The sequence below is a fragment of the Rhea pennata genome, chromosome 3 (genome assembly GCF_028389875.1).
Source record: "Rhea pennata isolate bPtePen1 chromosome 3, bPtePen1.pri, whole genome shotgun sequence".
In the NCBI taxonomy this organism is placed as follows: Eukaryota; Metazoa; Chordata; class Aves; order Rheiformes; family Rheidae; genus Rhea; species Rhea pennata.
Window position 1 is genome coordinate 23,711,292 of NC_084665.1, and position 288,358 is coordinate 23,999,649.

The following is a 288,358-nucleotide window of genomic DNA, read 5'->3' on the forward strand; positions in this document are numbered from 1 at the left end:
AACTCACCATCTGACTCCCTTCCCAGCAGAAGCAGAAATCAAACCAACCACATGGACCATCAGCTCCCTCAGGTTTGGATGGCATGATCACTGTTGTACAGCCATGTTGATTTCAAAACAATAAAAACTTGACTGAACTGGACAGTCCAATTGACAGCTTTTAATATTAGCCAATAAAATATGTTCATGTTCGTGATTATTACCCATATGTAGCAAAATAGCTGGACTCTGAAACCTGTATGTGAAGGTAGCTTTTGGGGCACTACATACTAAAAAATGTAGCCATAAGCAAGTTGTGGTGGTCTAATTTTTCTGTTTCTCCAGCTACAGATGTCTTTGCTTTTGGATGTCCTGGTCATACATCTTTTTCTCTTAAACTTCTTGTTTACTGTCTTGAACAACTGATGTTAAACTCATCCTCCCCTCTTCGTTGTTTAGCCAGGCTTCTACTGTGTATCTTCATACCTTTCAACCTTTGTTTTGATGAAGTGGTATTAACTTCTCAGGCTGTTAACTCTGGAAATCGCATAGTTCTTTCAGAACGAGTTACTCCAGGCATAATAGTTTGCATGAAAAATTAATAATTATATTACTCTTCTTTTTGGAAAAACAGTCACAATCAAATTAAGACTATCTTTTATAAAACTGTAAGAAGCATTGTGGAAGTTTGTAACGAAAAGAAACCTTCCAAAGACACAATTAAATGAGTCTGAAGTTTCCATTCTATGTTGTTCTCTTGGAAATCTGCATGTTATTGACTGCTTGGCTGACTTGTGATATTTCCCTTGGTCTCACCAGACGAAGGGAACAGGATCATTATGCCCGACAATCACCCATCAGCTTCACATTTATGGTCTAATCCTTAGAGTCTCTCTCCACACACAGAAAGCCTCTGCCCGCTTTATACAGCAGCTTCATTTATGTACTGACATCACTACTGAAGAGGACAACACACTGCTAGTATCTTCCTATACTTTACCATACCTTAAACAGCAGCCCAGCTTGAAACAATGCCTAGAAGATTATTAGCAGGGTGGAACTCCTCAGGGGAAGCCAAAGAAGTGGATTTCTTTGCCTGTGTATTCAGTTTTCAGAAGGAAAATGCATATTTCAGAAAAGGTTGTTCCCCCTCATACGTGGCATTGGCCTACATGTATCTTTTCCTTACAGACATGCATATTTCTGGGATAACTACTGCATGTCTACCGTTATCTTTGGTGTCAGTGTGAGTTCTTCAGCCAGAGGTTGTTAGTGCATCGAACTTGATAAAATGGAATAATAAGCAGAGAGAAGCAACAGAAAGGACCCAGAACTAACATGAGTGAAGTTCCTCTGGTTCTCTTCCTAAAGAGCAATTACCAGCTACAGTAATTTAGGGCCTGACCTGAAGCTCACGGAAATCAGTCTGCTCTCATTATTGGTGGTGTTACTACCTGTGACAGCATTACCAGTGCACTCAGGAACTCCAGTTGTGAACAAAGGCACAGAAGGAAAAGAGACTAACTGTACATAAATTATCTTTTCTGTATTTAATACATGCTGATGCTCAGGTTTTTTTCTCTCAGGACCTACCAAATATATACACAAAATTCTGTTTCCTTTAGAAAGCTGAGAATCTTTCCCCTCTAGAATGTTAGAGCTCAAGTTTATGATCTTAATATATTGTCTGATTGTAACCTTGTTGTTTAGTTAGTTCTGGGCTCCATAGCAATGCTGTACTGAGGTACAATAGTATATTTGGCAAGAAGAAGATATTGCTTTGCTTTATTCGAGGGAAAATGCCAATGTGAGAATGAGAGTTAAACACAATACAATAAATGCAGTCAGTCACAGAATTACTTTTAGAATGATAAAGCCCTTTATTGCTTCTCATAAGAAAGATCTGAACATTTTAGGCATAAACACAATACACAGAACTATTCTTAGTAATGGCTCACATATTAATCTCTGTGAAATTAGTGTATTAGTCTCAATTTTGCATTTAATGTCAGATTACTTTTCCTCCTTAGGACTCTGAGAACTTTCAGAACATTTCTGGTTAGAGTAGGGAATGTGTTGATTTTCCTTTTTTTGGGGGGGGGAGGGGGTTGAGTACTACATATTTTTGCTACTAATAGCCACCAATACCGGAGAGCCCGGAGCCTGACATATACTGGAAGACTGACCTCATCTATTAGTTCCATCATGTAAATTTTTTCCAGAGGAAGCGAGGTCTCTATTAAGAACTGTGGGAAATCCTTTACATATATTGCTCCACTCTTTTTGCCATTTATGGCCTTCTAAAATTATCTGAAATAGATTAGCTGGAGGTTGCTGATGTATCCATATCCAGCATTTACTATGATTAGACCAAACCACTCTTCTGTATATTGGCAGGTTTGGGGGGTTTTGGTTTTTTAAGAGAGCTATTTGTTTTTGATCAGATCTTTTAAATGATAGAAGTAGTCCCTGTGGAGAAGGATTAGTAAGCAGAGGGTAGATGAGGCAGTCAAAAGCACAACCAGCAATTTGCCACATGGTCTGTGTAATTTATCACATAAATGTCTCTGACACATACGTGGTACGTGTTTATCCTACAAGTTTGATTGTGCTGGGCTTATCTACTCACTTAGGATGTTTCCCAGCTTTCTCCTGGTAGTGAAAAAAGGCTAAGTTGCATTGGGAGCTCAATGAATGTGTACAATACGGTTTATGATTTAGTATTAAAATATTCAAACGAAAAATTCTTTGTGTTGAAGATCATCACAAAATTTATATTGTCACATACTGAAAATAAGGCTCACCCTCAGCTTTCAGCTGCAAGTTAAAAAAAAAAAAAAAAAAAAAAAAAACTAAGAGTACCTTTTAACAAGGTGAGCCTTAAGGACCCTACACAAGCTAGTTTAATCATAAAATACTTTATACATGTCTATGCAGCCTAAATGCTGTACTGCACTGAGGTACCTGTGCTAGCTAATACACAGAAACATATTTTTTGTGGTCTGCAGATAACTGCAAGGATATTAATGAAATTCAGTCATTTGTGCTAGAGGCAACATCTCCCCTAGATCATTTTATTTGTTCCATATTTTCAGCTACAGTGCATCAGAAGGGCTAGTTTGCTGGAGTTTCTTTGAAAGCTGCATTGCTAAAATAGTGCAGGCATCATGCTGTGTGCACCTGATCAAGTTCCACACCATAAGTAATTCCTACAAGGCTTTGTGCTACTTATGAAAACACAGAACCAGTATTTTTATAGAAATAGCCTGTTTATTAAAAAACAAGACATATATGCTGTCAATTCTTTTCAGTGGGACTACAGCTCCTGCACAGGTCCTTCAACAAATGAGATCGTTACCAGTAAAGAATGAATAGCCACCATTTTATGATTACATTTTAAATTAAAAAACCCATATGCTGTATATGCTGTAAGACAGCAGTGTTAACATGACGATAAACAGGAGCGTAGTGGCTAACCTAAAATACAAGATTAAAGGTAAATGACAGTACGGTTTAGGAAAGTTGTCATATTTTCCTATTTAATAATACTGCCTAGTTTCTGTCTATAAAAGATTTCTATGTGCAGCAAAGAAGAGATACAAATCCTGGGATGAAGGCTATATAACATTTCCACTGTCTGAGGTTTGACAAACTCAGGGATATCCAAGACAAATGAAATGGCCTGTTAAGTCCGTTAATTAAAATTCTTTAAATCCTTAGAAAGTAGAGTAGCCAAGTTGAGGCTGACTCCCCAAACCTCCGTGGAGACAGACGGCAGGATCTGGCACTCTTAGATGTATTTATATGTACAATAAGTTATGCATCTTCCCAGATACTGAAACACTCTGATTCATCTATTTTAAGATAAGTACATTTTACATAGTCCCACTTTCATGTTGCAAACATAACAGAGGTAGGTTTAAGACAAATTTCAGAATTCAGCTGAGTTTTAGTTGGTTCTCATGGAAGCGTGAGGAGGTTTAGGCAGCACTGATGGTTGCTGATGAAGTCACTCCCCCCTATCCAGAGCTGTTACTTAAGAAACCTACTAGAGTTGCCAGAGGAAGCTTGTGACATGCTGTAAGTTTAATTATGTTCAATTCATTAACACAATTAGAGCTGTGAACAAATTTATTGACACAGCCAGAATCACTTAGAAACGGCTAGTAAGTCATAGATTATGGGGACTTGTTCTCCATCCCTATATGCCGAGCATAATTCCCTGGCAAAACACATGAGTTAGTCATTTGGGAACAAGTCCTTGATGCAAGGGGTTTTCCCTTTTCCCTGAATTATTTAAGTAGTATTTCAGCGGAAAGGCTTAATCACCCTACAATGAAAAACAAAGGCCTTGAAAAGAAAGGCCTTAACACGCATTAATACTAAACGGTTATGAATGATTCCTCTGCTAAGTTTACCTACTAATCTGTGGCAATTGAATGAAGCATTTCCATATTTCAAAAGAACTTTTTGAATGCAGATGCCAAACTGTGGCTCCCATGGCTAATTTAGTAAACTCATCAGAGAAACATTATTGTGAATCTGTCACTTGAAAGCTCTCACCACTTACCCTCTGTACAAGTCTATTTGTTAATGAAAGACAGGAATATTTTGTGTCCCAACCCTGATGGAAATCAGATTGCCCTCAATATTTGTGGGGAACCTCTCCAAAAGCTGTAGTTTTGTCTTGAGCATGTGTTTGTACAAAAGTATGATAAGCAAATCAATGAAGTAATGGACTGGGCTTCAGTGGACAAATGTAGAAAAAAAAATTCTCCACAGGCTGTCAGCACAGCACCTCCTTTTTTTCTGATCCACTCCCAAAACTGGTGGCTCTCCCAGGAGATCCATGCAAGGTCCGAGTAGTCTGTATGAAAGCCTTGTGATGGCTTAGTAACTTAAATTGCCCCCAGCAACCTTACTTTACTGCAGCAGGACTACCAACAAACAGATATTTTCACAAGCCCACTGAGATAAGAAAATCATGTAGGTGGAAGGAAATTATATGAATTACTTGGGACTATTTTACCCAGTCTGCAGTCTGATTTCTCTACCCTCCCTTCACCTCAAGGATAGGAGATAGCAAGGAATTGGGCTAAGGCAGAATATCTTATACATGTGAGGAGCTTGTCCGAAGAATCCCTTCTCATCACGGATCTTTGGGAAATACCAAAAGAGCAGCACCTCTCATATAAGCAAAGCAGAGAGAGCTGGAACTGTTCAGCCTGGAGAAGAGAAGACTGAGGCAGGATCTTTCCCATGTGTATAAGTATCTTGACCCTCCGGTGTCAAGAGGATGAGGCCGGACTCTCTTCAGTGGTGCCCAGCGATAGGATGAGAGGCAGTGGGCACAAACTGAAACACAGGCAGTTCCACCTGAACATCAGGAAAAGCTTCTTTCCCGTGAGGGTGACTGAGCACTGGTACTGCTTGCCCAAAGAGGCTGTGGAATCTCCTTGCTTGAAGATAGACGAAATCCAGCTAGATACACGCCAGGGCAAAGTGCTCTACGTGACCCTTCTTGAGCAGAGGGACTGGACTAGATGATCTCCAAAGGTCTTTTCCAACCTCCACCATTCTACAGTTCTGTGAAACATGCTCAGCTTGTATCAGTGCAATACTGTATCAGTGCAAAGTTTTCCTAAGGAGTATTTAAGAACTTGATATGGTAACTGACAGATGGTGAAAGAACAAAGGCTGTGTGGATAGTCATCATTTTCTTTTGTTTTCTTTAACATAGTTTCAAACACAGTGGTCTGTTGCTCTTGAGCTTTAGGACACAATAAAACCCCAGATAAAATAATAGTTTCACAGAAGCTGGCTTTTTGTGCAGAAATATCGGTTGACTAGCATTGTCCAAAAATTCATGGGCATAGGAAATCTGCTTACACAGATTTGTAGAGAAGCTCAGAAACAGCTTGATCTCTTTTTTTCCAAGAAAGCTTTGTAGCTTTAGGGGGAATACAGCAAATATATACAAAACTTGCAATGAGGATACTCAGTTTGTCACTAATTTATGAATATCAGGCAATAAACAGGATCATCACTGTTCCTTTGTTAGCTTTCGCGACCAACATTTGCATTGCTTGGATTCTACGTAACAGAGAGCAGAAATTAACAGCTGCACATCATCTGGTTCATAGAATTTATTTCCATGAAAATAAATTTCATTGAAGTAGTCACTTTCCAGTAGCGCCTTACACAGAAGAGGTCTACAAAACTTCTGTCCCTATTGCATCCTACACAGAATGTGTAAATGTCTAAAGTGACTTCTCACCACAAGTGAATGATAGATTCTGGCACTAATACATGTTAGCATTACTTTCCAGAGTCAGTAACTCTTAGTATTATATTGCAGAATGACAAAAGGACAGGCTATCACCCATCTTGGGTCAGGATTAGTGATGCTAGTAACCAAATACCTGTCCTCAATTAGGCTGGGCTGAACTTCTGAATTTGCAAGTACCAGCAACATGCGTGAGAGGCATCTTGAGAAATCAGATTTTTCCTACTTTCTGCTGAACATGTTAAAAAATAAAATATACTTCCCCTGATACATGCATTGCAGCTGTAAACTTCATATGTACCCTTTGCAGCATTTACAATATATTAATTGTAGCAATATATATAATAATATAGTAGAGCTGTTGGATCTACCTTAATTGCACTATTAAAAACCATATATACTGTACATACACTATTTCACAAGCAATCCATAGAGCATCTGAAGACCTTTAATAGCTATCATAAAAATTAATAATAAAATGTGTAAAGGATAAGCTACCATGAAAATTGCAGAGGAAAATGATGACCTGTGTATTTTAGAGAATGTAGCTTACACGTATGTTATGGTGTTACTTAGATTTACTTAAGGATTTATTGATAAGATGTATTTATGGGTTAGATAACCTGATGGGTTAATGCACTATCTTTTTACCTCAGAGGACTGAAATCAAATTTGATTTTGGCTGTAAGTGAATCGGGTTTTGGTGGGTTCCACTGCTTAATGAATCTTTCAACAGCAAAACTACCATAGGGTTTGGTATAATTCATCAGAATTAACCTTTCCTGCACAGGAAGAATCCAGGAAAAGTATATCTGAGGCCATGAAAGAGGTTCCAGTGGAAGGGCTAAACTGCAAAGCTTTTATCTGACCAATTATATCTTTAATGCTATTAAGCAAATAAAAAGAAATTCACTGAATTGCTGCTATGAGCATTATTCAGGCACCAGTAATAGACTAGTGGTAAACAGCCAGTCCTTTTTTATCATTAAGTGAAACCAGGGAAAGCAATTATGTGTAATTACATATTGTGCAGCACCATAAAGAAATCCCAAGCCAACTTCAAGCTAGCTAGATTCAGCATCTTTAAGTATGTATATTCTTCTGTAGGTTTGCACACCCATTCTGGTAAATACAGCTATACTGTATCCTGATCATCTCTGTTTGGCATTGCACTGTGCTGTGTTAGCCATATTTGTCTGATTAGAGTCCCTGCAGGAATTTCCTACGCAGAGCTGCATTGCACCACTGTAAACCTGCTGTGAATCCAGAAGTTATTTTGACAGGTTCTTTAAAAAATTGAAAGGTAAAAAAGGTTTACAGTCATAAACAAGCAATAGCTTTCCGTCTATAATTATGTGTTCCTTTGTCCAACACTAATCTTTTACTCATATTAGTTTTTCCCACCATCTTTCAATGCATTGTTGCAGTAAGTCATTGTAGATCTACTACTGCCATAGCTATGGTATGAAACCTCTCTGACACATCAGGAATATTGGTTCTGCCCTTGGCTTCCCAAAGTCAAGCTAACTAGCCTCTTGCCTACAGCACAAGGAACGTATTTGCTTGGAGTTTGAATCAGCGGAGTGTCTGAGACCAAATCAAATGCACAGAAGCTGATTGATGAAGCATGATGCATCCCTTAATTAAGCAGAAGCTACTAATAAAAATGAACTTACTGGATGATTTGTGTGATTCTTGCAAGGCAGCCATATGTGCTGCACACTGGTGGTGGGAAAGGGTGGTATGCAGCTGATGCTGGGAAGCTACAAAAGAGGAAACTTGTTAAAAGAGGCAGTTTGGGTGCTGTCAGTACTTCAGGGCAGCCCGTAATTAATGCCCTCCTCTCTTATCCTTGCTTCTGTGATGTTGTCCTCTCCTCCTTCTCCATACCCATTTATTAGCGTTAGTCCTTGCTATCACCACTGCTCCCAGAGCAGCATCTATTTTTTTCTTCTTCTTTTGCTGGGCCTGTGGTATCTGGGGGGATAAAATTCCTTCACTCTGCATGCCTGTTCCCTTTTCAGTGAACTATAAACCTGTTTGTTTCAGCAAACCTTCACAGCAGTGTGGGTCCAGATGGCTCTTCCTGTGTTTGCCCACAACACTTTGCTGCAGCAGCTTGCATGGGAGGTGGAGGAGGCGTGCAGTTTGCAGGAGGGATCAGGAAGAGGCTCCTGGAAGTCGCCCTCTGCACCAGTGGCTGTGGGGACAGCTGCAGCTGCATAACCTAAGTATACTGTTCGCTCCCTGAAGAGCCATACTAGTTTCAGCAAGATGGTACTACCATGTGGGGAGAACAGAAGCATTGCAAACTCATCAACAGCCCCCTAGAAGTTGGGATGTTGTGAAAGGGTGACAACACCTTTTCGATTACCGTCCAGGGACTGCATGAGTTCCTGCTGTATGCCCTAGATACGAGCAAGGAATGTAAAAGGAGAGGTGATACATGAAGTTTGAATCCTCAAACTCTTCACTCAATATGTCTGAGAACTAAAACATTTTTTCCAAATGTATGTTTCTTTGAGAGGCTGAAGAAAACCAAAATCTCATTTCCTTGGGAGATATGATAATGTCCTTATGCAAATAAATATTTTTTTTTGAAACTATCTGCAGTGAAAAACAACAAAGAAATCCCTTCTTTGATACATTCAGTCACCTTTTATTAAGAAAGAGTTGCTAGGCAAGAGCTCCGCAGGAAAGGAACATGAGTTTAGCACAAATCGACCAAGCCAAGCCTTAGGAAAGAAGCAAGCCTCGTAATATTATTCCTACATTCCTACATTACTAGCATCATATATAAGGAGTGTTGCCCCTAAAACAGGTAATATAGTCCTTTCATTCTGCTTAGCAGTGTTCTGTTCAGTTTTGGATGCCACATTTAAGAGATGTGGCCTGATCAAGGAAAAGAAAATGATTAGAAGTCTAAATGGATGATATACAGAAAGAAACTGAAAGAATCAGGATCACTTGGTCAAAGAAAGGGAACAAAGAAGCAAAACAATGGGAATGATCTTATTTGTAAAAGGCACCTGGAATAAAAGAAAGGAATAAACTTTTCTGCATGCCCTTGGTCAATAGGACAAAAGGTATCAAGCTTAAAGCCATGGTGATTTAGACTTAGACATTAGGAAAAACTTTCAAACAGCAAGAATAGTTAAACACTGGAATAGATAGCCTAGGGATGTTTTGGAATCTCCATGATTGGAGCTTTATGAAAACAGGTTAGACAAACATCTGTCAGGAGTGATTTAGGTATAGCTGATCTTGCCTTGGGGTAGGGGGATGAACTAGACGACCTCTAAAGGTTCCTTTCAGGCCTCTTTCTTACAATTCTATAAAAAATACACTAAATGATTGCATATAGAATTGAGTTTGGCACCTTTTAGTAAATCTCGTTGTTTCTGCTTTTCTGTTGTTCACTCTGCAACTCAACCATGCTGAAGATTCCAGGTTTCAACAGGGATCTTAAAAAGCTGCTTGATGCCAAACAGTGCTCTGGTTCTTCTACACTGTTATGTTTAATTAGGGTTTCTAATTAATCTTCTCTGTGTATTACACTATATTCAGCCATCGATGTTAATAAAATCTTTCCTTAGTTTAAAGACTCTCTGAAAGTTTTCATTTAGAAAGTGAGACCATCTGGCCTCTCTACCTCACTAGGATTAGATTCTGGGTAAAGTGTACTCCATCTGTTTCTGAGATTCATGTACACATTACACAAAAATGTGTGTTGGGGCAAGGCTGAAGAGGGATTTCATTTCTAGGACAGCTAAAATACAGTCAGATCTGTCTAAAGAAGCTCTTTGATATTTTCAAGGAAAAAATCATCCCTTTCAGAACATTATCAGTGTCTTTTCAGAGGAAGGCGGTTTATTGCTTCCCACTGTGTAAGGTAAAGTCTTCCACCAAAGATATAACCCAATACTGAACATATTTAGTTTAAAATATTGAAACAGTAATCCCTATTTTATACTATGATTCCAGAAGGGGATTCTCCAGCAACCCTGACTATTTCCAAGCTGTCCCTGACAAAGGTGAAATAATGGGAGCTATGGAACTGTGCTGCAGACAGGGAACACTGCAATGCAAAACAGGACCAAGTATTTATTTAAACTCAGGTCCTGAGTCAGGATGAGCTCAGTTCCATCACTCAAGTTCATGCACTCAAATCCCCTTAGCATCCCATATATGTTTTTTGTCATTTCATTGACTTAATTAAACAAATGGAATGCTGTGCTTTACTAAATAAAATATAGTATGTTTTGCAAGTGGGAATTTTGACAGTTGTAACACTTCCTTGGCTATGGTTATAAGGTGACTTTTTAAAATGATCATAAATCCAGAGGAATAGTATTCCTGGTCTTCCTTCTTTACTCCATACATCATGGGGTATTTAAAGAGTTCTTGTGGTTGCAAATCTGGGATCTGGGATCTGTTCCAATCAAAACACACAATTCCTGTTAGTCTTTGCCCTCATCCTACCACTGAAAGAAGGCATAAAGAGTTTATGGGAAGATGGCAGTCAGAACCAATCACCTAAATGGCAATGGAGGCTTATTTTGTCATTTCAGGCCCGTTCTCATATTTCTGTTCTGTTTTGGGCTGGATAATAGCAAAAGAGTCATGGGAATTACTGCCTCTGTGAAATTTTGGGCCAGTCATGCAAGATTTATTCCTACTAGTGAGTGACAAGCCAGAGTGAATGAACTGGTTTTCATAGCATTTTGATCAGAACAATGTAATAACAGCTTGTAAAGTTTCATCAATAGCAAATTTAAATCTTATTTTTGATTTGACCTTGAATTATAAACTGCACACTGACTTTTAATGGGAATATCACTTTTCCAAACTTATTTAAATTTCTATTTGTCACAGTCAACAGACTATATGCATAGAAAAACACCATATCCAATTGTATTCTCATCCTTCCTCAACTGAAACTCATGGAGACCAAAGACATGTAAAACATCTTTGGACTTTAAAACCATCTCCTTAAAAATGACCATGGATGTATGCAATTCCTTCCTGACTTTTAATGGTCCCTATTTTTTTCATGTTTCTTCAAAAAAAACCCATATTGTAATATTGTTCCTGAAGGTGAAGAACCATTAGGTACAATCTAGCTTAGCTATTTAGAACTTAGAGTAGATAGCAGTGACTTTCATTGATACTGGCAGATTTACGGGGCCATCATTAAAAAAGAATGAAGTGGCCTTGATCAATGTTTTCAATGGATGAGGTACATACTCGCTTTCCATCAGTATCAGACATGTGTCACTACTTTTCCTGCCTGTTCTTTTTCTGAGGAAAAGATATAAATTGTGACTAAAGAAAGACTAACTCTTTTCTAGAGGCTCCCTACTACAGTTTCTCTGGAGCAGACTGACATCCACACAAGACTTTGCTCTGCTCCATACCTTTGTCTTTTTTGACTGATTCATCTTCAGATCCCTAACTAAGTATTTGGAATATTTGGACATCTTCAGTGCCATTTTTGCATTTTGGAAAATTGAACGCAATCATTTTCTTTGGCATATGAAAATCCAGAATATATCTGTCCCATCAATGAGTAACAGATATTAAATGGCTTCATTATCAGAAAAGAGATCATTAGAATTAAAAGGATGAATACATTATTTTCACCTTCTAATTCTCCTTGATGTCATGGAATTAATTTCTCTGCTTCTATTACACTGAAATTTAGAGGCATTTTTTATAGTCAGCTCTGTCAAAAGCAAAAAAAAAAAAATAAATAAATAAATAAAAGCACAAGAATGTCCTTTTCTACAAACTCTTTGTAGAAATCTTCATGCCTCTACCAAAATCTTTATGTCTCAGAGCTAGAAAACACACATTTCCTACCTTTGAAGTTCCAGGACTGATTCAAAGTAAGATAGCAAAAAGTTTTTAAATAGTCCCATTAAATCAGGCTGCCAATTAGCTTAGGTAAACAGTTGGGACCCTTAGCAGCGTTAATCTCCATAGCTCTCTGACTCACTTCCCTTCACAACTGGCAATTGAGCTCACCCTTCAGTTTGCTTTCCCAACACAGTACCATGCCTTCTGCATTAAGTTGCTTGGGAGTCACATATAATTCCAGTCACTTCTGAATTAAACCATTGCATTGTATATTGTGCTAAGTCATGTTCCAGCTCCCGAGTTTCTAATGCTTTTTGAAATGTGGGATTATCCTATCCAACTACTTTTCTATATTCTACATATTTTCTATTTTTCTACACTATTTCAGAGTACATAATTGACTTGCAGCTGCCATGCTTCTCCAGAAGTTGAGCAGAAATGAAGAGATAAGTTTATGAAGCAACTAGTAGGTGGCTCCAATAGTCCCACTGCATTAGTGGATTAGAGTTTTCTAAACTCTAATTCAGGCCATCACTTTCCACATTGATTTTGCTTGTCAGTCACTTAGAAGTGCTCTTACATCCCACACACATTCAGATTCAGAGTAGGACAAATATTATATAACCTAATACGCCATTGTCTAGTCAGGAAGTTGCTGGAGATGACTATGAGAACATTTCTATGAATGTAAACAAGTCTTAAATATTTCTGATAAAGATATTTTCATATTTATAACATTTTGAGGATTTTTTACCCCAATTATTTCTCTTTAATTTCTAACATCCTTTTCCTGAGCAGCTTTTATGATAACGTGTTCAAAGTGAATTTTCTTGCACATGTCACTTCAGTCTAGCTCTTGTGACCAGATAAAACTGTGTTATTGAGAAAATGATGTTACTTTTATTCTAGATTCTGAGTAATATGGAATTCATGACTAATCTGGATTTGGACTAAAATTATCCAGCTCAATCTATCTTTATATTTACATAATGAGGAAAAAATGTGAGTCATTCAAATTTTAGTTGTTTATATGAGATTTTCAGATTTATGATGGAATCTGAGATTCCTCAAAAAGAATTCTCAAAAATCATTCACAGAGACATTATTTTCTTCCCATCCAGACAAAAACAAACATTTTAGTCAGTTTTTTAAAAATACATGTTATTACTTCCTGGCTAACTGCTGGACTTTAAGAAAAATATAATAGTAACAAAATCATGACACTAAGTAAACATTCACAAAAAGCTTCAATTTCTCTAAGTTCTTAAGATGACAGAACAAGTTTTTGCTCTCTTGTTATGCAATCACTTCAATAAATAACTATCCTTTGCTTCTACCGTATTTACTTTCTTTGACAAGTCTTTATCTTTTATAAAAGATCAGACACGAAAGAGGAGGAAGATGGGGACAGAAATGTTTAGAATTTCAGAAATATCTGAAATAATCTGAAAGAGTCAAATTTTGTACTTTTCACTATGGGAGATCTGAAAGAGCAATATTGTAGGAAAGATTTACAAAAAATATAATAACCTGTGAATTCAAATAAATTGCTTTCAAGGCTACAAGTCCTCAGGTATGCCTGCAGTAACTCATAGCCTCTAAAAACATCCCAGACCAAAAAGTTATACTTGTACAATGTCCCTCATTACCTTCTGCAGGATAAGGAAGCTGAGCTGTCACGAACCTTTCTGGCCAATAGAGATCCTCTTTCAGTTCAAATGCTGTGACCCACCAGGTTGCTACCTAGGAACAAGTGACCTACCACATGCAATCCCAAACGATGCAATGAATTTCTAAGTGCATGCACTGAGTCATTGTGGCACTGTGAAGTTCCTAATTGGCCACAGGTTTATAATACATATATTTTTTTAATGATTAGAGAGATGGAACTGGGTTAAACACAGAGGCAGGAAAAACATATTGTCATTTTAGCTAATACTGAACTTGAGGAGGAATAATGCAGTCTTCACTGTAGAAATATTATATTAAAAAAGAGAAATGCACTTAGAAATCTTTTCAAATATCTTAAAGATTTTTAGGGACAGATGATTCAGCATTTGTTATAATATAGGTGATTTCACATCAGTCTGTAGGAGCTGTGAAGAATTAAAGTGGCTGGGTATATTTTATGAAAAATGAAATATACCAGCACTATTTTCACACTACTAGAATGTACTGGAGGCTAAATGGAAATAAAGACTTCAGAGCAACAGGAGCAAATATTCTTGTCTTTTAACATATTTCATTACTGTAAATGGTCAGATCCCATCATTTGATCATGCTTTTGTAACGCACAAAGTCATAAAAGACTTTTCCTGATCCTTGGTGTTTAGCAACAGCTGTGAGATATATGAACATGAGTAGAAATGAATGAGAGCTAAATCATGTGTTAATCATTTCCAGAACTAGGTCAAACATAAGCTCTGTCTTGATGTTTACAGTCACAGCTGTCTGTCACGGTCATCCTCTTCAACAGTCATTAGACTACAAGTGAAGAACTAACAAGTTGTAGCAATTGTGGCCCAAAGTACCTATATGAGAAGCAGTCTCAGAATTTCTGCATTCTCAGAGAAAACAGTGACTCCTTACTTCATTCTTTGATGCAAAGATTGTGCTCTGAGTCACTCCATTATAAACTGATGATGCCATTACTGGTTTGAATAAAGCAAGAACTGATTCATATCCTTGCGTGGAGTAATATCTCCTCTTCTTTTTTCCTATTAAAATCTGGATTAAATGTTTTCACTGCTCGTGACATATGTCACTGGCTAGATTTCATAGGGAAAATTGGTTCCACGGTTCTTCCTGTCGCTGTCTTCCCTACCTGTTTGCCCGATACTGTAGGCTTATTGTACTGTCTTTTTCTCTAATTTCTTTTTCCTTTAGATGTGTGCAGCAGTAGCAAAAAGGGGTCTCTCTTCTGAATACAGCACACGAACCTTCTTGTGAAAGAATAATCCTCTATCCTTAAAATAGAACCCCAACAATAATGTGATGGGTAGACATCCTGACAAGTTGGTAGATACATGGAGTCTAGTTTTTACCTTTTTTTTTTTTTTTTTTTTTAACCCTGACACAGTTAGGTACTTCAGCAGAAATGCATCTGATGACTATGGAAACAGAGCTTAGGAATTTGGATGGTGTAGGTAATCATCTGGACTGAGGAAGACCTACAACTGAAATTTAAATTTTAGAAAATATATCTATCATTAGATTTATTTTCAATAGTAGTGTTGATAGAATTTAGCTATAAACTGTCCACTTAGACCAATGGTTTCAAAATGTGCACATTTATGGCACTGCCATATGGGTGTTCAGGTGACTGGGAAGAAAGACTTCTCTGTTTTAAAGAAATGTTTAGATTTTGTTAAAAAATCTACACTGACTGTTTCAGAATACTCCAACTGTTGTCCAAAGTAAAAGATTGGCGGTAAACCATTTCTTGCCTCATTTGCAGATAGCAACACTCTGTGGTGGAGGAAATCTAGATATAAATACAGGAGTTTAGGGGAGTGGTGAGGGAAAAAAATCTTATAGAACCATGCATTTCTTAAATCTTCAAGTTTTTACTCCCTTTCAATTTTTAAATATCTCCTGACAGCGTTTTTCATGTCTTTATGAGCAAAAACTGGAGGTATCTTATGTTGTGGTGAAAATAGAGCAAATGGGAGGAAAAAAGCAAAGATCAAACACACAAACCCAAGAGGGTGAATAATTCCCAGCAGGATTATAGGAATCTCATGTATCTGGCATGGAGCTTTAGAAATTAGGCAAAACGAAGAGAGCAAACTATTTCTGAAGTAATCAGAGATCTAAGTCAAACTGTATGGTCAGGGCCTGAAACATAGATGATTTTTATTTAAAACTACTAGGTACATGTGATATGATTATTCCTGCAAAAAAAACATAAAATATGGACAGTTTGTTTGATATAGCTTGCATTTTATGCACATTTTCTCCCCTTAGCATGGTCTGCTGGTAAACAGGGCAGGGGACCTGGTGACAACAGACACAAAAAAAGCTCTGATTCTCAATGCCTTCATCTCAGTCTTTACTGGTAAGACCAACTTTCAGGAATCCCAGATCCCTGAGATCCACAGGAAAGTTTGGAGCAAGGAAGACTTACCCTCAAAGGAGGAGAATCAGGTTCGGGAACATTTAAACAAAGTGGACATGCCTGACTAACCTGATATAGCTCAACGGATGAGAGGAAAGCAGTGGATAGTGTTTGTCTTGACTTCAGTGAGGCTTTCAACACTGTCTCCCACAACATCCTCATAGATAGACTGATGAAGTATGGCCTACAAAAAAATGGACCATCAGATGGACTGAAAATTGGAAGAACTGTCAGGCTCAAAGGGAAATGATCAGAGGCATAAAATCCAGCTGGAGCCCAGTCATTAGTGGTATCCTCCAGGGACTGATACTGGGTCCAGTACTCTTTAACATTTTCATTAATGACCTGGATAATGGGACAGAGTGCATCCACAGCAAGTTTGCAAGCAATATAAGATCAGGAGTCATTGAAACACCAGATGACTGCAGTGCCATACAGAGAGACCTTAACAGGCTGGAGACATGGGCCAATGGGAATCTCACCAAGTCCAACAAAGGGAAGTGCAAAGTCCTACCCCTGGAGAGGAATAACCCCATGCACCAGTATGGGCTGGTGGCCAACCGGCTGGCAAGCAGCTTTGTGGAAAAGGACCTGGATACCCAGGTAGACCACAGAAAGAAGAAGGCTAACAGGCTTCTGGGCTATAGTAGGAACAGCATTGCCAGCAGGTCAAGGGAGATAATCCTTTCCCCCTGACTCCAGCACTGGTGAAGCACATCTCGAGTGGTGTGGTCAATTCTGGGCTCCCCAGCACAAGGGAGACAAGGATATACAGTGAAGGACCACAAAGATGATTAAGGGACTGGAGAATCAGATATACAAGAAAGCTGGGATTGTTCAGCCTGGAGAAGAGAAGACTGATGGTGGGTTTATCAATGTGTATAAATATCTAATGAGAGGAGCAAAAAGACAGAGCCAGACCCTCCTCAGTAGTGCCCAGTGACAGGCCAAAAGGCATTGGGCACAAATTTAAACACAGGCAATTCTACTTAAACATAGTTAAAAACTTTGTACTGAAAGGGTGATCAAACACCGGTACCAGTTGCCCAGAGAGATTGTCCACATCCTGGAGATATTCAGAACCTGACTGGACATGGTCCTGAGCAACCTGCTCCAATCCTTGCTTTAAGCAATCCTGCTTTAAGCAAGGGAACTGGACTAGACGGTCCCCCACCTCCAGAGGTGCCTGCCAACCTCAACACTTCTGTGGTCAGATGTTTCAATTATGATGTAGAAAGCAGACAATACCTTACAAATAAGAATGATGAGAGGGAGAGAGTAGGAGGGAACAGTAAGCTAGGTGCTTGTTGTTAAGGCATCAGTCATCTTAGCTGTGTCAACGACCACGACTCAAGGTCCAGAGTTCATAAGTTTGCTCTGAGTAAGCACAAAATGTTGGATTTTCTTCTATCTTGTTTCATAACATGAAATAATTACTTAATCTGTAAAAGACCAAATCTCAATTCAACAATCTTTACTACTTATTTCTGGAAATTTCCTTGACATCTTAATTAGAACTGGAGAGTGCAGAAGGACATGCAAAGAAGAAATAACACAAACACAAAATAATGAGAAAACACCACCTGCCTTGATGGATCACCACATTTTGAGTAAAAAGTTGAACAGGTGGTGTTTTGGCCATTCAGCTATCCCTGAGAATCTTTCTGAGAGCCAGACTTGCTATGATGGTAGCTTGCCATTAGTACTGAAAAACTGATTATCTACAGAAGGCAAGATTTCTGTGGACTGCATCACCTACTAGAAAACACAAAAGCTGTAGTACAGTGGAGAGTAGTGAGTATACAGCTTGAGCAATGGTCACAATTTTCATATTTGAAAGCCCTTTTTGAGGTGTCTATATCACACTTTCTATATTCTGTTATGAGGACAGTCATAACTATAGTCTGGAATCACGAGCATATTCTAAAGATGAGCAGCTCAGACTTTTTATAAATCTAAAGAACATAAAATAAACTGGAAGAATAAAGTTTGCTAGCATAAAATGGTATGGTGGAATCAAATGAAGCATCTGGACAAAGAACTGCCATAATACTGTGCTACGAACTCCAAAACTTCACTTCAAAAGTGAAAGGCAAACTAACCTCAACCTCACCTTCTTTTCACAACATAGACATAGAAGTATTCTAATTGATAAGCCTTGTCTCTTTTTAAAAAAAGAGTTGCTGTGAGGTAAACATACACACATTGTAATTGTCAATGCCCTTAATTTGTATTAGGAGCAGAGATAAAGAATGGAGGAGGGCTTTCCTGTTTATGCTGCTGAGCAACTTGAGGCAAAATGAATATACCCTTAACATTCATTAGCCTAAACTTCTCTTTGAAGATGCTATTATTTCATATATAAAATAGCACTGGTGAACATTTTTTTAAAATTAAATTTTATATAGAGAGAATCTCAGTGTTTTTTATTGAAGTGCTTCATGATTTACCTCAACCAATTTCTACAATTAGGAATTTCTTAACCGAAAGGTTCTCGAAGGAAGCAGCTTAACGCAAATTCTCAATATGTCACATTTTGGCAGTGATTGCTTAATGCAGCAGTGCACTAATGAATTGCTCCACTGCATCCTCTGATCATGAATATGAATCAGAGTACTATAAACTGAACTCAATGTACTGATAAGTGACTGTATCTGATTGTGCCAACAGCCAGATGATTTTCTCATTAATAAGCTGAACTATTAAAGGATAGAAGAATATGAAGCCAACCCAGCTTTCCATTGTCTGAACTTCTTTGCTGACATTTTTCCATGCTTACTTACCAGAAACCTTTATTAATTAATGAAAGATAAAATTCATAAAAAATGTTTCAAGAATCCAGTTAAGATTTAAAGAAAAGCTTTAGGGCTCAAATTCTGTTACTGATTACACAGATGTGGCTTATTTTAGGCTGTAGTGGTTCTTTGTTACGTACGAATATGAGGAAATCCAATCCAGACTTTTTGAATCTCTACCATTCAGAGTACAGGAACAGAGCTCTATTAAGAAAGACAGAGCTCCTCCTCCTTCTGACAAACATAGCTACTTTCTTCACTGTGTAGAATTCCTAAATTCATTGAATTGAGAACAACTAATTTATGACATGTTGCAAATGGATCTTTTGGAATAGCTGTAATCTGTTAGAAATATGTTTGAATTTTGGTGCTCTCAGAAAGTCATACTCAATGTCAAGCATTGATGTGTCAAACTCCAATATTGTTAATATTCCAAATTAATCTTAAATTAGGCTGAACTTTTCCCCAAGCTCAACTTCCTATATTAAATGGCATACAAGTGACAAGCCTCACCATTTTGCTTTGCTCCCTAAATGTGGTTACATCTCCATTGGAGACAACCTTCAGCACAAGTGCATAATGAGGTTTCTAATCAGTTGCAGACACCCTACCACTTCTAGAACTACATTCTTATATAAATTTCAAGTGTTGTGTATTAAAAAAAAAAGAAGAAGAAGAAGGCTATCACTTGAAAGCAACAGCATTAAATTTAGACCACAAAAGTGTACAGGGTAAATGAGATGCGGTCAACACTATTATAGCAATTCTGCCTCTAGAGGGCATTACAAGCTAAATGTTATCTTCGGTGAGTGTTGAGAGCCTCTTGGATCAGCCCATAAGATAGTTCTTAAATCACTTAAGTTACGAGATTTTTCTGCGTTTACAACATCAGCTTATGAGGAGGCCAACAAAATTCTTAGGCAGCAACACTGCAAGATCTTTAAACCACAAAGCAATAGCAGATAGCTTTGGTAAGAAAATATGTACTCAGATGTTTCCTAATAGCCCTGAAACGTATCATGATGTAAGATCCTTTAAGTAACCTTCCGTACCTAAACACGCTCAGGTGTAAGACTTCTGAATCTTTTTTATAAAAGTACTTTAAGTCCTACTGGTGGTTAAACCCAAACATCATCAGGACATTGGTCATTAGCAGAGATGTTTTGAATCCTTGGCACCTGGTAGGCAGGCCAGTGCAGAAATAAATACCATATTATTTGACTTTGTAAAGTGATAAGATAGCAGTGGGTGTCAAAGTATTAAGTTCCAGACTTTTTAGGCATTAGACAAAGGTATCTAAGTGACATATCAGACATATTCTGTTAGTGAGCTGGTATTACCGTTTCTTCACAGTATGTGCTGCTTTCAAAAGACGTTTGATAAGTTACTTCAGTCATGCAGCATGAAAATGCCCAGCAGTAACTTTTTTCCTTTATGAAGGAGGATTATATCAGTTTCAGATCACAAAAAGTATTTGTGTTTCTGTGGCTGAAAAGCAAGGATCATGCAGCTCAAGCTGCAGGCTGAAGGCTGTACTTTATTACTGCAGGAAACTGAAACCAGGTTGATTTTGTCTAGGTCAGTTTTGAGACTGTATGTTTTGTTATTCACATTTGTTCGATTACAACTGACTGAATTACATTTAATGAGGAAATTATAGTAACTGCTCCTTTTATAAAGACTGAAACACTTCTTATATTTGTCCATTTCTCTGGAACCTCTGTGATTCTTTGATATTCAGATACTGCTGTAAGTAATTTGATAAGTGTCATAGCCAACTACATTTCTAAGAGGCTACATATCTTCCAGACTCATCAAGATCCATGAGTTGTTTTCAAATTTTTGGAATGTTCTTTCCCCAGCGCCTTAATCTATACCATCCTGTGTTTTTAAGACTTTGAATTGTGAAAACAGATTGTAACATTCCCTACGAAACAGAAAAAAGCTTCTCAAAAATATACACTATTCAATGTTAGTATGCTATGGAACAATAATTTTATTAATAATGAAAACCTATATTAAATAAATAATTTTAAATATTATTTACACATATTGATTACACATCTGATAATTAAGTGATATAGTGAACTACATCAGTAAGAAAGATAACCATGAATAAAGTAAAATCACTTACACAATCACTTAGTGCTTATATTGATAGACAGAACTGGTTACATAATGACATCATCAAAATCCTTACTGTATTATTCACAGCATACTGCAGTGAATATTTCAAAAAATACCAAACTTTTAGCTTTAAAAGGCTTTAGATCAGTTTACTACATGCAAACATTTTTATTGAGAAAAGAGAGTATAACAAAATTTTCTTAGACAACCTGACACATTCACTGCCTTGCAACAGAGGATTACCAGATATAAGTGGTAGTATATCCCAGTGTCAGAAGTGAGGTCCATCCCAGGGCTGAAATTTATCTTTTATTTCCTTTCCACCCTTTCCATGCTGGCAAGTGTTCCTGGAATGCATAGCATCTGTTTGGAAGTTTGAACTAAAAATAGTCAAGATCCCACTAAAGCTTCATTGACTGATATGCTTTCATATTTAAAAATATCTTCAAGCTAATTCTCTCTTACCGTGGTGAATGTGTTTGTCTACAATGTAAGACAGTAATAATAAAAATAATAAAATGTTTACAAGATGTCAGAATTAGCAGAGACCCCACTGGAATAAATATCAAATCATTTATACAAATGTATAGGCAATTCTGGATTATGACAGAGATTCTACAACGATTTCCATAGGGTTTTTTTCACACTGAACTCCATTTCCTAAGTGAGCTACGAACTTTCTGCACAAGACTGAAATTAACTACCAAAGGCATCTGATCATCTGCCTAAGAAAGTAGTGACCTCACAGAAGTGGTCATTTCCTCTATCATGAGCTAAATATACTTTATGAGAAACAAAAGGATTCATGGGTTATAGAGTGGCTACACAAAACATTTCGGATGTTATATGCCCACAAACAAATATATTCTGTATGAACTCCATTAAAGAAAAGTATTTTCTTCCCTATGAAATATATTTGGCAAAAAAATGGTAATATTGTTACTCAATTAATTTTGTGGATGTTTATTTATCAGACAGAATTAATATATCTATTTGTATGTAAGAAAGTTTCTGGGAAGTAGGTAGCTGCTTATAAACTAAAGCAATATTTTTTTTCAAAAGAGAAAGAAAAAAATGAGTATGTGTCAAACAATGAAAATAAACTGCAAGTGTTGGTTTAAACTTTCATCTCTTCCACAGACTCTTACCTGTGGAATGCCACAGCCATCGCAATGCTGGTTTGCATTGTAGGTTTTGTTTTATCCTGGGGTCAGATATATTAAAAGGAAGAAAGAGAAAGAAAGACTAATCTGATAAAAGGCATTGCCATTTCTAATCGGACTGATGGGAAACTGTGATATGGAGTTAAAGAGGCAACACAGAGTGAGTTAATGTGAAGTGATGAACTCTGTGAAGTGATGAACTACCGTACAGCTGAAGCAATCAAATAGATAGCTCTCTCATATAAAAAAATACCGTAGCAACCTTCTTCCTCAACAGTTTTGCACAAGTCTCTCATGCTCAGTCCCTTCAACGAACAACTAAAGTACTCTGACACATTTGGTCAGATTAAATCTAATGGGAAGACTCAGCCGCCTTCTCACCTTCCAGAATTAATTTCTTGTTGCAGTCCAGAAGAATAAACCTTTCAAAGCTTTAAAATGGAGAAATCAAAAATTACAGAAAGATGGTAATGCTCAACACTACTTTCCCAGTTTCAGGTGTTTTCAAATGATGTGGCATTTGGTCTTCTACCATGTATTTTGTTCGTAGTCTCCTCTGCCTAGTGTCTGCAGTTATAACCTACTGTAATTGAACTGAGTGTTTTTTTACTCTTATGAATGATAACACTAAAACTTTTTTCAGTAGTGTTTCACAAAAGCTGATGGCTGAAAAGCTAGGAAAGCAAAACTTTTTATTTCTAGTGCAGAAAGCATTAGTAGGTATTTATACAAACAGTAACAAAAAGCCTACCATTGAATAACTGATTCAAATATTGTATTCAGATATAATATATTTGATTCAAACATATTCAAATGATATGATGAGATTCTCATGGTATCCCAGAGAATTCAGCAGAAAAGTCTTGTAAAAATACCATCCACTCACATCATTTGAAGAAATACCTTATGATCTGGTTCTCAACACCTTATGATTCCGGTTCTGAAAATGCTGAAGTCTTCCCAAAATGCTGAGTACTTTGGGTCTTTTAAAGCTAATGATATATGAAGATACTCAACATTTTGCAGGGTTGCCTGCTAGTGAACACAGCAGTCAGATATCAGATTTGTGTGATCAAATGTGTTCATCTTTCCCAGGAGTTACGTGATTATATTTCCATGTATCAATCTGCTTCACACAGGATGAGGACCAAATACATAGTAATAAATAAAAGAAATAAAAGAAAATAAAGCAGATATAGAAAAACTTATTTAACTATAAGGTGTATATGAAGTAGCTAGAATTATAAATTTTCAATAATGAAGTTATCTGTTGATGAAATCCTCAAACAGAGGATCTCAAAGGGTTTAAAATACAATCTTCCATGTAAATAGCCTATCAAATTCCACTGAATGAAGAGACGGATCAGTATACATCCGAAACAGATGTATACTGACACTAATGATGAACCAGATCATAATGTCAGAAAAAAAGAACAGATATAACTTTCAAACTTAGATTAACCTCACTTATAAACCTGTATTATACAGAATGCGATTCCAAGTCTTTTACAGTGATTACACTGGATTTTGTATCATAAAGGATTTATATTCAAATAAAAGATACCATCTTCCAAATGCATTTTGAAAAGTCATCCAGTTTTCCTAAGATACTACATTTGCCAAAGCTGAAAAAAATGTCTTTGATTAATGTTGAAAGTGGTATTGCTTAAAGACCAAGCAAAATCAAGTAACAGTACTTTAGAGACAGTATACCTCACTATACAAATACAGTCATTTTTGGAAAATTCAGTCAACAAACTGGTTTGCATTTGCTGAAATATATTTATTGCTAACTTGTTAGGAGTCTTCTATTGCGTAGTTTACAGAATGATTAAACTATTTGCCCAGTTCTGGAATAGGTTTTTCCAAACCTTTCAAAGAGAACAATCGATGGTAACACTGTTTGAAAGTCCTAGAGAAATAAGAGAAATAAAAAAAAAAAATAGATTTAGCTTTCATGGCTTTAGCTGTTGCTTTTTAAAAATACTTTAGAGCTATAAATATTGCCTTCCACTCAAATTTCACTGTACAAACTAGAATGTAAACTATGGAAAACTATATATATGTGAAATATACACTTTATACGATATGTATATGTACATTATTTGGAGAAGAAATCAGGAATTGACTGACTGAATTGCAAGCAAACATGTACTTCCAACTCTGTATAACTCTAAGCAATGTGAAGATTCCTGCCCTACAAGCTAAATTTTACAGACTTTGTTGAATCATGGTATACAAAATTATATCCTCTGCCTTGGGAATAAGTTAAGCTAAAGACAGCAAGATATCCTTGCAATATTTCAATTTTTCTACCATGATAAAAATTAAACTATAAATATTAAATCAGCTCAATAAGAAAGAGTAAAAGATGAATATGTATTAAATAAATATTGGTGACATCATACCGATTTATGGTAGAAAGCACATAGGCAAGATAATTCCTGAGTACTTTTTATCCAGGAAAATTAACTTACTTAACTACTTCACTGACCAAAGTTCAGCTGAATGCTGTGAACAGGCAGAGCAGTAATGACTTCTGGTAAGCTCCGTACAAATACAAACACGATCCACTTGAGTTTTATCTGCACTGCAAACTGCCAGGCTTTTGACCATATAATTTCCTACGTCTCATACTTTAAAGTTGTTTGATATGATTCCTCAAACACTCAGGTGCAGAAATCTTAAAATAGCAAGGTAGAAATATACATTCAAAACTAACTAGTCTTTGTATGTTATGAAAGTGAATACTACCCCATTCTTAACTCTTCACAAGATTTAATTTTTAATGTTACTCTATTCCTTGAGCTTCCCAATTTCCTACCAAACTGAAATAGCTCATTTGCATGTTTTAATATTGAACCTTACACATGCACAGTTTTCTAATTTTCATTGTATTTTTGTCATCACGAGCACCTTTTTGATGCAGGAAAAGTAGTCCATATAATTATTATAATAAGTATTATTATATCTTCTGCATAACTGTAGTTTCTAAAGTTTCTAAAGATAACAGTTATATTTAATTCAGTAAATTCACTGGACTGATATTGTTCATGGGAATGAAAAAAAAATATTAAAAGAAAGCTGTAGCTGCAGAGAAGGCAAAAAGATATTACTGTTATAATTTAGGATTAATCAGTAATTCAGAGCAGAAATCACTACTCTTATTTTGCAAATAAGAAATATATTTTTAATATTCACACAGGACAATCAGGTATAGTTTAATATTTCAGTAAAAAGAAGCAGAGAATATGGGGGAAGATGGGGAAATGAGTAAAAGCTGTACACACCCAACATCAGGATAAAATCAGGAATGGCAAGCGTGAGCACTGAAGAAGTCTTCATTTGCTAGAGCAGACGGCTTTTGCTATTAGGATGCCTGGCCAAACAAAAACAATTGGCTGCCAAAATTAGCTCCTTGGGACGATTTAGGAGCCTTTGAAGTAAACAGTTTTTTGAGCTGGAACTAAGCCCAGGTCCAGCTTCAAACCCAAATCAAAATGACAAAGAGGAAATTTTCTGTGCCACACGCCCCCTCAGTGTAAGATTACTTTGGGTTGGCAGCTGTACTGTTTATCTTGTTATTTAAAGCTATTTCACAGGATACTCACAGCAGAGCATTTAAACAACTGGCTTCGATTATGACGACAGCAGTTATGTTTGACTACATTTACGAAACATCACACAGACTAATGAGTAAATAAATTGTTGCTGGCCGTACAGTTAGGCCAATTAAAGAAGTTTACAATGAATATTGGATAAATGTTGCATACAAAAGCACACAAAATATAAATATATATTTCATGCAGGAAAAAAAGAACCCTATTTATTTATTTGTTTATTTAAAGATATAGATTCTAATCAGGTTTCAGTGATATTAGAAACTAAGGCTTAAAATGCCATTTAGCCTTTCAAGATCTGTCTCATGGTGCTGAAGAGAATCCATCCCACTATATCACTGTAGCAACATAAAGGGAAAAGATTGGAAGCCAAGATCTTACGTTGCTCTAAATTGATTGCAAAATATAGTTTCAGCTCGTCCAGGAAAGACTGCAAGGCACTGTTGGTTGAATCTGGTACATGATATACCTAGCCCTGCCAGGATCATCTGAGTTCAAGATGATTGCAACGTAGCATAGAAGTTATGTATATAATACTTTTGAAACTGCAAGAACAAAAGACATCAGTAGAGAAAAATAGGCTTGATCAGCATTACTTTCATCCTGGCAATCCTTGTTGCTTATAGCTGGAATGAATTAGCTTACAAATATGAATTCTCACATACTGGTGAGATTGACACTTTACACTTTACACTTTAGCAATCTCAAGATCATATGAGCATAAGGTGAGCTTTATGCAATTTTCCACCATACATTCTTAAACTGTGGCATGTAATTCTCAGTATCAGAAGAGCTGTAATTCTCAGCACCTGAGACCTATTTTTAAATCCTAGACCAAGTTAATATATCACTTCCTTTTAAAACTTGTCAAGCTTTGACTCCTCTCACTCTAGTAAATTGTAAGTGACTGTAGTCCAACTGACAGAGTTTAACAAGACCTAGGAACCCCTTCAATGTATTTGACTACTTGACTGTCATGTGAGCTCATCAGTCCTGGACAATGGAGTCAAAGAAGGTAACATGAAGCTGCCAAACACAGATTTGTCTCGATTAGCACACTACAATATTATAGATTAGACTTGTCAAAAATTCCTCAATAAATGCTCACATACTTTATATTTGGAATGTTATTGTTAAAGAAATTCTAAAGAGATTTTGTATCTCAGTATAGGGACATATATAAATGCATTAACGATGTATGAATAAGTGGCAAACCAGTAACAGCTTGCAAAGCTACGTGTGCATGTAGGAACATCAGCTTGAAGGCCTTTGAAAATGTGTTCCTCTGTATTTCTAGTGATAAATTTGCACTAATAGTGTTTCTTTCCAAACAATCTTGAGGGTACTGCACAATTTCCTATAACATAAAAATGCACTTTGGATTGAGAGAGGAACTACAATCATCTTGGAAATTTAATGAAGTACCTCAATCCAAAGCAAGAATAGGCAAAGAGCAGCAGCATATCCAGTCACAGATTTAAAGGCTAGAACATAGCATTACGACCATCTTATCTGACCTCCAGAATACACACTTCAGGTAATTTCCTACAGTAAATCTACCAGTCCCATAAATAATTATGAAGCTGATAAGTGTATGATAAACTTGGAACAGTAAGAATGATTTCTGATATACAATTTTGCAGTTTCATTTTATCGTATAAAATTATATTGTATTGTATTTGGTAGCATCAATAGAAATCAAAGTTGCATAAGGTTGTATGAATACAGTTTTCCCTGATAGGTTAGAAGTAGCATATGAAGTCGTTTCACAGATCAGTTGTATAACCTCTATCACGAAAAATATTCTTCCTGTACTGGTGACTCAGAGCACCAAGACCTCTTCCAAGTCAATCCAAACAATTTCAACTGTGACACTATGTGCTATGAAAATGGTAAACCATTCTGTTCAAGGCTTGGATCTCAGGAAAACTTTTTTGCAGAAAAATGATGGGATGTTGCTCCAATAGAGGCACAGTTGTAGTAACTTCTGTTAAAATCAACAGCAGAAGGAATAACTGAAAAATGGGCACAGCTATTAGAATCCTCGCTCTATCTTCATACTACTGTATAGTGAAAATAGAGATTAAAACACTTTTTTTTCCTTAGTTTGAAACTAATATCCACAGATACATATCAAGATTTTACATGATTTGGTACAAAATTCTACATAAATATCCATGAGGTGGTCTAGTTATGTCCTTATTTTATGACAAATGCACTGTGCAGTCTTGCTTCTTTATTCTTCTTTAAGCTGGGACACAGCTCACGTGCGCACCTCATCTGACAATCAAATCGCACTCCCAAGTGCCACTGTATAGCCATAGTTCACAACTCCTTCTGTTTAATAGTAAGTGTTCATATTAAAGTATTCCCTATGATCTTAACGCTTGTAATAGTAAAATTAGAGTTTTAAATTGAGCTGTCATCATAAGCCTCCTGACCTATTAATAGCCACAGAGGTCTCTAACAAGGAAGCAAACCAGAAATGGCATTGTTATACAAGTAAAATGTTGATGCAGTTAACTTTTATTCTTAGCAAATTTATCAATACTGGTTAACAATATTTCCAACTAGTAGAGGGCCTTCTGACATGATAAAACGAGTGTAACAACCGATTCTGTCAATACAACACAAATGTCATTTCAAGTGCTCAAAACCCACTAAGCTACCCTAAAAAAAGATTGATTTATCTGCTCCAGTGTTTCTTTGGGGCAAACTTTTCTCACAACTGAAACCAATTAGTGGGCCTGGCACTTGTAGTGCAGAATGTAGGTCAGCATCAAGTAATAAAAAAGTATTGACTTTTCTCTGTCTGTAAGCAGTATGAAAGGGGTGCCATGGCCTTGTCGTATATGAAAAGAGCTCCATTAATTTCACTTATTTCAACCAGGGCTGTCAAATACTAATGCTTCTATTGCACTTTTCACACAAAGTACATTGACACCAATCCTGGCCCCAGTGAAACAAGTTTACAATATTTCAGACAGTGAAAGGGGTACTATAATTTTTAATTCCCAGTTGCACATTTAGCCTCCTTAAGCAGCATTGCTCATAAGACCTATTGAGAGATATTAGCTGGGACATTAATAATGGCTACACACTTCCTCCCACGGGCAAAGGAACCTATTTCTTGGGTATAGCTTCAACAACTAATTAGCCGGAAAGTTCAGGGCACAGTTGTTTGGCGTAACTCTGTTTTTGTGGCTGGTGGGCACAGACTGCCAATTCTGTCTTCCAATGTGGTCTAATGTCCAAAAATCAGGAATAGGTCTTCTGTGACTTAAGGCTATAAAAATGAAAAGCTAATGTTGTAACCAATTGGGTCAACTAGCCCCTTCAAATAAGAGATAATAGCAAAAGCCTGGATCACGCCTCAGGGACTGGATCTCATTGTGTCAACACAGACATATTGACTTTCAGGGAGATGCGTGTCTGATCGGTGTTCCATGCACTAAAGTGGACAAGTGACTACTGCTGGGATGAAGGGGGCAGAATTACGCCTTTGCTTATTCAACTTGCCAACATAGCGCAGAGGAAAAAAACAAGGAGCCATCATTTCCTCTTTGGACTATTACCAACCCTAAACCCTCTACATTTGTTTCATTTGGGTGAATGCAAGGACTGAACTGGTGCTTCTATGAAGACTTTACAAGCTTCTCCATATTGTGGATCAACGCAGTGCTGATCAAACTGACCTAAAATATTATGATTCTATTCCCTCTGTTCTCTGCAATTTCTGGCTGGCTTTTTTTTTGCAAGTGAAGTTTATGGTTCTTTTTGACAAGCTTGAGGGCTCTGAGTGTGATGTCTAACTCAGTTGCCAATTACCTCCTGCCAATGCAAACATCTTCAACAACAATAAAATTATTTGATTTAAAAAGACTGGCTGATGATAGTAAAAGGCAATTTTCTATTTACTTTAATGACATTGTAAGTGCAAATCTTACCCTTTGAATCAACTTGTCATTAGATCTTAAAGTAAAATGATACTGTATAGCCATTATAAAAGGCAATTTTATAATCTTCTATGTTACTCTTATATCAGGCAACTTTTTTCTGCTTGTTAGTTTTACACTTCTGTTGACAGAAAGTAAATAATAACGTGCTGTAAAAAAACTCAAGAAATTATGTTCGCAGTAGGAGGTCTAACAACACTATTTTAATATATTATCTTTCAAAGAGAAGCAGAAAACATTAATTACTGTTTAATTTATACAACAAGCATTTCATTATTATTATACTTAAATTTTCATGGAGCTTTACAACTATCACTGATTCTTGCATATTTCATCCCTTGAAATCATAAATAAGGAAACCAAACACAAACAGTGCTTGCTAGCACTGAAAGATTATGAAAGATTATGAAATTATGAAAGATTTCTAATTACTGCTCATAAATTTGAAAAACCACTAATCTGATAATCACTTAGGTCTTGATACTGTATGATGTGTCCAGAGCAAAGCAGTCCGTGCTCCTCCGTAACAAGCTAACATGGAAATTTTAACTCTATTCCTCATTTTCTCCACTGTTCTGAGAAGGAAGTGCTCTACCACTAATCTGCGCTCACTGAAGCTTTCTTAGCTGAGCAATGCTAATTGGTGTTTTGGAGATAACTGGAGAAAACTGGCTAAAATTCAAGCTCTAAATCATTTTGTCCTTCTCACCTGTACAAGGTAGGAGAGGATGTTTTGAAAGGAGCCTATTTCTGCTCTTATATGGTTAGAAGTAGTTTCAATAATAGAACACTATACCCTTCCATAGTTGTACAAACTAAGCTGTGACATGATAGAATATAATGATGTTTTTGAGCCACTCTACAGAAACACAAAAATATTTCTAAAAGAATAAGATGCTTTTCAATTGCTGTGTTCAGTAAGGATTACAAACATGTCAACTCTGGCAGTGCTTTCACATAAAAAAGGCAAATCATCTCTTGGTTGTGATGGAAGTTTTGTGCAAGGATGGACAAAGGAAAAATGAGGAAAGATTTAGTCCAGTGATTGCTTTTTCTTGTTTTGCCTTTCTAAAATTAACCTGGGATCTGAAATTAGCCTGTCCTTTTCCTCATTAGTAATATAACCAGTAATGAAGATATGTGGCCCAAACTTGTGTTTGTTACACTAGCTTAGTACCCCTTGGTTACTGTGGTTGCCAGAGGGGAAGGAAGAGTAAAATCCGCAGGTGTACTCTCTAAGTTCATTTAGTCCATTTATTGATGATCTGCAATCCAGACACTGTCTGGTTCTTTCTTCTAAACATGCACTGGTTTTGCAATGCCCTAAGAAGAAATATATCCTTCTTTATTAATAGCTATTCAATTAATTTTTTTTTTTATCTATAAAGCAGGTCTACTGGAGGAGGAGAAATCACCCTTATGTAGTCACTTTTCAGCTACTGTGAGACATATTCAGAGCCAGTATCAATACTAAAGGTATAGTTTGTTGCACAGAAAGTCACAGTGCATGCTGTACCATACTTTATTCAATGCTATTATTATGAGAAAGCAACATTACTCAAATTCTGTTATGCCTAACATCTGTATTTGAACCAGAATTGCCAAAGATAATATTCTATTTTTTGAACTAATGCAGCCTTTTTTGTAAGTAAATTAAATTAAGAAAGCAATGTGATTATTCTCACAAGCTATTTCATACTTGCATACTCTTGAACTTTACTGAATTTGGGCTAAAAAACAAATGTGCAGTTAAAATAGTTCAATTGGTATTCTGAATCTCAAGAGGTGTTTATTTCCTAATGTCATTTGAAACTTCTTGCAGGGTATTTTTAAAAAAATATTTCTGAAAAGTGAAGTAGATGTTCATCTTCATTTACCTAAGATGTATAAATGCCATTTTGTCAAATATGAAAACATATCGATAAGTAATATATAAATCTTTCCAGAAGGTATTAAGTCTGAGGTGGAACTATGCCTAATACTGCATTGTTGTGTGCAGAAACATATACATAGTCTTAAAGCTTCTGATGAAAAGTAAAGGACACATTTTTATCATAGTGCTTGTATATTTAAACAGACTCCTTTGTCCTGTCCATCATGCGCACTCTGCTAGCAACAGGATGTGTACTAGAAAATAATGCACTTAAGGATAAGGATTATTAATATGCCATTTATAAGCTGCCCCTTTCATGGTCTAATCTGTTCAACCATAACATTCTCCTTCCAGCAGAAAGTAAGCCAGAGCCAAGTGTTGACTGCCAAGATAAACTTAGCACCACTTTTAACCTGCTGGACTATAGCCAGAAAATGTTCAATTTGTCAAGATCAAGTTGCAGATATCTCTAACTTAACAAAATAGTGCCATTATGAGTTAAGGAGAGAAAATTCAGCTGAAAATATATATTTTTAAAATCTTATCAGCCTAAGTTGTACCAATTTGAACAGAAGTTGAAACCATTTATCACCAAAAAAAAGGTAGGTTGATTGCACTGTAATTGGCATATGCAGCTAAAATAGTACTCCAATTAGATTTCGTCTGGTTTGACTTTGCTTTGAATCACGCTTGCCAAAACTCATTGCTTTCTGTGATGAAATGACTAGATTTGTGCATGAGAGAAGAGCATTGAATGTATTTACCTCAACTTTGGCAAGGTTTTTGACACTATCATCTCCCACAGAATCCTTGTATTCAAGCTAACATATTATAGTCTAGATAGGCAGACTACTAGATTGGTGAAAAACTAGCTGGAGTGTCAACACAAAGGGCAGTGTATAATAATTTGTACTCTAACTGGAATCTGCATACAAGTGGATTTCCTCAGCAGTTATCTTGGGACATACCCTGTTTAATATCTTCATCAGGGACCTGGAATTGGAGATGGAAAGCAATTGGAGACGGAAAGCACTTTCATCAAGTTTACGGACAACACCAAACCAAGGGGTGCAATCGGTGCCTTTGAGGGTGGGCTATCAACAGATTTAGAGTGACCTGAAGAACAGCCTGACAGAAACCTCATAAAATTCAGTAAGGACAAATGCACCTGGCACAGACTAACCCCTGCAGGAATACAGGCTGGGGACTAACAGACCAACTAGCAGCTCTGCAGAAAAGGACCTGGTAATACTGGTAGAAATTAAAGCTAAAAACATACTATATGAACAGAAGCATAACCAGTAGATTGAATGAAGCAATAATCCCCTCTAGTTGGTGCTTGCTGGACAACATCTGGAATAGAATATCCACTTTTGGCTCTGTAGTACAAGAAAGGTGTTGATAAGCTCAAACAAGTCCAGAATAGGGCCATCATAGTATTTTAAGACAGGATTAATTTAATATGATGAGTTTTATAATTCTATGGTATTTAATTAGCATTCAAAACTAATGAAAAAGAATAAAAGTTAATAACAAAAACTTAACTATTCCTCAGCTGGTCACAGAATTAGGCCATTGTAGGTGACAGGTTTTGTACATAAGTACACATGAGCCAGTAAACACAGAAACATACACTGTAAGTGTGAAAGTACTAAAAACGAACTCAAGGGAGACTAAGGCTTTAAAAAAAAACAGATTTTTTCTAGTTGTGAAAAAACAATCAAAATTTTTTTTATAAATTTGCAATCAACTTGGAATAAAGAGAAACTTTAGATTTTCCTTAGATTTTGCGTTTGTGTCTTAGAATATCTTTCATCATTTTAGCAAATACACTTTGTGAGTTTTTCCAATGTAAACATGCCTCAGAGCCACATCTGTATTACTAGATGCTTTTTCTAAAAAAAATTTTTCCACATTCATAAAATGTACATCTTGATGCAAATTTTGGAAAGAAATGAGTTGCCCTCCTTGCCAAGGATTATTATAACTACCAAGTGAACAATAAGAGAGCTTGACTTTTTGTTATATGAAGCCCAGCATCAGTATTCTTGCATGCTACAATAGTCTAGCAATGTATACAGGACTTCCCTTGCACCTCCCTCTCCAAAACATCTGACAAGTCTGAAAACCTTTACAAATTGAGAGGATACCATACACTGTTAAAAGAACAGTTTAAAATGACATTCCTCTACAGCAACACAGAGAAGAGACAGACTAGATCAGAAGCTTCTACTCAAATGATACTTTTCTTGAGACTGTCTCCACTTTTGTCCATCTAATTAATCTTCATTTTCTCATTTTCTGATTTCTCTAAATATGTCAAAGGGATGCTATCCACTTAGCTCAAAGTCATGTATAATTATGACCTCAATTTCTTTGGAAAACTTCCAGTTTTCAGGAATTTAGGATAAATTATGTAAGTGCAGGTAAAAGCTCAATAAAATAAGTAATGATAGAGTAAAGCAAATGTTTTTCACACTGTTCCTACGTGCATTTTGTCCCATTTCAAAATAGCAAATCCCAGTACTTTTACGCAGAGGAAAGGATCCAGTGTGTCCTGAAGAAGAATAGAAAGTTCAAACAGTTGCTTTACAGAAGAAGGAAAAGACTGGTTTAAACCCCAGTATATTTGACTTCAGAGTTTCACTAAAAACAATGCTGTTATTGAAATAAGGAAAGCTTTATTGCATTTTTTATTAATATATATGTGCATTTGACCACTACACTGCAACACGTTAGTAATTAGAGTTTAGACCAGTATCTTTTGAGAGTCTTCTACAGCCTCAGAAAAAGTAGCCTTTGTCCTCAACTGATAAGAGGAACACTTGCAGGTTTATCAATAGTTGTGAAAAGCACTCTGCTGGATAGTAAGTTAGAAACATGAAGAGCATTTTGGAAAATTGTGCCTTTTTACTAAAATCACATTTCCAAGAAGTACTACTACTATTTTTCTTTTGATTAGTCCTCTTAAATTACTCTTTGTTTTTCCATTAGGCAAAACAGGTTAATACTGATCTCATCCAGCTGTGCATTTAAGGGGGAAAAATTTAATATTATAAATATAATCTAATACTGTAAAATAAAGTTATATTTCAGACCCTCTGCACAACTTGGAAAAGTGATGATTGATGGGCTATATAGCAATATAGTATGTGAATAAAAGTGCAATTTTATGTATCAGTATGCCTTCTTATAGCATTTTTATGTAATTGTTTATGAAAATAACTTTTAGTTCAAACAGAAGACCTAATTGAAGACATTCTTGCCTTTCACCTCTACCAAAAAGTGGAGAGAATAAATTGTACTGATTCTTATTTTGACTCCATAAAAAGCAGTTCTATAAAAGCTGAATTCACTCTATGATAAACCTCTGTCTTCCGAGCTTCTCATATGGCTTCTTTCACAAAGCTTCATTTAACCTGATCAAAAGCTTCCTTTGCATCTGCAAAGGTAGATAATACTAAATTATAATACTAAATATAGTATATTTATAATACCAAATAACAACATTAAATATAGTAGATATTTAGATATTACTAAATAATACTAAAGCATTATTTTTTGTAGATTTTTTTTCCCCCTGAAAGCTACTGGAAAAATCAATGATATTATTGTTTATGTTATGGTATAATGCAGATAAGTAGTGCAGTATGTAGCAGTACTACAGGGAGAGAAGTACAGTGCAGCGAGTAAAAGGCTTCGTAGATCTAATTTTGAGTGTAGGTTTCATTGCACAAATTCCTTGTTGCCAGAAATGCTTAAGAGCTGGTGATGTCTTCATGCCTAGTGGAGCCTCAATGAAGTTCAGAGCTACAGATGGCTTCACTGTCAAGTTCTGTGTTGGGGGGACCTCTGGGGAAGATATTTTAAGGACTTTGACTTGAAGAGAATATTAGGCATGTCAGAAATAACAGGAAAAATGTCATAAAGAGATAATCATGGTGAGGAATTTTTTCTTGTACTCTCTCTTTCTTGTGCTCTCATTCCAAAAGTGAAGGTTAAGATTAGTCAGAGTGGCTTAGAGAAGAATAAACATTCCTTATTCTCCCAACAAAATACTTTCTTGTGGTATATCTAAAGAGTAGGATAGTCTTCCTATCCTGTAAATATAAGCTGCCTTCAGAAGAGTCTGAAATGATAGAACTGAAGGCGGCCTTTGCTATTTTGCAAGCAACTACTCCGGAGATCAGCTAACAATAGAAAAACTATTCATCTCCTACCCAGTGACCACAAACACTCTCACTAATCAATAAAACTGCAACAACAGCTTTTAGGCTAATACTTATTGCTGCTATTCCTGTCTTTCATTTATATATGTATATATTTATTTTATAAATATTTATGTAATATCTTCTCTGTGTATCCTGTTTTCCATTTATCAATTTATTAATTTATTTATTCTGTTTAAATCCACCAGCTCTTTAGTACAGTACAGAAATAGCATCACCATCACAGAATATTCACTCATTTGCCACAGATTTGTTTTGGCATTGACATGACACTAGTTCTATCAAACCGCAGCTGATTAAGAAATTTTAGGGAAAGGAACTTTTGATATTTATAGCCAAACATTATTTCAGATTCAATAGTGTTCAAAAAATGAAACGGATTACATGTATTAGCACGAATATTATCAATGAATTGCTGAGCACACTTGAACTAAAATCATGCTGTCTTGGTTTTGATATGAAGACATGTTTATATAAATAAATATATAAATAAATGCAACAACTTGTGCTAACATATTCTAAGGTAGCTTATAAGCAAAAGTTTACTTCATCTTTCAGTTGAATAACTTCCAAACCAAATTCTGTACTCCAGTGTATATGTACAGGAAGAATTTAGCCTTACACTTTCCTTAACATCTATGCAGAACTTCCAGTGTACAGCAGAATGCTGTTAGATTTTATAAATGAACAGGAACTAGGAATGTTTACAATGTTTTATGTGCTAATTTATTCATTGACAGTGCAGTAGCAATGAGTTATACTGTGAAGTTTCCTATACTTTTCTGAGGACTTTAGATTTGACCTGAAGTACTGAAATTCTTTAAACAGTAACGCATCTTAGTCTTCCTGCTGCCAAAGGCTCAGGCATCTGCAAAAACTACAAATCATGCCAAACTCTGAATGATATACTGAGGACTACAATCTGCTATCAAATAAGCTAAGACCAAAACATTCATTTCATTTAGGTTCTTCAGTGGGATTTGAAGCATCCAGCCCACAAAACATGTCTCATGATACTGCAGTATACATCCAGCCCACAGTAATGATGATTCATATACATGTATGTGTATATGCTTTATTGCTACCTTTAGCTGGATTAAAAGCAATATATCATTTTTTTTTTATTTCTGCTTCTTTTATTAGCTTTCTAGCACTTGATCAGCTGATAGAGGCAATAATGAAATGTTTTTTTATAAACTAGAGTTTGTAAGTCCTGTCCTGAGAATGTAATATTTCAATAAATAGCCTAAGCTTTGGGGAAAAAAACAATTACAGAAATAGCATTAAAAATGCCAAGCACTGGGCAGAAGCAATTCTGGATCAGTTTAAAAAAGTGATTGATGAAACTCTAATCTGAGCTGAAGGAACAGTTTCACGACAAGCTGTGACCATTCCACACACTTCATTAGCTGCCATAATTAGCCTGGTGTTTCAATTTGTTAGAACTGGTGGGGACAATTTTACTCAGAATGCAAACATCAAAAAACAGGGTCCCTTAGATTTCAGAAGGGGCTGATGAGAAGCTTTTCTAGTCTCTGTTAACTAAAAGATTAATTACAGCTGATGGGAGGCTGTACTCTGATTGTCACTCTGTCTATGTGCATTACTTTTAGCATTAGAAGAAAGACATGGTTGACACTGCAGTGCTCAATCAAGCAGCTTCACATTAGTGTATAAAGTCTGTTAATATGCAGTACTTTTATTGTTTGATTTTTTTAATCTGATTTTCTAAGTTTGAGACTCTCATACCAAACTACTCTAAAAGACCGGGGTATTCAGTTGCTAACGATAGAAAATGTTTACCACTTATGCTGCCATTCTTTCAGAGAACTGCATGTGAGAGATCCTAACACATCTTAAAGCCACTGGCTGGGAATATTATTAGTTCCTTCTATCACAGTCAAAATGCAAAATACTACTCATACAGACACATTATGGAGTCTACAAAAACAGTACAGTTTATAAACACAGCTACTGCATGTGTTTATAAACACAGCTACTGCATGTATCACGGCCTTTGTGTCTTAACCCATATACCTTAGCCACTATTTTCTCTGTACATTAATTCAAAGCTTGTAAGGTGACTTAAAAGGACGTGAAGTCTAAATTCAAAGTGCAAAGGTTATTCCTGAATAGCTCCATAACTCTCATTCCAGAATAGTAAGATGTAGTAATACACCAATTCATAAAAAAAAAAAACCTTATGTAGATATGCCTTTCAGGTTTTCTACATAATCTTTGATATCAGGATAAATACAAAGTATATAAGAAAGGAAGAATATAGTTTATATCTCTGTCATGGTGGAACATCCTTCTAATTTGAATTTTTAAAAGGGTGTATTGAAATCAGCTCTTCATTATATTAAAGGAATAAACGCTAAAGAATATTTGAAACTGAGTATCATCTTAGTTTTTAAAATGGAGTTTAGAGTTGATTCATGGTCTAAATTTCAAAGAGAAGTAGTACACATTTACATCAAACCATTATGACAATTGTCTGTATTACAGCTTCTCATTCATTCCCACAGAAGTGCACAAAACTACATTCTACTTTGATTTTTTTTCTGTTTAGGGAACATAAGTTACTCTAAAATGCATTTGACTGCATCAAAGTTCTACTGCCATAAGAATAACCTACCCTTGCTCTCCGGAGCAACCAAAAGAACAAAAACTTACAGCCTTTTTCTCAGCTTGGGCATACACCTGGCATATCCTCCTATAATCTTTTCAGACTACTATTGGTAACACTATAAATTATATATCTATTATATAAACTATTCAATCATAATGGGTCAGTGTAGTAAAATGCTTCATTCAGCCATCATGTTAAGATGTGATATTCTGTAGTTTTAAGTGTATCTTTTGCAAGAAATAGCCATAACATGCACTTCTGATCTTAGTTTTCAATTTGTCAATATTTTACGTGCACTTAAAGATAAGACAGAGACATTAAGAAGTGACTACTTTTCTTTGTAAATTGATAACAATATTCTTCCCAGAATATTTTTTCAGAAAAGTAGCATTTTTCAACATATTGGATACATTAATCATGGGTCCCATTATTATCTAATGTAAATTAGTTTAGCTCCATTGACACATCTTAACTGTACAAATAAGAGGTGTTGAGGCTCTGTGTTTACATCTTGGAAGCATTTTTGAACAATTACATTAACCACATGATTCTTAACGGATTAAGAAGAGCTTTCTGTTACTTTCATTTCAACTGTTTAACCAGCATAATCAAACTAAAGGTAAATATCAAATAAGTAGCCTGCTCTTGCAGATACATTTTATAAAGAATTGCTATTGGCTTCAAAATAGAGCTTTTTTAATTCAATATTGTGGAAAACTGAGCCGAATTGAAATATACTTTGTTTGACAGATGTAGAAAAGATTCTTAATTCCAAGAAGGCTGAGCAGCCCATTCAAAACAGTTATCAAAAAGCAGGGGCAAAGATAGGGACTTTCCTATCTAGTGTGAAGGTTTCTCATTCCAACAAACCAAACAAAATCAAAATAGTGAACGCCTTTACATACTTAAATATATATAAATATATATATAATATTCCGTGTGTGTGTATGCATCTGTGCATATATATGTGTATGCATTTATATACATATATAAACACACACATATATAAACAAACACTGCTTTTAGGTGCAACTTCAAACACTACAGCTTCCAGCTCAACTGATGATTTTTCGCATTAAATGTTCTGCCACAAATTGCTGTCATATACTCTAAGCATGTACTGATGGGACTTGGCAAGGTACTCTTTATCTGAAGTGTTTATGTTTAAATAAAAGGCTTTAAAACATTTGAGCAATTCATTCAATTGAAGTTATTTAGAAAGATAAAATATACATCATATGTTCCTCAAAGAAATACCAGCTAAAGTTGTCTCTTACTAAGCAGCAAGCTTTTCTTTCTATGCCACTAACATACAAGTTGCATTATTATATGAAGAAAGTAGTCAAAGAAAAACATTTATCATCCAACAGACAAATGACACTGGACTGCTAGTTAGACAGTATAATAAGTACCATCTAATTCTCTCTTTCAAATCAATTTATTCTTCAAAACCTTGGATCATCATCAAGGGACTGCATTTTCCCACTGAGATATTACAGAACTGAAAACAGGTTTTATAAAATATTCAACTAGTTGCTAAAAAAAAAAAAAAATCTTACAAATAACTACCAGAATGGATTTGATTAGAGGAGGAGCAACTTTCCTTATGCAAATGCTGAATGGTTTGAATCTTTGCAGTCACTACTTTGTATTATTTCTTCAAAAATGTACTCTGTAAGTCACTGGTAACCTTCAACGGAAAGTTTTTCCAGCCATCCAGTTTTTCAGCCATCCAGTTATTCATACATTCTTTTCTACATTTGGTTAAACAGTAGCTAGGGATACATTTTGTAGCTTTTAATCTGCTTAACAGTTTTAACCTTCCTCAAGCACCTACGAAAATAATTGGAGAGATGTCCTATAGTTAATAATCATTTGCATTATATGAGTATCATTTTCAAAGGCAGCCCAGGAGTGATGACCTTAAGGATCTCAGAAGGAAAAAGTCTACATCTCAGGAACATTTCCAATGGAAGCTCTGAAAATGCTCTTCATAAGAAAATGAATTTCTGTAAATATGATAGTCATTCAGTAAGAAATCTGGAAAACTGATGTTTATGCCAACTGTCAAACACAGAAGTTGCCATTTACTTTTCCACTGAATGGGTGCATCACACAACAAGAGATAATTCACCCCATGTCCTCTGAATTAGAGGTAATGTGTGAATCCCCATTGTGGCAATTGACACATTTTCACTTTTTTGAATGTTTGCTACTCAACAGTGCATTGTGATATTTATCAGTTGGTCCATGATATTAATTTGGGCAATGCTACTCTTTTGTACTACATATCTAGGGACATAGCCAAATGCTTGAGCTCCAAGGTGCTCACCATTCTTAAGTGTAATGTTGTTGTGGGAATCACTATACATGGAGGCAGGGGTTTCCTAAAGCCAATTATCACATTAAGATGCACCACTGTTCTGTTCCCCAGTGGCTGCTCTAGAGACAACAGAGAGTAGAAAAATATGTTACAGAGTACAAAAGATGGACTTTTCATGAATAGTACAGGATATATTGCCGTAGGATCAGATCCTTGTGTTTAACCTATTTGGGTCTATGCAGGACTCAGGGTAGGAACAAAAAGTGGCAGAAAGCAGCCTTATCTTGGAACCAGATAGTTGATAACTCAAACTAAGGCACTACTTGATGCATCTATTCAGATGTTCCAAGTTATACCAACAGTAATAATCATACAGGAGCCACATCATTGGCCAGGGACTGCCAGAGTGCAACACACTTTGGCAACAACCCTTATTACCACTAACATGATTCACAAAGAAACTGGTAGCATGAAAAGCAAAATCTTGTGGATCATCTAATAATTCCCTAAAATAGGGTCACTTTTAGATGCCACATTATGTCAGCTTTGCACTGCCTACAAAAACACATTGCAGTTGGATTGGGGAACTAAGAGGTCCCTTCTAACCTTACCGATTCTATGATTCTATGAACTACGAATCTGATATTCAAAATATGTGCTAGCTCTTCTCATTGTACATTAGCAACTTCTGTCACAAAGCATCCTAATAAAAATGGCCTTAAAAGTTTTAAAACATATATAATAAGGCAGACAGTATACATCTGCATTCATTAGTGATACCACACTGTATTAGAAAACATTATTGTGTAATTATTTTTCTAATTAAAATGACAAGGAAATAAGCAAACTCCTTAAAAAAAATGACAGTTGTAGTCTAAGAGTAAAAAAAGATTAAAACTTCACCCATGCATTATACCTATCTCAAGTACAATCAGTACAAGTCAGGAAAAGCTTTAAGGAGTTAAGGCTGAATATAAATATGTTTGAGTGTGGCTGGGGATGGAAAAGCATAAATAATGTATCAAAAAATTCTACCACATAATGACATTATCCAATAGCCACATGATTTTGGTGCACTTATTTTTGTTTTTGGTCCCACATTGGGTGAAGCTAGTTTTCAGACAGATTAATTCACTTTGTGTGTTTGTGTGTGTCCGTTTTCCCCTCCCAGTCATATTATACAAAGATCGATGCTCTGCGGAACCATGTGACAATGTCCTCCGAGAAGAATTTGGAGGAAAATGCATAGGCCACATAGAAAAGTCACACTCATCTTCTAAGGCACTGAGATTTTCAGGCTATACTATCTTGTCCTTATGGATCTTTTCCCACATAGTTGCAGCTTAGGGTCCTACCAGATAGTATGATTCCACTTGGGCCATAATATGACTAACAATAAAAATAAATAAATAAATAAAATAAATCAAGGCTATTAAAGTTTCAGAGGCAAGAGACTTCTTGCAAAATAGTGTGAATTTTCTGGACACACAGAGATTCTCCTTCTCACCATAGAAAGTCCAAACCTGGAGAAATTCAAAATCATTTGATCCTTGAGCCTCCTGTTGCAAATTTCTCTATGGTGAAAAGCAAGCCAGCCAAAGATCAATAAACTCTTGCATTCTTTGTTGTTACCTCTGTTACTACAGCTGGGACATTTCTATCAAAATTTACACCTACTGTAAATCAATGCAAATTTGCACATTGTTATCATACTAATGTGCAAATATTCAGTATATAAACTCAGACTTAAAAAGTATGTAAACATACCAGTCTAACTCATGTATATAAATGCATGGGCCTGTATTTTTTTGCCTCTGGTGACAGAGGTGGAAGCTACATAATTTATATAACCAACAATTATTGCCTGCTCTAATGGTTACACAATACAGTGTGAAAATGCTAACAATGTTGACTGCAACCCAATTTCTACTGCTCCAAAAGTAGGAGTGTGTTGGTGGCAAAGGACACACACTATTTTTCCTAGCCTAGGCAAAGCTATAACAATCAGTAATATTTGAACTTGATATCTGATTAATGATGGCAGTACTGTGTAAGTGATATCCACTCAATAGTGTGTGATTATTTAATTATTTCTTGTTATTAACGGAATGAAACTATTACAAACAGGCAGCTAGAATGACTGTTTTGGAGAAAGCTTGTAATCATCAACTCATACATGTAGAAATTTTCCTAAAATTATATTAAGCTGGCCTGTTGAACTTGAAAGGCATATTTTATCCCAATCAATGCATAAAAGTAAAATTAACCATAACTAAGGCATGTTTCTCTGCTGTACAGTTCAGCTGTAATGATCCCCACACACTGCACTTGCACATCAATTATGATAATCATAATCACGGTCGTTAAGCTGAATGTTCATTATTATCAGGATGCTGGTGACAGCAGATTCAATCATCGGGTGCAATGGGCAGGCAGTCACAGTCCCACCCAAGTTTCTGCAGACAGCGTTGTGCCACATTAAATCTATGATGTGTTCCACATCCCACTCCATTCCAAAAGCTGTAGACGGTAAAGGTCAACTTTATGTTCTGTGCAATATGCTTAGGTTCTCTAAATTAATTCTTTGCAGTACTGGATATTTTTATGCTTTGTAGATAATAAAATTCTGTTTAGGACCAAAATGTCTCTGCAAATAATGAAACATTGATGCAGCCATACTGTAATTCACCTATAATAAGGCATCAGAGGAAAGAACCTATCTGCAAAGAGCATCTTAAAATGTCACTTCCTGAATTTTGCAAATAAGAAAACATTAAATGCTGTCATTAATTTAAGTTTTCTAAAATGCATATGTAAACTAATTCCAATATCGATTAAAGGCTGTAAGTTATCATTTCTGCTTCAGTAAATATGAACATATGTGAGTGTTTTGACAACTGAAAGATAGTAGTTAGTATATTTGATCCTGTGACTGTCCAGCTACCTGGGACCTATCATTCTAAATTAAATTCATAGGGTTTTTTTCATAGTTTTTTTTTATACTGATAGTTCTCACAAATTCTAAGTTATTCAAGTATTTAGCAGTACAATATTATTTAAAATAAAAACGCTTGCATATTTTTACAGTAGTTTGTAACCAGCAAAACTAAGACATTTAATTTCCATTAGAAGTATAGTATCTCCATTTCTTAACTTGTATATTTTTAATGAAGAACTGGAATCCAACAGTTTTTGCCTTCACTTAGTAACTTCTTTGACTATAAACAGAATATGATAACAATTTTCAGATCATAATGAGATGAAAAGACGAATTAGTAACTTTTGTCATAGATGTATGGTAATTATGTTCAGAGGAAGGCTGTGCTAATATCCTTTCATTTTTCAGAAGAAATATAACAAGGCAATATTTTTCACTGTTCATTTTGTTTCTAAAGTAATTATATAATTTACATATTAATCTCTCTGCAACCTGAGTTAAAATACGTACATATAAACACATGAAAATCTAAAGAAAATGCAATTAGGATGTTCTCATGAACACGCAAAGCGAATCTTTTTAATACATAATTTAAGAGAGAGATGATGAAAAGTAACACCTCAGCTCAGAGCAGCCTTTGACCCAGTCACCACTGAACAGACCTTTTTGGAGAGCTTTTACTGTAGTTTGTATGATAAGCAATGATAAGACAAATTTCTCTAGTACACTACTACAAGAAACTAAAGGCATGTCCTAGCAGGGTATTCAGCCATTCAGGTTGCAATAGGTAATGCATTAACATACATATCACTTCATGGAAAACTCAAAAAAAAAAAGGAGAGGGGATATGTTTTACAGATAAAGTTTTAAGGAAAAAATCTGATCATTTTTGGTAATATTTTGACATGGAGCTTGGTGCTTCATTAGTACAGGATAATCTTGGCCATAGTACTGATATACACAAAATTGTAATATATTTGTGAAATAAGAAAATAAGAGTGTTCTTTCAAATGTAAGAGACAGGTGCAAGATCATACTTTCATATGACCTCTATCATTAAAATGTGGTGAAGAGGTGGAGCTTTTAGTTTCTTTGCTGTTAATAATGACCCATAAAAGCAGCAGGTAGGTCAGAAACCAGATCTTTTCTCCTCTTATTTCTTTTTGGGAAGTGGCTCCTAATTGAAGCTTCATATTGATTTAGAATTGGAGTTGGAAAGCTAGATGTCATGTTGGGTTAATGTATACAGCTATTCACCTCCACAGATTTAACTTGAAATCTATCCAAGATCACAAGTAAAGCGAGTTTGGTGGTCTCAGCTACGCCCATAATTTATATACTATACAGTAATTTTCATTTTGTTTGATATCATGATCTGAGACTGATCAAGAATAGCTGAGGACTGGAAAAGGAAGAATCTCTCTGGGATAAAATGAGCAGCGTGAATAAATCTTTTAGATTATTTTATTGTAACATGCTTATGCTATCACAGACTGCAACCAATGATATCCTCCAATCTTTTTTGGAAAGATAAATTCAGATATTTTTGTTTGAATGCTGAACTTTGTGTCTTTATTTGCAATGCAATTTAATCAAAATGGCAAAGTTTTATTCTGATCTGAGTTTTAAAGCTTAAAATTTTGAAAAAAAAATCTGACCTTTAACAGACATATTACTTCTCAGACTAATATTCCTTGGAACTTGTTATATACTTACAAGGGTGAGTTGCTTTCATGGAAATAACATATTATATTTTAATGTGATTATGACACCTTATACAAAAAGAATCAAAGCAAATATATACCATCTCATGTTAAAACATGGTTTTGCTTACTTTTCATCCTCTTTCACTGATTCTATACTAGTGTAACATCCTAAAGGCATATTCTTCCCTCTTCATGAAATTTCATGAAAAAAAAGAACTGAATCTGTTCTAGCAGGATAGATGCACAATATCTTTCCTTTCTTGGTTCTAGTGTAAGCTCAGTGGGAAGTTGTACAAGTTCAGAACCTTTTATTTCCAAATGCTGCCAAGAACCTAGAAAAACAGCTGAGAAGCAATAGTTCAATTGTCTTTTTTCCATTTTGTGCTTTGTGAGTGATGCTTTACATGATGGAACCTTCTAAACTTTTGAAAACCCATACAGCAGTGGATTCCTTCCACTGACTAAAATTTATATAATATTGAGAGTTCTGAGGAAATATCACCTCCTATAGTACTACAAAAATAAAAAAGTAGTATCTCGCTGACAAATCAGTCAGTTTAATAATAATATCTTAAAACAAATATGGCTCTTCATTCATTTTTAGAATTTTTCAAAAAATGTAAGAACATGATTTGTTACTTTTTTCTAAAAACTAAATCTAAACTAAATTCAGTTTAACTAATGTGTTAGAATGATCTGTGCTTGTAAGCAAATCCACAGGCTTCCTGCCAGAAGAGGGTAAGTATACAAATGCCTCTAATAAGCTGTAGAGTTTCATTGATTAGAGATTTGAAAACTGAAATAAATGATAAACTTTTTCCGAGGAATATAGTTTTGTGACATTTCAAGCCAGAAAATATTAGCCCTTGTTTATAAATGGGAACCAAAGTGCAGAGATGGTTATGTGATATAGTTTTTGCTATAATTTTCTGAATGAAATAATTGCCTTAACTTGCAAAGGTAAGTATGTTATATGTCTTAAATCAGGAAAGGCAATACAGAAACAAGAAATCTTTCTAAAACCTAATCTAACCAAGACTAGACTTAAGCATGTTCTCAAATCCTTGTCTTGTAAGCGAGAGAAGTGTAAGTTAAATCTGAGGACGTTCAACCAGAAAGACATCTGAGGAAGCAAAAACAGTAACAAACCTTTAACTTTTGCAGTGACTTACCTTGTCTGCTATCCACTTCTTAGGCTGTACCTCTCGGAAATGTTTAATTCCGTAAGTTTCTTGGCCATATTTACCTGACCTGTGAATCGATGGGTCGTACTTCTCTTTTTTATGATATGAGGAAAATGGCAAAAATCTGAAATTTGAAAATAGTTAAAAATCAGTGTTACTCTACTCTCGATGCAATAGGACTGATGAAAGTATAGGTATTCATGTTACAGGACATGACATAGACATATTTTCCTGCTATTTTCCACTAACTTCTGAATATTCCTCCACAGTACTGTGGAAGAATTATTGCAATTTCTCTTCTAGCCATTTTTAACAAAATTTTGAACAGAGAGCCACAGAGTTCCAACAGGATAAAATGAAAACTTTCTGCATAAAGATATAACATTGCTTCATCAGGTGATTTTTTTCATAGAATCAGTAAGGTTGGAAGGGACCTCTGGAGATCATCTAGTCCAACCTCCCCACTCAGCAGGGACAACTAGAGCATGTTAGACAGGGTTGCATCCAGGCGGGCCTTGAAGATCTCCAGAGAAGGAGACTCCACAACCTCTCTGGGCAACCTGCTCCAGTGCTCTGTCACTCTCACAGTGAAGTAATTCCCCCTCATGGTCAGGCGGAACTTCCTGTGGTTCAATTTCTGCTCATTGTCTCTTGTCCTGTCACACGGGGCAACTGAAAAGAGTTTGTCCCCATCCCCCTGACACCCTCCCTTCAGTGTCCACAAAGGATTCTACAAAGATTTCTCTGTCCCCTCTAAGTTTGCAAGAGAGTTATTATGAGAGCAAATATGCATATTTTAATATAAACTAAACTAATATTCCTGTGAATTAGGTTTATCATTGCTAGTATTCTGAAAAAGCAAAAGGTGGTCTTTATTTTGCAAGTACGGTATGAAGTAGAAAAATGATTACGTAGTAAAATTAGAAATATATGTTAAGAAGTTTAAAACATCACTTTAACTACCACAACAACAGGTGATACTAATTAAAATCCTTTTCTAGCTGAAAGATTTTCAGAAGTCCTGAGTCGTGGTGAGAGATAGTCAAAAATGTTTCTTATAAAGATGAGGATAAAAAAAAAAAGCTGGGGGGGGGGCTTACTTTTTGTCTCTCAGTCGATAAACAAAATCATAAAATGATTTATTTGGACTTACAAAACATTAGCAACTGTTTGGTTTTTAGTTTCTTTTTTAATAAGTTATATGCGTATTTTAGAATTTTGCCATCTATATCAATTTATTCTATCAAGTGCCAACAAATGTCATTCAACAATGCCACATAAAGTTAGCAAATGAAAACATTGAGTTCAGTCTTAAATTATACAAAGCCATGGTAGCATGTATATATTCATGGGAAAGAACACTCTCACGTAAGACAGATTATGGTACTTGTAATGCTAATTTGCACATGGGATGGACATCATACACACACAAAAATTAATGTGGCCCCAGTGTCCCAGAGAATACATCGAAGGTGCTGTGAGCCGGCTGCTCCACTTGCAGTTTTTATCACTTCTGAATTGCATTTTAATAGTACATTTTTCTTCTGTTCAGACATGAAAGAAAATTGGCTTTCTCAGGGGACTGGGTAGCTGAGAAGACAAGGCTAGCAGTTTAGGGATTTGACCATATATGCATAGAATTTAGTTAAGTCATAACATTCATAATTCAGTAGGAATACTCTTTCTGTAAAATTTATATACAAAACAGTAAAAAAAAACTTCATGAAAAAAGTGAAAGGTAAAGGAAAATAATAATAGGCACAGTTTACTCTATAAAATTTATTCTCCAAGAATATTCACTATGGATCAGTTTAACTTTGTCTTTTTGGCATAATATTCAGAATAGTCTATATTCTAAAATGTAGTTTATATATATATATTTTTCTAACACTTTAAGATGCAATAAACACCATCATATGCATGTAGTTTTGCATAAAGTTAATCTTCTGCAGTCTACTGTGCATCTCTTTAACACCATAAAACAGAGTATGTGCCATACAGCTTTGAATGCATGTCTAGGCCTGAGGAGAAAAAGTTAAGAAAAAGTTAAAAAAAAAAAAAAAAACAAAAAAAAAAGTCCAACTACAGAACAGGATCATATGTTCCCAAATTCAGTGTCTGTTTAAATCAAGCAAGAATCTTCATTATTCAATGTGCATAAGTATTGAAAAGAACATTAAAACATTTCTGTGTTAAGTAGGGTAACCAAATTAATGAGTCATTATGAAAAAAATGAGTCATTATGAAAAAAGTCATTATAGCTCCACAACCAATAGTAATAGTAAAAAGCATTAGTACTGCAATATACTTTAATAATGGTATTGTGTTTTGTAGCTTTATATATCCACACTTCATACAGCTTTTCCCCAAAATTAAAGCCTGTGTGCTCTGAACGTGACAAAAGAGAGTGATGGCAAAAAATTAAACCCAGACAACAGTATGATGCTACTAAAAAAAATTATATATACATATAGACTTGAAGAGTTTTACAAAAAAAGCTCACTTCACTAGGATTCTTATATCTAGGTTTCTGCTTCTCATTTTGGTTTAACTATAAAATCAGAAATTCTTGAAGGTTTTCAGTACCTAGATGAAAGAAGAATTAAATTCCATGCTGATGTCACATTCTGCCAGAAAACATAGTCAGTATGAGCTTAGCCTTTCCAAAAGGTTATGATTTAATGGGAGGCAAACTATCCTCAAAGTTGTAAAAAACAAAATAAATAAAATTCTTAAAAAAAAAAAAAAAAAAAAAAAAAAACATTTCAAAAGCTTATATAAGAGATGTGCCAAAGAATACATTCAAGGTAGAGTGAAAGAACTGAAACGGGAAACCATGTATTACAAAGAGTAATATTACACACACATTTTGAGGGAGGAACAGGACCAAAACTGGCAGTATCTCTGGTAATGAAAACCAGCTATGCTTTTGCCAGGTCCACAGTATGCTGAAGCTAACTAGAGTAAAAAGACATAGAAATCTTGACTTAGTAGGCAATCCTGAACCTGACAGTTGTGATTTGTATATATTTAACTTCTGAAAGACATCCTAGATATCTACTATCCAAAAAAAAAAAAAAAAAAAAAAAAAAAAAAAAGATTGCTCTATCTCTCCCTTCACTCATTCTATCCTGCTCCTCCCTTGCTACTATTAATTTCATTTTTCCATTCCTACTTTCTCCTATCTTTTGGCCCCCTCATTCACTTTCTTCCTACAACTTCTCACCCATCATTTTTTTCACTCCATTCAGTCTCTTCTATTCTATTATCTCTCACTATTGTAACAGGAGATGGATGAGGCCTCTTAGATTCAGAAGGCTTCCCAGGCGGCCTAACAGCAATGATAGAAGGAGGAGTAACTACTAAGGCCCTGGTGCCTACAGCATTGCAACAGGAACAAGACAACTTCCTCACCTTAAAGACAACCGTGAACAATTCACTCCAAACAAAAAAGGCCTTCCAATCTGGCAGCTATGAATCTTTTATTTTATTCTTTTTTCCTCTAAACAAAACATGTAATAATTTTAAGCTTTAAAATTAGGCTAATATGTGAAGTCAGTCCTCTATCTAATCCAATATTCTCTTCATCTTTTCACTTACAGAACAAAGGAAGAATTACAATGGTTGTCCATAGTAAAACAACTGCAGCAGGCCAGCCACAATTTAGATCAAAATAAATTCACATTAAAATCAAATTGCTATTTACAATACAAAGACAGCATAATATATTTAACTCATCTAGCCAGATTACCTCCAGTGCAATATTTTTTCCTTAGGAAACTTCTTTTGGATCCATATGGAACATTGTCCGTAAGAGTATATTAAATACATACTGGTGCTTTTTCAATGAACAACAAATCATTCTGTATCCTAAGGTCAGTAAATCTAAAAATTCTCTGGTCTTTTTTGTTTAACCCATGTCTGCAGTAAGTGGCAAAGAAAAACATAGTCTAGTTCTGGTAGGAAGTAAAAGAGAGCTCTTTTGCAGCAAAGTCTGGAACTTCTTAATTATACACTTACTTATTATCTGCATCCCCAGTGTTGCAAAGTACCAGAACTTCATTAGAAAAATTAAGATGGAAAAATGAAGGCGCTACTTTGTAAATTTCCACTGGAAATTAGCTGGAAGAAACAGAGGAATACTGGATCAAAAGAGGGTAATCATGCTTAACTGTGCCCTAGAGCACCCGCATGTATAATACGATTTGCACAGTAACTACCTCTCCTATTACTGCTTGTTTGGAGTATTCTGTGTTAATGGGGTTAGCTAATTTAGTATTTTAACTTAAAAAGACTCTGCTGATTAATAAATGTTGCACACTGTGTTAGTAATTAAAATAAATAGAAGAGTTACAAATAGAAGTTGAATTGTTAAGAAAACATTATCTGAAAATATATGATAATCCCTGTTTATCATAATACAATAACAGTCCGGAAAATATGCAAATTGCTGAAGTTACAAAACGTATGAAAAAGTAAGTATAATTTGAAAAAAAGTTTTCAGATGTGTTATATTTGTATGACATAAAACAGTGGCCATTTTCACTGCAGCTAAGAGATCTTATAAATGTGGAAATTAGAAGAATTTTAAAAACTTAAAATTTAATCAGTGAAAAATGACTTGCTTTTTAATTTTATTTCCATTAATATTGGGAAGCTCATAACTGACACTCTAAGTAGACAGCTTATTTAGATCATTAATTTTCTATCAATGCATCTTTACTGCACAGTATTGTGTAGCATAGAAACACCTAAGTGAGTTTTAAGGGAAAGCGTTATCTTGCTGAGAATAAACCATCAGATACTGGTGCTGCAACATTCATACAACTTGTGAGAGGAAGGCTGTGCAAAGCATTGTACTATACTGCACAGAAGTGAACCAGCTTGTTCAGAAGTAGCTTATCTACCTCCAGCACTGAACACAAACATAGCCAGAAGCTGAGATGACTTGCCTGATGTCACACCAGAAGTCTATAGTAAATCAGGAAACTAAAATCTCCATAGCCTCACACTACTATGGATTCATCTCTATTCTACTACCAGAGCATACCTCATTTTGACATACTCTGACTTTATAAAGATGTATAATGGGATACTTCAAAGCATCATGCATGTTACCTGATGCAGATTTCAATACAGTTAATAATCTATATTTCTATTCTTTAGAGAACTAGGCCAGAATGCTGCTGCATGCAACCAACTAAAGAACTTTTCAACTAAACCTACTGGATCCAGTAACTGCTGACTCAAAACAGACACTAGGTTAAGTGGTCATCCAATTTCTTATTCTTATCCACCTGGTGAGGAAATCACTTTGTTTGTGTGAAAATGGCACAGTAAGGCAGGAACAGCTTCAATTACATGAGAAAAAAAAATCATTTTTATTAGGCTAGATTACCCAATTGATGCATGATTACAAACCAGGGAATTCCAGTATATAGTATAGAGGCAAGCACAATATTCTTGTGTGTTCCATTTGTACTGTCTTGTCGGCCTCAACCTTTATCACAGCTTTCTCATTTAGTTCTTCATTTACCAGAAACAAGAGCTTTCTTAGAGCAAGCATATAACCATAGAAAAGAACACTTATAATCAGAGGTAAGGGGAAATTATGAATGTTGTCTTCAGAGTACAAATTTGAAGGTATGTAATACCGAAAATTCTCATATCTTAAAAGATATCATACCTCACAACAACTGATTCTGGAAAAATACAGGTCTCTAGAATTTAGTTTATGCCACCTTATGCAAAAAACAAGCTTTTGCAACAAATGCCATACACTTCCTCTAATCCTTCTCTCTCTATTTTCTAAAATAGAGGAATAATCAGCATAGGAAGCACTATGAGGAAGAAATACAGTAAGTACACAATTACAAAGAAAGAGACAGAAATTTGTCAGTTTTAGACACTGCTGAGAAAAAATACTGTGGGATTTGAGTAACCCTTTGCTGACTCCTTCCTTGAGGCCAGCATTCCACACAGCAGCTGCAGCACTACTGCGTGTTAGTCCTGGGAATGACCTCCAACTCTGCTGTCACCTTCTCAAGGTTACAGATGTGACCCTCGCATGGTTGGCTGAATCGGAAGCACAAACAGAATGATCACAGCCTGAAAACACTGTGCATTTAGCGTGGATGACTCTGAGGATCACTGGCGTCAGGACACTGCTGCTGTGCCCTGAGGATGGCACTAGATGTTTCCTTATCCATAATGTGAATAAAGACCGCTGACTGATAAATACCGTCAGAGCTGGAGACTACAAATTTAAGCTGTAGAAGGTCAAGGCCTTCATAAGGAAAACACTGAAAAGGATTGATGAAATCTTCAAAAAGGACTTAACATTTTTAAAGTGTTGACTGTTGACATAGTGATCTCTAGGGTAGATCCTACCAAATAAAGACTGTGCAATATAGTTGAATATAAGAAATAAAGGGCACGATCCATCCTCACTTGGAATATATAATCAAAACTGATTCAGAGAAAAGAACACTAATTGTGAGGTGCAACGTTAATTATTTCCCAGTGTTCTGCAGATTTCTCTAGGAGAAGCTAGAAATAAAAATATTATATAGTTAAAAAAATTTGTTCAGATTTAAGCTTAGATCTAAAAACTAAGTTGCTTTTTCCTCCTCAATAATAAAAGAATAAATACAAGAAAACTGAAATATATTTTTGCTTACAACTTATTCCAATTTTGTTTTTGTATAAAAGGAGCAAAAATTACATTTCATTTTTGTCAGTAAATATCAAAAATATCATCTAAAACCACAAAATATTAGAACTAAAAGATTTTTTCTTTCAGAATTGTTTTGGAGTAGAACCTGATTTTAAACTCATTGTAATACTAAGAAAGAAGAAAAGTGAGAAAAAAGATCCAGTGTCAAAACAAACACTACAATATGCAAATGCAGCTGATTCTAGAGATCTAAGTCCCAGACCTTAAGCTGATACAGGTAACATGAAGCTAATAAAAAAAGCCTAAAATACAGCAACAATAGCAAAGCACAGTATCCCAATGAAACAATGGATCACAGGCTGCTTATGAGGAAAAGTGATTCTTTTCTGTCCTAAATTCTGGTATTAAAATGTCAAAAGGTTGGCAAGAACAGCAAATTCAAGTGAAAAAATTTGATAAAATATATAATTTGTCTAGTTAAGTACAAAGTGAGAGCAGGTGACTTAACAGGCTTTTATTTTTATGTGACCAAGAAGAGTGCCATCTATGATAAGAAAAAAAAAATATTTTGGCAATAGCACTAAATCTACTGGGACAGATTATGTCTGCATTTGGGGCTGTATGGAAACAAACCTGCCCCTCTGAAGCTGTTACAGACACTGTGGCTCAGGAAACGAAATTGCTTCAAAGAAAACTACAGTTTTTGCACCATGTTCTAATGCATACAGCATATGCTCCTTTCCCTTCCAAGTGAGCTTCGGTAGTCTACTGGGAGAGACTGAAAAGTCTCATTGGCATGCAACACCACATTTTCTCCTATAGTCTTTAAGCTCCCTGAATACGAAGACTGAAACAGTACCTTGGCAAGGTGCATGTGAAGAAAAGGTTCCTTTTTTGCATTTGCTTGCTCCTTTCCCATTAAGCTCATCTGTTGCATCATCTATTATTATTATTGCAAGTTCTTCTATAGTTCCTTAGAAATGGATGGCACATGTCATACAATTACAAGACAGGGTCTCTGCCCTGAACAGTTTACAATCTAAGGACACAGAATTTAGAAGTATGTACACAGAATGTTTGCTAGTAAGCTGTCAGGTTTGACATTTCATTTTGTCAGGCATGAAAGGTTTCTGAAAGCAAGAAAATAAAAAAAAAATCTCATAACAATATAAGAAAAAACAAAGAACTTACTCATTGTCATGTATACGGTTTCTCCATTCCTCTCTCTTCATTTCCTCTCTGGCCTTCTCTAGTGAATTGATTGACGCTGCCACTCGCAAGGTTGGTTCTAAAGGCTTGTAGCGCTGCCGCAATACTTCAGCAGTATCACGGAAAGGCCCCTGAAAGGCATAGGATAATGTACATATTTTATTGTGGGGTTATAGTTCTTTTCTCTCCTTCTTTTGTTTGTGAACTGATGGAAGAGGACACAGGGTGTCCGGGAAACGTGGCAAGACTTTTCTTCCAAAATAATTAAAGCAGTTCATTCTGATCTGAGTTATAGATAATGCAAAGGCTGATAATATGTTCTAAAGCCCCAATCAGGGAAGAAGAAATGTGCACTGTATGTTTATTTAACTAGGTAGACTTATTTAACTACTATGAAATATTTAAAACAATACATTGTTAGAACTGATCAGGACAGTGTATTTTTTTCCATGGAAAAAAAATATTGATGAAATAAAGTTTGATACATGAGCATTAACTGTATCTAGACATCAAAAGAACTTAAATCGTTTCCTTTTCATACGATAAAACATGTTTTAACTTAAAAAACACACTCTTTTCAATTTTAACTATAAAGATATCTGGAAGAGAATTCAAAACATAACTTAAGATGTAATACTTCTACTACAAATTAACCCAATGAGTACAATACTACAGGTACAGAGTCCATTTTTTTCAAAATCTAATTCCACATTAATTTCATTATTCTTAAAAGACACCCTGAAAACTCCTACTTCTTTGACAATTACACATACATATTTTTTTAACAGATATACATATATATTTTCAAGCTAAATTGTTTAATAAGTGATCATATCTTTATCTACTATTTAATGACACAGACAAATAGCAGCAGAAAGTCCTTTTCTGCACTGTCAAAGTGATGTATCTTATGTCTTGCTTTTAATACTAACCAATATCAACTCACCTGGACAGTGATTAGTATCATATTAAATGGACAATTTAGTAATAACTCTTGATTTAGCAGTGTTGTTAATAACTTCTATTTTATTTTTACCATTGTTGATCCTGCTGAAACCTTCTGAAAATATGAGTAGACGAAGAATCCTAATCACGGCCTTTAGTCTTAAAAGATATCCTTCTTTAAATAGGTTATCACTAACAAGTCACAGCTGGAGTTACTGCGAGCACTGAGTGAAGACTGTGGGGCTAATAAAAAGAAATGATTCACGCCTCATTTATGTTCACTTATGTTTTACATTAATAGAAACCAATAATAGGAACCAGTTACCATAAAAGTCATGGACCGTAAATAACACAAATGGCAAATAAGTATCATCTAGTACTTTTCACAGCTGGACAGGAGGATTGCTATATTTGAAAGTAGCTAATGGATTTTTATTGGAACTTTACTTTTTAAAGGCACAGCACAATGATTTGAAGATATGTTTAAAGATTCTAAGAAGCAAGTAAACATCATCTCTACACTTCTTGCAGGTGTTTTCTTGCATTTACTTTCTAAAAATCTGCACAAAGAAATACATTTGTTTAACATGATCACAACACATCTTTAAAAACAGAATGAAAAGTATTATAGCCTGTAAGAAAATAAGTAATACAAGAACAGGTTATTAAAATTGGTAAAGTGTTCTGGTAATATAGAGTCTAATGATTAAGTTATGAAAGAAGTTGAAAATTGATTATAAAGAGATGAATATTCTGTATTGCAAGATGTTTGCAGAGGTAGATATACAGAGGAATGGAGGAAGAAATGTTCTGTTATCAATATCTAAATAAATATACGTTTGCTTTTAGAAAATCATCTGTTAGAATATTATATTTCTTCTTTATTATAAAATACTCATATTCCACCCATCAAGGGCCAAATAAGATAAGATATCCAAGTAGGGTTTTTTTTCCCATCTTTAATTCCTAAGACGTTCTACCTCTTTCTCAATTCATAATTCAAATGAAATTAAGAGAGTGCAGCAATAGTAATGAAGGCGAGGGGGAAGAGTGTAACTACGTAAAGGTCTCTCAAATCACAGAATCAGTAAGGTTGGAAGGGACCTCTGGAGGTCATCTAGTTCAGCCTCCCAAAGATTTCCTGGTGCTGGTTCCACTGAGGCTTGAACCCAGGTCCTTCAGCAAGTAAAGCAGATGTGATAACCACTACACTATCCTAAGGCTACATCATTGTTAATGAAAGCAGCGTGTACTGTAGAAAATTAAGATAATTCTAAATCCTCTCTGCAGATTTTCTGTTTTCTCTGCCACATGTATTTGAAAAAGTCTTACCCAGGAGCAGGCACTTCAGGAATATATCTAACCTGACAAAACCTCTAAAAAATCCATTTGCCTATTTCCATTTTACAAAATTAAATTTAATAGTTGTGTAATTTGAAGCAGAATGGTGCTTACAAAGATTTTCAATGTGGCAGTGTCTGCAAGCATTTCAGACATCCTGCCTCAAGAAAGAAATTTCCCTAGGGAGATCCGGCTAGGTAAAGGAGGGAGTCAGCCCTCAGAACAGTTTTCCCCGAAAGTAACTCCCATAACTCTATGTTCTATTTTAGAATTTGTAGTGAATAGTATAAATCTTCTTGCTACCAGCTGGCTTGTCAAATAAAACTGTTGCCAGATCAACAGATATTCTTACTACTGTATCATAAAATTAAAATCGTGCGGTAAAAATTAAAATCTACATGAAAACTCATGTTACGTCACTGTCCCCATTCCAGGATTGCCACCAGCATTCAAAAAACCCCCCAGAAATAGCAATATGCTTTATGTTATTAATGCTTTTGAATGAACAGATGACTAATTTTAGTATTATCTGTGCTTCCATCAGATTGTAATTCTAGTTAATTCTGTAATAAAAATGATAGATTTAACTGATATATCAGAAACACTAAAACTTTTCTTTTAAATATGCTATTTTACATACACAGAACTTACCTATAATATGCTAAATACCAATTTCTTTAATAGAAAACTGGTAGAGAGATAACTTTTGTTCTCTCAGACATATATAATTCGTATTCTCATCTAAAATATCCACCCTTATGGGCAATGGAAATTTTAGAGAGCTGAACGAACAGCAAAGTAACAACTGACTTGCATGGGGCCTGATGCACATGAGAAAAAGAAGCTTGGTGCCAAAAAGTGCTGTCACTGAGAACTAGGACACAAGTATAGTTAGTAATTAAATTCCTTACTGTCACACCAGACAACTTTCAGTCTGATGCATTCTGATGGGTTTTCATTTCCAGCTGTTTCATCAGCTCAAACCAGTGTCCTTTTCTTAGACATACGAGCCTAAATTGTCAAAGTGTTGTGCAGGGATTTAGCCGTGTGACTCCCATTAACATCAATAAGAGTCGCGCAGCTAAATCCACGCACTGTGCTTTGAAAATTTACCCCACAGTGTATATCCCAGGGTGCTGGAAGGATTAAAGTATTATATAGTAAATTCCCTCTTTGAGATGGGGAAAATAAACAGAACTCTTCTGGTTTGTTCTAAAGGTTTGTTCTATCTGTGTATGACTGCTCTGTGTGTGTCTAAACTTAGAAAGTTCTACAAAATATTCCAAATCAGAACTGAAGCTGGTAAGATATTTTATATGCAGCAAAGTGCTTTTGCAAGAGTAACTTAACAATGGGAAAACTCTCCTCTTTATTTAAAAGCATGACTCATGTAGCATGCACACTAGGCAAAATATTCCTCTCTCTCCTGAGAAACCTACATCGCATTCAGTCACATCCCACTGAAAGATGGTCATAGCACCTTCGGTCCCAGTAGGTAAGGCTATAATGTCACATTTATTTGGTTTCGAATTTACATTCAACTCCAAACTCCCTGATCACCTATACAGTCTATCTATTGGCTTGCATTTTGTCTTGGGTCTAATATGAGTCAATGAGCTCATTAGATGAGGAAGCTCAAATAGCCAAGGGGGAGCGGGGGAGAGCAGGAATGAAGGACAGAGACAGAGAACTGTCTTGAAATTGATCCATAAGCAGTACGGATCCGGCACGGCTCTCCTCTGCTTCTCCAGAGGTATGCTGGCAGACCTGCGTCTGCTCCTCATGCTCTAACGCAGCTGCCCTTGCCTTAGCTTGCCACTACAAATACACGCTCAGCCTGCTACAGATAAGTAAGGCATAATGTAGAGCTGAGAAGAGCCCATTCTGTGCGGGTTAGCCATGAGGCCAAGTCTGTGCATTGAAGAGCAATATGGATGCAATCAATAAGCCACAGGCAAATTATGGCAGATGGCATAGCTGCACATAGTTTGAACCCAGTAGCAGTTTAAACTTAAGACTGTATATATCACCTCTATGAAGGACTATCAAAATACAGTAGGAATGGCCATATCAGTTCAGAGGAGTAAAATACCTCTAAACATATATTATACATTGTTTATTGTTCATTAGTGTTGTTTAATTTCTGAAGCTAAAAGATAGCTTCAGCGGAAGTTACTTAGAAGGACTCATTTAAAAGTATTTTTTATTCTAATCAAAATACTGAAGAGAAAATTTAAAGACAGGATGGAATACAAAAAAAAAAAAAAAAAAAAAAAAAAACATGTATGAAAGGTTCTCTGAAGACATTCAAAGCTAAACAGGCTCTAGGAAAGTGTAAGATAAGTAGAAGTTCAGTAGATCTGGCAATCTGAAAAAATCTGCAGAATCCAAGCAAAGACAGAATACTTTCAACCTCATAGTAAACACATCAGGCATTTACTGGCAAAAACTATATTCCTGAAAAAATATCCACTCTTACTGTCATCAAGTCAGCAACATGAAGGTCTCAAAGGTCTATCTGCTATGTTTATTTGGCATATTCCCAGCTAGTTTAGATAATAAGGCAGTGAAAACTGTGTTGTCATCTTGTGGGACATTTACTCTGATGCATTATCTCAGAGATATCCGTTACTTTACAGAAGAGAAAAAAGCTGTCTGCAACATATGTTGACATCAACTGAAATTAAAATTGAGACCATGACAGCTAAGAATGGGAGCTGGACAACTTGGTGAATCATGCAGAACACACAGAAACTTTTGTAATTAAAATGACACACAGTAGGGGTCGCAAAAGAGCAGAAGCTATTTCATTTTGAGAGGCTGTCTCTTGGCCTTCACATGGAAAACAATCTTAAAAAGAGGAAAAAAATATTTCAGATGGTTAACTTGTCTTCTCTTCCTTCATTTCTACCATTTTAAGTTTTATTAATTTAAAGTTGTAACCTCAGAATTCTACTGCCAATGAATCACAATATTCAGTTATATCAGTTCTTCCCTTTGAAATCTCTGAAATGCTGTTCTTTTACCAAAGGACAAAAGTAAAGTCTAAGGAATCATACTTCCTTGCTTTTACATACCACGTAGGCTTTCTTTTCCTCAAAACAAATCTGTTTCAAAGACTTTATATCCCAAATGCAAGCACTAATACTATAAATAGAAGCTGCCTACCAGACGCTGAAAAATGTTACCTGAGGTTTCTGTCTGCCAATAGGTGGTAGAGGCTGTGGTGTGGGGAAAGTCTGAGACCTTGTATAATTTGACCAGCCACAGAGCTCACATATGAGGTGATTCTTTGCTGGCTGCTGGCTGTGGCTCAACGGCTTTGACTTCCGCAACAGGAGTTCCATTGGATCTGGGGATTTTCTGAATGGTGAATTGTATACACCTGCAATCTGAATAAAAGATAGGGTTATCTTTGACTACAACTAATTTATTTTTTTTTTACTAGTTTTATTCCATAGATCAAAACAATATGAAAAGCTATACAATAAACATTTCTACAAAATGTTTCTGACGACTACTGACACGGGATAGATCCACAGATTACACGACCCTCTGGGCAATTCCATTACAGTTACAAAAGGCTTTAAATATGATCGTTGGAAGTATAATACAAGTTTCATGGGAATGACTTTCATTTTATGGAAGCAAGAATTACATAGCTGAACTTCATGTATCTCAAATCCATCTTTTCCTTCAGTCATATTCAATCTTTCATCTTCCACTGTAACAAAGAAACTTTTTTCCTTAAAAATCATTAAATGTGTACAAATTTGGCTGTAGTTTTAAACTAAAAGTGCTGTATTTGTTTTCGAGTTATTGTACAGTATTACATGCACAACAGGAATAAAAACATTATCTGTTATTTCCAAAAACATACTTAAAGATAACTCATGTCATGTCCCTTTAAACGCTGTGCTAGCTGACTCACAATGTGGCCTCAAGACAATGGCAATTACAATATTTTTAGAAGTAAAACTGATTGATTAGGTAAGGGAAAGCACAAGAAGACTTACTAAACACTAAAAAACAGAAATTGGTATTTTTCCTCAAAAAATTCACATTAATTTCCTTTGACTATTCAATGTATTTAGCCATACTAGTATAAAACTCGCAAAAAAAATAGATTCAGAATTCTCAATTGAGAATTGAACCAAAAAATTCACACTCTTCACTGTCAATATTTTATTTCATATTTTCAGAATACAGAAGCAGCATGCTATTCAGTAATTGCTTCACTATTGTAATAGTGAAAGCACAGATTTCAAATTCTGAACTAGTAATCTCTGTCATTAACAATGTGTGAATATCTAAGATGTCAAAAAATTTTATGATAGAAAATTCCCAATCATTCTGAACAATAATATATGTAGGAATTTTATAATTTGTGTAAAAATGATTCACAGATAGGCATACATGAGTTTACTGAATAAATTATGAATAGTTAGATATTTGTTCTGGTTTAATAACTACAGATTTATGTGCTAAATATCAGAATTGCTGTATTGTACTGTACAAAGTCACTGCACCACCAATAAATCAGATGACAGCTGCTTAAAATACACCTGGTGAAAATTAATTTAAAGATCTTGAATTGTTTTAAGGACAAGTAGTATTTTCCACTACAATATACTTGGAGTATTCTTAAGGCTGTATTTGCTCAGTTAAAATATACTGCATTTTTCTTTTATCACATTTTAATTCCTAAGAACTACTGAATAAATATAGTAGAAAAAGACATCAGTTTCAAGGTGTAGAAAAGGCAAGAAAAGAAGTATATGTTTATAATCTTGCATTTCTTTCCTGGCACACTATTGAGGACCCATGAGAAAACTAAGCAGAGCATCAGCTTCCTCATAAAGTATTAATCTCTTGGGGCTTAGAGGATTGAATGCTCCCCAATTAGCTCTAATGCATTTTTCATTAGCGTATCCTATGGGGAAATTTCAACTCCTGGTATCAAAAAAGTTAAATAAGGCCCATATGAAAGTTACTGTTTAATGGACAAAGATATTCAGAGATGGTAGTTTATTCAAAATATGGTTGGTAAGCTTTATGGGCTAAATTCTCCAACTCTGTAAGTGATCTGGCCTTGATGTCAATTTATTTAAACCCTGTGTTATACGTTTTCCTCCTAGTTTTCCCCCTATAAACTGTTCCACTCTACTATTGTTGTAAATGTGTGATTGGAAAGAAGACATGAACAGAGGTATGTGGTAGAAACATATTTATGCCAAACAACCACTGACTGCTCCTTCAGCTCTATAGGACACCAAACTAAAATGGCAAAGATCCAGGCTTTGAATAGCAGGCAAGCAGGATCAGTGGAGTCTATGCAAAATTGCAGGCTCATCTGTGTGGTCTGTAGAATTCATCTGTATCTTATAATCTGGTTTTACAAGTCTGGCTCTTATTCAAATAAACAACTCATAAAGTTACAAATTCTCCTTATGTTGTTACTGATTATTTTTGTAGTATTTCACTCATTGCCCTGCTACAATTTTCTTAATAGCACATTATATTTTTGCTTGCAAACATCCAGTGATCTACAAGTGCTATATCAATTCAAGTTCCACATATTGTCTCTGGTTTTTATTGTACTGTCCCACTGAATGCTGTGAGACAAAAATGCTCCAGCCAAACTCTTCCCTGTAAGTTGGGTTCCATGCTGGAGATGTGCAAAGCAACTCTGTGCCATAGGCATTATGGCTCTTAACCCACTCATCCTACCAGGGCAATCAGATCTGCTTACATGTCGATCATTCAATTTTTGCCTGGACAAAAGATGCCCTGGGCTATCTTTGTTCTGTTGCTGTATCTTGTTTAATGTGGAGATGGTGCATTCCAGTTATGTCATAACTGTAGAAATCCTCAGCTCAACAAGATACTGCTTTCTAACTGTATGTCTGTGAAACCCATCACATTTTATAAAAAAAACACAGTATCACTGAAAATAAAGTTTTTCAGAAGAAATTCAGGATAGTCTGGAATAAACCACTATGACATAATAATGGCTCTCTGAAGTTGACAGACATATTTGTGTACATCAGTAGCAAATTCAGATTAGTCTTAGCATTTATCTGCCCCAAAAAATGTTGACCATTTTTTAAGCTTTAATTAAAAAATGCTAAGGACCAAACTGGTTAGGAACTTTAACCTAATAAAATTTATATTATTTCAGTCTATGTGATTATAATTTGATCTATTTCCAGAAGTGAAAAAATTCAACAGCTTAAACATTTTAAATATTTTTCCTCTCAAATATTATAGCAAGAATAACTTTAAAGTGATCTGTTACCTGGGCTCCAAGACATGGTGTTGCTTCTGCTAGTTCAAAGTTAGAGATGTATAGATGGCCCCATGAATATGACAACTTTGTGAAACTGCATTTTGTAATCTATATTGAGGTACAATGTATGTTCTGCTTGATATTTCTTTATTTAACTCTTCGTAAGCAGAGAGAATAGGGTTCAAACGTTGTGAAATGCAGCTAAGTATCTCCAAGTGTGCAAATAGGATTGGCTGTTACCACTTTTAATAATAAAAAAATTAGCCATAATAGGTTTGGGAACACAATGATTCAGTGTATTTTAAAATATTATTGCTGAAAAGATGCCTTAATAAAGATCCTTTTTTTAGTGTTTTTTACGTAATATAAGCTTAAATACATAATGTCCCCAACTATGAAAACAGACTTGGAATCCTAGTGAGGCCAGCTGGACACTATGCAGAAGTTGCTTCTTCTGCAGCTGAATCTCTTTGTTAGATCTGGGTCAAAATTAATTATGAAGTGCTTTTTAAAGTAATCATTTTTCAAGCAATCCTTGTTAATTGCTTTACATTTTAATTATATATGTTTAAGTATTCAAACAGACAGATAGCAGAGCAATCAGCAGAGTTCACATCTAGATTGATAAAATTAATACTCATTTTCTCTAAATTCCCTAAGGTTTGTGGCAAATTTTTAGGCCTAGATTTTAAAATGTGAAAGTTTAGTAGGAAAGAAGAGTAGATGAGTTTGATCCTGTTTTCAAGTTCAGATCTGTCTCTGACAAAAAGTATATCTCCATAAAACAGTCTTATTTTTGCAAATTCTTGCATATGTACTGAATGTCGTGTGCTGATGGATGCCCTACTCACTGTATCCTCTGCAGGGAGATGGCAGCTTGCAGTAATCTAGGAATCTGGAAAATCAAGGCCCTTAATAAATGGGTATATTTTCTTGAGATCAGTACAGTATGTTAAAAGAATTTTTTCCCCTGCTTCTTCGTGGTAGAATAGTGACTATCTTGACAAATTACCTCATACTTTGACTCCAGTACTTTCCCCATCTTTAGACAAAATCTGTAAGAAAAATATGTTACCCTCCAAAATATTACTATAGGTTACAGAAAGTACTTCTTGTCTGTAGGGAGAATGATACATTTTTCTATAGCCATGCTCTCCACTACTAAGAAGGGCCTCTGTCAAAGCCAGCTTTCTGGGACTTCATTTCCAGGAACAATTTTCTAAAGTGACAAACACTATGGGGAAATCTGTGCTAACCGTTAAAAAATCTACAACTGAGTTATTTGCAGTACTGTCATGCTAACTTCCAACTCAATAAGACGAAAGAAATCTCTGGAGGAGACTCTGCTAATAGCTTCCTACTGACCTCCTTATATCAGGCCCTTCTGCTGAATGGTGGCCCAGTGGTGAATATGGCAAATGAGCTGTGAAAGCACAGATTTTTTTTTTTTTTTTTTTTTTTTTTTTTTAAGACTGTGGTTCTGACTCGTCAGGGAAAATAAAAAAAGGAGAGAAATGAGTTATACAATAGATACATTTTTCCCCTAGAATTCTCTGTCTCAGACCTTCCATCATGGAAACCCAAGCATGACCTGGAATATTAATTGTGTCAGGTCAAGCATACTAGCAAATGTACCATTTGTTACCCAGTCATCCTTAGCATTACATTAATATTTTTAACCATTTTGCATTTCTAACACTCTTTTAGTTTCCTCCCAATCATTTTCTTATTTTTATAATTAATTGTGGCACAATTAAGAAAGAACAAAAGATCATAACAAATATGACTTTACTGAATATTATCTAAATAAAGATTTTCTGTTTTTTTTTTCGGTATCACTTCCATCTCTAATCCTAAATTTAGTCTGTGCTGTAGAATATCCATTTTTCCTTGTCCTGTTTATCATTACCATGAGGAGACAATGACTTAATTGATTCAGAATACAATAAAGTAATGATTTAGAAGCTTTACTTGAGAACAATGAAGAAGAGAGGAGAAAAGGAAATAGAAAGAAGGGAATAAGAAAGGAAAGAAAGAAAAAAGGTACAGATAGAGAATAGAAAGACAAGGCTATATTGACCATGCTGGATAGCTCCTCAGGAAGGACTGGTGTCCATGACTGGTATAATAAAATACGAACAGTTTTAGATGTTGGAAATTTTATTTATGTTTTAATCTTATTTCTTGACCTTAAGACATTAAAATCTACATCCAAGGTTCTAAATGACAAAATATGCCCTAACAGATACAGTGTAGCTATTACACTGTAAATATTTACACACATGCAAAATTAAAAATCAATGAAATCGAGTTTAAGATAAAATGTAGGCAGGAAGTCAATAGAATGTGTATCCTCATATCTTTAAAATACTTTTTACTGTAATTTAAATAAACTATAACAATGGAATACTCTGTTTTGAATATTCTGCCTGAAAACCTGAATATGTGTGTCTTTTAACAGTCATTTAATCCTGAAAAAAATAGCTTTGATGGTGCAAGTCTTAGCAAGTCTTTACCACAGTACAAACCTAAATAAAGTTTTCTCAAACTGCTCTTTTAATGAGGATTTACATGACTCCTTCTTCAAAATGCAATTTGTACATTATAGTGTATATTGAAGGAGAAGGAAAAGAGGTCAACAAAATGGGAACTTAACTTGAAAATACTTTTTTGCTCCATTGTAATTTGTAAAAAACTAAGTAAGCTGCAAGAAGACAGAAGAGATCTTTAAAAGCCATAAAAGTAAAAGCATGAAGGAGAGCTGTGAATGAAATATTTGCTAGAGATGGGATTGCTGAATCAACACTGACCAGTGCACTTCATCATAATTATCAGGACATACTACTGCCAGGGGATTTATAAAAATCCCACTCAGCAAATAATTGCCCTGCTGTTAGGAGATAGTCAGAGTGTTAACACACTGTCACAGTCCAGCGTTTAGTAAGATATTCAACATTCAATTACTCTTGCTGAGAACTAAAAGGAAACATGATCATTTCTCAGCTACTGCAGTTATGCTTCCACATGAATTCCAGTGAGCAATCTTGTTAATCCCCAGATATATTTTCTCTAGGAGGTAAAAGAAATACTTTTAAACATTAATGATTCTCAAGGAAAAATCTTGCTTAAATGATGCCACAGTCACACCTGTAAAAGAGTAGGTATTTAAAACATCTGAATAACTGGCTTATAGTCAGCTGTCAAAATAAAAGGATGACCTTTAATATAAGATTTATTTAGAAAAGAATCCTCTGCAAGAACTCTGTATATACTACTCTAGCAATAAGTATAATAAAATTAAGTCCATAAACTCAAATTTGAAACATCAAAAATATTCAAGCCACATTAGAATGTCTTCTCATATTAAGAATAATCATTTTTAACTAATATGAACATATATTTATATTAATCATGAAGAAATATAGTGCGAATTAACTCAGAGATTGGAAGAAAAACATAGTCCAATTCAATATTCCAATTTTCTTACCTAACAATGGGAAAAACAATGTGAAAAACGTTACCCACTTTTATAAACATAGGTTCAGTTCTCACTGAGCTAATGATACTCCTTGGGCCTGATCCTGTAATCCTTATAAAAATATACTCCCAGGAATCTTGTTTAAACAAGAATTGGAGGACCTAGTGTGTTATTGTAGCTGTGCTATATTAGCTTTGTTTGAGATACTGCTTTTATGCAGAGACTGAAGAACTCATAAATGAGTGATGAGTAGTGTATATTCTTTCAAGTGGGATTAATTACCTGTCCTCTGTTTAATATAAATTCTGTTTAAACAGAGTAATAGAAGCATTAATTATTGTTATTCTGCCTTCAGATTGTAAAGCATAGTTCAGTCCTTTTCATCTGTGAAATGCTTGCTTGATATCAAAATATTAGTGCGATCATATTATAAATGCACATTTACAGGTAGACCAGTCTGTAATTTTATGAACTATACAAAGAATTGTTAAAGAAACATTCAAGTCTGGTATCCTTGCCACAGACCATAAAACCAACCACTAAACCTGCAGAGACACTAAGTCCAATTGCAGGAAAAAAACTGTAATTGAGCTTCCAAACAGGTAACAACTGCTTGGGTATTTAAGTAACAAGACAAAAGAAAAAGCAAACTCTTAGCTGAATGCGGACAATATTATTGGCACAATATCCAAATCATAGCAGCCCAATATATGCAAAGGCACCTCATCAATGCATCCACTTTTCACTGATTCTCTCGCTGACTGAGGGTTATTCTGTCAAATCTAATTCTAATGCAGGGCTTGGTAACTTGACCAGATCAGGAATAAATAACTTGGATGTGTGAATGATGGCATGGGAAACAATAATCTTATGATGAAGACGCAAAGCAGAGTCAGAACATTCAAAGTCATTTTACTGACCTCTCATTTGACTTCTAACTGATTTAAAAACAGGTAGAAAAATAAATATTTAGTTACTTAATAATTGTATTTTAAAAAATAGGAACTAGAAATTCCATTAGTATTACCATCTTTTCTTTAAGAAGGGTTGGGGATGAGTATGGGTTTATGTTAGAATGCTAGGAATGTTTGAAAATAAACTTGTTTCTACAACCACACTGTATAAATGGGAATTTAAGAGCTTAATTTGAGGAATAATCTCTGAAGATGGTTTTATTCTCCCAAGTCTCAACAATTGCATGTGAAAATAGAGTCGGTATTTCCTTACTTCACAAGGATATTTTGAAGCTAAAATTGTGCATACTTGTGAAAAGTTTTCAGACTCTTAAAATACTTATTTAGATGCTGGATATTATTTACCTCTTTAATATTAAAATTTCATTTACTGTCATTGTGATAATGGAACAGATTAGCTTTATAAGAAATAAATCTACTTGAAAATCATTCTTTTCCTCAGTGGACTGAGAAAAATCCTTATAATTAGGCCATTAAATATCTTTTAATTTGTGACACTAAGGTTACCTAGGATAATACATTAGAAAACAGAAAAAGCTCTTTTTAACAGATAGAGATTAATATCGTGTAGAAATTTACTTTGTTAAAAGAAGTAATTGAGAATAAATAATAAAGAGAATTTATTCACTTATCAAAAAAAAACCTTTATGTAATTAAAGACTATAACATTTCATTGATTTTCAGTGTTGTATCTATCTGTTGCACTTTGTTTATTTGTGACTCCTCCCTCACTGAAATTTAAACAATTTGCTTCAGTAAAACTATGGGATTAAACAAGGACTAAAAACCTAAAAAGGGGTGGAATGTTTAGCAAAGCAGTCTGAATGATGAATAAGCAATGAGGTGAAATTTTAATGAATGGTCATAGTTATTGTGTACAGAAAAAAATAAGAGGGAACACAGCCATGCAAAAAAAAAAAAAAAAAAAAAAAAGGTAAAAGAACAATATATGAGAGAAGATTTACAGTAGTTTTCATGATGTCCACTGCAGGACAAACTGCACTTTCCAACAATGTATATTAGACACTAAATAACAGCATCAAACATTGAACAAACTGTGCAAGTTAATGACAGAACATTACCACAATACTGTTCACTTGACAAGGGCTAAAAAGAACAGAAGAATTGGTGTGTATATCACTCATTTGGAAGTTTCATAAAAATAAGGATGCATACTGTCAACACCACTCCTTAATCAATGAAAGGTTTGATGTTGAGAAATGTAAGGCATTTTATCTTCATGGTTTCTCCCATGTAATCCCTAATCTCCCTCTTCTTCTGCATTTATCTCTTATTTAACATAGACTTCTTCTGATTTTACAGTTTCAAAAACAATGTCAACAAGACCATGTATCACATTAAAACTCTATTAACACCAGATAAACTACAACACATCTGCCAGATTTATACCAGTAATAATTTCAGGAAATCAGTAGAGTTCCACTGCGTGCAAATGTGTGTGAATGTGGTTCTGTATGAGCTATTTAATTCACATTTGTATTACGTTGCAAATTCCTTGCATTGTATATTCTTTGCTAAATGTTTCTACATCATACACAAAGCCAACATTCAATATATAACTCCCTCTTATCAGATTTCTGATCCTGCAGCAATCCCAACCCTTAGCCATCCCAGCTGATAGTAATACACAAAATGTGGTCATGTTTTTTTCAAGATCTCAGCATGTACACATTTGATAGATCACACAGCTTGTCCTTTAAACTCTGCCATTAATCCTACCCACAGGAGCAGAGCAAGAAGTTCGTTGTCTGGGAAAAAAAAAACACAACTACAGATTTTGCAATTCTGATGCTGAAAAAGACTTACGTAGAGCAACCTTTTAGCCATTGTGTTTTTAAATGACTAATTCTAAATATGGAGATGTCCACTACCCTGTGACATGCTTAGTAACAAGCAATTTATCAGAAGCTCTGGGACATCTAGCCATGTCTACATGGATATGGCTTTAAGTGACTCAGTTTGTAGTCTTTGCACAAGATCAAGCACAAAACAGCACTCCAACTTTACATCCAATCGCGTGTTAAGCCATTTGTGATGACTGACGATTTTTCGGTATAAACACTTTCTCATTTCTTTCCACAGCAAATTACAGACAAATTTTCTTGCTGACAATAAGGTAGAAGATATCAAGCAAACTAAAATGATTTTAAAAGGAGTAGCCTCCAAGAAAATTAGAATTCACAATACTGCTGCAGAACATGCATAATATTATAGTTAAATTTGTTCTGTTTTTAAGGTCATTCACTCACTGCTCTTATGAAATAGACAGAGAGTATCTGAAGAGTATGCTGTTGAAAGCATTTTCACTTCCCACCTGTGCTTAAATGAGGCTTCTGAGAATAGTGGATAGGATGGAGCCAGGGTTGGGGAGCAGTGGAAATTGCTATTTCAAGTACTTTCTACTAATGCTTGGGAAAAACAAACTGGTACAGTACACAGCCATCTATTTCTTATACATACGATTATGGTATCAGCAAATAACACTTCCCATCCTCCTTCTCAGAGCTGCCTAACCTATGGATTCTGGGCCTGAAGCTCACCAACTTGCCCTCTTAGTTTTGGCTTTGATTGTACTTACCCTCTCTAGCAATGTAACCACCCCTTTTTAGTGAGAAAGAAAGACCATCTGGAAAATGTATGAAAGTTAAGTTGGAAATGTGGTCAGTAAATGGTTTTGGCAGAGTGTACACAGGATAGATGCTACGCTGGAGGCATATTTTGGCTTCCAGTATTGATTTTCACATAGACAAAACATAATTAAACATTGTCTTCTTTTTAATCCACCAGGATACTGTGTTGAGAGGCAGAATTACAGTCTTGAGTGTTCCCAGGACAAGGATCCCCTGAGGACAAAAGCTGGATGCAAATCCTAAGTGAAGTAAAGATTTCTGATTGTGTGCACAAATCACTTACAGGTCATTTTTGGAATACAGAAGTAATGTAACTAGCCATCTAGGTACAAATATTTTTCTTTGTTCGGATACCATGTCTTCCAGAATCACAAACAGCTCACTTACTGGACACTTCCAGTTTACCTTACTTTGTCCTTCTTGTTGACAGACACACAAAGCAACATTAACCAAAATCCCTCGCAAGCGAACAGAGTCTGTAATATGTCTAGTCCCTCAGGAGGCAAAAGAGTTGAAAAATTTTCTTATGCTGCATACCTTTGAACAGGCTGATACATCTGGCCTCCAACATGGAAGTGAGCACATATACAAAGTAGGCTTTCTGATCAGTCTATCTGTCACAAGTACTGTAATAAGGATCTAATTTGAGAATCCTTTGAAAATAATGCTTTATAAAAACAGAACACTGTACCATAAAGTGCTTTATATACTAATGCTATTAAAATACAGCTGCAAGTCTGCCTGAGAGCTAGGAAAGCTCATTCTCTCCTCTTTTAATTTAAATTGGATTTTTTATTGTACAAGCTTTGGTAAGTAGTCAGAAACATCTGACTTCTTGGCAGGGAAGTGTTGAGGGGGTATTAAACACCCATGGATAGGTGGGTATGTTCAGTGATTGGGGTAACTACATTTTTTTTAAAAAAACCCACCATTTTAGTTCATCTCCAGGAAATATTGGTACTTACAAAGAATGATAATTTTATCCCCTGAATGTTTCAGAGACAGGATAATAAAATTTATAACAGTAAAGAAGGAGGAAATAAAATGTAAAAGGTAAGAGCTAATTCATTCTTCACGCTAGCTCAGTCCTTGGCCTTTCTTGAACAGACACTGCCAATAGTAACAAATTATGCATAATCATTTTGTGATGTGGACTGTTCACTTGGGACTAAGCTCACATGACCAAACTTGCACCCTTGTCTCTTAAAACTGTGGATCCAAAGATCAGAGGCCAGTGCTTTATCCACTGAGTCCTCACTTTTATAAAACTGCCAGCTGTCCAGACACAGAGTGGGTGTCAAACAGTGTCATTTTAGATCAACTGTTTTTCAGGTTCTTATAGGACAGCGTAATAGGTTAGGAGTATTTTAAAAAGTTATGCCTTCTGAATATTCGTCAGCCTACTCAGGTAAGAATTTTTTGGCGTTTTTCCTCCTCACTTAGAACATTTACATCTAATATTACTGCACTAACTTCACTAGATTTCCTGTAATGTAAAAGGGGACACAAACACTCAGTGTAATGTTTATAAATTATCATCTCTGATGACAGCAAAAATGTGATTTAAAAAATCGATGCAGTATCTATTACTTTAACATTCAATGTCTTTTTGAATAAAGAATTAAAAATTTTGTTTTACTCTATGAATTGACAAACGTATGAGGTAATAACTAATGCAATTGTGGGTTCTATAATAACTACAAAAAATCAAAAGAAAACTGGTTTGGAAAAAAAAAGCTGCAAAGGAACCTTGTGTCATGTTTTTGCTACCTTTATTCACAAAAGCCTTAATCCAAAGTCTATGAACTTAAATGGCTCCCATTACCCTAACATGGAATTACTTATGAAATATGCATATTACTCAGAGTTAATAAGAATGAAAAAACTCTGATCTAATCGCTGAAATTAGAACTTTTCACTGTTATTAGTTGCACTTCCTTAGCAAGTTCCTAGCACTTCCTTCCTCCTCATAGAACCTTATTCTTAAGGGCTTTTTAAAATTATTTTCCGCAGTACTAACCTATTGAAAAGTCTCACATGTTTATGTCTCCCTGTGTTATCTCAGTCAAAACTAGTCCTATTAAAAATACTTCCTTATTCTATCACATCAGCTAATATACCACTACAAATGGCCCTTTTCAATGTACGGTCAATGGGAATAAATATGGACAAATATCAGCCAAACGTCTAAATACATTGGTCTTGACTGAACAGAGAAATGCTGACACAGTCAAGTGATCAGTGAAAACCAAAGAAACTACAGCAGTCCAAAGGATAACATATGATTTGTTATTGGAAGATATTCAAAGAAATTTCATAGATTTTGTAGCTTCTGCAGCAATAAGGCCTATTACAAAAGTCTATTCTGATCTCCAGCTTAAGAAAGCTTTTTTTCTTTAACTAAAATTTATACACCTTCAAATTACACACCATTTCATCAGAATGATCTGAACTCTGAAGCTAGGAATATCTCTGTAAAGTGACAACTGTAGCCAGAGATATAGCAAATGTATCAGAGATCTCAGAAAAGGGCCTGAGAGTATGCTTCATTATCTCTTGACCTTCCTTTTTATTTTTGTCCTTATGAAAATCCTGAGAATAGCTTGTATCACAAAGAAAAACTGTGTTTTGCTTCACCACATGGTAAATAGGAATATGCAAGTCAAGGCTGCTGTGAAGGAGCCTCCCTTCCAAGAAGTCAAAGTTTTTTTTTGTTTGTTTGTTTGTTTGGTTTTTTTTTGTTTTTTTTTCACTGAGATAAGAAGAAATCTCTCCTGGATTCTTTCAGCCATAGCTGAAATCATTAGAATGTATAAAGTAAAAGACCCAAAACTTATTTAAATTTCTCTCACAGCTGCTAATAGAGGGAGCTGACCCACCCTGAGACAGAGAAGTTCAGAAAGAATGATTCTATACCTCCTTAGCAGACTTTAGCAAGTAGTCATTAACAGGAACTTTGTTCTTTTGTAGCTACACTGAACCAAGGAGCTTATGAACAGTATCCGTCCATGAACTGCCAAAGGATGTCAGGAGAAATTGCTACCCTACTAAATAGGGTTTGAAAGTGATAGACTTAACTGTTGCTCAAAGTGGAGGAGGTTATCAGCAGAACATCACCAAACGGTGAGGAAAGAATAAGGCATTCTACTGTTGCATATTCTCCTGTGACAGAATACCAGAGACAATACATGCTGTAAAACAAGCATGCTGTAAAAAGATACTACAAAAAGAATAAGTTATCTTGGTGTTGGGGGCCTAGACCTGTTATCACACTCTTGAGTATATCTTGAGTATTAGAGAGGCAGGAATTGGAGGAATACAGAGCCAAAAACTGATCAACTTAATAATTCAAAAATGGAAAGCTTTACAACAAAAAGCTACAAGTCCTTCAACTACAGATTGCTGGAAACTGCAAGAGTATTTTGAGTATGTGTCAATATATTGCCTCATTGCCCCATTTTTAATACTTTTTGGTGGGCATTTGCCACTGTCAAAGACAAGATGTTGGGCCAGATGAGCCTTTAGTCTGACTCATCTGGTTCTTCTAATTGATCAGGACCCAACAGAGAATTCTATACAGAAATCAAGAGTCTGGGTAAGCATACAAACATAACTGGATGATTTAACCTTTCTTGAGGTCTTAATACTTGAAGCATTTAGATGGAACAGAAGGTCCCACAGAACACAAGGCTCACCTAATTTCAGCATGATTGATCATCAGAGAGGAAGTCCAGGTTTGGAAACTAGCACTGAACCAAGTTCACCAGCCAGGGCAATGATAAGTGATGTATGTATAATATCACATTCTCGAAAACGTTAAAATAGGTTTTGTACTTGTGTAACAAAGCTCTCAAGCTTCTGTGGATGTTACTTCACGAAGTATTTTTGCCTTCTAGACTACAGTTTTACATCCATTTTCTCTGAAAACTAAATTTGGTGCAGGAAATTTGGGAAAATGTTAACAAAATAAAATCTTATTTTTAGAAACAGAGAAACATTGAGAAAACAGAGAATTAAAATTCTCTTTTATCTCACCCAGTACTGTTGGCTGGTATGAGAAAAATTATAGGGAAAGAGGAAAAGATCTGTTGCTCTTTTGATTCTCTAACTCTTTTCTCGGTAACAGGAGAAACTACAATAGCAGAAGGCTTTATCAGCTGTGGTACTCTGAAGACTGTTTCTATAGGAATCTTTTTCTGATCTCAGTGACTTAACAGGACACATACCAATTCTGCCCTTCCAGCACTTCTCCAACTCTGGCTCTTTCCAGCTATCACTGCCTTCTACTCATAGTGTGGTGGCCCCCTCCCTGGTAACAGAAGCAACAGCTGCTCTATTTGCTCTCACTCAAGCTCAGTCTCCGCAGTTTGTTATCAGCATTACAGCTCTGCCTGCTTCACCATAAGATACTTAAACGTACAGGTCAGTATTCTAACTTGACACTGGTACTTCGGATTTAGTCTATTATATATACAATTTTAACCATCATTGTATGTCCAAGACCAACTGGAAAATTTATTGGAAGGTTGGAAATGCCAATAGCTAGACTCTTGTAACCATGCGTTCTAACAAATGTGGGTTCTTCGTATCTACTTCTACAATAATCAATGCCATCAATGCCATCAATGTATTTCTGTCTTTCATTGACCTTAAACACAGTATGTCAGCACTTGGCAAACTTTGGCCCTTTCTACAAATGTCACTTTTGCTAATATGACACAGAGCAGAAGTAAGAACCTACAGTGAGTTTCATTAATACAAAATGGGAAACTGTAAAAGTATAGATGGATAATCTATATAGATAAATAAATATATTTATAACAGAAAACATTACATTAAATGTCTAGTTCATGTATTAATGACACTTAAAAAAAGGATCATTCACACTGTAGTGGAAATAGTACACTGCAGTTACGGACCAATTATAGACTTAATTATAGTAAGTTTCCTGTCTCAACACGAACTTACAATGCAGATGAACATCTGACAGACGAAAAAGATAGATCTGCACTGTTATTTCTATGGTGCTACCAACATAAAATGTAATTTTAAAATCTGGAATAGAGGATCTTATTTTTAAAATGGAACTTAGCTCCAAAGCCTCACAGTTTTGACATCTCACAGATTTATTTCTTGCTGTATTTTACAATGAAATCTCCTGAAAAAAGCAACCAGTAGGTGGAGCAGACAATGTAATTTACCACCTGACATTAACAGCGGCATGGACTTTCTAGTGTTTTTTTCATAACTATGGGAGGCATGTAGAAGAAATTTTCTTCAAACAAAGGAAGCTCTTGTGTGTCAGATGTTACTTGGCTTTTTATTGAAGATACTGGCATATAAAGCAAGGTGATTAAAAGCTCAGTATTTCATAAGCATAAAGTTTTAGAGCTCATATTTTATTTCTCCAGACATTATTTGGCAATCAAATTAGTATCGATCAAATAAAAATACATTTTGTTTTTTCAAGACAATTCATACACCTGTAAAGAGGGTTATATTTGTTTTGCATGAACGTTACTTGCAAAAGCAAAAATATGTAGCTGGTTTCTTTGTAAAGCCATAAACCTTTTTGTGTGTTCAAGTGGGCACAATGCTTAACAAAATGTACCTTCACAGAAACACAGTCAGTAAGTCTGTGGCAACAAACTAACAGTACTACTGCTAGTAAATATTGATTATGCAAATATTCTAACTTGGTTAACTTTCTTTTCTTTAAACTACTTTTGTAAAATAATAACCCTTCTTTTATTCAAATGAGCCATTTGATTCTGATTTGTATTAAAATTTGGGGGTAAATGCAATGTACAAGGAGCAATAAGAAATACTTGTATTTTGGTAAATACCTATGGCAAAACAATTTCAGTTAATTATAATCTCAAAAATAATCTCAGGTAATTATTCACAAAAATATTCAAAAAAATGTAAATTGTAGTATAATAAGATACACTTTTTATAAATCAGTGATTTCCCCATATGTCAGTGTTTCATAGCAAAGGAATTCAGTATGTTAGGAAAAAAAGGAGCAGTGAAATACATCTTAAATGTAGGTATGCCTATATAATATTTTGCAGGCACATCAAATTCATTGTGCCTGAGTTCAAAGTATACACACACTTATTCTACCCATATTTTGAGCTGACTAGAAGCTGTGTAACTGCATAAATTCTTGAGCTAATATAACATGGCTCTCAACAAGGCTAATTAGTTTGTGTACAACCCCATGTTATAAATACAAATAGGCTTGGAAAATAATCAAAGCAAGCTCACATCTGTCTATATAAGACTATGTAAGACCTGGTATCGATAACAACATATAATGCATACAAATTCAGGTTTTGATAACCACTTCTTCCTCAGTCTTTTTCTTTATAAAGTTAATTGTTAGTTTATGGAAGAAATAAATGCTTGTATAGGAAGTTAATTCAAGAAAAAGACAAAACATTTTGACTTCATCATAGGCCATATATTAGACATCTTTGTACATTCAAGACACTAGCATTATTAAGTTTTATATTTAAACCTCAAATTTGAAATGCAAAATAATGTTAGTAATTAAAAATGGACATGACCTTATATATATAATCAGTGACAAAGAAGAGTAAATTCCACAATCAATAAAAGATTCACAGACTTTAAGGCCAGAAAGAACCAATGTATCATCTGCTACTTCATGCAGTGTTACAATGTTCGATCGTGGACCTATTAGATCTGTCACGTATTTCTGAGACGGGTTGTGGGCTTCAGGATGGAAGCAGTGGAACTTGGCATGCCTTTCTTTATCAGAATTGAAGACCAACTTTAATTCCTTTCTATCAATAGCTAAACATCCTTTTTTTCCTTGCCTAAAGTAAACAAGAAGATTCAAAGCTATAGGACAAACCTGAAACAGTCTTTTCAAATAGAGATTTTGTAATACAACCCAGATAACCTGCCTGAATATCTGCAGTCTTGATCTCTGAGGGTGGCTCAGCTCCATATCATTGTACCTTATTATGCCTGACAGGAAGGGGACGTACATGTAGCTAACTGCAGGACATCATCTCCACAGCTCTTTGGGCTTTGGTTAATAAATGATTCTCCAATTAGCCCAGCTCACCAGCCTCCTGTTTTCATTTGCTATGTCCTCTGCTTCCTTAGCTGAATCAGAAGTGTTGACTTTGGCTGCCTAGTTTTACTGAGACATGGAGGGACCCTGCTTAGTAATTCAATTAACTATCCTTTGAAGACAGCAAGACACAATTTTAGTCACGTCAGAAGACCAGGGATGCAGAGATCAAAATGACAGACACAGAGCTGCAGAAAAACAATAAATTATTGACTGAAATAATGTGCCTTGCACCTTAGCACTGTGGAATTGTGGAATACAATGACTGTGGAATACATGCAGTTTGATTACAATAAATAGTTTAATTTATATCTATCTTGGTTGTTTTTCTGGTTGTCTCTAGATGTTGCATTGATTTACACTCATTCATGTTTCAAAATAGTATCTGCAAAATGAGAAGATGGTTTTTGGACTACAGTTTTGTGACAAAGAAAAAATTCTGTGAGTTCTGAGTCATGATATACATAAACTACTCCAGCAATCAAAGTCAAGAGTATTTTGTTCTGAAAAACATTTCCAGTCAAATTCTAGTTCTGTAAAACTGGAAAGTCAGACTCATCAGAATGTAATAGTTACTGACATCCTTTACCAGCAGTCCTCTAGGCGGATGGCTGACATAAGGCACTGCTTGGCATTCCTTAGAAATGCATGATAGTTTGCTAACCTAGTATCATCACCAGTGAATTGAGTCTACTAAAATTTTCTCAGACTGCAAGTCACTAAATGTCTCTAACTAGCCAATTTTTGTGTTCCCGGTAAATATATTAATGTTATGCACTTGTTATACATACAATGCTTTACACAACACTGAAATTTCCATTTTCTATACTTCAAAACAATATAAAAACATTGCACAATTATTCTTAATATTCTAGCTCCACATCTGGAAAAATTATTTATTGTGACCTAATTTCACTTATTAAGTAAATCTTCTGTCTAAAAGCCTTTCATAAAAACTACTTTTAAGTTACAATTATTTAATCTGATTTATATATTCAGTTTTTATAACTGATATCCTGTCAGTAGCTATATTTCTAATAATGTGTTGATCACAATTGATTCCCAGAGGGAAAGACTAAATTTTCTGTCACAAAGTATTAGGGTATTTTTCTTACTACTTTAAGATTAACATTTTTTACACACAAAGTACAAATATTAAAAAAATAACAAACTATGAAAAGCAATCAGAGAGTAGGAAGCAACAAAGTATCTAGTTCCTACCAGCATACCCTGATTTGTGTGTCAATGCTGTATTCAGATGAACAACCAGTCACCACACATCCACACATTTATGGACACATTTTTTTTTTTTACAAATATTTATAAAAAGGAACTAACAAAAGGCAAAAATACAACCATTATCAATCAGATCATTTTTTGTAAGATCTATTTACAACTATATTCACCTGTCTGCAAAGCAACATACCTAAGAAAGCTTGAAAAAATCTTAAATTTTTATCAGTGCAAAATGAATTAACCAGCAAATATTCAAAATTTATAAGGCATTACTATGTGAAAACAATCAAGCTAAATAAGCTGATTCAGGCTCTTCCAGGAAAAGCTTTAGCTGAAAACCGGCATTTATAATCTATTTTAAAAAACTGCAGAACACAACACCAACCCAAGCATTAGCTCAATTAAAAAGAGGGAAAAAATGAAATCCTTCCTCAGCTTAATAACTTGGTAGTTCTTGACAAGTGCAACAACACAACAATAAGCCAGTCAAAATGAGTTTTTAAAGCGAGGTTATGCCCTTCGTGTTGTGTTATCACAGTGGCAGATCAAACTGCTGACTGGGACTCTTTCTGCCAGCAGTGCTGATGCTGCCTCTATGAAGCTGCTGTCACAGAATAGTCATGGTACCTGCTCTTGCCTATAGAAAAGCACTAAATTGAACTCGAAGTAGTGTCTTTGTGATATCTTTTCAACAAGTCATGTCCCATTCAGCCTGCTAGTTTATCTCTGTCAGGCTGGGGGCCCAAGTGGTTTGCATGAGCTGTCAGGGACAGGTATACCAACTTGCTCAGTGCTAAGGAGGTAATGCATCTTTCGGGCTTGGTGATCCTTTTCCTTTTCTTTCTTTTCTAGGTCTTTCTTTTGCTTTTCTTTTTCCTTCATTTCTGCATACTCATTCAGTTCTTTCCTGTAATAGAATAACTGTGCTAAGTACAATACAGTGGTAAAAGTCCTGATAATGTTTTACTTTATTTTAACCCTTTTATAGCGTATTCTTCATAATGTTCTGCTATTATTCATTAATACTGTACTGAAATCAGTGGAATGCTAAATCAGAGTACATTCAGTTCCACAGCAGCAGGCTTCTACATGGATACAACTATGAAGAAATATGATTAAAATTATAAAAGTGACATTGTACATATATCATTCAATGAACCATGTCTATCAATACTGTATTACTTCATATTGCTTAGTTATTATTTTGGATATTTCAATCTATGTATTTTAATAGTTTGATAAAGGAGGATCCATGCATTGTCTTTTATAGTTTGAATTTTTCTGAAGTTATTTTAATTTAGTAATTTTTTCTTCAAAAAATCTCGAAGTAAAAGTTGTTTTCTTATGTTTCAGCTAGTGCCTGATCTGTTAACACAGGAGACTCTACAAAATCAAAGAAGCTAGTAAACACTGGGCAAGTTTCAACATCGATTGTCAGACCCATGAGCCTTTTGTAAGATACCCAGAAGAACTGGGTATAAAACTTTATGTAATGTCCTTAAGAGATGTTTGCATAGCATTAAGTTTCTTGCACAGGTCACTTGCTACTGTGATCTTATATCATTGGTACAGGCCACCACAACAAACCAGAACATCACTAAAATGTAACTGTCTCACAAGCCAGCATATGACAAGCATTTACAGAAGCATAGTGTCTAGTTCTAAATGGATAGTCTGGGTATTTAGTAAGTCTTATAAAATTTTTTCATTGTAAAAGAAATAAGGAAATAGAGAACTGTACCTAATATCAGCTTTCAAAGAATGGAATAAACTCATTATTCTAACTGCACAGCTAGAGGAAACTGCAAGACAAAACAGGCATAGCCTTTCTCCTCAATGGCTTTTTTTCTATAGGGCCAGGCTTGCCCTAAATTAAGCAAACAGTGGAGTAAATTAACATTCTATAAGAAACACAATTCTGTGCTATTGTTCATAGAGCATATGAGTAGAAATTTTTTGACCCAGTAAAAAAGGTTAGTTTGATTAACATTGTTATTATTGTTATTAAGAAACGGCTAGTTCAAATTAACCTATGTGCCAAAGACACCAAGTATATTCAGTCAAGCATTTAGGTTGTTTAAAAGTTAATTAAGTGAATAAGTTCTTTTTTTTTTTTTAGCATGTGAGCATATGATAAAATAAAAAGCAAAGAAAAATTCTATTCACTATTCACATATCTAGATAATTCAAATATTCTAGCAAAATGGATTATTTAGAGAGTCCACATTAACAGTCTTACTGGTTACAATAGGTATCAAGCAAAATATTCTAGGACAAGGGTCAAATCCTGTCAAAAATATGCATATGAATAAGTTTGGTGACATGTACCATGGGAAAGTCATATTGTTCCAGAAAGTGCTTTCAAGATTGTTACTTAGCCTGTTATTCTTAATATTCATAATGTTAAATTAGTTCATCAAAATACGTGAAAGAACAAAAACTGCTTTATAATATGAACAGTATGAAACTACATTCTTAAATGCAAGTTGCAATGTAGACCTTTTATTTGTTTCATGCTATAATATTTCAATTTTTTTTTATCAAGTAACATAAGGGAAGTCTTAAGTAATTATATAGGCTTTTATTTCAAATATACAACACAAAAACAGAAAGAAAGGATGTAAGTTAAGGATTGAAAAAATGCATAGATCTTTTTCAATCTCTGGAAATATTTTTTGTTGCAGTTTACTGTTAAAGGCTGCTAATACAATATTTCATACAAGGTTACTTATGAAGCACACTGACGTTTAAAAATCACCATGCTATGCTTTTGCAGCAGTGTAATTTTTTTTCAACATAAGATTAAATTGCAAAATAAATGAATTACTTAGAGTGGCATGGCCCCCATTTTGCCACCCTTCTCCTGAAAATTGCTTATTAATATGAAAAAAGAAGTTGGAAAATAGCCTGTTTTACTTTATGCATAGTGTTTTGGGGCCTCCAAGCCTGCAGAGCCGGACTAGCTGCACATTTTAGATTGTGTTGGCAGGCGGGTACGTCGACCTTTCTGACCTGCATCTCAAGGCTATTATTAATCGCTAAGTAACCTGGTAAAGCCAAACAAATTTGTTTCCATTGAAAGGATCTCTATCTGTGTCTGAGAATTTGTGCTGTACCAAACAAACCTCATTAACTGTGTCCATTTTTGACAAAGAACTAGGAGTTGGAGAGATTGGCGACCTTTCTTTGTCCTTAAGGTACAGATTTCAGAGCCACTGCGTGTGGATACACAAGCGTTTTAGCTGGAAACTCTTTGTTCTATATCAGTCAATCATAAAAAATGAATAAATAGAAAACGCATACAGTATCAACTTTGTTTTTATTTTATGCCTCTTTACCTTCAATATCAGAGCATAAGATGTATGTTTTACATATTTAATGTTGCTACTTGCTCTTTTTCATTACAGAGTCATCTATTCAGCTTCAGTACCGCTATCTATAGCTGTAAACTGTCTATCAATATATTACTACAGCTTCTTCATGCTCTTATCTACTTCTTCCCAACAGCGAACAGGAAGCTTTGTTATTCATTATGTAACTGATAGAAATCCCTAAAGAAAAATATTGATAAAAATATATATTTATGTTTCAGATGTAGTGATAATGGGATGTAAAATGCATCTCAGTCATCAATTTAAATTTATCAGATTATTTTGAACAAATGATTAATTACCATTATTTGCTGAAATTAAATGTTCAGAATATTTGTTGAAGTTCAATGCAATTCATGATCTTTTTATATAGTACTGCTATTCAAATAATCATGATCCTTTCCAGATTGTCATATATTTCTTCATTAATTCTGTAACATAATCCATTCAAAAGTCAGTTTCTTTTAAGGAGTTACAAATAATTTTCAATATATTTTTGCTGCCTACATATTTTGTTAACTTTTTAGCCAGTTGTACTAGTATTATATGCATACTATTTCTTTCAAGCATTACACTATTCTAGCACATGTATAGAACATATACACAGTTTTATTTTGGGGATAATGATTTCAAGATGATTCTTTTGTGGGGGGCACAATAAAATAGGGAGTACGTAGTGTTCCAAAAATTGCTACCCTGGGAAGTATAGATATTTTAGCATTAATATAAGTTTATTCTAAAGTTACTTGAACCTGAAACTTCCACATCTATTTTACAATACTTTAAAGGACTGCAACAGAAGAAGCAAATTCAAAGAATCTAAAAGTAGTTAAATACGGCTGTATAATTTCATGTGTTAGTAGTTTAATAGTAACACATTATGCACTGTGCAGTAGGTTTCATTGTTGTCATAGAGAAAACAGTGTTTAAGTTATACCAAGGACATAAACTTCCACATAGACCTAGATTTCCAGATAGTTTACATGTAACGTTTATCAAGAAGTTTCATGTTCATGACCTTCTACAGTATGTCTGCCCAGAGAAAATAAATCCAAATTCAGCTAAGTACATCTGAAAAATCCACTAAATTAAATGAGTTTGGGATTAAGTCCTTACACTTACTCCCAGCTTTATCATCGTTTCTGTATATCTCAAATTCACTGAGCAATAGCAAGTATCCTTTTCTTGGGACTACATGATATAATGAAAACTTGCAATTATGCACGATCCATAACTTTCTCCTTTGAGCACTCTGTATCAAACTCACTGCTTGAGTGATAAAATTTCCATGGTTCAATGTGAAGGGAGAAAACTGAATATAGGGAAATATTCTGGCCTGCATGTTTAAAGCTTCATCAAATGTTCTTGTGAGAAAAAGAGCAGCTCTGTAAATGCAATAAATATTTTACATTAGTTAATACTCTTTTCTATTTTTATAAATGATCTGTTTTTTGCATGGTTCACAGCTGGGATAGTACTGTTTATTAAATCAGCTGTTATGACTGGAAAAAATTGGTAATATTTTGAGCACATTATTTTTTCATTACCTTAAATCTTATCTCAGTAAAATACCAGCATATGCATCCTCCTACAAACCTTACCTCTCAAATACATTTTGTCCAGAGTTGCTACCCCACAGATTTTTTACGGAACTACTTTGCAGAGGAAATATGCATTAGTTTCGACAAAGGTAGTGCCCTATTATAATCTGAAAAAGGTTCAGCAAATCTAAAGAATATCAGTATTTATTAGGACAAGTTTAGGAGGCATTCTTTTGTTAAAAACGTGAATACAGTGGGTAATACAACGTGTGTTTTCCTTGTGATAGGGAATGTCTCATGTAACTGAAAATAGACATAAGATTATCAACGTATGTGCACAAAGGCCACAATTAAAAAACATCATGTGTAACAAATCTGTGAAGTAGCTATTGATTGGTTAGCGATGAAATTGTTCACTTTACATTGCAGTGGTGTTGGTTCCAGCTGTAAGATGCAGACTCGGTTAATACTGCTCCTGCAATCTGTAAAATGGTTAAAAATATACACATTTTACCTTCCTGACTATACATCATGCTCCCTGCTCAAACAGAGAATATGGAACTGAAAATTAAATTAGCGGGACAATATTTTGGTACACCACTGCATGCCACTTGACTTCATGCTACATTCATGTATGTGAGAATAGAATATGACCTGCCATGATAATATCATTTCTCTTTATCTGTTCTATTTGGATAAAAAATTAAATATACCTACAGGCTACCTTTGGATGTAAAAGTAGTTTAAGGAGCTTCATAATTAAAGATAGATTTTTAACAGAACATCCATACTACATTCTTATGTTAGCTATGTACTACCAGGTAGCCTGATCATCCTGAACATACTTCTGATTATTTGTATGCACATGTTCAGACACATTGCACAGGACAGAGCAGCTCTGTAACCCCCTATTCCACTCCAGCATAGTGCAACATGTATGTTTTGCAACATGTTTGCAGCTGTGCAGCATTACCCATTGAAATCAGGGCTATACTCATTCTTGAAGTTTACTATTTGTTCTGAAACACATGCTAGACTCTTTTATTGATGTACCTGAAAATTAAATCATTCACCTTTTATCTGAGAAACACTGAGAGGATTCTGTAATATATTTGTTCCAAGTATAAGAAAATACAAGTGAGAAAAGTCCAAAAAGTGATTCTGTAATTTATAATTACTTTGTTAGGTGAGTTTTAGCTAGTAAAAAGTGAAAAAACCTACCCGCAACACTTACTGCAGACCTGTACATTAATTTACATTCAGATTGTGTTGGTTTTGAATATAAAAAAGTGTTTACTTTTTCAATGGTAAAATCCTACAGATTTAAGTAGGAATAAATATTAAATTTCTTTACAGTAAGTCTGACATATGATCATATTGTTGGAAAAGAGAATACCTAGCTAGCTTTGTTTTATACAATATCCTGTGCCGAGCCACATGAATCCTGAAAAAATAAGAAAAATGTTATATTGTTTATTATTTTAAAATTGTGATTTACCATAGCATAAAGATGCATGGTATTTTCTAACTGTAAACAGTATCTTTAAAATGAAAATAAACACTAAGGTTAAATACGAGGTTTAACAGTTCCCTAATATCAGAGAACCTGTGGGCTACACAAGAGCTCCAGACAAGAACCAATAATGTAAGTATTTAAAGATATTATGTGAATGGGCCAATATTTAGAAGAGCTCTCTGTAAAAAAATCAGAACTTACATTACTGTAACATATGTGCTATCCTTATGTATTATATTCTTAGGCATTTGTTCATGTGGCCCTTTTATGCTCAAAATCATAATTCTCAGTAATATAATCTGTGGTCACACATGCATCCTTAATGTCCTCATGTAAATTTTGTAAGCATAAATGATGGGACAGAAGTAATTGTTCTTCAGTTCTTTTTGCTTCTAGAGGATCAAGGAAATGAAGAAATCCACAGTAATCATACTTCTGGGGATCTGATAAAAGGAAATGAATGGCTGAAGTACACTTGAAGACTGTAGAACAGAGATGCAAAGAAAAATCAGATCTCAGATGCATCAGGGAATACTGTCTCATAAAGGAATGGACTGAATCCCATGTAATTATGCTTGTAAAGGAAGCCACAGAAGCCATACAAACTCTTTAAGAATAAAGGTTAACTATCGTTGTGGGATCTGAGTGAGTTAGTGAGCATCTAATTATAATGCAACCACCTAACTATTTTGGGAGCCTTTGGACTGAAACATCCTACTTTTTAGCCTACCTGCAGTCACTACAAAGAGTTGTGAGGATCCCAGTAAGCCTGGTTTTATGCAATTAGAACAGTAAGGCTCTAATGGCATCTAAAGTTTGAAATTTAACATAGCATTTACTTACCTAAAATGTAATTAGGAAGGAAAATCAGCAAATAAAGTATCTAGTTAAAATAAAAATATTAGATGTTTTTGACAGGAATCTTAAAATAAGTACAAAAGGTATAAGAATGGTCCTCTGGAAACAGCTGTATTTCTCAAATTCTTTGCATTGCAGGAATTGCTACAAACTACCTATGTACAGAAACAAAAATAACAGAGAACAGATTGCAAGATGCTTAATACTAAACTGTATTCACAGTGTTGTTCTATGTTGGTTTTGGCTGTGTAACTGAGAAAATGGGAGAGAGAGAACCTTTAGTATTGTCGATTCCATTAAGAAAAAACATACTTCTGGAAGAATGAAGGAAAATAGTGAATATATATGAACTCCAAGTGCACTCCTATAGAATTAAAAAAAAATCGTTTTCTTTTTAAGATTTAAGTCTGCAATAGCTGAGGATATTGGTATCTAAAACAGATAAAGAGCATTTGATTCTTGAGTTTTAAATGATTTCCATTATAACTTTACTTTTATTTTATTTTTTATGCTTTCATTTTTATTTTAGGCTTTATTTGCTTTATTTTATGTTTATGCAAGTTTAGGCAAAACCAAACCCCAAAGACACATTTTCCTGTTAAAAATTCCAGGAGAACTGTTTTTAAACGATAACATTAACTTGTGCAATTAACGGCTCAAAGGTTAAAACATAGATACTCAGTAGTAAAATGCATATCGTCAAGAAGGAAAACCAACTCATTACATATTTTTAAAAATATATACACAAAAACCCACTCATTATGGATATAGTTATAATGGCAAAACAGCATCTACAGGACTGAAGCTTCTGTTGTTTGAGGAAATAGAATGAAAGATACTAGTATAACTGTCTTTATGCTAGGTTTTATACTAGTTAGCTAACTATATCAGGAAAAAAAAAGCATTGACAGGTATTCATTTTGCAAATGGCTGCAACTATTTAACATATTATCTTTCCATAGCTGTTCATTATTGAGCTCTTCATGGAAAATCAGCCTGGTTAGCTTACGCAGCGAAATCAGTATTTAGGGTAAAAGAGCTGATTTGTCCCTAAATGGATTACAGCCCCTTAATACAAACTATTCTGATAGCAGCCTAGCATTGGTGGTCATCTTTAGCACAGTGGCAGTGCTAAACTGCTAAGTGCAGTCATGCTCCTAATTTTTCCAGCAACATATGGTGGAGGATGCCTAACCACCACCAAATACCAGAAAGTTTTCAAGTGAATGTCATGTGAAAATATCTGTTACCTTTTGGCACTGCAATTCTAAGACTATATATACTACCATCTGCGCAGCAGTAACTATAAGAAAGCACATTACTATGTTAAGTTACAGCTAAGCTGCTTCCAGTACCAAAGTGAACTCACCTAAAGCTAACTGTTATCTCTCTGATGCAGTGCAGGACAATGTAGACTTATCTGTATCCCTTTAACCTCAATATATAGTACTTGGCAACATTAAACATTATGTAATGTATAAAGTAAATGTAACATTTTAACTTCTAAAGGTCATCAGCCAAGTTGATTTTCCTTCTCAGGGTATTTTGAAAAATTTGACTGAGAGGTCTACTGTCTAACTCACATTTCTCACTTACTTTCACATAAAGTCTGCGTATGTTTGCAAATAAAATGGTACACTTTGTTCACATTAAGTAAGTTTTGCAATAGGAAGGCAGGGAGAGCTTTATGAACTGAACCATTTATATACCACAGTAGTAATGCAAACTCTCTCAACTTCATAGCCATTCTCACGACATTTCATCATTTTCTTGAATGCCATATTTATGGAATGGTGCTACCACTTGAAGATCTATGATGTCATTTTTGATGAAGCTTAAAAGATTATGAAAAATACAGTAAATAATTATTTAAATTAAAAACCTCAGAGTTTTTAGGAAAATGCAATAATTTGCAGAGGAATCTAACACTTTTTTAAAAAAACTCTAGTGCTACTTGCATGCATGTCGCTTTACAGCAATAGCTAACTACAGATCTCCAAATTCACTGGGAACCCATACCTCTTTCTGTCTTGAAAATATTGAAGATAAAAATCTCCAAAACTCAAGCCCAAGTATGGGCACACAGGAAATAATTAACACTCAAAATTAAAGTCTACTCTGAAATCTAGTTCCTACTTTATAGAACAGACTACATTAAATTATAGATTTAGGCATCTAATTATACATGCATAAACATGTATAAACATACAATATTTAGACACTCTTGTCTATAGCTAAATATGTATTTTTCTGATCTGAACACTAGTCTGAGTAATTAAGCACAGTGCTAGATAGTGGTGAGATCACCTACCACCAAGTAGAAGTAGGCTAATGAATGTCAGATCTTTTGAGGAGTCATGCAGCTGAAAGGTCAAATTAGCCTGTTAGACAAAGTTATAAACATTTTGAAATCAGTCAGTGACTGGATGAGAAAAGAATAGCCTACTTGGAGAAAAGAGGTGGAAAATATTGCTTTCTTGAAACACTTTGTCATGGTCTTTTGGTTTGAAGGCTGTAGGAACTATGAAGTTCAAGGTAAAAGAAATGTGATTTAGCTGCACTGTCAAGGGTAAGCAACTTAATGGATTCACATAATTATCCCTACAAGGTAAAAAGTCTGAAGAATTTGAAAGGGGGATACCAATAGGTAAATGATTTGCACATTTGGAAAAAAAAGAACTGTGCTCACCGGATGAGAAACTAGGCCTTGTAAAGTGGGTATTCTACATAGGATTTATAGAGATCAAGAAGCTCTTCTGTGTTGAAAAGGTATAAAAACCAATACATATATTGGAAATACATCACAGTAGAAAAAATAAAAAATATTCTTTTTATTATTTATAAAGTGCAACTTTGCTGAGTTCTGATGCTGTTGCTTTTAAAGGATGTTTGAAAGCTTGTCCAAAATGTTCACAAAAATGATTTTAGGGACAGAGATAATGCCTTACAATGAGCTCTACCGTTTTAGCAATGAGCTCAATTTTTCTCTTCAAAAAGAAAACTAAAAGAAAACTATATTAACACAAATTATTTTAATAGAAGTTATAAAAATAAAACCATATTAATGCATAAATTCTGAATAATATAGGAATCTTCAGTCTAGTAGAGGAGGATATAATAACAAGCAATGGTTCAAAGATGAAACAAATTCAGTGAGGAAGTATGGGACATACTTTGAACAGTAAAAGAGTATTTTTCTATCTTTTGATGTTCTTAAATCAAGAATAGACTGTGTGGTCAAACTTTATTGGATTTGTTATTGATAGATATGATATCTGCAATAAATCTAAAGTCAGACTAGATTATCTAATCCAGAATAACACTGAGCTTCAAAGAACATAAAAAATACTTAAAATTTCTTTTTCTGTTCCTCACTACTTTTCTAGACTGTAAAATTGGAACACTAATAGTTTTTCCCATTGCTTCTATGACTAAATAATTAAGAGAATTATTTATTCTTAGTTAACAGAAGTCTCTACTTTTAATAATCTAGAAAAATTGAAATTTAGGCTTTTTTCTAAAATTGTAGTTAGAGGAGACTGCATACTGGTTTATGTCTCAAGCAATTATGTGGGAATTCATAGAATACTATAGGATTTATCAACACAAATGGAAAGATTGTGATTGCCATCAGAAAAATTTTGAAGGGTCATAAAAAGGTCAATCACCCTTCACATCTTTAAGAAAAAATCAAATCATGAATTTGCAGATTTTGCAGTATTGGATATCATATTCCTAAAAGCAAAACACAGCTGTGGTGTGGGTCTTTCAAAGGTTTTCTCCAGGACATCTGTTTCCTCTAGAATTGTCATTATAAAAAACAAACAAACAAACAAAAAAAAATTATAGCTTCTCTTTCTCCCACATAGATGGGAAATAAGAAGTGGAGCCTAGCTTTAGAAGCCTCCCATTGGGTAAAGCAGTACCAAATAATAACTTGCTTAGTTTAGTCTTCCTTAATACGCCTGCTCTCTTCGAGCTTTTTATCAAATGGTGAGGTATATTCCTTAATTAATGAGTTATGAAGTACGTGAGCAGCTAATGGTAATTTCCTAGTTACATTCAAACACAGTATTTTATATTATGATTAAAAATTTGTGGTGTTATATCAAACAGACTGTTGTGCCTAAATTAAAAAAAGACCTACATCTTTTTTTGTTGTTTCCCTAGAGCATGTGTGTATGTGTAAATTAAATGCTCACTGATGTATCTGCAGATGCACACACTCACACATGAGCTGGAGAATTTGGATAGCATAAAGCAAACTTAGTTATTTAACCTTTTCTGTACAGATTGCTTTTACAAATAAATCAAATATCTAATTTTCCTATGTAATAAATAGGAACTCATCCATTTAAATTTTATGCTTCCTTATTGAACTGAAAATTGCATACTGAAAAGAACCATCACTTTCTTTTTATTGACAAAAGAACTGCTATAAGTGAGTTGAGTGTATGATACACAAAATTCATCATAGTTCTAATGACCTAAACAATTGAAATGGCAAGTCTCCAAAAGACACATTCAAAATACTTAGATACCTTCCCATGAGTCTTTAGTCTTCAAGTAATAGAGCCATTCTCTGATAACCTAGTATTGCCTGCATATAGATGGCCTGTCATGTCTCTACAATTAGATAAAACCAGAACGGCTATAATTTAATCAGTTACAACCTGAAAATTATATTTTGAAAATCAAGTTTATTAATATGTAATCTTTAGGTAATCATATTTATCCTCCTAATTTACACAATATTTATGATACTCTACATGTCCTTGAAATAGGGAACAGGGACACTACACTATGAAAAAGTGGCCTAGCTGTTGGAGTTCATAAATTTTGTTCAGCTTTGGATGAGTTCAAAGAATTGCCATGTAAGAAAAGCCTTACAGAGGGAATTTATCTGATTATGGCAGTAATAATTACCCAGCTGTTTATTGCAGATAGAGAAATAATTCATGTAGGCAATAGGCCGTGGTGGCAATGACACTCCGCATTTAGTAAATATGCAAACTGTTCACTTCTAATTAACCAAGCTAGAGGATGCCCTTATTAAATGTATAAACTAAAAGTGCCTTCCTGACAAGTGATGAATTGTTACATTGCACAAACTCTTGCCACAGAATTACTGGAGTGAACTTGGGGCTTAACTTCATTAAGAGATCTTGTGGGATAGTTAAATGAGGATGGACAGCATAACAAGACCTACCTGACAGTCAGTGGTATGTTAGAGCTTAATGAAACTGTACCTCTTCCTTCTTTTCTGCTTATTTTACAGCTAAGATCCTACTTTAGACAAAACACAAGACTGTGAAATCTGTCTATATAGGACAACACAAAATGCTAAGATAAGTTAGTCCTGGTCTGCAGAAAATATTTTATAAACTATCAGTAATTCTAACAGGCCTATTTCAAAATCAAAAATTTTGATTTAATAGTGCCTTCAAAGCTCTGAGGTATAAAAATACTGCTATTTTGCAATACTAAATTGTCACGTCTGTTTATTCTACCTTTACTAAAAGTTGTCAGCCCCACTACAAACAATATGGTCCAGTGAGTGAACACAAGTGCCTCTAATTTTTTTTCTACAGACTGAGATTCAAAATTTCCCTTTGGATACAAGTAAACCTAAGCTTAATGTTCAATCTGCTACCCTAATGGTACGCTTAGTGCTGTATAAAAACACATTCATATTTTTAAAGATTACAATCTAGCCAGTTAGTTATATTAGTTAGGTTAGTCATATTTATCTGAAAAACTTGATCTGCATTCCATGAAACTAGCTAAAAAGTTGGTATGATTGCTCTTGCCACTTGCTCAAGAGAGACACAAACAGAATAAGGCACATCTGAAGTGTGTCTAGCTGCATCTGCATTGGAATTTCAGCTTACTATCTAATCATAATGGTTCCTGTTTTAATCTCATTGTGATCAGAATGCTCTGCTATGAAGTTAGAACAGAGTATAACTCGCTCTATAACTTTAGCTAGTTCCTTTCAATTTCATGATCAAACAAAAGACAAAACCTCCATCTAAAATGCCTTGCTAGGCAAAATGCATTATTGAAAGCATACATGTATATAAGCATATCTGCTGTATAAAAGCTTATATGTATATGCATATGCACCTGCATTTATATGTGAAAAGACAGGTGTAGGTAGGAGTTAAAAAGGCATTGACTTGACAAAAAACTTCTTAAGTGCTGAATCTGTGAAGAAAGCTGGATTTCTGGACAACACGTTTAAGAAGAAACAATCACAAAATACACAACTGCAGAGAATATCTTAACTAGATCTGTGTCTCTTTAAAATTCATTATTTTAAAGCTCTTCTCTGGTCTAGCTTAAACTAATACAAATGTCTTAATATGGACCAGTGGAAACTAGATCAAATTTCAGAGCAGACTAATGACTCACTTTGTATATAGAGCCCACCTCAATAATAACAGGTTTGTAAACTAGGGAAATACTCTGGGTTTCTCAGTGGATTCTAGTTCAGAGTTTCCTTCAAGATCCAGCAGTTATATCTGAAATCCTCTGGAAAAGACATACATGGCTCAAGTCACTACCATTCAAAATTACTTAAATAAAAGAAAGCATACTTGATGCTTGTGTCTATTTATACGATCCCCAAAACACCTGATAGAGTCCACATTCAGAAAATTCTAATTACAGGTAAGTAACTTAAAAAATATAACATATTTTCTCTAGATGTCTTTGAGGACAAGGGAAAAAAGATGGGTTGAAGACAAATTAGTTAATTAAATGTGAAGTGAAAGACAACATTACAAAAATGAGCTTTTTATTGTTCCAAGAACTCCAAGGAGCTGTCTGAAAGGCTTTAGCACTAATTGAAAATAGACTACGAAATCAATTGCTTCTGCAGTCAATGACGAGGAACATTTTAATTGAATTATAAGACAATACATACATTCTTCAAAACACTTCGACACTTGAGAAAATGGCCAGTACCTGGACTTACCTTTATCAGAAAGAAACAGATAGATGGAGGTTAAGCAAGTTCTCCTCATATTAGACTATTCATCACTCCTCATATTAGACTATTCATCACTAGAGGATTTATTTCAAATAGACTTTATGGAAAATAGAAATATCTCAAACAGTATACAAAACAAAGTGCTTGTCATGTTAAAAGTAAATAGCTCTCAATAACACTCTAATAATCAAGAAAAGACTAGATAGTTTCACTTATTTCATACTACAAGAACAGGCGTATTTAGAAAAAAGAGAATATTAGACTACGTAATCACCAGCAATACATAATGTACTTTATTTCACGTTCATGACGATTCTACAAACTAGGCTGCACAAAAGATTTGTGAATATAAAATTTCACTGTATTGCCAAGGAAGTGATTTACATCACCTGCCTTCTCATTAACCATTTCCCTGACCTTACTTGAAGACCAAAAAGCTTTAATGAAGATTCTGATACTAAATCTGTTGATAAAACAACTAGTCAAATTTGGATGAAGGTCACACACTTGAGGGCCACTCTCAAGGCCTTTTCACCATTAAAGCCAACAACAATGGAAAGGAGAACTTGGTGTCAATCCTGAAATTTTGTGGAATTCACCGTTAATGATCATAATAGTGTTAAGCACATCATGATGCTTGCTAAGTCTAGACTAAGGTCTTCAAGTCTGCTACACTGAAGTCAGTGTTTATTCAACAGCAAAAAAAAATTAAACTACCTGCCTTTCTTACACAAGAACCCTAATGCCACTTTGCCTCTGCTTTGTTAGTTGTCTGAGACTGTAATCATATTGAGTTCAGTGCCTAGGGAAAAATTTAAATGGTGCCATTCTCCAGTAAATGAAGCACTGCAAAGCAATATACATTACATCCAAAAATCTTATCTCTAGTTGCACACCTGACATATAACAAGGTGTAGTTTAAACTGTAGTTTAAAGGCCAGTGTATAGATAACCTTGGTCAAAGAAGTGTACGTTAATCACACAGTTGGGCAACCGACATCATCCATAAATTCTTCTGACACAAGCATGCTAATTTATGTGAAATGATGTCCATTTGCTTATCATGGATTGGAAACAGCTTCACATAAAACAAAATTCTAATGCATCATAAGGAGTTATAGCCTATGCTAATTGCTCTTGGCATACTTCCCCTTGTAATCATTTTGCCAACTCTTAGAGATGTTAAATGTAGCTTTATGAATGTTTCAAAACAATGTATTTTTCCTTAAAATGAAATACACTAACTTCAACAAGAAGTAATGGAATTAAATTTAATGCACGCATTTATATATGTGACCACCCAACTTATCAAATTCGGATAGAATATAGTATTCATTTAAAAACTAATAATGCTATAGACGAAGACTTATTACTAAAATAAACATCACAAGATTATGGAAAACAAATATTTAAGTAGATGCTTCCAACTTAGTTGGTTTAAAACTTCCTGAATCTTCTAGGAAAATCAAAATCCAGGGCTAAGGAACCCATACCATAGTTAAACTGAAGTTAAACTGACAAACGACAAGAAAAATCTAAAAGGATGTCCTTATGTAGCTAGAATTTAGGGCTCAAATTCATTCTTTTGCCATCTGTCAAAAAATTCTTTGAACTACTTCCCAGTTTGTCTACATGGACTCTATTAGGGTCACTGGCAAGCATCAAACATATTCCTTCTGCAGCAGTGGAAATCAATGGGCGTGCTGGAGGAAGACCTACCTCCTCTTCAGCTATTCCGGGAGTAAAATAGATATATCTTCAATTCGTATGAAAACAGTATCCTTAAGTTAGGATAAGCAGTCCATTAAAGTGTGCAAATGCTCACATAATATGACTATTATTATTTAATTATATTTTAGGTCAATTTCTGTTAAATCAATTTCTGTTAAACTTAATTATGTCCCTCTACGGCTTTAAACTGGGGCAGCTTCTATTAAGTTTACTTTCTCCTGGGGTTTTCACAGTAAAGACAAATGATGAAGGTCTAGCTACTAAACGAGGGCAGCTATTAAATAAGGACGGGTTGTATTAAAGCTAAATGGTAAAGATGTGGCTACTGGTTCAGGAAGTTCCTCAGTAAAGGAAGTGTTTTATATTTAAAAAGAAAAAAATGAGATGGAGAAGAAAGAAAAGGAAATAAAATTATTCACACACTCTTATAAGGTATCAGGTGGTAAACTAACAGAATGGTCAATGTTTCACAGTAATATGAATCTGAAGTTTCTCTTAGATAGAAATAAATGCACAGGAATTTGCTACAGGCTCTCCCTTAATGGAAGTAGAGAAAATTAACCACAAGCCTTGGTTATGGAGACCAAGAGGTGAAAACTGGAATCTCAGAAGGATTTGCAATGTGGTTTCAAATAGCTGTCAATATATAAAAATTCTAGCAGCATTTTTCCAAAAGATAAGATTGAGAAACATACTGTGTTACAGTTTAGGATTATATCACAATACCACAAAGAATACAGTTTAAACTAATTTACTACAATTTAAACTAATTAACTTTGTATGTGTGTGTGTTTTGCTTTGTTTGGTTTTTATACTACTCAGGAGCTCTTAAAATCAGTGTCTGTTTCACTGTGGTTTTAGTATTATGTGGAGAAACTTGCTCTTTACTAGCAGTGGCACCTCAATAATGCAGAAATTTTGATGAATGCAACTATAAGATGAATGAGAAAATAATTGGACCACTGTGTATCATGAGCCTGTTGTTTTGTTTTAGTTCTAGAAATGCAAAACACTCAAATCCAGCTTAATTTGACTGCAGATGTATACTACTGATTCTTTTCACCAACAAGTAGATTTCCATAGCACTGATGCCAGAATAAAACCCAGATATTCTTTATATGCACTTTCCAATTTCAGATGATTCCTGCTGTCTTTTTACACTGAACAACTGCAACAATTTTACATACAAAAATTATTAATGGACAACAAGGTTTTACTCTCCGAGATTTGATGTGATGGGGGAGGAAAATATACAGAGAATATCTCCTCTACCTTGTTCTGTATTCCTCATAGGTAAGAGATAAACTAGGCCACAATGGGGCTAAAGTAGTTGGCAGGAAAAATCTGTTAGGCTGAGGGCCTACACCTGATGTTAACTAAGCACCTGCTGGATTCCACTGAAAGAATGTTGAAGACAATAAATATATTTATTACTTTTTGAATGTACCCCATCAAAGAAATTACTGCAGTGATATGTGATTGGTAAGTACTGCTTTCTTAAAACTAAAAGGATGTGATACATTTGACTAAACTGGCTGGAAAATTTATATTTGATTTGTTTTTTAACTGAAAGATAAATAATATAAACAAAAAGTAATAAACCCTTTATAAACAATCTAATTAAATCATTTCAGTTATGAACTTAGGTAGGTTTTTTGCTTGTAACATGAAATATATAGTGCATTTTTTACAAGACAAAGTAATGATTCAAATCAACATTTATAACATAATAAAAACTAAGAAAATGACTTTCAGTTTGGGCTTCTGTCAACTGAAGTACATTAGTTTTTCTTCACTGACATTTAATAATGTTTTATTAACATATTAATACCATTCTGTAATTCTCTGGCTAATTTTTAATTTCATGATATCATTTTTATGTCCATTAATCTAGGGCAATTTTTGCATGAGACTAGCGGTTACAAGGGTACATGTCCACTGGATGCACACTCAGCCTTTAAATCAATCAAATTTATCTTTTTAAAACATCTAGACAAAAAAACCCATATATTTCACAAATGCAGTTTTGAACTCTGAAATTCATGACATAATTTACAAAGCTTAAATAAGATCAAGTTGTTAACCTCTATTTGAATAAAGCTGCCATAAAACATGTACTTTACCAATAAAAGATGTCCCTTCCAACCTTACTGATTCTATGATTCTATGAAATGAGTTCTATCAATAAAATATGCCTTAAAATGTTAATGCACATGTAAAATAGAGATGGAAAATATCTGTGAATTTCCAAAGACAAAACTTTGAATAGTAGAACACCAATCTTTCAGCAGCCAAGAGTTTATACAGACTAACTTTGACATATTTTTGATGTATCTGAATTCACACTGCTCATCTGTTAGAACAAAAATAATATAAAAGCTTTTCTATGCCATTATACTGAATATCAAGATCTTGATCAAAATACCTATCTAATACATAAGTTTTATGAGTTTTAATGACCTGGAGGAAACACTAGGAAATTTGCTGAACATGTCAAAGTATTGAAACAGAAGTATTTTTGTAGTTTTCCAAAGAGAGGTGCACTGAAAATAGATCTACTGTGGGAAAATAAATTACAAAGTACACATAACTCTGTGTTCAGTACAGCAGGAATATTACTTGCTAATTTGTTCTGTTCAGAAATATCAAAAGGTCAGTCTGTCAGTTCTGAGCCTTCTTTTATGTTTAAGGCAGGGAGTGGAAAGTAGTGATAGAACCATTTTGAACAGATAAGCAGGCTGAGTCTCTGCAGTTCATCTAGTTATATTCATTTTAGATCAAAAAAGCTATGGATTTACACTCTTTCCAACATTTAGCCTAGTCTTCCTAGGATTCTGTCTTTCCAAAAACAGAGCAAACTTGAAGGAATTCAGAACAAGAAGATACAATTGAAGAGATAACTGACTTTTTAAGTTTCGGTTTGTTGAATTATGATCTAATTTTCTGCATAAAAATATATTTAAATTAACAGTAATTAAAGATCAGAGTTAGGTAGTTACGAGGATGTTTCATTACAAGTAACAATGTAATATAGGAGTTACAACGCTATGACAAAGAGGATGCAGCACAGAATAAAATAGTGGAAAAATAATAGAAAATAGTAAGTAGTGCTCAAAAAAGTTGTATAATCAGTGTTTTCATTTAGAAATTGCATATGCTTATGCTGAATTGCCTTTGCCATGTGATCTATATCAGACTTCTAGAAACTTTTTTTTTTTACTATACTTCCTTATATTTCTACACTTCAGAAAGCAAAGATTTGTCCCAGGCTTTTTGAGCAGCAGAAATTCGATGGATTTTGTCCAACATATTTTCACTAACAAGGAGAAAATAATGATTATGGTCAGCTGGGGAGTATTTTGTCCATTTCTGCTGTTACATGAACGGTCATGGATCAGGACATGAAGCATGCTAGATACTGTATGGACAACAAGAGAAATAATTGCCCCCATTCTAGAGAGCTTTCAATTTAAATACAGGGGACAGATTGAAGTACAGCAGAAACATGTAGCAACAATGGTTTTAGCTAGTAATCTAGGAATGGCAGTGAGCTAGTAATAGTTCTAGCTAGTAATCCCCAACAGAGGAATCTCTTATGTAATTACAAGAAGAATTTATTTTGCCATGTCCACATCACTGTCTTTCAAATGTTCTGAGGTCTGCTCACATACTATCTGTACGCAGACTTTAGGCCTGATGATGTTCTGATGTGCTAAAAGTATCCAGACTTTTAGGCAAATGTGTGCTGGATCCATCTGAACCTTTGCTTTACAGGCTTGTTTTCCACAGAGCAAGCCCAGTTGCTTTACAGGGTAGCCCCACAGTGTGACATCATCAATAAGCCAGCATGAGAAGCAGGGTTCCCAGCACACTAGTTCCCTTTTTTTCACTCAGTAATTGTAAGAATTTGAGCAAAGAACAATTAAAATCAGTTAATATTAATAGTAAGACTCATGCATGTAACTTAAATCCAAGTCTGTACTTTGATTCACTATCAATAAGCAATTTTCCAAACAAACTAGAAAAGAATAAAAAAAGTTCCCCTTAACCTGTGTATAAGGGCAAAAAATCTATTTCAACAAACCATATTCAAGGCATTACGGTCTATGAATCCTGAAGGCAGGTTAAGAGCTAAATTTGTTTTATTAAACTGGTATAAACCCAGAGTACTTCCAATTAACTCAAAGGAATTACTTTGAATTCCTAACAATGTAAATGAGAATATGGCAAAACATGCCACACTGGTGGGGTAATAGAGAATGATGACAGCTATACATGTACCAGAAAACGGAGAGGCACCTACAGTCAAAGAAATAGTTTAATTAGTATCATAAACTCTTTTACAAATAAAAGAAGAGGAAATTTAAGCTCAACCACATGGATTTTTTATCTCTACCTGACAATCTCATTATTCACAGAAATGGCTTCCAGGTATTTCTTCAGTGCATAATAATTATGGATATATTTTCGAACATAATAGCCTCGCCATCTTTTCTGAATCTGGAAGAAATACAGAAATTGTTTAGTAAATTTCGAATCAAAGATTCATAATATGCATGTCAAATACCTGTTGAATTTCTCAAAGTTTTTACCAACATAAAAAATATATGAAGTTTTAAGCCATTATTTATTTCTAGGTATAGCCATGAAAATAAATGTCTGCTGCTGCTAGTGGCATTGTTTTATATCAGAATGGTATACAACAGAAGTGGTACCTGTTCCAGTCAACATACATTCCCAAGTCATTCACCTCACCAAAGTCTTCTGCTACACTCTCAGCTTCATGCACTGCATATGATCTAAATCCCACGGATGCTTTCCTAGCAACTCAATGAATCAGGCTTTCAGGAAATATCTTTTACAAATTGCAGTTCTTTCATTTTCCATGTAAGATACAATTCTATGAGACGAACATTTTTGGACATCCTCTACTAAGAAAAAAAGATGATCTATGTCTATGCGCTATACTTATAATCTTCTAACAACATACAATTCTTCACTCATAACAGAGGAAGCTTAAGCTAGAAAATGAAACCTCTTTATCTGTAACAGTTCTAAAAGCAGTATTAAGAATAGAAATTATGTAGCCTCCTTACAGGACAAGGGTGATGCATTTCAAAATATAAGATTTAGTTTAGACTGATTTTTCTGAAGAACTTAATCTCACATAACTGTTCAAACCTTCTTGGATTCCTGAGAAATATCATCATGATGTTTCTGAAATGATCACAGGCTATCTATTTTGTGGAAAAGGAAAGTAAGCATTAATTAGCTAATAAATTAGAACTACTGGCATTTCACTGGCTATCCAAATTCATCCCTATACTATGACATGTACTGATGCAGGTGGAAGACCTAACTTCCTCAGTTAATGCGGAGGGTTGCTCTCACTCCTCATCTTCCCTCCTGTGATCAGTGAATCAAGTGATCAATATATCTTTTAAACAGATTAATGACCTTTGTTACATTCCGTTTTCATTATTTCCTCTAACTTCCTCCACCCTTGAACCTATCTTCTTACATAACATTCTTCCTTCCTTGCATTTTTGTCTTTTTTTTCTCAATACATTTGTAAAATAATCTCTCAATTTCTATCTTCCTCTCTGTATTACCTTCACTCCTGCTCCAATTTCCATCTCTTTGACCTTTACAGTTTTGAAATCTTAAGACACATAACAGCTGAAAGGTAAAATCTACTACATTAAAAAGGCAAAAAGATTGAGGTCCTACCACCCAGGAACAATTCGAAGATGAGAAACTACTCTCTATGTGTAGTGAAGAAAAGAATTCTGGAATTTGCCAGGAGCTTTCCTTTTCTGTGGGCCTCTAGCTATTAGACTTTTCGAGAATTGAAATTCTTTAGTAAATCAACAGGGAATGCTTTCTTTTTTACTTTGCACCAAATCTTCCCTTTCCAGAAGCAGTCTATGACTGTAAGGGTAAGTGGAGTAAAATCTCCTTTTTTTTTTTTTTTTTCCTGTATCTGTTACTCTAAAGCAGCATGCAAAGAGGAAGAAAGTGTTTTATATTTTGCTATATCTAGATCAGGAAGAAGACAAAGAAGAAAAACTGTCTCTTGCCCACAAGCTATTAATTATCTTTTAGCCTGCATCTTCAAGTCTTGAGAGTGCCCTTAAGTAACAGTCAAAATGATCTCTACTCATCCCAGTTTCACTGCAGACCATTTCTACACTACTAGATAGGTGTTATTGCAATTGTCCATCTGCTGCCATCTCCTGAGCTGAGTAACAGAGCCATCTATCTGCAGACTTACTAAGACAGGGTTGCACATGTTCAAACTTTGTGTTTGGCAATGTTTTTCAATGACAAAAGCCAAATCGTATTTTTTTTAAAGTAAAAACAAGTATTAGTTCTAAACTGACAGTACCTAGTGGTACAGCTATAATCATCTCCTTACATAACAGTAAACAAGAGAAAAAGTATCACAGGAAAGCTTTTAATAAGTCTTTGAGTGATGTATCATCAAGAAAATAAATTGATGCACTACGGTTTTTAGCAACAGAAGGATGTTCACTTTTAGTGTTAGTTTGTACTTACACTTTTCCCCTTTCTATATTAGTGTCTATTTTCCTCTCTTCTCAACTGAAATTGAAAATTAACTTAGGAAGTTGCTATTTTCTTTTATCTATGTGTTTGTTATTTAAAAAGGGTTTGTACTTCTAGACATTGCTGTAATATGAACAAATAGAAGTTATGTAAGCAGCTGCATATGAGTGCAAGAAAGGTTAAGTACTAGGTGTGCTACTTTACACTATGAGGTAGTAGATTTCATGTTCTTTGCAACTCCATTTTTTTATACACAAGGGTGTTGCGTTGAAAAGGGATAGAGCAATAGCAAAGAACTAGTATGCCTTCAGAGATCTGGGATTAAGCAAAATCCTTTGCATGTGAATAAGGATCTTAGCTTTGTTTTTCTCTTTGGCTTCAATATTGCTAGTCAACAAAAGCAAGTTGGCTTCCATATAGCTGTGCTCTCATTAATGCAGGATTAAGGTCCCTTTGAAACTCTTTCTGATAGTCTTCACCTTACAGTTATAAATGCAGAACTGGATATTTGTGGGTTAAAGGATCAAAACTCTTAAACTGAAAGATGAAAGAGTAAAGTTGTATAAAGCTATAATTCAGTGGGCTCAGTGTACCAATGAAGTGTCACATTCTACCTTTATTTACACCACTATCAGCTCAGAATGAACTCACTGATTTCAACTGAATGAAACGTAAGTAGGAAAAAGTGCACTACGCCTCAAATTATTTTATGCTAGTTTTCTAGTTCCCTAATTCTGTGTGTCAGCGATCAGAAGACTGAAGACTAATTTTTCTGGATAAGAATATTTTACAGAAAGATTCTGATGATCATATTTTCAATGAGGAAGTTTTAAGTTTTTGCTTGTATAAGGAAGTGCAATATGTTATGAATATATTTCTTTTTAATTCCAAGGTGAATGTTCAAAAAATTCTTAGGGAGAAAGACAAGTGTGTATGCCCTTCAAAGTAATTAGCAAGTTTTAACAGTGATTGGTACAAAACAATTATTGTCATTGATCAGCCCTGAACAGATAATTTTAAACAAAGTCATTGTGTGCTCAGCAGATCACAGCTTGTTAACGGGCAAGTTCTAAATGACCTCTTAAGCTAGTCAAATCAATGATGCATATTCCTCATTAAGTAACATCAAAATGTAAGTGGTCTTATAAATAATGTTTATTTTAAGCACTAAAACAAATGGCAAAACCTTGATATATCAAAAGCCATCTGCTCATGGACATTTTTTTTCCCTAGGATTACTTTTGTTGCAGAAAATTTATAGCAATCTTAAATCTTTTAAGGGAGAGAATCATACTGCAACCCAGTAGTCAAAACTAAATCTGATTAAAACAAGTTCTCTATTTTAATTTAAAATGTGAAACTGATAGCACTGATTACAACTAAAAGCAATCCAGGGAGGTAGAGATGTAGACTGACTTCTAAACTATGACCATGTGGTTTTGCCCTCTATGATACTTCTAATGCTGAAATTGAAAGTGCCTTTCTAATTAGTGACTGGAAACTGAACTAAATTGTTTAATAATGTTATGAGGCAAAATGAAGCAGTCAGAAAAGCATACATCAGCTATCGTTATGTTTTCAGAACACTGAGGTATATTAATTGTGAATCCAACTCACAATGCAATGCATTGTTGGTTTAGAAAACTTGAAAGTCCAGCCCTACATCTTCTATGCACAAACCCAACAGGCCTTATTCTCTACTGTCCTGCACCTTGGTTAGGTGTTTGGTTCTTCAATAACTAGATAATGGCAAAAAAAAATTATTTCAGAATAGTAGCTGTTTAAATTAGCTCTGCAGGTATCGGTGCACAGAATTTAGATAGAGGAGAATGAGATTCTGGTATTTGTAACTAAATCAAGATCTGTTCTATTGTCTTCTACTGATAAATTTCCATTAAAGAAAAAGACATGACTGAAAAAAATGGCACTTTGAAGATTTATATCCGGTAATGATCAAATGTTATGCTTCTATTACGAATGAACAGGAACATATTCAAATTTCTTAAAAATGAAAGACCAGATACTTCATTTAACTACAATACATAATTTGGTCTTGAAATGCCTTCCAAATGCATACAGCCAATTTTCGAGCCGGCTTACATCGTGTGCTTTCCCACTGATTTCAACAGTACCAGTATACAGTATGTATCCACTGTGGAATATTTTTAAATCAGATAACTAAAGAATAATCTAGAACAACAACAACAACAACAACAAAAAAATTTCTGAGCAATTAGATTGCTGCTAAATGCCTTCACCTAACATGCACTAAATATAAGATTCTGTTCTGTGTCTTTGGGAGAAGCATCATCAAGTTAAAAATTTGATGTGAACCTAATGATAAGATCCCTTTATCCTGAGTAAAATAACTCTGGTGCCAAAACAGTTGCCAGAAAAGCCTCTGCAAAATTCAAACTTGTTTGGGAAATCTTCCTAACTTATAGGAGTTTTCCTGGGATACTCTCCATCTACATTCCCACACTTGGTGGAATTCAAAAGGTAGGCTATGGCTTTTTCCCCCCCAAAAAGCAGATACCTTGCCTAAAAAAATAGTAAACTCAAGCTCCTAATTTAAAGCAGTTCTTTTCTACAAAATGAAAGAATTAAAGAAGGTAAAAAGATTTATCTCATGTCCTTATCTTGTTTGTTTAAGTGCAGTTCCAAAGTCCAGGAAAAAAACTAGTAATTTCTAATTAAATATATTTTGCAGCTTTCTCTATGATAAATATATTTCTTATTTGCTATATATTTATTAAATGACAAAGACACTTTTTCATTTAGAAAATTCACTCATAATAACATCAATGAGATCAGTACAGTTCCAACTGTACGTTTAGGGACTGAACTTGTATTTTGCTATCTGAATAACCCTTTTTGAGATCTAATACATGATAGTAAGATACTAACAAAAGAAACATAGATACATCAACTGACATGAAAGTCCTATAGTTTGTTAGAACTGTAAATACATGCCTATCAGTAATGGTACTGATGTAAAATACTTGTTTGTTTTATCATTATCATATATGGTAAGGTACAATGAAAATTTAAAGGGGACAAGATGCACATAAATGCCTTAAATTCAGCTAGAGTTTTCAAATATATCCTAGATTACTCAGTATAACTTTAATTTTTAACTACATACTATTTCCCACTGTTGCCATCAGCATATCAATCAAGTGTATATTATTCTGGTTTGCTCATTTTATTAAAAGCAAATTCGGAGCACAATTGACTTTTCATTTGTTTAACAAGTGAAGAAATATTTACCCTGACAGCCATTTCATTGTAGAAATTCATCTTCATAATAAAATATGCTGTCTGTGAATCAAGAAAAAAAAGATGGCATATATTTCAGTTACACAAAGACAGTGCTCCTACTTTTACATATAAAAGATACGAATCTTTATACATAATACATAATAAGAGTTCTAGGCTTACAGAGAATAAAATCAAACTTTGTATTGAAGAGATAGGCTTCCTAATACATAATGCAGACTTAACCAGAAAAATCTATGGTAGTCAAACTAGGAGCTAATGGAGATATATGATCATAAAATGCTCTCCGCTGAGTTTGATAATCAATGGTGCTCTACTGAGAGTAGAATAACAAAGCAGAAATATTCACAAGTGCTGGTGACACGTAGTATTGTATGATTTATTCACTGGGGTTCTTTTAGCCAAAACTCACAGAAACATAAAAGGAATTCATATTTCAAGACGTCTGGTTTAATGAAAAATTCAAAGAAATGCTGTCTTCAGTCGAAATCGTTCAAGGATACGGATGCAGTGATGGAGCAAAATTGTGCCTTCCAACCATCTGTACTAAATGTTATGTACTTAGCTGCCTCCCGAGTAATCCTTGGAAATTTTGTTTCATTTAATATTCATTTTAACATCATAAAATCATAAATACAATAATATCATGTTAGAGTGAATCCCCTGATATAGAAAACATTTCCTGAAGTCCTGGTTTCCTTCCAGTAAAGTAGAATTCCTCTCCTAGTGAACAAATCCCCTATTATACTAAGCAATCACTTGGCAGCATAGGTTATTTTAATGGATACATCACTTTAAACTAAGCTTTCACATCTGTTCCGCCCTCTAATTACAAATGCAAAATGAACATAATTCACAATTGTATCATAAAAAGTAAAATATAAGTACTCTGAATACAAGAGTATGTCCTTTATTTAGCACAACATGCAGCTTTTATGTGTTTCTCATGTTTTAGACACAAATCAAAGGCAAAAGTGCTTTCCCCTGATATAGTGATTTTCTCCCCCATGGCAAACAGGAATTCTCTATAAAAGGGTTTCACTGTAATTAGTGTTATTTGAATTGCCTAGTCTGATCCAAAGCAAATTGTCTGTGGAGAGCAGCAGGACTGGATTATTTATCAACAGTCTGGGCAATTAAGAAACAGTTGGCTGCAATATGTTATTTACAAATGAACACAATGATGCTACTTCATTTTAAATTCTCTTTCTTCATTACATTAAGCAAAGCATAATTCCTGCAGTTTAATTAAGGTGCACTTAAAATGCTCACTTTAATATCATACAGTTCTACTAGTAAAACAAACAATAGAAAAGATAATTTTTGTATGAAAGAACAACACAGGATTGCTAAATTTCAAAAAAATATTTCTCATATATATATATATATATATACACACACACACATATACACATATTTATATATGTATATACACACCCCAAATACATACATATATATACATATATATATAAAGGGGGAATCTTAGTCCCAAAGGTATGAATTAAAGAATTAGTGAACTCTAACTTCACTTTTCTCTCCATAAATGTTTTCTGAGTGACACTATCTGTAAGCAGCTAATTTTGCAATGAAATAATGGTTGCCAGGTGTAAATACACTCTGAAACTCTTTGATTAAATTGATGTAATTTTGCTCTGCAACCTTCCTTTCTTTGGAAGGGAATGAAAGAGTTGTGGCACCACCAAACAGATAAATTATGTTTTTAATTGAAATTTCTACGTTTAAAAATGATCATTGGATTTCTGTCCCTCGAGTGATTAAATTAAGCAATCTCACATGATTTTGTTTATTCTTCTTATATTTGAAGGCTCTAAGCTCTTAGGTCTGAATTCATCGTATTTCCCTCAAGCACCTAACTTGGAGACGTAATATCATCACGCTCTTCATGTCAACAGTACTGAAAGACAAGTGGAAGTATTTGCATTCTGGAGCTGTCAAAGATTTGAAGAGCTCTGCAAATGCATCTCCATCTACTTTTTACAGAGATAGTCAATGGCAAGTAGGCTCCTAACCTACGTACTGAAGTTACGTGTGACAAATTCAGGCCTTACTCTCACGCTACTTAACAAGGTCACTCACATCAGAAAGATGAGCTGAAAGGCCTGTGCAAATGGATTTGCCCTCTGTTTTCTATTCCCAGTTAGAGTAAGATGTTCTAACTCTGCTATTACAAGTGCTTGAGAATGTATTCATCCCTATTCACAAAAGCACTGGCATAACTCTGTGCTTCAACTCAATCTATACTTTTGTGTCTCCCCAGTAAAGACTCGTTTCTGAACTGGAGCCTTCCTATCCAGTTCTGAACTATTTTTTGTACTTATCTCTGAAATTAACATATAAGTCCCCCTACTAATTCATTTTAAAGGCTATAATTCCAAAATATATTTGGAGCTTTTGTGTATAAATTGCTGTACTGCCCTTAATCTACTTTCTCCTCTTCTTACTATTTAAAATTATGTTTGGGCTCTACCTACAAAAGAAACATGACCTGTTCCTGATAAGTCTTTTTATTATTTACAAAGAAAATTCAAAGTGACAATTTCCACAGCGAAGCAGAAATTTGACTGAGAGAAGACTCAGAGAAGGCACCAACATGTGGCCTAAGTTCGGAACAGACACTTTTTTGTACAGTGAATAGGCATTTGCCAATGTATTCCTATTGGATTGGGATTATTTAAAACTAGTTACTGAGTTGAAGCTAAAATATTTAAGAAGCCTCATCAAATAGTCATTTTTTTTCAAATGCAGCTCCTTCCAAATTGAGCTGATGTCCATCTTGCACATCAACCTGATAACTGAAACGTGGAATTCCATTTTCCTTAACAGGTGATTTCTTGTCTTTAAGAATTAAAGTGAAACATTGATATATAGTTTTATTTATCTTCTGGTGTTTATTTGATTCTAAAATTCCTCCTCTACTGCAGGTCATGCAAGACTTTAAGAATCCAGGACTATCAATATAATTAAAGTATTAAGAAAACTATTATGAGCTCAGTTCTTAATTTTAACTTGAGACTAATACTAAAGAAAAAAGTTTTTTACTGAATTGCTTTTAAATATCTATGTTTAAAATATAGACAGATATATGTAGGCATATAAAGACCATAAAGAGTTTGTATGTATGTGTTTTAACAATCACAGGAAGAGGCACTAGAGGAGTAAGAAATGAAATACTAGTAGTGATGCACATATGGACAGCCAATCTGATGAGCCTCAGCCTTTGTTATTTTCCGCATCAGTACCACTCACATTTCACAGTTTTGAATATAATCATTAAAATGATTTATTATCAAGTAATCATGGGTATTTTGTACATATGCTTTGCCTTGTTTGCTGGCAGCAGATACCAATTCAGTCATTATCAGCAGACAAATTTTAAAGTGACCAAATTTTTTGTATTTAAGAAACTATCATGTCAAATATAGCTTTGTGTTTCATTATCAGGAGTCATAACAACAGTTTATTAAGATGATTCAGCACAAATGTTAACTGATCTTTTAACTTAAAAGTTGCCTTAAGCTGCTAAAAAGATTTTTGTTTCATTTTAAAATGTTACAAATTTAACCAGTCATGATCAAGGAAAGATAGCACAACAATGAATGTAGGGAATGAACTTAAACTTTTTATCTAAGTCCGAACTCCAGATAAAGAATATGGAGTATAGCGGTCTAAAGGGAGAAAGGTGCCTTTTCATGTGCTACTTGCATGGCTTCCAGGTTGGCCTCCACATAAGATTGTGAAATTTAGTCCTCTTCAATCAAAAAGATCACACAAAATGAAGTATTTGAGCAAAAAGGCTTTCCAATGCTGACTGCTGTACAACTCATAAGCTTGCTAATAAGTTTCAAATTCTCTAAGGCCATTGCTAATTCTGGATAACTGCTGCTATCCAGAAACAGAAAGGATTCACGACTAGATTCAGAATGTGTGTTTTTATTTTTTGTCCTACGTTATTCCATGGATTTGTCAGGGGCTTATCAGTTATGCTTATCTGAGTAACTACATCTTAAACTAGGCTTTATAGGTCTTTTTTTTTTCAGACACTATATATGTTAAAATATAAAACTGAGAGGTTTTCTGATGCTAGTTATTTTGGCTTGGTCATTACAGAGAATCTATGTTAATTTGAAAGACTCCTTTGTCTCAAAACCAAACTGTTAGAATATTTTTTTAAATGGTGGACAAAAGAAGAAAGAGGTAATAAAATAAAGAGATGAGATTTCATGGAATCATAGAATAGTTGAAGTCAGAAGGGACCACTGGAGGTCATCCTGTGATGGGACACCTAATGCAAGGTAACATTGTAGGCTGACTCTCTGGGTAGAATTATCTTGCCATCTCAGCTAAATGGCACCACGCAGAACAGTGCAATGCACAGTAGGCATGGTGATGATATGTTCTTTCGGTATCTTACTTGGGCACTGCAGTTTTTACAACCCTCACACAAAAATAAGTGTCTGAACTAATATCATTCTGATTAAAACAGGAAAGTGATTACTATCTACAAAGAAGTTTGAACATTCTCTGTCCAAAAGATAGCTCCTTAAAATTTTTTTTGACTGAAAAACATAGAAAGACTACCATTAGATTTTTGTCCTGCTTAAGGCCTCATAATGACCTGATGATCAGATGCCAGAAACTGACACCGACGATTCTTATTTTCAAATCTTGAAAGGCACAGAGACACGCAAATCACCCTGCCTCTGAAGGACTAATCCACAATGTTTTAACTGTAAGAAATGTAGAACTTGAGAGAATCATGAGATAACTTGGCCTAAAACTCTGTCTGAAGTATATCTAAACCACCCATGACAAGCATTTTTCTAAACTGCTCTTAAAAATCTGCAGTAGATGGGGTTCTACAACATCTTTGTCAGCTTGTGTCAATGTTTCAAAGTAGATTGATTTCATCCTTCTTTTTCCCAGTGGCTCCAAGGGTGCTCTCTTTCTATTAACAATTTCAATATATACAACATTATCATGTCTCTCCTCTTCCACAGGAGTTTTTTTCCAGATTAAACAATCCTTCCCTAAACTCAGGGATAATTGACAGACAGCCCACTTTTTTTTCAGAACAGAATTCAATCCAAGCATGCAGCTATCAACTCTGCATGCAAAAATTAGAGTATTGTAGAAGACAGAACGAAAATCTTAGCTTGGAAGGATGACTCATAGTTTATTAGTTAGGAAATGTAAGTTTGAAGGGGTAAAACCTTTAATTAAATTACTGATAGACTTGTTGATAAGCACACAAGTTTTCAGACACACAAGTCTTTAGGCTTGAAAACATAGTTTATTAGGAGGAATAGACTTAAGCATATAATATGAGAGCTACTACTGCTCAGATATTTTGATTTACCTGTTTTAAATGAAAGACAATAATTTAGCTTTAACAAAACTAATCAAGATTAACTGATGTACAAATTCAAAAACTATTGTAATGTAAAATCTTAGCATAAATTGATAAATTAGTGAAGTAAACAACTTATGAATTTTTTTTTTGTTTTATGCTAAAGGCAAATTAGCTTCTTTTTAATCTCCTAAATCTCTTAACAGAGATTTTAGCTACTATGCTATCATACATTTTTGCTATCTTCAAGTCCATAAAGGGAATTAGTATTGACTGTGATCTGCTGTGTGCCTTAAGGCAAAACCTTAAATATTTCAAGGTTCATTAAGTAAGAAATTTAAACCACTAAAACATAGAACAGTAATGTGTAGAAACATTGGCTTATTTTATTTTAAGAATTAAAAGTTCTGCCAGGAAAAAAAACATCTCCAAAAGCTTCAATCCTGCAATTAGCATCATGTAGGCAGGCTTCTGCATGAGCAGCGCTCATTGCTGGTTTGGGGACTAATGCTCCAGAGCTGCAAACACTTAGGCACTAACTTAACATGACCATCATGAGTAGGCTCACTGAAATTAATGGTGCTTTTCATGGTAGTAAAGTTAAGTATGCTTATGTTTGAATACAGGATCGAATTTCAGCTTTTTAATTTCAGGATGAGTTAACGTATTACTTTATACATGTGCTATAATAGATGCAAACAAAATTTTAAAAACTTTTTTCATACCTCCACCATTTTTCTGAAGTATCTTCTGCCTTGATAACCTCTCCACCACTTCTGTATAATAATTATCACATTGTTCAAATACCTAAAATGAAATATATTTACAACACAATAATTATATTGAAATATTATTAAAATATAACTGTAAATACTTTACTATTTTGCAATATTAAAAACAATATACAGTGTATTAACCAAACTTACTCCAAAATAGGGCCGCTACAAACATACTCTTTACTTAAAAGTATATGTAGACATGCATACAGAAACATATTTATAAACTACTATGTGAGATATATATACCATACATGTGATATATATATAATATGTACCATATATATACATACACACACAAACTCACACACACTTAGCTTTTTGAATAAATGGGTCACTGTAAACATACTTACATACTCTTCCAGTTATCATTACAAAAGATTTATGAAATAGCCTTAAGAACATAATGTGCATGATAGTTGATTTTATTTTCAAAAATGGTTTTAACCAAACATATCTGACCAGTTCAGAAACTTTTCAGTTATATGCAAAATTTCCACTGCTTACAGTTTTTAGATATTTGACAAAACCCTTAGTTATTGGAATTTTAGACTACCTTTTTCCTCATGTAATATTAAGAGCATGTAAAATTAGTTGTAAATAAACCTTTACTCTGTCCTTATCATAGATACTTTAATATGCTTCTGAAAATCCTATAAATTATGTCTGATATCAATTTTGCATAAAAAATACAATCATTATTTTGGGACTGTTCACAAAAAGCTATGTGTTGGGACACTCACAGCACCTAACTATGAACACTTAATTTAGAAACCTTGCAGTACATACAGCATAACTCATTGAAAGTAGGCTTTTCTAACAGGTGATTAAGAGAACCTAAATGAGAGACTAATTCAGAGCACTTACAACTGACTGTATATTGAGCCAGTGCTCTCACGTTAGATACCACTTCCAACTTTGGAAAGAGGACACTGAGCAGGATCAGTCTGTACACAGTGGCAGAGAAAATCCTCTTCCACACTTCACTGGTTTAGTTCTTGCATACTCTGGGTCATTACAATTTACAAATGTGTGTTTAGGAGAGTGTTTTCCTACAGAATAGACTGACAAATACACTCAGGTTTTCAATTTCCTCCACAGCATGCTATTGTTGCTCATGTGCTGAGAATCCAGGGGAACAGTTTGCCTAATCAACCCTCTGTCTTTGTAGGGGCCTCTGACATTGATAGCATACATGATACTCCTTTGAGAGCTGAAATACCACATTTGTTTGCCTACCAAACACTTGCATGTGATGACTACATCCCATAACGACACCCCTGAACCAGCAATGGACAACGGATTATTGGTGTTTTTTAACAAATGCACAGAACAGCTATAGGTTATCTTTTATGAAAGAAATTTTGGCCATTAAGTGATTAATTTTATTTAGCCTAATAATTCTTCAGGCTTTTTACATTACATCCAGGTGATACATAATGACTTGTGACAAGCTAGATAATGTAAAAATCCCACACAGTCTTAATTTTTATGAAGATAGAGAACTTTAAGCAAGTAAGTCAATTACTTGGGCTCATGATTATAAAATAGGGAGGAGGGCCAAACATCTTAATTATTCAATTATATTATTTTTCCAAAAAATTAACAACGTCTTATATAGCAGTTCATAGAAGAAACTATTTCTTCAGTGATCCTTATTTCAAAAACGGAGAAAATTATGTCAAGAAAGACTTAAAAAAAATCTTTTTAAAGATTTTTAAAAATTTACTTTTGTCAAAGTAAATAAGTAGAACTTATTTTTCTACAATGAGAGTCCAGCTACTGGCACTCACTAGGCAATTTTTCTATAATGTCTACAATAGTCGAGGTCAGAAACGTCTCTGCACACAACATATATGAGGTACATCCCTTTTTTTTTTTCAGTCATGCCAAGATTTCTTAAACAATACTGCCCATCTGTCTTGAAAAAGTAACTGTTTCCATGCCACTTATCAGTGTCATGTCATTTTAATCACACGCAGTTCTGAAAATCAAAAATTACTGTTTTTTGCAGTGGTAGAGCATATGTTTATTTCTATATAAAAGCAGAATAATGGTTAGATTTTTTTCAAAATCCTTCCATTTTCTTAAAGCCAAGCAATACCATTTGGAAAAAAATTAAAGATTGAAATACAGAATAAAATTGGCTAAACATACTACCTGATATAAGCTCGGACTCTGCATCCTCGAAACCAGCTCTGGATTTTGACAGCAGCTTTGTACTCTTTCTTTCGGTATTCATCTATAGATCTGAAATCAAAAAATACTAAAAAAGTAGTAAATGTTTTTATAGTAGATATAGAAAATATAAAAAGTAATATTTGTCAGCATGATAATCTAGTATCAAAATAAAAAGGCTTCTAAGTATTTCTTTTACTGTTGCAGCTAATGATCTTTTTCACTAGGTTTTTTCTCCTGTAACTAAAATTTTAATTCTATATAGTTCAATCAACATAATTTAAATTAATTGCATACCATAAAGTCCCCAGTAGAGGAGTGGTCACTTGAGAGGCTGTACTCAAGTTATAAAGATTTTAGAATCGAAAACAGAAAATGATCTAAATATGGAGCATAAAAAAATAAATTTATAAACTTTACTAGGAATGGAGAAAAAGGAAAAAGAACATCACAGAGCCTCAGAACAATACAAAAAGTCATAAAGTAACCTAAACCATTCCACCTAAATGCTTATTATGTCAACAAATTCTTAAAAACAATAACGAAAAGTAAGTATCACTGTAAGCGGCTTCAATGCTAGAGTATCTGCAACTTGCAGATGACATAAGTTTTGGGAGAGTGTGCTTTTTACTCGTTTATAATACTGAATATCCATGTCAGCGTGTCAGGGACTTCTTTTGTTGTAGGTGAAAAATATAGATAATGTTCTAATGATATCTAGTCTTGAATTATAAAGAAATCCTATATACAAAATTGGATATCTACAGGAGTGTTAAATAAATTAACCATAGTCAATATTAGAATGATAAATGTCAATTACATTAATAAGAACTGAATATTAGGAGTAAGATCTAGTTCAAATACATTTTTATGACCTATGCAAAATATTTTACTTGCATATTAGCTATATATTATCACTAAAGAGTGATAACATCAGTAAAGGTGACAGACCTTGATTGTAGGGTTTTTTAATGAGTATGAATTTAAACTGATCTTGTAGGATAAAAGTAGAGAATTTAGACTTTAACCAGTCTTTTAGGAAAGAATTTAAAGAAGAGAAATATGAAGAAGAGGAAGAGATGACTGAAAAAGTGAGAGATAAATGTAAGAAAAGAATATTGTGAATTGGAGCATGGAGTAACAAAAACATAGAAAAGAGATAAGATGCAGAAATTTCCGAACTTTAGAAGGCCTGGAATATCAGGATATGAAATATGAATGTTGCACAGAAGCAACAATAAGTCAGGGAAGAGATCTGAAGAAGAACTGGGAAAAAGGGACGTTGGTAAATAATTTGGACAGATTCTGAATGGAAGATCATGGGGATCTTTAGCATGGGATTATACTAGTCAAAACAATTATATTTTAATTTTCATGAAAATTTTACTGTCATATTCTTATTAGGAATATTTTAACAAATAGTTTACTTTGTTACACCTCCCACAGAATAACAATTAGATTAATATTAGTTAGCCCTCTAACGATCTGCATGTTGTGTCAATACTAGTTGCCTTGGTAAACACTAACAAGAGTCATTTGTATCTGATAACTGCATATTATCCTCATTACTGATTTACTACTTTCATGTCTCTTTACTAGAGGGACATTAGCTCCGTTCATTTTGTATCTGCTGCTGCAGCGTGTGCTCCCACATCACATTATATGGACATGAACACAGGTTTTCATTGTCACCTGATATGCATCAGACCCATTCTGATAGCTGGAAACTGCAGAAAACAAACCAGCCTTTTACTAAGACCACAAAACAAGTCAATACCAAAGCTGGCATTTATAGTAAGGAGCTCTGTTGTTCCTTTCTTGGACAGTTTCCTAGACTTCACAGGAAGCAGACACCTCCAGAAAACTCCACTCCAAGGTAAATGAGTTTGATGAAAAATGTATGAGCAGCTTGGCCCTGGCTAGGCAGCCACAATTACAGCCTGGAAATGTAGCAGACATGGAACTAGCCTAGGCTAAGTTCTGAGATATTAGTTGCAAAGCCAATCCTACCTACTTGGCAATGGCCAATGACAATGGTCTGCTTCTGCAAGAGCAGAAGCCCTCTTCTCTATTATTCCCCGTTAGCTGCCTAGTCAGGGTGTTGTCCTGCCTAGCTGAGTCAGTTTACAAGTCCCTGTAAAGCAGACCAACAACAGGCTTGTTTTTCTTACACTACAGTTCCACAAACATTTTCAATTAACAATGCCAGCAAACGGAGTCATTCTGGGTTTAAGTTGCTCAAGCTGGTATTTGCCATTTTGATCAGATTGCATGGTTACCATACATTCTGTATTAAGCTTTTAGATGGTCACAAATACTTCTCAAAGACTTTACTGAATGTTACATAGGCACACTCAAGGTCAACATCTGACATACAGATGTTACAGCGTATAAAAGTAGACTATTGAAAGAGTAAGTTATAAAATTGTTAATGCATTCTCATCATGTAAGCATTAATCAGATCCTCTGCATTTTAATGCTTATTCTAAGAGTGTATTTCTCAAGGTATTCCCATTGGGCCATTGTTGGGAAAGCCGTTCCCTAAAGAGACACAGAATCACAGAATGGGTAAGGTTGCAAGTGACCTCTGGAGATCATCTAGTCCAACCTCCCTGCTCAAGCAGGGTCACCTACAGCATGTTAGACATGGTCGCATCCAGGCAGGTTTTGAATATCTCCAGAGAAAGAGACTCCACAACCTCTCTGGGCAACCTGTTCCAGTGCTCTGTCACTGTCACAGAGAAGAAATTCCTCCGCATATTCAGGCAGAACTTCCTGTGGTTCAGTTCAGACACCTTCCTTAAAAAGACACCATGATTTTAGGAGTCCCTGTACCTCTGACATAAATGGCATTCTGCATAAAGAATGTCAGGAACATTATTAAGATCAGAAGAACATTTGTAAATCTAATCACAACCAACAGGCAAGATATTGCAGTCATCAGCCTGCCCTGATCCTTAATGGAACAGAGGTAGAGTCCTAAAATAGCATGTGCATTTTGAAAGATAAAGAAAGTTTTCTAATTTGGGGACGTAATTTAAGCACTCAATTACCGTGTGGCTCCTGCAGCAGTTAAGTATTAGCAAGAGCACTTCATTTCCACAAGGATCTGTTTATGTCAGGCTGTGTTAGATGTTCTGTATGTTCTACACAGCTCTGTATTTAGATCTTGATAGACAGATGAAGAGACATTTTTATTTTGTCTTAAAATGTGTTTGATACATATGCAAGTAAATCCTTCAGGTTTAACCCTTGCAAACAAAGCAACTTTATTTGCAAACAAGACAACTCCTATAAGGTAAATACTTGGTAATCCATATTCTGCTGCACTTTACGAAGATTTAAACTAAGGCAGATGTAAAAACACTTTGAAGCCAAAAGTTAATTTGTTAAGTTTAAAAGTTAAATACGGATGTATCAAAAGCAATACACTGGATAGTCTGATTGGTTTTAGGATTTTACTGACAGCTTCACTGAAGTCCAAGATTCTCACCCGAAAGAACAAAGATAAGATTACTGATCAGACGTTCAGTGGCAAAACCAGAGTGTTCGAAGTATCTCATTTAAGTTCTCTGATGATGGTCTATGAATTTCAATAAACTGATGGATTATAGTCTATTCTTAAAAAAGAAACAATTCAGTTTTTGAAAGCTGTGCCAAAAAATCTCCAAACATCAAGCATGCTGCCCTCAAATAGATTTTCATGTTTGGCTCAGCCTGCACTTTCTAACCTGAAATATGTGAAATACAGGTATAATCTGCTGTAACTGATGCTCACTTAGCGAACTGCTGTGCGTACAGCCACGAGAGTACAAACTAAAGTTCAGGGAAAGAACAGGAAAACAGTATGCTTCATACTCACAGAGTTGAACTCTGTGTAACTTTTAGCAATGTTATAGAGCTTTATTCACACTATTGAGTTGTAATTGGTTTCTAAAATGAATGAGTCAATGAACAGTAAAAAAAAACATAGAACTAAACATTTATTGTTTGGATATTAACATTATATGCTTAATAACAGCAACAATGTATTTGTATAAAAGGATTTACAGTAGAAATCCATTAAATATTAAAGTAAGTGTTAAAACATTTATTTCTTAAAATCTGATCTGTGAAAAGTTGGCCTCCACCTTACAAAGAAATGAGCAGCACAAACTGCTTCTCTTAGTCAAGAGAATGGTAACAGATGATTTGATCAGTTTGCTACTCCGTAATGCAGGAGATTTCCGATCTTTAGCAGGAAAAGCATCTCTTTAATTTAGTACAAAAATACAAAACTATCCCAAGCTGCATAATCTATTTCGGAAATACATCTCAGTTTTTAACAATGTTGATAATAAACAGCAACTCACTTGGAAGCTGAGGGATTCTGTCACTTAATAAAAAAAAAAAAAAAAAAAAAAAAAGTGGTCTCTTTTGACAAGGTAAGCTAAATCTCCAGGCAAAGTTACAAATTCAAGCCACATGAGCAGGTGTTTGTAGTTTATGTGTATTACATAGGGATTTATAACGTATAAATTCCCGTGATAAAATAGTTATGAAGCGCTAACATTAAACTCATTCTGTTCCAAGAGCAACTAGGGACAGACAAATCAAGAAAGGCACAGCATGAAACGCAAAGAGCAGGAGTTTCAGCGACTAACGTCGAGTTTCGGGATGCTACTTTTCCCTCTAACTTAGCAGAGGGTGGGCGAGGATAACGTTTTCGGGGTATGACCAGGCTCCCTTAAAAACACGGGGGGCTCAGGCAGCGGCGCTCGCCCCCCGCCGTTGCCAGCCGCGGGAGGGCGGTTGGGCGCGCGGCCGGCGGCCGTTGGGGGTGTGGCCCGCGGCCGTCGGGCGCGCGGCGGGGCGCAGGCAGCGCACCCCGCCGCGCCGCCCGCCGGGGAGGGCGGAGGAGCGCCGCCATCTCCTTACGGAGGGAGCCCGGGGGCTGCCGCGGCGCTACGGCGACGAGCGACGAGCGGCGGGCAGCACTAGCCCAGCCCGTGGAGGTGCGTGTCGCCGCGGGCCCCTGCGCCGCCCCCGTTACCTGTTCCGACGGAAACACTCCTCCCGCAGGCCCGGCAGCCTCGCCTGAAGCCTGGCCAAGGTGGCCATGCTTCCCCCCACCTCCCTCCCGACGCCACCACCATGGCAACGGGGCCGTACCACTCCGCGCGGGCGCGGGGGTGGCGGCTCCTCCCGCCGCCCCGCCGGCGGGGCGGAGAGGGCGCGGGCGGCGGCGGGAGCCCCGCGGAGCAGGGCCGCGGGCGGCAGCGGGGTCGCGGCGGGGGACCGCGGCGGGGCGTGCCGCCCGCAGGCAGCGGCCGGAGCGGGAGGGGAGGAGGCGCGATGGTGGCGGCCGGCTTCCTGCTGCTGCTGCAGCTGCTTCCGGGCTCTCATCATGGGGGAGTGAGGAGCAGCTTCGGCCGCCCGCAGCCTCCCTGCCCGGCCCTCGCCCTCCAGCCTCTGCCGCGGCGCCCCTCGCTCCGTCTCCGCTTGCCCCAGTCTCTGCGAAGCGGCGCCAGCCTCCCCGGGGAGCGGCCGGGGGAGGCGCCGGGTTCATGTTCCGGGTCGCTGAGCCTAACCCGACCCGAGCTCAGGCGGCGAGAAAGAGCTGGTGAGGCCGGGCCGGGGGCGGCGGGGCGAGCGTAGGGCCGCTCGCGGGGAGGGGGTGGAGGGATCTCTGCCGTCCGCTCCCCTGCGACGGGGAGTTCAAGCCCGGGGTAAACGGGAGCCCGGCTCGGTGTCGAGTGCGAGGCTTAAAAACTTGGGGAGAAGTGTTTCCGCCGGCCCTCGCAGCGCCCCGGCGGGCAGCGGGTGGGCTGGCCCTCCCCGGCCCGCGCGGCCGCGGGAACCGGCACACTGGTGCTTTTCTTTCCACCACAGTTCTCAGTGGGGAAAGAGGTGCAGGGCCTGGCAGGTGCCTCTCGCATGTCCCACAGGCTCCCTGTGTATATAAGGGAGCAGTGGGCAGGGAGAAGAAACCTTTCTCCTTAATAAAAAGGATAGCAAGCAAATAAAAGCTCCCATCACAAATTTATTACTTTTTTTTTTTAATTGTGATGGTCCTCAAGAGCTACATCCTTTGTGATGTATGCTGCAGAAACATGTAGTTAGGCGTAGTTGTTGTTCTGAAGCTATTAAATTTTGTGTGAAACAAGAATCAACAAGTGTAATTACAACCTGTGAGCAAGGAGCATATATGTAGTAAACCCCCAAATTATATTGAGCTAGAACTGTTTTATGTAGTCTTAAATCTTAGCATAATGATTCCAAATAGCATATTATTTTCATTATGGGACTGTGAAAAGGGAAAATTGAGTAACAGAAAGAAGAGGAAAGACAGGAAGAAGATGTGTTTACAAAAGAGGGGAAAACATGTTTTGTTAGCAGGCCACGGAGTAATAGAAAGACAAGTAGTGGAGCAATTCTTGATGAAAGCAAGATGGTCCAAACAACCATTTGGGAAGCCTTTCACATTCTTCATGAAATGTTAAATGTCTTGTGGCTTTCAAAGCTTCTGTAAACAGTATTTTAACATTCTTAAAATAAGCAGATTGCTTGGAAAACTTCAGGTGGCTATGAAAAATATTGAGACCGCTTAACATGAAATGGAGGAGAAATATGATAAATTATTTTCCCTTTAAGTACTGGTGAAAAGGATGCTGTGGTTTTCCCCAGTTTGTCTCCAAGATGAAAACAGCGAAACCTCTGAAAAATTGTGGTTTATGATCTTATTGTTAGTGTAAACAGCTTATCATTCTTGTGGAAAAACTTCTTTGGTTAAAATTGGTCCTGAGATCATTATATTTTGAAAGTTTGCATTAGTTGCAATGAAGTGTTATATATTCCAACTGATAAATTCTAGTGAATTTCATTTTTATTAACAGTTATGGGGAGGCTTTTTTTTTAATGTTGATGATAGTTGGCTGTAGCCGTAATTGCTGAAAAAAGAAATCTGGGACCTCACTGTATTACGTATACAGGTACCTGAAGGTAGGGAACCCAGATCTTATTTTTTTTTTCCCCCCCTGTGGATGGTGAAGGAGAGAGAGAAGAGCTTAGCATTCAACTTCATTAAATAGTAAGCTCCTTTCCTCCCCTGTTTCTGCTACTTGCACCACTTTTTTCCTGTGGATATTTTCATGACTTTCTTACTCTTTTTTTTTTTTTTTTTTTTTAATTAAAAGGTCTTCTCGAAGTGTTTGTATTTGCTAACATGAAATATATGTGTTAGAAAACGTTTGCTAGTTTTCCTATGCATGTGAATTTGCCTGACATAAATGTAACTTTACTTTTGTTGGTGTAGTTCATAACACTTTCAGAGAATGGTATATGCTGTACTGGCAGAAGTCTTTTATCTCAATACTAATGTGTGTGCAGTAGGAACATTGCCTGAGACGCTCTTTATGCACATCTTTACTCTGAGAAAGTTTTCATTGTAGGCCTGACCTGTCATTTGTCTTCATATTCTTTTATTTTGTGTCCATACAGTCAGTGGCTTTAAAAACAGTGTTCAGCGACACAAGATGTGGGAACTTGACATATTTTTCAGTAACTATCATAAGACAGTTAATAGTTTTGCTTGTCCAAATACACAGCCCAGAGGAATTCAGTACAGAGAAAACAACTGAAATCCTTCTATCTATTAGAATGTTAGTTTAAATGCTATGAAGCTCTGTTAAATCCCTGACTACTCATCGGAGCTGCTGTATTTTCTTGTCCTTGTACGTAAGTTATTTCTGAAGCTATGCTTTAATGGAAATCCAATTTAGAGAAATACGATATTAAAGAAATAAAGTAAAATAGTTTTTCAAGGTGGAGTGCTTGATTTGGAAACACAAGAATTTTAGCTTCCTAAAAACATTAAGGCACTAAATAAGTTAGCAGATCGTCTGCTGTAGAATGAGATTGTTCATTTTGGGGTGTGAAAGCTCCTCTGAAGTTAAGTGTTTTTAATTTTTGAGTACATATGACAACTTAGAAATAGTTTGCGTTTTGGATATGTCCAAATGAGCACTCTGATTCTTCCAATAATGACTTTGATGTTATAGCATATTACCATCATTTGACAGGTCATGTGATTCTCCACCTTGACAATTAATTAATGAAGTCATGCTTCTGTAAAGGGCAAGCATATCAGTAAATGGCAGCAAAGGGATTGTAAGAATTGCTACTGCTCTTGATAAATTACTCCAAATCTTATTTCTGGCTGACCAGTTCATTTGCATTAGAGCTTTATTAAATGAAGCTCATGTCAGCATATTTCTGACTGTATACTATTGCTCTGTACTGAACATTTTTTTTCTGTTAAGTATTAGTGAAGAATGTTGTGTGAAATTTTAATGGGATTTATTGTATTATTGTGCTTTCTTATGCAATCAGCAATTGTAGAAAAGTCAGATGTACTTGCTACAAATTGCCCTGGTGCTAATGTGTAGGAGGATCATCAGCATAAACATGAAAAATTTTTTTGAGAAAAATTCTATTGTTTCTCAAAAACTCACAACTTTTATTGTATAGGTCAAGTGTTAGGGGTGTTTCAAAGCTTGTCTAAAGTCTCTCAAATGCAGAGTTGGTACCAATAATTGATGGGTAGTATGTGTTGGAAAATCCAAAAAAGTTGTTGGCAGTTATCTAAAAAAAAAAAAAAGGAATGGGAGCTGTACCTTTGATAGCAAAGCATTATAGGAAGTAGATGTTTTTTGGTTTTAGCTGAAGAATGATTTTATATATATATATATATAAATTTAAAAACAAAATACTTTTCTATTTCCATTTTGAAAACCAGATTTTTATAGAAATGTAACTTACTGCAAAAAAGGAAAGTTCACATACCTTGAAGATGAAAAATAGCCTAGGGTTTGGTTTTATTTTTCCCTTTTCAGATACCGACATGTTTCAATACGATATTCTGATTTTTCTCAAGAGCCCTAGATTCTTGCCACTGTTCATACTGTCTTATATGAAACTCAGAATAATTATGGTTTTTGTATTCAGTTTCTCTAAGTTTGTCTCTGGTGACACTGGTTTTTGTTTTAATAAAACAAAAAGTTAAATTTGTATTAAGTTTCTTTGATCTGAATCATAAAGCTGCACTGAATGTGTTGCCAGTGCGTTGACTCACTCTTTACAGCAAACACTGGGCAAGATTGTTAGAGGTTAGAAGAGTAGATAACGATACTGCATTTCTACATAGCTTGATAGCTAGCTGTTATGCCATTCAGCAAGGTTTTGTACAGGGACAGATTATTGGTTGTCTTGTATTTTTGTGTAGCTAGTTGATCAGCAGAGAACACTTAAAGATGTAGATAGATGTGGACTGGATGCTTTGGGTTCTCCTCTCAATTGATGGCAAGCGATGACAGGCAAATTTAAATAATCTAGCCCCATTTTCCGTTTCTGATGTGTGCCGTAAGCTTTTACCTAGCTGCATAACTTAGTCTGTCAGTTATTCTCTCATCTACCACAATCTCTCGTGAGTTATTTAAAGCTTTTAATTAAGTTGAGTTGATCCATTTTACTTTCGCATTTACGTATAGCCCAAGGAACAGTGGTACTTCTTTCTTTTTCTTGCTCTTTTGCACGTGTACTTTTTCTTGCTCTTTTGCATGTGTACATGCGCTCTCTTTTAATCAACATTTGTTCACATTCAGCAGTAAAGAAAAGGTCTCAACATTATGTTTCTGAGGCTTTGTGAAAATAACTTCTGACGTAGAGAAATGAAACTCAGTTTAGTAGCTGTCTGAGGTTAAAGTATGACTAGAGCCATGCTATGAGACATCAGAGAATCTATATGAGAGAAGATTATAGAAAATCATGTTTCACAGTCCGAATGTTAATGGAAGTACTTGTTTCTCGTGCTTTTAGTTTGTGATCATCAAGATGGGTTGTGAAGAGAGCAAAAATCATGGTTCTGAGGGAACTGCTTTCCTCCAGACTTATTGTTGATGGTTACCATGCTCTTTTCAGAACTTGAGAGATTTTGTGAGTGGTAAGACCTCTGCATTGTCAGGTATTTTAGGTGGGAACAGAACTAGAAATACGATGCCTGATCACGCTGAAAAAGTAAATACTTATTATTTCAATTAGTGGGTTTAATACTGAATGATATGAGCTATGTTAACTGTTTTGGAGTAGCTAAAAGCAGTTATGTCACTTCCTACAAACACTACTCTTATTGCTGTTTCTGGTAACAGAGGGAGAGGAAATGGGTCAGCCTTTAGTGAACTGCATCAAAATTGCTTCAGGTAAATGTAAAGGTCAGCGTAGGCAAATTGTATTTTCTTACAGTAAAATACTGTCTTCTAGCAGAGACATTACAGTTTATTGCTAGCTGTGGGCTGTTGCTGTAACAGCATTTTTATAGCCTTATGTGAGTCATACTAAACTGTGGCTTAACTTAATATTTTATGTATTTTAATATGTTGTCCTACATTCTCTATTACAAGCTTTAAAATTTCTCATCTTACTGGATGCAGTAGGTACTTGCTGATTACATCCTTAAAACTTTTTGTCTGACTTCCATTATTGTTATTTTTCACACTATTTTCTACACTGATATTTTTACTAAAGCAACATCTATGGAAACAATTAAAACATACTTAATAGCTTTGGAATACAAGGTTGACAGTTAGTTGTGAACAATATTGAAAGTTGTGGAAACTGGAATTATCTTATAAATAGTGCCATAATAAAAATGTGCTCCCAAATTTTAAAAATAAGTTTTCAGTCTAACTGTTCTACCTGATTGCTGTTGCCATTTCTTCTTTAATCATACCAAGAGAATTGAAAGATCCAGTAAAATTAAGCAGAAATGATTTCTTGGATTTTCAGTGTTTAATGTTGATCACTGGCATGTTGAAAATGTGGTGAGGGTAAAAAGCTGAAGTGCAGTGTGTTGTGTATTTTGGGTATATTACAAAGGAGCTTCTGATGTCCCAAATTGATGAAGTAATTCTCGTAATCGTACTAAGGAAGAATGCTAAAGTAATTACGAGTTTGATCTCTCCAGAATATAATGCAGTTAATGCACAGCTATATTATACATGAGATCATGGCTGTAATTTGTAGGGTAAACAAGGTCATTGCCCTGTTACAGCTTTTATTCAATTTAGGTGCTGCAGCTTTGAGATCAATGAAGAGACTTAATATTCAGTGGAAAAGATTAATTGTAGGAGTTCATAAGATTTAAAGTTGCTGTCTGATGGGAACTAACTGCCTTACTGCCCAAGGCCTTTTAAGAATCCTACTATCCCCTTACTTCCAAAACGTTTAAGAATGTTCACTCCTAAGTTTTGTCTTTTGAACTTGTAGCAATTTATTGTGAAATTCAGGATGAAGTTGGATCACATATATGAATGTAAAGTGGATATATTCTAATTGATCTTACAGTATTTCGTAGAACTATAATGGTAACTATACCGCAGTACTCATGCTATTATCTGGAATAAATTGGTATGCCCACTGTAGGAGCAACATTGATTTTGGTGGTTTAGTTATCCATATGGATTAGGGACTGTGACTTGAACAAATTAATCATAAACAGTGGCCTGAGACATTAATATCCCATCTTTCCCTCTCCCTTTACTTTCTGCTACTAGCCCTGCGGCACAATGGGCGGAAAGATCGCATACTCGCTTCTTCCAGTTCACATTCTGGCATGCTAGCAGAAGCCTGTCATCTTTGAGGCAAGTAGGTTTATGCCCACTAGTCAAGTTGCTGGCACACCTCTGCCTGTTTCAGCTCTATTATGGAAATAAAAACCTGTGGTAGAAGGGCTGGCAGGTAGCTGGAGGAAGTAATTTCTCGAACTAACCCAAATAAATCCACTGGAGCACATCTGTCTGAGCCTTATGCTCCTGTTCTATCAGCTCAGAAGTATTAGAAAGCCCATTACATCTTAAGAGCATGGTTTCTGATGTGTACCTGAAAAGATAGCTGTCTTTGCGGGCATTAAAAATGAGGCTAAAGAGACCGATGACCTCTCTACAGTGCAGTTATTCTAGCTGCAGAGAAATATGGGCTAATGTATCTGACTTTGTATACTGTTTAAGCCTCATGTATAAGAAGTCTTGCACAAATACACACAGTCTTGCAATTAGTAGTTAAAACAACTAGTAGTTAAAATTCCTACTACACAAGCAAAAAAACCTGCAATAAATGAAGTATTGAGAACTAAAAGTATGACTTGATTTTAAATCATTGTAATTTTTGTCTCTAAAAGCAAGTCCTGGATTAATTGGCTGTCATTTCTTTTTTTTTTCCCCTCTGAATTTTCTGATAATCATTGCTTTATTTGAAATGTTTTTCGTGTTGCTTTGCGTATCTTGCTTCTGAGAAATATTTTTTGTTATTATGAAGGTTTTGATTCCTGAGAACCAAATGAATTAAGAACTGTGCTGTTCTTCCAGAGCTGTGTGTCACCTTTTAAGAGATTATATAAAGATTCTACTGTACTAAGAATCAAAGAAAATCTCAGATTAAGAAAGAGTAATAGGGCTAGAAATTACAGCAAGTTAGAAACAGAAGTATTAGAAATAAATGCTAAATATTAGAATTCTAGAATTAAATTCTAAATATTAGAAATAAGTGACATAGTTTCAGGAATTCAAAGTGAGCTTCAGCGTACCTCACTCCATTCTTTTGGTGGCCCATATCTTGCAACTGAAATATTTAAAATAAGAGTTTCTGAAAGCCGTTTAAAATGAGAATAGAGTATTTCTTAGGGTAAGATATTTAATGACCAGCTTTAATTTTTTCTTAAATATGCTCTTAAATATTTTTGTTAAATATGTTCCCTCACTAATATTAAAAATTTGTGCTTTGCATTCATGATTGTCCATTCAGTCATCCCATCTGAGCGCCCTGAACATTGAAGTTTGTGCTAAGTTAGAGAACCTATGTGCTATGCATCCATAATTTCTCTCCGCTCTGTGGCTGCACTAATACAGGTAGAAAATTATTCGTTGATGCCTCCATCAGCACTTACTGGAAAACAATGTGAATAGTCTTGCTTTTAAACATCCCTTTACATTATGTACGTGCTTCTCCATATTTATCGGTGTAATGTAGTAATGATCATGAACATTCTTCTCAGGTTTACTTAAAAGAAAGGAGACTTCTGATGCTTTGATGTGAGAATCTGATCAATGTGTTTATAACCAATGGTTATAACCAGTTATAAACCATTATAAACCTTCTCTGTAGAGTTTACCAGCAATCTGTTAATGTCATGTCTTTTTTTTATAATTATGTTCTTGTAATGCATGGGTGAACTTTCTGAAGCATACTGAGTTGAAAATGCTAAGTGCTAGTGAAATTTAGGGAGGGAGGAGAGAAATGTTTGAAAGGATAAGTCCTTAATCAGATATTGTGTGTTTAGGAATTCTTTTTTCTTCTCTTTTCACAAGTGTATGATTCTGTGGAAGTGAGTGCCTGGATGTGGTAGAAAACTTCACATTTAATCCTCTAGAATTACCTGTAGCAGGACATTCTCTCAACTTAATATCACTCTACTAAATCAGTATTTTAAAAAATAAGATAAATATCAGCCATTTGGAAAGACAGAGTTATTCTCTATTAAAAAAAGTAATATAAAATCAAAGAATTACTGTCTTACCTCTACTTTGGCATCAAGAGATAATTATCCTTAAAAATCCTTTATCCTAATGACAACTCTTAAACAGAACTCCATAATGTACTATCAAAGAGGAATATTATGTATTCAGTTTCCCATTCATAAATTTAAAATGTGCTCCCCATCTACACTTATATTGAATGGTCTTTGTCCATTTCAGTTGCCACACTGAATCACTGAAAAACATAAAAATATGATGAGGTAAAATCAAATATAACAATATTAGTAGGATCAAAAGAAAATGAAAGATGCTACTTTTGTTTCCAAGACAGAAATTGGGCATGATGCCTTCTAAAAGTAATGTATATGAGTGTAGGTGTAAATTGTGTAGGATGGGCTGACATTGATACTACATTGCAGACTCAGGTAATTTTGGCAGCTAAGAATGTTGTAGAGTTGACACATCTCTGATTCATTTTTGTTCTGTTTTTTGCTTTCCTGGAAAATACAGGCATTTCAGTAGGACTATGGAGGAGCTAGTCCATGATCTGGTCTCAGCACTGGAAGAAAGTTCAGAGCAAGCTAGAGGAGGCTTTGCTGATACTGGAGATCATTCTCGAAGTGTGTCTTGTCTTCTAAAACGACAGGCAAGAAAAAGGAGGGGACGAAAGAGACGTTCTTTTACCACCCATCATCCTTGGGAGACTGGTCATTGTTTAAGTGAAGGTTCTGATTCCAGTGTGGAAGAATCAAACAAAGACTACAGGGAAAGTCATGCTAATAAGAAAGATCACAGTGACTCTGATGACCAGTTGTTGGTTGCTAAACGTCGACCTTCCTCAAACTTAAACAACATTAGAGGCAAAAGACCGCTGTGGCATGAACCAGATTTGGCTGTTGACAATTTAGGAAACAGAACTTTGCGTAGGAGAAGAAAAGTAAAGCGGATGGCGATAGATCTGCCATCGGAAGTCTCTAATGCACTGACAATAACTCAACAGCAGGATAGCAACAGAGATCAAGAAATGGACAATGACAATAAATCATATCAACATCAAGAGTTTTCTAAGAGCAAAGTGAAAAAAAGAAAAGTAGCTGCAACTCGACATGGACCAGAAATCTTGGATGAGGGAGTAGTTATAGAAAATGAAGAAGTGAACCAAGCAAATAAGGACAAAATGGAGTATGAGGAGCAAAAGGGCTCAGATGAGAACATGAGTGACAGGTTATTCTTTCTCTTACTTCTTACAGAAACTTTGAATAATACTTGTCTGCTTATATTACTGTTGTTAGTGTAGATATTGGCAACCTTTGGAATTCTTTCTAATTTCAGAGTTAAAATGCAAGCATCAGTTGTAATGTTTTAATAAGCTACTCTTAGGGTTCTTTTTCTGCTACATTTGACATATACTATACTGAGTTTAAGATCTAGGAATTCAGATGTAGAATCAAGTGACAGGGTAAACTAAGAAGACAAGTTCTTGAAAGCATACAATCTAATTGTTTCAAGATAAGAAAGACAAGATAGAATACACAAATGATTAAAATGCTTTCCTGTGTGTTTCAACTGGTGACAGTTCTCAGACTTTCACAGGAGAAAACTAAGATTTTTCTGATTTCTAAACATTGATGCTTTGATTGTTATCCCTGTTCATCAGAAGGGTTGTCAGTGTTTAGATTCACCATTCAGACAGTACGTTCTTATGTGTCCTCAGCATAAAAAGTCTGCAGGTTGCCAAGGATATACATCACTTACAAAATGTAAAAACCAATTTACAGTTCAGAAACACCTGAGCTTGCCATTAGAAAAATGGGGGAATGATGACCCTTTGGCAGTACATCTCATCCATCCATTCCAGACAGCAGGCATACTACAATGGTAATTGTTTCCAAAGTACTATTTTGACAGCACAGTGAGGTGTAAGTCATTTTTCCATCATACCCAAGGGGTCTTACCTGCAGGGTCTGGTAAGCCTGATTATGTTTATCCTTTGTGTCTGATTCTGAATGCAGAATTGTCAGCAGGAAAGACTTGTATTAAAACACATACTAGCTCGGTTACTTGACAGCAACAGTATTCCTATTTCTCGTAGACATTTTATCCATACTATTGTCTTTTGATTATTGGATAAGTAGAATTTAAATGTTGGGAAAGTACCTGTGGGTTTTGGCAAAAACAGGCAACTCAGTTACTGTAATGACAGCAGTATAGGTGAGTGACTAACACAAGTTATTGTTAGAAAAGTTCAGAGTCTTTTTATTACATGGTGATTTTGTCTCTCACCTGAGGAAGATGAGCAGTTGAAACAGCCATATGAATGACAAGTCTTAAAGATTGCATCTGTCTTCATAACTTTATTAGGTAGAAGCAGTATTTTTAGGGCAGCCACTTTAACTTCAGACATGTCTCTTAGACAAATAAGTTTGGAGGATGTACTGCCAGGGAGCTTTTAGAAAACTTGTTTCATCTGTACTGGAAATCTGTGTTGCCAAATTGGGTGCCTAAAGATAGGTGGTTTGAAAGTTTCTTTGGAGAAACCATTTCATTGTTTATCATATGTATATTATATTCTTTTTTATTTTAATTTTTAATGATTTTCTGTTAAGCCATAAGAATAACAGTTCTTAAATTCTATGGCTAGCTTCTGAGTGAAGAGAGACATGACCAATATGAAAATCTTACCGACTCTCAAGTGTGTTGCTTCCAGATCAGTCAGACTATCCTTTTTCACTGAAGAAGCATCATTGATTTTAAAATCTGTTCTTCTCTTTGAAATGCCTGATGTTCGTTATACCTAATGTTGTCATTTCTTAAGCTGTACTTCAGAAATTTATCTGTGGCCTCAATAAATAGCCTTTAAAACCAGGTCATCTTCATAGTGTTTTCTGCTCGTGAACATGGTTGAATAATCCATGATTCTGGAAAGCAGTGGTCCTCTGTTCAAAAAGGTTTGGAAATAACTGAATTAGAAAATTTGTTTTCAGAAATGTGATTAGAAACCCATCAGATTTAAGCCTTTCATATGCATACTGTTTCTGAACAGTTTGTATCTGAAACGTTTTTACTAAAGTTTTAAACTAGCTTTGCTTAAATACAGCAATGCCTGTATAGTTAGCTGATATCATTTAACTGGAAGAATAGCAAACAACTACCAAATTCTTTTCTTATGAGATTGTTTTATAAGTAAATGCTGAGATTTTAAAAGAGAATAGGTGTCTTCTAAGACTGCGGAAGACATGCGAGATGCTTTATCTCTCCATAAGACTCATGTTTTCAGCAATGCTTATTGGGAGAGCGAAATACAAAATAAAAAAATGTACAAAATAAGCCTCGTATATTTGTGTGCATGCAAATTAGCGCACCTCCAAATTAGTGATCATTTTTTTTAGTTCAGTTTTAAAAAACAAAAGAAAGCTAATAATTAATCCTGACAGCTGTTCTGTGAAGTAGGAGTTGAATTCCTTGGATCTAAACTGGTGAGGAGAAGGTTGCAGAGTAAATATGCAGTGTAACATTATGTTATTTTAAAATAGCATAATATGTATTTGAAGTGCGCATTAAAAAAGCTTAGTGAGCAAGTAACATTTCTTTGGAGTGTTTTATCAGTACCACACAACAGTAACGCTCTAAGTGCAGGATTCAGTAGTAGTAGTAGGAATCTTCACGCTATTAAAATGTCAGAATCTAAATGATCCCAAAGATGAATTTAGGTGAGGCTACTTTTGAGCCTTAGAACTGTGAGACTTCTGTGATCAGAGCCTATCCATTCCTCATTTTTCTCATCCCCTGTATTTAACTCCTTGGCCAATTTCAATCAAATTTGACAAGGTAGGGTGTTCTGAGTGATGCTTAATTCCTAGAAGCTGTTATAAAGATGACTGAGGAGAGGAGAAATCTAAATTGCCCTCTTTGAGAGACACTCAGCAGCTTGCCCATCACTGAGTACAGTGGCTGATCAATTCCTGAGGATGGTATTAATTAGTAAACAAAGGTCACAAGTCCACAGGAATCCAGGGTGTAGGGCAGCTTGCTTTGATGGTAGACTAATAATAAAAATGATGTCCTTTGCTTTCACAGATGCATAAGTAAAGTTGTGAAATCTAGGGTTTGGGCTTTTTGCAGGAATAGGGGGCAGCAGGAAAGTTTTTTCTTCAGACTTTACCTGCACACCTTGTTCTCTAGCGTCTGTGGAGGTTGTTTTTTTTTTTTTTTTCCCTCCCTGCCCCCCAGAAGTCTTGCTGGAAGAGGGATTTTTGTTACAAAGCACAGAAATTAACAATCTAAAGCACAAAATTGTGTTAAAACTGGAAATAACTTCCATCGTAACAGCTTTCCTGTGTTTAGATAGTAATAAATTAATTTCAGATGTCTTATGTTTATTCAGTTAAAGGACTGTCATGCAGCAATTCTTTGCTGTAATGCCTACCCTGTTTGACTGTGGCTTGAGGAAAGTGAACACTGGCTGCCATAAATATGCCAGGGTTGTAGTTTATGGTTTAAAGAAAAAACAAATGAACAAAACCCTGTTGTTAATTGTACCTCTGAAAACTTCCAGAGTTTATGACTTCATGAACTGACTATTCCTACAGTAAGAGTTATGTGCACATTTAAAGAGTTGTTTTTATTTTTGTTTTTTCGTTTAATGGAAGGAAACTTTCTCTCAAAGTCAGAAATCTTAGTGGAGAAAGCTAAAAGATTTCCTAAATCTTTCATTTAAAAAAAAAAAAAAAAAAAAAAAAGCCTTTAATTAGACAGGAATAAATGGACAGGAAGAATCTATGAAAGAGAGTGTTCGTTTTTTGAAGAAAGATGTATGATATAAAATAGCACACTGAAATGTAAGGACAGTAATGCCATCTATCCTGTAACTGAAGCAAGGATAGGGTGCTTTCTAGACAGAAGGTGCTAGGTTTTACCTAGCTCTACAGTATTAGGAGGTTCAAACCTTGGTCACCTTATTTAAATACAGATCAGTGCTCAATGCTTGTCATGTTTCTTCTATTTAGGGCCATTATCCAAGTTAAGAACTCTTTTAAGTCTCATTTTCTTGTATTATGGATAAGAGGTGGTAGAAGTACTGTTTATGCAGTAAGCATGCATATAAGTAGAAAGTACAGCAAAGGTTAAAAGAACTTATTTTTCAAATACAAAGCTGGGTATATATAAAAATGATAGCTGCAGATAACTGCTTTGTGGCTCCTGATATCATATTTGGTTTTGAATCCTGTTAGAATGCTTCCAAAATGAAGATGTAAAAATAAGTTTAGTTTTGATTAAACATAAATTAGACTCATTTTACATAACTGATTCTAGAAGCTTGAAAGTTATTGAGATTTATCGTTGAGATGAACATTTAAAAATTTTCCTAACTTTAGTAGATATTTAGAAACAAAAATAGAACTAATCTAAATATGCATAGGGAGTAACTAAAAATAATCTACTAAATCAGTTGAATTCAAGTGTAGGACTGTGTGTATGTCATAATTTGAATAAAGGTAGAAATGTCAAAACAGATCTCAGTTTCTTTTTACATAGTTTGTATGCAACATTGAGAGTAGCCATAGAATTTATAACTTATACTTGAATTTGTTAGGTGAACAGAGGTGACTTTTTCAGATCCTCTGCATTATAGGAATAGTATGATTAAATTCTGGTGATTATTATTTCCTTAGTAGAGCTACTCAAACTTTTTTTTTTTTTTAACAAAAAATCCTATAATGTGATGCTCGTCCAATTGCGATCTATGTTATCGAAAGACAAGAGACTATTTCTGTATTTGGAAACAATAGAATATTGTTTGTAATAATATGAATACAACAAAGATGTAAGTATGTTCCCAATTGGAGTTTTCAAATTTAGAGAAGTGTGTGCATGTTGTATGCACATATTTTAATTCTAAGGCCATGACAGAAGTTACAGAAAAGTAAATTATAACTTGCCTTTCTTTTGTTGGTGTTATGATTCTATTGATCATATTCATTTTCTTCAGGGTAAACTGTACTTTGATTTAATAGGCTACCATTTTTGTAAATTTCTTTCTTGCTGAGTAGTATGTAGCGAATCCTGAAGTAGTGTATTTTCCAGAATATTTGCAAATGATGTTTACAAAGGTAATTCTGTCTTCAGACTATTTTATTTCATGTGCTGAAGAAAGGCTTAGATTGCTTTTGATTGAGATTTTTTTGTATTTTTATTGAGTAGTGATGTTGCAGGATCAAGCTGGATTGCACAGCATAAGAAAGAACTAGTGAGTGTTTGATGGAAGCAGATAATAAAATGCATCAATTGTCAGCAGCTCGTTGCAGTTGCATCTGGCTTACTGTCAGGGTACCATTAGATTCCTGTGGGTTTATGTGCCAAAAATAATATGCTTTATAGTTAATGGAACTGGGATATTTGCAGTTTGATTAAAAAATAAAAATCATCTTATTTTCTTTGAGATCTTTGTTGGTCTTAAATTCCATATGAGCACAGCCTTGTCTCCTTAATATTTTACGACTGAAAGATCAATTGTTCTTTTGATCTGTTTCTTTCTTTCTCTTATTACAGTGAATCCAGCAGTCTGAGCAGCAGTGATGCTGGTTTGTTTACCAATGATGAGGGAAGACAAGGTATTGAAACAATCTTTCCCTTCTCCAACCACTCAAAGCACATCAGTTGAAATTCTATAAGCGTTACAAGTTATTTCATAGGTTGATTACTGTATTTCAGTTGCTATTACTATTTTAATGAATTGAAGTATAGCTCTCTTCCAGAGTTTTTGAAATGCTGTGGCAAGGCATCCTAAATCTATCACTAGATTTTTATATAAGTGACTTTAATCTCCAAAAGATTGTATGTGAGCTTACTGTACTGCAAATGTTTTTCAAGATAGCTTTTGGATAGGTTTTAACTCCTCGGTTAATACAGATTTTTCGCAAGACCATATCATAGTACTGCCTTTCAAACTAATTCTGAGTGAGTTTTGGGGGGTTTGTTTGCTTTTTGAATAAATATGGCAGTATTGTGTAGTTTATTTTCATTCAGAGATGCTTTCTAAACAAGGACCAATTTTTTTAGCAGTCTAGGATTGAGATTTGAAGATGCATGCTGTGTAGCGTTTCTCCTCTCTGAAAGATCTCTCCCCAGTAACGTTTGAACAATGTGATGTATCGAAACATTATTCAGTGCTTTAAAGTGCAACAAATATTCAGAACTTTCCTTTTGTATGCATGATGTTCTTATGTCTTTATATGTGTTAGTCAAGTCTATTTGGAGGCCAGTAACTATAGGTGTACTGCAAGGGTCAATATAGGGTCCAGTACTGTTCAATTTCTTCCTTAATGGTCTGGATGATGGGCAGAGTGTACCCTCCTTAAGCTTGTGGGTGTTTAAAAAAAAAAAAAAAAATGGAGGAGTGGCTGATACACCAGATAATTATGTTCCTAGAGAGATCTGGACAGGTTGGAGAATTGGGCAGAGAGGAACCTCGTGAAGTTCAGCAAAGGCAAGTGCGGGGTCCTGAGGGTCTTGCACCTAGGAAGGAATAACCCCATGCATCAGTACAGGCTACAGGCTGACCTGCTTGAAAGCAGCTCTGCTGAGAAGAACCTGGGAGTTCTGGTGAGGCTCAGTGCTGATGAGGCCACACCTGGAGTGCTGTGCCCAGTTCTGGGTTCCCCAGTACAAGAAAGATATGGAGCTACTGGAGCAAGTCCAGCAGAGGGCTACAAAGATGATTAAGGGACTAGTGAAAACTCTCATATGAGAAAAGACTGAGAGAGCAGAAATTGTTTAGCTGGGAGAAGGGAAGGCTGAGGAGGGGGAATCTTACCAATGTGTTTGAATATCTGAAGGGAGAATGTAAAGAAGTCAGTTCTCAGTGGTGCCCAGCAACAGAACAAGAGGCAGTGGGCACAAACTGAAACAAAGGAAGGTCCACCTGAATATAAGAAGAAGAAGAAAACTTTACTGTGCGAGTGACTGAGCACTTGAACATGTTACCCAGGTTGTGGAGTTGCCATCCTTGGAGATACTCAGAAGCTGGTCCTCAGCAGCATGCTCTATGTGACTCTGCTTAAGCAGAGAGGTTGGACTAGATGATCTCCAGAGATCCCTTCTAACATTAGCCATTCTATGATTCAAGCTAGAGAGGATGGAAACATAAGATGAGATTTTTGTTCTTTTTCCAGTGTTTGTTATCATCATATAAACTAAGTGCAACTTAGGAAACTTTGCATATATTATGCTAGTATCGTAGTGCCAGTTCATGGAACAAGAGTCCACTGTCTTTGACAAATGAGGCAAAAAGTCTTTTAGGTGATTAAGACTATTGCTTTTCTGTTGATGATTCTAAATTGATGACGAAGGAAATTATTTTCTTATGCAGTTTGCCACATACTATTACTTCTGTGTGTGGAAGAAAGATAAAATCTTTTTAAAGTCTTTTTTTTTCAATGTTTTAGTAGTGAGATATTTTCAGACTGTGGAACAGAGGTGTACCCTCCTTGCTCATTTGAACAAGGCTGCTAATAACTTGTGCTATGTAAGCTGTTCTTCCCATTCAAAATAAGTATCTTTTTATTTGCATTACATACAGCTCTTTGAAGAATTTCAGCTGTCTCTGAAAGTTTAGATCAGTTCTAACTTTAGACCAAAACTGTTTCAATGAGACATTTCCAAAAGATTTGATTTTACTTTCCTGTACTAGTTTCTCTTTTGTCTTGGTGTTTTGAAATATTTTCCATTATATCTATATGCAAGTTGACTTACACATTTCACAGTTGCATATAGCTTTTAAGTGTCCATCTGATATTTTTTGTCAATATTTGTGCTCTTAAATCATAAGTTAAATTATTTGAATCACTGAGTAGCGTTATTGAATGTCTCTAGTTATTTTGTGTTTTGCATAAATATATTGTGGGAAAATAAAAGGGGAGGAGGGATCAGTAAATGACCATTCTTTCACTGGTTTAGTGTTACCTTTTTTCAGTGCTGGTCCTTTACAATAGAAATGTCAATGGTATTGTTTAGTAACAGAGCTGTAATTTTCATTTTACCTGTTTGATTCTGAATCAAACTCTTATAATCTAATGTCAATGGGTGATAACTAGCCAAATGTGTAGACTAGGTAATATGGGGCAAAAACAGGGAAAGCAGAGGTTGGGAGAGGGAGGGAGGGGAAGTAGAAACTTTTTGCAAGGAGTGAGTTTTTTTTTTTTTTTTTTTTAACAGATATTAAGTCAACATTATTTTTTTCAGTGTATCAGCTGCAACTCTAAGAAATGCTTGTAACTGAAAGGAGTTGAGTTTTAGTACTAAGCTGGACATTTCCGAGTTTTAAATTGACTGTTATTTGCAATGATCATTATTGTTCTGATTGAATAGGAATTGATTCACAGTAATTCTAGAAACATTAACACTATCTACAAACAATTTTTTTTCCTGTGTTAAGGATGTGGATATAGAAAAGCTCAGAGATCAGTTTGAAGACTTAGAGATAATTTTTATATTTACTGTTGTTTGAAAGAGTGTCAAAACTTCATAGAGTATTGCGCTGAGTAGCGCTAAAGTTCATAATACCTAAAAGTAAGGGTAAAGGATAGTGTAGTGAATCTTTTGGAATATTTTGAAGTTACAAATACTGCTTCGAATTTCTACTCCTCGTAAAGTCATATATGCTGTGGATATCGTGTTGCCTTTTGAGCAGTGTAAGTTAATTGAGAGAGAGAATCTAAGTATTTGGCTACCAAACCTGAGTGTGGAAGAGGCCTTTCTTTTATACTGTCCATACCTATGAGATTTGGCATTTATTAAACACAGTGGTCTTCCCTGTTTTCTTTTCAAAAGTGGGTCCCTCCATGATAGAGTAACTGGTAGACGAAATATAACTGAGAGTGCTGTCACTCAAAGAGTAGCGGTAATAGGGTTATACTGATCTCAAGCTGATAATCTGATTGAAAATATTCAAAGGATTTTGACTGGTTTTAAGAGCATAGACTAGGAGGCTAAAAGGAAGAGGGGGGAGGAAAAAAACCGCAGCATCCTTGGATTCTACTGCTGTGTAAGAAAAGCCTAAGGCCTAATAGGTAGATATCTATAGTCAGTATAGTCTTGTATTCTGTGTTTGGCAGTAACCAGCGTGATGTTTAGGGAAGTATATAGTAGGGTAATACGTAGTAATGTCTTGACTAGTAGTTGCTTAACATGCTAATAGTCCTGTTGCACAGAAAAGAAAAAGTTAGGATTTTTTTCTCCCACCCTGAAGGAACCCTTGCTGTGCATGTAGTGAATGGTAAATGGTTCTATCATAAATGAAATGGGAGTTAATAAGAAAGTAAAAATCACTCCCCTTCCCCTCAAGCTCCAGACATTGGCTGTAGTTTTTATTCTCTTTACTGTGACAGATGACTTTGACCTTAAGGTTTGAATTACCATGCCAAACATTTTAATCTTGAGGAGTCCATTTACAGTTGTAGTACTGTTTGTAGACTTTGCATTGTTTGTCTAATAACTTGGCTAATGAGTAATGTAACTTCAATGTCAGAGAGCTATTTTGAGTTCTGTATGTGTGATACTTATACAAGGTAATTCCAAATTGCTGATTATCTTTGTAAGGTATTCCAGACTGAAGGGACAGACAATTTGTAGAACTCTGATGTAAGAAAAACTTGAATATTGAGTTTGACTTGCAGGCAGCCAGTGAATATCAGTGAAATCTGTTTACCTTATAGATCAAAACAATATATCTCCATTATCATTCAGACATTTTGCAGTTGTAGAAATGCACTGCTGGGGATTATAATCAGCCTTTCAGTAGTTAATGAAGAATGTTTATAAGGCAGTTTGCTCTGTTAAACCTGAGCCAACATGTTAAATTCTTGTTCAATCTAAGTTTAGTTGGTTTTTACTTGCCTGGAATAGCTTACACTTCAATTATATACAGAGGTGCCTAGCGAACGGTACCCAAAGCAAGTTGCAGGATTTTCAGTTTGGACTTGTAGTGAGTGACAGTATTCTAGAACTGTTCGGCCCCTCATACACAGTATTCATTAAATGCCAAAAATAAATTAAAAAAAAAACATACACACACAGGACCACAGCTGATTTTAACTTAATGTTTTTCAACTTTGCCTTTCTAACTAACTTTGTCTTTCTAACCCTAACTTTAACCCTAACTCTTTTTGACCCCCTTTCCCTCTCAATGCAAATGCTTTGGAATAAATTACATTTTGGAGGAAAACATAGAACTTGGATGAGCAGGTACTTAAAGGATTGAACTTCGTGGCAGAAACCTAAAATTCAAGTTTGATTTCAGTCACTTAATACAGTAAGTGGCCAGTGAGCTGACAGTTCTCCATTCTGTGATAGGCCAATACTATTTATTTCCTGATTGACTCCAGCAGATGGGATGCAAAATAGATGCTTCAGTCTAGAATATAATTCCCCTTTCTTTTTATAACCCCAATTTGCCTTATATACAATCTTCCAACACAGTCTTAAATGCTAGTTATCAATCTTCTTCCAAGACTACACTGCATACCTGTAACAGACTTCTGTCCTTAAGCCAGTTTTGATATCCAGATTGCAGAATTCCATTCTTCCTCTGCAGCTGAACAGTAGATGTCAAAAAAAAAAAATTGTTATTCTGTTTTTTTTATTAGTCAGGGTAGCTAGAATTTTCATACTATGACAAAAGATTCAGACAGATCTTATTTAAACAAAAACTTGTGCAAAAACTAAGCAAAAGAATTCAATCCTAGATTGACCTGTGGTTCAGAATTATGCTTTTTCTTTTTGCTTTTTTTTTTTTTTTTTTTTAGTTCCCTGACGCTATCTTTATTCAATACTTAGACACATTCCAAATGTAAGAAAACAGGATAGAATTAATGATGAACACTTCAGTGAAATGTCATAGCTATAAATGAGGATCAAAAGAGCTATGAAGAAAAATATGAAATATGCCTGACACCAAAAAAAAAAAAAAAAAAAAAAAAAAACTTGGACATAAGAATTTCTTTTTTCAGCTCTATTTTTTACTTTCTTCCTGTAAAAGTTCTTTTGTTCTCTCATCTCTACTAATTTTGGTATTAGTAGTGACCATTCAAGACTTAAAGGTCACATTTCACCTGCAGGTGACCAGTGAGAGGTCTTAGTTAATTTCCTCAACACTTAAGCCATTTCCTCTTGTATTTGACCTTGATATATTCTTCTTCATTAAGCAATTTATTTGGAGAAGGTGTGTTGAATCTTGGTTTTTTCCTCCCCTGCCCCCCTCAAATTTTTGCTTGTATTTTCCTTACTTGTATCTTCCTATTATGGGCCTGAGTGGCAATAAAATTTTACACAATACTTCATTTTCTGTACAACTACAAAAAGTATCTAATGAATGTTGTATTTGTCTCTTGTTTAGTCCTACCTACTTAAAAATTGAAACAGCAGATACAGAAATAATTTATATGAAGAAATAGTGAGGCATGGTTTAGATGCTTTGAAGTAGAGTTAAAATATACAAGATGTCCGTTGGAGTGTAATTTTTGAGTATAAGAAAGGGTGTTTGGTATATATTATAAGAAAAATTTCTGATCTACTGTCAACTACCAATTTGTATGAAAGAACATGTTTTAATAGAAACACAGCAATTTATTTTCAATTGCTGGTATGTTTTATATCTGTTAAGTTTAAGATCAAACTTTCAGTCTTGCCTTGCATTTGACTTTGACTCCTAATATTTAAATATTAGATCTATAAATGTTGTTAATAAAAGTGACAAGCTTTATAATATAACATAGTATGATTCTCAATCAAACGGCACTGTCAGTTTTCATTTAAAATGAATTCTTTCAAAACTTATTTCTAAGTGAATTTAATCAGATTAATTTCATTTAGTCACATCTGTTCATGATTGTTTTCCCCTTTTACTAGACATACAAATCATGAAATTAAGCCAGTTACATACCATTATCAGCTGCAAAGAACTAGTTTCACAGTTTTATATTTTCTAATTCCCTGCAGGAGATTAAGACTTGTTTTTGTTAATATGGAAAGTGCAGTTACCTAAATGGATTTTTCTGCAGTTATCAACAAAGGATTAACTAGTATATTACTGTTTTTCACTCTTCTAAATTGATTTTAGAATGTTACATTGTACGTGTTTTCATTGATGACAGTGCTTGTAATGGTACTGAGAAACATTTTGCCAAATAGAACTGCTGTATACATTGCTGTACATCTATAAAGCAAAAGAAATTATTGTCTTATCAGATTGTTTAGTGAGGGCAACTTTTTTTTTTTTCTTTTTGTATTTTCTTTTTTTAATCTTCTCTGCTCCTCCCTCTTTTGGGGGGCCTTGGGGTGGATGCTGTTCTCATGCAGGTGATGATGAGCAGAGTGACTGGTTTCATGAAAATGAATCTGGCGGAGCATGTGGAATTACAGGGGTCATTCCTTGGTGGGAGCAGGAGGACTCTACAGAACTGGAGAGAGAATTGCCTGATCCAGTCTTCGAAAGTATCTTAACTGGTACTTTCCCACTTATGTCCCATTCAGGGAGAAGAGGTAGGTAACATTGAAATGCCAACTGTAGAATCACTTGGCTTTGGTAGAAAATGTCTGTGGATTGTATAGAATATGTAAAATGTTGACATGATCTGGGACATGACCAATTTGCTATCTCTCAACTACTTCATTTTAAGACACCATTAGACAGCAATGATTAGAAAACTGTCAATGGTTAGAAAAGTCAGAAAGTATAGAAGTTGCTCACTTTAGCCTGCTCTTTTATTTGTTGTCACAATGTTGGCATTGAGAATTATTGAATTACTTAAAGGGAATCTTTATATTCAATTTTGTTGCTAGCTTCTGTGATAATTTTAGAATGTAGTGATACAGGATTGAGAATATATTTTAGAAAAAGTTCTCTTTCTTGTGTGAGCAGTAGTCAAATCACTTAAATTAGTTCTCTGTAGATGGAATGCACTGAATTTTTTTTGTGAGGCTTATTTTTCACATGCTTTGGATGTAGAAAGCTAGTTTCTGCCTTTTCAGCATATTTTTAAACTTCCCAATACTAGTACTAAAGAAGTTGTAAGTGATGCAAAAACATTCCCCTGCTTCCCTATGGTACGCTTAGCTATGCAACAAACTGTGTAGAATTAGAACTGCAATAAGCAAATGTATGGAGAGTATTTTTTTTTCACAACAACTTAGTCTTTCTCAGTTTTTCGATTCTGTGCTCTTTGTTTCCACAGGTACTATGTTTGGCAGTATTATTTATATATATATATATATATATGTGTGTGTGTGTATATATATTTTTTTTAACTGAAGTCAGTGTCATAAATCAATAGGTTGCTATGTAGTGATAGTTTTCTTGTTGGTGTGATATAGGAAAAGCTCTTAAATCAATCCCCATTTCTTATTTTTAGGTTTCCAGAGCAGATTTAGTCATCTTCATGGAATGCCAGCAAGAAATACAAAAAAGGCTTCAGGAAATCAGACTGCGTTGGTAGGTGCTTTTATTATCATAAGCTAATATAGGCTGTTCTCACAATTTGAAAAAAAGTGTTTGTTCCTCTTGTGCTTGTGCACAAATTGAATGGTAAGACTACAGTGCCACTGCTGCTTATTTTGTTTACTTTTTTTAGTACTTTTTTCTAAGACTCTTCCCTCTGCCATTCTGTTTTAATGGAATATCTGTATATACCTACTCCAATGGCAGAAACAGTCTAAGACTGTTCCCCCCCTACTTGATCTGATCTGTATAAAGGAAAAGGGGGAGTCTTTTAAGTTTTTTCCATTTTTATCTAACATGAAAGCATATTTTTTTCCCCTCTTACGAAGAAAAATATCAGACCCAAGATATTCAATTTTATCTAATACTAAAAGCATTTTAGGATGGATATATGGTACAATATTGTACTAATGCTTTACTTCCTCTCCAAAGTCAACTTTGAAAATCTATCCATATACTGCTTTGTTTAATTGATTTCTATTGTGGGAGGGGAAAGGATATATACAAAAAACCAGAAGTTTAGTGATACAGCTGTCATGTATCACACATACCTTCAGACAATACTATTCAGAGTCTGACTACAAATGACAGTTGTTTTTTCAGTATATTAAGATTTAGGAATAATTCTTTATAATAAAAGAAAATCCAGCTATCTTTGCTTCTCTACGCAATCCAAACAGTGGGATTTTCCCATAGTTTTTTCCTAAAATAAAATTCTAATGAATTTTTAAGTTTGTTCATCATAGGTGGAGAGTATGGGGAAGAAAGCGGACTTTTTAAGATAAAGTATACTCCTAGTAGTGCGATCTGTTCCTTACTTAAATACTGTTTGAAAGAAGTTGAAAAAGACACTCTATCAATGTGTAATAAACATATTCCACCATGATAAATACTTCAGCATCATTATTCTTTATTGTTTACAGTGTTGTTCATTTGCCTAACCAAAATAAGATGCTGGTGAGAAATGAGAGAGATTGCATGTGCAGAGAGTAGAAAAGAACTGCTAGAAATTTAGCTCATTTTGAAGAGGGAAGATTTTTTTAATAACTGAAGTCTCTGTCCAATAATTGCCATGTGGAGCTGAATAAGATGCTTTAAAACCTTGGCCTATGATCTCTACTGGTAGTGGTCATGAAATAGATAAATGCTATCTAGTTCTTGGTTTCCTATCTACCTATTTTTATTTTTGGTTCACTGCTTGCTTGAGCATATCTGGGATTTGTAGCCCATTTTCTAGGCTTATTGCAATTTCAGTCTGGTATTTTATAGGAGCTATTATAAGTGATAGGTTAGCTTCATGGCATTGATGATACATGGCTTAACTACCCTAAAAACTGCCTTTTCCTCTAAATTGTAAAAAGGTGATCAACTGATGAAGATATACTGCGAATGCTTATATATAATTAATATATAATATCTTCTGCTACATTTTCTGGGTTGTCTTTAGGAGCCCATTTTGCCTTCCAGTGATCATATCTCATATGGTATCATGATTCCTTTTATGAGAAAAGTGCAAGCCGATCTACTAAAGAATGATAATTCTGTTACCTCCAGTTATTAAACACATCATTTGCATAGTATTGTGAAACAAGGTTGACATATGAACACATCTCCTAAACTGCTATGTTTAGACAAGAGTGCACATATAGCATGAATGTAGAGTTAGCTACTCACAGGTAGAGTTCTCTGATCTTCTAACCTCCTTAATAACTATTTATGTTTGTGGCACATCTGCTGCATCCATCTTTGAAAATGTAGCTGTGTAAGTCAAAGCAGATGTGCTTGCATTTTAATCAAGATCACTTTTTAAAGAAAATTTTTTCAGATACTTCAATGACAAAGAAAGTCTTCTAATACCTGTGACATCTGATAACAGAACAAGAAGTAATTACTCCTATTAGATAGTAACAGTGAAGAGCAGCAAAAATGCTTTTAGAAAGATTAATATCCTGAGAAATGAACACTGCAGACTCAACTCATTGAGCAGAGTAGTGATGGTGACCTACTTCTTTCATGTTTAACATCAAGGAGTCTGATGTCTCTATCACTGCTTTTACACGGAGTTTTAAGGGACACAAGGCAAAAAATGGAGTTTTTGTCTAAGAGACATTTCTTAAATATTATATGCTGACATTTCTTAAATATTATATGCTCAGTCTAAGGATGTGTATCTTGTGCTCAGGGAAGGTGACCTATAGTTAGCTCTTTGCATACAAACATACAAATAGAGTAAGTTTTTTGGGTTTTTTTTTTTTGAAAAGATATTTTTGAAGGTTCAGAACCATAGCAGCTAATAAAAAAGCCTTTAAGTCATTACTAGTTTACAGAAGGCAAAATTCATAGCTGTGATAGGACTGTATTATATCATCTATCTCTGTCTAAAAATGTTTAATGCCCAACTGTATGGATTTTACCTATCAGAGAATTAACAGGCTATGGATAGGGCTGTTACTTGTTGTATACCAAGGAAATTGCAAACTTAGGCCACTGTTTCTAAACGCAGCAGGAGTTGAAAATCAAAGGAAGCATGCTGATCTCTGTGGACCAGTTGGTGAATTTTTATTTGAAGTAATCACACTTGGTGCTCAGATTCTACCCAGATGCTCTTCTTGCATTTCAGTAGGCAAGTTGCTTAGATTAGACAAACTCTGTCTTTCTGTAATTAATATATTACCTTTAAGTCAGAATACGTCTTTTAAATGATCTTACTTGCCTCCTGTTTGTCCAGGATTGTAAAAACCTAGCATGTGGCATTCTATGTTGGCAGTGCAAATATTCTGAAAATCCCTGCTTAATCCAATGGCAGGTTGAATGAGGCATTGTAAAGCAGGTAATAAAAAGCTAAGCATTTGTTGGCCTTACCAACAAATTAACTGGAGAAACCTTGCTGTTTAGCAGACTAAAATGAGAACTCTTAACATTTTAGATGTATGAGAAATGCTAATTCATCTTCTGTTTATTTCCATCATGTAAAATAGGTGAACTGGCAGCCCAGTCTCTTCACAGGGCACAGATGCAAACATTAACAAAATCAATACATCTCTAGTTGGCTTCTTGTAAATAAAAAAAACCCCAAAGGATCTAAGAAAATAATATTATAGATTTGTTCCAAAAAGTCTCAAAAAACTCTTCAAGAGTGGCTTCATTAATGATTATCTCCTACCCTTAATACCAATGCCACTCTAAATACTCTGTGCGTCCAAAACATCCGGCAGCTAATTTCTTCTATGTTAGCTCAAACTGCGATTGAGCTATTATTATCCCATAGGCTTGAAAAAATATCATCATTGTAAGTAACAAAGGGATGATCACTTGTAAATAAAAAATGTTATGGTATGTTACTTATCCTGTGAATTGTAATGACAGAATGGTTGAGGTTTTAAGGGTCCTCTGGAGATAATCTAGTCCAATCCCCTGCACAAGCAGGGTCTCCTAGAGCACATTGTACAAGGTTGCTTCCAGGCGGGCCTTGAATATCTCCAGAGAAGGAGACTCCACAACCTCTCTAGGCAACCTGTTTTAGTGCTCTGTCACGGGAAAGAAGGGGTTTTTTTTCTCATATTCAGATGGAACTTCCTGTGTTTCAGTTTGTGCCTGTTGCCTCTTGTCCTGTCAGTTGGCACCACTGAATAGAGTCCACCTTGTCCTCTTGACACCTTCCCTTAAGGTATTTGTAGACATTAATAAGATCCCCTCTTGTTTCTTCAGGCTAAATAGGCCCTGGCCTCATAGGGGAGATGCTCCAGCTCCTAATTATCTTTGTAGCCATACACTGGACTCTTTCCAGTAGCTCCATGTATCTCATACTGGGGAGCCCAGAACTGAACACAGTACTCCAGCTGTGGCCTCACCAGGGCTGTGCAGAGCGACAGGATCTCCTCCCTCAACCCTACTGGCAGCACTTTTCCCAATACAGCCCAGGAATACCATTGCCCACCTTGGTCACAAGGGCACATTGGCACATTGCTGGCTTGTGGTCAACTTGTCCACCAAGACTCTTAGGTCCTTCTCTGCAGAGCAGCTTTCTAGCAGGTCAGCCTGTAGCCTGTACTGGTGCATGGGGTTATTCCTCCCTAGGTGCAGGACCCTGCCCTTGCCTTTGTTGAACCTCATAAGATTCCTCTCCACCCAACTCTCCAGCCTGTCCAGATCTCTCTGAATGGCAGCACAGCCCTCAGGTGTATCAGCTGCTCCTCCCAGTTTTGTATCATCAGCCAACGTGCTGAGGAGGCACTCTGTCTCTTCATCGAGGTCATTAATGAACCAGTACTGACCGCTGGGGGATACTGCTAGCCACAGACCTCCAGCTAGACTCTGTACCCCTGAGCACAACCCTCTGAGCGCTGCCTTTCAGCCAGTTTTCAGTCCACCTTGCTGTCCACTCATCTAGCCTACATTTCATTTGCAGCATTCATAGAAGGCTATCAGGTCAGTTAAGCATGAATTGGAGTATAGATAGCCTTAAAACATAGCCTACGTTCATTCTTATACAATGTGTGCCTATCAAGGAAAAAAAAAAAGTTTGTGTTGGCCAATCCATAGTATCTAGAGGCTAACAACTGTATATTACCAACAAAATGTAGCGTATAAAGCATCAGTTAAGTACAACTAGTGAAACAGTCCTTTGTACAATAGAGAACTCGCAGAGGTCTTTTCAGATTTATTTCGTCTGCCATGGTGATCAAAACATTTATACTTTTAAAACTATTAAAGATTAACTTCTTTCTAGCTAGTGTGAATGTAGTGACTTAAATCTCCTTTCCTGGCCTCTCACTTTAAGAACAGTGTCAAAAATGGTATCCCACTTCAGTAAGGTAATTGTCCTCTGGTATTAATCTCAGAAATACCAAATGTGCTGTTTTTATTTCTTTTTGGTCATTTGCTTTTTAATGTATCTTGCAGTTTATTCATAGTGACAAGTGCTATGAACTGTTAGTCTGACAATTTTCCTTGTAATCCACCTTAACTCAGCAACTCAAATGAGTCATCTGAAATTATGCTTAAGGTTATTCTTAAACGATGACAAATAGCATAATGACATCTCTTATTCTTCTGTCTGTGTTTGTCTTGAACAGATTAAATATGATTCTCCCTATCTACTCTCTAAAGGTTATCATGACTTCTTAAAACCTTTAGTTTTAAAATAAGCAGCATCATAAATATTCCTCTTGTTTTCTACTGATTGCTACAAAGAAATCATACTTTCTGACATCTGGCTACATAGTATGTTTCTTTTTCTTGGAATTTCCGTGCTTTGACTTCTTAAGGCCTTATTGATTCTGGATGGTTTATATTTTAATGTAACTTTAATGGAAAGAATTTGTCTTTAGACATAACATTTTTTTAAAAAGCATCCTTTCCTTTAAAATATCACCCATTCTCTTCTCCCAGAAAATTCCTTCTAATAACAGCTCACAGCAACATCTAGAAGAATTGACAGTAAATTAATGACATCTCATATCCAGTGTCAAGTTAGGAGTCATATTTCCTTGTATTGTGCTTAAAAGTTGATTGATGTGATAGAAGAAAGCTTTTGGGAGATGGGATGGGGGAGCTGATCGCCCTAAGTAAAAAGAACCAGAAAATCTCTTGTGTAATAGGCAAGGAACACATGCAGTTTTTGAGGTTTAGCTGTTGAGCAGTAACTCATAAATTTATGCTGTAGTAATTTCATGAGCATTAAGTCACGATAGGGGTTTAAGCTAACACATTCAGTGTGACGTTTTTAAGAATATGCACGTCAGATACAGCTCCTTTACTGCTGAAATAGTTTCTTTATAGTGGTATGCTAAACCATAACAACTCATTCACAGTAGTTTTCCCATTCTGTAGGAAACAATCCTTTTTTTGTTTAAAGGAGGGAAGTGTAGGAGAATGAGTGCTACCAATACACACAGAGCAACTTGAAAATAGGCAAACTCTTACTTCAGTTGCATTTTGTATGATATTAATTCATAGGGAAACAACTTTCATAATGGCACTTCCAGGGGCCAATAGAAGAGCCAGCTTTCCAACATTATAGCAGTCTAGATTGAGCTTGTTAATTGCCTTCTGAATTTATACTGTTCAGCAACTGGGAGATATAAGTCTAAAATCAATACATTTTCTATTCTTTTTCTCTAGCTCTGTTCCAGCTTGATTTTTAGATACTATGAATGAAAAAAATTCTTGTGAGTGTGTTCAATTTTTTAGCAGATCATCTGTCAGATCATTACTATAAAATAAAGATGGAGAATTAATTTTTATAATTTTGCTTTATGAATAACTGAAATGAAAATAAAAATTGCAACTTATGTGTATTTTTTTAATGTATCTACAGAATGAGTATAGGTATATTTACAAGAGGTAACGGGCACAAACTGAAACAGAGGAAGTTCCACCTGAATATAAGGAAGAACAACTTTACTGTGAGCATGACAGCACTGGAACAGGTTGCCCAGAGAGGTTGTGGAGTCTCCTTTTCTGGAGATATTCAAAACTCACCTGGACACAACTCTGTCTAACATGCTCTAGGTGACCCTGCTTGAGCAGGAGGTTTGAACCAGGTGATCTCCAGAGCTCCTTTCCAACCACAAACATTCTGTGATATGTGGTTTATACACTGAGTAGGAGGCAGCTCTAAGAATAGTGAATTAAATTGGACTTTTAATAACCTATCCAAAAATTTGTCTTGGAGATGTGTATATCAAATAAGTTCAAAATACAGCATGAAAAATAAAGTAGCAAACACATGATGTGTTATAATGGAATTGAATCCCCCAGGAAAGTCATTTTGTTGCTTCTGTAATGTAAAATATAGTATAGAAATTAACAGGTACTTCTCTAACTTTCTGTTTCATTACTGTGACTTTAGTTAATCGGATGTAAAGACAATGCTCTTACCCGTTTAAAAATAGTTGTAGAGTAGTGGAGAGAAACACAATTGCTGTAATCACAGTTAACTTACTGGTGTCTTAACTGAAATCTGTCCAACCTAGGAGACAGTATAGAAGACAAATGCATTGCTATGAGTAATTCTGACTTTGATTTAAATTTTACAAAGGAAATTTTGTTTATGGTTGAAAAACAGAATGAAAATGTAGATGTGAATTTTGTCTGAAATACTAAACTAAGGAGAGGTTAAGTTGGAATAAACAAAGAGATTTATTCTTCAAAGTGAACCAGGGAAGGAAAGTGATTCCTGGAATAAAAGTGTGCTTTATGGCATCAAAAGTCCCCCAAAGCTCCTCTTTATAATCTAAATTAGTTCTGCTCTCTGGTTCACCATGTACTTCCACAAACATTTTTATCAACAGAACTAGAAGCAACAATTACTTGCAGAACAAGTAACTGCGTATTTCACAAAGGCTGCATAACTGACATTGCTTCGAAAAGAAATGTTTTAAAAAAACTACATCCTAAAATCGTGATCTGTTGTGCTAGAGATGGAAGAGTGTTTCAAGATTCGTTTTCAGTATTTATAACAAGAAATACTATTCCAGAAAAAGATCTGGAAAAATCATGTGTTTGTTGCTGTTTTGTTTCTTGAAATAAGAAAATCAAGTTTACACAGTAAGAACATAGTTTGAGGAGGGGAAAAAAGTACCCAAATTTCTCAGGAACTGACTCTTAGGACTTCTAATAGTTATCATACAGTGTTGACAGTAAATAAACTTTAAGTTTGTCTGTACTTTATTTTAGTACTAGTTATCTTTAATGTATGATCTGTTTTGAAATTCTTCTCTTTGACACCTTAATTCATGAGACTAATAGGGCTGAGATCCAGACAGTGATATTTTTAAGAATTATTGCAAATATATGATGAGAAAACAGTTGTCGCCCCCTTTCTCCTCCTCCTCCAGATTATGTTAAATCATATGTTTTCATATTACAGTAGGATATGCTGTGAAAGTTTTTAACTTATTTCACCTTCACAACCTTCTTCTCCGTTTATTGGTCCATTAGAGGATTAGAGAGGTTATATTTGTCAAGGCCCATTGAGCACTTACGCCTATTTCTGTGCATGTCGCCTACCCGAGTGTTTTTCATACATTGAAACTAAGCTACCTTGCTTCACCACAGCTTCAGGGTAGGCTTGAAGTGATAGAAGGATTTCGGGTAGCAATTTGCTACTTCACTCAAAAGCAAAACGGAACCTATAGCGATACTATATAACAAAAGGTAATTTTTGACTAGTTACAAGACTAAGATTTAATCCATTTGTGGAACAAATTAAAGTATTGGCCTCTTATTGAACATAAATTACAGTTCTAGAAATTATTTATCTTTGTTTTTCCTACCTATTGAGCTGAGTATGATGTTCTTCACATATGCTTCCAACTTATATGGAATATTGGTGTTTATTCAGAAAGTTTGAGTTGCAGAAATGAATACTTACATTTATCCAGTATCAGAGACTGCAAAAATAATTTTAAATGAATGATAATATGCAACCATACAATGGAAAGGCTGTTTCATGGTGGTTCTCAGTAAATTAAAAGTGCTCCAGGTTGTGAGTCACAAGAAAATTCAATATGATGTTAGTATTATCTTTGTATTTTGCTGTCATGTATCAAAATAAACAGAAGACAATAAAGATTTGTCACCATCAGCACTTCCAAACGTATTGAAACAGTTCAAGTAGCTACTGCTCCTTGCATGTTAGTTACTGTGCCTTCAGTTAGCACAGTAGCTGCTGGTTTTAATTTGTTATCAAGTAAAAGAGACCTGCTTAATCCATGGTGACTGATCACATGAGCCCTCTCAGTCCAACAGTCTCAACAGTTGTTCAAAATCTGTTCCACTCAGCCCTTTGCAGTTTGATTCAGTGAATTACAGACTTGTTTCTGATCTGATTTTTTTTTTTATTTTATTTTTATGTGTGGTTTATTGTTCCTCCTTTCTGTGTTAGCTACAGGTAGTCTTTCATTTGACAAGTGACTTTTTAAAACCTGCAAGCACACATATGAGAATAGCTTTCTTATTCTATAACTTAGCACTTTTGCAGATTGTAGTTTTAAAGGTCAAGGAAGAAACTTATCCTCCGTTTTCAAAATTTGAAATTATCTGTTTATGCAGTCATTATCTTACTGTCAGCTGAAGAGTACACTCTGCTATGATTTTCTTGATATAAATGTATATACATTTTTTTAAACCCTTGTAAAATTCATTTTAAAGAGCGTCAGAGAAAAACATGTCCCCTTCCTCGCTTCCTGATTTCCCTGCTCTTCTACCCCCTACACACACACATACACACACACTTAGCTTGCTTAGTTCTAAAAGCAATCGTATACAAAGACTTAAATAGATGCAGTAGGCTGACAGTGCAGGGGAAAAATATGTGATTAGATTTATTCTCTGTAAAATACAGCCAAACAGGAAAAAAAATCTTTTTGCTTTTGTTCTGTTAAGTTTTGAAAAGAAAGCATACATAGAGTGGTTGAGACTTTCTTGACATCCTGCTGCTTTTTTTAATCTGGGATTTAATCGCTGATGTAGAATTTGAAAAAAACAAGACAATTTAAGACACTTTGCAGTGCCTGTAGTAATTTTAAGGACATTACCTGTTAGAAGTAACCATTAGGCAGCTTTCGCATGCAGTGAAATGTGGCATTTATGTGAAAGAAAAAACTGACTGCAGAAAAAGTAAATTTTCTTAAAAAAGAAAAGAAAGTAGCATGTCAGTATTAAGCTAGGCATAAATATTTTGATATATACTGAGACCTTTTGTTAGGGAGAACAGAACACTTTATTGTCAATCTGACAAAATATAGCTATAGTTATCACATATATAATATTTAAATGCTAAAGTATTTACTAAATTTTTCTTTGTGTTGATACCCTTATTAAATGAATTCCCATATTTCAGTAACGTACATGCATATATTCTTCAAACTTTTATGTGTTTTTTTATTCATTTACGTAGAGTATTTTACTGTATTTTGTCGTGTATTAAATATTACTAAAATGTGGAAAATGTTTTTAAAAATATTTGGGGTTGATGGATTAGTACTCTTCAAAGGGAAACAAAACACTAAATATTTCTAATCCTGCATTATTTACCGCATGGATGGTTAAATGCTACTTTAAGCCTCATAAAATTAAAAGGGAGAAATCTGCCAACTGTAGCAGGAATTGGATTTAGGAAGAGTGGTACAGAGCCAAAATATTGCTACAGAATTAAATGTCAAAAATCTTCTTTAATAGTAGATATATAGTTCACAGTGCCTGGTTATGATTAATACATTTAATCTAAATCACTGAAAGTTGCTCTCTCCTTTTCCATAAAATACAATAGGACACAAATCAGTTTTACTGTAGGTGGATAACAATTGGAAAATAATGCATCTTCCCGCCCAATAAATTGTCAGTTATACCTTTTAACTAAAATCCATTCATCTTTCCAAAATTTATTACAATTTCTAATAATAAATCTTTTCAAATGTTTATTCATTTGCTTTTTGATACATTTGTGCCACTTTTGCCATGGTCTAATGTTTTTTTCTTTTGATTCATTGTAAATTAGAAAATCTATTTTGATTCAATTTTCTAGTTAAGAAGTTAAAATCTATAACCTAGCTATTTTTTTCATAGTCTCCTTTGCACATTTTAATACCCTTGAACTTAGATACAATCCAGTAAATTCTGATCAGAAGGTGATTAAAAGACTTTTCACTGCAGCTTCTTGACTCACGGCCAGATTCATAAAACAAGTACTTATGAGATTGTTAGCTGTTTTTCTTTTACACATCTCCCTGATTCAGAAGAAGATTGAAAGAATTACAGTAAATGAACAGATATGTAGGTTTTCCCCAGAGATTTTTAATACAGACAATCAAAAGTGCCCCTTTGAATTAGAATTCAGCTGTGACCACAGACAGTAGGGTAGCAGAAGCCTTCCTTTGTTGTCCCTTTATAGCAGCAAGACAATAACAGTGTGCCTCTGTGATCTGCAGTATTAGATGTTTCCAGTTATGTCTTGTTTCTGTAATTATCCAATGCTAACCTATTACAAAGTGTGGTCATCTGCCTTTTCATGTTTTTAAAAGTAACTTTTTTTAGAGGAAAATATTTTAAATTGATTTATCATCATGGTGACTGATCTGCTAATCTACATTGTGAAACTGTGTTCGCTGTTCAGTGGTTTTCTGCTCTCTATTTAATAAAACAAGGTAGAGAGGGATAGACTTAGTTTTTTTAAAGTCTACCAATAGGCATATTTCTTGTCCAGATCCAGTTATGCAATGTGATCAGTCTTCTGCCAAGAACTGTGTATGAGAAGCTTAATCTGATATGTAACTACAAAAAATTTCTTAATGCACAGATCTAGTTTATAATAGAAATGTCAATATTGGCAGAACAGAGGGACAGGATTAGAAAATGTTTTAAACTTAACTATGAAGAAAATTACATTCGTAATTTGAACGTGATCTACAGTATCACTTATTGTTAAATTTATGTAGTTGAAAGCATCATGGGTGTTGAGATGATTGATTTCAGAGTTAAAAAGAAATCATTTGTGTGGATGGATTAGAATTCATTATTTTTACTAATTACACAGTGACTAAAACAGATGTTTTCTTAGGCAAAGATCAGGCTTTAATTGCAGGTCTTACCTGCTCATCTAAAAATAGTGTCAATATGTTCATGTCTGTCTCTTGAAAAGTTAATTTTTGTATGGAAGTACAATTCCATTACAGATTTGTTAAGCCTTACTTTAGTTGTTTACAAATTCCAATCTAATACTCAAAGTATTTATGGAAACATGTATGTAATAATGCATGTATTTATAGAATTCTCCAAGAGCAAGGTCAGGGAAGTATTGCATCTCTAAAGTTTCAAAATCTATCCTACTCATTTACTATTTCCAGTTATAATAGTGTGTTACAAATATACTCAAGACCTTGAAACATGCAGCTTACAATTCAGTAAAAGGTGAATTTAGAGCAATTTTACAAACCTAGTTAGACTCCCTATTAGGACTTTTACATTGAAGGATGTACTCTGTGGACTACAGCCTCCATGAGAAAGGCAGAATAAGCTACCATAGAATTAGAGGAAGAGTGCAACAGAGGTATTAATGTGTTCACTTTTTCCCTTAAGCAAGTTGTTATATATATGCTGTCTGTTTTAGCTGCATTAAGTATGTATTTGTCAGTGTCACAGAGCATTTGAGATCACCTAACTAGTAGTAACAGAAAAAGCTGGAAAGGAATTACCTTTGAAAGCAGTATTGCAAGCAACAGCCTGAGGATGCATGATACATAGAAAGAGTAAACCTGTTCTTGCTGTATTCCATGCTTGGAAGAAATGCGTAAGAGGAAGGAAGCTAACAAAGCATCAGTAATCATAAGTTGGTATAATGAATACTTAATGGAATAAACTCAAAGATAAAACCAAAGATACAAGATTGTAAATGAACTTGGGGATCTAAAAATTGTAGTATTAGAAAAATTTGATCCCAGTTTTAAAACTTTATATGAAATATTTCTCATTTTACAACAGAAATTTTGCAGTGCTTCATTATGTTATCTTGCTTAGATATAACAGTTGCCAGTTCTTTTTGTAATTTCAGATACAGATTTTATATCTTGTATGGAACAGTTCTCACATCCTTTTACTGCAAATCTGCTTTCTTCAAAGTAAGGAGATTGTTCTATACTGAGCATAGTTTCTATGTAAAAAAAAATCCTTATTTTCTTGAAATGTGTGTGCAGTAAGACAACACAAAACACAATGCATTTAAAATGAAAAACAATAAGCAGAATCAATATAATGCATTGCTAGCAAATTACAGTGGTTGCCCAGATATATAATTTTCTTTTCCTTTTAGAAAAGTGTATTCTAAGAAAAGTTAGCTGTTTGGGTGTGTTTCCTGAGGTTTTGGGCAGGAGGATTGTTTAGCTTTTTTTTACTGAGGCTTTTGTGAACAATAGGCTTATTTCAGGGGAGTTACTACTGTGAATGGTATGATCAAAGCTGTTAAGCAGTCCTAGAGAGCAGCAAATGAAGAATCTCTTTCCCTTGAATATGGAAAGCTTCAGTCTGACTACCTTGCTGCTTTTTGTTGTAGTGATGTATTCAGAGGATGCAGGACCTTGGAGAGGTAGGTCCTTAATCATTCAGTGCAATTTTAGTGCTAGGTTAAAAGGTATGAAACTACAAATTGTTTCAAGTTGGCTCCATTTTATCTTTAATCTGCCAGTTTGCCATACTGTGATGGAGAAAGTTGGGTTTTTTTTTCTTTTTTCATACAGAGGTTTCACTAGAATGCTGGCAGAATCATTCAAGATTATTGGAGTCAGTTGATGCACTGTTTCTTACTGGTTCTTTGAGAAAAGGTGGTGATCTTCTCTCAGTTCATGTTGTGTTAATATGTTCTCTATTTCTTTCCTAGAAATTAATGGGTTTCTTTCGAATATGCTTCTTCTGCAGTCTTCCTTTCTTTAAATTAGGAAGACAAAGAAGCTTGATCTCAAAGTAATAGGAATGAGTACATTGCACTGTGAAGGACCTGTTTGAATCAATAGCTCTCAGTACTCATTTTTGCTAACTATATTGTTAGAGTGCTAAATGTGATAATGAGGCCATTCAATTTTCAGTAACATCTTTGTTACTGCATAAAGTAGAAGCAGAAGTAGTATTCTGAAAGGAGATTAGTTCTTGCCTTTTGTGCATAGAAATTTTTAGGGAACAGGTGGAGGTTTAGACAGTTTGCTTTGGAAGGTAAATAATATCCTTGAGGTATTGTCCAATATGTTGTCTTTGGCTTTCAAAGTGTGTTACAAAGTGCAATTAGTTTCTATGCCTTCAGAAGAGCAGAACAGGATCTCTTGCCTACCTTACCCTAAAGGGACACAGAAAACTGCCTGGAGATTCAGGTACATCTGTTGTCCCCTTTATTTTACTTTGTCTTGCTGTAGAAACTGAAAGTGGCTAACTATGCTGTCAGCCTACATGTAGCCCAGAGGTTTCAAATGGCCTTGACTTCTGCAAAACAGATTATTCCAGTAGGATGACAGAGCTGGTAGGCTGTTAGGAGAGCTAATCAAAACAGACGCAACCCCAAATATAATACCCGTTATTCAAAACTCTACTGGCATCCAGCTAATTAAACACCTAAAGCCTTCATTTATTTCTTTATCAAAATTATCAGACTGGAGAAGTCCCCACAGCTGGAGAGAGGTGTGACTTTTTGATCTCACTTAACCTTTCTAGTCTACCTAAGAGGATTTGTCTTGGCAGCCCCCTCTGAGGGGAGATCATTGAAACCATTAATGATCTATTCTTTGGCAAAATGCCTGGCACAAATTCTCTCAGAGCAGTTAGTTTTTGTTTTTGTTTGTTTCTTTGTTTGTTCATTTTTGAGCTTTCTTCAAGACATCTTTTAAGTTCTAAGGAAGCTGGTTGTCTATAGAGCTATAGATCATTCTTAAAAAGATTCTACAGGTGTTGTCTTTTATTCAGTTGAATAAATGTTGGGCGCTGTCACCCAGATCTTGTGTGGTTTGACAAAACCAGATTGAGTATTGTTGCTCTACTTAAGCAGCAGCACTTGCACACTTAATAACTTGCCTTAAGAGCAATTTGGGAAAGGCTGGCAAACCATAGGCACTTTAACACTTTTCTCCCAAAAGTGGTGATCCAAAACTGGAATCCACATTTATTTTCACAGTGCTAATTCCACCTGGTCAAAAATCCCCTGAGTGTTTGGCAGGGTTTCACCTACTGTGCAGTAATTCCTGTTTTAAAACCGGCAATAAATGAGGCAAGTTGAAAGACAGTTTCCTTTTGGAAGGCATTAACATGCATTTATGTCATATGCAGTAGGATGTTAGCCTGAGATTATGGAGAACTGCACTGAGATTGTCTCAGTGATTTATTTTATTTTATTTTTAAATATATGTTTAATCTCTTCCTGATAGAGCAAGTTAAACCAAGAGCTTTGCAGAATTATGCCTGGCCATTATCTATCAACTCTTCGTATCTTTTTCTTGCCAAATTTCAGTGTAAGAGTATATGTTGCTATTAATAATTTCTGCAAAGAACAGATGTGGGATTTTAGTTTTTGTAGTGATTTCTTTCATGTAGCACTACCGTTGATTTGGCTTTACTTAGCATTTCCTTGGCATTCCTTACCTAGTATAAACTGTTAGATAAGACTGTTACTTGTATTTGCCTCTCTCAAATTCTTCACTGAGAAGATTTGAAGATAGAATATCTAGTGATGCTTTCTTCAAGTATTAATCAAGTAACTCGTTTCTTCTCCATATTTTTGATGTTTATGAACTCTGTATGTATTTTTCCTGAAGTTTGGGAAGGATTTCCTTTTGGATTTGTGAGTTGGAAAAATGAGTGCAGTGTGGAAGCATTCTTAAGATTTTGTGAAGTACTTGATCTTTTGGGTGCATCTTTACCTTGTTTGATTTCACATAGCAGGCTATGAAATCCATTTGCAGCAGGTTGAAGATTTTTATTTTAAGAAAAAGGGAAAAAAAAAAGATGGTTTGCATTTTGCGTACATGTAAAATTGAGTTTGCAAATACAATTCTTCTGGACCATTACCACTAAAGAACTCTGGTCTCTTAAAGGACTATTTCTTTCTACTGCCATTTCACCAAATTGGCAGGAGCTCCTCCTTTTCCTTTCTTCTCACTTCACTCTTTTTCTGTTCCCAAGGGTGATAACCCTTTCACATCTCTTAAATCTGCACTTGCTTACAATTCTCATGTCAACTTACTAACTGCAAGTTTGAAAAAGAGGCAGCATATGATGTGAATTGTTCCAGGCTCCCTGTGTGAACTGACTGATTGGCAAGCCAGCCAGATAACAAATATCTGCTGAGCTCATACTGATGTCTCCTCTGAGTGAGAGTACTGATTTGAGTGTGTTACTCACTGTAACAAATTGAAACCTATTTTGGAGAAATCTCTCCTTTTAGTGTCGGCTAAAACTTGCTAATGGGCTTAAAAACTAGTGAGGGAGTGGTAGAAGGTTTGAAAGTTGCAGGAGATTACACAACTCCTCCTCCTCCTCCTTAGAAAATAGAGCTAAGAAATTTGAAATCACAAATAGGATAATGACTTTGCATAAAACAAACAGTACAGTAGCAAAACTGTCCCAACAGAAAGCAAGCTGTAGGATAACATAAAAGATTTAGTATTAAATATATAATATGTAAATTTATGAAGTACTATGGTCCTGTGACAAACTTACTGGTTAAAGTTCTTAAAGGCTGGCAGGTTTCCTGCTTAGGGGTACATAGCTTTGCTCTTGTTAGCTTACTGAGATGCTTACAGTAGAACAAAGAGAACCTAGAGAAAATAAGGGGAGGAAGAGTTATGCTGAAAAATGTTATTTTTCATTTGTCTCCTGCTAAGGTTACTTGTGCAAACTATTTGCTTCAATAAAATGTCTTAGAGAAAGTGAGTTAGAGCTGAAAAACAAGTATATAACCATGTACAAAACATCTCTTGTACAGAAACATCTCTTGTGTGCAGCTTACTAATCATATTTTAAGAAAGCAATCCAAATTAGTTGTATGATGCCATTTGCTTTCTAACAAGAAGAAAGTAAATAAATTTCCAAGTACAATGGTTAGCTTTTCAGAAAGCTAAGCTCTTCAGTATAGAAAACTACCCAGTTTTAGTAATATGCTCACTGTACCTAATGTGATGATATCAATATAGTCACTGCTGTGAAAATGATAGATGATAAGATGCAATCTCAGGCTTTATAGAGGGAAAATAGTCTCTCTTGAGACTATAATCTAGATTCAGAGGCTAAATTCCATCCATTCCATCTAGTCTGAGCCTGCTATTTTGTATTAGTTAGGTGTTTCTGAGCTTTTAAAGCTAACAGAATCCAAGGAACAGGGATTTGGTGGAGTTTGAACTGTAAATCTGGGTTTGTGTGTCTGTGTCCAACAGCTGTTAAGACCTTCCCTTCCATTTTGGTAGGAATGCAAGAGGAAAACACACAGCACGTAGTAAAGGATTGAGATGGGAGGAAGGAACTGTTGGAGTAATTAATAGATTAGGAACATGAGATCAACAAATACATTTTTTTTACATTTTTAAAATTTTTGTTGTTTTACTGTAGGACCAGCTTCTCAGTACTGTGTGTGTGGATAGAAAAAAAAATCAAAGAACAGCGAAGTACTTGATGTAATGCTTCTGCTTTTAAGCTATTGATTTGTGGTAGTTTGTGAATCTACTTAGAAGGCTTTGAGTAGCATCTTGAAAAATAACGATACTGGAATACTGACAGAAGAACCTTGAAATTGAATTACAGCTTTAATATTCAAACTGGGGCATATATTGTTATTTGTGGTATATGTAAAATGAATTTTATAGATGAAATTTAAAATCGGTGACGCAGAATGGGGTTTATAGTGCATGTGCTTTAAGAAGAGCAAAGGAAGTGCTTTGATGTAGAGCACATAGTAGAAAGATGCATATTTATTAAACAAAGTAATTTTAAAATACTAAAATGTTAAAGAAAAGGTTGCTGTTGCTGATGTATTATTTGGATCATATTTTCTCTGTTGCCAGAAATAGATGCAAAATGCTCGTGTATACTTAAGTATTTTAGCAAGTAGGTATTATTCAGATTTACTGGGAAGAATTAAAAAAAATGAAATATTTACCTTGGAAATACTTACCTTGGAAAACAATGCAAGGAGCTTTGTCAAGTCTTAATGCTTGAGGCTTTCATTTCTGCTAGTCTGATGCTTTGTAGCACGGTGTCAATAACTTACTCATTTCTACTGGGGTATTTCCTAGCCTTGGCATTGTGTCGCAGTTGCCAGACTCAGTCGTTTAACCCTCTCTCTAGCTGGTTTATGAATTCCAGAAACCACACAAAGGCTCGTCACATTGCTGAGACTGTTAGACTTCATGTATTCAGTAACAATGTTAGAAGTTCCATGTAGTCCAAACATAAGCTAGTCTGCTCTATCACTTGGTTTAAGACCACAAAAAAAAAAAAAAAAAAAAAGAACAGAAACCCTGTTCTCTCTTGCATCAAGCCTGCATTGGAGTACCACTTCATATCACTCTTTAGAGGCTGCCGTGGAAGAGAAAATGCAAGAAAGGCTTCGGATCTATGAAAGCATTAAAGGCCACCCGATATATCTTGAGATCTTTTTCTTGGACTCTGATTTTCCACAAAAGCACTTCTTGGCATTTTTTCTTATTGTCAGAGAAGCAGTAATGACCTTCATATGTAAGTTATCAAACCTTTTTCTAGGAGAAATAATCAACTCTTATTTTGAGACTGCTGTTTTCAGGATTACAGAAGCCTTGATATTAATGACTTAGGTTTTTTTTCCTGGTACGCTTGCACTCAGATTTGGCTAAGAGGGAGAGGTCTTTTGTGTTTGTGTATATGTGTGTGTGTGTGGGGGGGGTTAATGATCATTACCTATGTTACCAGTTTTGTTTGTACAGTTTTGGGAATTAGTTCAACAAATGTATTTATCACAATAAACATAACACAAAGCTGGGTACACACTGCCATTGAAGAATAGTAACAGCAGAGACTGAAAATCAGTAACAGACCTTGTTTAACAATGCATCAGTCTGCACTTACCAAACAGAACAATACAGTTGCTCAGGAGCACTTGGGGTCTGAGCTGCCGAAAATGAACTCAAGGCATCCTAGCAGTAGGGTTTTAAATGGATAGCAGGAGATGAAGTACGACAACTGGCAGCCAGAAAAGGTATCCTGGTATTTGAAAGTGAAGGTCTGTAATACTTTGATAACATCCTTGGCAACTGAACAGAAAACATTAGTGTGTTTTTTTCCCCCTCCTACAATATAAAGTACAGCAAAAACTTTGATACAAGGTAGGTGTTCAGCTGAGAGAGAAGTCCAGATTTGAAGATAGCATCCAAATAATTGAGTGCACTTGGATTCAGTGTACTGTTGACATTCTGTACCCTGTGACTGTGTACAGCTAATGTTTTATATTGTCTGGGAGATGACTATATCTGAAAGACTGGAAGAGGAAATAGTCATTTGCAACAATATCACCATTTTAAAGGAAAAATACCAAACGAACTTTTCCATTATGATTTGAGTGCATTATATCATATATCGATAGACTCCAAGTTAATTCTTTCTTAAGTCCAGGGGCAGGAAGGTGGTGAGTGTTAAAAGCAGAGTCAAGTAGTCAGGCCTACAAACCCTTGGCTTTTGGATAATTTGGCTGAGCCAAAAATAAATAAATAAATAAAAGCCAGATTTCCAAAACAAATTCCTTTCTAGTCATGCTGAGAAAATTCTTCCATTTTGTAAGACTTTTTACATTAGTAAGACTGAATCCATACTCTACAACTTTTCAATGATCTGGTTATAAATGATTTTTGAAACATATTCATGTCGCTAAAATAATGCAATTGTATGATAAACATTCTTTCATCTTAATTGTTTAATCCTCTGTTCAACCTAAAATATCAAATGACAAACTTTTTGAAAGGACTATAATGATATATTAAGTAGACTTCATTCTCACTGTCATGTTACCAGGTAGGTTTGCTGGGCAGATTACAGCAATCTGGAAAAGCTTCACTAGTGTGAAAATACTGGGAGAGTTTATAATGTATTTGGGGTTTCCATATCCTAGTTGAGTTTAGAGGTAATTCTTAGAAAACTTCTGTATTTTTAGTATATAAAAAAAATTTCCTGGGAGCAGTTTCTTAGTTTACATATAGAGATTATAGTTTCAGGTAGGGGTTAGCTATTAGAAATTAACATATTACTGGTCAGTATTCACAGAGAATGGAGAGGAAGTGAAAGGAGGTAAACTTCCTCACTCTTTGTAGGAAGCTAGCTGCTGAATTCTATTTTGAGTAATTTAAAAATGACTCTCAGTTCTAATGTTTTCTTATAATACTTAACGGTAAAATAATAATCAGTCTTTTATCATTCATCACAAATTTAGCATAACATCATGGTGAATGAATGGTTGGCCTTATTAGCAGTAATTTTTATGATCATATCTGTAGTCCAATTTCAGATTACTAAGAATTTACAGAAACTGCAAAAATTTTGATTATATAGGGCAAATAAGAAGATCAGTAGTCCTGCCAAGATAAATTTTAGTCTATACAAGTGATGTGTAGTAGAGGTGACATCTTCCTTCTAAGACAAGCAATTGTAACTTTGTAAAAGTAAGATTAATAATTTCATTGGTGAAGTAATCTCTAAGGGATTTGTTTGTTTTTTGATTTTTTAAATTGCTTCTCTCCCTTTCTCACAATGGCCTTCAGTGACAAAAACACAAAATGAGAATCAGGAAAAAAACATAGTAATGGAATATTTTAACGTTTTCTTAACTTGAGATTCTATTGAGACTGTACTTGCTTGACTGCTGCTTCTCCTGAAATTAGTTTTTGGATACATAGTTAATAGAATCAAAAAATAAACATTTGGACAACAAATATATATACAAAAATATCTATGTATGTATGTATGTATAAAGAGACTGATCTCACCCTAGGTATGTTTAAAAAGCTGTCGTATTTCCTCTCTGTGGCATATTTTAGCTGTGTTTTTTGCTGATGTTAAAATTTTATATTGAGATTTTTGATTTTTGATTTATGTATTTTTACTGAAAATTTATTAAATGTAATACATCTAAGAGACTATGAAACTAGGAAAGGCTATCAAGGTAGTTTTGAAGTAGCAAGGGGAGCAATATTAAGAAACAAAATGGGGGCACTTCACTTAAGACTTCTAGAGCTGTTCTTTCCTCTTTTTCTTCCTCTTCCTCCTGACATTCATTTTGCTGGAAACTGCCTAGGTACGAAAGTAGTCTGAACTTCATGACAGCAGCAAGCAAGTAGAGCACAGATTGCAAAATAGACATAAACTCAATGAATTGTGATCACTTTTCTATGCTGTACGCTGATTGAGTTATTGTTAGTAGAATTTATTTCAATGTATTCCTATTTTTAACCAGTACATTTTTCAGAGTTTTTTTTTTTATTATGTACTACTTTCACCTGAGCTTTGCTTACCATCTTACCTTGTCAAAAATACCCAACATGCAAACCCCTCTGATATGTATGTGTTAAGTGCATAGATTTACTGCTGCAGTTTGAACATTTTGAAATTAAAATACATTGCTCATTCCAAATGTATTGATTTACACATCTCTGTCAATATTAAGTACAGCAAGTTTTCCAATAAATTAAAAAGATCTGGCACAGCAGGTAACATTTAGTGGATCAGTTTAACTTTATATTTCTGCATGTTACCTGTATGTGTATTCTCATTCTCTCGCCCTTTATTCTCAAGCACTTACAAATCTAGGAAATGTTCCCTAAGTGATAAAGGTGAAGCCAGTTGCGCTACGTATTCATACAAAGTTGTAACCATTCAAATGTGATCCACTTGTTTTCTTCCTGAGCTTTCAACTCTGAACAGGTGCTTAAAAATATTCAGATTCTGCTTATGTTAGTTTTCTCTGCCTAAAAAGTCATAAAAACAGGCTTCATCTCTGTTAAGCTTAATGGTAATGTAATAGTAATGACTTCTCAGAATGATTGATTTTGCTGTAAATATCCAAGTACCATTTTATAGTTCTGTTCTGCCTTTTGGTGGTGATACTAATGCAGCTGCCTCTTCCATTCACTTCTCGTCATCAGCTAGCTGCTTGTGCAACAGCCAGTTGATTTAAGAGTATACATGCGAGAGCTACCAAGGCAAGTATTCTTATCCCATCCCTCTCTCTTGTTCTTCTGCATCTGAAAGTTAAACTGTCTTTCATTTATCTTAAGTACACAAACAAGAAGTATGTAGTAGTCAATGCACTGTAGGGACATTCTCTAACTTACTCTGTGAAAAAGTGTGTGCGCGTTTATCTAGTTGTATCTGTTCATGTAAATTGTTCCAAATGCTAGGTAAATGCACCTGGGGGCTGACCAGTTCCCCCAAACTGTGTTGGATTTTTTAAAAAATGTTTTCATGCCAGTTACTGAAACTCTAGAGGTCATCAAGAGATTCTCTTCACTAATGAAGGATTTTTTTTTCCTCTGCTGAAAAAGAAACTGGCAATAATTTTTTTTGTTTTCACTTTCAAAAGTTAACATTCTAGACTAGTAGACTATTCTGGTCTGGCTGCTTTACATCTATTGATATTAAACATGTGTGTTACTTAGGTTTTAAAACTAAATATCTGTTTTAATATTGTACTAATTTTTAATCAGTCCTTGCAGCAAGTTGGAAGAACAGAAGATTGTAATAGCAGCTATTTTGTTTTAATGGAAATAGTGTATTAAAAGATAAAAAAGAAAGGAAAACTGTAGAAACACTTACATAGATAAAAACCTTCATTTGAATGGTGTTTAGTAGGGAAGTTAGAGAAACTTCTGGAAATTGGGTGTTAAGTTTCCACATGGATGTGACTTCTTGTTAGTGACTGCCAGAACCTTGTAGCATGTGAACATTCAATAATGCCATGAATTTTGTGCTATTTATTCTATATCCTTGGTGAAGAATTATTTATTTCCTGAGTTTCTTCATTTCTCTATAGCCAATACAGCTATACAGACAAAGGAAGTATCTTTTTCTTGAAATGATGTTATTTTGAACTTCTCTTACCTTGGACATTTTTGTGAATGAATTGAAATATATGAATGGAACTGGATAACCTGTTTTGTGGAGGTATATGCTATGGTTCTGGTGCCTCTATCGTACTAGTATAGTAAGTGGTTTTTTTCCACTATCATTCTCTAGTGGAAAGCCATTTTTTTCAGGCTGTTTTGACTGGGTATCCTGTGGAAATGAGTTGTGCTGTCATTCTGTTGGTCTGTTTTCCCTCTCTCCCCTCCTTGCCTCATTTCAATACCTTTGGAAACTCCTAGTTAATTTGACAAGCCTACTTAAATTTGACTGTCATGGAGATATAAAAGATTATTAAATACCTTAAGCTTCTTGAAAATAAATACCCAGGCTAAGGAGAGAAACCTAAGTTTAATAACTCCCCCGAGGAGAGGCCGGAGCGTGCACTCGGTTAAGTTAGTAGTGTGAGAGAAAGCCACATGGGAGTGACCTTGTAAATGCTTCAATATTTGATCAGTGTTTGCAACTTCTTTTGACCTCAAAGCCAGTTAAATGTCAGATATAAAGCCATAAGAAGCCAGATGGAGTAGCTCATTTTCTTTCCTCTTTCTCTTATCTCTAGAATGCATCATGAATAGGTAGAGATAATTAGAATAAAAACTTTAAAAGCACTGGACCTACTGGTTTGCTTTACATGCTGGCAAGTTCAACTGTGCTTAGTAATTAGTATTTCCTGTTATCCGTAGTTATTTTGACAGTTATTTGTATTTCAGTTCATTATACATGAATCTTTTGCCTGTAGAGGTCATACTGAAATCTTTTTCTGGATATGATTAGACCTGTGGCTGTAGTGACCTCTAACTCTTATTTTTGTTTTTGACTGAATGATCTAAAAATGTTTTGTTCTCCTGTTTTGATAATGTCTAAGGCTAAGTTTCCCTAAGGTACTGATAAAAGATAATGCCAAGAAGATTCTTGGCAAATTTTCAAGAAGTGTGGGTCTCTCGAGTTTCAGGAATGATGGATCAAGGAGGAAGCAAACATGCTTCTTGGTAGCCCAGGTTAAGAATTGGCGCTGTGTATCAGTTTTAGTCAGCTGAAGCCTTTAACGTAAAGAATAGTATATTAAATCCTTGAATTTGGACTGTATGTGAAATACAGTTGCTTAAATCTGTCAGATCTAATCAATATTAAATAAAAGGAAATAACAATGCAGATTTTTATTACCATCTTTTGTATCCCTCACTGGGAATTTTTAATTACTGGAAATGAGAAGGAATGGAATTGTTCAATTTCTATTTCCATTATATTAAATCACCTACCATCCTTGATGTTTATTTGAACAAAATAAGCAAACTGAATATTCTGATGCCAGTAAGTTTTTTCCTTTTATTTATATAGAAACAGAATTGATAGTTCAGACTTACTAATCCTGGAGGGGAAAATATGCATATATCATAGCTATTAGGTTCTCTAGGAATTTAATACTTTTGCTGGAATTAAAATATTTTTCATTATTCAAAATTAATGGCATTTGGAGGATTAGAAATGTTCATGTTTCAGAAGAGAACTTAACATAGTGTGTCTTGTGCATTTGCCATACTTACCGATAGTGTTAGCTTCCTCTGTAAGAAATGCAAATAATTAATGTATTTGTATTGTGTCATCACAGCTTGTTTATAAGCCTTATTCAGCCAGATTGGGCTATGTCCCTTATCTGATATTAAAGAAGTTGTATATCTATGAATCTAGACAATAGGAGGAAACTGTTTGCTTATGCTTTTATATACTGCTGTTCCTGTGGAATTTTTACTTCCATGTATTTAGTCTTTGCTTTTTTTGAAGAAATTAGAAAGATAATTGTAGCCTGTGGTAAAAGCTGATAGCAGCCTGATAGTTATCTTAGACAAAATAAATAATAATTATTCACTCTCTGCTCACCTCCCCTTTTTTTGTATTTTTTTTTTAACATCAGTGGAGCCTTTAAAAAGATATATTGCAGTGTTACAATGTTATTTCTTACATGTCAAAAGCCAGTGTTGTGTTTTGTCTGTGTGTGTGTGTGTGGACTGCAACATTTAACTGAAAATGTTTGTGGTTTCATCTAGTTCATTAAAACAGTTCTTGATTATATAAACAAAAAAAACCTTTAATAATTTATTAGCTTTCCTATTAACATTTGGATAATTGAGTTTGAAGTGTGTTGTCAAGTTAGTATCACATCATACTATTGCCTTAGTGGACTCTACTTCAATACTGTGTTTAGTACTTGGCCTGGTTTTGTGATTGGCTGAAAGGGTAAAATGCATACCTGTCTTTTCCTGGACTTGATCAGATTTATAGTACTGTATTCTGTACAGTACATTCCTTTCCCATCTGAGATTTTTTTTCAAACTTTCTGTAGCAAAAAAACCCCAAAAAGCGATTCTAGCTGTATACTCAATCATCTGCTTAATCCTTATCCCCTTCGCATTGTCAATATCCATCTAATTCCACTTTAACAACAGTAATTGGCTGATGGCGTAGCAGATATAGATTTGTTTTCCTGATGACTCCTTGACTTTTTTCCTCTGGTAATACTAATAGAATTCCAAATCCTTACTGGTGTGATCATGTCATGAGTAGGTCAACAGTCATGTCAAGGTCCTATTGGAAACTTCATAGCCAACATCTTAATTTAGACTTAGCTATCTTTTTCTCTTGTTTGTGCAATTGTAAGCAATTCTTTCTAGTATCGTACTCATTCCATTATAACACGATTCATTTAATGCAAAGGGAGGCAATTCTGCATGTGAATTGTTTACTGAATTGTAGATGGTCACAGATTCAGTAAGCCTCTTTCCAGGTGTTTGTTGCATTATCCAAATTATATCTGGAGCTTGAAGGAAACAAAATATTGCTTGTTTGCTAAGATTTTCAAAGTTATTTCAGTCTTTCACTTAATGAGAATTAAAATGGGTGTTTCAGATTTCTAAGTGAAGCATACCTGAAAAACGGAGATACAGGATCTCTTGGGTGGCTGAATTGATCCAGTCATTTTCTGCTATCAGAGGAAAAAGGCATGTCTCCTTGCCTAGTGCCTTCTTTAATTCTCATCTTAGATCTTTCCTCCTTCTCTCACCTGCTCCAGGCCATATGGTTCCTCCCCTTAAAGGTGCTGCATGAGTGTTAGATAGAAAGGGTTAGGAGGAGAGGTACAAAATGAAGCATTTGGTGTTTGACAGAGAAGTTATCTTCAGTATTAGGATTTTTAGTGCCAAACCACGCAAGTATTTGACTTCCACTGTGAAGTACAGCTATGTCTTAGAGTGGTTGTGGTCTCTGAGAATATGATCCAATATCTGAAGTGTGCTTACAGAGGTGTTCTTTTAGTTTAACAACCAACAACTTGATTGCTATAAGTAAAAATGCATGCTACTTATTTATTGAAGTCTTGATTATACTGATTCACTGCTTCCAGAAATAGAAGTATATAAAGCGTAATATAGTGATCTGTCCTTATATACATATTTTAACTTTTTCCTCTTTTTTCTATCTGAAGCAAAACCCGGCAGTTTAGGATGTTAATCTCTACTTCTAGAACTATAAACTGTCTAAATAGCTAAGCTTGTTATTGGACAACAATATTATGCTAAATTCTTATATTAAAACATTTTCCTTTAATAATGTATATTAATATACTAATAGATAGAACTTCTACATTTTTTTTTGTTCAAGCACTTAAACATATCTATAAGCATATTTATTGGAGCAGTAAGGTAATTCTTGTAACCAGTATAAGCTTACCTTTAATAGATCATTGCTATTTTAGGCAAACATGCTGCATTTCTCATGTAACTGTGCTCATGCAGTGTATAATAGCTATTATATATTAAATATATTCACTGTGCACAGGAACATTATATACTCTTTTGGAGGGAGTGACTGAACTCTGTTCTTTGTTTGAGGAGTATTTGTTTTTAAATACTCCTCTAGTTGAAATACTTTATTGTTCCGTTACTCACACATATTACTGACTTCTACGTTAATAACATCTGACAATCTAGGTATTAATTAGATTGAAATATGAATATGGTAACTAATGATGAATTAAAGTGCCCTGAAATAACTTTAATTATTAACTTGAAATTCAAAGTAATCTTTTCCAAATAACAGAAATCTAGATGCAAAAGTGTGGTACAGCTGTAATAATAATGATAATTACAAAGTGTTACTGGCGTTTTTCACCATCAGCACACTGTCTTCACTCATTTTTTAACTCTTCTTGACTATTTTGTCAGAAAGACTGAAATACATAGTAGTTAACTCCTGAGCTGAAAATTCAGATTTCAGATAATGTCTTATTTTATTTCACCATGAGGACACTTAAGTAATGGAACACACTCCTTGGAGAAGTTGTCCATTTTCTCTCCATCCTTAGCAGTTTTCAAGACTTGGCCAGATAAAGCCCTGAGTTAACCTGGTGACCTTCAGAGCTGCATGTGCTTGGAGCAGGAGGTTGGACTGGAGACGTCCTGATATCCCTTCCAAACTGAATTATTCAAAGATCCCGTCCTGCAATCCTGTTGGTAATGGGAAGAATCACATTATAGCTTTTTAAGCTTTCTTTCTAATATGCATTCCAACTCACTTGTTAGATTAATTTTATCCAACCGGTTGTTGGACAAATGAGAAAAAGTAACTGGGATCCAACAAAGTGACCAAAAAAAGAAAAAAAAAAGTATTTTAAATACACATGTGTATTTCATTTGTACTAGAAAGTCAACAAATGAAGTGAGGGGAAGATTAAAAGCAATAAATATTTTTAAAGATTAGTCTTTTTTATTGTAAAATGAAAATCTTTCCATCAACATGTTCTGTAAAATATTTTTAAAATAAGTATGAGGTCCTTTAAAAATGATTATGAAATATTATTTCAAATTATAAAATGAATTAAGAGGCTTTTTCAGTTAATAATGTCCGTATTAAAAAATTGAAAAAATTTATTCACAGTGATTCATCTAAACTTATTTACCAATGTCATTCATTAGGTAAATGTTTGCTTGTTTCTTTCCTTACATAAATCAGATGTTTCTTGTGGTTGGGCTTGTTGACTTTTGGATTCTATTTCCATCTTTTTGAAGGTAGAATGGATTAAGTCAGCAGTATGCCTTTGTTTCAGTAGAGAATTTGAAACCATCTTTTATCTTAATCTTCTCTTACCAGCACCTTGAAGATTAACAATTTATCCAGTGTCTTAAGTTGAAGTTAAATGGAACAGCTGAGCTGGCTTAACAGCTTGCAGCCCCTAAAGGGGGAGGAGGTAAGAGAGGGTCCACATTCTCAACTGATCTTACTCCTTTCCACCAATTAGAATAGTTAAGTATTTCTCTGAACTTACTAAACTTGAAACTGTACACTTCCCTCCCCCCCCCCCCCGCCCCTCACCCCTAGCATTTTCAGTGAGTTGAATCAGCTCACTAAATCCAATAAATGTCATAGCTGATGAAAGGTGCCAACTAATATGAGGGACATAGGAAGGGAGGGATTAATGCCTCCAGTTGCAGCATGCTATTACGTTAGCTCAAGCAGTCCTGGGTTTGTTTGTTTGTTTCTTTGTTTTGTTTTGTTTTTCCAGAGCAAAAGGTTGGGAGACTAGCTTAGTCTAAAGCCTAATGTTGAAAGAAAGCTAGCAAAAACATTGGCATATATATATATATATATATATATATATATATATATATATATATACACACATATATATATATAGGAGTATAGGAGAAGTTTTTCTGTCACCTCAAACATTCTCAATGTGAAATTTTTGTTCCTAGTAGACTTGTGTCATATATTTATTTACTATTGTTTTCATGAAGCGATAGGTACTTTCCAAACATAAAAAGCACAATCTCTGCCACAAGGAACTAAAAACAGACAAAGGGAATTGATTGTAGTAGTATAGCAGGCTATTTGACTATCTACTGGTAAATAAGCTGACTTTTTTAATTAACTTGCCAATATAAATTAGCTGGATTTTCAATGGGCAGCATGGCAGATGAGGATCTTCCAAAGAGAATTAACTGAAGGAAAGGTAGAAGCTATACGGGTAAGTTCATGAAAAACATTCTGTGTACAAGGCACTGGAAGAAGTCAAAGAACTGCTAATGCTAGAAGCATAAAAAAGAGTCTGGTCTCAGTGACAAAAGAGAAGGAGGTCACATGGAACAAAATAAGGGGAAATGCATATGGGCATGGAAGATGATGTATCTAGTCAATTTGATGATTAGATGATGTGATAGTGGTTACCTTTAGTAGTTACGAAAGAATCCTGTTACCTTTGAATCTGAAACCTGAACCTTTGCCTAAGATCTGAACAGCAGAAAAGGAAGAAGGTTGAGACCTCAGGATCACTGCTATTCAGAGTCATAGGGTCATTGAGAGATTTTGGGAATATGAAAAAGGAACAGTTTTGAGGTTAAGTTAATGTTCACTGATGCTGAAATATCTGGGTCGAGGTTTCAGGAAGAGCTGAAGTCTGGGTTAACATGAAAGGTAACAAATGAAAGATAGGCGCATTTGAGAACCATCAATATAGCAATGTCCAGTGCAACAGAACCTCGACTGCCTCTCCGTTTGTCAGGGTGCAGATCAAAACCTCATCTAGAATGTGGGACTACTTTGACCTCAGCCCTGTAAGTGCTTCTTCAATTGATTCTGCTGCAACCAAAATTAGCTGAGACACTGTTCAGGAAGACATCGGAGTACTTTGGAATTTCAATCAGGCAGAGCTCATGTCTGGTATTTTGAGCACACCAGAAGATTTAGCATTTCTCCAAAGATTTCTGCAAAGGAGAAATGGTTCAGGGAGAATGGGTGTTTAGAGCTCTGTCATATTGAAGTCCAAGTTCTTAAAAGATATGCCTAGCCGTTCTTAGTTTGACTGGAGGTAACGACTAGCAGATTTTTACGAACTGGTTCTGTAGAATTTGTATCGTGAGGTCCAACTCTTTAAGAATTAAATGTTAAAGCACTTAAGCACTTGTGTAGACAGTAAAACTTTAAGAGAGTGAGTCAGAGCATTTCTAATGTTAAATCTACATTTCTTTGATAATACGTAGTACAAAGCAAGATTCCTAAACTGGGTACCCATGTTCTGTGTTTTCCCCTCCCTTCTCCTGTCACCATTTTACTCGTAAGAGCCTTTCTGTCTTTGTTGGTAAAGGTCCTACATACTGTATGAAAGTACTTTGGGTAAGGATTTAAAATACAATCCATATGTGTTTAAAACAATATCCCTTTTTTTTATTAATATACTGGCTTGACTGAAACAGTTTAATTTCATATTAACTTTTAGTTACTGTATTAGAAGAAATCTGAGTATCTATAAAGTGGAGTCTTTATCAAGTGAGTTAAGGAGTTCGCCTTGCTTGCTTGCTTGAGCCTAAATTCTGTAGTTCCTTTAGAAATTTCTTATTATGTTTTCAGTCTCTTACAACTTTTTTTTTCCCAAGCCTAATTTTTATGGTAGTATAATTAACAGACAGAATAGGTTGATACAAGAATGGACATTTACTGGTTTTGACACTTAGAATTAATTATGAAATAAAAGACAGATTTGTGCTCAGGCTAGAATTAGCCTAACAGTTCAAAATGTAAGCAGTCACCTTGGAATTGTGTAACAAAAAGTGACACCCTTTCTTTTACTATAGGCTAAATATATCTTGTTAACTTTAGTTAGATAAATCATCTGTGTGTCATTTATTCCATTTATTGTATCCATTTATTCTATCCATTATTCAGTTTAATTAATTTGGAAAATAGTTGTTGCTTTCCTTTGACAGGCACACAGTCCATATTTGTTAAATACTTAAAAAAGCAAAAACAGTTTTTCTAAAGTGATTTAGATTATTATCAGAGAGGTTGTTCATTCTTACTAGAAAAAAGGTGACATTCAGCACATCACTGGTAGCCAATTTTAAATGAAGTAAAGTTTCAAAAGAATATCTATAATACAGTTTTTGACTCCTTTAATTAGTTTTTGCATGGAATACCTTACACAAAGTGCTGTCATCGTATTTTGCTGTTGTTCATTGCAAGTGAACACAATTTGAGTGCTTTTAATGCAACTTCCCTTATTTTATGACAACAAAGACTCCTCCAAATATCTCATGCTGGTTAACACAGAAAAACATTGTGATAGCGGGTTAATCCTGAGTGCACAAAGGACTACTGGAGGGTGAGGAGGACATCTATTGGATAAGCTTTCGGAATGATGAGAATGATGACAGACCTACAACTGGTGCAAAAAACGAACAGCTAATTGTTTATGATATTTGATTAAAAAACAATGCATATCTTTTTTGGTTTGTTTATTGATGGGGAGGGGAATAGTCCTACATTTCATAAGCAGACAAAGAGGGAACTCAGGTTGGAGAAAACTGACCACTTGAAGCTGCCACAATTTGTAATAGCAACAGTCACCATTTTAAGTTTTTAGGCCTACATGTTCTGGGTGGGTTATTTTTATGATGGATTGTCATTGTGATGGATGATCCCTTACTGCCTTCTTTATGTTTTTGTCAGCACAATAGTAGTTGTAGTAGTTTTTAAGCTTTTGTAGTAAGAATTCTTGAAGATCAGAAGTTATGAATCATCTTGAAGATTAGCATAACTAATAAAGTAGATTCTTTTTACTACAATGACGGAGGGGAATTAAGAAGTTAAAAAATCATCCTTAGAAATGTGTAAATCATTTTCTGCTGAATAGCATAGGGCATAAACAGTCCTTATCCATTTTCTGATTTCCAGTGTAATTCAAATTCTGATGCAAATTGGACCTTCTTTTAGAGGCTTTTTTTTTTTTTTTTTTTTTTTTTTTAAGATTTAGAAAAAGCCTTATTGACATTGCCTTCAGAAAAGGGTTTAGTAATCGTAAAGATGACTGACAATTAAAATAGGTACAAAATAATAATAATTTTTCACCATAAATATTTTTGTAGGCCCACAAAATACTGTTAATTTCATACACTCATGCAACTTTCTGCTGAGTTAATTACAGTAGAGCCACTGGAAGGTGACTGATTTTTTTTCAAACACAGAAAAACTAGAAACAGAAGTAGTTGACTACTACCAAGAAGATCATTTGTATATTTTTGTGCTTGAATGTTTCATATATGCACAATACATCATATCTCCAGAACTCCATTCAAATATTGAACTACTCCTGTGGGATACACAAGCATTTAAATAAGACTACGCCTTTTGTGTTAGCATATATCCAAGTTTGACTGAAAGTGGATCTGGTTCACAGTCTGTTGCTTATTGTTGTTTAAGAAGTTGCATGTTTAAGAAAAATTCTGTGTGTACAGTTTCTAAACATAAACCCAGATTGTCATCCCTTCTTCTTTTAAAAGTCTACTCGTCTCAGTTTTGTGCACAAACTATTTAATAACGCTTCCATTCAGCAACGTTTTGTTTATCACCAACACTGGTGAATTCTTATTCGGACTTTCAATGGATACAACTGTATGCATTTACTTTTGATAAGACAAAGGAGGATGGGGCTTCTGGTGTCAACTACAGGAGTGAAATGAATGTAGGATGATATCAGCTCTTTGCTTATTAAAGCCAAAAGCACCTGCTATATTATTTGACTGTAAACGAAAAAAGGATGGTTTTGTTAAAACTTTGGGAGGAGGGAAGGAAAATCATTTAATGAAATTTATACTTTCTGGAAGTTACTGGAACTAAAATAACTGGTGATGTAATGTATGAAGTCAAACAGGATTTTGCTGTGCTGGAGAAAACTAATGGAAACATTCACTTGGGGTAAGACAAATGGTATTAAATGAGAAAACACACCATGAATTGCAAATGGAGCTGAGTTAATTTGTTGCTACAGTAGTGTTGCCCTACTGTTAAATGAAGGCTGTGTAATTATCTTGCTGGCAGAGATAATGTCAAAACCTCATTTCTCCTTACATGCCTCATTTTTACATGAGGGCTAATTGAGCTGCAAGGTGACAACTGATTATATATGGCTGTCATCAGGTCCTCTTGCTCAATTTTCAAATAATGTTATCTTTTTTAAGTGATTTTTATCACATGTCAAATTAAGGGATTAAAAAGAACTTTTAAAATCTATTTTAGTAATTTGTGACATTGCATTTGTGTCACTATTTTATTTATATTTTTCTGCATTAATTAATTTTTCTTCTGAGATTCTCGACATCCATTCACTTGTCATCCCTTCATTTAAAACAAATGAAAAAACCTGTATGAATCATTTTGCTTCCTGCCTTTAAACATTATGAGTGAATGAAAGGGCACTTCGTAATTCAAAATATCTTGTTTTCTTTAACTTTTCTGTAGAGTTTCTTGTTTATTGGAAACACTGAATACTTTTTGTTACTGAATATTTAATTTAACAAACACTTAGATATTGATATTTTGCATTTGATATTGCATGTATGTTCTTAAATGACTTAGTTTAATTGTGGGAATTTTAGTTGTTAATAAAAACAAACAAACTAGGGCTCGATTAACACTTCATTCCTTGAAATGGTTAGTATTGGTATTAATTTCTTTTCACTAGAAAAATGACTGAGAGTGAGGGACAGATAGTTCCAAAGGGCTGTTTCACTTTTTTGATGCAGAATTAAAGACCTAGGGATGGTCAACACCATTTGGCCTGTCACTTTTTCTTCTCGTACTTGATCTCTGCTTTGGTTTTGGATGCAGTGTGGTCTCTTTCCAAGTTCCTTATGTTTCTTGAATCTGGATACAGTCGCAAAAAGTAAAATAGAAACAGATTTTTTTGCATTCCACTAAATTAAAAGGGCAACCTGCATTTCCATGTTCAAAATCAAATAAGTGAGCAACGTAGGAGTTGTGCTGGTGCTCTTAGGGCTGAAAATTGGGTAACTATTTCATTATCTTGCCTAAAGGGCTGAATTACAGAAGCAATATGTGAGGAAAAGCCTTAAGAACATACTGTGCAAGCAAAGTTTTGTTTTCAAAATCCAGTACTAATCCTGTAATATACTGTTTTCATAACTCTTCAAAAATTCTCATGTTATTTGGGGATGCTCTTCATGAAATATATGCAATATAGTTGACAAAGTATTTATTTTAAAAGCAGCATTGACTATATTTTCTTCTTGAAAACACTACTTAAGTGAAACCTGGAAAGTTTAATACCCATATAATACCTGTCGGAGTATACAGACACTTACTGAGGCTTTCATTTGTAGTCTGAATGATATTTTATAATGGAATTTTAAATAAGAAAATTTTAATTGTAAAATTAAAAAATAGACTCAGCCAACCTTTGTTGGATTAAATATACTTCAAAAATAAAACATAACTTTTAATTGCTTGAAATGTCACTTTTTCAGTTTTTAATACATTGATTTCATTTCATCTAAATGACTCCTGTACATTTTTTGGATTAACTTCTTTCTGGTTTTAACGACACCCGAGACCCTCTTGTTTGTTAAAATCCTATTTTTATTCAGGCTTCAAAGCAAATGTACGCGTTCATTCTGAGATCATTTATTAAATTCAGATGTGTACCTTTAAGTTTATGTAGATTTATTTTAACATCAGTTACATAATAAAATTTAGTCCTGATTTGGACTTTTAATTAAGTGAAACAATGAGAGATTGTTTAAATAAGCGGTCTCTTATTTCACCCTATACTAGGGAATAATTAACTGTATAAGGCTTTGGGTTTTTATGAAAAGCCTGAAAATGTTTCAATTTCTTCTAATAGTGATACTCTTTTTGTACAGACTATCTGTATCTTGCCGCAGAGAAAAGTTGTTCACCTTTACTGGAAACCTCATGACTGACAAGACCTTATATCTTTTTCCCTATTGGTTACTTCTGCATTTGGAAACTGAATAAATAATGCCCTAAAAATAAAAATTACTTTAGGACAATTTGCTTGACAGATTTGAGTCTGTTTCTTGCTTGTTTGACATTTGAGGGGGCAGAAAGAGCAGAGACCTTCTGGATGCAATGAGTTACTTGAAAGGGAAATATGAAAATCCTTCCATGGTATTTTAATAATGCTGTATCTTGTTGTTGAGTTCTGAATAATTTAATCATTTGGTGTATGTTTGCATTTCTGTACAAGACTTTGTTGGAAAATACCTTTAATTGACTGGCTTGAAGCCTGAACTACTATTTTATTATAACCTCAGTGTTCTTCTGGTAGTTCTTTAAGTCTGAAAGTGTATATTAAGTTTACACTTACTCAATTCTTAATAAATATAACACAGTTCTCTCTAAATAATGTAATACAGCTGACATACGAAGTGAAAGGATACTGAAGATCTAACAATACCAGAATATTTAACAATGTTATTTCTTGAGCTTAAGCTTAAACAACATACATAACCATTTTCTGGATCAAACTTGCATTTTATTTTTATTTTTCTAAAGCTGCAGCTTTTGAATAACTTTTTGGTAAGAGTGTTTCTATTGTGTTTACTTGTTATTTTCTGTGAGGTTATAGTTAACCCTTTTTATTGATGGCTTTCAGCCCAGGATGAGCCTGAACAGAATTTTAATTTTTTTTCCCTTCATGAAGTCACCTGACTGAAACCTTGAATTGTTTTCCCTCCCTCCCTCCCTCCCCCCTTAAATGACTGCCTATAATAAACAGCAGAAGCATTACTCTTGGTTTCCATATATTGAATTTTAGAATTTTCAAAATATAGAGAAATTGGCAGGTTTTCTTAGCAATATTTCTATGATTGCTAATAGAAGAAAAATCTATACTTCCAACAGATTTTCACTTTAGATAACAGTAATTGTTTTAACGATGAAAAAATGAAGTGAATATTGGGAGTATTATATTAAAACCAGAAAATATATTGGTAAGTATTGGGTATGGTGGAATTAGTGAGGGTGCAGTTTGTTCTGTCATGATAGCATTTGCTTTTTTGCAATGAATTTAGTTTATAAATATTTTTGTGAATATTTATAAATACTGCAGAAAACTTTTTTTGACTTATTTAACACATTGTGCCTAATGTTGCTTGTAGTCTTAAAGTCTGTCTGAAACATATACCCACGTTATACTTAAGTTGACATTAGTTGTTTATAGATAGGTATTAGATTAAGTAGGTATTAGTTTGTAAATACAGAAGAGTTACAACAGTGACTTGCAAGATTCTAAGGCAGGGGTAAAGTTTTATTACATTATTCCTGGAGTTCTAATTCACAAACATTCTGAAATGTTTTCGTGTTGTATACTGTAGCTGTAGGTGAAATCTGGCATTCCAAACGCCCCAAATAATGGTTCCAAATATATAAGGAGTAACATCGTAGGTGTTTGCTGTGGATGCTTGTCGTGACTTGTGGAGCCCTGCGAGTGTTGGGCTGCCCTCGCTAGTGACCTCATAATTTGCAGAAGCAGGTGGAGGTGGCAATTATAGCTATGGCCACTATCTTGAACCTTCTGTAGTAGGTGATGAATTGTAAATGGCTAGACCCAGTGCACAACAATAAACTCAAATAAATCTTCAATGTGTAATAATGACAAGACTGAAAGACTGGCAGTTATAACAAGGCTGCTGTTGTCACCCACTTTACTGTAGCCTTGATATCCATCATTATCAGCTGGAGCTAGCTCAAGAGTCGGACAAGAAGGTCTGAAGAAGGATGAGTTGTTTGCGCTGAAGCGTCCAGTAGGTCCCATCTGGCAGAGAGTAAATGGGATTTTTTTGCCTGTTCACTGGGCCAGAGCTGTCCATCATTTTGGGCAGATATCTGATCACTTCATGCTGTGGGACAATATGGCTTTGTGCTGTTTGGTACAGCAATGGCAATTAAAATAACTAAATTTTTCATTTACTTCAGGCTTCTGTTTTACCTTAGCCAAAGGTGATCTGTGAAATGATCTTTACATTAACAAAGCCTTTTATTTCTTTGAGTCATGAAGGCAGTCTAGACCCATCAATGCTAACTTAGTAAAAACTTTTAAGTTGTAATGGAGAAAGGTTCCAAAGCATATGCACAATGGAATTTTTTTGTCTGTATGTGTTTTACCTGTGGGATGCTTTAGATTGTCTGAAAAAAAACCAAAACAGAACCAACAAATAAAAATGCAAAAATATTGTAAATACTACTGCAGAAACTGTAGGGTGATTTAACTCCTAGCAAGTGTAATTACTATAAATCCGAATTGTCTTAATGCATCTTAACCTGATACTTTTTCTTTGCTAAACACTGGGCTACTGGGTTTACATCACGCATATAGCTTTCAAAAGTATTTAGCAGACAAGTATGAAGGATTATTTTAAAAAAGGAGATGATGTACACCAGAAATAAAAACCTGAAAACTGAATACTACTTAGTTTAACATGGCAGCTTATCTAATATTCATTTGATCTTTAGACATTTCAATGAGATCATAGGATTAATCAACATAACATGTTAATCAGCAAATCCCAGATTGATTTTTTGTTCCCTTAGAGGTGTAGCAGTTCTTGAACATAAAACAGTTGAGTTTATTGAATATTAATTTGTGAAGTCAATATAATTACACTTTGTAAATTTGTTTTGTTTTTGTGTTATAAGATACTTAGTTGCAAGGGGAAAAAAATCCCATCAGATGTCATCATTTTAAAATGAAGGTGATTTTGTTAGAGGGGAGAATTTTATGTCTAGATTGCAGGCTGCTTAGAAGCAGTTTCTTCTATGTAGTTGTCTTGCTTTATATTTATAGTAGGTTTTTTAAAAACCTAATCCCAGATTTAAGAGACTGAAAGATCTAAAGAGATGAATTATATGTAAAGTCAGGTATTCTTTTAATTTTTAGAGACTATATTAAGTGCAATGGGACAGTATTATTCTAGGTTGTATATTCTCTTATTTATATTTCAGGTGTTGGACTTTAAACATTCTCAGCTGTGTTTTATAAATGGTTGTTTTATAAACATTCTAATGTCTATGATGATTATAAGAAAAATCTTTGGAGATTTCTCTCCTTCCACAATGCAGGTTCAATAACTGAGGTCTAGGCCAACTGACATATCATCATTCATTTTTTCTTTATTTTGTAATAAATCTTTAAGTCTAGAGGCACCAGACCCATGCAGATTTCTCTGCCTTTTAGTGTCTTGATGGAATAACAATTTCCAAATTTAAAGCAGCAGCATATTGTATTCCATCTCTATAGACTTAGCTCAAAACAGCAGTAGCCACATGAAAATATATGTCAAGAACACTGTTTTCTCATACTGGAATTTAGGCAATTTGTTTTCAGTCAGAGAGTGGCTTCTAACCTATTTTTGGAGCCCCTCTGTGGCCTGACCGTACGTTCTAACATAATTTATGGTGGCACTGTAACATATGGACTTTTCATCATTGTCCAGCTGAAATCCTCTGTTGGACATGGATGCTACCACATACACAAGCTCCCAAAGCAGATATTTTAGGGTTCGATTTAGTTTCGTGTAAGCTGATGTTTATAAACTTGTGTAAGCTGTGTTTATCAGTTTGTGTAGCATGGACTTAGCATTGCTGTGTGGCTTTTACACAGTAATGAGATTTTTTTTTGTGCATTCTGGCTGCAAATTGTCAATTAAATTTGCAACTTCTAGCAAATAAGCTAAATAAATACCGATTATCATGTTGAAATATGTCATGACAGTACCAAAAAAAAAAACTGTAAAGCTTCAGGTTCTCATTGGACTAGGCAATACAGAAACAGAAAGTAAATGATAATCCTAAACCCAGAAAGCTTTACAGTTTTAAGTACCTAGCACAGTAAAAGCAGGAAACAAAAGGATTATTTCACAAATAGTGAAAACAAAACGATAATGTGTTTGTATAAGATGTGTTTTATTCCTATTACTGTTTGATAGGACTGGGTTGCATAAATTGAAAAAACAGGAAGACAGGAAGGGACTAATGTGGAAAAAAACGAAGGAGTAGTAGAATAGAATGGGAAGAGTTTAGAGAAGTCATTCAATATAATTAAATTGAAGGAGAAACGAGAATTTTTATTAAAAATAAAAAGTACTTCTTTCCTTCTCTGTAACAACTGATGTAGCAAATAGTATACCTGGGAAGCAATATAAGCATTAATACTTAGATAATACTTAGGTAATATTTAGGTAATTAGGTTAATGTTACCTAATATTAATCTTTTTAAAAAATAGTGTTAGAAAAATCCTTCTCCATATGCTTGCCCTTATTTAAGTCTGTGTCAGACTGAATTAAAACACTGGGAAATACTAAAAATTATTTTCTGTGGAAGGAAGATAGAATTCTTTTCATTCCTTATTTTTTCCTCCTTCTGATTTTTTTTCTGTATGTACTAAATCTAAATTGTAACACTTAGAAGGTGAAGAAATTTTGATTGACTGCATGTTTCCAAAAGGTGGCTATGTTTTTCCACTGACTAATGACTGACTAATTTACTCTGGGAGCACAGAAGACTCTCCTAGGTTTGGTCCATCTTCTGTTTTTAAATTTTACTGTCATCAGAGGATTATGGTAAGACCACTAAGAGGATAGCAAGACTTAAAAGACTTAAACAGCTATAAACTACACTTCAATAAATATCTTGTAGGTTTTTGGTAGCTAGAGAAAAATGGGGGAGGAGGCGAACTTTGTTCATTTCCCCAGTGTCCTATACAATGTATATGTAGGTAATTAGGCATTTCAGCATGTTGAGCTAAAAAAAAAAAATCGTATACAGAATGAAGAGATGCGGAGAATTAGCAAGTATAAAGATATATTTGAAAAACCATCTGCCTGTGCAGAGCTTAGGCACTTAAGGCAGAGTTGCAGATTCCTTTCATGAAGCAGAATTCAGGTTTCAGAGTCTTCTCATAAAAAGAGGGCCTAAAGCTGCATAGGGTCCTTGGAGACAACGGGCGTGGTGGTCGTGGCAGAAGCATCATCCCAGTCTCTGCATTAATTGCTTACTATTTGGAGCATTCATCAGGAAGGGTGCAAGCTCTAGGGTCTTTGCCCACCTTAGCTAGTGAAGTTGTTTAACTCGCATCTGTCACAACAGTATCTTTAACTACTAGCTTGTAGATCTGTGTGGATACCCTTCTCTATTTGCATTGAAGTGAGTGGAGCAGAAGGTAAGATTTGTGGACAAGAAGGAAAGCGAGCAGGTTGTTGAAAGAGCTCCTAGATTTCCATTCTCCTAGAAGTGTTTCTGGGGTTTCTCTGTGGACTGTCTCTCGTAATTTTGTAATGTGTGAATCTACAGCCAGGACAGTTTATACATACACCAGTTTATCCTGCAATAAAAAAATATTTTTCATAGGTGGGAGTAACCAATACATTGCAGATCTGCATGTTAATTCAAGAGTTAGCAAGTGACTGTGTAGCTGCACAAGATGGGCGGCTTAGGGTCACAGAGGTGTGACACTTTGTGACAGGAAGCACTTCCCAGGTTCTGTTCAAAATGAACTTTTGATATCTCTGCCTTGGGGAAGAAAAGAAAACTTTGAAAGAGTTTCAGGATCTGCTCTAGCTAGTTCTCTGATATCTCTAAACCTTCTTCAGCTTAGTCTTCTGGATAGGTGGAGCTTTTTCTTTCGGGGGGTTTTGGGATTTTGTTTGTTTCTCGTTAAGGCCCCTTTGCTTCCTTTGAATATCCTTGCTGATAAGACAAGATTCATTCTTGAGAAAACACAAACACTTGATAATCTAATAATTTCTAGGTTTCTGGATTGGTCATACATTAAACAGCGTCTTAAGAGAATTAGAACATACTGCATCCCTCTAGTATGTAATTCAAACATAACGTCTAGAACTCCAGTGATAATCTGTAATATTTGGGATCCGAAATCTAAACACTAGTAATATTTATTAATTGAATCAGAAGACTAGTGATTACATTTAGTGTGTGATGGAAATCTCTTCTTAATATGCTGAAATTGAGAGATACTGCAGTAATGCATTCTTACAATATAAAGATGTAGAATGTTGGTATTCTCCAAATAAGCCCAGGACTAGTTGTTTTTATGACAGTGTTCAGCACACATTGTACTGTAATGATATTTTTTTCTTCTACAGCACTACAGATCTCTGGTTTTTTACATAGCAGCACTATTAATATATAAAGAATTAGCACAAACAAAGCACATGAATTCAAAATGTTCATAACAAGCTGCTGTTCAACAAAAAGTTTATGACAGATGTCTTCTAGTCTATTCTCAGCAATACAAGTTATATTTTGATTCAGTACATTCAGCATTCAAAGTTTTACTTGAAATAATCATTTCTGTTTGTTCAGTTGTTCCCTAGTTGATCTTTAGACCGTAAAAAATTGCTCAGGATTTTAAAACGTTTATAAACATCATGCTAGTCTAACAGAATATCTGTTCTAACATGTCTTAGCTGCTTTTCTATTTTGTTCCAATTGTTTTTCTATTTAAAAAGCATAAATAATTCCAAGCAAAGAAGAAATAGAAACTGCTATGGTAGTACCTTGTTTTGCTCATTCTGTGCAGGCATGTTACAACTTAAATAGTTAAATTTTTCTTCAATATGGTAACCAAAAGCACCTTTTATAATAAGAGCAATTGTACCAGGAACTGGCTTGAAAGTATGTATATTTCATTGTAAAGTTCAAACTGTTAACCTGAGTACAGAACATTACTGCTATTTTACTGATACCAGTACTGGTTGCTCTGTTATCTATAATGTTTGTATTTGCAAGCAGTTGTAATGTAAAGAAAAACATTTCATCATTTAAATCTGCAATGTGAGTTAATTTATTGGATGTAATCCACAAATTATATTGTGAAAGACTTCAGAATTGCTTAGAATGGTCTTGCATCATGTCAAGCAAAGTTTTCAGAAAGACTGTGTAATTATATATAATTGTATAATTGCACATCTTAATTATTATATGTCTTACTAAGCTAGTTATATGTATTTGCACTAATTGCAAACTGTTTAATTACTAAATTACAGTTGCATATTAGAGGCGAGGGGAAAAAAAGCCCTTTAATCCACCATCTGAAAATAAGTTTATGGTTAGCATTCTACAAGCATAGGGTTTTTTTGAAATAGATATATTTTAGATAGGAATGATAGCATGCTATTGTGGTGGTCTTATTTTGAATAAAAATAGCAAATTGGTGATCTAAGTGAGAAAGATGGGAGTTGTTCATGATAATAGAGCCGAAACCAACATAGAAATATATCAGCAGGTGGAATAATAAAAAGAATTTAGTGTAGTATACAATATTGGATTTAAATCATTATAGGAAAGTACAAATAAGGCCAGTTTTGATAACAAGAAATTATCCTGAACTAGTCTTTTTTGCCATCTATCACATTTTCACCCTCATCTAAAATATAATACTCCAGTATACTATCTGGGCTTTCATTATTTTAGTTTTTATTTATTTCGTATAGAGGGCCTTTTTTTAAAAAAAAAATAATCACTGTGGAGAATGCTACCAGCCTTTATCATTTCAGTCAATAGTGTATGTCAGCTTTGACTTAGATTTCCTTCTAAATCATATTATTTGGTTTTCTCACTAAGAAGCAGTCTTTCATTTTTTCTTTCTAAATAGTTTTAATCTTTTGCTCAGGCTCCCATTTTTGTGTTTTTTCATCTACTGTTTCTTTTCTAGTCTTGACAAAATCATTCTTGCCTGTTTCTATTTATTTAGAATGCTATTAAAAAGATTGTTTTCTTAGCTGAATATCTTTGCAACATCATCCTTCCTCTGCATTCCCTTTCCTATTTTTTCAAATATGAGGTACTTTTCATTCTCTTAGGATCATTTAGATTCACTTTTTGCAGCCAGAAATCCAATGCAGCATGGTCTCTGAATTTAAAATGTGGTTGAAGATTTATGCATTGATAGGGAATTTATATATTGTTTTCTCTTGCACTGTGCCATCCTGTGCACAATATAATAAGGTTGCAATTTCATCTTGCTGTCTTTTGTTTGTTCAAGTACCTCTAATATGTATGCAGTCGAATTGTCACCTTAACACCAAGGGTAACTCAGCTTAGCAAAAGCATTTCTTCCAAAGTGATGAAATAAGTAGTCTTTAGTCAGTCTTGCTCATGTGTGCTGTAACTTCCTTTCCAGTTCAGACACTCAAAGGGAGTTCTTCAGTATGTTTCTTTAAAAATAGAGTCACCATTCTTGGTGCCTCCCTATGCCTTTTGCTCCAGTCGTCTATGCTCATAGGAAAGGTGGTTGTTTCTTTTCTTTTTTCGTCTAAATCTCCTTTACTGCAGTCTTGGGCCTATTACTCTATTAAGTGTGGCTAACAATTTATAAGCTTTTTTATAGCAACTTACCGTGTTTGAAGCCTCATATGTCATGCTTTCCCTGACTTCTCCCTGAACTGTAATATGAGGAGGAACCAATGTTTTATCACTGTTGCTCTCACTTTGTTCCTAGAACATGTCTTCTTCATGAGACTATTGGCTGTTTTGTAGCATGTTAGCATGTCTTCTTTTTTTTAACAAGTAATGCTTGTGAAAGAGAAAGTTCTCATGTAACAGTCTTAAGAATCTCAGTTTATCCTGTTTAACAGTATTTCAAACTAGCCTTTTCCAGGAAAGGAAGGTTGAAATTTAAAAAAGTAATTCAGAATCACCAAAAAAACACAGCCTGTCTGAGCTAGCAAGTAAATTTGAGAGAGCAATGAAAACTGATTAGCCTGTACTTGCCACAGTATCAAGTTTTACATTGCCTGCATGGTATCCACTGTGACTTTTTTTTTTTTTTTTTTCAGTTTGACATATCTAACTTGATTCTGTTTAGTGTCTATATCAAACTCCTGTGAAGTGCTACTAGGAATACATCTACTGATCTATTGGAATAAGATTCTCTATATTTAATCATTTCTAAAGATGATCAGCTGTGATTTTGATCCATTTTATATACCAGGTGGTGTATTGATTTTGGACTAATGATATTTTTTAATGAACCTGTCATGCTATATCAAGTCAGATTCTTTACAGAATTCTTAAGACTTAGGTGTGCTTCATGAGCCTCCTGAGGCAGCAAATGCATTCAGCTTAAAGCAGTAGTGATAACTTGGTTCATGAGACTTGAGACATCTTCCAAACATGTCAACAGAGTATGTGAAAGCACATCCTTGCTGTTAGGAAAGAGCTGGTGTCTTGCACCAAGGCTGAGTATTAAACCTTATCTTTTTCTGTGATCACCCTGGGTGGTGGTGTGTTTACTTTGCTTGTATAATTAACACCTAAGTAAGTTCAGACTAGGATAAAGAACAGTTTTATTTTTGCCAAAGAGGTGCTTGTATATTCCACAAGAATAGCAGATATTTAAGCAGGGAAAGCAATCACCTTTTTTAATCTGTTAACTTCACTGAGTAGATGCAGCCCAGCTGATCTGCCTTGATACCTGACTTCTCAATTATTATTTCTGTGCGTGAGCTCTTGGTCCTGCCTATCCACTCATCATTGACAGTTTCTTAGTCTTAGCTTTCATGGAAAAGTATTCTTGCTGCAGTTTCTAAACTTCAGCCCTTATTCTCTCCAGTAGGTAACTGTATGTTTGAGGATGGTATTCTCTGACACTAGTTCCTAAATGTCTGATTTCTTCTGTGAAAATTGGAAAAGGGAGATGGTTGTAAGGAAGGGGGATTGTTTCTTTGTTTCTAGTGACCAGCTGGCTAGTGGTCCAATGATTATTGAAAAACCTTTAAAATTAAGATTTAAGAAGTAAAATTTGAGATTTTACTCGTCTTGAAATTTCCTCATGTGATTCCTGATATTTGAGTGTACTTCCAGCATTGTACATTCCCTTTAAAGGGGAATACTTTTGTCTCTTGATCAGTATTGTGTTCCTAAGGGATGCAGCATATTGTATTTCTAAATACATGCTCTCAGGAAAAGGAATCTTCTTTTAAAAAAAGGCACAGGACACATACATTGTGTACAGGTATTTTCATTTCTTCTTTTACTTTAAAATTGTCCTACATAACATACTAGCATATGAAATAAAATTCTCAATACGTGAGATGTTCATTAAATTCACAAGTTTTTATCAAGATCATATTTTATGGAGGATACAAAACCAAAAGAGAATATTATTTAAAAAATGGGAAACTCTTCAGGAGCATTGTGCTTTAATTTATAATGTATAATCTATACATACTGTATAAACTATATAAACAATCAAGCAATCATGTCTTTCAGTGTTATCTATTGCCATCATTCCCCATGCATTGAGGCTCTCACTATAGCTATTACTATAAAACGTTCCCTAAGTACATAAAGGCTCTAATCGTTAAGATTTTTATTACCAGCCACACATACAGAGCCGCAAATTGCCTTGTTTCAGATTTATTATGTATTACTCCAGAAATTCTATAAAGATCAAAAGAACTGATTACAATGTTGACCTTTGCATTAACTCATCTGAATTTAAATTCAAGTGTTTGATTTGGGAAAATAAGTCCATTTATCATAGGTCTGCTACTGAGGGGATTGTGCAGCCCTGATTGGGAGTGCTGAGACCAAATTTATTTATTGAGCATGGGCTTGAAAATTGTTTGTAGGACAAGAGGAACAAAAGTTTGACCTGCCATTGTGTTGTACCTAGGGAACAATGTGGCAGCTGCCCTTTTCAGATATCTAGTAGTCAGTCTGTTTGTTCTTGCTGACAGATCCAAAAGATACTAAAAAATGATATATAACTATTTTTAAAATGTAAACCAATGAACCTTTCCTCACTGTGAGATAATTAACTGTTCAATACAAAGGTTATAATCTGTCCGTATGGAAGAAGACAGGAGGTTTTCTGGATCTTAAGATTTCCGTTCTCAAGTCTATCTGAGGTTTACTGTCGTGTAAACATAAATATTTACAGATGTACATTTTAGAACTGGCTTTTCAACTAGTACGAGGATTAAAGTTTTGTTTCATTATAGTAATGTGCGTATTTATACCAGCTGAAAAGCTCATCCCTTCAAAAAAGTGAACAAACGTTACAAGAAATCAGAGCTAACAGAGCAGGAAGTAACGTATTTGTACAATGTCTTTGCAATGGTGTTCACTTTTTTGTGAAGTACTAGAGGTAATTTGTTTATTTGTCAAATAAGTGCAATTTATGGTGTAAAACGTTGGGCTCTTCATTTTTTTGAGTTTGAGCTATTAATATATGACATGTAATTTTGTAGTTAAAGGTGATATTTCAACTCTGTTTTGAAATAAGCATGTAATATTCAGTGCAAGTTTTAGGTAATTAAATTCAGATAGAATATAGGCTTCTATCTATTCAGAGTGCAGCAGTAACAGTGTTACAAACAATACCCAATGATACATACAGTTGTATGTAAAATAATAAATTTGTCATTTACTTGCATATAGTCTCTCAATCTTAGTTTGATAAATGAAGAAAAGCTAAGATGATGATGTTTCTGTTAGTTATGTTAATGCTATATTTGATTTTTAGTTTTCTGTTAAGGAAAACATATATTGTGCTGAACTGTTTTAATGGAAAAAGCTTTGGTTAAAACTGCACTGGAAATGCGTAGATGTGTTCAGCATGTTTCTGCAGTTAAGTGTTTGTAATAGGTATAGTGTTTGTAATAGGTAAAAAATAACCTATTGCCATATTGCAGAAAACAATTGCATAAAGGGAAACACCAGTGGAGCTGAAGTTTCATTTTTGTTATGGAAATAAGCTTGTCTTGTCACATGGATTGCAACATTTTTGGACTGTCAAGTCACTTTGGAGAGCTGACAGGAATAGCAAGTTTCAGAAAGTTAATATACACTCCATCCTTAAAGACATCTTTAAGACATCTAACAAAAGAGGTTTGATTTGGGAGCTTACTATTCACTGGAGGCTTTTTTTATTGATTTCTCTGAGTCGTAAGATTGAGAAATAGTAGGAATGCATTTTTACATATTAAGAAAAAAATCAGCTTTTAGGTTATATATGTGTATTATGCATTAAGTAAAAATGATGCTGCCAATTAAGGCAAAATTACAGTTCCCATTTTCAAATTTCTGATTCTGAAGTCTAAAACTTGACTTTTATAAGCTGGATTCAAGTGAAGACTTAATGATATATGAGGACTGTTTTAATGTCTATGAAGTGTGGCAGGTAAAACCAGCCCACACTTCCATGGATGTGGTCAGCAGAAGAGCAACCTTCCAGACATTTGTGATGGATATTGTCTCGTACTAGATTTTTGCTATTCTATTCATTCTTTCTTCAGTCATCTGTGATCTAGTAAGAACGTAAGTGCTTCTTTAAAATGAATGGCTGCTGATTCTGGGAAGCTAGATTTTTGGTTTTGTTAGGCCTTTTTTAGTCTTTCACACATTTTCTTATCTATAGCATCATCTGCAGATTTACATTTTTCTGATGTAAAGAAATTATTCCAGATCTAGAAGGAAGGAATTCTGTTATAACTTATTAGAGGTAAGATTTACAGCTCAAAAATTGTTAGTCATTTACTTAATCTGATTCCTGAGGAACTGTGAAAATGTACACTTAACAGTGTACTTTTAGAAACTTCTTTCCAGAATGGTATAAAATAGCAGGTGAGGGGCAGACTAATACTAAGTCTCCACTTTCTTCTATCAGAAAAGCAGCAATTACTTATGTGTAGATCAGAGTCTTAAAAGTGCAATGGGAAGAAAGTATTGTTCATACAGATCAAAAGATATGTCTTTTGATATAAAGACATTCATGGATTCATTCTGACATCAGGTGGAAGGATAACACATATGCCAACACACTGAGATGTTTGGATTAAAAGCAGCTCTTTTATTTGGAACTACAATATTTCCAAGCATAGCACATTTTGCACAAATTGTATTAAAACAATATACCTACAAAGTCCAGTCCTTAGTAACTTCCTTCAATCACTATGACCTTTCAGAGTTTTTTAAGTGGCTTCCTAATGACATTGGCCAGCTCCCTTAGCACTTGTGGCTTCATCCCATCAGGGCCCATGGACTTGTGTATGTCCAGTTTGTTTTTAACGTAACCTGATCTTCCTCTAACAAGGGAGAGTCTTCCTTGCTCCCGACTTGCCCTCTGGTTTCAGGACTTGGAATACCTGAGGGCTGGTCTTACCAGTAAAGACTGGGACAGAGAAGGTGTTCAGTACCTCAGCCTTTTCTGTGTCTTTTTATCAGTAGGCCCACATTTTCCTAGTCTGCCTTTTTCTGCTTACGTTCTTGTAGAACCTTTATTTTGCTTTAGTTACATAGAAGCTTTGTTCTTGAATTTCTCCAGAGCACCTAACTTCAGTGATTGCGTATGTTGCCTTTCACTGGAAATATTTTTGCACTTGGTTAACCAAGATCTCATATCAAGATGAATAGAGACAAGTCAAAGAATTCAAGGGGCATGGATAAGTCCCCTGAAAAGAAAGACTTTGTCAGGGTGAAATGGCATTATAATGGTGAATCATACAAAATTACAGAAAATAGTTTCAGAAACTTTCAAATAAAGTACAAACGGAAAATACGCTCTTGCCAACTGTAGCACTAAAATTTGTCCGTATTGATATGAAAACTGTTGGACTCAATATGCTTCACTTCAGAGGAATGAAAACTGCAGTTGTTCTTTCCTGGAATCTTACGATAGGAGAGAATAGTACTTTGATTAGAGCTGAAGTTTCCAAATCTAATCTCACAGTTTACTTGCAAGTAAAAGTAAGAAGTGAGAATGGATTCTTGTAACAGGCTAAAGCCAAAGTCTGATAAAAGGTTTCAAGGGAAAAAGAATTTACTCACTGTTTTTACCCTGGCACCAGACATTCAGAAATCCTTTTTCTCTAATGTAAATGATTTTAGTAGTGTCTTTTAAAAACAAACAAACAAAAAAAAAAGATTTGTTGGATGAATATGAAATACCCAAGATTCATGTTGTTTGAATCTAGTTTAAATAAAGGATTAGCTAGACAAAACCGGAATAGGGCAAGTAGACCTGCATCTGTTAATTTCAGGCTTGATCTTTTCTAAAGATTAAGAGTTTACTGTACATGCATACTTTTTGCTTTTCCAAGGAAGTACCTTGAACCATACAACCAGTACCATTTACTGAAGGCAGTTCCTGAGTAGGTACCATCTACTGATTCAGGATTAGACAGATGACCTATGATTAAATAGTATGTTGAATCATTCCTTTTGAGTATAAACTGATTTGATTACTGTCCAGAACTTTCTGCAAGTTTTTGCTTTGATTTTTTTTCTCCCCTAGCAGGTAGAGATACATGCAGGAAGAACTTGAAAATGATCCCGAATATTTCATGACACTTACGGCACCTTTTCAATGAACAACTCTATTTCCTGCCAACAAGATTTCTCCCAATAAATATGTCACTATATATCTATGATTTTAAAACATAGAAAAACAGTTCTTAAAATATTTTTTGTTTTGTGCTACTTAGAAACCTATGGGGTCATAATTAGAAGATGTAGTTTCCAGGAGGAAAGTCTTGAAAATGTGAAAGCCAAGATTTTTTTGTTGTCGTTGTTTTTCTTTAAAAATGTATTCAAGAACAACTTTGAGCCTAAAATTTGAATCCAAGTTAATTGATTCACTAAAACACAAACTACAAAAAACAAATCAATAAGACGATTGTCAGGATTGTATTTCAGAAGGTAAGTCCCTCTACTTACTTCTGACCCTATTATTAGCCTCATAGCTCTCTTCATTTACATCTTCGTTTTATGCTATTCTTTCTACATACATATTCAGTGTACCCTTAGTTTCTGTGGTTCTACCCCCTACTCTGGTACTTGTGTATAATATCACTACCTCAGTTGTCCCAGTAGGTCCTGGCCACCACAGAATCTTTCTTAAAGTTTTCTGTAACATCTTTTGTGATGTCTTTAATCTTTGTAACCTCAGACCTACTCTGAGAAGTTTATTGCATTTGCTTTTCTGTACATATAAGGACTACAACAGGGGCATAAGCACCATATCTAAAGCGGGAAGCAATGGCTGCAGTCTTCACGCTTTTCAGTGAAAACCCCCAAATCCCTTCATCTAATATACTCTCACTAGAGAAGGTGGAAGGAGAACCATCCATGAAGATCCAAAGGTGCTTCCTACTTTTCCAGTGCAGAAGACTACTACTAAAAGGTACAAGTTTGGACCAGGGCCATAATGCCAAATGCAACTGGCTGTTTCTGTGTATTTTTCTGCTGAGGATTATCTCTTGGCCACCTGCACAACTGAACTCTGTCAGGAGGTGTGAGGCTTGCAACAGTGCTCTCTGCCAATACATAATACTTCTTGAAAGCTGCCATCAAATTCAACCTCTTAAGAGATTCCGCCAAATGTTCAGTTCTGCCTGTGTATATATGTTTCCCCAAGCATAACTGAGCTATTTATCTGCAATTACTTTTCTTAAATCAGCAGTTTCCAGTTAATTTTGTGGTATCCAGTTCAATAACTAAATAAATGAACTTTCTCCTGATGAGCAATCTTTATTTTTCTAACAATCTCTGAGTTTCGTGCTGGCTGACTTGTCAACAACTGGGAGCCTACCATGCTTCCTAGTCCCAAATCTGCCTGTAAATCAAACCAATCTTCATAATATGCTGAGTGCTCTCAGTTCAGCTTCCATTCCAGGACTGTGTTAAGTTTTTAGCTACTTGGCAGGAAATAGAATAGCCCCTCAGCATAGTTTTTCTTCAGTAAATAAATAAAAAGTACTGATCCTGAAACTTGAATTTAGTAAGCAAAAGTCACAGTTATGCACAGGTAGCAAATGAAATGCAAACATTAATTTACTTTGTAAACTGTGTCCCACACCATACCACAACCAACTTGGATAACAAGTACTGCATTGAGCAGAGCTTTGTGATGGTAGTGTTATTACTTAGGCATCTAGGAGATAGTATAGAAGATGAATCACGTTAATTAACCTGATATCTTTGAGCCTCAAACCAAACAGGGAGATTCAAAGAATTCCTCAAGCACCATGCAACAAAGGATCTAGTCACTATTATCTTTTAATAGCCTCTTAGCTTTTAATCTTAATGTAAATTTTGGATAAAGTGTGTTTTCCAAATACTCTATTTTTTCTAAATACTCTTACTTTTTCCATCTGCTGTTCCTGAAATATGAACATTAATATTGGAAAAAAATCTGAAATTTTTCTTTCTTGGAATGAGCTTTAAGACTCTTCCTTACTTCCTTGCTTGTTAATACAGTATGAGTCTTCATACCAAAAAAGTGTCTTGTGAGAACATGGTAATCTTTACACTTGGTATCTTCTGCTTTCATTCTACCTTCTTTTCCTCTTCCTTCCCTCCCAAACTAAAATCAAGTATGAACTCCAGCATCCTATAGGAGAATAATAACATTTGCACTGGTACTGAAAATGGATTCTTTCACCAAAAATTGAAGCATGGATGAGAACCATCAGATTGTATCACAAATAGTCACTCAAAACTTCAGGGCAAGTGGAGCTTTTCAGGCCAGTGACTGTCACTCATAATAGTATTGATTTCCATGTCATTACTGCCCTCTACCCGTTTCCTGGTCTTAGACATTGTCTCAGGAGCCATGTCACAGTCTTAGAACAGTTGTAAGCCTTTAGGGTGATTTGTCTTTATCAGGGACTGAGTTAGTTCTATCAGTTTGCAGAATAACATACCCATATCAATATGAAATGTTGAAATTTGAATCAAGATCCCTCTGTGGCAGTGGCCTTTCCTTTTGCATGCTTGGATTTTGGCGGCTTGTTGTCTGGTTTTTTGTTTGGTTGTTTTGTTTTGTTTTTCTCTTCCCTTAATAACAGAGCAAATGTTAATCTGCCTATTAGATATTATCTCCCATCAGTAGCTTAGCTAGCATCTGTGTCTCTAATTCACTAGTGAGGGCAACTTAAGATTCCCTTGGCATTTTGATAGGGACTGTTGCTAGCCACCAGCCTTGCTTCTTTGATGTATGGTCTCCATCCTGAGGTGAATGAAACATCAGTCTTCTGTAGGACCTGGCAAAATGTGCTTTACAGCTTCATGGCAGCTACCTTACTGGTGAATGCTCCTGCTCAGTAATGAGAAACTTGGAGTCTGAGAAATTATGTTACTGTCTTTCTCCTGCAACACTATCTTTAAACACTTGCATCAAAGAGAAAAATGCTCTTTACTTGACCCTCTTTGTAGTCAGAACCCAACAGACCAGTTACTGTTCTTGTCCTACTGTTATCTACCCCCTACTGTGGCACTTTACCAGTGCTTCATAAATAAAGGATCTGATTTTGGCAGCCAGAAGCTGCATGTACACTGTCTTACCAGAAATTTCAGAAGCCCAAGGCTGATTATGTGTTGTGTAGGAGCCAAAACCTATTATAATGGATCCAGCCAGCCAAGTAAAATTGATGCCATCAGGGACACTGGGGGAAATTGAGGTGTCACCCACTCACCTTAATCCCAGGAATGGAACACGAGCCTCTAAATGAGAATAGTGCCCAGATTTCTGTCTTGCTGCAGAGGCAGCTACTGAGTCAGCCATCTTTCTCTGCCCTCCTCCTCAGTTGCACATACTACATGTATGTAGTATACATATACATACTCTACACTCCAAACTTGAGTTCCTCTACATGTTTTTATATTTAAAAATAAAAGAGCGAAAATTAGTTTCACAAGCTAAACACAACTTTCTACCAGAATAATAATAATTATACTAACAGGAAAACTAAGTTTAACTTGACAGCACAAGTTCAGAAACAGCCTCTGCTTTAATAAAACAACATAACAACCTAGCATTTGGTTTGTATAACAAAGCAAATAGATATTGAATGCACTGTGAAAAGCATATGACTTTTATGTTCATCTTGACTTTTATGTCAATAGTCAGAAAACCCAAAATAAAATAGCAGTGATCCATCTTGCTAGAGTAGTGTGCATTGTGTTCATAAGACACAAGCTTTGCCTTTCTTTATGAGATAGCTTTTGGGGATAGCCATCATTTCAAATCATCACAAATTTAAATTACCATAAGGAGTAATGGGCTCTCTCTTAAGAGAGTTTTCCATTATATAGAACTTAGTATCATACAAAGAAAACCTTGAAGCACGCTTGCTGATAAGAGAGCTGAAAGCAAGATAGATACAGTTTAGTCTTGAAATCTGAGTTAATGGTGACTTTGCACAATTCATGCATTAGCTTTTGGTATAGGATACATCTTCAGTATCTACATTACATTAGAAATTTTCAAGTGCAACATCACCTTTTCTAGGTTTTGCTATCCCAGGGTTGGGACCACTATGAAGCTTAAGAAGCTTGATAGTCTGTTTTAAAATGTGTAGGTGGAATTTTCGCTTCATTTTTTTTTCTATTACAACCTATTTATTTCCATTTCTTCTATAATAGAGTTCATGAATTATTTACATTTGATATTTGAAGACAAGATGATGGAAAAATTTGAGAATGTCTTACTAAGAAAAATATATTTACTGTAATATATTTTAGAATGTATTTTATTTTTACATCATTTTGCTTAGGGAAAAAAATCAAAAAGATACCTTAAGTATGAGTTTAGCTTGACCTTAAAAGTGCCCTGTGAAGAGTTGATTTCTGAGCTTCCTGCTTCCTGCTTCTCCTGTTCAACTGATTGACATTTACATTTACAGTTTGAGACAATGGTTATTGCCATATGTTGCAAGTTCAGATAGCAGCGAAAGTGGCAAATACAGAGATTTTTAAAATTGGCCAATCATACATAAGCTTTCAGGGTAAAACATACCAGGGAGAACAAGCTCAAAATAATAAAAAGTATCATCCACATATAATACTGAAATTTGCCAAGTTGGTTATTGAAACTCCCATAAAACCTTTTTTCTTATTTCTGTTACCACTTGTGTGGGCCAGTCTTACAGGATTGAATTTCACTGGAAATGATCAAAAATTGTTTCGTGGACACTTGTTCTTTAAATGTTATCTAGTCTAAGGGGAGAATATTCAGGCTTATATTTCAGTAATTCAAATGTGTAATTTTACAAAGTTTGTTACTGTCGAACTGTATACATTTTGAAAGATGTTTTACTCCAAATATTACTAAAATGTAGCCTTTCAAACCAAATATTACTGATACCAGGATTGTGTTGTGCATGGGAGAGGTGCTCAGGTGTGTTGCAGTCAACATTCTCTAATACCATCTTCTTGTCATCTCACTATCCTGACAGTAATTAAGTTATTGTTAGTGTTTGCACTTTATTGAACAGTCTGAAATACATCTCAGTGGTTTTCGTTGGTGGCAATCAAAAGCCAAGAAGATTTTCATGCAAATGAAACTTAAAACTGGTTAAAGGCTTTAAGACTGTACAGAACTCTAGGGTTGAAAATAAACTCTTCTGCAGCTGAGGGAAAGGTGACTTATAATAGCAGATCAATGTTATCCACCTCTATTGATGACCGGTAATCCTAACCACTTTCTCAAATGCTGGAAGTGTAGTAGTATGGAAAAGATGCAACAGCCAAAGGGGACCTCTCTGTACTTCTGTCTGCTGCTAACCTTTATTGTGTCAGATCAGACTGTGGGCTTTAGTGCGTGTAGGCAGGAGTGCATTCTGTTTAATTCCAGTGGTTGGCCGCTGGAATATTTTTTTTTTTTTTTTTTTTTTTTTTTTTTTTAGTTCTCTTGAAAATTAAAAGGCATTGTTTGCAGTCTGCATTCTATTCATAGTAAGAGTTTTCATCTGTTTTCTAATAGTGGAAATGCAAAGTTAATGCATCTAAATAACATTCTTTGTTATATGAATTAATGGAACCAATGTCAGCATGTTTAAAATGAGTTTTAATGTATGAGTAAGATGAAAAGATTTTAAAACAAATTGTTTGGCTAGAAGCTCCATTTATATGGTATATATTTCAGGCTAATAATCAGGGCTTACTGTGGGTCAGCATGTCATATCCCAGTGGTGTCTAGTGAGATGGAGGGTTATCTTGTATGTCAGTTAGATAACCCTGTGAACAATTTTGAGCAGTCAAGATAATGGGACTGAATTCTGAAATGAGGAAGAACTCAGAAGCTGGAAATATAGAATACAACGTTGTGTGTAAGCACAAAACTGCTAGTGTCAAAGACAATCACATTTTGGCATCATCAGTCATTTATGTTTGACAATAATTCTTCTTAATAGGGTGAAATTAAAATGTGGGTGAATGGCAAAGCAGATATATATTCCTATAGAAAATGAAGTAACGGAATGACTTTCTTACTAGTGGTCCTACCTTTTGTTTTGTTTGATCTTTTTGGTTTTTTATATTTCCATCATATATTAGCTTTTTTAATTGAATATTGACATAACTTTTACTATCATAATTGAAGTAATTTAGCCTTTATATATAAACCAATTAAATTATAAACTTATTGGGATTCATGCTTGTATTTACCTTCAAAGCTAGCACAGTGTTTCATAGTAATTTCCCTCTTCAGCAGTTGGAAAATAGACTTATATGTGCATATATATTTACAGTATATATTTTGACACATTTTAAGAGCACCAAGATTACTTTCAAGGTATTTTTTCCCACTTTCTGTATACACATATGACTGGTATTGTATTTGCCTTTTATTTTTAGCCATGATATATGTCATTTACCTAGTACTTTTGAGTATATTCTTTATTTGAGCATTTCTTCATACTCTTGATGATACCAGTCATACATATCATACAGCAAAAGCTTTGTGACTTATGTAGCCTTTGGTCAGCCAGTAGAGGCCACTCATAGCTTGCTACTGAAGCTGGACGGTGATTTGAAAATGGGGGTTTTGTTGTGTGCATGTGTTTTTTAATCCCCTCTGAGTAAGCTTATACTGCCATGAACTGTCCTATTATTAAGGCTTATACTTGCAGAGTTCTGCTTACGAGTTATTCTGCTTATACACGTAAATGTTTCCACTGTTGAGAGCTAGAAGAATTGAAAGTTGAATGCATTTAATATTGACGTTTTCTGTTTCCTGTAATAAGTCCTGTGGCAGTGGGAGTAAAAGTCACCTTTAATAATATACTACAAGCACTCTTAAAGCATATGCCTTAACACTGAAGTGTTTTTTATCCTTTATTTTGGTACAATCTTTACCGTTACATTATATTAATGAAGTAAGGAAATAGTATTCCATTTGTTTGTTTGCTCTCTGAGGGGACAATCTTGTTTGTACATTTTTTTGATTTTTCTTTTTCCTAAATGAGGAACCAAGCTGAAGAAAATGACTTACTAAAGATAAAACAGAAAGTGTGCTGCACAACACAGAATTGAACCCATATCTCCCAGGTCAAGCCTAGTATCCTAATCACTATGCTCTGCTCCTCCTGTCTGTACCACTGTATGCTAACTTTAGTTATTGATGGGAAATTTAAATGCAAAAATATCTTTCCAGCTTTTTTAGGTCATTCTTAACTAGTAATGATGAAATCCTAGTGCTGCTGAAGTCAAAGTCCTGTTCATGAAATGAAGCTAAGATTTCACCCTAGAATGAATTTGATTTCTAAACAGACAGCTAAAATATCATAATGAAGATTTTTTATATGCCCTGTGCACACCTCAGCATTTAAACAGTAGCTTTTTGCACTCTAGGCAATTTACAGAGTGTGCAAAGCAACAAAGTTGGAAAATTTTGACTGTTACATTGTTTTATTATGTCTAATATAATGCAGACAGCTACCAGGAAGATTTCCTTTTCCTTAGTATAGTTATTTTTCTTAACTAGGAAATCCAACTCAAATTGAAATAGTGATGTTACATTTTGAAAGCAACAGATAGAAGATGTGTAATATCATTGATTTACAGGGAAATTCCCTAATTTGCTGTTTTATAAATAATTAAATTTTACATGTTTGTTTGAAGGAGATATGTTTGCAAGTGGAATTTTCTTTTTTCTGGTCTCAAATACCTCAGTTTCTTCTCCAACTGTTAATCTTTCAGTTGAAAACCATATAGAAAGAGAGAGAGATATTTTGATCAGTTGCATAAAAAAACAATGTAGAGGAAACTAAAAGTGTGCAAAGTCACTAGAGAGACTGAGAAATTTGGACTTTTTCTTTAACTCCAAGAAACTGGTTGTCATTTTGTTTAGGGTATGTAGATTTTTGTTTCATTTTTTATGAATGCAAAACAATAAAATATATGCAGACGAATTAGGTGTGTTTGCGGTAGGATTAAAGTTTGTGTCTTTTGATACATTTTTCTTGAACTTTCATTCCTCCTTCCTTTCCACTACATATATTTGCAAACATAATGGCAATGATCTCTTTTGAACTACACAACATTGTATGTTAGTAGGATGTCACTTTTAAAGAATTGTAACTAAATTAGCAAGAAACTGGTGTAAAACTAACTGTTCTGCCAGTGGGCCATGATGTGCCAGTGGATTCATAAAGACTTCATAGAACAGGGTTTGATTGAGCATCACTTAAGGGCAGTCTGTACCATGAAGATATGTTTCTTCAGTGATCGGTTTGGCCCTTCGGCAAGAGCATGTCTGTAGAGGGAATAAACATGTAATGGTAACATCAAACTAGGATTATGGCAAGAACTGCGTACTGTATTATAAAACTGTATTAATTTTGTTGGTTTTCTGCATCGCTCCAAGTCGAGTAACTTGTGTCTATGGCTTTTAAAGGATGTATTTGAAATCCAGGGCTTTGCTTCTTATAGTATCTGTAATATAGTGTAATAATTTTCGTAGGAAAGACTGCGATATCAGAGGGAAGGAAAACTTGAGATACTTTTTGTTTTACTGTGCTGACTATGGTGATGTAATTGCAAAAATGAGAAGTTAGTGGTAGAAGCATCTGCTTTCCTGTGCTTCTATTAAAAAGGGGTATAAAATTAGAGATAATTAATTGATGATGAAAATAATAACAGTGCTCTTAACCTGGGTTATAAAATTTAAAGAATAGATTTTCTTCACTTCTTCCCTTTATATTTTTCTATCTAATTTCCTATAAATTGGCAATTACAGATCTGTGAATTATGGAAGTGCCATTATGATGCTATAGTTAAAGCTGTATCAGTTTCCACTGCCACATCCTATTGTCTGAGGTTTGATTTTAATTGTATTTTGTTTTGGACAAAAACTTGTTAAGCAAAAGCTCTTGCCTGAAAAGAATTGAGTTATTACTAAAGTTTTCAAATTGTATTCATAAGCTTAGTACTTTTAGGAAAAGATACTATAGGTATGTGAACCCAGAAAAAGTACCTTTTGTTCTTGTGGATTTTAAAAGATTTACTTAATAAAATCAACTGTTATATATGTTAGTCTATAGTTTGTTGCTCATGGTGGTTGACTTATAAAAAGGAAAAATAGGAGCTATTCTTTCATTTAGAAGAGTGGTTGGAATTCTCTGCATAACTAAATTTTTGCTGAAATTGTATTGTTTGATCATTTGGTGAACCTGACACTGTGATGGCTAAGTTAAGCATTTCAGTCAAGTATTCGTGCAATTGTTTCTGTGGATTCTTTAAACTTTTTTGCATAGTAAGAAAATAAAACACTGTTAATTGTATCTGGCCTGAAAAAAATGAGCTTTGTAATGTCTTTTCAGTGTGCAGTCTGGTCTAGTGCATGTGTCTATTCAATTCAGTTCAATTTAAAATAAAACTTTTCAATCTCAGTATTTCAATATCACTTAAATTTTAAGATAAATGTATTTTTCCAGTAATGAAAAACATATCTAAGGCCCAATAAATACTCTGTTATATGTAGGATGTAGCTTATATTTTGTAAAAAGTTTATTTCCTAAGCTAAACATAAATTATAAAGAGGAAATATACCTAGTCAGCTAGTAAAGTAAATACTTGACAGTATGGGAAAAGTTAGGGGAAGAGATATAGTTGAATGAGTATTTAATGGTTGTTTATATAGTTTAAATTAAATATTAAAAAAAAAAAAACACCTAAGTGTATGGAACACAGCCTTACTTGGGAGTTCTGCAAAATATATCTCTTTAAAAATAATTTTAAATAATAATTTTTCATGGGCTGAAATTTAAAATGTACCTCAAATAAGAGGTAGACATAATTGTTGAGTATTGATGTCACCTATTTTTGTTTAGTGTTTTATTTTTCGTGGAAGATAGCTATACCCTTTTTTCAACCTACAGCAAGCACATGTAAATTAAAATAGCATTATAATATTTATTTCATTAAAAGATCCACATTCATTAAAAGGATCACTTTTCGTTGAAGATATACCCCAACGTGTATGAACTTTTTCTTTTTTTTTGGAATAACTCAGGCACAGATATGTTGAAATCAACTCAAGATCATGGGATAATTCAGGGTGGAGGTCTTAAAGTCCAGCTTCCTGCTCATAGCAAACTGTGAGGTCAGACCAGGTTGCTCAGTGCTTTATCCAGTCTGGTCTTTAAAACATCCAAGGATGGAGACTGCATAACCTCTCTAGGCAACCGGTTTCATTACTTGAAATAAGTTTTATATGCAAATGTGTATTTTATTATTGGCAAAGTAAATTTTCTCTCTACTCTTATTTGCTGATATAATGGGACTGTTCCATTAAAAATTGTAAACAAAATTATAGTTTAAGACAAAATAACCTATTCTGAAAATGTAAAACTTCAACAGTTTCAGCATTTAACTGCAGCTTGCTGCCAGTTCTACCTAGAATGGGGTGTGTTTTTGTTCATAACTCTCAAAATAATAAACAGTATATAGTAAATAACCTCTTCCTTATTTAGAAAGAAGGAAAATGAACTAAAAAAGGGGGGGGGGGATATGACTTGGAAAGCTGTCCATGCTGTGCTGCAGTCGCATTCTTTCTTTCATGACTCCTGAAATAGGTGAAAGCAGCTGCATTGTCTTTTTTGTGTGTTTACTTCCATGTTCTTAGCATTTAATAGTAACAGTTGCTGTGCTCAGCATTTCTGCTGGGTGAACTCCTATATAAGCATGTGAATAATGTGATCGCAAGAGGGGCAAACAAAGATAGGTACAGTTGCATGTAGGTGGTATCCAAAAACAAAGAATTGCCAGACCAAGCACAAGATGAGTATAAGATAAGTCCTCCCAAATACACAGGAAGGAGGATTGGCAAGACAAAAGAAAAGAAGATAAGTAGGATCAGGAGCAGAGAAAACCCCTTCCTCCCTTTATGGGAGGGAGCAATAGCATTAAAATATCAGGCATAAGCAAGGAAAATTTGATGAGAAGGAACACAGGCCACTTCAATTCCAGCCTCTCTCATCAAAGACCTCTCCTTCCTGATCACTGTGACCTCTGTGACTAAAGATAATCAAGGACTGGAGATGTCAGTGCTGAGTAGGGCATCAGTTCCCTGGTATTGTATGCTCACAGCTCATTTAGAAGAAGATTGTTAAAAGCTAGCAGTTTTGTATATGTAACGATGATGATTAATATTGCATAAGAATTGACAAGAAGTGTGTTGTTAAAGAATGAATTTCATAAAGTTTAAAGCAGGCCTGATTTAGAAGTCTGCTACAGACTCATTGTGATTCTAATTCCCTGATATTCACACACGTGCACACACACAAATTTAACTCCAGCAAAATTTCAGTTGAGGAAAACTTCAGTGCTGTTTATACCTAGTTACCCAACAGAAAGCTAGTACTTACTTTAACCCTTGATTTACTTCTCCTGGTCTTCATCACCTAAAACAATTTCAGACAGCTTTGCAATTTTTCTAAGTGAGTAGAGGATGTTTGTTCTGGTTTCAGCGTTCTGTCTGCTGCCTCTTTCTGGAGCGATTGGCGCACTGCGCAGTGAAGGTTCCCAAGGCTCCACGGTAGATTTTGCTAATAGTGACTTAGCAGAGGAGGAGAGGTCTGTTTTTTCACACTGGATGACAAATATGAATACAAATTAAAAGGACTGTGAATCTTGCAATAATCAGCATTCAGTCTTTCATAAAGATTTATGCGGGCATTATGAATTTAATTTTACAAATGTTCTATGGCTGCTTAGTAACTGAAGTTACTAGGGTACATAAGAGAAACCTGAGCCAGTGCACTTGAATCAATTGTAACTATATTCCAAACAAATTCATATTCTCATATAATTTAGTGGGAAGCCATATTTCTTTGTTTTATATATTATTTTAGAAAGGACAATTTATCAAATGACTTTTCTTGAAATTTCTATGCTTATTAAGTTTTGGATTATGTATTTTGAGTGAGATGAAGACTTAAACTTGTTTCCATAACTATGGCTGCAGGTAAACAAGCAATTTTAGTCTAGAAAATAGCTTTTGCTTCTGTCAACATGTTGTTTATTTTCTCCCCGAGATAAAAAGTTCAGTTTTCTGATATTTGTACCAAGATAAAGTCTGTAAACAAGATTAATATAGTGTGGAAAAGGTTGTCAGCAGCCCTGGCAAAGGAAATAAGTTGCCTGTACACAGAACATACTGTAAACTGAATAAAAGTGTCAGGTCCACCATGAGATAATGTGATCATGAACCTCTAACAAAGCATGACATAGGCACAGTCGGCTTTTCTTATAGCCACAGTGTAGAAAATGGATTACTATATTCCAGGGATACCCACTGGAATAGCATGAAAACCTCATTTTGAGATTAATGCAGGATGTAACTCTCGAGAATAGAGCTACATGTTTACCTATGGTGTTAAAGTGAAAGTTTAGTTATTAATCTTAAAATTAAGAAATTACATATTTAGTCTTTATTTTACATTTCTAGGTCTGCCTGTGTGAATTGATGTTTCCAACTCTAAGATAAACTATAGCATTCTACAAGTTGTTGTGTAAAGTTTGATCACTGTTTCACTGTTATTACATGGCTATGCAAGGCCTCAGTAAATCTAGTAAAACTGTAGCTGGTAATGCTGGAAAACCACTAGATGCTTTTCTCCCATGTGCCTTCTGTACTGAGCATAGTTCTTGGGGTAGCAAGATTGCATAGTTGCCATGATTTCCTTTACCAGGGATTTAGAAATTTGCATAGATTTTTCTACAATAAATTATTAACAATTCTTTTCCATCACAACCAGCCAGAAAAGCAGCAGGCACTTTAGGATGCTTTGATTCTGCCCTTGGTAATGTTACTCTTTAGGTGAAAGATACAGAGTTTTGGCCAAATGCTTTTTTTTCTTTTTTTTTCTTCTTTTTTTTAACCCTGTGGAGCTTTCACATTTTTCAGTAAGTGTTCTTTGAAAATTTTCCCGATGTGGAGCTCTAAATGCCCAGGTTTTTTCCCATTGTAAAACCATGTGAGTGTAGGGTTTTTTTTTCTTTGAAAATGAAGTTCTTTTCACGAGGAGGAGCCTGCTTTTATCTGTGAATCCTCTGCTTAGGTACTTTCAGGAAGCCTGAGCCATATGTATGTGTTATTTGCTGAACTTTTGTGGTCTCCTTTCAAACTGTGAGAATGTCGTGACTTCTGTCCCACCTTTGGTCATCTACTGACAACAAAACTATCTCCAGGGGAACTGAACATTTGTTCCTGCATTCTTTCCAACAGGAGTAACTTGCTTTCAGCTCTGTTTCTTCAAGCTTGCAACTTGGTGGGCCCTTATTCTTTTACTTACCTTCACATGCTTCAAGTTACTTCCATTAAGCAGTTTCTAAAGATAAAAATGAAGCTGCTTGAATACATTTTTGAATAATATCAGAATATCATCATCTCGTGCACACAACAGCAGATGTCTTCAGGTACATTCTTAAGATCATTCTCAAAAAAATGAGAATATTATGTGATTTTGGTTTCTGTTCAAATGAAGGCAATAGACAAGGACTACATTACGGTGTTGCAAATATCATTTTATCTTTGCTTTTTATTCTACACCAACTCAAGTTTCAAAAATTTTGTATTGGATACAAAGGCTGGAATAATATATTAATTTTAATATATTTATTGCCATTCTTATCCAAAAAAATAAAGATGACACATTGAATATGATTTTCAAAATATCTAACTTCCACTTTAGGAAAGTAAGTACTTGATGAAATTTTCAGAAATAACCTACCTCCGTGACATAAATAAAATCCATTCAGAGTAAGATATAAAGGGTAAATCTTATACAGAACGTTTCTGCACTCAGGCTTTTCTTAAAAATTGCTGATATCACTAACTACATTTACTTTATTAGTATGCTATGTCTGCTTTTTCCTCAGTATCTGCAGTATGTTTTCCTGATAAATAATCGTTGTATGCTTATATTGCATCATAATTCAAAGAGGATTTGTTTTCCTACTTATCTCCTTTAGATTACTCCAGGACCAGGTGGTAGCAGGAAAACAGCTCACTTGTCCCAGGATTCTCTTCACCATGAGTGAGTATCAGTGATGGAAGTTATAATTGTTCTTATTATTATTTACATTGCAGTAGTGCCTCTGTCCCAAAGCCTCATTGTACAACAGTATAAATATTCAATAAGAAAGCCTCGACTCAGTTACATAGTGATTTTTATTTAATAATAATATTTATAATTCTTTGTAATTCATTTTGTATTTCTTACTCAGATATGAAGTTCAGAACTTTCTAAATGTGTTTTTATTAAGTATATACTTTTATAAAGCTCAGTACTCTAATGCTATAAAAGTAGGCTAAATAATAAATATAACAGGTTGTTTAAAATGCTTGCTTTACTTTCTCCAAATCAAAGAATTTCAGGAATGCCAAGCTAGAGTATATGAGAATAAACAAGCATTGCATCTTCGAATCTTAAACATAATGTATCATGTGAGGGTGAAGGTTATCATAAATTCCATGGAAAGATGTTGAATGAATTTTTGGACACATCATAATAGGGCATATCCTTCAGTTTGTTTAGATACTTCAGTGTACCGTCAGTGTAAACTGTGATTCTATTCAGCTAACAACATTAGCAATATTATTTCTTTGTAATCTCTTCTAAGTAGTTGGAATAATAAGATGAAATTTTCCAGTATTTTCCAAAACAGAAATCTGAAACACAGGGTACATATGACTAGAAAATAATACATTTGGGGATATGTTACACATTCTAACTGCTAATGGATATATAGAGCTCACAAGTCTAGACCAAAACTCCCCAAATTGCATACAGTGCAAGCATCGGATCCTCAGTACAAACTGTTTTACGGTACTGACCTGCTTCTGTTGCATCGTGTTACTCGCTGATGTAGATTTTAACTAAAGAGGTTGTGATTTCACAGTTATGTCTACCCTAGAGTAATTCAACTGAGACTGTCTCATAATGGTTTTTACTTTTTTGTTCATTTTATTAGAACAAACAAGCAAACAAAAAAGAATGGAATTAAGTGAATGGTCAAAATTATAATAGTGTGGCACAAATATTACTCTAATTAGAAGGGATATTATTCTTTATCTAGACATGATTTTTTTAATGTCTAAATATGAAACTCAAATTGCTATGATACATTTTTTCAATAGAAGCAGCTTGTATTAATTATTTAGTCTGTAATCCAGTGATTTGTCACAAACTCCTGAGTTTTTCTGGGAAGGATCATTATATACCTATCTCATTTTACTGCTCTTCCATAAACGCTTGCTGTTGACCATTGCCAGAGACAAGGCGGTCGTCTACATGGATTTTAGGTCTAACTCTTTACATTTCTTTTCACCAGAGTGTCTGTGACTGTTTTGTATTGGGTCACTCACAAACCTAGTGGTTCTTTCCATCCACTGCCACCATCAGTGGATGTGCATGAACTCTCCCTGTGTTTTCCTCAACTTAATCAGCAACAAAATTGTACTGTTCAGTACAGTTTCATGAGTGTGTCATGTCTATGATGTATCCGGGCCTAACTTTTATCTCAAAGTATACTTTTAACTTTATTGCTGTTACTCTTTTTTCATTTCCAACCTCTCCTTCTCCTCAATCACCTCAAAAGTAGAAAAGGGAGTTAGCAATATTTACGTTTCTGTCACAGCTGTGTCTTGTATTCCTTCTGGAGCATGGTAACGCCCTCACTATAAAAATGACGGGCTTCACTAATCTTGAACAAAGAACTTACTTTCAAATTTGAGACTTAAGCAAAGAGTAATTTAGGACAGATGAGAGAATTTCATAACTTTGCTTCTTCTCAAGTACGTTAATTAATCCAAAACTTTTGGTGGCATTTTGTGGCTGATATAGTATGCTGTGGAAAAAAAATATGATTACAGTCTAAAACTGTATAGAATTTAATTACCTAAAAGGGTAAAAAAAGACAAAGGGTGATCAAATGACCAGATTAAGCTTGCAGTCTTTTGCTATGTTGTCACTATCAGGGAAACCATATAACCATATGTATAAATATAGTGATGGTCTTTCTGTGCATTATTATAATAGATTGAGCTATTTCACCCTTTCCTGAAAATCCAGTGCTTAGTGACAGGAGTAAAATACAGGTATTATATGTAGTTTCAAGACCTCTTTGTTTTAATTGTTGTTTTCCTCTCCTCTTCATTTTGCAAGTGTCAAGATTTGGCCCTGGGTTTGCATAGTGTTTGCTGCACCTATGCTCACACGTTAATTCAGTTCTATATGATCATAGTGTATGGGAACCAGTATTAATATCCTGTTATTTCTATTGAGGGAAGAGTCATTGTAAGCTCTTGTCCCTTCAGGTCAACCCGTTATTGCAAACTTTTGTCTCTGCAAAATAAGGCTGCCAATAGTGCAAATTGTGCAATTGTATTGAGAAATTAAGCCACTGAATTTATTGACTTGGAATTTCACTTTAGATTCAGACTTCAGATTGTGAAATAATACATTAACAACTACCAGCTAGTCCACAGTACTTAAATTTTAATTGTAGATTAATATACATGGAATTACTTTTAGTAACAGCACATGTATTTAATATATTTAATTATTAGTATTTATATTATTTTAGATTGTTTGACAAAATATAATTACCTATAAAGCCAGTGGCTACTCACAAGTAAAATTTGTAGAGCTATGTGCATTATGTGCATTCTTTCAATCCTTTCAAAACTGCTGCAGACTTTGAGAGTTCAGTAATATATCCCATTAAAATAAAGCATAGCCGAAGGCTGTATTTTCCTGGCAGACAACAAAATACACGAAAGCACGCACATACTGGTCATATGACAGCATGTGCTTTGTTAGTTGTATAGTTAAACCTGTCTTTTCTTTTTCTCCCACAGCCATTGGTTTAGCCCTGGGGCTAGGAAGGAACATAACCAGGTAAGAACTGCTTTGATCAAGAACAATTTACTTCAGATATATAGAGGAATTTAACTACCTCTTCTCCAGAGGCAGTGGGCTAATATTTTTTAAAATGATAAACAAAACGGGTTTAATTTCATCTTTTTTTGCAAGGAAACTTATTAACATCAGTGCATTTCAAAAAGCCTTTTAGTTAATTAAAAATCTTTAAATAATTTCAGTTAAGATTGCTTGGGTTTTGACAGGTTAAATTAAAAGAATATTTTATTTTAAAATTAATTTAATTGTCAATGTTAGTATCTCTAAATGTTGTGGTTCTATAAATTCTGGAAAACAAAAATGTGTAACACTCAAAATCTAGAAATATAGAAGTGACAAGCATGCACAGGCTTCAGGAAGATCTTCAATTTCAATTTTTTGCATCTCATTGGTTAAAAAGACCTCAACAGTAGAAAAGGAGCTATTAAATCTCTGTTGTATCTATAATCAAGCAAAGAGGTTCATGGTGCAGATACTGGGGAGAAAACTACCATTTTGCCTGCTGAAGAGCACCTAAAATGAAGTATCTAAAAGATCAAAGCCCAGAGGCATGCTTGGGGGAATATGAAAGCACATTCATATCTGAATAGCAACATAATACCTTGCTTTATAGGTAGTAGCAAGGTGCAAAGAGAACATACAGTTCAGGAACTTTAAAATGTGAAAATAGATCTCTCTCTATTTTTAAAATATACAGTTTCAAGAATTCAGTAAAAGTAGCTGAATACATTAGCAATGCATTGAAATGTAATATTAAAATTAATTTGTATATTTTTAAGTTGATAAGAACAGATACAATTCAATGGATTTAATTAATCAACATCAATTCAGTAGTACTTTTACACATTTAAAGTAGATTTTAAACATCAAAAAGAAATAAGATACACAGAATGTTTTAGAGGTTCATCTTAAGATGAAGTCATTTTATTTTCTGAAAACTGTCAGAATGAAAGAAACCTTGTACAGTTTTAGCTGCAAATTGTGAATTTCTAGCATTTTACAGAAATTATTTAACAGCTAACTTATTTAACACCTAAACAAAGAGCTTTGTATGATTCACGTTTAACTCGCATCATTTTGAAATACAGTTTCTAATACAAGAAACACACTAAGTTAATCTGACTTTGAGTTAAACATGACAAAAAGTTCGCTTGGGCTGATCTTCCTATTGCTGAAATATTGTAGCTATAAATAGTCAAATAAACTGATTAGAATGAGTTTGAGTAATCTTTATAAGTGTTTTTTTTTTAATATATTGTCTCAAATAACAGAGTGCTGTTTACATCTTTTCAGAGTTCTAAACTTATAATAGCATGCAAATTTCCATGCTAAAAATATTCTAACCTATATCATACATACTGGTAATGGCCAATCAGCATGGTCAGAGTATGAAAAACCTCTGTTTGGCTGGTGTATAATGTTACTTACTTCATCAGGTACTTTCTCAGATGATAGTGAATTTGAATTATTTTAAAATTCTACATGTTTATTATACATTTTGTAAAGGCTCTGTTTTCAGAGATAATCTAATATTTATAATATTATAATATTTATAATATTATAATTTATGTATTTATAATTTACACACTAGTCATAAATCTTGAAGTACAGTTAATATCATCAAATAATACAATGCTACTGCTACATAATGGATTTTTTTTTAACAAGTTAAAGAAATGAGAATGATGGAGAAACAATTATGTTAGTGTAGGTTTTCCCTTTTGGCAACCTATAAAACTCTCACTAAAGTTTACAGCTATGAAGGTCTGTAGTGTATAACTATAGATACAACTTTCATGGATTTAATACTTTTAGTTAGCTTTTGCAGTTAAAGTTATGTTATTAAGCAATTAACCAGCCACATCTACAGTTTCACAGTTAACCTGTATTTGTACATACTATAACTATGATCTGCCAAAAAGTGTTAATAGCGGCAAGACTGTTCCCCCAGCCTGATCATGAGAGACATTGCATGATCGTTACACTGGTACAAATTGTGGCCGCATTTAGGTATGAGTTGCAAGTACTCTGATTTGTTGACAATAAGAAAATGAAAAAATATTTTGCTAAAGTATATCAAAACAAAGTTTTTTATCTTTGTGCATCCTTCAGATTGTCTTTTAAATCCAGACTACACTGTTTTCCTGCCTCTGAAAACTGCATAGCTGAAATAACAGAGCACACCATATACAAGAAACAAGTAGTTGAAAAAAAATAATAATTGAGCATAATTCTTAGATAGTGTAACTTTTTGGAGTGTCTGCTCATGCATAAGATTGAGATATGGCTGGCCTGACTGGCCAAGTCATAAATTTCATAATTTCCTAATTTCTAGTGTACTTTTAAGTGTGATTCCCGTGAATATTAGCTCCATTTATCTGTAGTTCATTTCTAAACAATATTTCATTTTATATGTTGCTCAATACATGGTTACTTCCAAAGAAACCTTTCTTTTATTCTGTCTAGTTTTAACTTTCGTAGTGTAATTTTTTGACAATTTTCTGTTACTACCAATTTACTCATACTAACAAATATCATAATGCTGGAAAAAGACCTTGGAATTGGAGTCTGAATTAAATGTCTTCCTCTATGTGTTTGAAATAAATTGAAGTTTGTCCTAAAAGCTGAGTCACCATTTTAGTTAAGTATGGCACTATAATGGGAAGCCTTAATTCTGTGTATTTGTCAGTTCTGCTGTTTTCAAATTATAAAAATTCTTTAGGACTCAGAACTATTTGTAACTGCTTCATAAATATTCAGATACAAATGCTCATCTGAACTTTTTTTTTTAAGTGGAAATCTCCAACACTTTTCATTATACAATTTTGAAAATTTAAATTAAATGTGAAAGGTAAATATTGAAAATTTTACAGTTTTACAGTTTTGGATAGGAATTGTGGAAGACTGAATCTTTGACTTTCCAATATGTTTTTAGAATGCTAAAGCTTTTACTTTTTCAATTATTTTAGAAATTTTAAATTGATGCATATGTGTCACAATCTTAGCTATTAGTGTACTTTAACAAAATTTAATCAAGTGGCCATCTTTAACTGTTGTAAAATGTCTTGGTTGAAAACCAAGAAATAGAAATAGAAGCCAATTAAGTTATTAAAGACATGGCACAAGATGGAAAAGAACAGTATTGTCAGAATAACACTTCTAAAATGTAAATAAAGGAATTGTTTATGAGACTGTTCTTAACTTTTTTTGGATAGCTTCAGCTCTTGAGAGACAACCGATCAGAAAGAGGACACAAGAAGAACAGCTCAGTAAAAACAGCTAGCAGGTAAGTTAATGCTGCAGTTGTCATTAAAAGTGTACTTTAACATTAGTGTTTTATAAAGTGGGAAATAACAGAAATGTTTCTCTTCCTACATACAATACCTTACACTATTTTATATTGTCTTGTAAATATAATGCTCTAATATCAAATTACTTTTTCAAAAAAGTCAGAGTAAGTTTGTATCGTCATGTAGTACTATGCTCTTTAGTGAGACAATGTACTTTCAGGTATTTGTCTTTCTATATATATGTGGTTATTCTGAAGTAAGCTTTTAGTATTGTTAAATACTTTGCTTGACAAATATCAGGAAAGTCAGACCAACCCTTTCATCAAAAATATGCATATTAAATATGATTCTATTTCATTGTATACAAGTCTTGATTACACACTAAAAAGTTGATTGTCCAAGTTTTGGTATTTCAGGCATCTTCAGAAATGATGCTTGTCTTTGTGTATTAAGCCAAAAAGAACAGAAAAATTTTGCACAAGTTTTCTAGCATGCATCATTGTCAAATTGTATTTTTGCTCAGAATAGTAATACAAGAGTCCACTTTAGATAGGAATTTTCACCATAAATGTGCATTTATTATCAGGCTGTTTAAATAAAGCTGAGAGTATAGAGTTGGTTAAAAAAAAAAAGTATTAAGAAACAGGTTATATATTCAGTCATTTTAGGATCATTTTTATGCTGTAGCAGTGTAAAATGTTTTCTGAGGAGTTCAGAATCATAACCTAGGCATTTAGTATTCTGGCCAGTGAAGCTCTTAAGTGTTTGTTACCTATGCAACAGTAACTGTAGAGATTTTTTAAATGATGTTAAATACTTGAAGTGATTTTCTCTTCATATCTGAATCAGGAGTAGGTTAGTATAGACTGTTATCCCAACAAATACTTGGCAGGGTTGTGTTAAAGCTAATCCAAGAATGAAGACAGTCATTTTCAATAAAACATTTCAAGTATTATTAAAGTAAGACTTTCATAAACCACTGTTACGACATACATAAAACTACAGCGTATATTATAGTTCGTATAAAAATGGCGAAGTTATCTGCTGACCTGTCCTGGCACCATCACCTCTGTTTCCATAGCCTTCTTCCTCCAGGTGGAGTGAACTTATTTCGTAATAATTATTTTACTTTTCTCAGGAAATCACCTTTTCTCTGTCCATCATAAAATCTTTACTGTTAGTTCTTTACAGTGACTTGAACAGAGATTCTCAAACTTTATATAATGTTACAATACAGTATATTTAAGAGGCTACCTGTGGTCATAGAATATCAAGTTTATCAAATTTACAAGACATATTTTAAACAAATTTTAACACTCTTACTACAGTTTAGCTGCTGGAAATAAGGATTTGACTTGCATCATGAAATTTTTTGCTTTCTCCATTGATCATAAGAAAGTAATTTGTGGCCCAGTAATTGTCCATATTCTAGTGTAAAATTTGCTAAGCTAATATGCTACTCTTTTTTTCTTTTTCTCCCCTTCCCCCATCCTTCCCCCTTTTTTTTAATATGTAGAAATCACCCACAACCATTTTCCTCTGTCACAAGTTTTCATCAGAGTAAATTTCAGCCCCCTTCAGAATTAAGTAACATTGTAGTATATCTTCCATGATTTCAGTCTACCACACGCATATAGGGTTAAATTATTTGTTGAATGCAAATGTTTACACACACCTTAAGGTCTGAAACATTCTAAAATTGCATCTAAATTACTCTAAATGATTTGCATGCTTTAAACTATTAAAGTGACATATCAAGGTAATTCAGATTAGTAGCTTTCCTTAAAAAGAGGCACACAAGAAGTAATGTTCATTACTAGTGCAAACACTTTGTATGGTCTTGCTGTTTGTTGCTAAATGCAGTGATAAAATAACAGCAGTAAGTATTGGAATTTCTATAATACTGTGCTTCTCCAGAATACAGTTTAATCTGATGTTCTTATAGCAAGACTGAATTTCTGTAGGTGTTTCTTTATATAGCTTTCATACAACCATATTTCTAGGGCATGGGAATGTATTTATTTTGCTGTTCTGGAAAACATTTTATCTTTTTTCGTATATATCTGAAATACATACACACAAATACATATTTTATACATATATATATATATATATATATATACACACACACACACACACTTTTTTGTTTGCCTTGACCTTTCTTACCCTTTTTCAATGAGCAAAAGCAGTTCTTGTCTCAGTGTGTAGTCAGTATGTAAATATCTGTATTAAATTAGATCAGTGACTTATGGAATAATTTACTTGAGAACTATATCAGAAAGATAGGTAGGTCTAAACACTGCATTGGTCTGTAACTCTCTCTTCTTAGTGGAAGAACACTGATACTTTCTGGGTAAGCTTTACACTACTAGCCTGCTTGTATTAGGTTGCTTCTGGCAAAATTCAAAAAAAATGACGACGAGCTCCAGCATTTATAAGAATGACTTTAAGCCAATCCTATACAAACTAGTATTTGTTTTGCACTTTATTAGTGCAAAGATAATTCAACTGTTGAAAACTATTGATATGGCTACTGATGAACAAAACGTTAAGAAGGAACAGTCCTGTAGCACAAAACTTAGTAGATTATATAATATTGATACAACTCAATGTTATCTTCTGTATTTGAGCACTTAAATAATAAATCTATTTATGCTTACTTTACAGATAATTTTCAGTCTACAAATATGTATTTTCCCATTGATTGTTTTAAATTATATGAATAGTACTAAATATTATGGTTTAGAAGCTGTATTTGTTTCTCCCATATTGTCTGAAAACGGACAACTTCAAGGCCATCTCTTTGCACTAGCACAGGAGCAGTCCCCTCCCAGATATAGCCACACTATCTGAAGATGTTAACTCTCCCAGCTGCTTATTTTCATCCTCTACTCTTTTGCCAGTGAAGTGATTTTTTCGTCTGCATTTTTTAATCTGCTTCAGGCAAAACCAGCCTGGTTAGCTCAACTCACCTATTTAAATTAAATTGGCTGGTTTTGTGTAAACCAGATTAGGGAGTGCTCACATGATTTCTTCCTCAGGCAGAACTGTGGAGATGATAATCTCCAGCAGATGTGTGATAACAAATAGCTTGGGATAGTAATGTCTTCATCTGGCGCAGTTGTTAGCAGACCAAATGTCTGTCTGTAGCCCTAGGCTGTGGGCAAACAATTGAACATGATTGAGTTATGTCGAGTTAACAAGTTGCTGCTTGGCAGCTGAACTGCTCTAACTGAGCACATGCTCATTGGTTGCATGCTCCAATCCGGCGGTAAAACACATTGTGTTGCTCTCGTGTTCTTTGTCAAATTTTACAAAAACGTGTTCTACCCAAAAAAAAAAAAAAAAAAAAAAACAGAAATCCCCAGGGCTAAGAGCAATCATTTTGTCAGCCAAGGAGACAGTGTTGAAGAGTAATTTGCTGAGCCACTATAACACATTATTTTGATCAAGTGATTATTTCATTAAGTATTTAGGGAGCCCCTGTCAGACAACTATCTGCCTGTCTTTTAATGTATTAGTCCTCACAACACCCCTACAAAGTTAGGAAGTACTTGTATCTTCATTTGACAGAAAGATAACCAGAATACTTAAGTGACTTAATATTTTGCCTTTGATCATGCAGTTAGTGGCAAGACTAGTTAGTTTATGCTGTAATCTCTCAGTATCACAACTGCTGATTGGGAAAACAGCAGATTCCCAAGTTAAACTTGTACAATTACTTCCTTACCATATCTAATGGTTTTCTGTCATAGTTCTTTTACAGTATGTTCCTGTTAAATAACTTTATTTTATCTGCATCTTTAGCTCTCCTTATTGTACTACAAGTGAGATTTATGACATAGGCATATTCTGATAAACCGAAAAAAAGCCAGAATTTTTGCTGCTTACCAATTTATTTTTGTCGTATCTTGATAGCTCCACGGCTTTCCATACTCAAATGTTCCTCTACCAATCTTTACAATAAAAGCTTCTTACAGGCTTTATGCATTTTCAGCCCTGGTTTACAAGAAGGTTAAGTCACACTCACAAAAGTGATTTTTCAAAGTGATGTAGCATTGTGCAGGCTATGTTTAAACTAGCTAATTGATGTAGTGTTAATAATCTAGTGAGTGTAGCAGCAGGTTAGCATGAGAGAATTAAATCCTCTTTGCAGCTGCAAGATAGACCCTAACCTGAGCTAGATGTGCTGCCTTGATATTTCCTTAAAAAATCAACAGGAGCCAGCTGCTCAGCAGTTACTGTAGGGTGAAATGAGGACTGTATGCCATTCCTCCCGTGATCACCTGTTGCTGCTCTGTATTGAGCTGGCAAGAAGTCTTTGAAGTCTGTTCTTGCCATGGTACACAGCACAGCCTGCAACACAGGTGTATACACCTGTGAAAGACACCTTCAGGGAAAGAAGATTCTGAAAGTAGTGCAAGAAGTGTCTATATATAAAGGACAAAATGTCAGAGGCTACTAACTGGTGATAAGTATCAATAAAAAGAAAAGAATGTTATTCATAGTTTCTCTGTGTTTTCTGTAACTGTTCCTTCCCTCCTCCCTTTCTGTAGTTTTCGATATGGTTTAAATTTAGGTACTTTGTGTTGGTGAAAGAGGAAGTCTCTACTACACATTTATGATTTTTATTTTGTATGAATAATGTTATTCTCTATGAATTAGTATTTAAAGGAAGCTCCTAAAATGAAAAAAATGCACTAAATGTGATGAGAGCTATTTAAAGTGTATTATTGCTTTCGTTAGACATATAAATTTTAGCCTTTCCCAGTCTATAAGGAAAACGCCTATTTGTACAGCACTCATTCATTTTCATCTGGTGATGCAGATCACTATTTTTAACACAGATGTGACAGATAGCATTACAGCTGCTCTTTATTTGATCTTCTAAAGAGACAAAGATGTGCAAGGAATCTGTCTGCTCCCTCTTTCCCACCATGTCATCTGTTGTTTGGGAAAGAGTCCTAATTTGCAGCAGATACAAAACTATTTGTCGCGTTGCAGGTTTGCCAAAAATAAATGAAACCATTAATTACTACATTTTTTGAGCAGCTGCTAATAGATTGGGATAAGGGAAGTGTACATTAGACTACTGGTTAATTACAAGAACTGTAGTTGTTTAATGTGGCTTTTGTGGAATGAAATTACACAAGAGGAGGTGAACTGAGCCTTTTTTTTTTGAAAATTATATGTGAAAATGTGCACAAACTTACTCTGCAGTAAAACTAAGGAATGTGTAGCCTTTTTACTACATGATTCACTTTTGCAACCACACTGACATAGACTCCCAACAGAAATACTTTAAAAGGAAGTTATATTTAAAATTCCTTTTTAAGTGTAAAATTATTAAACATAATAATTGTAACCCCAGACTCAGAAATAACATTAAAAGCCAAATGTATTTACATCATTAAAAATTAACTAAGCAGTTTATCTCTTCATTTGAGTGCTGCAAAACAATAATACTGATGTTGTGATTGGTGCTTAGTAATATTTATAGATTAATGTAGAATATATTCCGATTGAATTACATGAATTTTTGAGACACGTTGTTTCCTTCCCTTCTTCCCTTGTTGTCCCTCAGGGACAACAATATTCCATGAGTTTAGTGTTTTGCCACTTCAAGAAGACTAGGAGATGGTGCTATTTTGGAAGAGGACTATTCTTCTGATGGAGTTTTCTATAGTATGGCCTTGTTTTTCAGGTCCTGAAAAGGCTTCTGTAAAGGGGAAAGTATCTGATTATTGTTTGAAAACATAACCAGTATGTGATGCTTTAGTGAGATTTAACTTTATGAATATCTTGAGGCCTATGTATTGATTCATTAATAGATTAGGGCATCAACTGATTAAATTAACACTGGTGATGAAGTATCTTAAAGTATCATTTTAACTTAACATATGTGATGAGTAGACGAGTCAGAAAATACAGAAACCATGCTGGGTTTGAAAAGTATATTTTACCACATACTCCAAACAGTTTCATTGCAGCCTTAATGCTAAATAAAATTTTAACTACAAAACCACAAAGAGAATTTCATTGTTATTATACTAAAACCTCATACACTTCATAATATTGTACATAAATAAGCTGCTCAATGTTGAACAGTATTACAGGTTTTTCTTTCCAAATTGAATTCAGGTAAACATTAATGTGCTAACTAATAGAAAGTCAATTTGTCCTCAATCCATCTGGATTGAGTTTTCCCCTGGATGGATTGAAAAGCAAATTTCACTTTCAGATACCTGAATTTTATCACACAGTATGCTTGTTTCTTACACTTTAAAATGCATTTTCTTCTCATTTTATTTAGTTGTCACAATGCTATTTTCTCCAGTTTGAGCTCCAAAGCTCTAGCTTTGCTTCTCTCAACTTACCTCTTAAAATGCTAATGGCATTAGGATAAAATTAATTTGGGCTTCAGAGAAGGAGTGAAGATCTTTCCTACTTTTGAAGCTCTGTGAAGGAGCTAATGCACAGTAACTTACACTGTAGTTTCGCAAACAGTTTAATCTTGTATTAACCAACGTGACCATTAAGAGCAGCAGCTTTCTGTTCTCCCATTTATTTCTACCATTCATCTTTGCCATCAGGACAGCTTGTGTGGCCATACAGTGACTTACATTGATGTAGTGATCTGTACTGAAACAAAAGTAGGTATTTTTTCCCCAAAAATTTGGATCTTCTCTTACCTGTTTCACCATGCAGGTACATGAATGCTCTGTGCCACAAACACAGGGATGAATATCCATGCCTGAGGGAAGGGTGGGATTGCCTGTTTCTGTAGCAAGGCATCTCTTAAGTTTTTTTGTGCAGTCTGTACATCAGGTTCCTACTAATCTTGGAGGGTTCCTTGAATCTGATACACCTAAAGCAGCACTGGTGCAGATTCGCTCTAATGATGCAGTAGTAACCATTACTGAGACACATTCACTGATTCTGTGTCACTAAATTCTGATCATAGGAATAGATACATTGACTTATATTCAAATTATAACTTTGCATATGGAGAGAATGAGGTTAGAATAAAATAAAAGTACCTTATTCTATATAATATTCTATTATATAGAATTTTTGTATTTATTTTCATTGTGGTATTTGAAATCAGTCGTTTGTAATATCTCAGTCTTTCTGGAAGCTAATGTTCAGCAACTGTCCTAGCCAAAAGGAAGAAGAGGTTATTATTCAGGCTACAGATCTGCTTTGCTTTGCTAAAGGTGCTATTACTTTACATATATTTCAAAAATGCTAATACCATTACTAAGATTGATTTGGAGGAATGTATAAGAGTTTATACTAATATATATAATATATTATATAATATATATATATATTATATATATATATAATATATTATATAATATATATATATAATATAATATATAATAATATATATATAATATATATATAATATATATAATATATATATATAACATATATATATATACTAATAAAGAATTTTGAAACTAAAAAGACCCAAAAAACAACATTTATTTGACTTTCTTTACCTGTTCTTTCTTGTTATTACAAAGTCAAATTTTGCATTCGGTCCTATACATACAGACCCTTTATATTTGATGGACTTGAGTGACAGTTACTGAAGCAAATGGGTGCAGAGTATTAAGGAAGCATCTATTCAGTCTCAGCTTTCGTGATCTTTCGCTTACCCCTTCTTGCATGCAATTATGACCTTATTATTTTCCGGATTATCGACTGAATTATGGCTGTACTGTCTAGGCCAACCAGTCAGTCTGTTTGAAGTGTTGTTTGTGAAACAGGATTAAAAAATGGAAATGGAAGGACTATGGAGGAGAATGAAGTTGGGGTCCAGGTATACAGCAGTTACTTCCTTGGAACCAGTTGGAAGGCAGTACACTAAAGACTGGCCATAGAGTTTGTAGTGAAACAGAAGAGCTTCTGGATCAGTGGTCCATAACTAGGTCTGAAAGATCAATTAAAAATCATTACATTGGGCTGGCTGTTTACCTACATAAACTCAGTTACTGATCCCTACTAGTGGACCACATGCATTCCAGTTGGCTAAGCTTGCCCACATTCTCAGCATAGAGACGAAGAAGGAAATTGGAATTGAGATTGAGTGCTTCCAACCTTAAGAGACACTTCTCTTGTTCTATTTCTAAGCTACCGTATTCGATCTTTATGGTGGATTTTTACAGTGTTGCTTCTTTGATCTGTGCATGTCTTATAAGTAAAGGATTATGGCTATGACACTAATGTTTGCACTGATTTAACCTCACTCTGTGAGTGTAATCTAGATGTATATAGGTAAGACATATTTTTTAAATTCTTTTCAACAAAATACATTTGTCCTGTACTTACTGTATTTAGGGATTGTAATACTTAATAAATAAATATGTATCCAGAAATATCCCAAAGAAATAATGTAGCAGAGTAAGCTATCAAGAGTCTTTCTGTGGAAGTATCTGTTTCAACCTGTGGTTGTTGCTCAAGTCAAAAAATATTTTCCAGCCACTTGGGAGCTGTGTCAGGGCCTGTATCATGTGGATATCAACAACATTGGCACAAAATCAAGAAGAAACAAGAATCTATTTGCTTTAGAATTTATGGAACAATAGATTATTGTACTGTAACTGTAACAAGATGATATTCTACTATAGCAACCTATTTTCTAACTACTTTTCACAATTACACATTTATGAACATTTATTTCTCTCAGCAGCTGCTTGACACAAAATAATAATGGAACTTACTGTCAAAAAATCAGAAATATTATAGATACTTGTGTCTTGAAAATGCAAAATCACAGCATTTGTTGAGGAAAACTATAATTTTAGTTATTTAATTTTTAACAGAAGTTTTTTTGTTGTTTTTATTCCCTCAATGTTCTTTGACTTGTTTGTACACCAAGTTATTGGTTTGGATTTGCCTTTGTCTAATTCATATACTTTTGATCAATTCCAACTCATGCCCAATTATATTACACTAAATTAACATAATTCAACAGATGTTGATATTTAAATGTTTTCTGGCATTCATGTCTTGGACAGCTGTCTTAGAGCTTGGGGAAAAGGCAAACATTTAGAGTTAAATGCTGAACATATGCTTAAATTACTAATTAGAAACAAGAAAAAACAATGCATTATCCTTTCTGAGGGCACCAAGCCTCTAATGCAGATTTTTTTTTGTTTTTTTTTTTTTTGTAGAAACTCTTGATTCTCAAATAACGTAAATGTGTCTTGAGATTGGGTGTCACAACATATCTAGTAGTATAAGTTTTTTATTTTCTCTTGTGTTTCTTAAAATTATGTAGAGTTGATTAGTTAAGTGAATTTTTGACTATTTTTGCATTTGAACAAAGCTCGGAATTACTGGAAAAGACAACATAAAGGCAAGTATTAGGATACAATATTTGGTGATGAGATGATCTGATGGGAGAGAAAATACTGTATTTTCTCATTCATATTTGGGGTTGCACTAGGCCTTCCATTAAAACAAGTATGTCAACCATGTCTAAAGCTGTGTTGTGAACAGTCTGTCTTAGTATGAAAGAAGTTTGTTAGAGTTTCATTGTTCTAGTACATCTGTTCAGAACTTAATAAAAGGAAAATAAAGTGCAAAGTTCTTGTGGCTAATGTAATGTTTTTCACACTTCTGGAGGTAGATGTTATGTAGGTGATATCATTCTTTAGACAAGTCTGAAGAAAAGGTGCAATTCTTGTAAAGGAAGTAGATGAATCTGGTGTGGAATTCTGATTTTGCCTAAATGGTGTCTGAGAGGAATGATACCAAGACGAAATCTATATTCATCTTCCTAAACATTCAGAATTAATATGTATGTGCTGCATATCATTGTATAATTTCACTATTATTTTGCCAATTTTTAGCACTCTGCCTTTAGTAGGAGAGAATATATGTGAATTTGTGAGTGGATTCACTTACTAAAAACAGAATCATGCAAATGAGAGAATGAGATTTTTAAGTTTCTGATTTCCAGGAGAGAGATGATTTGTACTAATCACCTATTTGCTTTGAAGTTTGTGATTTTAAACATTGCTTTTACAAACTACTAGCTACTTTCCTCTGTTGGGATGTGCACTTTTTTCACATTTTTGCTGTTGTTGGCATGAAAATGCCATATTGCCATAATTTATATGGCAATTAGATAGCCATATCTAATCATATCTGTATTCTGATCAAATCTTCTAGTGGCAAAATTAATATGAGCATTTAAGTATATTTAATATATTTATCTTTTGCCCAGTTCTTTTTCAATTCAGTATTATAGAATGTAGAATTCTCCACTTTATTCTTCTTTTAGTTTGATTCCTGTAAGTTTTCTGTGTTAAAAGCCAGAGTACATAAGCCAAGCTCCATACAAAAGGTTTTGGTGTCTGTAGTAAGATGACACTAATAGGTCTCTTAATTGATTCTCTAGATAAGCTATTACCAAAATTCAACCAGCTTGATCTCCAAAATCGATCTTGTGATTTAAAAATCATCAATGTCAGCTTTTGCCGGTTCCATAAAAGCCATGAAATCTTTCTAGTTCTCCATTGAAAAGGATTGATGGAAGTAAATGTAGATCTCATTTACATACTGAAGATACAAGCTCAGTGTCCAATCTCTAACAATATTTTTGCTGTAAAGATTCATAGGAAAAACCATTCAGCAAGAAAGCAGCCATCATAGTAGCATTAGTGCAGACTCTGGTTAGCATTCTGGCACTGAATGCTCTCACTCACGGCCCAAAATCATTACTAGGCATACATGCTAGATAGATAAATAACCAGGTAAATGCAAGTACTGAGTGATGTTTATCTAAAAGAGTTTTAACAAAACGTGACTGGATTCGTTTTCAAGACTGCCCTCATATACCATACCTATATGCCATAATACTAAGAATCCAGGTCTGCATTGTTAAAGTAACTATTTTGATGGCTTTTGTTTGTCTTCATCTATTCCATAGAAACTTTGTCCTCAAAGTAGTATCCTGTGCCTCTACTGGAACTGCACATGCACCGTGCTTGAGAGCAAAAGAATGTGGACAGCTTTGCAGAATGGACAAGGGCAGGCCCTCTAAGTAGTGATCAGTGCAGCACATGCATTACAGCAGGGTTACAGTCAACTGGGGACCAGAGGCTGTGCCCACTTTTTGGCCAGACTATATGCTACAAGCAAAATAAGCAATTTGAGATTTACAAACAAATCTTTCTTAATAATCTTCTTAGCCATTGGTTTTGAATATCTTTTTCCTCAAAAAGAAATGCCCCTTGCATTTTTCAGTGTAATATTGTCAAATCATCATCTCTTTTTCCATAGTTATACTGAAATACATAACTGAGGCAAAGATCAGAATGATTATGCTGAGGTTGTGCAGAATTCTTCTCAAATTTACAGCACCAATTGGTTAGTATGTGTATTTGATGTGACAGGGAGTTGAGTGTTAACTTTTGATTAAGTCCATACTTACAGAAACTCAGTCAAATATAGTAAGAGGTAAAAGTAAATGCCAGTTCCCTGTTTAGGCAGTGCTGATGGATGCACTTCCATTAGTAACCATCACAGCAGTCTGTGCTTTTTCAGCCATGTTATAATTGATTCAACCTGTATAATAGGTCCAATCTGTTTAAGGATCTGAGAACTTCTTCTATGGTATTTTTGTGTTAAAGATATTTAAATTGTGGGAGGTATCCTTGGGTTATAGAGGGCTTTTTTGTAAAGTTGAGGGGTATGACTCATTTTCATTATTGTAACCATTTTATTGGCTTGCTTTATTTTGTGTAATACAATGGTAAATTCCATTTTTTTCATTTTTATATTTTATATAAAATATAAATTTATATATTTTATATTTTTATATTCTGCTTCACATACTCCCTACTCAATTATACTTTATAAGAAATTATCAAATCATTTCAAGCTTAAAGTGAGTTGCGGTCCTCACCGTGTTCTTTCTTCACTCATGTTCAAATCTGTTTCGTCTCTATTTCTGTTCTAAGACTGAGAACTGACAGTGATGGTTATGTGTCTGCTTCAAAATAATTCTCCCATGTCCCTTCTAAAAACCAAACCAATCAACTCTTGCCTTATTATGATCTGTTGTGAAAGAAGTTCACTTATAAATTTATCAAGCCTCTACATTAACTGGAGCATTCAATGATGATAAAATTGAAGAGTTCTACAGCCATCTGCAGGAATGCATTGATACTGTGGCAAAACAGTGTGTTACTATTTGCTGTGGATTTATTCCACAGGTAAGAGAGATGTTTGTTAAAATATATTGGATAGGCAAGTATTGATCATTATAGATTCATTTAATTATGATATAAAAATCAAGTATTCTTGAAAACATTATTGCCTTATATGAGTACACAACAAAGTATTTTCCAAATTAAAGTACAGAAAACTAATAAATATAAATTGTTAAACAAAAACAACTCTTCTACATCTGTCTTTATTAGTAATCAACATTTCTATGCATTTTTGACACAAACAGAAAACATAACCATCACCTTCATTACTCACAAGTAATCTCTGCAGTGCAGTGTCATAGACGTACAAAATGTAGTCTGTCCAATGGTTTGACACTGCTGAAATACGTACATTTTTAAAGGCCTAAACGTACTAAGGGATGAGATTAAGCTTGTATTTAATGTTGTTGTACCAATGGCACAATTACAGTGCATCAACAGAAACGTCTGATATCCACTACAGGATTGTAGCTTGCAAGGAAAGTGACAGCTGCTAAAAGAAGAGAGACAGTAGAGTAAGATGATCAACACACATTATTGTTACAATGAGAAATGTAAAATAAACATGCAAATGTTTTGTTTTGAATGTGATAGCACCCAGAGGTCCTCTAAATGAGGTGACAATCTTTCTAGTTTAGGTCATGGTACTGGTGCATATGAAGCTGCCTGCTATATAGCACTTTATCTCCCTGGCATACTTCTGAAGAGACTGTGAAACAACTAATCACAGAAATTATTACATTTGATTAGGAGTTTAGGGGGAAAATGGGGTTTTCTTACCCTTAGGGTGGTAGTGGTTACAGAAGCATGCCATCAATCAGTCAGTGAGCTAGGACTCATGTTCAAGAGAATCTGATGTCCTGGTGCCAGTTTATTGTATTAGGATCCTTCTCATTGACTGGACTGGTGAACTTTTAGCTCTGATAACAGCAAAGGTGATAATTGCTAGCAATAGAGTTAAACAAATTAGGAATTGCTTTGTATGTTCAGTGGTTCAAAAGATGGCTCTCCATTAAAACAATACAGCTAGGGAGTTCCTTCTCAGAACAGAAGTCTATTTGGAGAACGTAACCAAACAGTCTTTCGACCACAAAGGTCAGGTTAGATATAAAAATGACCTAACCTCCCCAAGCCATTTGTAATAAGCTATTGTGTAATTGCAGAATAGGCACTCATCATATTTGCATACTGAAAATATAAAAATTACAGAAAAAGAAGAGATTGCACTGTGAAGACCTGGATAGATTTTTGGGGGAAGTTTAAAGAGATATAAGCATAGTGAGAGTAATTGAGTAACCTTGAGGAGAAAACATAATAGGGAGACTGCAACTATTTAGGATGGAGGTAACAAAATTTCTGTCCAGATGAATGTTTGTCACAAGTGTGCATAGATACTTGTGAATTATTTTTTATATAATCACTTTAAAGCAGAGGAAAAAAATGCTTGCTGGAACAGAACTACTTTTATTATACTTACTATTTTAATGGAGGCTTTTTGTTATTTTTTGTTATTATTACCAGACTTCCCCAGCCTGTCATCATTTTTGAAGCTCTTATTTGCTGAGTAGAAAGGAGGATCTAAATACAGTATGCAAGATGAAGAATGAATAAAAATTGACAATAATTTTGCCAGTTCCTTTGTTTAATATGTTGAGGCATGACACAACAACAATAAAAAATTCTTGGCCTGATAGTGTAAGTTCACACTAGCCTGGCTTTTGCAGCCCTCTTATTTCCCTCTGCCACAACTTTGCCGCTGCTATGACACTTGCAGGCCTGCTCCACCGTGGTGCAGCTGATGCCCTGTCCATGCTCATATTTTTCTTATTGACAGTGAGTGTTCTTGCCAAACGCCAGGGACCATAGTCACATCTGTTTGTCTCCCAAGCTTGTCTGAGGCTGCTTGGGAACACTTTTTATCCAGAGGGCAGCTTTAACTAGGCCTAATACTCTGAAAAGCCTCTATTTGTAAATGCATACAATGAGGCGACAAGTTCCTGTTGTCTTTCCTTAAAAATTATTCCATTTGACACTGCTTGCTCCAGTCCCTGTCACCAGCACATCAAAAGCCAAGTTTTCAGGCAAGGTGGTCTTAACAAGTTCCCTCCCCCCCCCAATAAAATGCCTAGTTTCCCTCCAGAGCACTATTTATAAATGATAGCTAGAAGCAAGCTATGGATAAGTAGAGAGAATTCAGGCAAATAGCTTTCTTCCTTTCTATAATCCTTGCTATTCTGACTTAATGCTAAGAAACAGAATGCTGAAGTTAGCCTGACGGAGGGTCAGTTCTCCCTACTATTTAGTACCTCCATTACAAGCATTTCAAAATGTACTGTGCATGAGGATGTGTTTGTTTTACAACTAAGGTATAATACTTCATTTCCCCTGACTTACCAGTTCAGGAATAGTGATAGTTCTGTGTCCATTCCTCTTTAAAAATGTAGCCTTTTGTTTTTCTGTGATGTGTATCAGCAGTGTGCATCAAATGTTAAGACCTGGTGAAACTAAATGCTTCTGTAGACTCGGGAGTTAGTCTGATGTTTGATGTTAGTGGCCATAAAACTGTATTTGACAAAGCTTAATTGGTGCTCTAGCATATTGCTATTTATTTGTGGCATATAGAATTTTCAACAACAACAAAGAAATATCCATGCTCACCTTGGCTAGTGGTCGCATTGTTGTGCTTTGCAAAGACAAATGATTCATTTATGCTGAAGGAACAAGGCTGCCTTTCAGACGTTCATTGATTTTAAATTAAAAAGTAACTGCTATGTTCTACATGAAGGGTGACAACAATAACAAAGTAGTCCTTACTTAGTGTTATTTGTTGCAACTCCATTCTGTGTGCCTAGAGGAAAAGTGGGGAGACCCAAGTACCATAATCTTACAGATCAATAATCTAGATATCTCAATGTAGTGTAACAGATAATCAATTCTGTGTAAAATAACTCAAGCACTGCTAGCTTTTACTCCTGTAGCTCAGGTCTTCAGGTTCAATTGCCTGACTTTATTAATTTTTATCTTTCATCCTTCTTGTATTCCTGGAGACTTTCTCCCTTTTTCATTCTGAAGAAAAAAAAATGTAGTTGAATACCATTTGACATACAATTTAACACACAACATATTTGGCGTTTTTTTAAAAAAAGTTATATAAATTTCTTATTTATTTTCTCTAGTATTGTTTTTCCCATATTTTATTTAAATATTAATTTTCTGAAAAATTGCCCAGACTTGGAAGGAAAACAGTACATTTTAAAATAAGAGTGTTAAGTAAGTGCTGAAATAGAGATTCATTAACTGAAGCAAGTTACTTCTGTGTAAAACTTAAATTTGTTCTATTATTTAAATAAATATACTAAAGTATTTCCATGCTAATTTACAACATCTGTTTTTAAAAGAAGTATGTAGAAGATTATACACTGTCACCTTTTTCAGCAAGGCATTATTTTCATTTTTTTTTACATTGCTAAGCAGTCTCAGTAGTGTCTCAACATACCTGGTCATCTGTTTTTCATTTAGAAGCAGCACAGCTTTAAAAAGTTCATAAATGCAGTAAATGATAGGTCATATATCCAACGTGAAACCAGGTCTCTTGAGTGAGAGTGTATTACTGTGCGATAGTACACTATCAGATGCAATTTGCAGCTTGTAGTTTTATCAAAATTCAGTACGTTACTGTAGGAAGGATCACTGTTCCAAGTAACATTTATAAACTCCATAATTTTAATATGTCTTCATAAATTACTCTGTATTTTCTCCCTTCTGTTCTATTGCTTCTCAAAAATTCAGGCCACATATCTTCCATTCTACAGGGATTGTGTACTACTTTAAGAAAAAATGTAACTATAGTTCTCCTTTAAGACTTTAAACCAGATTATATGCTAGAATTCCAGATCTGGAAATTCTGAATTTACTCTTTTCTGTGGTACCTGACCACATATAGTTGCTGTGATACGAGAAGATTTGCTTGTTTGCTGTCTTCTACAGCTCCACCCTTTTTTCCAGTACTTTAATCTCATAATTGTTTAGAGAGTATGCAAGATACTGTGCTTCCTATGTGTTATTTTCATGTCTTGCTAGTGAATTAGAAAAGGACGAATAGATGTGCAACAAGTTAATTTCACATACCTTTGAAGAGTTTACTGTTTCATGTTCTCTTTCATTGTTTTTCATCTTACCTTAAAAGAGGTTGGTAATATTTTTCCTGTAATAAATGTTGTTCTGACATTTAGGCATTACTAGCCAATTGATAACCTACCAACAATATTGTGATCTCTGTACATAATTAATCTTCGCTACTTTCCTGTCAGAAGCAACAGCGTTTCGTTTTATCTTGAGGTAGAAAGATTGCCAGTTTTGAAAATTAAAAAGCATTCCTTTTATATTATTCATTCAAGTAACAATTTATGATGCTACATTTAGATACTGAGCACTTGTCAACAAACATAATTATCCTTCGATATAAACAAGATTGGTGTCTTCACTGTGCAGCTTCATCTTTGTTGAGAGTGTTTTGATATAGGTTCAGATTATACAAGCTGTGCATTTATGTGGTATTTTCCTTCCTTTGTTAATAGTTTTCTCCTATAATTACTTGCAGACAAACCAGTGTACATTTAGGATCGTTGTGTATGGGAGACATCAAACGGAGAAGGAAAGCTGCTCCCCTGCCAGGACCCACAGGTAACCAATTTCATAGGACAGAACACAAAACACAAAATGTTAAATCTTTAAATACAAAGCAGTAGGTCAGTGACCTGGAGAAATGCTTGATAAATTCAGTAACTCTCCAGATAACTTCAGATCTATCCTATCCTTATTTTTTAATGGAGATTAAGAAATAAATAGACTCTCTTAATTTTCCCTCAAACGTTTCCAATTTCTAGACTTTTTTAAAGATCTATCTTTCTTTCAAGAGAGTAAATCTTTTTTTTTTGTATGCTGAGAATCACAGACACTAAAGATTCCTGTTTATGTTGGTTCAAGCATTACAAGACGGAAAGAGTTAAGATACCATTTTTCCTGTGAGGAAGACATATGCATGCTGTAAGTATCATGCATAGTACAGATAGAATATGAATTCCTGGGTAAACAATTGAAAATGTGGAGATAAGGCTGTGAAACAGTTTTAAAATTAGTGCTATAGATGAAACAGGGAGCACTGCAAGCACCTTTCTGAAAGATTTTTGCAGATGCGAGGTCACAACTATTGCATGCATTTTGCTGATGTCACAGCTGCAAAACAGCTTTTTCAATAGCTAGCTGTGATTTAAAGGACTATCATCAGTTTGTTTATATTAATTATATATGTGCATACTAGAAAGATTAGGTAGTGTGTGTCTCTATGTGAGATTACTTATTGGTAATATTTGAGTCTCTGGATTGCACGTAGCAATCGTGTATCAACTATTATAGCAACATATCCTTACACATACAGTTCTTCAAATGCATTCTAGGTAGATAATCTTTAGAGAAGCCTAATATTTGTATTCCAACTGAATTCCCCTTTCTGAAATTTCAGGATTTCAAACCTCAGTGGCAGAAGCAGACCAAGAATAATATTAAAAAATGTTATTAAAGCACCTTAGTGGCAACAGTACAGAAAAAGAGAATGTATGGGTCAGATTCTAAGGCTCTGAACATATGTGAAGTGAAAAAGAAAAATATTTAATGACTGAAGGGAGGATAATATAATTATTTCTACAAGGTGATTTTCGCTTCCCAACTTTCAAGTACTAGAGGATGTCATTTTGTACTGAGAGGGTATGAAGTATCATGAAATTCATTTTATTATTCATTTTACCTTGGGCTCTAAGCATTTGGTATTTTATTTTAAAAGCTGGCTCCCCTGCATAACTTTGCAAAACCAATATTTTGATACTAAAGCAAATATTTCATATGATCATTCACTATTATGTATCCACATCTTTACAGTTTTAGAATCTGATTTACCCAAAAATTTACCTTTACATGGTTGATGAAAGAGAGTAATGGTGGGTAAAGATATCATATGAGGTATTTTTAACTAATGTCCATTTTTTATTTTATTTTCAAGTTCAAATTCCAAATTTTAAGTTTTGTTCTGTACAAAAGAAGTGAGGATTTTTGTTTCTTCTTATAAACATTTTTTTCTACATTTGATCCATGAGAATTTTTAAACAAATATAAAGTATGCTAAACTGAATAAATTTATACATACAGTTCTGTAATATTTTGTAAAATAAATGGAGTTTTCTCCATAGCTAATCTCCCCACAACTGAATTATTGTTTATCCTTTAAGATGTTTGTTTTTTTGTGTCAGTATTTCATCTTATGAAAGGAAAAGGGGTTCCTATTAGAATAGAAAAACATTTGGAAAGCTTGAATTAAAATGAATGACTGTTTCATTAGTGGGTTCTTTTCCTGTCAGTAGTATTAGTTAAACAAAATGCAGAAACAGAAGAACTAGATTTTATACATAAGAATTTGTAGGAAAACTTCTTTTCTTGAAAGCAAGTGAGAAAGAAAATTATACATTTACATGAATGAAAATTGCAAAATAAAAAAAAATGCGGTAATAATATCCCTCCATTTTTAACATCATAGTGACACCTGAAAGGTTATCTGTAAATGAGTGATTAATTGCAAGCTTTTTCCTGAGCTATGTGTACAGCAAATTAATAAAGTTTCACCTAACACAAACAGATTAAAGAAAAAAATATTTTATTTTCAAAAACTTCATTTGAAAAAATGACATGGGTAAATTAATTCCTGTAGCACTTTGCATGGTGTTGAAAATGGTAATTTATATGTTTGAATTAGGTACTCTGAGAGAAAATGACTGGTGATATAATTAAATATTGAAATATGCTTTATGCTTTTGAGACTCACAAGGGTAACTCCTGCTACTTTCAGACAACTTACAAAGCTATAGACTTCTGTAGCAGTCTTATTGGTTAAACATTTATTAATTGTGACAAGAACAACCAATTTATTTCAGTACTCTAGCTTATTTACTGCTCTTTCACCTTTGTATTTTGTATTGAAAAAGTAAAATGAATATTGATAGAGTTAGATATTGATTTCTAAATTTATAGCCTGTTCTCAGCCTGGAGTCAAAGTCACATACCAATAGGTTTGTGTATATTAGTAACAAAGGATGTAGATTTACTTGTACAGCAATAAGAAACTATTGAAGCAAAAAAGTTTGAGCAGCACAGAGCATTTTATTGTTTGAAAGATGTGGTCTGTAAAGGTGAAGAAAAGCTATGTTGAAAAGCAGTGAAGAAAATACAAGAAAGAATATTAGATACGAATTGTTACCAGCAGACAGTAGAGAATCTGACATCCTATTCTGCATTTCTACTAAATAAATTTTCTGATTTATGGATGCTTGATATAGTCCCATTTGTCTGCCACTGAAGTGAGGTAGATAATTATCAACTGAAAAAAGGTACTAGGAGAAATTGTTTACTTCCTATGATTTAGATTAAGAATCAAATGTTTTACATTATAAACATCTACTTTCTTGCACAGCTTCCTCCATGTAATCAATATTATTTCAGTGATTGTACAGACAGATTTGGGAAAAGGTCATTCTCAATGACTTTTTGCCCTTTCTGACTATCTCTGCTATTTTGTGTGACACCCTGACATACTTTGTTGCAGTAATACAATGCCCTCAAGTTTGTATAAAAACTTCCTAGACAAACTAATACATTATCACAAAAATAACCCTACCAATACTGTGCCCATCACTAATGAAAATGATTAATAACAAAAAAAATTTAAAAAGTAAGAGAAAGATCATTCTCTACAAAGTACTCTTAATATTTGAAACACATGCATAGGGAATGATTATAATAATTTCAGTGAATATGTCATATCAAATTAGTAGGTGCTTCAGAACTTCAGGTGCCATTTTCATACATTGAATTTGCATTTACCCCAGTTCCTTTCCTTGCAATTGTCTGTCTTCTTTTCTACAAGTCTTATTTATCAATCAGCTTCTGTTCCATCCCTGTATCCTCTCAGATTTTTTTTTTAATAAACTCCTAGATGTTATTCATGAAAAAACATAATTCTTAGGGTACAAATTCTGCTTGACATCTGGGGGATGTTATTACCTTAATTTACAGAGTATGGACAGTTTGATCTGGAATAAAAAAGATAAATTTTGCTTTTTGCCTGGTAGATAGCCGTTTATTTCTCTTTGAAAACAGTCTTGATATGATTTTTTTCACATTAGCATGCCTCACGGTTTGGAGTATGATGGACTGATTGGAAGTCTGAAAAATCTGATTTTAAAAGGAAAAAAATATTTTCTAGTTAAAATACAGAGATTGCATAAGTAAAATATATAAATTATTGTGCAAAACATTTTTATAGGTATCTTAGCTAATACTGATCTTTTTTGCAAGAGCAAATTTCAAATGTTAATATCTTTATCGAGTTGGCAGGTTTCATACTACACTTCAGGCTGGTACTGTTTGAAATGACTAAGTTATAAATCTCATTTTAAAAAATGTGTTTTAATGAAAAATATGACAGATTCTTAATTATAGTAGAAATACTGAGCACTGCTATAATGCCATCATGACTCACTTTAACAAGGTAATCAAAAGGGTACATGTTTTCATTCCTTTTTAAAAATTGCCAGTGGAACAGCTAAGCAAACTGTTTTGCTGATGCTTAATATGTCAGTGATTAAAAATCAGACCTGAATATCTGCAGTACCAAAATGATGATTTGAAAAAGATTTTGATTACATTGTGATAACAGAGGTGGCTGAGGCTAAGTTTGTGGTGAAGGTCAACTTCCCGAGATGGCTGCAGAGAAAGGGTAGACATTTGCTTATTTGAATAAACTAGCAATAAATTTCCAAAACACTAGACAAAACTGTTTTATGCCTGCTTTTCTTTTGCTTGACTCACTGCTTTTCCGTCTACTAAATATATAAACTCCATAGATAGAAATCTCCTTTCTCAGACCAATATAACATTTACATGAGTTGTGGAAGCATCCTCCTTTTGCACTGCACTATTTCTTATCTTTAGTCTACCAAGATTGTTTCCAGGGTACAAAAGCATATCTGTTTCATAACTCAGCCAATGGATACTCTTCTTTTTTAATTCTGTAGCAAATTGAATTCTAGGGACTTTCTTCTGTTCCTTTTTTTTCTTCTGCTACCATATTGTTTCACTAAATCAGTTCAAAAATAAAAAAGATCACAGAATGCCATACGGTATTTGAAACTGCTGTCCCTGCAGAGCAAAAGACTTTTCATGTTGAGCTGAGGTTATTTGTTCAGGCAGGACCCCTTTCATATAGTCATCAGAGTAATGAGGAGAGTTCAGTCCCAAACTTGAGAAGATCCACAATGCAACAAGAACCGGAGAAACCAGAGCTTACACTGTGAATTTGCTCATGAATTTCTTGTGATGTAGAGAAAAGCAGTATAAGAGAAGACAGTGTTCTTCAGGCTCTACACACAACCAGTACAGCCTCAAGACATCTTCAGGTTAATAGAAGACTGTACCTATCTTTCCTTCATGCGCTCTTCTGCCTAAGTGTAGAAGATTCAAAAATAATTCCTCAGATGACTCTGACACTCTTTCCTACAGTAGCTCAGTGGTAGGTGACTAGTTATTCTTTCTCCTGTGGAAATAGGGAGCACTGCCGCAAATGGAACCAGTCATAGCTTATGCAAAAAGCACTTTTCTTTAAGGTTTGTTAGCCTGTAGGTTACTTTTTGAAGAAGGAAAGAGGCTTATGCAGTAACTTGATAGCTTTAGGAAAAAGGGTTTGCCACTTCAGAGGAATAAAAATAGCTGTTTAAGATATGAGAAAATATTTTCATGATGGGAGTATAAATTTCATTGATCAGGTTTCCAGGCACAGGCAAGTTTAGACTGCTATTTTCTGTCTTTCTATAGAAGCTCTAGGAATGATAGAAAGGGTTCTGATAAAAGCTGTGATAGATACCCATAGTATTAGGATTTCATAAAGAAAATGTTTGCTTTTGCTTTTCAGTACAAAGAGAAGAAATTTTGACTTTTAGATTGGTAGAGAAGTTTACCTTTCAACATTTATCTTGACATTGCGAATGCTAATGTAATTCCTAAGATTTGCATTCTGATGTCTCCATTACCAGTAAAGAGACCATCAGGAAGCATTGTTTGCTTATGTAAGTGACAGGATTACATTTTTAAGAGAATTGATGTGAAGTGAAATCTGTGGCAAAGCAGTTCACCAGATATATCAAGATATATCATAATGTGTTTTACTTTCAAATGGAATGGGGTAATTCAGTTTCTTCCCAGACCTTTCTTTTGTTAGAAAGCTGTCCAAAATTAGAGTCATTAAGTTCTTTGGTTGTCAGTGTCTTAGCCAAAAGTCTCTTCATTTTTCTTCTCTAGGATTCATCATTGCATACTACTTTGTCAACTACCCTCTAGTAGTATAATTGGTAGAGGCCCCAGTAAATACAGAAATTGTTCTTTAGCCTGTAATAAAAAATATGCAGAGGTATTTGCCTAGTTTTATTGAATTAATCTTTATCTTTAGTTAAGATTAATTTGACAGAAGACAGTACTCCAACCACTTCGGCATTAGATAGGCTGCAGAAGTGCCGTTTTACCTCCAGTATAGTAGCAGTCTGTTTCAACTTTGTCTCGGATTAGGTAGAAAGCCACAGTAATGTGCATAGTCCTAATATCCTTTTAATCCTTAATCTTTCTGCTGAAATTAACAATAACTGAGCTGTCCATTTTTGAGAGTTATTACTATAATTTAAATCCTTTCCCTTTAGGATTTGGCATAAGGTTACAGTTCGTCTCATAAAGGTCATGGAATGCTTATCACAAGGGAGCACTTTCACCAAGTTTGGAGAGGTTTTAAACACAACTTCGGATGTTTCATAGAAGCTTCTTCAGAAGAGCAATCCAGTGACAGTTCTGTCACCATAGACAAGAAATAAAACTGACCCTACTTGGACTCAAGTGAAGACTAATAGTTATTGAAGAGATATGAATAAACAGGATTCTAATACTTTCTACTCTTTCCAACAAGTTCTTGTAATAACAAAGATTGAATAGGTGGAAGAATGCACTTTACCCACACCAGTGTTGTTTGGTAAAACATGAAAATAAAATACGAATTTTTTTTTTTGTAGGGGAAGAGCACTGGCAAATCCAGTTCCTAGTGATCTGTGAAGCTAAATGACCAGATAAACCAGACGGTTCAGTGTCTTCATTTTCATCAGTGTAGATTTTATATTTAGGTGTTTGGGAGGGTTAGAAATGGATTTGCATTTAGGGTCTGTTCTGCAGGAAAGGATGCCTCTGCCCATGCTGCATTCTGCAACAGTTCCTCTAATATGCCAAGCAATGAGGCAGTAGGAATGAAACTATAACAATTCAGACCTTAGCAGAATTTTGCTGAGGTTGCTGAGTAAATACAAAGATTACCAACACCCACTGAAGTTACCACTCTGTATCCTTTCTGCTCTCTTTATCGTGCTAGCTGGAATACATGCAAGTATGATGCAGGCAGACTTACCCAAACTATAATCACTCCAGTGTAGTGCTTTGGATATGCTTTTAGAAAGCTCAGTGTGAGGGATGTCTAAAAATGTAATCACAAATATTTAGCTATATAATATGGTATTTTCATATATACTTATATACCCGTATATACATATATACCCATAATATACTGAATTATGAAAACCACAGCAGGTACTGATTTTAAAGATCACAATGTGGCTGTCAACTGTGCTCCTGATGTCTCTACAATCATCCAAAACAGTTTTAGGAATATAAACATCTAGGCATTATTCTGATTCCCATTTTTTAGTTAAAAAGAATTGACATTAAAAAAGATACAGCATAGCAATTTATTATTTTGATTACATTCTTCATAAAATTACATTGTGTATCAGGATCAGTCCCTACTGTTCTGCAGTTCTGAACTCATCTATCTAGGGAGAAATCAGAAAAGAAAAAGAATAGATGGAATATTAAATGCTTTCAGAAAATAAGGGGGAAGTGCACTAGCTTCTAAAGTGAAGCAGCATGTATCATTTCTCCTTCCATTGGCTGTTTATCCAACATCAATACAACGCTTTAGGAGCCAAATTACTAAACAAGCTGCCAATTAGGCTTGCAGTCAGCTGGATAGATTAGTGGCTAAGAGAGGCAGATACAAGATTTTCATCTCTTGAGCCAATTACGCAAGTGAATTACCATCCACAATGCTCCTTGGAAGATTTGAGATGGAAAGACTGACTCTGCTGTGATAGACATAAGTGAGATCCAGGGTAGGGGGTAAGGGTTAGCAGGCCATGTATTGCAAAAATTGCCCAAGCAAAAAGAGATCCTTCTAGGAAAGGATTTAAAGGATTTAAGGCTGCTAGGAGTGATAGAAGAGGAAATAATAGTTGTGGTATGCTCTGCAAAGGCATTGGTGTTCTCCCCACAAGTCTTAATCACATAAAAGTAAGATGAAAGGGCAAGACTATATTTCTGTACAATGTCATTTTCTCACAACTGTTTAAAAAACATTTTCTTAGCATCAAAAATAGTTTAATGGCCAGAGACAAAATTACTTCCATATGACTTCGCTTGTTTCCTATGGCTGAAAACAATAACAAAAAAAAAATCTGAATCATTTTCTTAAATGATTATTTAGAAGATAGAGCCTGGTTATATTCTGATTTTGTTTGTGCTGATAGAAACCCAGAATGCTTGATATTAATCTAATCCAAAAATTGGACCATACAAATAAACATTGTCACAATATTGGTTAATAGGGTCACAATTCCATTATTAGTCTATAAAAAATGATAGCTTAGTTGGTGAGCTTTTAAGTTCTTTAGAAGAAGCATTTTGCAAGTCAAGTGAAATGGATCTTGGGATCAAAACTGTGCATAAGCTCATTTGTTTCCCACTGAGAGTGTTGTACACTGGAGTAACATTGTTGCTTAAATATGAAGCAAATTTAAAACCTGAACTTTTGCAAGCTGTTGTATCCAAAAATGATTAAACAGATGTGGAGCCTGCAGCAGCATTAGACCTCTGATCTGATTTTAGCTTACAGATGGAATTAAATTAACTCATGGCAATCACTGTAAAATCAAGGGTATGGCACTGAATGCTAGTGTACTGTTTAACCAGGACATACCTGTTTCAACAGCTGTTAAGATAAAATTACTTGCCTTTATTTTTTGTTGAAACCTGCCTTTAATGCTATGGTAAATGTTATACCAAAATAAAATAATTCTGATGAAAGGGGATTTTTTTTTTTTTTTTTTGTTTTTCCCTTCCCAATTTACGTCTTTCCAGTCATAGGTTCTATACTCCATGTATGTGCAGCTATGTGCATAATACAGACCTTGAAGAGAAGTGAAGGAATTTTACAGTGCTATCTTTTCAAGCAAGTTACTGTTCCTTCAGTGTTTGCACCTCATTTGTGTAATAGTAACCACTCCTATGGGTAGACTGCTCATCTGGTAAATGAGGAAACATTGTTATGGTTGCTAACACATTTTCAGTCTGTAGAAAGAAAAACTCTGCAAATGAGATTCCTACAAATTATTAGTATGGAGAATTCATTTTAAGTTGTGCATCTTCACCACCCTTCTACTGCAATAAACTTAGAAAAATGTATCACTGGGAGGGTCGGATTTTGCATAGTTACGTTTTGTGGGATAGCACAATGGGTTGACTTTGTTGTTGCTCCTGGGAGGGTCAAGACTGAACACAACCCAGAGGTAGCACAGCCCTTCACAAGGCCAATGTGCTTGAACCATTCTCTCTGAAAGGACCTACTGGCTAGTCCAAGAAGTGCTATTGGCATGAATTAAAAACTGAACGTGAAGATGAATATTACAAGGACAATTGCTACTTTTAATTAGGAAATAAAAGCCCAAAGCACAGGAACTGGGCGTTGGGGGAAAAGAAAGTGTAGCATGGTGTTTGTAAGAGCTCTTTACCTTTACGTGTATCAACAGCAAACACAAGGGTTTTTTTGATTGCTGATTGGTCATGGAATGGAGGAAAAGGTCAGATACAGCTATCCATATTCTTCTGATTCAAGTAAAATATGTTTTATTGCAAGTTAATATTCCTGCAATTTTCTTCAATCATTTGAAATACTTTAAGACAGATATTGATGTATATTTGTATAAACACTGCAATATTTGTAAAAATTTGTATAAATACTGCAAAAGAATAGCGTAGCTATATTAAATCTTTTTAAAAAGTAAAATACAAACTATCCATATTCATGTCAGTTGTGAGAGAGAGTGGTTAGTGAAAGTGTATGCCTGTAATGAGTTATAGGGATTTTTGGTTTTGTATTTTTCCTGCTGTTCTACAAGGCCTCCAAACTGTCTGGATAGAGTATACTGTTTGAATATGTGCCCAAAAGAGTGAGTTCTGAATCTGAAGCCAAGTTCATGGTGGTTTTAGCTCTTTCTTTTTTCTTTTTTTTTTTTTCTTTTTTTTTTTTTTTTTAAAAAAAACTTGGCTAAGTGTTAGAATAAAACAGAAGGCTTCAGGAGATTTTTTAATATTCTTATAGGAGACAGAAAAATATGTACAGTGGAGGGAAAAATAATTATACTATACATTTTAGAAGTACTTAAATGTCTTTAAAAACAAAAAGTATTCCAATTATCCTGTCAGTCAGAGAAAGAAAAAAAACATGTTCAGCTGCTGCAAAAAAATTCGAAAATAGAAACATCAGTTTATTAAATAACACATGTCAGAGTACAGGTTGTTCTTTCACACTTCTTTTTTGTGAGATTACACTGTTCTGAAAATTGAAATTCACGTAGAATGGGACATAGGGTTTTTCCCCCAAATAGACCAACAAAAAAAGTTGTTTAAGCTCAAGCTGTGTCACACATACAATTTCCAACAGTATTTCTGTGTTTGTCGAGGCAGAGTTATGAATGGTATAATATTTCCAGTTCTTAGAGGTCATGGTATACTCTTACATATATTGATATACAATATATTGACATACTCTGTATGGCATTGATATGCTATGTATGTTTAGTATTGATGTGATATGTATAATATTGATATACTATAATATACTCTTAGATGTATATATATACTCTTAGATATATTCTTGAGGTCATGGTACACTCTTGCCATTGTTCTTTCCTGCTTCTTGGATCTGTTGGATCTTCCCATCTAAGTCCCCACCATTACTTCTTCAACAGACACTGGAACAACACACCATTTTTTACCATAAGTTGTTGTGAAAAGTGGACCAAAACACCCTTCCAGGATTTCAGCTGTGATGTGAACCATTACTTTCGTTGATTGTAGACTTTTTCCTCTATTTTTTGAACCAGAAGATGTAATTAAGAAGGTCCTAAAGCCTGTGTTGTGTATGCCAGAGAGTATAAAGGATTTATCTAGATGAAAATTGCCTGTGTGGTCCTGAAAAGAAAAGAAGTCTTCCTCAATGAATTTTGTGCTGGTCAGTTCAAGAGGAACCCCAATAGGGACTGGACTCCCTGACTTAAAAGCCTTTATTTTAAGCCTAGCATTAAGCATAGTTTCAAAACAGCATTCAAGGATACTTTCTGTCAACACATTTCTCTTTTTCTTTGACTCAGAAACTGAGATATTAGGAAGTTGTCTAGCTTTTATGTAGTCACTGCTTGACTGAATATAAGCAGATATATAGTGAAAAATGCTTGAGTACTGTCAGCACAGTCACCACAAGGTTTTTAATGTGCACCTCTCATCTTGAACTTCTGTGTGTGTATGCAGTTTCCACTGTGGGTCTTTGCTTTCTTTTTGTGTATGTGTTAAATGAGGCTTTTCAAGAGTGCTTGTTCAGCTTTTGTTTTGTTCCTATTTCATAAGTTAATATAATGGAGAACTAGCTGCTTGTCAATGGTAAATTACCGATTGGAGATAGTGTAATCTCCAAAACCACAAAACCAGTCTCCTCCTGCAGTATTTTTCAAAAAACAGCAGGCTAGAATAAGTAGACAGAAAGGTAAGCAGCTGATGGTTGGAGCCTGGCAAGTAGTGTGCTTTTTGTTTTGTTGTATTTAAAACAATACCCCCGTAACCCAACTGCCTACAGCTGTTCAAGTTTCTGCAAATCCATCAGCCCTTTCTAAAGTTTTTTGTGTAGTGTAACTTGGTAAGTTTTACTGCTAATTCTTGAGTCAAATATTGTTTATATCCCTTATGCAAGACAGCTACATATGGGAAAGATTTTTTTCAGTATCACCTCCAGAAGCTTAGCTTGAGGAGTTTAGTTAAGGGGGGGGAAGCAGCTTTTTGGTTTGTCATTCACATTTCTTTATGCAGTATTCATAAGAAGATGAATCTTTTACATTAACACTTGCAGTCCTCAGAATCTTTTCTGCAAAATGTACACAGCATTTTCTCTTGAGATCTCTGTGGTACAGAAGGAGAGCTGACAACAACATTAAAAGACATTAAAAATACTAAAAAGTATATTTGCGTGTATTAAATCTCTCTGATAGTTTTTAATAAAACCCAAAAGCAAGTAAGGGTATTGCTGGATTTCAGAATACTAGATCACTTGCTTCTGTAGCAGTTGTAAATGCTTAATCAAAAACGATTCATTGTGTTTTGTTGAAAGAAATCTGCTTGTGTGTTGATAAATATTGATAGGAACAGAAAGATGGTCTTGATACTGTGATGTGCCTCAGCTTACTAACTGTATAGAACAATAAATTCTGGTAATCTTGTCTATGAAGTAGTAGACTTGTGTGGGTGGTATGTGTGCAGGTGGTATGTATTGCTTGAGATGGAAGTAAAATACTCTGTTGGAATATAAAGGATGTGCAGCAAAATTTGTAATGCTTTAAAACTGAGCTAGTCTTTAAAAATGTAAAAATAAATCAAAGCCTTAGACTCTACTATTTGGAATCATATGCAGTCAGGAGGGTCAACATGTGCAAAGACAGCCTGTTCTAGCAACCTATTAGATGAATTAGGGGAATAAGAAGGTTTAAAGCTTTAAGGGAGATTATCCTGCTCTTCTCCACATGGCAGCAGTGCTGATTAATGCTGTGTGTTTCTTTAATCCCAGGGTTTGTAGGTGAAAACACCCAACCAATCCCAGAAAACAACATTGGAAACAGAATGCTTCAAAGTATGGGCTGGACTCCTGGCACAGGCCTTGGACCAGACGGCAAAGGGATAGCAGAACCAATAAGAGCGATCCAGAGACCAAAAGGACTCGGACTTGGATTTAGCTGACAGCAGTGCACTCTGGCTGCCAAATAAAAATCAAGATCAAAATTAATTTTAAAAGACCAAAAAAAGGGGAAAAAAAATGCAAGCCTTCTATTATTCTTTGTGATCAGAAAATCCAATTATTCTTCTCTCAGAGATCACTGAAGTCTATGTGCTTCACATTAGATACACCAACTGCAAGGTACAGCCACAGTGACAAGCCCGGCATATGAATCCTAACTTTGTAATGGTGCTAAAATATACAAACACTTGTACTTTTTTATTTTCTGTGATCTTAAAGTTTGTATTAAGTATAAAATTCAGTATATTCACTCATTCTTTTCATAAAAGCTTCTGACACAGCAGATTTTAGTATTTAGGCAAACTTTGGGGGTTTTTGTAAGTATAATTTCATCTCAAGAGTCTTGATAAGATTTGATATCAAGGAAAGTGGAACTCTCTACGACTGTTGTGTTTTTCCCCTTTTCAGACAAAGTTTCCAAACTTAGTATTTCTAGAGATTAACAGTATTTGAGTATAAGCTAACTGACTGTCATTTTGACTATAAGATATACGTTTCCCACTGAAAGGTGATATGGTATGCAATTTTGTGTAAGAAGAGCATGAAAAATGGCTTTGTCATCTAGGAATGCCATTCCAACACCATTATCTTGCAATGTATTGCTGTCTTCCTTGTTCAAGCCGTAAAGTAAATCTTTTATACTTGTTTTTACATTTACAGGATTATCTTTTTCAGCAGATATTTTAAAAATGTAAAGTTTATTCTGTGTTTGGAATTCTTTTTATATTACTGATCCTCAATGTGTTGACATTTAAGAAGAGCTTCTGCTTTGAACCCGCAGTTTGTATTTCAGAGACGACTGTGTCTTGCAGTGTTTATTAACTGGGTTTTGATGTATTCTGAACAATGCAGTATTCAATGTTGTGGTATCATTTGGTTTGTGATCATGATGGTGTCAGTGAGCCACAATCCTTAAGGATCATGAAGAAACAGAAAAAGCACAAGGAATAGCATGATTGGGGTGGAGGGAAGGGAGGAAAAAGATACTTCAGTGGTATGTCACAAATCTAAACCAGCAATTTAAAATCAAGAGGGATCATTAATTGTTTTAATCAGTAGCTAGTGTGTCTAATGTCAGCACAAGCAATTTCATTAAGCACCAACCAATTGAGCTGCAAGAGTACTATTTGTCTGCAGTATAAAACAAATTCAGCTTTAAAATTAAATGATGGGACGAAAGAAGCCGGTTGTTCAGATGGACTAAGGAGAAAATTCTGTCCCCACTGTGATAGCTGGCAATATTTACGCTGACTACAGAGGGAATAGGATTTCTTTCCTCAGTCTTTTTTCTTCAAGAGGAGGGTCTCTCTCCTCCTGCACTCCGAAACCACCTATACAAAGATACTTGCAAAGAAAACGTTAGGATAAGAGGAGCGCAGCTTCATGCATATGGCTGTGAAATATAATGATGAATTTTAAAACGTGTTTTTATAACTTTTATTTTTCTCTCAGCTTCACCAGTTTTTCCAGACAAATAACGCTAGGAAAACAAAAAGTAGCAGCATTGTAGTATAGAATTTGTTTAAAAGAAATGTCTATGCTTTCCACTGTGAGCACTGTCATTTTGGGAGCATTCTTTCACCATTTATATACTGTCGAGTAACAGGTTAGTGCCTAATGTTATTTTTAATTGTAGGTGAATGTACATATTTTCTCTGAGTTTCAGGAGAACCATTTATTGCTTTTTAAGTACATGTTATCATGGTGTGGTTTTGCTTTTTGAAATTGTGAACAGGCTTGGTATTTGTAATCAACGAAGATGTACTTTTTATGGAAGGTTTTGGGGCATAGCATAATGTGAATTGCCACTTCAAATTTCTCTTGCACAACTAACCTGAGTTAAATAAATTGCATATACAAATAATTTCAGCACCACAAAGTTGCAGTGGCCCAAGAATGTGGAATTCTGCAGTTACTGGATGTATCAACCTCTGTAGTTGTTATTTGTAGTAATGAATTAATGAGGAATGTTGTGAAATGCTCCCAGTCTTTCAGTGTGAAGTGCTACAAAGGTTGAATTGCACACCTCAGTCAAAAATTCCTTAAAATCATTTTTAAGTTGTGACTTAAGGACAGAAATGTATCTTTACATTCTAGTTGTTCTAGCAGTATTTGCAAAATTATAAAGATTTTTTTTATCTTTATATTCCATATATACAGAATTATTAAAATTCCATTGTTGTGTTATGGTTACATACCCACCCTACATATTATTGTTCAGAATTCAAAGTATGGCATATACAACACTATTTGAAGTATTTCCATGCGTATGGAAATGTATTATCATAGAAGCAGTTCTTCAAGAAATCAGTCTGCATCTGGAAAAGTACTTGAAAGTGTTTCCTGTTTTGAAACAATAAGAGGAGAATAATAGAAACATTTTGAAAGAAACACCTCTTTAGGCCATTCAGCTCTTTATTCATCTCATACAGGTACACTGATGCAGTCAGCCCAATAAAGAACCTTGACAGAAGAAATACTTAATCTAATCAGAAATCAGAGCTAGAATATGATAACTTTTTGTTTTAAATCAGTCTGTTAGGGAGAAATTGTTAGACATTAAGACTAGTCAGATCGTTTTCACTATAGAGATAAAAACACCTTGTCTGTTTTCCAGCAGGTATTGTGGATGCTACAGCTGACAGTCAGCTTCATCTGTTAGAAGCTGTAGAAAAATTATGTGTTAAAATATTTAAATGTAGTGTTTTGGTATGTTTTTATGTTGCGGTAAAGTTTCCATTCTGGCTTATGCTAGCATTTCTGTTTCTGTTTTTCCACATCTCACAGCAGTGTTTCAAAGATACTCCAGTAGTGTAATTTTGCACAGGTAGAGCTAGTGGTAAGAAACAAAACAAAAATGCATTGTGCTTTTTCTTTTTTAAGTTATGCAATGTTAGTTGGCTTTGAAACATCAAAATATTTAGATTTGTTCTGTAGGTTTTTGCCTTAGCTAACTTGCAACCATACTATGACCATCTGCTGTAAAGCTGCCTCACATTAATTTAAAATGCCCACACAAGTATGTTCAGGTAATAACTCCTACTAGCTGTGACAATGAAGATTTTTTGCCTATATAAATAAACATAGGATCATCTTGTATCTAAAAGTTCCCATGACTCACAAGATTCTTTCCATTTAGGTATTTGATTCATCAGTAGCTCAACAGTTACCGTAATGTTCTGCCTATGCAGAATGCTTAGTAAAAATAAAACAAGTATTATCAGCATTGCATTTTGCTACATATTCCAATGTATCTCAAAGTTCTGTGAATTGAGCCATTAACTATTAATAAAAGAAGTACATGAGCAGTTGCTGAAGAATCTTATTTTTAAATAAATATTTGTTGGAGTCAGAGAAGCATTGTCAATATTCTTATTTTAATGAGTTTGTCCCTGCATTTGTTTTTCTGCAATTAAGGTCTATAATGGGTGTAGAATGGCAGTAAATAGCTAAATAATATGTATAGAATGCTTTGCTTTAACAGCTCAAATGCAAGATGAAATAAAATAAATAGACTCCATTCTTCATGGGTTTTGTATGTTCTTTTCTTTAACCACTCTTTTTAATAGCATTGTTACTGCTCAGGTGAGTGTTAAAACATGCCATTTCTGAAAATGTAATTGAGGTTGTTAATGTGCCATGGCAATTAGATGTACATTTTGCTAATGTTATTACACTAAAGGAGTTGTACCTTTTTACTAGTACCTTTCTTCTAAGTTAGTATTATCCAGCAGAAGTTAGACCAGAAAGTCAGGGAATGCCTTAAGGCTCTTGCAGTACTTTGTTGTCAGATTCTTCTGAGACTTTTAAATACAAGTTCTCTTCACTCTGTAAGTGTGTATATACTTTAATAATAGCTACAGGATTATGTGCTTTCTCTTCAAGCAGTTTTCAGCAACCACTGTTCCAAGGAAGAGAATTTACACAATCTTCATTATAACTTCCATCTCTCACCACTCCCAAAGCAGTTTATTAAGGTATATGAGAAACCAAGATCCCTTCCTTCTTATTCTGAATTCAGGAGAATTTTTAATTAGGCTTTTGTGTATAACACAGTTTTCACACAGTAGCATGGTTAGCCTGCAGCTGTTGCATAGCTGAGTTGTCCATGAATAGCATTCCATTCCTAAGGCAGCATGTTCAGCTCACTGAAAGATCTCAGTCAGATTTATTTTCCTATCCACCTGTAATCCAGCTGGAAAGCTAATTGAAAATGTTGAAAGAAACAATAGTATTTTTTTTAATGGTCATATATTTTTACTTTGAGTTCTACCTAGAAAAGTTTTTATTACTTTTGTTTGTTTACAGGTACAGTATGTAAGACAGAGATTCTTTTTCCTGATGACCTCTCTATACTGGAAGAAGTCTTGGAGCAGGTGCAGGTATTCCAGCATGGCTGTTCTGCTTGTCTAAAGTGGGGTTTTGATTTTGAAGGAGGTTTTTTGCTAGAGCAACTGTAAACTTTAGCAGTACAGATTGATACAAGCTGTATCTACACTATAAGAGAGTTTTTCTGGTAAAACTATCAACAAGGTAAGTCTGTTTTTAATGTAAACTTCCTTTAAGGTATTGTGGAAAACTTTACCAGGGCAATGAGAGTTTCAGTAAGTCATGGCTGACTGACAGTAGTAGATAGATTGACTCTAGTAGAAATGTAGTAGTTTCTAGTAGAGATCAGCTTCTTACGGTTCTTTTCTCCTGTCCTACAACAAAACTCATACTGGAAATATTTTGACCATGCTGATATATTGCTTGAATTTCAATCTCTAAATAAAAGGCTCAAAATCAGAGAGATTCTGTAAACTTCATCTCCTGCTTCACGAGAACTGTGATTCTAAACTATGAAAAATGGCTTGAATTCGTGAGATATTCCATCTATATAAAATCAGGATTTTGACCTGACTGCCTATAGTATTGCTTTGAGGAATTTAAGTATTGGGGAGTCTGACCTCTGAAACTGAATATAATTCATTAGTAATTGAGTAGTGTATGTTTTATTGTAATACATTTACACTAGCTAAATATGTGAATTCAAGAGATCATTATAGTGAGATTATTACTCAGAACATAGAAATGCTCAGCGTAATTCTTCCTTAAGCCCTTGCGGTTGTCTTTCATACTTAATTCTTGCAGATTTTTTGAAAGAAGTGTAACCCTATGTAACCTTATGTGCTGAGTTATAATACTCAGCATTTTCTGTCTTTTGTACTAGTCAGGTGACGCTGTTTTTCTGTAGCTCACTAGGCCATTTTTCTAAATGCTGTAGTGTTATTTTTGTCAGTTATCTTTAAGAGATTTTGATACCTAAAACTTGAAACTTGTTCATCCTGGTTGAACTGTTGTGTTGGCCCCTCTCTTACCTCTGACCCTAAACTGGTGAAGACTGAAAGACATGTAATGCTTTCTGCACAAAAATATCTTTGTTGACCTCAAGATGTATGGTACTTCATAAATATAAAAATAAGCATGTATGCAAATGTCTGCATATTAGAGCTTTAACTTCCTTCCCTATAATAGATACAAGGTTTCAGCTTTCCATGGCATCAGACTGGCATAAAGCAGATGTGATAACCACTACACTATCCCTCTACCACTAAAAGACCGCTGGAGTCAGCAACCACTTTGCTGGGTCATGCTGGCCCATCTTCAGCATTAAGTTTCGTTAGAGCGGCTGTTTGACTGCTGTAACTTGCAGGCTGGCATTTGGTCTATGTGGGTCTACCTGGTCGTTCTGCTGGGTCCTCCCTCACCTCACGTTAATAGCACAGATTCAAGTCTGGGTTTAGACACAACATTCGGGGAACCCTAGGGGTACTTTAAAAAGATGTGAACCCACATGATCAAACCACATAACTGCATATAGTGAGAGAAAACCAGGTGTAGACCACATCCTTTTCATTTGTGCAGTGACATATAGACACCCTTTAAATAGCCGCAACGTTATCTGCCAGGTCATATCAGTACCGAGCACAGCACACCCCAGCAATGTAGGGAGTCTGGTGAGGGTGCCAGTTCAAGCTGGAAGCTATCTGTTTTACACAACTCAAAATACCACACAGTGAGCAGCTCACAGCAGGTTGCCTGGGCCACGGTCTGCACCATCAGGCAGTTAATCTAATACGAGTTTCAGGTGCTTGATTCTCTCTGTTGTGTGGTCTTTCATTCCAAGAAAATAGCAAGAAAAGAGCAAAGAGATGGATAAGAAATTGTTTCAATTCAAAACCAATATAGCAAAAGTGTAAAAAGTGTAGAAAACAAAAGGGATCAGAATCACTTCTGAGACTGATACACAGAGAAGTTGGAAATCTCTCTTAAATTAGGAGGCAGATGAGGAAGGGAGAACATATATTAGAAATTTACAGAAGGAAAATGTAAATGTCCCAAGTATTATCTTCTCCAATGTACAATCAAAAAGTGCCCAAACAGAAATAAAAGTCATTTTAATTTACATTTAATCTACTATTACAACTGATTAAGAGACAAAAAATGCAGGAAGCTCAGTGCCACAGGATATTGAGTCAAAGTATTTGCAAAACAAATAAAACATTCTGACCCATTTATGAAGGTTATTGACAATTTTAGTGCCTGGGATAAGTTAAACTTTGCTTTGAATCCTTTCACCTTTCTCAGTGAGTTATCTTAGTCAGGTCATTCTGTCAGCTTAGTCAGTTTATTCCATCAGTTTAGTCAGCTTGTTCTGTGCTTGTCCACTCTCCTCTGTCTTCTTCTCAAGCATCTCTTACTATTGCTGTGGACATCAGAGAGCTCCCTGATTGTCAGTTCCCAAGAGTTTTGTTTTCTGTTTTAATAGGCTGTGAATTTTTTAGTTTACTTTTAATTTTTTAGAAATTGCCTATCACCTGATTTCAGTGTATTGTCATATAAGGTAGATTTCAGTAATACAAAAAAAAATCTTTTAAGAATCAGGAATAACAATTTTCAGTCTTTCCTCCTGTAAAGCATTTATGCGTTTGGTCCTAGATTTCTTTGATGACCCTTAGCGCTGTTCACCAGCCTCTCACTGATTTGTTTCTTTCACAGGCATAGTTCTTTTCTTACAGAATTTTGTGGTGGAGGGCACAAAAATCCTGCTGGTACATTTGCAAGTAGCAAGTTGCACAATTTTAGTGCTACACTTCTGGTTTCAAGCCTTCAGAATTAAGCTTTAATTTCACCTGTGTTGGCTTTTCTCTTTTTTCTTCAGATGGTTACCTCAAGCATCTAAATGTTCTGCCATTTGTGAAATAAGTGTAGTATTTTACCTAAAATCTTCTGAATGTCAAAATCTTAGTACATGTGATGCCAGCCCTCTCATTTCTGTTAGTTACAGATGTGATATACAACATAAAGCAGAAATACGTGTTTATGTACTTATGTAAGTACAGCTAATACTAGATGTTTAACTTTCTAGAAGATGAATACCAATGATATTCAGTATGTTAATTTGGCTTAAACTCAAGTAGTTCATTATCTGAGAGAACACTTTTGTAATCTGCTATAGGTTTCTTTTTTACACTCTACTATATTCCTTGTTACAGAAATTCCTTGTTACAGATTTTGAGAATGAACCAACACTAATTTAAAAAGTTTTCTTAATGTGATGCAAATAATAAGTAACACAGTTAGCAGGTTGTCTTTATAATCACTTTAGTATGTAGGCTGATTTATTTGTTACCTACTTTATCAGTGAGCATATGAATGCTAGTAAAATTATAGTTCTGAATAACTGAATTTAAGCAATTTTTACTCCTTTGTTTCAACCAACAAAAATAGGTCAACAACTAAACAGTGGCTCTTGGCCAGGATTTAAGTAGAACAACACTAGGAATAGTGCCATCCACAAAAATGTTAGAACAGGAGAGAATTTATCATCTAGGATCCTCTTACCTTTCAGGTTTTACATTGTACCTATCTGAGGTTTTCTCAGTAGGCATGGGGTTTACCCATGAAGATTCATGGAGAATAGTTGTCGAGGTTCAGGCTTGTAAATTGTAATTTCAGCACTTGGTATTTGCCTGTTGCAGTTGTTTAATGGTAACATTCTGAAATACGCCTTTTATAGCCTTATTCGCATTTGAATATACAGCGTCCATGAATAAACTCAGGGCATTTGGAGAGCTGGCAACAGAGGCACTTTGCTCCAAGTAGGCTGCTCTATGATCTTCACTTCTTCAATTTAAATAGAAGAAATTCTGAATTTATACCGTGATGTACCAAATTAGTGTCTTTGGAGGAAAAAAAAAACACTATTATCTAAGTACTCTCATATGTGATGTAGATTCTGTATGCATCCAAAGAGCAAGAATATTTTTGCCAGAAAATGTTTATTCTACAAAGTCAAATGTTTTGTGGAAATAACCTTGTGTCCTTCATAGCTCTAGTGTAGCTCCATAATGAAGGCTGCTCTGGCAGCAGCTTCTGTGTCTCCAGTTCTTTTGGATCCATGTTGGTCATGAGGCTGGGGAGGTAGCTTTCTTCCAGGGAGCTGGTATCTGGGAAGTTCTGGAAATTCTCAGTTATGCAGCAGGCCCTTTGAGCACTGGTGCAACAAAATAAGTTTCGAAAAACACATTCTCGCTCCAAAACTTTTTTTGAATTGTTGAAATGTCCTGTGGGACACAACTTCTAAGATTCAGCAATCCAAAGTAGTAACTCTGTTACTGCAAGTTTAAAATGTCAGTCGTCTGCACAATGAAAAGTTTGGCATCTAGTTCTGAATCATTACAGCCGCAACTAGAGATGTTCTGTAATGTGGTCCTTGAACGCTCACCCCATTGACCAGTGGCACATTGAGTTCTACAAGTCTAATCACTTGAAGATTAAGATGAGCATGTGGAAGGGCTAGCACTAGCTTCTGACACACATTGTCAATGGACTCCTAGTACACACAGATTCTGACTTTCCAAAAGGGTGAAGTATTCTGATGATGGAGTTTGAGAGGCACCTTCATAGCTTTTGTTCCTAGCATAAGCTGCCATTTTACTGTAGATAAAAGAGCATGGATCATATATGATGTTCATACACTTGGCGTGTAGGATCAGTTAAAGATAGAGATTTTTAGGCAATGGTTTGAGATAGTGATCTCTCCTAATAAATCACTATAAGATTGATTATTCTAGACCATAACAAGAAGATTACACTGTCATGGCAAGGGAATATCTTCTAGTTGTGATCCAGGATAGTGGCTGTTCAAGGAATTTGGCCAGAACCAAATTGATTCTCAAGCCATCTTTGGAGCTAAGCCAAAGCTAAAAAAAATGTGTAGTGTTTTCCTCTGCAGCTGAGAAAATGAAGCTATTTGCCTACATCTGTGTGTATACACAAGAAACACATTAGGCATACCTATGCAGGTTGCTCTGTTTAGATAAAGTTATGAAAATGAAATGAAAACAATGAAAACAATTGATAAATGTTAGGCCATTTGCTAAAATTCTCAAGCCATGTACCTTGCAGAGCTGTGACTGAAGTTTTGATTCTGCTAACCCACTTTACTTAATGTGAGTTGCTTCCATGGAGATCAATAAATCTGCAATGTATTGTTTCATATTCTGTCTTTATGTAAACCTTGCTGGGTTTTTTTAGTTGTCTTTTTCCTAACTAGTAGGAATGCACTAAAGTGCATTTAATAGCTCACTTAAGGTGTCATCCATTACTATGAGTTACTGTTAGAACTAATTAATAGAGCTGAAATTATTTTCTAATGAGAAATTGAGGTATTCCAGTGTTAAAAAAATTACCATTCATAGCTAAATAATGTTTAACAATGCAAATAAGCTGATAATTATTTTCCAAGCCATAGAAAAGATCTGTGACACTTTATATACTACTTTTGTGATCCTAATTATTTCTGAAAAATACCTTTGGATAGAAATAGTCTCAAGAAATTTCCCTGGACAAAAGGTACTTTCTAAAATGCACAATGAATGAGAGCTCTCCTCTTGGTCATATAGGGCCAGATTCAGCTGCTATTTCTCACAGTAAACAGTGATGAAGAGAAGGAAAAAGTAAGAGTCAGGAATGTAGGTGGTGGAGGAAATCATGCAGGATCTTGGCCAAATTTTCCTGTCTGCTCCAGATAAACCTCTTTCCTTCCCTTAGTGTAGGTATTAAAAATGCAGCCCAGTTAGGTTAAGATCTTTTGGATCCTTCACAGTAAATCATGCTAACAGCAAGAGGACACTGTCACTGTGCAACAGCTATTGAAACGGAATGTATTTTTAGGTCATGTATGTGGCAAATCAATGCAATTAGGCCACCATAAACACAAAGGAAAAATGAAAGTCTGACTTGGTGTGACAGTGTGAGGCATGTGAAGTAATAACCCCCCAAAAATCAAGACTTTTGATTTTCTTATCTTTCCAGATCTAGTCTCCTTGGGTGTTACTTGAAGCAATGGTCTCCTGTTGGAGGAAGCGTTAAATTGATGATGTCCTTTTAAATGATTAGTCGAATGTCACAGGCATTATTTACTGATGAGGCAGGAGTTATTAAAGACACAGGTGAAAGTTGTGTTCCCTTCTTTGCCATTTTTCACTGTCACAACCATTCCCAGTCAATATTAAAGCCTATTTTGAAATGACATATACCGACAGTTTCTCGTCACTGTTAACTTCAGTAAATGATATATCCTCTTAGTTTGTTTTGATTTTTAACCCTTCTTCATAGTCTTTATTGTATTACAAGATGTTCATTTAATGACAGAAATTTTTGTTTCTATGAAAAGCTTTCCTGAAAGTGTTGGGTGTTAACATTTTTTTCTGAGTCAGCTGGTATTAAATACTTTTTTATTTAGCTGGTTTATGGTAATATATAATCAATTGGTAAGTGGGTCACATGGCTTCCTTCTGCTGGTCTACTGCTATGCACGGGCTCATTAGTTTATACACCTGACATTTTAAGTAGATCCAGGTTTCTCTCTAGCAACACAGTGCCATTAACTGCCAGGGGTATGATCTACTATTGCAGCTTTTGGTTTTATCTGTACATTAGAGTTGTCTTCTGTCTTTGAATTGTCAGAGAGCATAAATCATCCTCCAGTTCACAGACATCGCCTGCTCTGCAGCAGAGGAGTGTTCTTTGATGATTCTTTAATTTTCCAGCAGAATATGAGGTATTTATTGTAGTCCTATTTTTGACTGCCCGTTTTCCCCCACTCCTGGCCTTTCCTCTAGGACTGCCTGCTTCTTCTTTTTCACAGTTGAAGTGGGGATGCACAAACTGGGTATCAACTTGTCCTCCTTAAAAATGGATTTGCATTCTGGGTTAGTTTCAACCTTATGGGACCTGGTGGTCATGTCCTACATAGTGTTCTGGGAGGCTTCCCTAATATTGGAGGTTTTGCTTAAAGTCCCCCATCTTGATTGTGTTTTATGTTGTAACATCTTGCCTCAAGAATATGACCAATTTGTGTCTTTTATGTTCTGATGTCAGAAGAAAGCAGAAAGAGCAATGAAGGTAGTATTTTATTTTCTTAAATTCTTCTTTTAATTATTTGAAATGGAAATAATTATTTCATAGAAGTAGAAAAGGAGCTCTGACTCAGGACTTCGGAAAGTTTGGGGTTGGCAGAATTGGGCCTGGAGCCTGTTGGTGTGCAAATAATGGGACCTAAGAAACAAGGGGAGAGTGTGATAGGCCAGCAGCAGCTTGCTGTGCCAAGGTTTCCCTGCCTTCAGGGAGCTTTGGTAGAGTCCTTGCTGATGTTTTCCTCATTTTGTAAGCTGATTTAGTAATCAAAATATTTGAAACTGTTCCATAGGTCAGTCTGTCTTTAGGCAATACTTTATGCTAAACACGTAAGACCAGTGTGCTTATCTTCATCCAAAATTCTAATTTTTATCGTTCCCTTACCATCCTTGAAGAATACTATTATGAGCGTCTACCTGGTTATTTTTCTTATTCGTTGAATAGTTCCATATTCTGCTCCCAATAGTCTCCAGGACCGAATGCAATCTGTCTGACTGCTGCTGCTTTCTACCTTTGACAATGATTTTTCCCCTCTTAGGTGAGAACGATTACCAGTGATAGCCTGAGCACCTCCTGGACTAAAATCTGTGGATGTTTTAGAGTGAAGCATTTTTTGATGTTACTTACAATAGGTACCTAAGAAATATGACATAAAAATGCAACGTTTTCAGCAGCTTTATTCCTATTCAACCTGATTCTTGTGTTTTTCTTTTTTTAATGAAGCTATCTGAATATCTCACCTGAGTGTGTTACCAAGCAATGCAATGTTTTCAGAGGTGGCTTTTAAGGGGAGTTAGTAGTTGAAGTACAAAAATCATCGCAACGTATGTCCCTTGTATAGCTAGAGAATATCAGATGACTTAAGGTATGCCTTTTAATTGTAGCAGTTCTGATTCTGCACACTGTGGCGTACGTAATGTTTTCAAATGTTTTAATTTCTAAATAAACTTTACAAAATGAGCAAGCCATTGGCAAGAGCACTACAAAACCTTCCTGTTGTGGTTCTCACACCCTTGTGTTTCTCCATTACCTCTGTTAACAACTATACTAGAAACAAGCAGCAGATTTTTTCCACTCTGTGAGTAATTGTCTGCACAGCAGTGACAGATGTGCAATATAGCAGCTTCTTCAGGAAAAAATTAACAGTTTGTCCAGCATGTCAGCTCGCTCTTTTTAGTGCTTCGGAGGTCTTGGCCCCATTATGGATGATTTAGAAATTGAGGCAAGCTAAGACCAGCTGCCTGAGTTGAAAGCCTTAGTTAGTAGGCCTCATCTGCATTCCAGTATTCACTTACATCTAGAAATTGGTAGGGCCCCTCTGGCCACAAGATGAGTATGGGCTGACAATGCCTTGATTTGTTGAGAGAGAGAATAAATGGGTTTTTCAGAAGATGAGGAAATATCACCATTACTGGCCAATTTACAGCATTTTATCTGTTCTTCAAACATGTCACTTTTGTTATTGTTGCATGGTAATTACATAGTGAAACGGAAAGAAAACAAATTCTGGTTACATATTCAGATGGATTGCAAAATCATATAATCCTGATAAATGCCCATTTATGATACACACGGATGAAAGGTTCATTTTAATTTTGAATAGCTAGCACAGCCATAAATAGGATATAGGATTAGATCCCACAGAATCCGATTACCTAAAAGCAAATAGTATTTTTCTTCACTTTTTTCATAACCAGGAAATTCAGTGTTTGCAGGGTATTTAAATAAGCAGGTTTTCCCTAAAAATATTTGAAGTAAATATAGTTTAATAATTTTTTATATTTTAAATATAATCATTTAGGACTGTTCAGCTATGTCTGTCTCGAAAAACTCATTTGTAAAAAGATATCAACATATCAACATTGCTGAAAAAGATGTCTCACAGATATACTCTGTACAAAGTACACATTTATGACAAAGAAGCTTTACTTATTGGATATTTAGTATAACTGAGCAAAAGATATTCAGTATTGCTTCTGTACTATGAATTGCAACATTTATCCCTTCTTAACACTTCTCCAGAAAGTTTTAGGGCCAAATGATTGGTTTAAGAGGGAGACTTTGACAAACCTCCAGGCAGCTGCATCTCTGATGAGTTATTACACCAGAATCGTTGTCCAAAATATAGAAAGCTCTGTTTTTCTCACTGGAAAGAGGTAAGGAAAACAGTTGTGTGGAAATACACAGATACGTTAGCAGAAAGCTATTCAATGGTTTCCTGATTGTTAAGAGATGAAAAGAAACTGTGTGGAAAGTTCTCTGCTCTGTAAATCCTTCGTGCCCAAATTATATTCACGAGACCTTTAGTCACATGCTGGTAGCGGTGGGGAGTTTGCCGAAGAGCAGGGGTGGGGGAAGAAGGGTCCCAAAGCTTTCACCAGGTCTCCCCGCTCGCATGTCTCTGTCCCGGCAAGGCAGCCAAACTCATGGAGTCCTGCGAGGCACAGCGAAGGCTGCCTGAAATGTGTTAAACAAGCTTGGTACAGAAATGGCCACCTGCAGGTATCCTGTGCTTCAAAGGAAAGAAAGATTTGCAAGCGTCAGTGGCAAAAGCTTTGGACATGGCAAAACCCAGTCACATGTTGCTCTAGGCCAGCGTTTATGTTGGGCAATATGTCCTGGAAGCAGGAGATAATGAAGGTGGTTAATTGTAATTCTAGCACAGAGGAATACAATCAGGCCCTTACTAAATGTTTACCTGCATCAAAGCCTAGACTGATCTTTTTTCAGCTATTTTTATTCAAACGTGTCATAAACATGACTAGGTACCAGCAATCTGAACAACCAGCCCTTAGTTAGGTGTGCTCTGAACTGATTAAATGGTATCTGCCTGAAGTTTTGTACCATGTAATTTAAGATTTACAGTTAGTAAGCTTACAGTTTAGTATACATTATATATACTAAGGCTGAGTATATACTATACCTGAGGCTGTTGCAGGTAAATATTACACAAATGACTGGCATCATTCTCTTCCTCTACCTTAAACCATATTTGCAATAATTTCTCTTTGTAATAATTTAAACTTTTTTTTTTTTTTTTTTGGCAAATCCTGAGTCTGTATGTAGCTATTTACAGGGCTGGTACCCAGAAATGTTTTCAAAAGGCAACTTTATAGTGGGTCAACCAACAGGGCAATCCAAAATCCTCAATTCCCTTTGGAATGGAAAACAGGCTCATTCCCGGGGCAACGTGGAACAAATATCCAGGAGATCACAGCAAAAGGAAGTGACAAAAACTTTTCCTAAGTCTCTAGTGGGAGTGCAACATGGTGTAGAGTTCCAGCCTTTCATTACTAGCAAGCCATATTAAAAAACAGGAATGTCACAGGGCTGTTCTGGAGAGCTGGCGATGGCTAAAACTCCAAAGCTCACATTTAGCAGTCATATGGTGGTCCCTTTTTTTTCCCCCAGAAGAACTGCTAGAAAATATTGTAGTGAAGTGACTTTTTTAATGTTGAGGTTAGTATCTGTGTAGCATGCATGCTCCCAAAGCCTTGAAGAATACTTTTTGTAAACTGAAGAACCTCTGGGAGACAACGACGGAGCTCTGCTACTTCAGACTTTTGAAGCTGGACTTTCAGTCTGTTAGAGGTCCAGATGGAAATGGCCGATGTACGTTCACTGATGATGCCAGGTAGAGTGATATGTGGAGAAACTACTCTACACCACTGTAGAGGAAAATGCATGACATGATCTGAATTATGGTCTTCTGTGTTTCTATAGCAGTTGTATTGGAAAAGTGTCTAAAATGCCCTTTCCGTGTTATTGTCATGAAGTCACTTTCATAGTCCTCTGCCCCTTACTGGGTTTCATTGTGACTTTAGCATTGACTTATTCTTTTCCTTAACAGTTTTTTTTTTTTTTCATGTGTTTCAGGGTAAAGTAGTGACAAATATGCAAAATGGCTATACAAAGCATGTATTTGGAGAAGTACCTGTAAGATAAATCACTGCAGCTGTCTGAAAGCATTCAGAACAAGTGTTTTTGCTACACTTTTGAAAAGTTGGCTGTATCTCTGAGCATTACGTATGTGTTATTTTGATACCATTTACCTTCTAAATCTTTTCTGAAGATTGTAACACAATGTTTGTGAACACCAGAGGCTAGTAATACTTGTTTCTCCCACTGAAGAAATAACCCGTAGCCTGAAATCCATCCTTTTTTCACGTATTCAGAGGCTGTAACCAAATGTGTTCGTCCTCACAGGTACATAGATTTGGAAATCGTAATACTGCTGCTTTCTGTTACCCAGAGTGAAAAATATGCTGTTAGCCTACTTGAGTCCATCACCACCCTCTCCTCTGTACGCTCACTCACATTCGCATCTGCAACTACTGTAACTTCTGCATTGCAAAGAAGTGACTTCTCCACTCCCTGTTTGCTGCCACGGGGCTTTTGTGTCCTTACCTGTTCTTTAACCAACTTTCCAATGTGGCTCGGCAATAGAACTGCAACACAGGCAGAAAAAGCGGTCAGGGAATATCCAAAGCAGAGGGAAAGCAAACTCGAAGAAAAGCCTGGGTTAGGGAGGGAAACTCTTTCGCTGAAAGTGGCAGCATCTGCCAGTGGCTCGTCTACAGACCTGGAGAATCAGATGGCCCCTCACTACCCTCATGGAAGACACGACAAAAGATGAGCTAGCTTTCAAAGCAGCAATTTGTTATCCCAGTTGCCTTGAAACTATTCTGGGGATATTTCAAAAATTGGCTTGTTTCTATTTTGTATGTGTGTATGTATGTGGGTTGTGCATGCTTGTGTGTGCACACTGAGAAAGAGAAGCATTTTAACTTGAATGCCATTTGGAGCAGTTTCTCAATTTGGTCTTCATCTGTTACTCAATATGATGATATATATGCCCATTCAGAAAAAAACATATATACAACTCTATAACAAAGACAAATTCTCAGCTTTGGCGAATCACTGTCTTGTTTATCCCCTCCTCTTTAGCATAAAAGCTTCCTGCTGCTTTATACAGTGTTAGATATAGGTATATGCCACTATAGTCTCACTTTAAACAAGCATTCAAAGTGGCTGCAAGCACCCAAAGCGGCTGCTGAAATCCAAATAATATGTGGTCATCACCTTTAAAGAGAAAATTAGTTTTTCCATGAAAAAAACTATGAAGAAATCCTTTTTAAAATTATTATTATCATCATGAAAATCTTAGTGGTACTGAATCTTCCATAATGTGCTGTCTTCGTATACGATTGCTTCCAAATATAACTTCATATTTGATTGTAGGATCTGGAACATCAGCCTATAGGAATGTACTGCTTAAGCATCTTCACATAGCTGCACAAATGTAGGACATTGCAGTTTACTCAAAAGCCCTAGTTTCTTCTTCTAGATATATCTGTAATAGGTGGTATTGTATAAGAAATTGTGAGGGCAAGGAGAAAGCCATAGAGCACTCTGATAAAGCTGAAATCATAGCAAAGATGTGGATGCACTTCATACATAATTAGGGTAAAGTGCAGTTATCTCAAGAGTCCTTAAAATTACTTGTCATATAAAAAAAAGAGAAAAAATCCTCTTAAATATTAGGAACTGGCATAAGGTCATTAAAACAGAGCTCAACAACAAGAATTAAAAATAAGTCATCTTCATATTAATAGTAGAATAGGTAGAAGCTGGATTCCCCAGCCATACCACTCTCAGCGGAGAGAGGCCTGGGACAGGCAGAAAACCTGTGGTGGCACCATCCCACAAAGCTGTGAAGCACTAACACTGCTGCTCCCTAGCTGCTGCTGCTGTACAAGGCTGTGATTATGCCCTCAATCCCTTTTCCTGCAGCAGTATGTTTGCAGCTCATCAGGGGTATATTGCTAAGAAAGACAAATGGTATTTAGCTGCAGAACAGTTTCTCACTTTTGTGACACCCTGGGAGGGGCCAAGTTCACAGCATATGAGGGTTTTGGTTCCTGTTCTCAAGGCCACCATAGTTTTGCATGGGTAGCATTGTAGGTAAGTGACTATCTGGAGATTTAGTTAGAGGTGAAATCAGTCATTCACTGGGATCACTGGGATCTTAGACAAGTCTCTCTGTGACTCAGTTGTCCAGGAAAACCCCAGATTATTCCTGTGACTTAGTTACCTGCACATCCCTTTGCCTCTTATTTTCTGTGACAGCTTCAAGGTGGGCGTAACATTAAACCAGCCCAAGTACAAGAATAGTCAAAGGGCTTAGGTCAGTCCCAATTCCCATGACCCCCCTTAATACTTTTACAGTTGCCTGCATCCATGTGCTTAGGAGAAGATGTAACAGGTGTCTTTGTGAAAGTCAAGGCAGACGGAAGCATGGTGGCCTGGGTAAGTTGTTTGTAACAGTTCAACCAGCTAAATGTCAAACCGCTAATCTAGAAGTCGTTGTTCATTTTGTTTGAACTTGTGTATTCTATCTGCGGATCTACTCATTTTACTCTCTGATGTTTTATTTTGGGGGCTAGTGAGTATGGGAGAGATATTAAGGCAAAGCCACTTTCATGGGTTATGTAATTAATCCAGAATGTAATATATAAAATATACATGTAAAATGCAGAACACCGAAAAGAAATAGCAGTCCTGTTACAGTAAACCTAGATCAAAGTCGTGCCTGGTTCCAAAGTCCGACTTGCCTTGTACCAACATGCAGACATCTAAATGGTAGATGTAATCCAAAGTGCTGCCTTTGGCTTTGAATACAAAGGAGACGGTTATTTTTTCTCCAGTTAACCTGTTGGTCAATACAAAGTCTCATATCCCTCCTAGACTAGGAGGAACAACCACAGTGGCAGAAGGTAAGGACAAAGTGAAGCTTCAGATCCAGGTGTTGTCAACAGCGCGGGTTAGTGACGAAACAGCATACAACGCTCCAGGGGCTCTCTTCACTCACAGATCTGCTACAAATTGTAGGTTTTTGTCTTCCCCCAGGGTCACATCCTTCCCTAATAATCCAAGCAGAGCTCTTGGTGAGACTCCCGGGAGCAACGGGCAAGGTGTTTTTGGTGGAGAGCCCTCTGCATACTCAGTCCCGTAAGGGAGCGCTCACTGATGTAAAAAAGAATGGGGAAACTATTGATACGTTGTTCAACAATATCACTTTCTCTTTAAAAAACAAATTCTGCAGGGTCAGATTAAAGAGACTTGGAGCCTGGTAACTGGAGGGATCTGGTTTCCATCACCCAGCAGTCATCACCTTTAAACACGGATCACCACTAAACTGACTAACAGCAATAGCTATTTTTTTCTCACTGTCCTCTGCCATTCCCTCCCATAAACAGCAGATTTTTGTATGTTAATGTTTCTATTGTTTTAATATTCTTGTTTTCCTCATTCATATTCTAAGGTATTATTGTTAGTGCCAACTCATTTGATTTATTATTTAGAGAAAGCACTTGTTCAAAAAGTCAGCATTGGATATTAAATGATGATTGCTTGCAATGAATTTCTTCTTAACATCTGCAAAGACAATTTTGCCTTTTCTTCTTCCACTTAACTCTAAATGAGAGATCTTAAGCATAGTTAAATAGGATTCATAATATGCTGACTGAAAATCATCTTGAAATAGAGAATAGGAAGGTGCAATAGTTATCACATACAAAACCCTCTGAATTTAAAAATGGGGGAAGGAGAGAATGTTGTCTCTGCATGTACATCAGTCATGTCAGATTATGTATGTGGTGAAGAGAGAGAAAACTCCAGGGACAGAGTCACACATTTTCTGGAGATATGGATCTGATCCATTAACTTCCTCTCTACTCACTAGGTTTAAAACTGTCAAAATTATTGTGTTAGTGTGTGATTAGCATTTACAAAAAAGCTGCCTAAATTAAGACAAATGTTTTTGTCTGCTTAACTGTGTGCTACCTAAAAATACAGCAAAAGTATTGGATTCAAAAGAAATTTTCCTCTGAATTGAGGTAACATTGCATCAAGTCAATGTTTGTTCAAAGATTTTTTGCAATTATTATTTTTTGGTCAAGCAAGTAACATTTCATTGCTTTTTCACTGTGACTTTTTCATTAGCATCAGCCTCTTAGTGAAGAAGTAGGGTAATGCTGGCATATTAATTATCGTTGTTACACAGCTGCTTTAAAAATTCCCATGCAGTTGAAGCTGCTGAAGGCATTTCATTTCATTAGTCTTGAGAAGCAAACATGAAAATAGCTATAAATAAAGGTGCAATTTAAAAGTTCACTGCTACTAGCCAGGTTACAAAGATGGACAAAAGGAGCAAAAAGAGAAGTAAATTAAAGATTTAATTAAACAAAATCAACAAGAAGGCTGTTAAAACAAACAAGTTTATTATTTTCTACATTTCCTAACAGAAGTGTCTGAAGAGACTAACTTTCTAACATTGCTTTCATGATTCTTTTTTGTAATATAGGTTATTTTTTCACAGAGATGAAAACACCACTGGGTAGTAATCAAGTAGATTAATGTCCTACTTCTTCCTGAAAAAAAAAAAAAAAAAATAGTAGATAGTTTTGGTTTAAAATAGCTGGCTCCTTTAAAAAGTACAGCCACAGTGAAACACTGAAGCAGAAAATAGTTTCTGGCATAGTATGTAACACTGTATTTCTGAATATATTATTATGAAGCTAATTGTCACAGAATTCTGTTTGCATTTTATGACACATCCTAACAACAGTGACACAAGCTGCAGAGCAGGCATTTCTTATATAAATATTTTGTCCCCTTTCTCCCATACATTGTGGAAAATCCTAAGAATAACCCTAGCTACTGTACATCTAGAAATCACAAAATGATTTTACTCTTATTGTAAACCCCATAGTACCTTTCTGGAAAAAAAAATGCAGGTACAGGCATATCTCATGCATGTGCTAAAGAAAGGGGAAACATGATAACACAAACTGTTCAGAAACTTAGTAATTACAATGAACTTGGAGAAGGCCATATTAATAGATTTTGGCATTTTTTTTTCTCCTTTTATCCATAAAATGTGGTTGTTTTACTCACTATCAGTATGCATGATGATGTGACATGACCTAAAGGTTTTTTTTAGCATTTAGTCTTGATTTTCTTACTAAGACAAGAATTCAGACTTAAGCCTGCCACCAATGTCTTTTATTCCATGCCATTACATTTTCCAGATATGCCACACAGGTTGCAAAATATTATTCTGAAAACATTTCAGTGGCTTTATTTTACTTGTCTCTTGATCTTTCAACTTGTCTTATTTTCCAAGGGCCATATTGGTCTTCAAGGAGATAAAATTCATAGCCAGCGTATTTTAGAAGTCTGAATGATTTTTTTAAAATAATGTAACTTTAAAGAAAACATTTTAGTGTGTACATGCATGTGACTATACATTTTTGTTGTTTTTACAGAGATTTTTACATGGAAACAGGCTCTCATTCAGAAAGATACTAATAAGCACATGTTTAAATCTCAGTGACTCCGGATTAAATATACACTTACAAATGTTCTAAACAGGAATGCTTACCCGACATACGATCGGATGGTAAAGCTGGTTGAGAAGGGTCAAGCACATAAAGAACCTTATATGGTTATGAGGCTACATAATTATGATTTATTTGAGTATTATTTGTTGGCTGAAGGTAAGCAGCTTCTTAATGATAAAGGTGGTGGGAATGTACAGCTAGCTCCACACGTTGTGGGAAACTACCAATTACATTTCTATCTGCTGGAGGACCAATGGTTAGAAATCTTGGGCAATGTTTCTAGCCAAAAAGAGGAGCAAAATGTGAAACTTCATAAGATGGCCTTGAACTGCATGTTGATCTAGGACTAGGGTGCTTGGGGATACCCTAGAGAAGCCTCAGTAGCAGGGCACTTCAATGAGACTGTGATGGTTACTGACCCAATAGGCTGTTACAGCTCATCTGAGCACATAGGGGTCTACTGTACACATGTGTACGTAGGGACGCTTACATGTATCTCATGAATGAATTGACATACTATGACTTCTTCAAAAGAGACTTTTCAAGCTGTGGTGTAATCTTCCCAGTCCTCAAATAGTGACCATCCTGTCAAAGATTGCCTCACCTCCACACTGCACTTGAAACCTAAAAACATTTATACTTTTGCTAGGCTTTGGGATTTTCTTAAATCATTTAATTATTGCCCACAATTTTTGAAGCTCTGTTTCATGGTCAACTGATAACATCCAACATAAAGAAATGAAACCAGCTAGAGAGTTTTTGATACAAAAGGAAAAACAAAAAAACAAAAAACAAAAAAAAAGAAGGGGGGGGGGGAAGGGTCCTGAAATCTGTAAATTGCTTATTTCTGTTCTGTAACCTAGCATTTCTGTACAAATTACATTTCTTTCCTATTCTTCTCTCTCTCCTTTTTTTCTTTCTCCCTAAAGTGCTCCTGGGTTGGGTTCTTGCATGTGAATTGCAGCCTAGAGCTAATTCTTACAGTGGATGAATTATAAACTGCTTCACAATAGGGTTATAATGGAAATCCTGACACAGTCCTAAGTACAGCAGCACAGATGATACCAGAATAAACTGTATTTGCTTTCTTAAATGAGTTCTAGTAAGTCACCCACAGCTTCTACACTCTCATGTGTTTCTTTCATTGATTCCCATTTGGAGTCATCCTTGTTGTTTTGAAAAGGATAGTCTGGAGTCTGAATCTGTACTTCCAAGTCCTGCTATTTTTGCCTAAGGAGTATACAAAGGTTTAGATTGCATCTTTTCAATGCATTATGGCACTGCAGCCTAAAGCCAATACTTGTTTTTTTAACTGGCAACCTGCCTGTACGAATGGAGGAAGCAGATTGCCTCTTTGCTGAACACTTAGACAAGGTACTGATTTAACAACAGTGGACAAGCAGCTGGGAGCTGGGCTGTCAGCCTGTCACACACTGACAAATCTGTTGTTCATATTCAGGCAGGATGTTCCAGTTAGATTGCCATCAGTATCATCCATCTACCACAGGCAAGCGAGAAGTACCAGCGTCTCCTGCATACCCATAGACAAAATGCAGTTCATGCAGCTTTCTGAGGGAATCTCGAGAAAACAGCTCATTTGCTTTTTTGTGGTGGTCTTCTGCAATCAGATCAGTAAGATAGCAGATTCAGGTTTTCTCTCTCTTTGTTTCCTCATTTGATATGCTAGGATTATGCGTGTAAATTGTGGGTTGCTCCAATTTCATGTCTCAGGCATGAAAGGAAATCTCTGAATGGAGCCTTACCACTTTTTTTATAGCTGTGAAAGCTTTTCCAAAAGCCTGTTCAATAAAAATAGTCTAACTAAAACAGAAGTGAATAAAAACAAAAATTGTGATTAATAAGTATGTACTGAAATAACATTGCTCTGGCTGCCAGAATAAGTTTGAACATGTTTTCATATAGCCCCTGGATTTGTAGCACTAAAATAATATGGTTTTTAATTATGTCATTCACATAGTAAGGCTTAGTCTATGACTAAACTGTCAGCTAAAACTTGTTTATCTATATTCATGTTAACCAGTCAGAGTCAATCTATATTGACGTACCGTATTTGGTTTGTATATGAGTGAGTGTGGGGAGGTGGTATTTATCAAAGCCGCAGAACATGTGCTGTAATTATTTTATCACAGTTACATACCTACCTTTTTTAATTTGGAAAAGCTGCTTTTAAATACTCTGATTATGTATTCAACAGATTATAGCTTTATATTTTCTGTCCGTATGTCAAAGTTATCCAATTTGCGGCCCCATGTGCCCTTTATCTTTCTCTACTCTAGCTTCAAATATATAATCCCAAAGCCCACAAAAAGAGCTCCTGAATTTAGCTGAGGAAAAAAAGAATGGTACATCTGTATAATTTCATCTGAATTTGTCATCTGATTTTGCTGCTGCCGGTTCATCACCTCTGAGTGATAGAAATAACCCACAGCTTTCTCAAGGAGGTGATGGAGGAAGCAGTCCAGTTAACTTACTACCTATTCTCATAGTGGGATACACCATTTAAAATTTTTAGACAGACATCAGTGTAGTTTAAAGCAGAAATGACTCTGAAAAGTGGTACAACAGTCAAATTCTTAGTATTAATCTATATCCTTTTATGTTACCTTAATAATGTAGAAAAATCATAATGTGGCATATATTTATGTAGTGTATAATTTAATCAGCTAGTATCTGCAAATTCTCTTCCAAATGTCTTCAATATAAACCTCCGCAATCAAGAAAGCCATTTACCTTCACTACATTTTTCACATTAAGGTTCAAGACCTTCTGGAAAACAAGTTCATGCAGATTAGTTAAATTACTAATTTAAAAGGAAAAGAAGGATCTGACAATTTTTTGCCTTTTGGGGTTTTTGGTTTTTTGGTTGGTTTTTTTTTTTCTTTGTAGTATGCCATCAGGTAGAAAGCTCATAAATAGAAAATAGTGTAATACAGATTGTAATAAAATTCCACACAGTGCTGGAAACAATACAAAAAGTAAGGGAAAACATGCATAAAGAAAGCAGGTCAGTGATCCCCTGCCTGTATTTCTTATGTAATATGCTGATGATTTTTCATTTTTAGAAATAGTTAATTTGCTGTATGCAATCTTTCGAACACCTTAAAAGGAAGCTTGGTTATCATGCGGCACATAAAGAAAGATGGAAAAAACAGAAATCTCTTTTTGTCATTGTTCTTTTTCTTTTTTCCTAAAAATTATATTCCAAAATGTGAAAACTTGAAAGAATTTCCAAGGGAAGAAACAAATTTTAAATTCATTCAATGTTATTATCTCACTTTGGGTCATATTTCAACAAGTGAACTACATAGCAAATTTCCCAAATGATGAGCTACAGCAGTTTTTAACTTGTTAAAGTCTGCAACCATAGCTTAGCGCTTGCTCATTGAAAATAGCCCCACAAGTTCATCAGACCCAAAACATGCGCTGTAGACGTAGAAAGTCAAGGGATTTATAGATTCTTATTAAAAATAGGAATGAAGTCTGAGGGAATCAAACCACTTGTGCAGTTGAAAGTGAATAAAAATAAGCATGCTTTAAAGTCTTTCACGCACGGTCACATGTCAAGGCTATGCTCCTACTTCTGTACACAAACATCAGCTCCGTATCTTTATAAAATCTCTGTGCTTCTTTATTCTGCTCTGAAACCTCAGTGATTTTTGATTGACAGAAAGACTACCTAATAAACCTTCACCACAAACTAATTAATCACTGTGAATACAACACTAAATTGGCAAGCATAAAAAAGCAAATGAGATGGGTGTTGAAGACTGTTTTCAAATGACCTTAGTTAAAAGCCAAGTACAGAGTGCTGAAGGCATCAACAACATTGCACTGCTAGTAAACTCACTTTTTTTCACTAGAGCTGCCTGCTTATAGGAAGTACAGAGGGGAGAGATAGTAAGTTGGATCATTCATTACTGCGCAAAAACACTTGCGCGTTTTAATTGGTGGGAACGTAGTAAGACCAGGAGCGCGTGGGAAATCACCTTGCAGAAAGAACCGGTTACCAAGGCAGGTCTGGGGGCCGTTTTGTCCTTCTTCTGCATTCTTTTTGCAATGTATTAATTGCAAATATTTTTCTCAAAGGAAAAATGTTATTATAGTTATTATCCTGCAACAGAAATTTCAGCGTATCCATGAGCCAAGGATTTATTTTACTGCAAAGGGTTGGCACCGTAACAAAGTAAGCCATGAGTTTCCTCTGGTCACACAGGCCAGAGAGTGAGTTGTGAGAATACCTCTTCCCCACGCGCAAGTTCGACGAAGATAAAGTCACCACAAAGTGATATTCCTGTCAAGTTTATCTGAGTCTGAGGCTGAGGTCAATATAAGATCTTAGTTCTCCGCTTTCTTTTTTCTTTTTAATGATTGCATACCACACACAGTCATCTTTATGGCTCAGGGATAGGGTATACCAGCCCTACCACAAGAAATACAGTTGTCAATTTTTTAAGTCTTGAAATTAAAGATAGGAGAAAGCTCTGATAGTTTTTATCCTTCTCAGATTGCTCCCTCCATTCAGGGAGGCTAATATCAAGGATTTTGTTTGGGCAATCTCTGCCAAGGTTGAGGGATACAACTCCCCCGGGCATACGTTGCCTGTAATAGAACAACTACCTCTGTCGCTAATTTATTTTCTTGTACACAGCTATTGAAGGGTTAGTTTTTTCTCGCAGACAAAGATGACCATAGTTGCAGTGGCGGACATGGGAAGAAGGCAAGCTTCAGAAAATGATGGAATGGATAGGAAAGCCTTAAAAGTGAAGAGGAACAAAGTAAAAAATATAAAAGTAAATTAATAAATACCACAGTAGTGAACCAAAACAGTGTGAAGGAGTGCTACAATTTTTTAATAGCTGACATTGGAAGCAAGGAGTCATGTTTCAGTCTATAGATACAGCCTTCTAAAATCTATTTCTGTATTCTCTGTCAGCTAAGTTCTGTGGCTTACCCCAACTTTACATCACTGTTGTGTCTCATTAATGTGCTGTTTCACCCATTCATCTTAAAAGCAGAGGGACATGGGCTTTCTTCCCTGCAGTTTCCAAACAGGTATCTGCATGTCATCTCAGTGTTTTGCTAACTGTTTGTGTCTGATCTTTTGCTACTTTTCCAGGAAAGAACAATTTCTTTGTAAACAAATGGACATTGCTTCTGTGTACCACATATCTGTGAGCATCTAGGGGCAGTGATTAATGTGCATCCCGCTGTTACCCTTGCTTTTCCCATTCATCCACGAACATTTGAATTCTCCTTAAAATAACAATTTGAAAAATCCAATTTTTAAGCTTTTGATGTGTTCTTGCTAAGTCCCTGGCTCATGATTTGATTGATCTGTAAATTCTTTATTTTGTAAATTATTCTAAAGTCATACTAGGTTGGGCAATAGAAATCACAGATTCTTCCCCCTCGTTCCAGCTGAATGTACACTGACCCCCTTATTCTTCAATATTTCAATCCCTTATTTGTTCGGCAAGGTAGAGTTTGTGCGGCTGGCTCTGAACAACACTTCAGCTCACTACCGAAGGAATAAAGCAAACCTCCGATACTCCTATTATCCTATTCGACTTAGTAGGACTACAAATGAACATAAAAGGGCTCATGCGCAACGGGTGTTTGCAAGCTGGAAGCCAGCTTTAATTTTAAACAGGGGTCAAACAAACCTCAGTACGAGCGAGACTGCCAGCTTTTGTCACAGCATTTTTCATCTTTTGTCCTCTCTCCGTTACTCATTTTGCTTTCGCCTGCGCATACACATAATTTGCGTCTCCTCTTGCCGCGGTGGTGGGTCTGCCCAGCCTGTCTCGCGACTGGCGCGGTGGCTCACTGGTCGGTCTGGGTGGGAGCGAGCTGTCTGGTCTGCTCGAAACCTGTCTGCTGAGCTCCAAGCATAGAGACCGCGGTTCACGACGAGCAGCAGCAGTCGCCGCCGCCGCTTCCAGAGATTTTAATGAATTGGCTGCTGTTCTCCAAACCACTTATTTGCCTCCTGCAGCCCTCCCTCCGCTCTCCATCTCTTCCCCTCCCCACTTTTATCCTAGCTGCTTAGAGGCAGCAGAGAGGGGGAGAGAGAGGGAGAGAGAGGAATTATTTATTGTGTGCCTGTTGAAAATGAAAGGCTTTTACATTTTAATGAGCACTAAATAGGAGCGAGGAAATATTGTTCATTAGCTGTAATCTGTGGAATTGCTTGAGTGAACTTCCTTTGGAGGCCGCTTTAAACGGTTCACTCAAGTAAAGCAGTTTGTATGGTAATTAAGGGAGCATTTTTCTGTCAACATCTGTGCTGCTATTTATAACGCTGAAGGTATCTTATTACTCCACCAGAGAAACATTAAAGAGGGTGGGCAGAGGGGAGGCTGTATTTTATTTATATATATTATTATGGTTTTCTCTCTTCAAAACCTCCCCCTTTTCCTTGTTTCCTTCTTGCTCTCCTGTACTCCTCTCTCTCTCTCTCTTCCCACCCTCCTCTCACAATTTTCCAGGGAAAAAACCCTCCTGTCCACTATTTCCTGACAGTGCGGGTTATCGTGCTGACGTCCTTTCATTAATCATACCCTCTGCTCAGCAGCCAGGCAGGGACACTCCAGCTGCCGGGCAAAAACGAGAGGCCCTGAGTCTTTAGAAACCGTTCCCCGTCCCACATCTCCCCGCAGTGAAACAGCCGCCGTCTGGCTGCACCGTCACAGGTCCCCGGACGGGTAACGCAACCAGCCTCCTTCTGCCCCGCGTCCCGCCAGCAGCACTGCGGTGCTAAGCCCAGCCCAGGCTAGTGGCGGTCTTCAGCGAGGAGAACGAGGGGGCAGGAGGCAAGAGGGACGAAAGGTCTTTCAAAGCTATGGAGAGAAACAACTATTCAGTGCCATTACGGTACGAAAAATTGAAGCTGGTGTTTCGACTGCTGCTCTACGGCGTCTTGGGAGAAGAGTTGAGTCGTAACGAAGGAACCTCTTTTTTACGTACAGAAATAGAATTTATTATTTATTTGCTTTCATTTGATAACATCGACCATTTCAATGCTGACCAGATATACTATAATAGCGCAATAAGGAGCCAGCCTCCGACAGGTCCAGTTTTACCCTTGCTTTTTCCGGAATTTGTAAGCATGAAGTTTGCACCATTAATGCAGCTCAGCAGTTTGTGATATCGGAAATTATATCCTTAAAAGTTGAAATTGTCAAGGCAGATATATTCACGTTAAATAACACTGCTCAGCTCGAATTCAGACAAGGAATGAAGTAGGCCCCCGTCAGACCGCTCGGCTCTAGGGGACTTCCGAACAGCAGTACGGCGTCTCTCGCCGCGCGAGTGAGCAGTTCTCCCTCTCCCGAATGGAAACGTCCTCCTCCTCCCCTTTCCCGCACTCTGAACGTTTCACTTGTGCCTCCGCACCTCTAATTCTCCTTTTATATCTCTGACATCAATTTCTTCTTCCTCCCAAACACATCCAGATCTGGAGGATATCAGATGGGGTTTTCCTTTGTGTTTTACATACACTCTAAGAGGGCTTCAAACCAGAGAAGGAGAAGGTTCATTCAGCGCTATGGAGATTTTGCTTGTTTTAATAAAAAGGAGCTCACAATGTATCATCTGGAAAAATGCATGAGGAAAAGCAAGAAATGGAGCTAAAGCTTGCTAGAATGCACAAAAAACATTGCTCTATAGAAATTAAATATGCTGTGCCCGAGGCAATAACTTTTATGGATTTTCCCCACCTGTAACAAAGGAAAAACATAAATGACTATCAAAAAAGTAAACATTAGCGATAGAAAATCCCTTTTACAGCATTCAGTCCATCTTTCTGCCAATAACAGGTTGTTCCCTGTAGTATATTTCTGTAGTGATTCCTCCAATCTAGTGTTAAACATTTCAAGTGATGGGCCTTTCTGTTCCCTTGGGAGAGAGCCTGAAAGCTTAGTGCGTTTCAATGTCAGGAAGTTTTTCCTGGCAACTTTAATTTTCCCTATCTGTAATTTCTTCCCACTGGTCTTGGGATATCCCTATAATTGCTTTCCTTTCTTGAATGTTCTCATCCACATTCATTTGGAGGTATTTGCATCATAATTCAGCATCACCATTTCAAAATTCTGCAGCAAAAATTCCAGCTACAAACTTCTTCACAATCTTGGCTGACAGTTTAATCTATAGGTTGCATTTCCTAATGTTTATGTCCTATTTATAGTGAGACTATATCATATAGCCTTTTATCATAGCCTTTTAATGGGAATCACCAGACTCAATATCACTTTTCTTTGATTTTAATGGGAATCAAATCACAAGACCCTGACATCTGCTATTTCTGGTAAGGGGCCAGCTCTGGTATTAGAAACAGGAAAGCCCTTCCAAAGCAAAGAATTACAAGCAGCAGAAGAACAAGTACTGGAGACCAAAACTGTCCAACAAGCAAAAAAGGCCTAAAAGCAAATCTGAGAGTTTTTTCAGAAGAAAGCCTGCATGAGTGAAGGCCTCTCATGCAGAAATGCAAAATTTACCTGAGGGTAGAGAGCACGTCTAGTCAAGTATAAATAGAAAATTGCCTGAATCAGCAGTACAAATACGTGGACCCATTCTGAAAGATCTAAATCATGCTTAGTGTTTACCCACAAAGACTATCAGAGAGGCTGTCAGCGCTGCTGCAGCTCACGTAATGGATATTCAGGTGCACATCCACTTACAAACTGGGATCGCAACAAAGAGCTAAAGGCCATTTCACAGCGCTGAGGAATTTGCTCATGAGTTGGAGTCTTTCCATGAAACCACTGGCAAGAAAGGTAGAGGCTTTCTGCCATGACCCTCATAAATATAGACCTGCCTCGTCCAGGCATGAGGAAGAGGGGGAAGGTAGTCCAGTTTGTGACATAGTCGAGTGTCTGAAAAATTAAAATTTGGTCTGGATTTCAGTATGTCTGATCAACGGAGTGATACATGCCAGAGCACGGACACGGACCCTGGAAATATTGTCTGTGTGGTTTTGTTTAATATTTGGAGTCTAGGTGAAATGCCTGTTTTGCAGGCTGACGATTATAGTTGGAGAATCTCCTCCCTCAGAGTACCTGAAACCACAACAGACATCATAACATTCCAAGTAGCTCTGAGAAGAGACTTATTTAATATATAGATTTGACACAAAAATGTTTCAGGGCTCAGCTTGTTGAGTATCTGAAGAGAATTTCTTCTTCATCTGTTGTATAATTCAAATGCTAGAAAAGAAAAAAATACTGTCATTCTGTTAAAAGGTGTGAGCACTGTTAGGAGTAAAGCAACACAGCTTGTATCTTTGCCAGACTGGAGGCAAATAACTTGATTACTAATCATGAAGTCAATTGCTTACAGCCAAGAGACAATATCAGATCATCATGTCAGACCTTTTATCTATCACAGAACTTTAGATTTCCCCTGTATCTCTTACGAGCTACGTTTTATTTATTTTTAATAAGCGGTAAATTCAGTCCAGTTGTTAAATTCCTCTTATTTAAAAGATCTTTCAGTGAAAGAAGGCACTTTTTTGTACACAAAAGGCAGGAGTGGAGAAATATCAATCTTTATAGTAATTGTTCATTTTTTCCTCAGTTATGTTACCAGTTGTGAGATGCCAGTGGGAGCAATGAGAACAACGAGAGCTGCCCAATGAACAAACAAGCATAGGAAGCATAGGAAATACTCCTATTTTTCATCCGTATTGCGGTAAGCAAACCGTATTTTAACGACATCTTCCTTCCTTCCTTAATGGCGACAACATTGTTTTTCCCAGCACTGCAAGTGTAGCATTATATTGTGTCATGTAAAAGGCAGCTCTGGCTCTGAATCGTCGGTGCATCTCTCTCCTACAAAGAGCTTACTCGGGTGCTTATCTTTAGGTATGTGTAAGTTCTGCTTGATCTCAATGGAATTTAAGCTCATGGAGAAACTCGAATGCTCTGCTGAGTGGGAATGCAGTTTAGGATATGCTTAAGTATTTTTCTCAAGAGGCTTACCCCTACATAAGACTTCTTAAAAGGCCCTTCTGGGTTAAAAATACCTGAAGTTCTTTCTAATGAGAATCTACAGCATTCTGCTCAAGGTAATCGGGAATCGTAACACCACGTATTTTAAAATGTTTATCATAAAAGAAAAGGGTTACATTCTAATAAGCACAGGTAGAGTGAAAGATAAAAATAGCTAAGGATTACAGAACAGTAGAAATACATAGGCCTCTCTTAGTGAACTTCATTTATAACCCTGCTTTATCTATACCGTATATACCTATAACTCTTTAAGGCAAGGATTCATCATTCTGCATGTGTATGAAAGACCTAATGTGGTTTAGTGTGTATTTTAATATTTAATAATAGTAAATCAGATCATTTTACATGGGTGTTACAGAGCTTATTGCTTTAATACTATTTTGGTATTTATTGAATATCTAAAAATACAATAGATGCAGACACACAGGCAATCATATAATATAATCATAGATATAGTCTAATCATAATATTTCTCAAACATCAAAAACCTTCTTCTGAGGCTTCCCAGTAGTGTAACATCGTAATATAATATTAACACATGACAGGGTATGTTTCAGAGGTTCATTAATACATGCTGTAAGATGTGCAGCCTCATGCATCCACCTGAGGCGTGTATTAATAGACCATTAAAATATACCCAGGAGTGTCTTAATGGTATTACAGTGTGGCTCTGCAAACTTAAATTCAGCTTTTTTATAAAACAATTCTTTTTGAAAATACTTTTATATTGTGAAACCTCTTTTCTATTCAGAAAAGAAAGAGCTTTTGTGACCTAAGAATAAGAAGACAGCAGGACATGCATCTAAATACCATTTCTGCTACCATTTTAATACATTTCCTTTTGATTTTGTATTGTTTTTTATATAGCACAATCCTAAGGCTTGATTCTCATTTTTATGTACAAAGAACTATCATTCATAATTTCCTACTAAATCCTATGTGGTGACATACCAAAGGCAAAGGAACAAACCTTATCCTCACATGGTGCTCTCCACATTGTTTGAAAGTCTGAAGCAGCATAAAGAGCCTGGAAGTACTTGAATCTGGCTAGAGAAGATTTCTTCAAAGGTAGTGCTTTGAAAGAAGGCCGTAGGCCACCCTTCAGAAGGTTCACTACGCCCTCCAAAACAAAATACAGTCTCTGGTCAATTGTAACATTACATTCTGATTTTACCATCATATTTATATTTGTTTGTTTGTTTATTATTTATTTCATGCCCTGGCATTTAACTGAAACCAGCAGTCATTTTGAGATGGAGCATTGCAACATATTGTTCAGAAAAGGTTGAAATTATAGAGTAAAATATTGGTTTTCCATCTTTCTGTCTAAAACTTATATAAGCAAAGCCAGAAAATCTTTACAGATTGTTTGCCCCTCTCTGAATTAGTTTTCCAACAGACAGAGTTGCAGTGGAGCTCAGCACTTAAACTAGCATAGCTTACGGCTGTGTAGGAGCCATCATCATCATCATAATAGAATTACGTTGTTATTACATATAATCCTCCTCTGAAGTATGTAAGTACAGCGAGCTGCAATTTGTAAAAGACCTGCGCTGCTTGAACTGCACTTTCCGTTTGCAGTGCTAGCGGAGGAACATCAGAATTACGCCGGGTTTAACTGCACCACCACCACCGCAGGCTGTAAGCGCATCAGGTCATAAATCCTTGGTGCTGATCTGTGCATGGGCAGAAGGTCTGAAACGGTGTAGTAGTTGAACCATTTGTGCAATGCTGTGCAGACCCGGGACTCTTTTTTTTTCTACCTCATTTATATGGGGGTTATGTTACTTATCAGTCTTAGAGCAGGAAGATTTGACTGAGGGAAATAATATGATAATCTAGAGCTTTCATTACAACAACTGGTTGGATTTAAGAGCTTTTTTTCCTGTTCTTCCTTCCGCACACTGATTTTAAGTACATGGAGTTTTTTAAGAAGCTTTTGTGAAAGAAGGAAGAAGGAACTGGGTGAGGGGTAGTTGTTCTCCTTTTTCGTTTTGGTTTGGTTTGGTTTTTTTTCCAAACCAAACCGGATAAACTGTTACGCTTCTGTGTCTGCAAATACAAAGAAGGAAAACTATTAATATCCCCTTTCATCACCCTAGCCTGTAAATTCAAAACCCAATGACTCGGGTCTTACCAGGGCTGATGGTTTCAGTTCTGGACGTGATAGTATGGTTGACGATTGTCTTTCAGGATGAGCTGGTAGTCTTCCTCATAATTAGATTTTCCAGTTGTTTAGAAATCTCTTAGAATTATTCTTGTACTGAAATTTCCCATGTCACATATTTTCTTCAAGGTTGAAATTATATATACGTATAATCTACAAGTTACTTAAAATAACATAATCCAATTAGAGAAAAACAGACTGTTTGGACCAGGAATTAGAGAATTCACCTGTTAGGCATGTACAACTAAGAACTGCACTGCTTATCTTCTAGTTACGCAGCTGCCAGCGTGAAATCTTAGTCAGCATTAAACACCTCATCTTCCTACACAGTTTAGGCAAAAGGTTATGTGCTCCAAAAGAATTACCCACAAAATAAGAGCATGGTGTGGGAAATCCAGTAGATCTGATCAATAACAATCAATAAGCAAAGAAGTATCTCTGAATTTAACGGATAGTGGCCCCAAGGGAAGGAATTAAAAGCAGAAAATAGAGGATAGGGAAAAGGATAGTCGGTAGGGGAAGAGGCTGCAAGAATCAAGCTTGGGGAACGCACGCAAAAGTATGTTCCTGGTACCGCACAGTTTCCTCCTCTGCCCATAACAGCCTGGATGTTTAGTCTCAAACTTTACTTAAAAGAGGGCCCAGCTATTTATAGCCAAGCCACCAAGATCTGTCTGTGATATACAGCTTTTGCAACTTTAGTTCAGTCCTTTACAGCCATAAAATAAATACGATATGGTTTTACCATAGCTATAACTGTTACTTTTTAGGCAAAACGGCTCAGTCTCAGATTCTGCTTTAATGAAAGCAAGAATGTCAGAAGTTAATTAGCCAGAATTAGTCCTTTTCAAAAATTCTGCCAGTTTTTACTGATTTGTAAATAAAGGAGGTGTGAAATTTCATAATGTTTGTTTGTGTTAAAATTCCTGTTTTTAAAATTTCCCTTTTCTCCCTAGTTTTGTTTCAGCCTCTCTAATAGAACGATAATTACAATAACGATGCATAAAATTGCTTTAATTTCTTCTTTCAAAAGCTTTGCCATTCCCCCTGACTGGGGAAAATATGTCATTGATACAATTTGATGTCTCTCCTGACAAGACTTAGTAGCAGCTGGGTTTAAACTTGGAGTAACCACAGGGTTGCCCGGCATATCCAGTGAGTTTCACAAGGTTTTGAGCTCGCTATTCCCTTTGGTACAGAAATCAGGTTCGGGTATGACAGAATGGAAGGAATTGATCCACACAGCAAACAGTCTTGCCCTGGACATCACCGCCTTGCAAAGTCTCAACAGAAATTAGTTTGCGTTAGTACAAATAGCATCATACTGTGATATATTTGCTTCAATAGTCAGGAAGAAACTATGATTTTATTCGCTTGCTCAAAGGACACATTATTGCATTACAAACAAGAAGACAACAACAAAAATGATTCCTCTTGAAAATAGGTGTTTCTAGAACAGATGTGTGGAAGGAAGAATAAAAACAGACTGGAAAATATTTAATAAATTGTCTTGAATCTAGTAGTTGTTATCAGAACAGCATAATAAACTAGCAAGGTATTCCTGGGAAATTCCTTCACTGGTGTCGCTTTAACCTACATCAAATGATATCGCTGTGGACTCTGCCACTTAAGCATCAAATACTAACAAAAAGTAGATGGGACGTGAGAAGAGAAAATCAGAGAACACACACACACAAATGTTGACTACCATCTGGCACAGATGTCATTTACTGCTGTTCATGAATCAGGAACCAGTTAAATTTAACATATTTAGTAGTCTATCTATCTTTGTACAAAGCTAGGTAATACAATAATTATTCCTCACATAGCTGCCTTTTAAACTGTATGGTTCACCATTTTTTGAAGAAGAATTCTTGAATTTTTTCAGTCAGTCTAGTATTTAGGTTTAGGATAATATTCTAAATACATAAGTGTTATAATATCTAATAGTGACATAACTTAAACATTTAAGTATTTTTTCAGTAATAGAATGTGTGTGAATCCTGGCTACTTACTGAAATCAAGATAGCAGGATTGCTAGTTGAGTGATTAATTGCTGAATGTGTTTTTTCACTCACTGGAAAAAAGTGGAAATTTTCAGCTTAATTTCCTGGAAAAAGCATATGTAAATTCTTTTTCTTCTAAGAAGTCTATTTATTTTTCCAGATTATCTGTGAATGTAACATCATATAGGGTTATGTAGCTTTATATGTATACTGTAATATATACTATATTATATACCATTAACAAAATTGACAGCAGACTTGCAGATACAATCCACTGTTTGCATTTTAATTTTTGGAGTAACAGTTGCATGACTACAACAGCCAGTGGTTAAGTAAATGTCCTCTGCGCAACACTGTCCTATAAAAGCAAAGTTCTGAGCACATGAACACTTTATGAGCTGAAAATGAACTTATTGAATCAACATCATTAATAATAGCCCTATACAACCTGTTTATTTTGCTTATATATATATAAGGCCATTTGAATTTAAACCATGTGAAGCATCCTAAATGGGTGCTAAAAGATGAGAATTTTATTAAAATTTGATTAATTTCCAACTATAGCCCCTTGAACTGATGTTGTATCTGGATTCTTTTTAGTACAAAAAGGTGTTTTCATGAGTTTGTTTTAGAAATCTAGGTCAAGCAACAAAATTATAATTTTTTTCCTAAAATGAAAAGAAAATGCTGTTTAAACAAGAATTCAGGCCTGCAGATGAGATAATGACAAATAACAGAGAAGTGGGAAGGGAATAAAATCAGAAGGAGGCACAGTCACCGTGTCAGTTATAAAGCCCTTTTAAAACATGGTTGCTTCTAGAATTATACTGTTAGCATTAACTACTCTGCTAAATGTAATTTCAGAGCAGCTTGGCTATGCTGGGACCAATAATGTTTCAGCAGATGTTAACAGTGAGGGAATTTAAAGATTACAGAGTTTCATGGGTGTAGTAAAGCTGCAGTGGGAACAGAAATATTACCGTAGCTGTTATGTTCTGAGTGCACCACATTTACTGACAAGTAATACATGAGTGATAGTGAGGACCAAGGGAACAGAACTTTATACTTACTGGTCAGCAGCCTATAAATTCCATAAATTAAACAAAGTTTTATGTATTTTTCATTTCTTTTCGGAATGATCATCTCTAAGGACCCTTGTTTCACGTTAATTCCATCGACAAAGCGCAGCCCTGTCTTCCAGCATTGTTTCCTAAGGGTATTTCCCAAATATATATTCCCTTTCTCTTCCTCCACCGCCCTCTATTCGTCAGGTTTTCCCACTCAGGCAATGCTTCCTCCTCCGTGATCCTTCCGACGGGCTCAGACCATGAGGGGCAAAAGAGCAGCACCCCGTACCAGCTTGTCCAGAGGCAGACCCTTCCCCAAACGCCCTTTTTCCTAGCGTGGCACCTGTTTTGCTTTGTGCATTGCTGCTGTCTGCGATCTCAGGACAAGGAAATAATTATTATGGCTGACTGAGATTGCTAAAATTCATGGAAAAGTTAATATCTTTTAACAGGCCTGCCTAAAACATTCAATCTCCAAACCTGAAACATAGAAGGTGAACTACAAGAATATGCCTATTAACTCTATTTTCAATAGAGTTTTACTAATAAACTGAGTGTGGTGTAATCAAAGTGGCCAAATACTATACACTGGAAGATGTGAGTGTGTGTCCATCCACAGATCTAGCTACAGAGACAGGGAACGGGTAGAGTACATGTTGCAGAGACCAAACCTAGCATGTGGAAATCACAACTACTGTGCGTAGACTCGGTTAACTAGTTAAGTTGAATTAATTTAAACCTTTTTTTAGTTAATGAGTTAATGTTTATCTGGTGTTCAGCTTTTTGAATCCTTCCCATCAGCAACAATATTGTTTACCAGTTAAAGAGGCGTGAACTGGGCTTTTCAGAGGAATGAAGAAAAGAAACAAAATTTATGCTTTTTTCTATTGAAGAAGGAAATAGACCATAGTTTAGACTGAGAGTCTCCTACACTGTTACTGAAAGAAGTCCAGGAGGACGGAATTAACCTATTCACATTTTAAAGACACAATTTCATAGATTATGCAGGGCCTACAGGCTTCTTTTGTACTTGCAGCTTGGGTTTTAGGAGGAAACCGATGTGCCTTTGCTGGCTCTTTCCATCACAAAGTTCAGTATAAGATGCCACCGATATAAACGTTCCCTTTCTGTGTTACTGATTGTGCAAAGCGCATGGCCAGCGTTGGTACTACCATAGACCTTGGCCTTATTGAGTCAAATGTGTTTATAAAAGAAAGCAATACAGTACCAGTAGGATGCTTGTTAGGAATGAAGACACCCATATAGCAGACTACATAGTGAAAGCCTTTTTATTTTGATGGCACTCTTTCACTGTCTATCATAAACTTAGTGAAGCAAGCTTTCTCTATCCAGCTCTCCTTTTATTGGGCACAAATCACTCCTGACAGGAAGTTTTATGCCTAAATCCGTTTACTGTCCTTGTTGGTAGTCTTTAAATTAATATTTATAAGCTGAGAGAGGCCTAAAAGGATGCAGCAGTAAAATATCTAAATGCTTCAGTTTGGCTTGAGCTGATTTTCTCCTTCTCGACCACTGACATTCCTTAATTACTAGTGACCCAGGCAAGTATTGTCTCTGCCGCTCCAAGCCCACAAATCACTGCCTCTGATAGTCTCGTGGCTGACAAAAGGAGATGTTCAAAGCAGACCGGTTTGTAGAATATACTGGATGAAGATGTGTGGGTAGGAGAAGAGAAATACAGAGAAATTCCTTCAGAGAGGTATCTTAAGAGAAATAACTAAAAGTTGAAACAAATTACTTGATATAAGGAAAAAAAAAGAATACCATCTGAATTGGCAAAAGTACAAAATTTAGCTGCTATAATTTTAAAAAAGAGTGGGAAACAAACCAGAGGGCATACTAAGCTCAAAAAACCTCAAATGAACATATTTAAATCTTGAATGGATGATACATACACACACCCTCAGCAAAATGACCATTTTCATTAAATCAGTATGAAGGACACTTCTTTTGCATATCAAAAACTGTTGGGCAAGCTGAAATTAGAACAAAGCTGATTAAAAATAAAATCTTGTTGCATTCAATCTTTTCCTCCTTTTTGTTATTATTTCATTTTTTTTCCTTGATGTCTCACTTCTGTCAAAATAGGTGAAGGGTGTACAACAGAATAAAAGCAAATATAATAAAAACCTAATCAGCTGTCACCACCTTAGCACACAAGCACATAAAAATAATGAGGCTGACTAGATTGGAAAAAAAGTGGAGATAACAAATGGTGGAGTCCTCTTAAAACATCATTATAGGAAAAAAATCGTAAAAGGGAAAAGGGACAAAGAATTCTGTCCTGCAAAGAGTGAAGCACCCTGGTCCTGGATCAGATGAAATTTTAGCATATGAATCATCCTACCATTACGTGGGAGGATCCCTAAACAAAAGGTGTCAGACAGCTCTCCATGCAAGATACAGTGGATCTAAATCACTGTTGTTTGTACACCTTGCAAAATCTTTTTTGTAAGGAATGAATGAGAATTTTATATTCCTCAGGTAACAGGGAGAAACAACTGAATACGGTTTGTAATAGAATTACTGAGAAAAGCAATTACACATCTTTCTAATCTGCAACTAGGGTCTTAACATCCACTAGCTTTCTGGCTATAAGGAATGTCTAAAAGGCGAATAAATGCATATCTGTTTATTTTTGGAAATGAAGCCATACACCACCCTATTCTATTTACTCTGCAGAGACTAATTTGTGGACGTAAATGACAATTCTTGCTCAAAGCCTATTTTGAATTTTTTGTATATTTGCAGATTTGACTAATTATGCTTGACCAAACTTTCTTCTACATCCTTGGCTGTTGCACATCTGAGTGTATTGGTAAGTGTTTGGTGCTTCTATTCCCAGGGGAGTTATACTTCATACACATTATATTCACATATTGAAATAGGATGCACTTGATACCTGGGAAGAAGATCGGAAAATAAACCATTAATTCTTTAGTACCTCAAAACCATTTTTCTTTTGTGATCAAAAGCCTAAGCTGCCTCAGGTAGTCTTCAGACTTCTTTATAAACAGTGCTCCTGCCAATGGAGATGATAGCTAATGAATATAACAAGCCTACACTTACAATTATAAAAAAAACCACAATTATGCATTCTATTAGAATGACTCAGACTTCTCCTAAATCCTATTCTTCCTGAGCAAGATAAAATTCTAAGACTTGTAGAATAAGCTGATCATCTGCTGAGGGCAACTAATTCCCATATAAGTCTCTCTGCTCTTGGGAAATCAAGCGTTCAGAGTGAGTTTTCTAGAGCTTAGAAGGAATGGCATTTTGGCACCTGGGCCAAGTAACCAGAATCTCCAGACACAGAGACATATGCATAAAATTTGAAGCAGAACATACATGATAGGATGTATGTGATATTAGAAAACATGTCATTAAAAAATGCAGAATAAAGGATGTAAACTTGACAAGGAATAAATCAGCCATTTATCACCTGACCATTTTTTGACCTCCATCTTCCTTGTCTTTGTAAGGCCACAAATAAGCAGTAAAACACAAGGTAGAAAACCCAAAATGTAACAGTATTTCCCATCACCTATTTGTCTTGAATTTTACTTTTGACCCTTTCAAACACATTAAGCATGTCACAAGTAGATGCTAGGGGGTTCTTTTCCCCACAAGTCAATGGTTCTGTATGTCCGCAAAGAGGTGTTCAGCCTTGCTTGAAATGATGCCTCCATTCAAGTAAACTCAGAGTTGCATTGCTTCTTGGCCCTTAGAAAAAAATTATAGGTCTCGGCTTACTTCTTTTATATGCTAATTCCTCAGGCAGGGCGTAGGACTGTTCAAATCTGAACAACATATTGATATGTTCTGTGCTTTTTTTCAGCTTCTTTACAGTTATTTAGGTGGCTGGTTTTGTTTACGGTTTTTCTTAAACAGAAAAGTGTAACAGCAAGATTAAAACATTTTATAAAATTTGGGGGAAAAGGTCTCAATGCCTTTGTTTTAATCATGTTTCTAGATGTTCAGTGCTTATATAATACTTTACAAGTACTCTGTTTCATTTTTTCTATCACCAAGATTGAAAGCACTGTAGTTTTCAATCATGTTCAGAAATGCTGACCTACTAGCCATAAAAGTGCACAGCAGTTACGAATAGCTCTCCCTTATTTCTAACCTTTTTTTCCTATCACAGGATGTTTGCATGGAGCTTTTCCATGCAAACATCACTGAGAAAGCCTTCACCTTTTGGTAGTGTTTTTCCTACAAATTGGATTAAGATTACACACACACACAACCAAACATTTGTTGAAGGAATCTGTGCCTGTGGCTGAGAAATGTTTGCTAAATGGACTGTCATGCTTTCTAAATGTTCTTTCCCTAGTGTCCTGACCTGAGCCAAAGCCACATGGTAATAATTCTCCATAGCTGAGAGACCTTTAAATTGAAATGTTTGGAAGTTGCCTTTCCATTGGCTCCAACCCATGGTTCTCAATAGCCCACTTACTTTAATTTCCAGCTGTCCTAATAGAGACAGAATACTCAGTTCCCTGTTTCACGCTGTGCTATCAAATGCCTCCCTGTATCCTAGTGGGAGAGCTTTACTTCTTTGGGGGAAAGCCTTTAGAAATTAGGTATTTCTGGTATTTACTTGCACAACAACATTCTGAATGTTTTAGTGAGGATGTAAGTTAGAAATATTTAGAAATTTAATAGAAATTAAGGTAGCTAGGTGTGGGGGTAAGAGCTATGTTTTGGTTTTGCATTGAGATACCTGGATATTGATCCTAATGTTCATGAAAGGCTTTTTCTTTTCTTTTACAGTTCTTTTGTGCCTCTGCAGGTGGCTTGTCATTCCTTCTCTTGCCTTGATTCTGTTTATTTCCCATTGCTCTTCCTGCTCGTTTCTGCCCAGTATCAGGAACTGAATAGAAATACCTTTTGGGACTCAATTTCTCTCACTTCTCCAAATATACCTTTCCTCATTCTTTTACCCTAGGACCTTAATGCTCTCTCCTTGCACCCTCCGTTCCTAGTGGGTTTCCTGGGAGGAGAAGGGCAGGAGATAGGGAGAGAGGAATCATTTTTTCTTGCGACATGAACTAAGACAATATTTATTAGCATATGTCCTGTCTGGAGTACCTAGGGTTTCCCTCAAAGCAGTGAGTTCTTTAGGTGGTTGGGGTTTAAGTAGCTAGATACTTTAAAATCTGATCCTCTGTCTCTTTATCCCCTGGGTTGGAAGTAAGGATTCTTATGCCGCTTCACGTAGCAATGTCTCCATATCAAGACTGATGCAGTCTTCAGAGTCTGAGGGAATTACAGCCATCTGTGTTTGGCCAGAGTTACGAAGGGATGGATGGCAGTGAAGTTAGAAACAAAAGGAAAAGGAAGGATTCTTCAGGCTGCAGGAAGGGCTTGGATGTCCACAGCCCATCCATCCTCTAACCAAAGTCCTCTAGAGGCTAAAACCGTAAATAAGGAGCTTTGAGTTGCAGCATGAGACTTCTGTGCTGCCACATCAACAGCTGTAAATCTGCTCTCCAGTTCTTCCTGCTTACCCTGTAGGGAAGCAAAATTCTGCCTGGGTGATGCAGTAGCATTTGGCGGCAGCGCTCTGGCAAACAGACTTCCAGATGTTTGACGAGAATGACAGACTCGGAGTGGGAGTGCTCGAGTTGTGCACGCATGCCACTCTTTAAAATTCAAGACTAGCTTGCAGCATTGTCAGGGAGTGAAAATGTCAAAGGAAGACAGTGTTCATAGCAGGCATCACATTTCAGGCCTTAGGTGAAAAAGTCAAGGGAAGACAACACTGAAACAATTTATAAAATAAAGAAAGGGGGGCTCAACAGATAGAACAAATCTGGGAAATGTGGAACTGACTGTCACCCCCAGCCCAATACCATGTACCAGCACTTGTCTAGGCTCACTGAGGGATATTTCAGACCTCAGGTCCCCATCCACTTGTCAGGGCCTGTTTCCAGCTGCCCTGCATTAAGGAAAATGGGCTCTCTGATTTTTCCTGTGATGTCTGGCTCTGGATTGTGACCTTCTCATGTCTTCGTCCGTGGATGTCCTTCACTGCCTTGCCATCCCTGAGGTTTCCCCTCACACTTCTGCATTTTTGCTTTTCACATATCTCAATTTTCCTTTGCCTTTTGTGTGTCTTTCTTCTATCCACTACCTGCAAGGACAAGCAGGCACAGCCAGCTCCTCTCTTAAGAAAAAAAAAAAAAAAAAGAGAGAGAGAGAGAGAGAGAGTCATGGGACTAAATGTTATTTGCCAGCCACTGCACAGTGCATGGCTTTTGCCCTATCCTTTTCTCTCATCCTTTGTCTGTATGGCCTACATAGATTGCATGGGTAAATAAGAATATGTTAACCTGATTTTTTTTTCTTTTTCTGATGTTACATAAAGATTTTTCTGATTTATTGCATATCTGAGTGGAAACACGTATAGATAAATGAATCTGATAAGAGACATCATTTCCAAATGTGTTTTCCCCAAGTTTGAGAGCTAGTCATGTTCTTAACTTACTCAGCTGTTTTCGTTCTCATATTGTCTTCCTTCCTTCTCGTGAAAGCTCTTTATGAAAATCATGTAGTGAAGACATGAGTTCTTAATGGTCCAAATGCAAAAATATTCCTGTGTTCCCATTCAGATATGTTTCCTTCTGTATAGAATTCCTGCTTTCCAAAATATCTCACACATGTTTCTCATTGCAGTGGTGGTCTCCGAAGTATATGTGTTTTAAAATAAAGCTTTGCTATGCCTGTGAAAGACTTGCCTTTCATTTCAAACGTAAATATATTACATTTTTTCCCTTCCACTTCAGTGTAAATCTCCTGTAATATGACCCTTATATCCCTTTGCAAAGAGACGAATCTTAGTTTGATTTTGTTTGGAAAGAGATTTCAATCGGATCCTGCAGTGTTAGGCGAGACATCCACGGGTCATGGCTGCTGAGCGCATTAATTGCTACCTTCCTGCCTTTGTGAGCCATCCTGAAACACGGGTTTTGACCAAGCACTTGTGCGTTATTCTGATAACCACTGCCCTTCTTATAAAGTAAGCACACCACTCTGCTGAGGGTAAGAAAACTTAGGATTCAGTGAACTGCTTTTATTTCAGAGCTTCCTTTAAAATAAACACAAGGGACCAAACTTTCCCTGGTGTAACACCAGTGACCTCTCTGAAATTACACCAGCGTTGAATGTGATCAGATGTGTCATCAAATCCATTTTGTACCAGCAAGAGCGTGGATGAACTAAGCGAGGCATCCCACAAGTCCGATCCGGAGCTTTTCCGTTGCCCCCGCTATTACCCCGGGCTCCTTCCTCACCTTAGGCTGAAGGGAATGAGAAGGTCCAACTTGTCAGGACTTATTACTTATTCACAAAACTATCACACCTTTGACACATCTGTCAGTTTTTATACAAAAAAGCGAATGAGCAAGGATGCTGAAGTTTCCTTCCAGCGCACTGGAGGGCAGTCCTTTTCACCACACCCTTAAGGCTTTCATGTCAGGGCTTACTTACAATGACAGAGCAGCGTGAGCGAGCTCTCATTTTGTCTGGCTGTACTATGCTTTCCTCTGGACAGATTAAACTTGGCCCCTGGTAGTTAAGAGAATTAAGCTTTCATCCTTAAATAACATAAATAAGCAAATAAATAAACAAAGGATATGATAGTTATATCGCATCACATATCCAATTTATGCTAGAGCTATGGATTAGATTGAGATGCTTCCTTTTTTACCAACGCTTCCGAAAATAAATTCTGCAAGCTGCTGCATCATACAGATCAGTCTTTTGTAAGAACAAACAGCAAAATATTTGCAAAAATGCTAAACTAAGAAAGGCAAAGCACAGTGCAGAGGAATATGTTTTCTAATGAATCTGTGGTCAGATCTATAATTTAAACTTGACAGTAGTATCACAAAATTCAGATTAATACTGAAGCCTCCAGGAATCTTAGGAAACATTATGTTCAGTAGAGTGCATGGCTAATGGTTACAAAGTACAAAGGATATGGATAGGCATGGCTGATTTATGAAAATTCTATCCACGCAGAATGTATTTATTCCAGGATTTGGGCTTTGGTTGCATTTACAATTAAAAGAAAGGCTGCTTATTAATTTTACATGAGGGGGGGGTTGGCTGTCTTATTCAGGGTGAAGTTCTGAGCACTTTGCTGGGTCCTGTTTTATGCATAGCCATTACATATACTGAACTTCAAAACTGGTTCTAAGTTTCCAATGCTTTGATAATCCAGCTTTCACAGTTCCCATTTTCTAAAAATCACTGTAACTAGGAGCAATGCTTTATAATGCTTTAAATCATTAATATCCCTGTGGATGAGAAAGAAAAGAACTCATGTAAGACAGAGTTCTTCAGTGCCACCATGTACCACTGTGGTCTGAGCTTTTCTTCAGAATCCATAATGTCTTCAAAACCTGAACTTAATAGACTAAGCTTCATGATCTATTCCCATAACATCAGTGAGCTTGTCAGCCCTTTGTGAACACATTTGGCTTATCTGTACTGTGACTTTTGGAGAGTTCTCTTTCATAACAATAGGTATCTAAGGAAGAATTAAATAGTAGTATTTTCCATTTGCATGTAAATGTTTTTAAAAAGAAGTGTCCACAGGTATTTTATACAATCTGGAGCCATCTTTCTTCAAGAAGAGAGGCTTATGCAGACACATGGGTTGCATGTTTGTGTGCATGCATGTGTGTATTTCCTAATCAGATTTTACTCTGTTTGATGATTCCAGACCAACTTAACAGAATAGAAATCTTTAAAAAAAAACCCTGCACATTTTCTGGAACAATGGATGGATGTGGGAAGATGGAGAAGAAGGGATACTCTATAGGGACCCCTACATGGCCCTATAGGGCCCTGCCTAAAAACTAGACTGCAGAGTGAGTTCATGCATTATTAACCATCCAGAATCTGCACAGTATATATATCTATATATTTCCGAGAGTGTGTGAGAGATGGGCCATATGTGCCCCACCCTTGGGAAAAGCTTCAACTGCAGCTCAGAATTAATTACAAGGCACAAAGCAGTAGGAAACTGGGCTTCATTAGTTCTGTTCTTGTAAAACTACTTATTTATGTTTTTATTTTCCTTCCATGGCACTTCAGAACATACGTAATGTGACATTTGAATGTACCACAGGATATCTCTTAGAGTTATTTTGCTACTACTTTTCAATCTGTGGTGAAAAAGAATGAGCACATATGTTAAATAACATAAATCTACTAGATTGTAGAGTTATTCTTCCTTGCACACCTATTAGTCTCCGAGTTCCTACAATCTCTTCAGTGGTACTAGTAGTAGCAATAATAATAATAATTTAATAATAATAATTTAAAAACCCATAGACTTTCCTCAATGATATAAGAGGGAAGTCAAGCTGTTCTGCATATTAAAATTAGCAAAGATAATTCGGGAACGATTACGTGGATTGAGCCATCAGACAACTTTTCTTAATGGTTTTATGTGTCTGTGTACTATTGCTTAAACATGATTCTGGTCCTCATCTTTAATATAAATGAAATTGGATTGCCTTCCTGACTCTCTCTGGTATGTGAACGCAGATATGGAGGAGGAAAGGGTGTCAGGTGCAACAGGAACATCACCAAATGAGCCTGAAATGTTGTGTGAAACAACATCTTTTCCCTGTTTTGTATTCCACCCTCATTTTCAACTTATTGGAAAGATGAGTGAAAGCAGTACACAGACAGAATATCAAAATGACCATGAAATAATTAGAATATCAAAAACTAATGGCATGTTCCATGTCCCAATTATTTAAAATTCAGTAATCCAGAAACAATGCTATAGTTTCTTCCTCAAAGTATCCTGACCATAGCTAAAATGAGATCATTTTGGAAATACTTAAAGCCTTTTCCTGAGCTTTTGTTATAGAAAACCTCCTTGCCACATTGGCTCTCTCATTCTTACACAATTCCTATGCTATTGTAATGGATTCAGAGCTCAGTATCAAGTGAGAGTCTGATCTGGCTCCCACTGAAGATGATGGCAGGACTCCAGTTGACTTTGACAGCAGATGGATCAGAAATGGAATGTGAATGAGCAGATATTTCTGGATGTTCAAGAAATTTATTGACTCTCAGACATCAGTTTTATCCAAAGCAGAGCGAAGTTAAACAAGCCTAGATTAATGATTTTTTTTTTTTTTTTGAAAAGACGAGAGTGATGAGGGAGGTAAAAGAGAAGTACTCCTGCTAATTATGTTACCAACATAACAGGATGCAGAAGTGTGTGATGAGGCCCTGCTCTAGCAATGCAGCTAAGCATATGCTTAAAATTAAGCATTTATTTAAGGGTTTTGCTGAATAAGGATGAGATCATTCACATACTTAAAGTTAAATGCATGCTTAAGTGCTTTGCTGAATCTGGGCCCAGATACATAAACCATTAAACAGTCACTTTAAGAAAACGGTGGAAAGCTGTTACACAATTTCTAGACCTTTTAAGTCGTATCTCCCACATTTCCCACTATCTCTCTTTCTTATTAGCTGAAGGAAGAGTTTTTTAAAGCTCCAGTTCACCAAAAATTGATAATGCTCATTGCTACTCAATTGTAATTCAAATTATTCCATGCAGCCCCAAGCATGTGTTCAAACATATAAACAAGCAAACAGGAGACTTGAATCTTGCCAACTGGAATACTGTAGGTCACAGATGCTACACTTTTTTTTTTTTTTTTTTTTTTTAGCATAAATGAAGATGGGTAGAAAGATTGATAAAAGCTGGCCTTGTCCATTTTTGGTGTTCTGTTCCTGTGGCTTGGGTTATTTGGGTACATGTTGCTTTGTGTCTGTGAGGGCTCTTTATTTTTCTCTCTGCGATGGTCAGAGAAGCAGTACTCATCACCTGGAGTGAAGGCTGACAGGAATGAACATAGGCAGGAAGCAGCGTGACACACACATTGTCATGCATGACTGACCAGCAGCCATCAGCCGCAATTAAACATTGAGAGCACTGGATCTTTTTGGACAGGTTCAAGTTTCCTGGCACTGCTGTGATTAGATGTTTTGCACTGTTTCCCTGTAGTCAGTATATGACACATTTCCCTTTTGCTTGCTCTTTTCTGATATTTATTTTTACACTGTCCTAGTGTTAACATCTTCTCATAGAAAAATGTATCACTTAAAATGGGATCATTTTCAAGGAGATCTGTGAGGAAGGTTAAAGAGCAAACAGATATAAAACATTAGCTATTTTTCTTTAAAACACAAAATGTCCCCTCTCCCCTTCAGTAGAACATTATAGTGTTAAAGCATTTTTGATAAATCATGTCTATGCCTATGAAATTCAATGAAAGAAAATTCCGTGAATGGCAGAAACCAGTGAAGAACTACGTGGGCTTTTGGATTTATCCAGCTGACTGTAGTTTTACTGTAATTTAAGACGACAAAACAAAATGCCCTTACAGGCAACTCTGAAGTGAAGAGCAGCCTCAGTTATGCCGGGCTGTCACTTGCTTGCCCTCATTTCAGGGCTCAGATCCAGAGCAGTCCAACTGCCCAGCATTTAACGAAGGCCCAAGCTTCCAGGCCAAGGTCTGTGGCTTGGCACAAACTGTTGCAAAAAGGGACTCCGAGCGATGGCACTGGAGATTGAAATGCAAGGCCTTTTGGCACCGGAGAAGATGTGATATCTAATTGAATAGTCATAGGGTTTAGGGCCAGAAAGGCTCATTAAGGCTCGATTCTGGCCTCATGAACAGTAATCTTCTCCCTTCCCCCAAACAGAGTCCAGCAGCTTATGTGTGATTAATTAATCACATCTGTTAATTTGTGATCTCCTACTCCGCAAGGACCTGGGACATCCCAGCACTAATAAGCCACAAGAAGCTGCCAGACTTCTGTGCAGAAAACCTTCTCGCCCACTTCCTTTCCACCTTTCATCTTCCATGTGCAGAACAGCTCCAAATATGGTTTAGACCAAGGGAAGCAATCAAGTAACCTAAACTAACGGGATTTCAGCAATCTGAAGGAACAACATGAGAGGGCAGTGTAATTTTAGATGGCCTGTATCTGCTGTACAACAGACCAACCCAACCACAGGAGCCAGTGAACGCGATAAGGTAAGGGGAATTTCTCCCTTACTGTCAATCCCCTCTTGTGCTGTTAAGGAGGGTTCCTCCAGTCACGCATCTATTTCACCTTTATGCTCTTTGAATAACATTTAGAGGACAGCACAGCTTTGGGACACCCTTGCTTTTCTCTCATAGTTTAACTCTTTAAGAGCCTTTTCTATCAGATAGGTGGGTGTAATCATGGGGGCAGAAATAAGAATTGCTATGAGAAATAGTTCTGAGTTTCTTATTCTCAATGGCCATTCTAGATTGCCACATTTGTTACAATAATCACACTATTTTGTGAAGCGTACTATTGATAACACTAAATAAGCCTCACAGAACCATGCAAAGCAGAAAATATAACTGCTATTTCTGTAATGCAGATGCAGAAGCAAAGGCAAAAAAAAAGGGGGGGGAGGGATGAGTGGCTTTCCCAAGGTCATAAAGTAAATCAGAACTATATTAGAACAGCAGCCAGGTCTTGTCTCTGTATGGTTTGATGTATTCAAGAAAAAATATTTTACTTGATTCTATCTTTTTGATATTTTTCAAATACTTCCTATTTTTGTCTTTGTACTCTCCCTAGGATGTGCTGTTGTATCATAAGCACCTCTCCAGATGTTAAGAAAAGCAGAACATCAGATGGTAACAAAGTGATGCTTGAAATTCTGTTACCAAAGCAGATGACAATCAAACAGGCTAAGCATCTAAGCTTGCAACAT

General features: G+C 35.3%; 2 protein-coding genes across 2 annotated transcripts; one reads left to right on the top strand and one right to left on the bottom strand.

Moving 5' to 3' along the window:
• Positions 1-24,157: 24,157 nt before the first annotated feature.
• Positions 24,158-117,988, bottom strand: SPATA17 (spermatogenesis associated 17). The gene is made up of 10 exons (XM_062573565.1): positions 117,906-117,988; positions 112,856-112,945; positions 110,645-110,726; positions 104,543-104,593; positions 99,102-99,205; positions 79,478-79,601; positions 60,147-60,350; positions 54,655-54,803; positions 46,776-46,911; positions 24,158-24,238 (listed from the first exon to the last, which is right to left on the bottom strand). The coding sequence occupies exons 1-10, from the start codon at positions 117,971-117,973 to the stop codon at positions 24,158-24,160; spliced, it is 1,089 nt and encodes a 362-aa protein (XP_062429549.1). The 5' UTR covers positions 117,974-117,988.
• Positions 117,989-118,255: 267 nt separating this feature from the next.
• Positions 118,256-242,920, top strand: GPATCH2 (G-patch domain containing 2). The gene is made up of 10 exons (XM_062571806.1): positions 118,256-118,475; positions 126,949-127,662; positions 132,988-133,049; positions 139,792-139,974; positions 140,844-140,923; positions 203,625-203,689; positions 206,515-206,554; positions 209,791-209,861; positions 226,699-226,781; positions 239,173-242,920. The coding sequence occupies exons 1-10, from the start codon at positions 118,420-118,422 to the stop codon at positions 239,340-239,342; spliced, it is 1,524 nt and encodes a 507-aa protein (XP_062427790.1). The 5' UTR covers positions 118,256-118,419; the 3' UTR covers positions 239,343-242,920.
• Positions 242,921-288,358: the final 45,438 nt, after the last annotated feature.

Bases quoted from the DNA above. Each gene is read 5' to 3' on its own strand.
- SPATA17 (XM_062573565.1), bottom strand. From the start codon at position 117,973: ATGGCCACCTTGGCCAGGCTTCAGGCGAGGCTGCCGGGCCTGCGGGAG. The intron at 99,206-104,542 runs GTAAATATTTCT...TATTTCTTCCAG, and splicing joins ACAATGAAATGGCTGTCAGG to ATTCAGAAAAGATGGCGAGG. The intron at 46,912-54,654 runs GTAAGTTCTTTG...TTCAAATTTCAG, and splicing joins AACCGTATACATGACAATGA to ATTTTTGCCATTTTCCTCAT.
- GPATCH2 (XM_062571806.1), top strand. From the start codon at position 118,420: ATGTTCCGGGTCGCTGAGCCTAACCCGACCCGAGCTCAGGCGGCGAGA. The intron at 118,476-126,948 runs GTGAGGCCGGGC...TGGAAAATACAG, and splicing joins CAGGCGGCGAGAAAGAGCTG to GCATTTCAGTAGGACTATGG. The intron at 226,782-239,172 runs GTAACCAATTTC...CTTTAATCCCAG, and splicing joins TCCCCTGCCAGGACCCACAG to GGTTTGTAGGTGAAAACACC.